Source organism: Neofelis nebulosa, chromosome 6 (genome assembly GCF_028018385.1).
Source record: "Neofelis nebulosa isolate mNeoNeb1 chromosome 6, mNeoNeb1.pri, whole genome shotgun sequence".
Lineage (NCBI taxonomy): Eukaryota > Metazoa > Chordata > Mammalia > Carnivora > Felidae > Neofelis > Neofelis nebulosa.
The window spans coordinates 128,259,448-128,545,971 of NC_080787.1; the positions used below are offsets into that span (position 1 = coordinate 128,259,448).

The 286,524-nt window shown below is 43.1% G+C and overlaps 3 protein-coding genes across 9 annotated transcripts; all 3 read left to right on the top strand.

Moving 5' to 3' along the window:
- Positions 1 to 31,498: 31,498 nt before the first annotated feature.
- ARFGEF3 (ARFGEF family member 3) lies at positions 31,499 to 215,249 on the top strand. 6 transcript variants are annotated; one of them, XM_058735422.1, is made up of 34 exons: positions 31,499 to 31,711; positions 40,463 to 40,514; positions 75,677 to 75,758; positions 79,514 to 79,645; positions 97,634 to 97,702; positions 107,451 to 107,582; positions 114,153 to 114,195; positions 116,545 to 116,623; positions 123,644 to 123,748; positions 124,633 to 124,966; positions 136,336 to 136,448; positions 137,232 to 138,142; positions 152,643 to 152,809; positions 154,141 to 154,306; positions 158,091 to 158,198; positions 158,545 to 158,760; positions 158,921 to 159,031; positions 160,534 to 160,684; positions 162,007 to 162,327; positions 164,529 to 164,662; positions 166,891 to 167,036; positions 168,800 to 168,979; positions 177,425 to 177,569; positions 179,136 to 179,258; positions 183,609 to 183,712; positions 185,344 to 185,488; positions 190,629 to 190,757; positions 192,662 to 192,838; positions 194,937 to 195,051; positions 195,933 to 196,035; positions 196,274 to 196,405; positions 198,786 to 198,907; positions 202,654 to 203,872; positions 207,542 to 215,249. In XM_058735422.1, exons 1-34 carry the CDS (start codon positions 31,627 to 31,629, stop codon positions 207,731 to 207,733), a joined length of 6,543 nt encoding a protein of 2,180 aa, XP_058591405.1. In that variant the 5' UTR covers positions 31,499 to 31,626; the 3' UTR covers positions 207,734 to 215,249. The 6 variants fall into 6 exon arrangements, with proteins under 6 accessions (XP_058591405.1, XP_058591406.1, XP_058591407.1 ...); XM_058735423.1 differs by lacking the exon at positions 107,451 to 107,582 and adding an exon at positions 110,339 to 110,461; XM_058735424.1 differs by lacking the exon at positions 107,451 to 107,582.
- A 35,578-nt stretch (positions 215,250 to 250,827) lies between these two features.
- On the top strand, positions 250,828 to 256,575 carry SMIM28 (small integral membrane protein 28). Its single transcript, XM_058732632.1, has 2 exons — positions 250,828 to 251,132; positions 255,797 to 256,575. Exons 1-2 carry the CDS (start codon positions 251,022 to 251,024, stop codon positions 256,181 to 256,183), a joined length of 498 nt encoding a protein of 165 aa, XP_058588615.1. The 5' UTR covers positions 250,828 to 251,021; the 3' UTR covers positions 256,184 to 256,575.
- A 13,045-nt stretch (positions 256,576 to 269,620) lies between these two features.
- Positions 269,621 to 277,757, top strand: HEBP2 (heme binding protein 2). Of its 2 annotated transcripts, none has more exons than XM_058735430.1 (4): positions 269,621 to 269,731; positions 271,097 to 271,232; positions 272,182 to 272,362; positions 277,207 to 277,757. In XM_058735430.1, exons 1-4 carry the CDS (start codon positions 269,699 to 269,701, stop codon positions 277,403 to 277,405), a joined length of 549 nt encoding a protein of 182 aa, XP_058591413.1. In that variant the 5' UTR covers positions 269,621 to 269,698; the 3' UTR covers positions 277,406 to 277,757. The 2 variants fall into 2 exon arrangements, with proteins under 2 accessions (XP_058591413.1, XP_058591412.1); XM_058735429.1 differs by lacking the exon at positions 269,621 to 269,731 and adding an exon at positions 270,349 to 270,580.
- The last annotated feature ends 8,767 nt before the right edge of the window (positions 277,758 to 286,524 follow it).

The following is a 286,524-nucleotide window of genomic DNA, read 5'->3' on the forward strand; positions in this document are numbered from 1 at the left end:
TGAAGAGCCCCATGTTTATTAAAAAATTATATTTATAGTTACAAACTCTTCTACAGACAAAAGACCAGGCTCAGATGAACTTAATAGTGAATTCAACTAAACATTTGAGAAGAAATAATATCAATTCTTCATAAACTTCTCTAGAAAGGCGAGGAGAAAGGGATACTTTCCAACTCATTTTATGAGGCCAGCAATGCCAGGATACAAATCCAGAGAAGACATTTCAAGAAGAGAAAATGACAGACCAATGTCTCTTAAATATATATAGACACAAAAATTCTTAACAGAATATTAACAAATCAAATTGAACAATACATAAAAAGGATATTACATCACAACCAAATGAGATTTATCCCAAAAATGCAAGATTGATTTCACATTTGAAGATCAATGTAATATCTTATACTAAAAGCTAAGAAAAAAAAAATATATATATATATAATTATTTCAATAAGTGTGAATAAAGCATTGGGAAAAAATTGAATGCTCATTTATTATAAAAAAAACTTCAAAAATATTAGGAACGGGGTGCTTGGTTGGCTGAGTGGATGGAGCATGTGACTCTTAATCTCAGGGACAGGAGTTCAAGCCCCACGTTGGGCATAGAGTTTAAAAAATTAATTAAACTAAATTTAAAAATATATATTAGGAACAGAAGGGAACTTCCTCAAACCAGTAAAGGGCATCTACAAAAAACCTTCAACTAACATCATGGTGAATAGTGAAAGACTGAATGTATTACCTCTAAGATGAAGAAAAAGGCAAGATGTCAATTCTTACCATTTTCTGTGTTTAATTTTGAATCTGTAGCTTAAACACCTTTTCAAAGGTTTGTTGGTCATTTGTGTTTCTTCTCATATGATCTCATTTTCTCCTTTCTTGTCCAATTTTCTCTGGTGTTACTCCTTTTCTTACCCACGTAACACCCCATTATTAGAGATATTCAACTGTTGTACATATTGCAAATTTTTTTCAATTTGTCATATTTTTTTTATCATTTTTTGATCATTTTATCTTTATTATTTTCTTTTTTTAAGTTTTTTTATTTAACGTTTATTTGTTTTTGAGACAGAGAGAGACAGAGCATGAACGGGGGAGGGTCAGAGAGAGAGGGAGACACAGAATCCGAAGCAGGCTCCAGGCTCTGAGCTGTCAGCACAGAGCCCAACGCGGGGCTCGAACTCACGGACCGTGAGATCATGACCTGAGCCGAAGTCAGACGCTTAACCGAATGACCCACTCAGGCACCCCAGATCTTTATTATTTTCTATAGAAGTAAACATTTTTATGAAGTTTAAACATTATAAATTATTGCCTAAAATTTAAAATTTGGAAATGAACCCAGAGACATCATAAAAGATTTCATTGGAGTTAACAGTCAATAAGAATCTTTATCCCAAAAATCCACATTTTAAAATTTTATTTATTTATTTTGAGAGAGTGATAGTGGAGGAGAGGTGCAGAGAGAGAGGGAGAGAGAGAGAGAGAGAGAGAGAGAGAGAGAGAGAGAAAGAGAATCCCAAGCAGGCTCTGTGCTGCCAGCCCAGAGCCCAATGCAGGGCTCAATCTCACAAACTATGAGACCATGACCTGAACCGAAACCAAGAGTCATTTAACCAACTGAGCCACCCAGGCACCTCAGGAATCCATATTTTTAAAATCTTCTCTGCATAGGTAGAAAAAAAAGAGCTCACCTCCATGAAAGCATGGACGGATAACCTTGTACACAAGAAGGTGAAGCAGTTGAATTTTCTTTTTTTTTTTTTAAAGTTTATTTATTTTTGAGACAGAGAGAGACAGAGCATGAACAGGGGAGGGGCAGAGAGAGAGCGAGACACAGAATCAGAAGCAGGCTCCAGGCTCTGAGCCATCAGCCCAGAGCCCAATGCGGGGCTCGAACTTACGGACCGCGAGATTGTGACCTGAGCTGAAGTCGGACTCCCAACCGACTGAGCCACCCAGGCGCCCCTGAATTTTCATGAGAAATGTCAACTTGCCTTTTTTTCACATGGTGTTTAATCTATATGGGTAACTTTCCAATAAATAAGTTAGAAGTCTCTCATTCTTCCAGATCAGATACTCACCAAAGTCCTCCGAATCCAATTATCTGCTCTACTCATGTCAAATGCGGTATTTGAGAGAAGTGGTACATATCCCTCAGTAGAGGGGGTAAGGGCACGGGTGAAATAGGTGAATTAGATTAAGAGGTACAAATGTCTACATATAAAGTCAGTAAGTCACAGAGATGAAAAGTACAACATAGGGAATACAGTGAATAATATTGTAGTAAATTTGTATGGTGACAGGTATTTTTTAAAAAGAATGAAATGTTTAAAAACTACCGTATGACATCTTCTGACTTACAGTAATACTTACAAATAAATGACTCCTACCATGTGCCCACAAATCCTCTCCTGTCACTAATATCCCCTTCTCTAGGGACCTTCCCCCGTCATTGACACCCTCATCCATGGAATCTTTTCCTACCATTGTTGGGGAGACCACCGGGAATTCCTATCTGGGGCCTCTTCAGCCAATGGCACCTCTATGCATTCCTCCCTATGGACAAAACCATCAGGACTCGAGGGGTCTCAGGACTCAAGAGTCTTAGGGCTTAGGATTAAGAGTATAAGGTGGTAGTCACGTCTGTCTTTCTGGGACTACTAGGCACTACACTTAGGAATATTTCATCCTCATGATGGATTAAATAAGATTTTGAGAGTGTGAGAATGTTGCCACTACTTATAACATTTCCAAGCATAGACCTAACAAAATACTTTTTGGGTTATAAGCCATTCATAGGATGGGGTTACCTGTAGAGTGACCATTAATAGTAATAATTTGATTTTTATTTTCATTTGATAAAGTATTAAATCAAATGTATATTTTATCTTTAACATTAAAGCCCCATCCAACTGTAAAGATGAAAAGGAAAGTGTTCCTTTCTGGGCATGCCTGCAGCGAACTCAAGGTACCTCCCAGCCATAATGGTAAGCAGAATTTCTTTCCCCTCCAAACACATTGCTTGATCATTCCCTTCTCCATTTATTTGCGTGGTAAAGCCATAAGCTTCTGAGGGACGTGACCTGTGCTTGTAAAACAATATCTGTAATAGTCCCAGTAAAGCAAAAAAAAAAAAAACCAACAAAAAACTGAGTCACAGAAGAGAAATGTTCAGCCTTCCTCCCTTCTGAATCTCCTCAAAACTCTCTTCAAGGTTCGTTGAAACAGAACGTTTTTGCAGCACAAATTTCTAAGTGTGACAGAGGCAGATCAGAGTATTGTTCTAGAGAACATCCCTGCAGGGTGTTAGTACCTAACACACAGTTTTCATTTCCTTCCACTTCTAGCACCGGAAGTGTCTTCTTTAGACAGCGGGCCCAGGATTAGGACTCTTGCCTTTCAGAACCTGTCCTCCCCCCACCAGCCAGTCAGCTCAGCCAGCCACTCGGAGTGCACGCCCTGTGTGACCATTGGTCAGGGACTCCTGGAGTCTACACCGAGCAGAGCGGAGCCTGGGGGAGTTGTAATCTGGAGTAGCACTTGCTGGGCAAGTTCCTCCAGGTCAGGTGTGTCTGGTTGATTGCAGTTCTCTTTCCCATTGCCTCTGCCCCGCCCCCAGGTCAGAACCTTTGGAGATTAGAGAGGTGAAGTCCATTTTGCTTCGTTTTCTTTTTTTATTCAGGTTTTAACTTCAATTTCAGTGTAGTTAACATAGAGTGTTAAATTCGTTTCGGGTGTACAGTATAGTGATTCAGCAATTCTGTACGTTCCTCAGTGCTCCTCATAAGTATATTCCTAGTTCCTATCACCTATTTCACCCGTGCCCCCCCCCCCAAACTCCCCTCTGGTAATCATTAGTTTATTCTCTATGGTTAACCGTCTGTTCCTTGGTTTTTTGCTCTCTTTTTTCTTTGCCCGTTTCTTTTGTTTCTTAAATTCCACATATGAGTGACAGAGCCCATGTGTGACAGAGCCCGACACGGGGCTTGAATTCACGGATCTCAAGATCCCGACCTAAACCAAAGTCGGATGCTTAACTGACTGAGCCACCCAGGTGCCCAGAGCATGAATCTGAAGCAGGCTCCAGGCTCTGAGCTGGCAGCACAGAGCCCGACGCAGGACTCGAACTCACGAACCGCGAGATCATGACCTGAGCCGAAGTCGGCCGCTTTACCGACTGAGCCACCCAGGCGCCCCGAGTTTATTTTTATGTACGATGTAGGAAAGCGGTCCAGTTTCATTCTTTTGCATATTGATGTCCAGTTAAGTCCACCTGGTACAGGGTGTCATTCAAAGCCACCGTTTCTTTATCCATTTTCTGTTTGGATAATCTGTCCATTGATGTAAGTAGGGTGTTAACGTACCAACTATTATTGTATTACTATAGATTATTTCTCTATGTTTGTTACTAACTGTTTTATGTATTTGGGTGCCTCTGTGTTGGGTGCATAAATATTTACAGTTGTTACATCTTCTTGTTGGATTATCCCCTTTATTATTATATAGTGTCCTTCTTTGTCTCTTGTTACAGTCTTGGTTTTAAAGTCTAGTTTGTCTGATATAAGTATTACTTCTCCAACTTTCTTTTGATAACCACTTGCTTGATAAATGTTTCTCCATCCCCTCACTTTCAAGTTGCAGGTATCTTTAGGTCTGAAAAGGAGTCTCTTGCAGGCACTATATAGATGGATCTTGTTTTGTTTTGTTTTGGTTTGGTTTAATCCACTCTGTCTCTCTATGTCTTTTAATTGGAGCGTTTAGTCCATTTACATTAAAAGTAGGGGCGCCTGGGTGGCTCAGTCGGTTGAGCATCCGACTTCAGCTCAGGTCGTGATCTCGGGGTCTGTGGGTTCGAGCCCCGCGTCGGACTCTGTGCTGACAGCTCAGAGCCTGGAGCCTGTTTCAGATTCTGTGTGTCCCTCTCTCTGACCTTCCCCCGTTCATGCTCTGTCTCTCTGTGTCTCAAAAATAAATAAAGGTTAAAAAAAATTTACATTAAAAGTAATTATTGATGGATATGTATTTATTGTTATTTTGTTATTCATTTTTGGTGGTTTTTGTAGTTTTTCTCTGATCCTTTTTTTTTTTGTTACTTTCTTTCATGGTTTGTTAGCTTTCTTCAGTGATACACTCGGATTCCTTACTATTTATTCTTTGCATATCTGTTGCTGGTTTTTAATTTGTGGTTACCATTAGGTCTGTTATATAACATCTCCTGCGTATAGCAGTCTATATGAAGTGATGGTCACTTAAGTTTGAACCCATTCCTTACCCTTCTCCCCTCCACATTTTAAGTATATGGCGTCATATTTGAATCCTTTTGTTCCGTGAATCCCCTCACTGATTTTTACAGATATGCTTATGTCTACTGCTTTTGTGTTTCTTACTTTTCATACACCTACTTACGCTCTTTCCTTTCTACTCAAAGAGTCCCCTTTAGTATTTCTTTTAGGACCAGTTTAGTGGCCGTGAACTCCTTTAGTTTTGTTTGTCTGAGAAACTCTTTATCTCTCCTTCTATTCTGAATGATAGCCTTGCTGGAAACAGTATTCTTGGCTGCAGATTTTTCCCTTTCAGCACTTTGAATATATCATGGCATTCCCTTCTGGCCTGCAAAGTTTCTATTGAAAAATCCACTGAGACCCTTATAGGGTTTCCCTTGTATAAAACTCTCTTCTTCTCTCTTATTGCTTTAAAGTTTTTTTTTTTCTTTATTGTGACTTTTTGCCATTTTAATTACTATGTATCTTGATGTGGACCTCCTTGGGTTGATTTTGTTGGAGAATCTCTGTGCCTCTTGGATCTGGATATCTGTTTCCTTCCCCAGATTAGGGAAGTTCTCAGCTGTTATTTCTTCAAATAAATTTTCTGCCCCCTTTTCTCTCTGTTCTTCTTCTGGGAGCCCTATGATGCAAATGTTATTGTGCTTGATGGAGTCACGGAGTTCCCTAAGTCTATTCTCGTTTTGCATCATTTGTTTCCTCTCGTTTTCTCAGCTTCATTACTTTCCATTACTCTGTCTTCCTGATTGCTAATTCATTCCTCTGCTTTCTCTAGCCTGCTGTTTACTCCATCAAGTGTATTTTTAATCTCAATTAGAATGTTCCCCATCCCTGATTGGCTCTCTTTTATCTCTGAGTTAAGGGTCTTACTGATGTCCTCCACTCCTTTCTCAAGTCTAGTGAGCACCTTTTTAATCATTACTCTAAATTCTCTATGAGGCATATTACGTAACATTCATTTTGCTTAGGTCTCTTGCTGTGGTTTTGTTTTTTGTTTTGTTAAACTTTTTTTAAATCTTTATTTTTGAGAAAGAGAGACTGAGCACAAGCAGGGGAGGGGCAGAGAGAGAGGGAGACATAGAATCAGAAGCAGGCTGCAGGCCCTGAGCGGTCGGCACAGAGCCCGATGTGGGCCTCGAACTCACAAACCGTGAGATCATGACCTGAGCCGAAGTCGGACGCTCAACCGACTGAGCCACCCAGGCGCCCCTCTTGCTGTGATTTTGTACTGTTCTTTTATTTGGGACAGATTCCCCTGTCTCCTCATTGTGCCTCTCTGTGTCGATTTCTGTGTCTTAGGAAAGTCAGCTACGTCTCTTGCTCTCGAAAGCAGTGGGTGTGGCGCACACTTTTAACAAAATGCCTCTGATCCTCTTCCACAGGGGACACACAGCCATTGTGGAGGCTGGGCAGGCCAGGGACACTGTGCCAAGCACATGCATACAAGCAGAGGATGCAGTTTTAACCAGGTGCTTGTGTCCTCTGCAGGAGGTTGGGAGACACAGTGTCGGCAAGGTTTGCACCAGTTTTCTGGGGGAGGGGACCCGCAGCCCCAGAACTGAGGCAGGCCCAGCTGGAGAGGGCATAGCATGTTAGGTAGGGAATGTTCTGGGGGGCTGTTTCCTGCAGGTGACAGGGTGATTATGCTGGAGGTGGGGGGTGCAGGGGGAGGGAAATGGAACCTGCCAGCTCCTTTGTTCCCGGAGAAGTCCCTCAGTGACCTCTGAGGTTAGTAACTAACCCTCCCTCCCATATGCTCCAGGTGTTTTTTGTTTTGTTTTTTTTTTTTTAATTTTTTAAGTTTATTTTTGACAGAGACAGAGTGTGAGCATGAGCTGGGGAGGGGCAGAGAGAGAGGGAGACACAGAATCCGAAACAGGCTCCAGGCTCCGAGCTGGCAGCACAGAGCCCGACGTGAGGCTCGAACCCACGAACCATGAGATCGTGACCTGGGCCGAAGTCGGACACTCAACCGACTGAGCCACCCAGGCGCCCCCCTCCAGGTGTTTTTGAAACTGCTGCTTCTAAGCTGTATCTCTGAGGGCTGTTTGTTGCACTGTCTCCTTAAGGGCAGGAACTCAGCTTCCTATCACCCTCTGGGCTATCCCAGAGCCAAGCCTGTTGATCTTTAAAGTTCCAGGCTTTAAGTCCTGCTGGTTATAAGAACTCACGAAATCTGGCCCCTTTAATTTTCAAAACCAAATGCTGTGGGGATTTGTGTTCCCTGTTTAGCCTCCCAGCGTGAGAATCTATTTGTCACCCTTCTTCCCACCTGTGGCTCCCTCCCTCCAGTGGCCAGACCCACAGGGTTTAGCTTCCCACCACATCTCCGCCCTTCCTACCCTCTTCAGGGTAGCCTCTTCTCTGCATTTAGTTGTAGAGTTTGTTCTGCCAGCCCTCAGGTCATTTTTCTGGGTTATTTGCACTTATGCGAGTGTTATTGGTTGTATCTGTAGGACGAGGTGAGATTTGGGTCCTCCTACTCCGCCACCTTCCCCAGAAATTCATTTTGTTTGGTTCTTGTATCCACTCCTTAGCCCGAGAGAAAATTGCTTTTCTTCCAACCACTAAATTATTGACCCAGTGAGTCTCTCAGAGTTTGCTAACCAAATGCAATCCTTTATCTAAAAGTATACATACCTCCAAAAAGATATGATACGGTTTGTTTGTTCCCATAGTAAATGGACACCTAAAATTTCAATATGAGCTGGAACACCTAATAGAAATATAAAGATAGATGTTTCCAGATGCCTGGAGTAACTTAACTATATTGGTTCACTCAAACGTTCATATATATTTGAATGAATAACCATCATGGGCTAGACATCATGTTAGGCACTGGGCATTTAACAGTGAGCAAAATAGACATGGTTATTTTCTCCTTGACCCAGAGGAGATACCTGAGCTGGAAAGTGATCAGCAAAGCAATAGAGTTAAAAGCTCTGAGAAAAGGAGCTCCTGGGTGGCTCAGTCGATTAAGCGTCTGACTCTTGATTTGGGCTCAGGTCCTGATCTCACGGTTCATGAGGTTGAGCCCTGAGTCGGACTCTGTGCTGTCAGCATGGAGCCTGCTTGAGATTCTCTTTCCTTTTCTCTCTCTTCCCCTCCCCCCATTCTCTCTCTCCTCTCCTCTCTCTCTCTCTCTGTCTCAAAAATAAATAAACTTTTAAAAATTACTAAAAGCTCCAAAAAGAGACGTGATAGCCTCTGCGGGGTGAGAGGGAAAGATAGAAGAGAGAAGGGGCAGGGAAAACGGAGGGAGAAAGATAAAGAGTGAGAGAAACGGAGAGAACCATGAAAAAAAGAAAATTAGGATTGACGTGTGAGATTACTCTAATGAGAGCCTGTAAAGAAGATAGTTAGAAGTTTGGTTAGAACATATCATTAGAAAACTTGAAAGGAAACAAGGGAAATGTGGTTTCACAGAATCCAGTAAAGGAGTGCGTTTCATGAAGAGTGGTCAATGATATCAAATGCTACCAAGAGATACAATATAATGGAAGGCTTATCTAAGGTATCGAAACAAAAGAGTTGTACTGGGAAGGGCAGGGCAGAGATGGCAATAAACCAAATCACATGGCAGGGGAGGCATTGGAGAGGCTTAACATGAGGAGCCTGGAACCCTCACCTTCCCCTCTGGTCACTTGGCTCTCTTCTACTCATCCTTTAGGTCAACGTTTAGACGGCACTACATTGGGAAGGCTCCCAACCCCATCTTGGGTAAGCGCCCCTCCATGCACCGTTTTCTTCCCTTCATGGCAATAACCATATTTCCTTACTGATTTTATTTTTTTATTTTTTTTTTAATGTTTATTTTATTTTTGAGACAGGGAGAGACAGCATGAACAGGGGAGGGTCAGAGAGGGAGGGAGACACAGAATCTGAAACAGGCTCCAGGCTCTGAGCTGTCAGCACAGAGCCCGACGCGGGGCTTGAACTCACGGACCGAGAGATCATGACCTGAGCCGAAGTTGGATGCCTAACCGACTGAGCCACCCAGGCGCCCCTCCTTACTGATTTTAAATAGCAGCCACCAACTCTGATAAATTTAAGAAGAAAGACAATTTTTTGGAAGGATATCTGGGAGTTCACAGAATTTTAACGGGAAGACGGAAGAACTCAGGCTTAGAAAACAGGTCAAATCCAAAGGAGACCAAGTGAAGAAGAGTGCAGTTTCCAGGTCAAGTCTCCAGGTGGGGGTGGGGGTGGGGGTGGGGGTGGGGGTGGGGGTGGGGGTGGTTAACCAGTCACCCCACACCTGACTCCATTACGGCTTTTGCTACCAGATGTATTGCATACCACTGCGGGAATGAGTTCCAAACTGTCCCTCGCTCCTTTACTTTGTTAAGTTGTAGGGGGAAATCAGACCCAAGAAAAGAAGGGATAGAACATTTATGTACAGTTTAAAGAATAATAAAGTGAACAATTTTGTAGCTACTGCTAAATCATGATTTTGAAACCCCCTGAGTACTTTTCTGATAACTTCTCCTATCTTGGAGGTAACTGAGATCCTGAATTTGTTTTTTTGTATAATTTTATTATCTGAGTCCCCAAACTCTATACAGCTTGTTAGTTCTGCCTGTTTTTTTTTTTATTTTATATAAGTGAAATCACACTTACATGTTCGTCAGTGACCATTATGAGATTGTAACTTATAATAAGAAATACATAGATTTTTGGTCCTCATATCATTTCTGGTATAGAGCTCTTTAAACTCTTAGAACTTCCTAAGTGATGAGAGCCCTAAAGGTGTCTTTTGTTACATTAATGCTTCATGCCTAACTTCTGGACCCCATCTAAGGATGAGGGCTGGTTGCCAGAGACCCACTCATGTGACTGGAGGGTGAGAACTTGAAGTCCTCCCACCCCTGGGTAAGCGGAGGAGTCTGGAAATCCTCCCCCACACCTCTGGTCATCTGAGAAGAGGGTGGGGTGAGAGGCTACAAGCTAGAATTTGAATCAATTGCCAATGACCACTGATTTTATCAACCATGCCTAGGTAGTGAAGCCTTCATAAAAACCCAAAAGGACAGGGTTCAGAGAATGTCTGGGCTGGAGAACACGTCGCGATTTGGGGCAAGCGGCATGCCTAGAGAGGACACAGAAGCCCAGCGCCCTTTCCCACCTACCTTGCCCTGTGCACCTCTGCATCTGGATGCTCCAGAGTTATGTCCTTTTACAATGAACTGGTGATCTAGTGAGTAAGATGTTTCTCTGAGTTCTGTGAGCAGCTGTAGCAAACCAGTTGAACCCAAGGAGGGGTTCATGGGAACATCTGATTATATTAGGAGTCAGTCAGGAGTACAGGTAACAACCTGGACTTGTGATGGCACCCTGAGTTGGCGGGAGTCATTGGAACCTCCATCGGAACCTGGAAGCACAGGTTACAGTCTGGGCTTGTGACCGGTGTCTGAAGTGGGGTGGGTCAGGCAGGGCAGTCCTGAAGGACCGAACTCTTGACCTGTAGAATCTGATGCTGTCTCCAGGTAGACGGTGTCAGAATTGAGCTGAATTCTCAGACACCCGACTGGCATCTGTGAATTGCTTGTTGTACATGTGAGAATCTCAGAAGTGTTGTGGGTTTTCAGACTGACTTTTATTTTTTTAAAGCAACGTGCACAGCTAATTAAATTTGAGAAGGTATTTTCCTTTAATTTGATCACAAGACCTCACAAATTCCCTTTACTTTTTTTTAATGTTTATTTTTGAAAGAGAGAGTGTGATGGGGGGGGAGGGATTGAGAGAGAGGGAGACAGAGAATCTGAAGTCAGTTCTGTGCTGACAGCAGAAACCCGATGTGGGGCTCAAACTCATCAACTCTGAGATCATGACCTGAGCTGAAGTCAGACACTTAACCAACCGAGCCACCAGGCACCCCTCCCTTTACTTTTTTAAAATTTATTTCTACTTTTTGAAATTTTTTACCCCTTTCTCCTACCTCCACTTGTCTCTGGCAATCACCAATCTGTTCTCCATATCTATGAGCCAGGGTTTGTTTGTTTGTTTGTTTGAGATTTACGTGTAAGAGAGATCATAAGCTATTTGTCTTTCTCTGATCTCTTTCATTTAACATAAGACCTTCACGATCCACCCATGTTGTTGCAAGTAGCAAGATTTCATTCTTTTTTATGGCTGAATAATATTCCATTATGGGTATATACAACAATTCTTGTTTTTAATTTTAAATTCTTTATTTTTTTAATATGAAATTTTTTGTCAAATTGGTTTCCATACGACACCCAGTGCTCATCCCAACAGGTGCCCTCCTCAGTGCCCATCACCCACTCTCCCCTCCCTCCCACCCCCCGTCAACCTTCAGTTTATTCTCAGTTTTTAAGAGTTTCTTATGGTTTGGCTCCCTCTCTCTCTAACTTTTTTTTTCCCTTCCCCTCCCCCATGGTCTTCTGTCAAGTTTCTCAGGATCCACATAAGAGTGAAAACATATGGTATCTGTCTTTCTCTGTGTGACTTATTTCACTTAGCACAACACTCTCCAGTTCCATCCACGTTGCTACAAAAGGCCATATTTCATTCTTTCTCATTGCCAGGTAGTATTCCATTGTATATATAAACCACAACTTCTTTATCCATTCATCAGTTGATGGACACTTAGGCTCTTTCCATCATTTGGCTATTGTTGAAAGTGCTGCTATAAACATTGGGGTACAAGTGCCCCTATGCTATGCATTAGCACTCCTATATCCCTGGGTAAATTCCTAGCGTGCTATTGCTGGGTCATAGGGTAGATCTATTTTTAATTTTTTGAGGAATCTCCACACTGTTTTCCAGAGCAGCTGCACCAGTTTGCATTCCCACCAACAGTGCAAGAGGGTTCCCATTTCTCCACATCGTCTCCGGCATCTATAGTCTCCTGATTTGTTCATTTTGGCCACTCTGACTGGCATGAGCTGATATCTCAGTGTGGTTTTGATTTGTATTTCCCTGATGAGGAGTGATGTTGAGCATCTTTTCATGTACCAGTTGGCCATCTGGATGTCTTCTTTAGAGAAGTATCTATTCACGTCTTCTGCCCATTTCTTCACTGGATTATTTGTTTTTCAGGTGTGGAGCTTGGTGAGTTCTTTATAGATTTTGGATACTAGCCCTTTGTCCGATATGTCATTTGCAAATATCTTTTCCCATTCTGCCGGTTGCTTTTTAGTTTTGTTGATTGTTTCCTTTGCAGTGCAGAAGTTTTTTTATCTTGATGAGGTCCCAATAGTTTGTTTTTGCTTTTAATTCCCTTGCCTTTGGAGATGTGTCAAGTAAGAAATTGCTGTGGCTAAGGTCAGAGAAGTTTTTTCCTGCTCTCTCCTCTAGGGTTTTGATGGTTTCCTGTCTCACGTTCAGATCCTTTATCCATTTTGAGTTTATTTTTGTGAGTGGTGTAAGAAAATGGTCTTTCATCCTTCTGCATGTTGCTGTCCAGTTCTCTCAGCACCATTTGTTAGAGAGACTGTATTTTTTCCATTGGATATTCTTTCCTGCTTTGTCAAAGATTAGTTGCCCATACTTTTGTGGGTCCAATTCTGGAGTCTCTATTCTATTCCATTGGTCTATGTGTCTGTTTTTGTGCCAATACCATGCTGTCTTGATGATGACAGCTTTGTAGTAGAGGCTAAAGTCTGGGATTGTGATGCCTCCCGCGTTGGTCTTCCTCTTCAAAATTACTTTGGCTATGCGGGGTCTTTTGTGTTTCCATACAAATTTTAGGATTGCTTGTTCTAGCTTCGAGAAGAATGCTGGTGCAATTTTGATTGGAATTGCATCGAATGTGTACATAGCTTTGGGTAGTATTGACATTTTAACAATATTTATTCTTCCAATCCATGAGCACGGAATGTTTTTCCATTTCTTTATATCTTCTTCAATTTCTTTCATAAGCTTTCTATAGTTTTCAGCATACAGATCTTTTACATATTTGATTAGGTTTATTCCTAGGTATTTTATGATTTTTGGTGCAATTGTGAATGGGATCAGTTTCTTTATTTGTCTTTCTGTTGCTTCATTATAAGTATATAAGAATGCAACTGATTTCTGTACATTAATTTTGTTTCCTGCCACTTTGCTGAATTCATGTATCAGTTCTAGCAGACTTTTGGTGGCGTCTATCGGGTTTTCCATGTATAATGTCATGTCATCTGCAAAAGTGAAAGCTTGACTTCATCTTTGCCAATTTTGATGCCTTTGATTTCCTTTTGTTGTCTGATTGCTGATGCTAGCACTTCCAACACTATGTTAAACAACAGCGGTGAGAGTGGACATCCCTGTCGTGTTCCCGATCTCAGGGGGAAAGCTCTCAGTTTTCCCCCATTGAGGATGATATTAGCTGTGGGCTTTTCATAAATGGCTTTTATGATGTTTAAGTATGTTCCTTCTATCCCGACTTTCTCAAGAGTTTTTATTAAGGAAGAATGCTGAATTTTGTCAAATGCTTTTTCTGCATCGATTGACAGGATCATATGGTTCTTTTCTTTTCTTTTATTAATGTGATGTATCATGTCGATTGATTTGCGAATGTTGAACCAGCCCTGCACCTCAGGAATGAATCCCACTTGATCATGGTGAATAATTCTTTTTATATGCTGTTGAATTCGATTTTCTAGTACCTTATTGAGAATTTTTGCATCCATATTCATCAGGGATATTGGCCTGTAGTTCTCTTTTTTTCTGGGTCTCTGTCTGGTTTGGGAATCAAAGTAATGCTGGCTTCATAAAATAAGCCTGAAAGTTTTCCTTCCCTTTCTATTTTTTGGAAAAGCTTGAGAAGGATAGGTATTATCTCTGCTTTAAGTGTCTGGTAGAATTCCCCAGGGAAGCCATCTGGTCCTGGACTCTTATTTTTTGGGAGATTTTTGATAACTGATTCCATTTCTTCACTGGTTATGGGTCTGTTCAAGTTTTCAATTTCTTCCTGTTTGAGTTTTGGAAGTGTGTGGGTGCTTAGGAATTTGTCCATTTCTTCCAGGTTGTCCAGTTTGTTGGCATATAATTTTTCATAGTATTCCCTGATAATTGCTTGTATTTTTGAGGGATTGGTTTTAATAATTCCATTTTCATTCATGATTTTATCTATTTGGGTCATCTCCCTTTTCTTTTTGAGAAGCCTGGCTAGAGGTTTGTCAATTTTGTTTATTTTTTCAAAAAACCAACTCTTGGTTTCGTTGATCTGCTCTACCGTTTTTTTAGATTCTATATTGTTTATTTCTGCTCTGATCTTTATTATTTCTCTTCTTCTGCTGGGTTTAGGCTGCCTTTGCTGTTCTGCTTCTATTTCCTGTAGGTGTGCTGTTAGATTTTGTATGTGGGATTTTTCTTGTTTCTTGAGATAGGCCTGGATTGCAATGTGTTTTCCTCTCAGGTCTGTCTTTGCTGCGTCCCAAAGCGTTTGGATTGTTGTATTTTCATTTTCATTTGTTTACATATATTTTTAAATTTCTCCTCTAATTGCCTGGTTGGCCCATCCATTCTTTACTAGGGTGTTCTTTAACCCCCATGCTTTTGGAGGTTTTCCAGACTTTTTCCTGTGGTTGATTTCAAGCTTCATAGCATTGTGGTCTGAAAGTATTCATGGTATGATTTCAATTCTTGTAAACTTATGAAGGGCTGTTTTGTGACCCAGTATGTGATCTATCTTGGAGAATGTTCCATGTGCACTCGAGAAGAAAGTATATTCTGTTGCTTTGGGATGCAGAGTTCTAAATATATCTGTCAAGTCCATCTGATCCAATGTATCATTCAGGGCCCTTGTTTCTTTATTGACCATGTGTCTAGATGACCTATCCATTGCTGTAAGTGGGATATTAAAGTCCCCTGCAATTACCACATTCTTATGAATAAGGTTGCTTATGTTTGTGATTAATTGTTTTATATATTTGGGGGTTTCCGTATTTGGCCCATAGACATTTAGAATTGTTAGCTCTTCCTGATGGATAGACCCTGTAATTATTATATAATGTCCTTCTTCATCTCTTGTTACAGCCTTTAATTTAGAGTGTAGTTTGTCTGATATAAGTATGGCTACTCCAGCTTTCTTTTGACTTCCAGTGGCGTGATAAATTGTTCTCCATCCCCTCACTCTCAATCTAAAGGTGTCCTCAGGTCTAAAATGAGTCTCTTGTAGATAGCAAATAGATGGATCTTGTTTTTTTATCCATTCTGATACCCTGTGTCTTTTGGTTGGAGCATTTAGTCCATTTACATTCAGTGTTATTATAGAAAGATATGGGTTTAGAGTCATTGTGATGTCTGTAGGTTTCATGCTTGTAGTGATATCTCTGGTACTTTGCAGTCCTTGCAACATTTCACTCAGAGAATCCCCCTTAGGATCTCTTGTAGGCCTGGTTTAGTGGTGATGAATTCCTTCAGTTTTTGTTTGTTTGGGAAGACCTTTATCTCTCCTTCTATTCTGAATGACGGACTTGCTGGATAAAGGATTCTCGGCTGCATATTTTTTTCTGTTCGTCACAATAACGATTTCCTGCCATTCCTTTCTGGCCTGCCAAGTTTCAGTAGATAGGTCTGCCACTACTCTTATATGTCTACCTTTGTAAGTTGGAGCCTGTTTATATCTAGCTGCTTTCAGAATTCTCTCTTTATCCTTGTATTTTGCCAGTTTCACTATGATATGTCGTGCAGAAGATCGATTCAAGTTACGTCTGAAGGGAGTTCTCTGTGCCTCTTGGATTTCAATGCCTTTTTCCTTCCCCAGATCAGGGAAGTTCTCAGCTATGATTTGTTCAAGTATACCTTCAGCCCCTTTCTCTCTTCTTCTGGAATTCCTATGATACAGATGTTGTTCCGCTTGATTGCATCACTTGGTTCTCTAATTCTCCCCTCATACTCCTGGATTTTTTTTATCTCTCTTTCTCAGTTTCCTCTTTTTCCATAATTTTATCTTCCAATTCACCTATTCTCTCCTCTGCCTCTTCAATCCATGCTATGGCCGCCTCCATTTTATTTTGCACCTCATTTATAGCATTGTTTAGCTCCTCATGACTATTTCTTGGTCCCTTGATCTCTGTAGCAATAGATTCTCTGCTATCCTCTATGCTTTTTTCAAGCCCAGCGATTAATTTTATGACTATTATCCTAAATTCTTGTTCTGTTATGTTGTTTAAATAATTTTTGATCAATTCGTTAGCTGTCGCTTCTTCCTGGAGTTTCTTTTGAGGAGAGTTCTTCCGTTTCATCATTTTGGGTAGTCCCTGGGGTGGGCCAAACTGCAGGGCACTTCCCCTGTGCTGTCTGGAGTAACTTGTGTTGGTGGGCGGGGCCACAGTCAGACCCGATGTCTGTCCCCAGCCCACCACTGGGGCCACAGTCAAACTGGTGTGTACCTTATCTTCCCCTCTCCCAGGGGCAGGACTCACTGTGGAGTAGTGTGGCCCCTGTCTGGACTATTTGCACACTGCCAGACTTGTGGTGCTTCTTCAATGGGATCTGGCGTATTAGCCGGGGTGGATCCGCAAGGTGCACAGGGGTAGGATGGGCAGGCTTAGCTCGCTTTGCCGTAGGTGGTCCCCTGCAGGAAGGGCCCTGCAGCACCGGGAGGGAGGCAGGCCCGTCGGAGGGATGGATCCACAGAAGCACAGCGTTGGGCGTTTGTGTGGTGCAAGCAAGTTCAGTGATGGGAGCTGGTTCCCTTTGGAATTTCGGCTGGGGGATGAGAGAGGGAAATGGTGCTTGCCAGCACCTTTGTTCCCCCGCGCTGAACTCTGTCTTCCGGGCTCAACAACTCTCCCTCCCAGTGTCCTCTCGCCCTCCCCGCTCTCCGAGAGCAGAGCGGTTGACTTTCAACATTCCAGATGTTAAGTCCCGCTGGCTGCCAGAACTCACGGAGTCCGGCCCCTCCGCTTGTACAATTCTTTATTCATTCAGCCATCGATGGACACTTGGGTTGTTTCCATATCTTGGCTATTGTAAATAAAGTTGCAATGGCCATGGGGGTGCATATATCTCTTTTTGAGTTAGTGTTTTCATTTTCTTTGGATAAATACCGAAAAGTGGAATTGCTGGATCATGTGGTAGTTTTATTTTTAATTTTTTTGCAAAAACTCCAAACTGTTTTCTGTGGTGGTGGCACCAATTTACATTCCCACAAGGGTTCCCTTTTCTCCACATGCTTAACACTTGTTATTTGTCTTTTTTTTTTTTTTTTACACGTAGCCTTCACACCCAACACGGGGTTTGAACTCACATCTATGAGATTATGACTTGAGCTGAGATCAAGAGTCAGATGCTTCACTGACTGAGCCACACAGGTGCGCCTTGTCTTTTTTATAATTGCCATTCTAACAGGTATGAGATGATTTCTCCTTGTCATTTTGACTTGTGTTTCCCTGATATTTAATGATGTTGAGCATCTTTTTATGTATCTGTTGGCCATCTGCATGTCCTCTTTAGAAAAATGTCTATTCAGATCTTCTGCCCGTTTTTTAATTGGATTGTTTGTTTCTGTTATTGAGTTGTATGAGTTATTTACATGTTTTGGATATTAACCCCGTATCAAATACACCATTTGCAAATATTTTCTTCCATTTCGAAGGTTGCCGATTCATTTTGTTTGTGGCTTTCTTTGCTGTGCAAAAGCTTTTGAGTTCGATGTGGTCCCATCTGTTTATTTTTTCTTTTGTTGCCTGTGCTTTTATTGTCAGACTCAAAAAATTATTGCCAAGACCTCTGTCAAGGAGCTTACCACCTTACCACTTTTCTGGAAGTATATGGTTTCTAGTCTTACATTCAAGTCTTTACTCCATTTTGAGTTAATTTTTGTGTATGGTATAAGACAGTGGTCGAATTTCATTCTTTTGCAGGTGGTCGTGAAGTTTCCCCAGCATCATTTATTGCAGGTGCTGTCCTTTCTCCATTGTGTAGTCTGGGCTATCCTACACTAACTATATAACAAAGCTAAACTAGTTAAAACAGTGTGATATTGGCATAAAAACAGACACATAGATGAATAGAACATAATAGCCCAGAAATAAACCCATGCATATATGGTCAACTAGTTTACACAAAAGGGCCACATGAATTTTAAAGTAAGCCTTTTGGGGGCGCCTGGGTGGCTCAGTCGGTTAAGCGGCCGAGTTCGGCTCAGGTCACGATCTCACGGTCCGTGAGTTCGAGCCCCGCGTCGGGCTCTGTGCTGACAGCTCAGAGCCTGGAGCCTGTTTCCGATTCTGTGTCTCCCTCTCTCTGACCCTCCCCCATTCATGCTCTGTCTCTCTCTGTCTCAAAAATAAATAAACGTTAAAATAATGTTTCTTTATTTATTTTTTTTTTTTAATTTTTTTTTTCAACGTTTTTTTTTTTTTTTTTTTATTTTTGGGACAGAGAGAGACAGAGCATGAATGGGGGAGGGGCAGAGAGAGAGGGAGACACAGAATCGGAAACAGGCTCCAGGCTCCGAGCCATCAGCCCAGAGCCTGACGCGGGGCTCGAACCCACGGACCGCGAGATCGTGACCTGGCTGAAGTCGGACGCTTAACCGACTGCGCCACCCAGGTGCCCCAAAATAATGTTTCTTTAAAAAAAATAAAATAAAATAAAGTAAGCCTTTTGGGTTCCATGAAAATACCCATTGGGAATTTCACTAGAATTGTTTGTCATCCAATATTTTGTCTTTATAGAAGCAAGATATGTCTCCATCCACTTAAATCTCCTCAAAATGCTTCAATAGAGACTTGGAGTATTCTCTACAAGGGCCCTGTGCATAGTTTCTTATATTCATTCCTAGATGCTTTATATTATTTTATTCTACTCAAACTGCTTTTGCTGGGGAATAGTACTGCAGTTGTCTTTTTATATTAATAGCACATCTAGAAATTCTGTTAAACTCATTAATTCTGACAACTTTTCTGTAGATTCTTTAGAATTTTCCATGTAGATAATTATATCATCCATAAATAATGACGTCTTTCTTTCTTTCTTAACTCATGTTCCTCTTTTTTTTTTCTTGTTTCACTGTATTGCCTGTAATCTTTAGTCCACTGTTGAATAGAGGTGGTGATGGGAGCATTCTTGTCATGGACCTATGTCATTTCCTTCTTTTTGGTGTTTGCTTCAGAATCAGAACCTCGAACAGACACATTGAGGAGGAAAAATAGATGCCATACGTTAGCATCCATAGGATGACACAGGGCTCTTTCTCTAACCTTCAGAGTAATTGCTGCTAAATGGGAAGAATGTTCAGGTGCTGAATAATACAAAGTAATTTGTAAATGTCCGGATGCTTGTCTTTGTCGCAATAAGATTCCATCCAACAATCTAGTCAGCGGGCGTAATAATGTGCCTATAGGAGAATTTATTCTTTATTTCAAATTGAAAGTCCGAGTGCGTATCTCCCTTTGCTGCACACATGACACCAGAATTGGGGATTCTCCCCCTTCTAAATCATTAATGAAGGCTCCTATAGCCTATTGCAGGGTCTTTAAGAAGCTAAGACTTGGAAAGGATGAGGGTGAAGTATGGAGCATTCTAAAAAACCAGAATTTCCTGTTACTATAAAACCCCAGAGGAGACTTTTCAAAGTCACATCCTCAGTAATTCCCTTCCGCTTCTCCCAAGGATGTATCTACCTCTGTCTCCACCGCATAGCCTATAGCAGCACCCATGTTGTCTTCTGCCTGGGTTACTGATGGATGGGACACAATCTCCATTGCTTTCACGTCTGTGAAGAAGTTCATGTCCTTTCATGGTGTTCTAGAAGATTACTGCTGGCAACAATGAGAAAGACTTAATAAAGAGGATTCTGCCATCAACTGCACACACATGCACACACACACACACACACACACACACAGTAACAGAATTTAAAATGTTTGCATAGTGAATCATAAACAAAATTTAAAAATAAACGACAAATTTAAAAAATACACTCACATTCTATTTGACAAAATTACTATCCCTACTATAAAACAGGCTCTCAGAAATTAATAAAAAGAGGCAATATCCTAATTTTTTAAATGGGCAAAAGACATGAACAGGCAGAGAGAAAACAATAAAAATAAGATGTTCATCTTTTAGGTTTAGTTATATCCTAAAACTAAAATTAGATATACAACTTTTTCTTTAACGTTTATTTATTATTTTTTTGAGACAGAGAGAAACAGAGCATGAATGGGGGAGGGTCAGAGAGAGAGGGAGACACAGAATCTGAAACACGCTCCGGGCTCTGAGTTGTCAGCACAGAGCCCAAAGCAGGACTCGAACTCACGGACTGTGAGATATGACCTGAGACGAAGTAGGATGTGTAACCGACTGAGCCACCCAGGCGCCCCTAGATACAACATTTTCACCACATAAGTTGGCAAAGGGGGAAAAGATTTCTAATATGTTGTGATGCTGAAGAGGAGAAATCCAAGTTCTCCTGTGCATTGTTGGTGGAAACAAATATCCATCTTTCTTGAGAATTGTCTGCCAATGTGGTCAAGCACTTTTACTGTGTGAGCTTTTTGGCTCAAAAAACCTAGAGGTTACTCTGGGAAGATATTCTAATAGGGAAGTAATATAATAACCACAGAAATGTTCATTAAAAACTTCTTGATAACAATAAAAGGTGGAATCAACGATATGGATTGATTAAAATTTGCTAGAGTCATACAATGGAATAATAAGCAGTCATTTAAAAGGAAAACTTAGGGGCACCTGAGAGCTCAGTTGGTTAAGCGTCTGACTTCTGCTCAGGTCATGATCTCACATCTCGTGGGTTTGAGCCCTGCATCAGGCTTTGTACCGACAGCTCAGAGCCTGAAGCCCGCTTCAGGTTCTGTGTCTCCCTCTCTCTCTGACCCTCCCCTGCTTACACTCTGTTTCTTTCTTTCTCTCTCAAAACTAAAGAAACATTAAAAAAAAATTTTTTTTCAATGAAGGGAAAACTTGTCTTGACAGACCATTGAGTGAAAAGAAACTGAATATTTAAAAGCATATGTAACATTACCTCACTTACATAAAGGCATATGAATATGTGCATTTATATATATATATATATACATATATATATATTTATATACACATTCACACACATAGACATATCATAACTATGAGAAAGGCTCTTCATTAAAATTTTATTAATGAGCAGGCAGCAAGCCTTTGACTCATTTACTTTATTGTTTACAACGTTATGTATAATTTTCTGTAGCCTTAACTCTGTGTGATTCCCTTTTCCCTGGCACTTCAAGTTCTAGGTGAACTAGGAGAACTAGTTCCTCAAGTTCTAGTTGGTTTAATAACACAGAAGACCAAGTTTTTTTTTCCCCCAGACTTTGAGAACTCTGACATCTCTAGGCCGCCATCTTGAACTCGGCCTGTATGCCCTGTGATATACCAATGAATGCTCCGAGTAGAGGACATCTGGTTCATTTCTGTGCCTTCGCCTTCTGTCCAAGATCTTGGCCCTTCAGTTCTGGCCACCCTGGTTGCTTCTGATGCCTTCGAACAACCCCTCTTAATTTTGTCAATCCAGTGTTATGATTTCTTTCAACAGTAAGTTTGTTCTGATACACGTGCTCAATCATAGCCAGAAGCAAAAGTTCAGTTGTACCATATCTAATTTTTCTTTTTGCTTTAGAGAGGTCTGGGGAGGGCGAAGAATCTTAAGCAGGCTCGGCGCTGAGCACGGAGCCTGGCGTGCTCGATCTCACAACCCTGAGATCATGACCTGAGCCAAAAATCAAGAGTTGGATGCTTACCCAACTGAGCCACCCAGGCGTCCCGGTACATATTAATTTTTACTGAAATAGAAACTGGGTGCCTGGGTGGCTCAGTTGGGTAAGCAAACAACTCTTGATGTTGGCTCAGGTCTTGATCTCAGAGTTTGTGAAATAGAGCCCTGTGTCAGGCTCCAGCATGGAAGCTGCTTAGGATTCTGTCTCTTCCTCTCTCTCTGCCCCTCACACACCTCTCAAAATAAATAAACTTAGAAAGAAAGAAAGAAAGAAAGAAAGAAAGAAAGAAAGAAAGAACGAACCTGGGGCACCCGGGTGGTTCAGTCAGTTAAGGGTCTGACTTGATCTCAGGCCATGATCTTCCATTCATGGGTTCATGCCCTGCATCAGGCTCTCTGCTGTCAGCACAGAGGCTGCTTTGGATCCTCCGTCCCCCCACCCCCATCCCCGCCCCTCTCCTGCTTGCACACGCTCTCTCTCTTTCAAAAATAAAGTTAATATTAAAAAAGAATTTTTTTTTTTTGCAAACAAAGGAAACATTTTTCAATGTTAATAATTGTTAATGTTATCTATTTGGGAGGTATTTATATTTTTTTTCTATATTTTATAGTGTACAAATTAGACATATTATATATACAAACTCCTTAAAGTGTATTAAAAATTGTCATGTGCCTTTTTGAATGTTCAAGGTCACAAAGGATTTTATAAACCACCTTCAACTTAGATACTATTTTCCTAGGCTGAACTTCATACAAAACTGAACTTAATTCAAAATTATGCTTATTTTACTTTCAGATTATACTGGTGCATGTTTGGGTCAAACAGTATTGCCTACAAGTTTCGTTAGTAGACTGTGAATTAGGTACCCGAATAAATGAGTATCAGCGAAGTAAGCTTGAAAGGGAAATTCGAGCTGGAAATTTGGATTTAGCGTCGTCAGCCCGGATGGTCCACATCTGAAGCAATAAGAACAAATTCACTAGATGTTACCAGAGTTTGAAATTATGCTGCATTGGGACTGCTCAACATTCATAAACAGGAAATTTCTAGGGCACTTCAAGGAAGCTTTCTATGCATCCTTGGTCACCTCTCTTCCATTTCCATGCTTTTCGTCTGCTATTGACATCTACACTCACCAAACATCTTTCTGTTTCACAAGGAAAACAAACCATCAGGTGTAACTTCCGCCAATCCCTGTCTCCACATCAACAAACTGAACACTATCAAAACCCCGGTTTCCATCTTCCTCTCTGTATCTGGAGACTGGCCATCAGACCCTTACTGGACCAGTGACTCTATCTGTATGCTAAAAGGCTAAACCTTACGTTTCCCGTCTCCTTACGATGGCTATTTCACCTGTTAGGCTGGCTGCCTCCTACCTATTCAACTTCTACCTTCTACCTTTCCCACAAAGAGTCTTTAAATTTCCCACTGGTCTCGTGTTTTTCAAATTTCAGGTCTCCCTGTTAGTGGGTTGTGAAATCAATTAGTCTGTTTCACCAGAGTGTGTTCTTCTTAGAAATGAAACAGTATGAAATCTTCAATATTGGAACATGGCATTTTGCATTCTAAGTCATGCCGTCCGCATTGCAGCAAATACTGGGGTCAACCGAGTTGAGTGACAGCTGATGGAGGGGTTGTAATGACTATGCACATTGGCTGGGAGCCAGCAGGCCACTCACTCTTCCATTCACTGGTACCTCATTTGAGTTTCTGGATTTGATCGTAATTATATCAAGAGAGTTAATGTTTTGAAAGTTTAATTTGTGTCAGTGTAATTACCGGTTAATTGTGAAGTTAGAAGAATTCATCCACTGTTGCCAAGGGCAGCAAGAGTTTCTATTAACTTTTGGTTGTGAGTTCATAATTTTCAGTGTGAAATTTTGGATTGGGCATAATCATTAGGCATTTTTTGATTTTGCAAATAATTGTACATTTTAAGAATAACTGCATGAAATCTTCTTAAGATAGTTTATTTTATTATTAGAAGAAATAAGGATGATGACATTAAAAAAACAGAAGCATATTTTGTCTTGGACTTATATACATAGTAACAACAATGGGAAAAATGTTTCTTTTAATCAATACATTCTTTTAAATTTGAACTTAATCTAAAAAAAAAAAAAGATTAGTCTTTTAAAAAAGGATTAAGTATTGGGCGCCTAGGTGGCTCAGTCGGTTAAGAGTACGACTTCGGCTCAGGTCATAATCTCACAGTCCGTGAGTTCAAGCCCCATATCGGGCTCTGCGCGGATAGCCTAGAGCCTTCTTTGGGTTCTGTGTCTCCCTCTCTCTCTGCTCCTTCCCTGCTTGTGCTCGCTCTCTCAAAAATAAATAAATAAAGCTTAAAATTAAAACAAGGATTAAGTATAACTTGTCAAGTACTCAAAACCACTAAAAATGTATTCTTTACAGTATTATTCTTATTTTAAGAGATCATTAATTTATTTAACCTTTACCTGATAGTTGAAGGTATTAGAAAATTAATAACCAGATATTAGCTAATGAAAGTATATATTAATATATTAGTGTTTTTATAATTTGTTTTTATTGAAGTATAATTACATACAATACTGTATTAGTTTCAGGTGTGCAACATAATGACTTGTCATTTGTATACATTGCACAATGATCACCACTAGAAGCCTAGTTATTATCTGTCACCATACAAAATCACAAAATATATTTTTTTTAGTGATTGGAACATTTAAGATATAGTTTATTAGCATCTTTCAAATTTGTAATACGATATTATTGACTATAGTCACCATATTGTACATTACATCCCATGACATTTCTTTCATAACTAGAAGTTTGTACTTCTTTTTTTCTTTAATGTTTGTTTATTTTTGAAAGAAAGAGACAGAGCACTAGTGGGGGAGGGGCAGGGAGAGAGGGAGACAGAATCCAAAGCAGGCTCCAGGCTCCAAGCTGTCAGCACAGAGCCCGATGCGGGACTCAAACCCATGAACTGTGAGATCATGACCTGAGCTGAAGTCGGACGCTTAACCGCCTGAGCCACCCAGGCACCCATTAAGCATCTTTTTATGTGTTATTGGCCATCTGTGTGTGTTTAGAAAAATGTCTATTCAGATCTTCTGCCCATTTTTTAAAGTTTATTGATTTATTTTTGAGAGAGCGCGTGCGCATGTGTGCGCGAGTGGGGGAGGGGCAGAGAGTGAGGGAGAGAGAGAGAATCCCAAGCAAGCTCTGCACTGAGTGCAGAGTTCGATATGGGGCTCAAACTCATGAACTGCGAGATTGTGACCTGAGCTGAAGTTGGACTCGTAACCAACTGAACCACCTAGGCGCGCCATCTTGTGCCCATTTTTAAATTGGATTATTTAGTTTTTATTTGTTTATTATTGAGTTATGTGAGTCCTTCATATATTTTGGATATTAACCCCTTATTGGATGTATGATTCTCAAATATCAGTATCTTCTCCCATTCAGCTGGTGGCCTTTTTTATTGATGTTTTCTTTCACTATGCAGAAGCCTTTTAGTCTGATGTAGTCTCATTTGTTTATTTTTGCTTTTGTTGCCATTGTCTTGGGAGTCAGTTCCAAAATAATATTGCCAAGACCAATGTCAAGGAGCTTACTGCCTATGTTTTCTTCTAGGAGTTTTATAGGTTCTGGTCTTACGTTGAAGTTTTTATTTCCATTTTGAGTTTATTTTTGTGTATGGTGTAAGACAGTGAGTGGTCCAATTTCTTTTTCTTTTTCTTTCTTTTTTTTTCTTTTTTTTTTTTTTGCTTGTGCTTGTCCAATTTTCCCAGCACCATCTTTGAAGAAACTGTCCTTTTCCCATTGTACATTCTTGCCTCCTTCGTTGTAAATTATTTGACTATACACACAAGGACTTATTTCTGGGTTCTCTATTCTGTTCCATTGATCTATGTGTCTGTTTTCATGCCAACACCATTGTTTTAATTAGTATAGCTTTGTAACATAGTTTGAAATAAGGGAATGCAACGCCTCCAGTTTTGTTCTTCTTTCTCAAGAAGAAATGATATTATTGCAAGTGAAAATCTAAAATCTTACAAAAAGGAAAACACAAACTTGGAAATACAGTAAGTCAAACTTGTTGATAAGGCCCTCAAATATTTTCAAAGTAGGGGAAAAAAGACAAATTTGTCAACATTATCTCACCATTTTACATTCGTTATGAGAAATTGTTACTATTTAGTTTTGTATTTAGTTGTATATGTGTGGACAAAGAGAAAATTACCCACATAGTTGTTGAAAGAAATTATTCTTGGCATGTATGGTCATGGTGAATACGATCCTTGATGACAAATCATCGGAGAAACTTAAAACGATACTGCTAAGTGATAATACGGTCTCTTCACAAATTTATAGGTCCAGAGAATATACAGAATAGAATTAATACTTAGTAAGGTGCGAGCAGACACAGGTTCTATGATTCTACTTAATGGGAGCACTGATATTTCAAGTTATCCTACATTCAATTTATGTCAAATGTAGATGCCAATTTTTATGAAGGATTTATTCTGTTTAAATTTAAGCTAAAATATAACTGGTTTGAGGACCTTGATAGAATTGGAGGAATACTGTCTGAAAAATATAAATTAAGCCGGTAAATTGTAATAGAATTGCAAGTGATTCAGAAGTAAACGTTGACCAGGAAACTTGGCGGAGTAATTTCAAATGTTATTAGAAATCACCACCTACATTGCTACTTGGAAACACTGTTCACAGACTGTTCATACATTTGGCATCCTAAGACTTCTACTGAATCTCCACCGAGTCTCTTGAAAACAAATGTAGCGATAATTGTTTAACTTCATTAAGAGAACCTTTACTTTTTGTTACGTTTTGTTCACATCGGAACCATAACTGACAGGGGTGGTCATCCACCAAATTCTTCTCCCTCTCCCTCTGCCTCGGAGGATATCTGGGGGGGGGGGGGGGGGGGGGGGCTTGAAGGCCCAGATAAACTACATTGTATCCAAGTGGGTCTCTGCAGCCTTCACCAATGGAATAGAGAAGGGATTTGCGTGACTTCTGTCACGTCTATCTGACGCCTGGGCTCATATACTCTCTATTTGACTTCCTATCAGCTAGAATGCAACCTGCCTAGGACCCACTGTGGGAGAACAATGCCTTCCAGGATGGTGGAGCAGTGAGATGTAAGTAAGGTACATCGTCCTCAAATGATCTCCTGGAACTGCTATATGCTGACCTGCCCTGGGACTCAGGATGTAGTTTAGTGTTTATTTATTTATTTATTTTTTTAACGTTTATTTATTTTTGAGACAGAGAGAGACAGAGCATGAACGGGGGAGGGTCAGAGAGAGGGAGACATAGAATCCGAAACAGGCTCCAGGCTCCGAGCTGTCAGCACAGAGCCCGACGCGGGGCTCGAACTCACGGACCGCGAGATCATGACCTGAGCCAAAGTCGGCCGCTTAACCGACTGAGCCACCCAGGCGCCCCAGGATGTAGTTTAAATGATAAATAAAAGTCCATCTATGTTCCGTAAACCACTGTCTTGTTGGGTCATTGTTAAATTAGCTTAGCCTTTCCATGAACTAACATATGTATATGTTATATCATACTGGAATTATTGGTTGTTATGAGGAAAATATTAATTAAGCTATATGAACTCAGGAATGGGATTCACATTTTTGTTTAAAAGCTATCTCATTTGGCTAACATTTTTGGAGATGGTATTTTAGCAACAAAATTGGCACATATAACTTAACGTTTTTTAATAACTGGAGTTGGATCTACAGGAAAAAAAGTAACACTAAATTTCAAGATGCTGAATATATCCAACAGTTACAAAATACATTTTAAGTAATCACCATGGTTACTATATGTTCTCAACATTTTTGCAGCACAGGAAGAGAGCATCATTAGTAAAGACACCCTGAATGGAATAAAATTAAAGATATTAATGATATTACAAGTCTCTGTGTCAAACTTCAAACATTTCCAATAAAGACCTTTGAAATACCAAGAAAAAGCACTTAAAGAAAAGATCTGTTTGTTTTTCAAAATCCTGAATCCATAATCGTGTTAACGTTGATGCCCAAAGAAGAAAACTACTTACCAATGCTTTGTGATTCAAATACACTGAAGAATTTATATAAATGTATCACCATTTTAGCTGAGGATTAAAGAAGAACCTGCTGAAATTTGTAATTTCACTTGCTAAGTAGAAGTATATTAATAGCATGCATGGCAACTTATTTGTGTGAACTAGAATTTTTAACCAAAATAACGGAGACTAGTGGGAAGGAAGAGACATCAAAGCATGTAGCACCTGGGTTGTGCATGTAGCATTATCCTCCTGTCTCCAGCCTGGAATGAATTTAAGAGCAGGCAAGCAAGCCCGCCACAATGAATCAAATCCTATTTAATAGTAACTCTATTCTATTTAACAGTAAGTATCCCTTTATAAATAAACACTTCGTTTCAGGGGCACCTGGCTGGCTCAGTCAGTAGAGCAGGAGACTATTGATCTCGAGGTTGTGCGTTCCAGCCCGCATTGGGTGTGGAGGCGACTTAAACATTTTTTTTGTTTCAGTTTTTTAATCTACCTATACATGTATCTCTGCATACAGTGGGTGGATACAAAGGGTATTTTCTAGGGACCTGATGTTTGAAAAAAGTGTTTTGATGATTCTGCTCTCACTTTCCTTCATAGCCAACATTTAGAGCGGGTTGTTTACACCTGTGTTTCTCTCGGCTCTGAATCTACTGCAACTAGACTCTGCCCTCGTTACTCTTCTTGGACAGGCCTCCTAACTAAACTCTCACATCCATTTGATCCTTTTCTGTATTTATCTCTGTCCACTCTATAGCCATTGCCTGTATACTACTTTTCTTTTTTCTACCACTTAAAATAAAACACGTTGCAATTTTAAAAAGGAAAAAAAATGTTTAATTTCCTGTGTGTGTATGCTTATTTTTTTAAAACTTTTATGTACATCCACACCAAATGTTTAAGTAACAAAACTGAGGTCATTTAGTGCATGGATGTATGTAGCTTTTTATGACCTTCTTAGTTCATTTGGCTATGCAGTAGCAACCACTTTTCATGTCATTCAATATTCCTCTCCCACATTATTCTTTTTTTTTTTTTTTTTTTATTTATTTATTTTTGGGACAGAGAGAGACAGAGCATGAACGGGGGAGGGGCAGAGAGAGAGGGAGACACAGAATCGGAAACAGGCTCCAGGCTCCGAGCCATCAGCCCAGAGCCCGACGCGGGGCTCGAACTCACGGACCGCGAGATCGTGACCTGGCTGAAGTCGGACGCTTAACCGACTGCGCCACCCAGGCGCCCCTCTCCCACATTATTCTTAAAGGCTATATCGTATGCTGCTTTATGGGTACATACATCATGGGTTATTTACCCATTTCTCTAATGTTGGACTGTAGGCGGTTTTCAATTTTTAAAAAAATGATTGAACAGCACATTGAAATCCTTGTCAGAAAATATTTACCCACTTCTAGAATCACTTGCTTCCGATGAATTCCTAAAAGTAGGATTGCTGGATTGTAGCCATTTCTGTGCTGTATTCCCATCCAAAAATCCCTCTAGGATTACCCTTCCTCTAGCACCCACAGTACGAGAGGATCCAGTTGGCTAGCTCCTTACTAATACTGGGCAACAGCATTTACAATCTTTCAGCCAATTTGATTGATTTTTTAAAAAATCACATTTTCTTTCAATGTTTGTGCTCTTTTGATCAGTAGGTGCTTGAACACTTTTCATAGGTTATACTTATTTGCATGTCTTTTGCACTGACTTCATAATCACTGCCTATTTTTTCAGAGCATACAAGTGCATCTGTTTCTTAATACTCTGTAAAAGCTTTTTTACAAAGCTGTTTAAACTTTATATCTCTGAAATGACTTTTCATTTTCTAGCTTGTAGCGCAAGTAAACTTGCTTTTAATCATAAAGATAATAAATACTTTTTTTAAAAAAATGAAGGGGCCCGCAACTTCCTTCCTGGCATCCTGCTCTCCCCATTCCGGCCACTGCCTCCTGCAACCTTTGCCAAACCCCAGGCATCAACCGTTCTCAATACCTGAAGGCTTTCGAATCCTGTTTCTACCAGGCGGCACTGTCCTGAGTTCCCGCCCATAAATGAAACACCCTGTGGGTATCTCATTATCGTTTTCAACCTGAATACGTTCAAAACTGAGCCAAACCCTTCTCTTCTTTAACTTGGAAGAGGGGGCCACCACCCTCCCATTTTCTCAGAGGAGAAACCTGGAAATCATCCCAGATGCTAACCACCTCAATCTGTCAGTAAACGGTACAGCTTCAACTCCTTAAATATCTCTTGCTATATTTTCCTCTATTCTTTCCACCTACCATTGGCTTATTTCTAGATTACTGTTCTCCCGGCTGCCAGTTACTCCTTTGCCATTTTTCCCCCCACTACCACTACAGTTACATTTCTAAAGAGAAACGAATATGCTTCAAATCCCTTCTTCGTTCCTAGTCACGGTGTTCACAACAGGGAAACAATGAGATGCCAAATGAGATTCCTGCTTTCCCTCTTGCCTGTTCCAAGGCCTCCAGAGCGAAGGACATTAAGTTACCGAGAGAGCGTGCTCTCTCAGGATCTGAGGCCCTGGCCAATGCTGCTTTCCTTCCACATCCGGCCACCCGGTCTGTTTCCCAAGTTCAGCCTAAGGGTTCTCCATTGCGGAAGCTCTTCCTGTCCACCCTCTCCCACCCCCACCGAAGTTGGATACCTGTTTGGGCCCCTGTGCGTCTCCCCCCCCCCCCTTTTTTTTTCAGAGAATAACAATTTAGCTCAAGAGAGGAAGGGAAATCGGGGTGGCGGGTGGGGGGGGGGTGGGAAATAGAAGAGACATTTTTAAAAGCGGGTTCGAATACAAAAATGTGTTTTGAGGCTAACTCTTGGAGGCTGGGGAAGTAAGTGCGCCTCTCCGGGCCTGGCTTCCTCGTGTGTATAATGGGGATATGAACCCCCATCCTCCAGCCCCTCCACGGGATAGTGTTGGTACAAGGTTGGGCAGAGCAACAGTCTATTCCCAGGTAGCGCCCGAGCCTGTCACCGAGAGTGGCCCAAGAGGGCTGCTCACTAAACAGAGAGCGCCGGACAACGGGATGCTAGGGCGCGCCGCCACACCGCGCGGGGGGCTCCGTAAGGCCGGCGGGGCCGCCCCCACGCCGCCCGCCGCGGCGCAGGGCCGGGGTCGCGGGTCGGGGTCTGGGTGACCGCGGCGAGGCCCCTCCCCGCCGGCTGCCCGCCGCCGATCAGACGCTCCCTCGGGCCGCGCCCGGCCAACGCCCGGCCGGCGAGCCAGCTCCGGACATCCGCCTCCACCTTTCCGCGGGGCCTCGGGGCCTGCCCGGGCGGCGGGTCGGGGGCCGCGGCCTCCGGCCTTCAGCCTCCAGCCTCCAGCCCGCCGCCGCCGCGCGCGCCGAGCGCACCTGACCCTGGCGGGCGGGGCGGCGGGCGGGGCGGGGCGGCGGGGCTGACGTGGCCCGCGGCATGGAGCGGGCGTGATTCATCAGCCGCCGCGCCGGGCCGGAGAGGGGCGAGCGCAGCGGCCGCCTAGGCGCCCGGGGCCGGGCAGTGGCGGCGGCGGCGTTCCTGGCCGGGCCTCGCGCGCGCTCCTCTCGCTGTCGGTGGCCGGGCCCCTACGAAGGTCAAGATGGAAGAGATCCTGAGGAAGCTGCAGAAGGAAGCGTCCGGGAGCAAGTACAAAGCCATCAAAGAGAGCTGCACCTGGGCCCTGGGTAAGCGCGGGACGCGGGGCACCTGCCCGGCCGGTCGGCGCCCGCGCCCCTGCTCGCCGCCGCCGGAGGGCCGCGCGGGCTGGGGCTGAGCCTGCCCTGATGCGTGGGGGGGAAGGGGGGGGTGCTTCCGCGGAGCTTCGGTGATGGATGCATTTCGCGCGATTTGCGAGAGTTGCCTCAGTGATTAGATGTGGGATATGAAAATTTTGGTTCGGGCGTTAGCATCCATCCGCCTCCCCTCTGGTCTCTATCTTCTAGTAAACCTTAACGGGGAACGGCCGTCTTCCCCGCCAGGAGGCCCCCTTTTCCAGATCCCCAGCAAGGTGGATGATGGTCACCCATCTCCGAGTTAGGACCACCAGCCGGTGCGAATCCAGAGGCCCGATTCCAAGCGCCTATGGGGAAGAGGGAAGTTGAACCAGCAACCCCCGTCTGGAAACACTGGCGAATGTGACCAGCCAGGAATGGCTTATTTGATTTGATTTTCCAGATAGAGGCCGGCTTGTTGAGTATTGGCTTCCATGGTTATTGTACATGAAGAATTACGCACGGGTGGGATTGTGTTACGTCTGCAATTCTGTTGTGGTCTGCCCTTCAGACAGGTGGGATTTTAAATTTGTGAGCTGTGCAAGCATTGAAATAAGTTCCAGGTAGCACATTTGGGTTTCCCATCAGACCCAGGGGGCAGAACTCCACGTCAGAGAAGACCGAAAGACGTTCCAATTAAGCAGGAATTTGGGCAATCAAAATTTTGTTTCTGGTTGGGAATGCAGAGGGATCAGGAGCATGCCTTGGGTGATAGTGATGGGAAGAAGGAAAGGCTGAGGAGAAACCAAGGCAGCCCGTGGGGCCCTGGCCTTGTCCAAGCCTGCATGTGATTCCTCGGTTGCCATTCAGTTACAAAATAAAATTACATCTCTTTCTCTCTTGACCAGAAAGCAGTCAGTGCTTGTTATGACACCGATGTGGCACAACCTGAAAAGAGATAAGTGCCGTTAGTAGGTTTGCCTCTAGATGTAGAATCCGATGATGTTTTAGGCAACTCTGTTAACACTTAGAAGATCCGAATTCACATGTGTTGGGTGTGTGTGTACAAGTAATCATAGCAATATCATTTTTCTTTAACATCTGCCTATCATATTTTCTACCAGGAACTTTATCACGTAGGCAGAACTTGACCACTGTTTACTGTTACAGAAATATGGACCAAATATAAATGAGCAGTGAGGCTCTTAAAGCCACAGGACTATTTTTGCATTGCCATTGTCATTCAGCAGAGTGATTCAGAGCTAGATTCCCAAAAGCCTCTAATGAAGGGTCACAGATGGCTGATTAACATAATAAAGCAGGGCTTGACTGCGCTTTAAACATGCCATTCCTTGTATTCGTTATTATTTTGCTGTAAGTTAAGCAGATTTAGATAACAGGGAAGAGAAGTGTAATGTAGTATTTTTAATGTTTAAATTTTGATACTCAACATTTTGTTAAGTTATACTGCAGTGTTGCTGAATTTAAGTCCTTGAACCCACCTGGGAAGTAAGTAGACTATCTGAGTCGAGCCTGGAGTCCAGCCTGACTATAAGAGCGGATGTGAGTCCTTTCCCAGTGACTGTTCTATAGTTACCAAGAGGAGACGACAGTACACGAGATAGTTAAGTAACAGGGCCTGGCATTCGTTTTACAAGTTGAAATGAGTAAATCAGGAAAACATCAAAAGAGGAGGTCATGTGTGTGGGGTTAGGGGTTGAGTGGTGGGAATTGGTGTGAGCTGGTGGGCTTTTAAAGTAGATTTGAGTTGGGCTGCCTGGGTGGCTCAGTCAGTTGAGCGTCTGACTTTCACTCAGGTCGTGATCTCGCAGTTTGTGAGTTCAAGCCCTGCATCAGGCTCTGTGCTGATAGCTCAGAGCCTGGAACCTGTTTCGGATTCTGTGTCTCCTTCTCTCTGCCCCTACCCTGCTCATGCTCAGGCTCTCTGTCTCTCAAAAATAAATAAAAATGTTAAAAAACTTTTGATGAAAAAAAGTAGATTTGACTTGAAAAATAGGTAAACTGTGGATTCCTTCTTTTCTTCACTTATTTAGCAAACATTTATGAAGGCCTCCCCTGTATTGAGCAGTGGGGATATAAGGACGAGTAAAATGCTTCCTCCCTATAAGGAGTGTGTTAGAAGGGCATGTCAGAGGGAGAAGGCAACATGAACAAAGGCTATATGGTTTCCTGTTCTCTTTCCCACTCCAGTCTATGTTCCCCCGGTCCACCAATTTTTTTTCTTTCTTTTTTTTTTTTTTTTACTGTAAACACTTTCCCCTCCTCAACCTCCATAATTTCTGTCTAGATTAAAGGGTAAATTCCTTAGAACATGCTTCAGAATCCAACCCTGGCTGTTCTTTCTTACTGCTCCCCCTACCAAGGGTTCAATAAACTACAAACACTTCCTTGAACACGCTGTGCCCTGCACACTCCTCTGCCTTTACTCGTGCTGAGAATTCCATTCCCAGACTCCTAAGGCCCACCTCACAGAGGAAGCATTTCCTGAGCTCTTCAGTTGAATCAGTTTCTCCTCTGTGTTTGGAGCCCTGCCTTCATGACTGTCTTAGAGCACCTGCTACTTTGGATTATAGTTGGCTGTAGCTACTCTTCTAGGGCCAGGATAATTGAGAAATATCGTAGTCAGGAGACCAAAAGCAAATGAAGAACAAAGGAAAACAAAACCCTAATTCAAGTTCATTTAAGCAAAGCAATTTATTCACTGTATTAACTCACTATCCCTGGTGAGGCTAGCTGTGGGGGTGAGTTTGGTTCAGGAATTAGACGCTGTTCAAGGACCTTGTTCTGCTCTTTTTGGGGTGACTGACATGCTCTATGTGAGTCTCCATGGCTTTGGGCTTCTGAATGATCACATTTAGACCATATCATGAGAAAGAAACATTAGCAAACTTGGACCATCTGAGGGGAGAGGGATCATCTCCCACTAAAGCCATCATGGGAGAGAAGAGTCATTTCCACACCCAGTCCGTCTCAAGAGAAAGGAGTTATCTCCCACTTGAACCATCATAGGGGAGAGGGGTCACCATGACATTTAGCCTGTCACAGGAGAGAGGAGTCCTCTCCCACTGAAAGCATCTCTATCATAGACAGGCCATTGCCATACCTAAACCATCGCAGGAGAAAGAGGTCATCTCCCACTTGGCCCATCATCCAATTGTCTCAAGAGACTGGAGCTCTTCGAGTCACTCCTCCCAGTTTTTGGTTTCATTTGTTCTCTCTTGATCCTGAGGAGTCACGTGTGCACCCAAACCAGTCCTCTAGCTAAGGAATAGAATGGCCTAACTGGCCTAGGCCTAGGCTACGAGGCTTAATGAAATCTCTGAGTCAGAAAGGGATGGTTTCCTAAAAACAAAGATAGCTTGCTGTTTCAGAACACAAGGGAGTGGATGCTGGTCAGCCAAAACAACAAAGGTCGACAGTGTAGACAAGTGCTTCTTGAACATAGGGACTGTTGCTGATGTTTCTCTGTGGCTTCTGCCCCTGTAGGAGGAGAAGCAGATGTTCAATAAACAAAGTCCATTGGTCACTCGTTTGGGTCTTAAGTGATATTCATCTTTTTTTCTATTTATAAACTTACATATACTCATTTTAGAATATTGAAAAATGTTTGTACAGCATAAAGAAAAAAACTAATATCACTTGTAATCTCAACACCCAAAAGAACATTAATCACATTTTGGAGTATTTCCCTTCTGCAAAGGGTTATACTATATATGGTGGACTGTCATTTGTTTTTGTTTTTTAACTTTAGTTTTTGGTTTTATTTTCTACTTTGTTATGAACACTTATCTGAAAATCAGTTTTCTTTTTTTATTTCTTTTTTTAACGTTTTATTTATTTTTGAGACAGAGAGAGACAGAGCATGAACGGGGGAGGGGCAGAGAGAGAGGGAGACACAGAATCGGAAGCAGGCTCCAGGCTCTGGGCCATCAGCCCAGAGCCCGACGCGGGGCTCGAACTCACGGACCACGAGATCGCGACCTGAGCTGAAGTCGGGCACTTAACCGACTGAGCCACCCAGGCGCCCCTCTTTTTTTATTTCTAACGATTTTTTTTTTTAAGTAATCACTACACCCAGTGTGGGGCTTGAATTTACAACCCCAAGATGAAGAGTCACATGCTCTACTGACTGGGTGAACCAGGTGCCCCCGAAAATCAGTTTTCTTAATGGTTGTGTAACTACAGATAAGGAATATAGGTATGTATCTTTCCTCTATTTCGAGTGAACGAGGTTATGTATTTTTCTTGTCAGGGAGACAAGGGTCTGACTAGGGAACAGACAAGAATAAGGGAAGGGGTCAGATTGTAGACCGAGGAGAGAATAGCATTCTCCTTCCAGAACTGGCAATCCCAGAGGCATGTGAGCCGGGAACGGCTGGACGGGATAAGATGTCAGAACATCAGAACTGGAGGGGCCTATGTCTTCATTTTAGAAACTTTTAGTGTTTTACATATGTCCGGGGACTTGTGTAGAATGGATTTGGAAAATGGAGGAGAAGGGAAAGAAAACTAGAGAGAGGCTGGGACGCCGGGTAGGGGAAGAAGAGTCCATTCACTGCCGTCCTTCCCCCCACCTTCCCACCTACTTTTGCTTCCAGCCACAGTTTCTGTTACACGCGCAGCCACACACTTCTTAAAAAGTCTCTGTAGTGATTGTGTCCACATCCCCACTTCCTACTTACCCTTCAGCTCACTGCCATCTGACTTCCTCCTTCATCATTCCACCAACGGAGGGTGAAGGCTAAGGTATACAGACCTCGGTCCAGCAGGGCGCTCTCAGCCCCACAGCACATACCCACGGACGCCTGACCCTGGCCTCCAGGACCACCCCCTGCCAATTTTTATCACGCCTGGGCGGCTCGGTCTCCTTTGCCAGCTCCAGCACTTACCCCTGGCCGAAATGTTTGAGTGTCTCAGGAGTTATCCCTGAGCCCTCTTCTCTTACCTCCAGCCCCACTGGAGTGGAACGCAGCCAGACCCAGGGCTCCTTGTTAGCAGTTGTAGGGCTGGGCACTATTGAACATCCTGAGTTGAACAGAAACCCCTCTCTCTGATGAGGGGAACTACAATGATTTGGTTGTTTAGTGTCAAACCCTCCTCTTGGGGAACGGCATCAAATTGTCCCAAGCACTGGCCCCTGCCCTGCTAACTGGAGGCCGTGCTGGTGCGAGTGGTCTTGGGTATGCTCCCTGCACATGCATCTCAGGGCTTCGCTTTCTTGTTATCATGTCTCATCCTAACGACTGCCCTCAGTTCTTCCCATTCCTCTGTTGGCCTTGTTGGCGACAGCATAACTGACCCTGCTGATCCCATCTTTCTGTTTTGCGGATCCTCTCGCTTACGCCTACTGTTTGTCCCTTTGGCCACAACAGACCCAGATCCTATCATCACGTTTTGGACTGTTCGTACTCCTGAGTCTCAGGGATACATCTCGTGTCCATTTTTCCTTCTGATCTTTTAACAGGCTGGGAGAAAGGTTCCTCCTCCTCCAATGAACACGGTTCACGTTGACAGGGCTCGTCGACCCTAAGCAATGAAGAAAGGAGTCAACGCAGTTTGAGCTGAAAAACTGGGAGCAAATTGGAGCTTGTGATATTGGGATTTCTAATAAGAAATACATATTTGGTCTTTGTCCTGGCTTCTGGCACAGAGCCCCTAAAATCCTTGAATTTCCTAGGTGAAGAGAACCAGAAGTGGTTTGTGCCATGCTAGTGAAGTGACCTAAGAATGGGGGCCAGTTACCAGGAGAACCTGCCCTGTGTTTAGAGAGTTGGAATTTCTAATCCCACCCCAGTCGTCCAGGGAAAGGAGAAGGGCTGGAGATTGAGATTGGTCTCGGATGGCCAAGGATGTCATCATTCCTGGGTGATGAAGTCTCCATGAAAAGACCAAAAGAACACAGTGTGGAGAGCTCCTGGGTGGGTAAACACACGGAGGTTTGGGGAGAATGGGACCCTCGGAGAGCATGGAAGCTCCACGCTTTTTCCCCACACCTTGACGTATGCATCTCTGCGTACCACATGTTTTCACTAGGCGGCTCTGTCTCCTTTGCCAGCTCCAGCTGGCCATTCCTGGGTCATGTCCTTTTATAATGAGCCAGGAATGTAGTGAGTGAAATGTTTCTCTGAGTTCTGCGAGCTATCCTAGCAAATTAACTGAACCCAAGGAGGGGGCCATTAGACCCTTCAACCTACAGCCGGTCAGTCAGAAGCCCAGGTGACAACCTGGATTTGGGATTGGTGTCTGAAGGGGGGGGGGGGGGGTGCAGTCCTGGAGGACTGAGCCCTTAACCCGTGGTCTGATCTGATACTCTCTCCAGGTAGATAGCGTCAGAATTGAGTTAAATTGTAGGACACTCAGCTGGTGTGAGAGAATTGCTTGTTCATGTGGGGAAGCCTCCCCCCCTCCCCCTCCCCCTCCCCCACATACATCAGAATTGGGTGCAGAATTGTTAGAGCTATTGAAATAGAACAGTTTTTAGGTTGGGGGGGTGGCGCCTGGGTGGCTCAGGCGGTTGAGCGCCCCACTCTGTCTCAGCTCAGGTCATGATCTTGCGGTTTCATGGGTTCGAGCCCCACATCAGGCTGTGCACTGACAGTGTGGAGCCTGCTTGGGGTTCTCTCTCTCCCTCTCTCTGCCCCTCCCCTACTCACGCTGTCTTTGTCTCTCTCAAAATAAATAAATAAGCTTTAAAAAAAAAAAAAAGAACAGTTTTTAGAAAAAGAATCGTGTTTCATTTTCTCTACAATTGGAGGCAGAAGTAATGTATATAATCCACAACAATGGTAAAGTATTGACCATCCAGCCTGAATTCATGAGATTTAAGAGTGAGCCTCCTTTCAGTATCCCTAGCTATAGGGCGATTTAAAAAAAGTTGAATATATCACGTCATAAGTGTGCGTGAGAATAATGAGATGTTGCATAAAATGCTTTGTCAACTGCAAAGTCTCTCACAAGTATAAATTACTATTTAAGGGTATTGAAACAGTATTTTCAAGGAAATGGCTTTCCTTTCTATATTTACTATTATATTTTTAAGTTTATTTATTTTGAGCGAGAGAGAGAGAGAACAAGTTGGGGAAGGGCAGAGAGAGAGAGGGAGAGAGAGAATCCCAAGCAGGCTCCACACTGTCTGTGCAGAGCCCAGTGCATGGCTGGAACTCAGGAACTGCAAAATCATCACCTGAGCTAAAGTCAGATGCTTAACTGACTGAGCCACCCAAGTGCCCCATTATGTTTTAATTGAAGTTTAGTCGACATACAATACTGTATTGATTTCAGCTGTACAACTTAGTGTTTTGACCATTGTATACATTACAAAATGTTCACATTTAAGTGTGGTTACCATGTCATCATGCAAAATTATTAAAATATTATTGGCAATATTCCCAATGCTGTACTTTTCATCCCTGCGACTTACTTAGTTTGTAACTAGAAGTTTGAATCTCTTAATCCCCTTTGCCTATTTCACCCATCCCCCACACCCCTCCCCTCTGGTGATCACTAGTTCTCTGTACATGTTCATGAGTGTATTTTTGGTTTTGGTCTATTTTGTTTTTTGGATTCCACATAGAAGTGAAATCATGTGGTATTTGTATTTGTCTGATTTATTTCACTTAGCATAACGCCCTCTAGGTCCATCAATGTTGTCACAGATGTCACATTCTTTTTTATGGCTGAGTAGTATTCCATTGTATATATTATACCACATCTTCTTTACCCATTCATTCATTGAGGGACACTTAGGTAGCTTTCATATCTTGGCTATTGTAAATACTGCTGCGATAAATGTAGGATGCATATATCTTTCCGAATTAGTGTTTTTGTTTTCTTTGAGTAAAGGAGCCCATAATAGTGGAATTAGTGAATTGAATGGTAGTTCTATGTTTAATTTTTTGGGAAACCTCCACACTGTTTTTCACAGTGTCTGTACCAATTTACATTTCCGCCAACAGTGCACAAGGGTTCTCTTTTGTCACATCCTTGCCAACACTTATTTCTTTCCTTTCGGATTCTAGCCATTCTGACAGGTGTGAGTTAATATCTCACAGTGGTTTTGATTTGCATTTCCCTGATGATGAGTGATGTTGAACATCTTTTCATGTGTCTGTTGGCTATCTGTATGTCTTCTCTGGAAAAATGCCTACTCAGATCCTCTGCCCATTTTTAAATTGGATTATTTGTGTATTTTCTGGTGTTGAGTTGTATGAACTCTTCATATGTTTTGGATATTAACTCATGAGATATATGATTTGCAAATATTTTGTCTCATTCAGTAGGTTGCCTTTTGTTTTTGTTGATGGTTTCCTTTGCGAGAGCTTTTTAGTTTGATATCATCCCAAGAGTTTGTTTTTACTTTTGTGTCCTTTGTCCTTTCTCTGCTTTTTATTACAAGAATACAGCATTTTAGCCAGTTAGCCAATAGGTTAAACTGGCATTCCAGTTCAGGTTAAAAATTTAACTATTCATTTTGTATCTCTATAGGGAAATATATCCTAATTTTCAACTTCTTTAAGGGCATCTTTGGAGCTATCAAGGGAGAAGGATTTTGAAGTATGGATAACTTGCATGCAGATAATTGAGAACTGACCAATTTATAATTATAGGATTTTCTAGGGGAAAAAAAAAATTAATCGTGATATTTATTTGCAGATTCCCACTCTATACATATTTATTTTTAACTTTGTAATTTTCCTTCTGCAGAAACCCTGGGTGGTGTGGATACCATTGTCAAGATCCCCCCACACTTGCTGAGGTAAGGAGACCAGAGTTGTATAATATAGTGAAAGTAAAAATCTACTGGGTTTCTCTGAAAGCCCAGATAATCTTACTGGCTTATAGCCTTTTACTTGTGGACCAATGGCTTTTTTACATCCATGAAATGGGATAGATCATGAGGTTAGCATGATGGGGACCTGTTTGCGGTGATTTCTAGGCATCTGTGGAATGAGTGAAGTCAGTAATCTGAAAGAAACAGCTGAGGAAGTGAGATGAAAGGATAAAATTGGTCAAGGAGAGAAATGACTAAAACCTCAATAAGAATGTAGCCAGTGGACAAAGTCTTTGACCGTAGATCGGGAAATGGCACCCCCACTGGGGAGAAGCAGCCCTACACCCTGTGGAGTGGATCTGACTCCCACCAGCCCCTTGGCTGAACACCATCTCACAAACTCTGGCCACCTACAACAGCCCTAAGATGGTGAGTCTATTTTCCCCACCTTCCGGACAATTCCCCATCATCCTTCACCAATGAGAGAAATGCCCTCTGTGGGAGATTTGGAAAGAACAAATAAGAAAGTTGCCCATAATTACACCACCTAAAGGTAGCTGCTAAAAACAGTTTAATAGATTTTCTTAACAGGCTTTTTCCTACATATACATATGTTTATAAGTTAATATGAAATTTTAATTATGTTTGTTTCCTGCTTATTTCTTCAGCCCATATCATATGAAGAACATTTTCTAATGTCAATATATGTTCTTCAAATTAAAATATTGTATATTCTTCCATTATATGGCTGCTCTAACATTTATTTAATAAGTTTCTTTTAAGTTTACTTACTTATTTTGGGAGAGTGAGAGAGAGTGCACAAGTGGGGGGAGGGGCAGAAAGAGAGGGAAAGCGAGAATCTCTGTGCTGACAGCACAGAGCCCGATGTGGGGCTTGATCTCATGAACCGTGAGATCATGACCTGAGCCAAAATCAAAAGTCGGATGCTTAACCAACTGAGCCACCCAGGCACCCTGGTAATTTTCTTAGTATTAGACCTTTGGATGGTTTCCAGATGTTTTGGGACATTATTAAAAACGTTGAACTTACAGTCTTTTGTTGAGTATAGTCCTAAACTGTCAGGACATAATGACTTATTAGGCGTTTTCCATCTCTGCAAGTAGAATGAACAAGAATTACGATTCTTTGTCTTTTAAAAATTTATTGCTTCTCCTATAGCATCATGCTGCAAGCTGATATATTGTAAGGAAATTCATGTGTTTATCAAACCACATGTACTTTTGTGTGCATAAAGCTAAATGGACAGAATGGCTGCCAGCATCGCTCTTGTCCAGGGGGGCTGGGGGCGGTGTTCCAGCTGGGGTACCCATGCACATAGGAGAACATGAAGACTCTCCTAGAGATACGAAGGCATAGGTAGTTTAAGGGAGGTGATTTTCTGGTCCTCATTATCTATAGGTGCCCTTTCCAAAAACTGAGTTTGCCACATCTCCTTTTCTAGCCTACCTATTATAGTCCCTCTTCTTCCCCTTGAGCATGGAAAGCATCGCCATTACCCATCCCATTCTGAATCTTACCGCGGTATGTTCTGCAGGGGTGCAGAAATGTCTTCCCCCAACAAAGGACTGTGAAAATACTAGTGTTTGTGTTGGTAAAAGGGATGAATGTAATGACCAGACCACACATCTTTTTGCAGGTTAGTTTTTACTTCTTGGCTTTCAGCAACATTGAAGGAAGACCTCTTCTAGTTATAATAGACAAAAAAGATGTTTTGATGCCAAGTCTCCTTCATTCTTATTTATGTAACTAAGTTTTCTTACTGCCTACATCTGTAAGAGTGAAAAAGTCTAGAAATGATGTTAAATCCCACCTTATTCTAGCAATAAAGGATACTCATCCATAGATATATGAAGTAATTGAAGATAAAAATAAACAAGGCCTACCTCTCTGTTTCTTTACGAATGCATTTCCGATAGTTATACTTTTCGTGTTAACTACATTAACATTCTTATATATAATCATTAATACTGTTTGTATCAGGTGCATTCATAATGGTACCTCAAGCCAGAAGAAAAGCAAACACTTTTAAGCCTCATGAGCACAGGAGACTTTTAAAAAATCACTTTGTATACATGTTATACACAGAAATATAGTAGGGAGATTAATAAAAAAGCTCTCAAGAATTGAAACATATTGGGGCGCTTACGTAGCTTGGGTGGTTGAGCATCTGGCTCTTGATTTTGGCTCAGGTCATGATCATAGGGTTCATGGGATCAAGCCCTGCATTGGGCTCTGCTCTGACAGTGCAGAGCCTGCTTGGATTCTCTCTCTCTCCCTCTCTCTCTCTCTCTCTCTCTCTCTCTGCCCCTGCCCCATTCATGTACGGTGCCTCTCAGAATAAATAACCATTAAAAACATAATTAAAACATATAATATTGAGAGAAAATTAAGTTGAGGAAGCAGAATGGAAATACAAGTTCAAGGAGAAAAGAGAACAATGTAGCATCTTTTACTCTGAAGAGTTTGCTCATAGGAGCGCCTCAGTGGCTCAGTGGGTTAAGCATCTGACTTCAGCTTAGGTCATGATCTCAAGGTTTATGAGTTTGAGCCCCGCATCAGGCTCCATGCTGACAGCTCAGAGCCTGGAGCCTGCTTCGGATTCTACGTCTCCCTGTTTCTTTGCTCCTCCCCAGCTCGTGTTCTGTCTCTCACATAAATAAACATTAAAAAAAATTTTTTTTAAGTTTGCTCATATACTTTTTTGATGGATGAAGCTGGTTTTCAAATTGGTGTGGTATTTCGATTTCATTAATACATTTAAATAAGTGATATGTTTTAACTAAAAACTGTAATGATTCCAATATGCCAGAATTATAGCCTTTTCAAGTAATTAGAATTATGACGAAGAAATGTAAATGTCAATTTAAAATATGTGCAAACCAGAACTTTACATTTTTCTTAGTGGCTATTGGAGCCAGAAAGGCTCTAAAAGCTATTTCCAAATCCAGAGAGTGGTTGAACCTGACAGCTGAGCTTTCTGTGGTTCTGGGTCTGAGATAAAGGTTCTGCCTATTAGTGTTAGGCCTAAGAACGTAACAGTGATACCAGAAGAGGCTCCTGGCCTACTGCTTAAGAATGTTCATCAAAAGACAACTGGTCTTTCCCAACTCTTGGTGTGTGTGTTGGGGTGGGGGGCAGATGAGTTAGAGAAAGTGCAGTGTTAATGGGGACATGGTTGGTCTCCATTCAGCCATGTCATTTAACTTTACTTTCACCCATGGCCTCAAGATTTACCCAGAGCCAGCTTGCCAGCTTGTATAACCTGTAGAAGGGGGTCACCAAACTGGTGGTGGGGATGGTGGACCAGGAACTGTGGATGAATTCTATCTATATCTGTATCTGTATCTATATTTATCTATAATGTGTTTTCGTACTTTCACCGTTGTTAGCAGATAATTCGGAGTGTTTATCCTAATGATAAAGAGCTGGTGATGCCATCCGTGTGTGCAAAGGAATGTGTTTGTATTCCAGGCGTGCAGTGAGGTCTATCAACCATTTTTGTACAGAGAACTAAACCATATAAATGAGACAAAGCAGATGTGAGCCTTGCACTCAAAGGTTTTATAGTCAGAGGGAGGAGAATAAAGAAATACCTAGCTGGAAAACACTGTTTTTGTGGTAGCGACTGTAAATTTATGGTAGATTTTATATATATAAGGAGGTTCCAGTATGACTGTGATTCACAATAGTTGGGAGGTTTTTAAGGCCTCTTTCAGGGTATAGGAATAAGCCATAATTAGGACAAAAAAGAGCCATTGAATCAATATTTGTCTGATTTCCTATTTCCCTTTATCATAAGGGGAAGTGATATAGTGAGATATGCTGTAATGGGCTTTTCTTCTTTTGTTGTGAAATCAGTCTTCCTTTGATTCTTTGATTCCACTGCCAGGAATTTTTAAACCGAGAGTACATACTCTGTCCAGTTATTTAAGAGGGCATCTTTCTATTGTTTGAGTACCTGCTCAAAAAAAAAAAAAAAATCTAGCGACTGTAAATATTTGTGCATAAGAATTTGGATACGTTGATTATTTGTCTTCAATTATATTTTAAATCTTTTTCTTCAATTATATTTCTATTTAGTATATGGTAAAGAAAGCAGATTCATTAACTATGTCTTGTATTCTCCTGATTTTATATTTCAGATTCAGTTTCCATTTCTGATAATCACTTAGAAGTGTTTATTTGCAGGTATTTCGTTGTTTTGGAAAGGGCAATAGGGAATAATTCAAATCTCAAGGACTTTTGCTGTGCTGTTTTTCTTAAGTTTTCTTTTGCCACTGATGGATTGCTTTTTATGATAAATACATTAACATCATGATAAATCATTGCTAATATTGCTTCGCTCAATTGCATATATTAGGAATGATAGCTCCGATCAGAAAAAGACTGAAACCTTGAGAGACCTATGGTCGTATTCCTTCTGTTTTACCATTGATTGCTCTGAGGACTTCTTGTACAAACCACGGACTACTGTCACGTGAATGATTTTAGTCACAATGCCCTATTCAGTCATGTGTAGGGCATTGTCGGGGGGAAGCCCCACCATAAAACATTGTAGGTGAAGTTGAGGAGTGATCAGAGGCATTGCCTGTTTCCCCCTCAAGCTCCTTCATTGAGCCACTGTCCACTCTCCTGGTTTATAAAGTTAGCAGCTATAGCAACAGGGATAGGCATTCATGCAGTGTGCCGGTGAGATTCAACGTCAGGGATGGAGGAAGCTCCAGGGTGACCTTTCCCGAGTTTGTTAGTAGACAGTTACATGAGAATCATTCTACCTTCTTGCCGTAAGTCTTGATTTTGAACTTGGGAGTGGAACTTTAAGAAGTCCTTATCTTCCGCCATGAGGAGCCTGTACCCTCACTGTCTTTGCTCTTCGTTTGCTGCTTCTTAAACTTCAGGCCTTCCGTGTCTTCACAGGGTCGAAAACCTATGAATTCGTGGGCCATCACAGTGTCCCTATACTCAGGAAGGAGGTCATCAAGTAGCTCAGGCTCTTCCTTTGATTGGGGTTTCCACTTCTAGGTCCTACTTGTCTGATAAGCAGAAGGCAACTTTCGGTGCTTCCTAATTGGGATAGACTTGGTGAACTATCTCTGACCAAGTCAAGTCACCACTAATAGTCATTGACTTCATTGTTGTTAGCCACTGGTTTTTCAACCAAGTGATAAATTAGCCTGGGAAGCTACTGATCAAGAAATATTAGTAGCTAATAACACAAAACGTTTTCTGGTCTCTGACACTTTTCTACTTTATCTTCTCACCCCCTAAACCTCCTTGCTTTTTCCCTGTGGTTTGGGAATCAAGCGATGTAACCAAAATAGCCTGGTCATTTACTGACTCCTCAGGGCTACTGTGGTTTTTGTTATGAATATTCAGGTGTGATGTCTGTGTTTTGTGAAGCTGTCACCAGCCTTGCCTGGCGGGGAGCCCCTGGCTTAAGCCTACCTGGAGTTACCACAACTTCCGGAATGTTGAGCTTCTTGCAAGTTGATTCATCAGCCATCCCCCTCTCCATACCCCGCTGTCCTTGCTGTGGCTTGGTCAAGATGATACCTGCTTCTGTCTGATCTTTTTTTTCTCAGAAATATCGAAGAGTTTATATTATATCCAACCCTAATTGTGAAAAAGAAAAGGGTTCTTCTGTGGACCTTTCAGTACCATTGTTGTATGCAGTCACTGCCTCTTCCAGATCATTCTTTTTTTTTTTTTTTAATGTTTATTTATTTTGAGAGAGAGGGAGAGTGTATGCAGGCATACGTGCACACATGAGTGGGGGAGGGGCAGAGAGAGGCAGTGGGGAGAGAGAATCCCAAGCAGGCCCCACACACAGTGTGGAGCCTGACCCACGGCTCGATCTCACAAACCATGAGATCGTGACCTGAGCCAAAATCCGTAGTTGGACGCTTAGCTCACTGAGCCACCCAGGCGCCCACCAGATCATTCTTGACCTGCTGGCACATTCCTAAAAAATGTTCTTCCCTGTCTCATGGAGTTTTGCAGTGTTCTTCTGCTTCTGAGTTTTGGTTGGGTGTGGTCAGTCTCACCCAGAGACTGGGCCAGAATGGCTTGCCTGCTGTCTTTTCTAGTGGATTTGGAACTCCAAATTCTGATGGCTGTGGATCTGGACATCTTCATATAACTCTACATAAATCCGTAAGGAGGATGCTTTTCACTCCATGCCGAGGCCCAGACACGTTAGGCCACTACAAGTTTGATGTCTTGGTTGAGCTGCCTGGGTCTCTGACAAACTACTCTGCCTCTCCTGTCAGATTTCCAAGAGGTTCACTGCCTCATGACCAGGAGCAGGTGAGGTGAGTGAGGCTAAGTCATGGAAGTACAGGGCCAGATCCTGTCTTTATTTAAAATTTGGCATTTCGTTTGCCATGGAATTTTGGCATTCATTTCGAGTTTTTAAAATGTGGCTTTAAAGCACCTCACACCAATCAGAATGGTTAAAAAAAAAAAGAAAACAACACAAGAAACAACAAGTGTTGGTGAGGATATGGAGAAAAAGAAAAAATACATACACACACACACACACACACACACACACAATGGAATATTACTCAGCCATAAATAAAGAATGAAATCTTGCCATTTGCTACAACATGGATGGATCTAGACGGTATAATGATAAGCAAAATAAGAGAAAGTCAAAAAGGCTTTCATTCATATGTGGAATTTAAGAACTAAAACAAGTGAGAAGAGACCAACAAAAAACCAGACTCATAACTATAGAGGACAAACTGATGGCTCTAAGAGGGGAGGTGAGTGGGGGGTCTGGGTGAAAGAGTACACTTATGATGAGCACTAAGTAATTTAGAGAATTGTTGAATCACTATATTGTACTTCTGAAACTAATATAACACTGTGTGCTTGTTATACTGGAATTTTAAAAAGGAAAAAATGTGGCATTAAAATATTATTGATCTTGCTGATTGAGTTTTTTAATGCTCCCTAAAATTTTTGCCCAAGGCCAGTGCCTCACCCACCTCACCCAAGTTCCAGCCCTGCACTCTTAGAAAGTTCTCGTGGCTGCTGGGGCCATCCACATTCAAATCAAGCTTTATTCTGCCTCCTCTAGATTCCACAGACTGTTTCTTCTGTCCTGCTTTGGGCAGAGCCTTGGCAACATGTACTTTCAGGAAAAACTGCTCTTTCCTAGGATGAAGGGTGTGCTTAGTAAGACCCCACTTCCAGGATACCCTCTGCCACGTGTACTAATGTTTTACTGAAGGCATTTCCCAGCACCTGTTCCTCCTCCTTCCTGGGCCCATCTCAGAAGCTGAAATAAAGCTTGCTTGTTACAAATCTTTCTTCTGCATGCCAAAGCTTAGACTAAAGCAGTAGATCTGAGGTGTTTCATTAGTGATCCCAAAATCCCTTTATATGGGGCACTAAAATATGAGAGGGTCATTTTCTGACCTGCCCTTTCATCAAGATTGTCCACTGAGTGTCTCATAACACACAGCCTTTCTCACTTCATCCTCCTACTTCTTCTTGAAGGCTGAGCTGTGTTTGCTAGAAGTGATCTTTCTCTGTGCCCTCGCTATACATAAATCTCTCATGGCGCTTACCCGTTGTATCAGCAGTTGTCTAGGGGTTCTGTTCTGAGATCCTATCCTCAAGGAGTTCATATATGTAAATTATTCATCTTTTCATCCCCTAGTTCGGTGCCCTGTAAATGCTTGTAGGATGAAACTGCTTCTCCACACTGCCGTACATATCCCAGGGGACGTGTACCCTCCTCTCCAGAGTCTGAGGAAACATAGTATTTGAAAGAATCCATACCAGAATGGAATCTCAACTTTGGCAATAGAACTTCTCAGGTCTCATTGGCTGACTGGGGGAGGGGGTTGGTCCCAGAGAGTAGAACCAGAAGCCTAGCACCCAATCCATTGACCTCAGCTAGTAGAGTCTTAAATTCCTCCCTCTCTCGTCAACCAAAGCCCCAACTAGCCTGACGTGTATTAGATCAGGGGTTGGGAGTTGGTTAATGTGCTGGGCCGAAGGACGTTGACTCTCCAAGGGTTTCAGCTCTCATTGGCCCACGTGGAAGAGGGAAGCTGCCTGCCCTGCCACACTCCCGACATGAAGTTGACTGTGGAGTATTCCTGTTGTAAAGAACTAAAGAACCTTCACCCCCATCCTGTTCTAATCCAGGATTTGCCCCTTCTCTTAGCCCAGGTTATTTACAACAGGACTGGTACCGATGAGATGACCTGTCTTGTTAAAAGGCAGCCAATGGCAATGAACCTCTTGTTGGCATTTCTTAGTGCCCCTTTGACAGCAATCCCAGACATTACCCCGGCCATGGCCCAGCTGCCTTTTGCTTACCTTCTCTGTGATTTTTCACATCCAATCTCAGCCTAATTACTTTTCTCCTGACAGTTGTTGTTCCCAGAAAGACTCTAACAGCCCTTCTTCCCATTTGCCCTTGTCTGTGTCCCCCACACCTCTCCTGTCCCCACCCTGGCTGAGCCTCTGCCCAGCCTTCTGCTTCATTTTGCCTGCCTGGTCCACATCCTTTTCTCAACTCAGATGTTGGCACGTTCCTCCCTATCTTGATGGGGGGCCCTACTGATCTTTCCTGCAGGATGGGAGCACATTCATCAGCATTTATGCTTTGAGAGAACCATCCATAATAGCTTTCCATGCCTTGTATGGTTTCATTTTAATTGCCTTTCTGCTGCTTTGATCTATTCTAGTGTTTTAGTTCTGTTTTGAACCCTGGAGCCACTTCTACAGGATGTGCAAAATTTATGTTTGTTTTTTAATTGAAGAAGCCACCGTATCCACATCAACTGGGAAAGACTGTGATTTAAAATGGATGAGGACCGCAAATACCTCAATAGTGGTTTTTGGCAGGCAGTTTCAATCTCATCGTTGTTTCTGCCTTTCTTGTATCTTGGAGAAGTGTTGGGCTCCCCTTGCTATCCTATGGTCAAGAGAAGGAAGCAAAGGATGTTCTTGTAGAATTCCCAGGTCCTGTGTTCAGCTTGTGCTAACTGAATGGAGGCTGTGGAGGACAGGTGCAGGACAGGTGCTGCTTATCAGACTTCCAGGCTATTCCAGGTGAATTGCAAACATTTGTGCTTCTCACAGGTTTAAGCTCATCTTGAGGGCTCCTCTCTTTTCTGGCTTCTGCCTTTCTTCCCCAGTACAGCCGACTTCCTTTGGCAAAGGCATGCAAATGCAAGTAAATTTTGGCTCTGTTGATATTTTGCTGGTTGTGCAATAGGAAAACAACTTTTTAAAAAAGAAGAGGTTTAAGACAGTTTGGTTAATCTAAGCCTGGCTCATTTTCAAGTTGTAGAGACTTCTTTACGTCAGCAAGTCATGAAAGGAAGGAAGGAGACTCTGTCAACCTTGCTGGAGGTGGATAGGGACCATTTAAGGGAACAAGGACTTGCCCTGGAGCTGACCTGGTGTTCCAGCTTCCTGAGAGCAGGCTTGCCCGAAACAGGTGAGCAGAATGACATTTCCCTGTTGGCCACAAATATTGGCAAAAGGAATGGGGCATGTGGAGAAGCCTTTAGCAGCGGGGATGCTGAAATCCTTGTTAGAAATCAAGGTGCCCCAAAGATCTGATTTCTCTCTTTCCTTCCCCTGCTGCTATGGGAGTCAAAGAGTATTCCTGTCACCTTTAACAACAAATAGCATAAGTAACAATACTATACTATTTCCTAACTTACAAAAACCTTCTTCTGTGTGTTATCTGCCAGCCTGTAGGCCAGTCCTAATGGTTTTGTGTTCTATTCCCTTTGATAAGGAGGACCTACAATTAGCTCTCCATTATAAAGCTTCTCCTTGTTAATAGCCCCTGCCCTAAAAGCACCTGTAAATGATGCAGTCAATTAAAGGAGTGGATAGGGGATCTTGGGCTTGGCTGATATTTTGGAATGTGAACCAGATACTATTAATGCTTGAAAATAGCCATGGCCACTCATCACTCCTTTATGCCAGTTGATGTTTTTATTTTATAGCCCTTGGTTCTAAAGGGAAGTGTTGCAAGGAAACATAAAACTCCATTTTGAGAAAAATATAACCATCTAATCACAAATTTTCTTTCTTAAGCCTCTCTCTCTCTCTCTCTCTCTTTTTTTTTTTTTGAATGGTGTGAAGGTAGGCTTTTTATTCTGTTTGGTTTTTATAATTAAACTGTGCCTTATAGGCGATTTAGGTCCAAATTTCCTGCTTTGTTTCAAAGTATGCCTCTGAGAAATTGTTTCTATTGATGGGTTATAACAGCGGATTCCAAGAGATGGGCAGGGACTGGAGGTTATTGATTCGGTGGTGGAAATGGTTCAGTGAGTTGTTTGTATCTCTCCTTTTCACCCCACAGGGCTTTTTTTCTACTGGGGAAAGCACGGCACAAAAAACTAAAATCATATTTAGTTTCTTGGGACACCTTCCTTTGTTGAATATTTTATATTTTTTCTCTTTTTGTTTTACTGCACATTTAGGTGTGCAGCCGAACTGTTGATAAATCTGTATGGCTATGTAATGACACAACAATACCCAGGTGTATCTTTTTCAAGTTAAGTCCAATAAATTTGACCCTGGAGCTCTCCCTTTACCTGTTTGATAGGCCAGGACTCTGTCAATGCGATGCCTCTTGGCATGCTTACTAGGCTTTGTATTTTCTCAACTAATTTCGGGACACTTGAGAACACAGGTTAACATTTTGAAAACCTTCACTGTGTGACAGGGCCTCTCCTCGGTGCTATGCATCCTGATCTCTATCCTGACGGTGCTTTTGTGAGGGAGGCAAGGGAATTGCTGAGGTTTTGGAGAGACCGGCCAAACTCCTCAAGCTGGCCTGGGGCAGAATCGGGACTGTGCTGGACTCCAGAGTTTACTGTCTTAAACTCTGGCGGGGTATTCCCTCTACCATTACTGACTTATCACAGAGGTTTATTTTTTCTTATTTGTAACTTACATGAAAAGCTGAGATATAGAATATTAAATTTCATGCAGTAAATGACTTGATGAAGCACCATCGTTGGAAAGAGCTCTTGGGAAATCTGTATTTAGCCGCTGCTCACTCACGAGAGCAAGGTACTAATGTAGGGATACGGATAAGATCACCTTGCGCTGAAACAACTTTAAATGCAATCTCCAAGGAGTCAGGGCTTTTAAAAGAGGGCGTGTCATACATTCAGGCTGAGGGAAGAACCAGGAATTATTAGAGCCATTGAGATTAGTGTGTGGACAGGACTTTGCCAGGAAATGACCTAAATTGACTTTTCCTCCTTGTGAGGCAGGAGGAGACCTTAAGATCAAAGACTCTGGTCTGGAATTGATGTGAGTACCCACCGGGGAAGCCTGAGTCATTACGTAATTAGCTAACCCCTTACCTCTCGGAGCTTCTGCTCATTTGACTGAGGAAACTGCTAAGCAGCAGCTAAGGTGATCTCTTTAGGGAGGGTTATGCTGCGCGAGCCTGCAGAATTACCGAGAGGAGATTCAGTGCAGGACTGATTTTTACCGAGTTAGGCCTAAACCGAAGAAACGCATCCAGCATAGATCACATGCAGGTGGGAGCAGACCTGGACTAACTTTTCATTTAATAAAGTCCAGAGAGAACTATTGTATTTTAAAGTTGGGGGTGTTTTGGCCTCTGAAACTGTAACTTCCCCGTTGCTTGCTTTCTTTTGTAAGCCCCATTTTGTTTTTCTGTATTTGCCAGCTGGGAGAAAAATCTTTCAAAGACAAAAGGGCTTTTGTATGTTTATTTCAGAGTGTTGGCAGAAAAAAAGCCAGGAAACCGTGTCCAGCTGTGGTTGGTGGGGAGGGGCCTGGACACAGAGGCCACCTGGGTTGACCTGGGGAGGGCTGCTGTGTGTGCCCTCTGGGATCTTAACTCTGCTTCTGAAATAAAGCTGGCTGTGGAAGACAAGGCCAGTAACCTGACATTTGCTGCAAGTGGGGAGGAGAGCACTCGTGTGTTTCAGACGTCGCAAAACGTATAGTTGTAATTTTAAAGTCAAGAGGATATTTGATTAAGAAAGAGAACCGTTGTTGGTTTAAGGTGTGTGCACCCAAGCACCCAGTACAGGGGACGCCTTTATAAATATTTGCTCGTGAGATTACTTGCAGCGTTCGGTCTTGAATGCCAGCATCTCTAGTCGAGGCATCTGGAGCTGTGATCAACAGTAAGAGGACAGTGTGAGGGGGCCTCGGCTGTGGTGGAAGAGGCAGTGGCAGGCAGGGACAGGCATCCCTGGGCCACATCCTGTGTACTGGGAATAGGACACTGACTGTCTCCCCTCTAAGAGCGCACCGTTTGAGGAGAAAGGAAACGGAAACGGTAATGGTGATACACTAAGTCCTGGCTCCAAGTCCCAGTTCTCCCACGTATGACCGTCGGGACCCTGAACTAGTCATTTTGCCTGTCAGCTTCCACAAACGAAGATAGACACTGCAAGGCGTCCGGGTGCCTCTGTTTCCCCAGTGTGATTATTGACCGACCAGTAGATGCAGAGAAAAACCGATCTAGAGAGACCCTAGTGGGACCACAGAGAATGACTCTGTCTCCCCAAAGAAGGGCTCGGCATGCTTGCTGGCCGCCTCCCGTCCAGGAGAAGAGCCTCTGATTTACCTCCTCCTTCCTTTCATCTGCTGAGCATTTGAGCAGGAGAGGAGCCGCTAGCCCACAGGGCTTTGTCTCAGGTCCCCCCGTGTGACAGGCATATATATTTTTTTCCAGCTTTATTGAGATATAAGCAACATAACCCTGTGTAAGTTTAAGGCAGACAGCATGATGATTTGATATATGTTTCCCTTGTAAAGTGATTGCCACAGTAAGGTTAGTGAACGTCCGTCACCTCCCATAGCTACCATTTTGCATGGGTGTGGGAGGAGAACTTTAAAGTAAGATCCCACGGTGTTTGTCTTTCTCTGACTTATTTCACTTAGCATAATGTCCTCAAGGCTCCTCCATGTTGCTGTAAAGGGCACGATTTCCTTCTTTCTTTTTTATGGCTGAGTAATGTCCCCCATCGTGTGTGTGCACTCACGCCACACTTTCCCTATCCATTGAGCTGTCACGTTAATGGAGCAGTACTCAGACTGTTCGGTCTTAAAGCCCTTTACACTTCTAAAAGTTATTGAGGATCCCAAGGCACTTTGTAGGGAAATCTTTGTATTATATCTATCAATATTTACCACATTATAAGTTAAAACAGAAACTTAAAAAATATTAATTCACGGGCACGTGGGGGGCTCAGTTGGTTAAGCGTCCAACTTCAGCTCGGGTCATGATCTCACAGTTCGTGAGTTCGAGCCCCGCATCCGGCTCGGTGCTGGAAGCTTGGAGCCTGGAGCCTGCTTCGGATTCTGTGTCTCCCTCTCTCTCTGCCCTTCCCCCACTTGCACACCGTCTCTGTCTCAAAAAATAAACATTAAAAATTTTTTAATTTTCATTAAAAGTAACAAGCCTATTGTATGTTAATATGAATGACATTTTTATGAAAAGTAACTAAGAAAAACTTAGTGAGACGACTTTTACTTTTTTTTTTTTTTTTTTTGTAAATCTTTCGTATCTGGCTTCATAAAAGGAAAACAGCTGGAATCTCGGCTCTGTTTCCACATTCCATCTGCTCCAATACGTAGTTTTGGTTGAAGGCGATAAAGAAAATCCTGCCTCATACAGATAAGCAGTTTAAAATGGGAGAGGAACCTGAATTGCCTTTTCAGATAACTGTGGGTATTCTTTTTTGATAAAGTCCCCCCCTATACTCCTGAGAGATTGAGAATGGAAAAACTTTTGACTTCGTGGACCCTCTGAAAGGGTCTCAGGCATCTAGGTTACCCTTTGAGAACCACGTCTTCCCCATTTTAGATGTCAGCATCCTGAATCCTTCATTCATAAGAGTCTCCAGCTCTTCCTCTTACCTGAGAACGGGAACTCCTCCTACCCCTGCCTTTGCCAGGCTTGTCCTTGGGCTCCAAGCTTTAGGCCTGCGCAGCAATCCTGTTATTACGCTTTGTAGAGAGATAGATGGCCCTCTGTTGTGTCTCATGCACCTGTAGAACTGTCACCTGGGTCACCTGTCATCCCGCAGAGCTATGAAGTTGCCCTGTCATAGCCCTGCAAATAATACTCCTTACTGGGGTCTTAGGAAGATTACACAAGATTTTAAATAAGATGGTCCTTTGCAGAACGTACGTCAAATCATGAGTGCAATATCACTCTGATAAAATCGAAAATAGGCGTATGGTGTTTTGGCAGTTTGCAGCATGATTCAAGTTTTTTTGGTTTATTTTTGTTTCCCCCACCCCCCAGTTAGTGCTGAGTTTCAAAGTGTGATTTTTAGATAGCAGAACAGGTTCCAGGAACAAAGGAGCCGATAAGAATCTGAATTTAAGTAGTGTTATTTCTGATTCCTAAGAATACAGGGAGGACTGATTGGTCTTTGGGAACTAGGAGCAAATCAGCCCGAGCAGGCTCGATCTGCACAACTTCCCTGTGGCTGTTTAAAGTGTTGGTTAAAATAAATTCCAGCATCTGAAATAAGGAAACTGGCATCTAATGCCACTCTGTCTTCCTCTTCCATTTTTGCTTATAGACTCAAGAAGGTTCTTTGAGCTGGCTTCTCTTGGGCCAGTCCAGGATGAGGGTGGCCGTTGATGGGAGCAGGGGAAGCAAACCCCAGTAGCACCACACCACATACCTGCGTAAAGGTAATAGTTTGGTTTTGCACCCGAAGACGTGCAGGGGGTTTCCTAGTTTAGGAGACGATTGTCAGCATTTGTAGAGTCTCTGGGCCTTCCATCCTTTTCCCCTGGAACAGAGACCTTTGGTTGCTTTCCCAACATCCCACCACACCTCCGACCGCCCACAGGACCTGAGTGGGTAACAGGATCTGCTTTTATTGTCTGCCTCAGAGGAGGCTGCCCTATCACAGGCGCGACGTTCCCGTCTGGCCAACGGGTATGCCCTGCGTCAGATGGATCCGCGTGGAATGGGAGAGGGATGCTCTCTCAGACTTGTGAGAGTGAAGTTCTTTCTTCCCTGACACTTACCACATTTAAATGATGCTTGGAGTGGCCATAGCTGTGGTGAAGCAGACACTTAAGAGGTGGGCCAGGAGGAAGATGGAAAGAACCTGGGTTCTTGGCTGTGTCATCAGAGCACCGAATCACCTAAAATTGGGGCCAACCCGCCTCCATGTACAAGCCACTTAGGCACCCTCAAACCTGTATTTGAACCTCTGACTGTCCTGTCTCCATGTGTAAGCTACTTAGGGAGTTGATTTCCTGTCACTTACAGCTGAAAGCATTCTCCCTGATACACCCACGTTAAAAGAAACCACGTGACCCTCAGGGACCGAGAGGGGAGGGGGCTAGGTGAATTTGGCAGCCTAGAAGATCTCTGGCTGGAATCCTTTTCCTATTGTCTGGCCGCATTTTGACCATTCTGTTGACCTGTTTATTTCTTCTGCAGGAGAAGGGTAAGGAAATTCTACATTAAGTATTTGGTAACTCCCGTGAAATGGTCAGGGAAGACCACTGAGATGTCTGTGGCATTTACAAGGTGTGAGGGCCTAGACGTGGGGCTTTATCACCCTCTCCCACACAGTATGCACACTGGTGCATATTATAGCCTTCTTCTGCCCCAGTTAGCTGATTTCCTTATGTGCTTGCCAGTAGCTAGATTCTAAACTCTGTCACCCTATACCCAGGCACGTGGTGTAATGTGCCTCCCCACAATATTGAAGGTAACCAATTATGAAGCATCGATCTTTGCCAGGAATTGTGCTAATGACGTTATACGTTATCTTATTTAATCGTACAGTAAGTACAATTGGTACTCATACGACCTAAATTTTAATGAGAAAACTGAGGCTGGAGTGATAAGATCATTTGCCTAAAGTCACACGGCTAATACAGGACAGACAGAGGTTCAAATACAGGTTTGAGGGTGCCTGGGTGGCTTAGGCATTAAGCATCTGGCTTCGGCTCAGGTCATGAGTGCACGGTTTGTGAGCTCGTGCCCCGCGTCAGGTAAAAATCCGAGCCCTGCTTCTCTCTCCCTTTCCCCCTTGTGGGATTCTCTCTCTCTGCCCCTCGCTCCCTTGTGCCCCCCTGCCATCAAAGTAAAATAAAGTAAAATAATAAAATAAAATAGACAAAAAATAAGTATGGGTCTGACCTGAAAGTTGTTCTTTTAACTAATATAATCTATGTCTTCAACGGATATTTGCCAAATACCCGTCACTTAGATATGTTAACATTGGAATTATTGTTGTCCCTGTCTATTCCTTCATTTCCCCTTTCACCTTCGGGAAATGTATTGGGACAGAAGGAGATATTACCTGAATATTGGCTTTTCTCTAGAAATAGCCGTTAGTAGTATATAAGTTATGAATGCCTTCGGCTGTAAGTAATAGAAAGCCTAACTGTGGCTTAAACAAGATGGGGCCTAGGTTCCTCACGTCTGGGAACCTACTGGCCCTCATTATATGTGGCTTTTTGTACCACCAATGGCTCTTGCGGCTGCAGTCGTCACACCCCCCATCCAAGACGGAAGGCAGCAAGACGAAAGGCCGAAGGTCAGTGCAAACTAAACAGGTCTTGTCCTTTTTCTCAGGAAAGCAAAAGTGCTCCAGGAGCCACAAGGAAGGCTGAAAAAGTAGGGAAAACAGGATTGTCGGCAATGACTTAGACCATTCTTGATCTACCACTTGGGGCTGACCATGCTGTCAGCCAAAAACACAGTTGGAATCGAGTTGCTAAGAAGCCTGCTAAAACTGCGAGCCACGTGCCTCAAAGAAGCAGAGGCCGTTCGCATTTGAGAAGGCGATGGAGAGACCCCATCTTGCTGATAAAATGGCTGAGCCATACGGAGACAGAGAGCTGGTTTCCTTAGACTCTGCTGCTCTTCTCCTTCTGCTTCCCTCAGATTTCCATCAAGTGTTGGCTTTCAGAGCTCTCTCATATCCCTACTTGGTTGATTCTTCCCGTCCCTTTGAAGGAGCTCAGAAAGCTTCTGCCTTTATCTTGTGAATAGAAACTGCACACCAGAGAGACCTAAGTCACACGCTGAGGATTATACCCAACATTCGTTGGCCAAAATGAACCCACAGATTGCCAGATCAGGCCAGAGTTCTTCTACCAGACTCCATTGCCTTCCCTGATACAGAGATCTTTCCTTGTAGCCTCACACTTAAACCAGAGCAGGGGGACTTCCTGCCCGGACCCCCCGGGCTTTCAGTCAGGCAGGCCCCAGTGACTCTGCTTCCTAGCACTGATGGCTCTGGCCTTTCGGGGACAATTGGGTGGAGCCCAGCCTGCATAAAGCTATTGGGTCCCTCCGAGTGCCCAGGGAGAAAGGACAGTCAGTCAGTGGGGCTGTGAAGAGTAGCAGTAGGGAAGTGCTCATAAACTTGAGTATGAAGGTTTCCCCAGGTTGATCTGACTCTGTCTTTGAGCAGCAGGGTTCCTCATCATTTTGGTTCTGGTCTTCATGTTCCTGCCTTCCCAGGCTGGAACTAAGAGTGCCTTGGTGCCTCTGACACACAGGGAAGAACACCGTGATGTGAATAGTGTGTTGGGTGACTAGACAAGGTATCTGTGCAGCCGGAAGAGAGTTTTGGTGGTGGAGTTATTCTCGGTTTTCCATAGTTTGGGGACCTCTCCTGTCAATATTAGGATAGAAAATGAGTGGGGGTTCTTTTTTTACCTTGCAGAAGGAGAAACCCTTAGCTAGAGATCTTTACATAGTGAGATTTTGCCAATATAAATAATAATTATAACAGAATTATAGTATTTAAAATACTTGAATACTTGATAAGATTTTTTAACTTGTTTTATTTTTTATTTCTGAAAATTTACACCTAAATTAGTTGGCATATAGTGCAGCAATGATTTCAGGAGTAGATTCCATAGTGCCCCTTACCCGTTTAGCCCTCCCCCCCGCTCCAGTAACCCTCAGTTTGTTCTCCATATTTATGAGTCTCTTCTGTTTTGTCCCCCGCCCTGTTTTTATATTATTTTTGTTTCCCTTCCCTTCTGTTCATCTGTTTTGTCTCTTAAAGTCCTCTTATGAGTGAAGTCATATGATTTTTGTCTTTCTCTGACTAATTTCACTCTGCATAATACCCTCCAGTTCTATCCACGTAGTTGCAAATGGCAAGATTTCATTCTTTTTGATTGCCAAGTAATACTCCATCGTGTGTGTGTGTGTGTGTGTGTGTGTGTGTGTGTGTGTGTATACATATGTACCACATCTTCTTTATCCATTCATCCACCGATGGACATTTGGGCTCTTTCCATACTTTGGCTATTGTTGATGGTGCTGCTATAAACATGGGGGTGCATGTGTCTCTTTGAAACAGCACACCTGTATCCCTTGGATAAATGCCTAGTAGTGCAATTGCTGAGTCGTAGGGTAGTTCTATTTTTAGTTTTTTGAGGAACCTCCATCCTGTTTTCCAGAGTGGCTGCACCAGCTTGCATTCCCAGAATACTTGATAAATTTATTCTCGATTTTCCCTTTCTTCTGTGAGAACATCTTTATCAGCCTGCAGGATTCCCTGGCTTTGTGGGTACCCATACAGGTGCTTGTGCAAACTCACCAAGTCCCTATTTGGATTTAGGCCATTTAGGGCCAAACCTGTAGCAGTTTGGCTGTGTTGCATTTGCTCTGTGTGATCTGTGATGGCTGTGAGTGCCGAGAACCCTAATGCCAGGCCAAGTTCTGTTAACACCCATAAGGGGGAGGAGCTCCACCACGGCCCTCCTGGTTGAGTCAAGCTTTCAGTCCCTCTCTGTCCCGTTTTCATACCCTGGGCTGGGATTGTTGTCAGGCAGCTTTTACTGTCTTGTGATCTTTAATCATTTCCCTAGGAAAGCAGTCCGCTACTGGTTTTTTTCTCTTGAGTGCGTTAAAAAAAAAACAAAAAAAAAAAAACAAAAAAAAACCACTGCACGTATTTGTTTTTCTCCCAGTACATGTTTCATTTAGGAAGGCCATGCAGTTGTATAATAGATTGGATACTTCCTCGAGTGGAATAAAGCAGCTCTGTGCTGATGTATTGTTACAAATACAGCTGCTTTCAGGGTGACTGGGTTCTAAGGCAGTTTACAGGGTTGAAGGTAACTAGCACCCAGACACAACCCCACCCTTTAAAACTATATTTATCCTGAGAAACAGTCTTTTCTTCATTTCAGAGAGTGCCAGACATGAGGCTATCGAGTGGCAGATTAATGTGGATCTTACTCAGCCGAGTCTACAGGCTGGGAGAGGGAAGTATAGAATCTATAATGTGTTTAAAGCAGACAGCTAATAAGGAACCAAACCAATCGTTTTGGCTTTCGCCCACAGCCTATTTTTAAAAAGTGCTTACAGAGCAGAATCTATTGGGATACTCAGAAGTTGAAACACCACACACATATTACTGTTGGGAGAAGTTGCTATTTATGGGAATATAAAATTTTACATCATCGTTCTCTGTCTGACGCTTATTGCCAAAATGTATTGCTTAGGGGGAGTGATCACTATACATGGATGGCTGAATGTGATTTTTGATGCCTATGGGGGAAGAACTGTAGAGCGTTTAGTGGGACAGAGGCTGTAACTTCAAAATATAAAAAGGCAGCAGTTTCTTTTCCCAGCTTTATTGACAAGTAATTTACAAATCAGTATATACAAATTAAACTGCTTAATTTACAAATAAAACTGTGTATATTTAAGGTGTACAGCATGATGACTTGATATGCGTAGACATTGTGAAATGATGACCACGATCAAGTTAATTGACACATCCATCAGCTCACATAGTTATAATTTGTGTGTGTGATGAAAACACTTGAGATCTACCGTGTTAGCAAATTTCAAGTATGTGATACAGTGTTACTAACTATAGTCACCACGCTGTACATTACATCCCCGGAATTTATTCATCTTATAACTGAAAGTTAGTACCCTTTGACCAATATCTCCCTATTCTTCCACCCTTTGGCCCCTGGCAACCACCATTCTACTCTCTCTTTGACTTAACTGTTTTAGATTCCACCAATAAGTAGATCGTGCATTGTATGTCTTTCTGACTCTGGCTTATTTCACTTAGCATAACGTCCTCTAGGTGCATCCATGCTGCTACAAATGGCAGGATTTCCTTCTTTCTTATGGCTGAGTACTAATCCATCATGTGTTTGTATATTTATCCTAGGTATCTGTATTTAAGTATAGATATCTAGTTATATCTGGGTGGGTGGGTAGGTAGGTAGATAGATAGATATCACATTTGCTGTATCTATTCATCTGTTGGTGGACACTTAGGTTGTGTCCGTGCCTTGGCTATTGTGAATAATGCTGTGGTGCACATGGGAACACAGATATTTCTTTGAGACTGGTTTCATTCCCTTTGGGCGCGTACCCAGGGATTGTTGGATCATATGGTAGTTCCCTGTTTAATTTTTTGAGGAACCTCTGTACTGTTTCCATAAGGGCTGTACTAATTTACATTCTCACCAACAGCGCACATCCTTGCCAACACTTATTATCTCTTATCTTTTTGATAATGGCCATCCTAACAGATGTGAGGTGATGTCTCATTGTAGTTTTGATCTGCGTCTCCGTGATGATTAATGATTTTGAACAGCCTTCTAATGCACCTGTTGGAAATTCATGTGTCTTCTTTGGAAAAATGTCTATTCTGTTTCTTTGCTCATTTTAACAGGATTATTTATAATTATTGAGTTGTATGCATTTTGTACATATTTTGGATATAACCTCTATCAGGTCGACAGTTTGCAAATATTTTCTCCCATTCTGTAGGTTGCATTTTCATTTTGCTGATTTTGTTTCCTTTGCTGTGAAGAACTTTTTTAGTTTGATGTCATCCCACTTGTTTATTTTTGCTTTTGTTTTCTGTGCCTTTGGTTGTTATCCAATAAATTGTTGCTAAGGCCAATGTCAAGGAGATTTTTTACCATATTCTAGGAGTTTTGCAGTTTCAGGTCTTACATTTACGTCTTCAATCCATTTTGAGTCAATTTTTGTGAGTGGCATAAGAGAGGGGTCTAAAAGGTAGTATTTTGTCCTACAATATGAAATATACTTGTTTTAAATTATCTAGAAAGTAAAAGAATATACAAATAACACACTTGTGGGGGAAAAAAGACTGTTTTTAGGTTGCAAAGCATGTTGTTACTGCAGAAAATTCAAAAGCCTAGAAAACGTCATTCCTGATATCTAGTGTCATGTTGTTTGAACTATGTAGTAAGTTTCATTACATCTGTACTTTATAGATGAGCGGACAGGCATGGGGCGGCTAGCACTTGCCCCAGGTTACCCAATAATAACTGGTAAGTCTGAATTCCAAACCTTGACAGTTGGACGCAAAAGTCAGATCATCTAGGGATAATACATCTTAACATTGCTTTTTCTTTTGAATATCATGAAAATTAGGTCACAAGGCCTGTAATGTTTTGCAGCTTGCTACGTTTACTTAGTATTATATTGAAAAAAAATTTTTAGATGCCATTAGGAGTTCTTTAAGAACATTTCAAGGCTATTAAAATTCCATCAAATTGATGTACCATAGGAAAAGTCATTTTAATATTTCCCCCATTGTAGTTATAATTCTAAAAATTGCTAAAAATTGGCATAAAATTCTGGAGAGCTCCTCTTTGAAGGTATGGTCTCAATTTTAAAGTGTATGCCATTGTAATATGAGTAGGGCAGTTTCCTTGCTTAGTAGATTTCACAAAGACCTTGATTACCAGTTAATTGTGAGCCAAGAAAGGTGAATACATTCCGCCCCCCACCCCCCCACCCCGACAGTTAACAATTTTCCTAACCACCCATGTAACCAGCCACTGTGTCCTGTGTCATGGGGGTGGGGAAGGCACTGACCCTGCCAAGAGGGGCTCTAGAAATGCTACTAGGGTCAAGCAGAAGCGTGAAGGAGGGCAGCATTCGTGAAGGTGGACGGATGTGTAAATAGAGAGGACATGAGGTTTAAAAGCCCTGAGCATGCCTTTGATGAACAATTGTTAGCCTTGAATGGTACAGTCTGTCTTGACACGGGAGATCTAAGCTTTAACGTATTGTCCTTGGCCTTTCCCTGGATTCATAGTAGCCTGATGCTTAGCTTTTACATGTTGGGCTAAATTTGACAATTTAAGGCTGAAGAGTTTATTGTTGTAGACAAAAAGTCAATGAAAGAGTAAAGGATACAGGTTCTTCTATTTTCTGCGACCTGTGGGCCCGTACATTTTATATCTGAGTGCACTATTCAGGTGGAAACAGTTCTCAGTTTGACCCATCCTGAGAAAAGCGGGGGTTATCGTATTGGCTTTTGTGTGCTGGATTGTTTGGGGGGAGAACATAGGTCAGCGGGAAAATAAAAAAAAACTTATTACTTTGGTCAATATTCAAGGATGCCTATGCTTGTTTCCATATTGTAGATGTCTTTATCCTCTCCTTTTAGCTTTTGCTTCCTCATGATAGAGAGGTAGCATGTTGCTGTGGAAAGAGAGAAGGCTTTTGTGCCATATATATAGTCGTTCTCTTTGAATCTGGATTCTTCCATTTACCAGCCCTTTTACATAATTTGAGGAGCTTTCATGTCTTGAACTATGAAATGAACTTGATAATGCCCAGTGTCCCAGTTCTCATGAGGATTAAATGAGCTATAACCTAATGGAAAAGTTCCCAGCTTAAATGGATGGGCTTATCACTTCTCGGCTTGTTACATCTCCTCCTCTAGAGCAATGACCCAAGTGCTCCTTTGTTTCCTGTTTTAACAGTAGGGTTAAGCTTCTAATGGACCGAACACTGTATATTGGTTAGGTGGCATCAGACACATTACTTACCATCTCTGAATCTGTTAGCTCATTGATCCTGTGGAAATAATTACCTCTCCCAGTTTTGTAGTAAGTACTCAATTAAATGAGATTATAAAATGCCTGGTGCAGAGTGGGCACTCAATGACTGGTGAGTACTCGTACTGGATGGGCATATCTTTGAAGGAGATCTTTCCTTCTGCCGTCTTCCCTTCCGCCACCTTTCTATGCAGTCACAACTTCCTCTGGCTTCTTTGCTAGTATCCTTCCCTCTCTCCGCTCGCTGGCTGGAGGGATTTTTCTGCACTCAGTCTTTCTGCTGTGCATCTTATACTTTGCCTTGGAAGTTTCATCCACTTCTAAGACTTCAGCCACCACTTTAAGATGGATATCCTTTAATTGCTGAGCTCCAAACCAGTACATCCAATTTTCTGCTTATCAGCACTTGGATGCCCAAAGGAACCTGAAACTCAAAATATTGAAAAATATAGTTATTATCCTTGCCATATCTATCCTCAAAACTGTTCTTCCAGTAAGTCCTCTCTATTCCTCTTCTGTGCTATTTCTAGGTTCTGTTTCTTCCTTTAAAAAACATTTTTAAATGTTTATTACTTATTGAGAGAGAGAGGAAGAGTCAGAGTGCAGGCAGGGGAGGGTTAGAGAGAGAGGGAGACACAGAATCCGAAGCAGGCTCCAGGCTCTGAGCTGTCAGCACAGAGCCCGACACAGGGCTCAAACTCACAAACTGCAAGATCATGACCTGAGCCGAAGTTGGATCCTTAACTGACTGTGCTGCCCAGGCTCCCCACTCTGTTTCTTCCTTTGCATTCCTGAATATAACTTAACTGTATTGTGCTTCCAGTGCTGGGCCTTGTTAACAGAGTGTAGTTCCTTCCTCCAGGCTTTGCTACCTCCAGTAAAGAATGATGACAACAACAAAACTATAATAACAAGACAGTGGTGAAAGTAAGAAAAGGTACCATGACAACAGTCATTTGTTGAGTGTACACGACATGCTAAGCACTGTCATACCACCCTACATCCTGGGAGAAGTGGGGCCCTTCTCTGGGCTTATGTAGTAGAGGCTCCATTCTTGTCCTCTCCAGAGTGGAGGGAACATTCCCACCCAGAGCCCACCCCAGCGCCTCAGTTCATGTTCTGGACACTTGAGACCTCAGAATTCCCTGCTTGGACTATGCTGAGCCTCCTTGCAGAAACCGCATGCAGACCTCTTTCCCGGTTGTATCTTTCAGAAAGCAGATGGTGCCCCAGATGTGTGCATCTCTAGGCACAAGGGCTGGATAAAGGGCAGCTATTTGCCTAGCTTGCAGTCTGAGATCTGTGCCATGAGACCCATAGGAGGGCAGGATAGAGCCAGGGGTGGGAAGAGAAGGCAGTTTGGCCAGGGACCTTCAGGAGTGCTGTAAATGTTAGGATGAGAAATCAGTAATTTTTCTAATGTAGCTTTTTATCTAATTATCATAATATCTCTCCAGGGAGGCAATATTAGGTCCATATGCAAAGTGAGAGTTGCAGAGGTTAAACAGTGTATAGATTATAATGGGCAGAGCATGAATTTGACGCAGATTAGTTGGACTCCAGAAGTTTTTTTTCCGTGATACTCTACTTTTTATCCATTCCCTACATTGTAGCCAGAGATTCGTTTTGTAGAAAATGTCTGTGGTCACATTATTCCCTGGATTAAAAATCTTCCATTAGCTCCTCATTTGCAACTGACTGCAGGCCAGTTTCTCTGGCATAGCATGCAAAGACCCTTCAAAAACTGTCTTGGATCTACCTTGCCAAACTCATTTCTCGTCAGTATTCCCACCATGCCTTCCCCGGTCATAACGAACCCGCTGTGTGCCTTGACACCCACAGCCTCAGCTGGGTATGTCTTTCCTGCTTCCTTCTCTGCTTTGCCAAGTCCTACACTATCCCTTCCATTTCAAAGTGAAATGAACATCACCTTGCCCATGAAGATACTTTAATTTTTCTAGACAGGATCTCTCCTATTCCTGTTATACGTTCATAGTTGATTGTTTCTACCTTAATACAAGTGTGTATTGCTTTATTACCTATGGTTTTCTGCTCTCCCTTGTCTGTTACTTCCCTGAGGCCGTGGCTTCCATGTGGACAGGAACTGGGTGTCTTATCATTATATGCCTCTGTTTTCATACAGAGTCTGGACATATATAGTAGGCTAGATAAGTATTTTTTTTTAAAGACCTTTTTATTACAAAAAATCTTATGCACGTTTCACAAGTGAATTATTAACAATCAAGGAATACAAATTTTAGTTCTGACGGTTGTGCGGATCTGCTAACGGACTGGTGTTAGGAGGCATTTTGACATGACAACTGGAAATTTCTAATTCGCAGAAAAATGTTACTTTACGTTTAGTCCTAGGATTTCATTGTCATGGCATTTAAGTGATGAGCATCTTTATAAACATGTATATACATATACATATATATAATTTGTGAGCTTTAATAGGCCAGTGAGTTCTGAATAGAGCATAAATCACAGTTTTGTCTCAATGTGATTAATTTAGTTGTGCTTTCTTAGGTTACTGTCTTTGGCTATGTAGACTTTTCTGGAAGGTATTTATGCCATAAAACTGCTATTTTTGAAGAGGTAGCTATCTATTTGCGTAAAATTATCAGCGCATAAAAAAAGATTATGTTGGTGTATTGTCCAGCTACTTTTTCTTCTTCCCTACAATTTGAATATTTGAATTAGAAATCCTTTCTGTTTTGGTGGCTTATCACTTTTTGACTCTTCACGGCAGAGATTCTGGGCAGAATCTTACCTCTTAATCGCCAGTTGGAACACTTTCATTATAAGAAATCATTAAGTAACAAAACGCACGTGGTCTGTGTTCTAACGCAGGGCAGAGCAACTCCCATAGGCAGGTTTCATGCTGTTGGTGTATTTATGCTCTAAGCCCAAAAGGAAAACATGTCATAGGAAGAAGCAAAATGAGATTAAGCATACTGATTATAGATTATATGACTAAGGTAACTATATTTTAGGGTCCCAAGCAAGCCTATTTTCAGTCAAAAAGACTTTAGGGAGAAGAAAGAATTCAGGATGTGTTTGAAAGATGATAAGAGAATGTCTTAGAGGAAAGGAGAAGGGAAACTATTCCAGGAATATGACCCAGTTTTTGATAAAGAGGGAAGAGTGGTGACTTAACAGGGGAGAGGAAGTTGGCACAGAGGAAGCCCACGAAGTATTAGATGAAAGCTGTTACCAGAAATAAGGCCATTCAGAGGCCCAGACCAGAAGCTTTGAAGGAAAATCAGAGGGTGTTTTTGCTAGTGTAGTATAGGGCTATCTCTACTTTTTATTTCTAAAGGTAATATATTCTTGAAATTTTTTTTAGTGTAGAAACATATAAATACTAAAACCAAGATCACCCATATTCCCAAAAGGCAGAGAGACATTCTGAACATGGTTTGAGGAATTTCTTTCCAGCCTCTCGTTCTCCTCTACCCATTCTGCAATTGTATGTAATTGTTTATTTAAGAGTGGGGTCCATGCTATGGTATATATTCTCTGTTCGTTCTCATTCTTTAATTTTTTGGCATAAGATTCCAAAGCATTTTCTTGTGTCAATGAAAACTTTTCAGAATACTTTTAATTGTTGTCTCTTACTCCATTCTATAGATGTGCCATGATTTATTTAACCTTATTTCTGTTATAAATAAAATGACGGTAAAAAAAAATCTTCACATCCAAAGCTTTGCTACATGCGTAATGATTTCTTTAGAAAGGTTTTATGGAATAGAAGATCCTCCATGAAAGCATAGTTATGTTTTTAAGCTCTTGATAGCTCCTGACAAACTTTTGTTTATGGAAGTCTTAAAGAATAAACCTTTCCATGGCGCCACAAGAAGAGGTCATATGAAGAATTGCTAAGTGTGTTAATGGAGGTGAGGAGTGGTTTACAGTGTCTCACAGTGGAAAAATGTAAAAGTCAGTGTGTAAATGATTGCCATGGGAGGTAATACGAGGAAATGCAAGGTTGGATAGACAATGGACAGAAAGAAAGGAGGTTGGGCTTTTTGTTGGTTTTTCATGAAAAGTCCTTCACAGGTTTATTGTGTGTAAAATGCTTAACCCAGTCTTGGAACCGGGTTTGAGAGTGACAAATGATAACCGTTAAGGTCACATGCTATGGAGGAGCTTGGGTTCATGGGTCCAGTTACTCCACCACCACTTTTCCAGGAGTGAATTTTCCTCTCATCCTCTTCTCCCTCATCGATAAATGTGGATACTATTTGTCCCTCCTCATTGGGTTGGCGTAAAACTTAAAGTCGATCATGTGCCTAAGCCCTTAGAGGCTTCGATAAATGGCGTCTCTATACTTGCATGGCTGCTCTCCCACGTATCAATTAAGGATCCTCTGGTTGAAAATGACAGAACCCTGGAGCCAAAGAAAACCGATATGTTGTGTCCAACACAGCAGGTTGTGTCCAGTGGAAGGAGAAGGCCACTTGCTTTGGTCTTTTTACTGGACTTACCTTTAGTTAACTAAAGGCTCAGCTAACTAACCTTAATAGCCCTGATGCTAACACTTCTCAGGCATTTTCCTTCTTTTGATGATCAGAAGGTGAACTGACACTTGCCTGTATCTTGGACAGGAATGATGGCTGCTTTTCCCTCTGTTCTGTATTCAGTACCAAGCACAGTGCCCTGAACATAATAAATGCTCGATAGTTGTAAAAAAAAAAAAAAGAATTCCAGAGCAACCTCCCTTATGATTAATATGGACTTCATGTCTCCTTTCCTCTAGAAATTAAAAAAAAAAAAGGAAACTGTAGTGTTTTTGCACCTGATTACATAGAATGTATATTTTATTGATAATCCCAGATTGTAGGTGAAAATACCAAGCCATAATGCATCTTTATTTTTTTTTCAAAGATAAATAAGTTCTAGGATGTCATGCACAGCATGGTGACTATAGTTTTAGCAACGCTGTTGTATATTTTGAATGTTGCTAAGAAAGGCCTCGTCAAAGTTCTCATCACAAGAAAAAAATTGTGACTGTGTGGTGAAGGATGTGAACTAAACTTACTGCGACAATCATTTTGCAGTATATGCATATATCATTATGTTGCACACCTAGAACTGAGTAAGTTCTCAAAGTGGGCAAATATTTTCAAAATGAATAAAACTGTATTTTCTTTTATGAATTGTTTTCTTGACCTGTAGTGTTCTGTATTTTTAAAATATTGTTAGAATGTTAGTAGAAGAGTTTGAAATGGAAGAGGTAAGTGGGTTTACCGTTGTCCTGTCACAATAATGTAACAAAATAGTTTTTGTGTTTATGTTGCTTTCTCTTCTTTTGCAACTTGTTTTCTTCGGAATTGCCTTCTTTTATTAAAAAAAAAAAAAAGAAATGTCAGGAAAACAAGCTTGTCTCATAGATGTTAGAAAAATAAGATTTTCAAGGTAAATTCTAGAGTTTGAACAAATTTAATCCACTTCCGTACATATACCCAGCTACTATATAAGAGCCATTAGACGTATCAGACAGCAAAGGTAGACTATAGATCATATTTACGAGCTTTCAGATGATTGATCAGCCTACTTCATTGCCTATAGTTGTCCTTCATTACAAAAAGAAGTCGATTAGCATAGTGTGGCTGTTTTGTACATGGAGGCTTTGTTTATAGACCAGAACAGCTGGTATAATTGCTATAAAGAATGCATGGCCCGTCAATGTAAGTACCAGTAAGAAATGGAAGAAAATTAGTTCTATATTTAATATTTTGTCGCCATACAAACAAAGTAACTCACCTTGTGAGCTGAACAGAAGGAAACACAGTGATGGTTATCTTTGTAAGGAGCCAATGGCTTTATGGCTTTAAAAAATATTCTGTTCAGATTATACAAGTATATTCTAAAATTATCATATAAAAATTGATACAGGGGTGCCTGGGTGGCTCAGTCAGTTGAGCGTCCGACTTCGGCTCAGGTCATGATCTCTCGGTTCATCAGTTCAAGCCCCGTGTCAGGCTCTGTGCTGGCAGCTCAGAGCCTGGAGCCTGCTTCGGATTCTGTGTCTCCCTGTCTCTCTGCTCCTCTCCCACTCACGCTCTGTCTCTCTCTCCTTCAAAAAATAAACATTAAAAAAATTCTCTTAATAAAAACAATTGATACAAATAGAAAGTATAAAACAACAGAAGATTCCCCCATGCTACGTCCGAAAACACCCATCGTCAACATTTAGCCCAGGTCTCCTGAGAGTGCCCTAGTTGATTTTCACTGCTATATACATAACCCTTTCTACTGCTTGAATGTTTTTATGTACCTGTAAGCCTTTTACAATAAAACGATAGATAGTGAAAGCATATATTTTGAGAGAAAATATGAGCATAACCATATTCTATTATTTGGGATTTAAAAAAATAGATAGAATCATATAAAATTGTTGATATTCAAACCTTTCCAATCTACAAAAATGGCCATTTCGTATGCTCAACGTAATTGCAGTAGGCTTGCTAAGGGGTCTTGAAAGCCCATAGGAGAGAAGGAATTTTATGTTGTTGATAGTTGCATTCATAACACCTAAAAAAAGTTCCTGGAGGGTGAATCTAATCTTTGTTATGAAATAGAAAAGGATTGATACTGATAAAAATAATTTTATTAAATTAGACATGAAAACAAATAAAATGGAAACTTTTTTTTTTTTAAGTTTATTTATTTTGAGAGAGAGAGAGAGGAGAGAACACGGGAGAGAGGGACAGAGGGAGAGAGAAAGAGAATCCCAAGCAGGCTGGGTGCAGAGCCTGACGCAGACCTCAAACTCATGAACCTTGAGATCATGACCTGAGTTGAACACGAGAGTCAGACGCTTAACCGACTAAGCCATCCAGGCACCCCAAAAAGGTAAACTCTTTTAAAGGCACTGCAGAGAAAATTTATTAAGGAATGAATTCAATTCCAGTTGATTCAGTGGAATTGATTCTGGCAAAACGTAGTCAATGCAAATTCATCAGTGCCCACACAAACTGTTTAAAGCCTCAGTATTCATAAACACAGTCATGTCCCCAAGTGTCACACAAGTGGGGAGGGGGAGCAGTGAGAAACCTCCTTCACTGGTACTCAAATTAGGAAAGTTTGTGGCTACGAGGAGAAGCGGATGGCTGGAGGCTGAACTCAGCAACTGGTTTGAAAGCCACATTTCCCCCTTCATCCAAACTGCGGATACCTTCTCATAACGACATACCGGCTGTCAAACACAATGTGTTGTTTCATCAACAATCGCTCAAAATAAGATAATTTATATTACTTGTCTGATGCCTGTCCCCAGTCTTTTAACCTGGGCGACCTTTGAATGCTATTTACAAAATGATGTGTCTGTCATATTCCGCCGTCAGTGGGGAGCTGTCTGCTGGTAAAAGCCTCGCAGACGCCTAGGCTATGGGTTTTGAAGCCACATGGTACAAGCTTAAGTCACAACTGTTTCATTTACCAACCTGTGAGCTTGGGCAGGTAATCTGTCTCTTCGTCTTGTTGACAATGAAATCTCTACTTTGAAAAGTTGTAAGGAAAATATAAATGTGAAAATGTGACCACGGGACTTTGCCCATGCAAGCCTCTGATTCTCAGCCAGAGCCATGGTTATTATGTGAAGCAATGCAGACAGTTGCTGAATTCATGGCTTAGATCCTAGAATCCTAGAATTGGAGCGTGTCAGCAGACTTTAGAAATCCGAAGCATCTTTGTGCTCTTCCCCCTGTGGTTCATCAAAAAGAAACCAGCCCCACCTTCAGGAATTTGGTTTTACTTGAAGCCCCTACTGACGTTAGTATAGAAAGCTGATTTTTGGTAAATCGCAACTTCCCCTTATTCACCTATTTTAATTTCCCTTTGTTCATTGTCATCTTCCAACCCAGTGAGGCTGGTCTGTGACCCATGACAACACAGTAAAGGAAACAGGTTTAGTCTCCTTGACATACCAGGCAGTGTCCCGGGATGACGTCTTCCTCATGCATATGCAACACAACTAATTCTTCTTTAAGAAATAATCGCATGTCAGGACATGAAACCTGGGGCCACTGCCTTTATTTAATTAGGCAAGAGGGACCTTGCACATGCCTGTGCATAAAAAATAATCACTTGATGTAACTGAATATTGATTTTTGGTATGCCCTTTTCCTAATGAGGCAGCATCTAGAAAGATCAAAAGATGATTTATTCCAATACAGTATGTGCAAAGGGGACTGTGTGCCGCCTCGCATCTCCATTATGAATTTCATCCTGAGACCTAATTAACAGGCCTGTATTTTCTTTTATTAAAATCACACACATACACACACACACGCACACACACACACACACACACACACAACAAAACCAGGGCATCAGGATCTTGATGGTATCACAGGGCAAACAAGGAAATCATTTGTGCCCCATGAGCTTCGTTTCCCATGTGTTCATTTCCTGTTGAAGTCAGGAACTGAGGCTTGTGATGCTAATTTGGGACTCTGCTGGGTCTGAGGGGAGGAGACACCTTGAATGCAAAAGACAGTCATTCCCCTTACCTTCCGTCTTCTGCGCGGCCCCCCCCCCCCCAACGAACCTACTTCTCTGCCCCAGGCTCAGCATAACATCACTTCAAAGCCTATCCTTGTGGAACTCTAAGCCCAGTCAGGGAACATGACTCTCTTTGACACACCAAAATATCCGCCATGTTGGGCAGGGTCCTTTCCCTTGAGGTCAGGGGGCCTTCAACGTGGATCCATGTGAAATTGGGGTTTAGGGGACTCATGAGTCCTCTGAAATGATTTCTGCATTTCTCTAGGAAGAGGGTCCTGTGCCAGATATTTTATGCTTGTGATCCCAAAAAGGTTAGGAAATAAATCTAACTCTGCTCAGATCTTTTGAGACCAAAGGGTGTTGGAAAGAACTTGGCTTGAGAGTCAGATGGATTTACATTTGGATTGTCTCTAATAGATTTTAGCTGTGTAGCCTTGGGCAGGCTGTAGAACCTCTCTGAACGTCCATTTTCTTAAATGTAAACTGGGGTAAAAACACCTATTTTAAGGTGGACGTGACAGGTACACTAAACAGAAATAAGTGCTAATTTTTTTTTTTCCTCATTTCATTCCTTGAATGAAATGAAAGCAGGTACCTGTTCTGTTGTGTTTCTGGCCAGATTTTTCCAAGCACCCGTGATGGTGCCTTGCATACATAAGGCACTCAAATGTTGGTTGAATAGATGCTTGGATGGATGCAGTGCCTTGGCTCAGTACCTAGATGAAATCTATCTGCTTTCTCAAAACACTTATTTTCCAAGAGACATCTTGGTAGTCTAAGATCTCTCTCTAGAAGAGAGCTTGGTTTTGCCAAAACCCTCCCAGGACAATTAGCTCCACATCCTGTGCAAAATCTTTCTGCATACTGTGAAAAGATTAGATCTTATTATCCTGTGCTGCAAATCACGATCTGTGCTGGGCCTTTGTCTATATCAGGATGGGGCAAACTATAGCCTATGGGCCAAATCTGGCCTATGGCCTGTTTCTACAAATAAAGTTTTATTGGGACATATCCCTGTTTATTGATTTGTGTATTATCTACGACTGCTTTTGTGCTGTGGTACAGCTGAGTACTTAGGACAGAGACACTATGGACAAGAAAGCCTAACATATTTATTATCTACGGAAAAAATTTGCCAGCCCCTGATATGTATTATTTGTACTCCTTACTGCAGCCCTCCTGGATTGGTCTTCAGTTGCCCTTCTTATGTAATGGGAAGCTAATATCCAACAAAGTATCTTGATTGGGATTCTACAGCTTATAGTTAGGGTTTGAATCTGGCTCTGTGTGATTCCATAGCCCACGTTCTTTCCACCAAATTCTGATACCTTTCAAGTCAACCAAAGCCTAGCGGAACCACCTATATCTTTCAGTCCTGTCTGGTGACCAAGAAGACTAGCACAGGGAGCAAGCCAATCAGTGATGTCCTCTAGAATCGGGGTACAACCTGGTGGCCCTCACATTTGTCCGTAACCTGGCTGAGGTCTGAAGATAAATCGTGTGAATGTATAACTAGATGAGAAGGTAGAATGTGGATTTCACGGACTATTTCTGAAGGTGGCAAAGCAATAGGAGTCTGCAGTGTTTTGTTTCTTGTTGTTGTTGTTGTTGTTTTAGTATAACTTATTGTCAAGTTGGCTAACATACAGTGTATACAATGCGCTCTTGGTCGGGGGGGGGTAGATTCCCATGATTCATCAATTACCTACCACAGAGTCTGCAACTGTTTGTATGCAAACATAATGCTGCTTCCCAAGGTCAGAAGGTTCGGCATTTCCAGGTGTGCCCTATTTGCTGAATGTGGTCTCCACTCTTGTTTGCTGCCCTTAGTGAGTACTGTGTGATACTTACGGATTTTCAGCACACGGCCACTCGACAGAGACTTGCCCTTCCCCAAGCTGCGAGGCCGTAAGAGTTACGGGCCTTCATGCTCGCTCATTGGTCCTGCGCCTTCACTGGCAGATCTCTGAATGTGAAAGTTCTTTCACGGTGAATGAATCCTGATGGAAATTTGATTGTTTCAAGGGTTTATAGGTGAAATTCTGTGGTTATTCTGGCTCATACTCCATCTGCCTCTCATTCCTACTTCTCAACTTTCACCCTTCCGGTTAATTTTTCCAGCTTATAAACTGGTTATGATTAAACAAAAGAAAAAAACGAATTTGGAAAAATCAACTACTCCTGCTTTAACGGAGGGTACGGACGCGTGTGTCTTGTAATGGTAGTGAAGCTGGTAATAACAGTACGGTGACAAAATTCCAGCCACCCCGCTGGAAGTAACACAGTTGGGTAACTTACCCATCTGTCACAGGATGTGTCTAATGAAAAATGGTTGTAGAGTTCATCGATTGTCACGTAAAAGAGGCTATTGCAGCATTGGGTTGGTGAGGGGAGAGGTGAGAAGGATTGGGAAGGTGGATGTTCTTTGTGGTGGAGTCTGTCTTTGTTCTGCTGATGGAAGGTTCCATAGAAAAGCAGTAGAGCTGCCGGACAGATAGGAAGGAATCAAGCTATAATTAACTTTGTGTTTCATTGGGTTCTACAACAGTGGCCCTTATTTCTCCAAAGATGAACTCTTATAGTCTTACCCTATAGCTTTTATATTCCCTAAAGTCAATCAATCTTTCGGTTTATGCTGAATAGATAAAAATGATATTGCTGCAGTTAAAGTGGGGGTGGAGGAACCTGGTAAAATTAAGGAACATTTCATTGGTTATGCCAGTAGAGCTCCATGGGGAAATAACAGGTTGATTAAAATTCTTGGACAGTTGTTTAATTATTTAGAGTGAATGTTCTAACAGAAAGATTTTTTTTTTTTGGTAGCCCTTTTGGTTTATTCCTAACGTATTTTAGTCCCCATTTATTTGTTTTTAAGCTTTAAAATATCCAGGGCACTTGGGTGGCTCAGTCGGTTAAGTGTCTGACTCTGGATTTTGGCTCAGGTCATGAGTTCAAACCCCACATCAGGCTCTGTGCTGACCTGCTTGAGATTCTCTGTCTCTGTCTCTGTCTCTCTCTCTCTCTGCCTCTCCCCTGCTTGCTCTCTAACTCTGTCTCAAAATAAATAAATAAATATTTTAAAAATACCCCAAGTACCTCTCCACATAGGTCTTTTTCATCTCTCTCATGGCACTAGGTACTTCTCATTGGTCAGAGCTGTTGCTATTTTGTTGATCATTCTGTCTTGGAAACATGTTTATTAGGAACCCATCACAGAATTCCGATCTGCCTGATGGAGGCTAAAAAGCAAATTTACAAATTGTAAATGATTGTGCAACATTTTGAATGGGAGAGAAACTGACAAAATAGACTTTCAGTTTATATTGATGAGGCACAGTAGTGGTGGTGATGCATTCTCTTTGTAGGTAAGAGAGAGGCATGAGCAAGGCATAGAAATCTATTCTAATGGTGCTTTCTAGACTTGTTCACCCCAGATGTACCGGGTATAAGCAAGTATATTTAGGAAAGAGCAAGGCATGTTCATGGACTGGTAAGAATCCCACCATGTAATAATTTGTGCGTCAAAACAATTGTTTGAGAGTCCTTGTGTTGGCTCTTCCTGTAGCCAAGGCAAATGCTGATATGCTATCATTTCTGTTCATATTTCTTTAGCTGTGGCTTTTTTAGGTCCCTGTGCATTTTTATCGTTGGTTATAGTTTTTATGTATGTGTGTCACAGCATCTGGGAGTGGGTGTACATAAGGCTTCAATCATTTGACTGCCAGCTTTGCTGAGCTCATGTGTTTTGTTGTCCTTATTTATGTGTTTGCCAGGGAGAAATGCTTGCTACCTCTCCAGTTGGCTTTGGAATCCAAGAATGTGAAACTGGCCCAACATGCCTTGGCAGGAATACAGGTAAGGCTCTCACTGGGTGCAGTCAGGTGACAGAAATTGACAGGCTACTTTGGCGTTGAAAGAACAAATACTTAACATTTTGAATACTAGCCGTCAAAGACCCAGACCACAATTTGATTGAACTAGGTAATAACCACAGAGGACAGAGGATTTTCTTACATTTACCAGCGTTTCTCTGTGGATCGCATTATCTTGTTGAGCCTTTGTCATCTGATACTGATTCCTGGGGACCCAGCTAGGCTCGCATAGAAATGAAATGTTTTGGAGGATGGCCAGCTTTAGGAGAGCCCAGGATCTCTTGATCCCCCGAGAAACATCTCAAGTTCTATACCAAGTAAAATCTTATATAAATTCAACATCTGTGGTTCTGTGTAAGGAGAATTAATAGTAAACTGGAAAGATTTTATCTTTTTTCCATTTTACAGTTAGGTTAGTGAATGAACTCATGTGTTTTGTTTCCAGAGCAAACTTGGAGGGCCGAAAAGAAATTTGGTCTAATCAGAAAAGCCAGGGGTGCCTGGGTGGCTCAGTCCATTGAGAGTCTGACTCTTGATTCAGCTCAAGTCATGATGCCTGGGTCATGGGATCAAACCCCACACTGGGCTCCATGCTAGATGTGGAGCCTGCTTAGGATTCTCTCTCTCTTTTCCTGTGCCCCTCTCCCCTGCTCACATGCTCTCTCTCTCTCTCTCTAAAATGAAAAAAAAAAAAAAAAGAAGAAGAAAAGAAGACAATAAAAGTCAGATTGCTTGAACACTTTCCTTCTCTGAGCATTTGCTCCTGTATATTTTACACCATATGTAATAGGTCTAATTCGAACAGTGCAAAGGTCATGGCTATATAAATGCATTGACTTTGAAGCAGTTTGGTTTCTAAGTGACAAAGCACTGTGTAGTTCAAGCCTATGGGGTTTATGCAGTGTGGCCATGGATGGGTAGCATTTGTCAGATGTCTTTTCACATTAGTATGTATTATTTCATCCTTTAAGTCCAGAGAAGTCCCTAATGCCTCTTAAGAGTTAATACCTTAGATGGGGCGCCTGGGTGGTTCAGTTGGTTAAGTGTCCGACTCTTGATTTAGGTTCAGATCATGATCTCACGGTTCGTGAGTTGAAGCCCAGCGTCTGGCACTGGGCTGAGAGCACAGAGCCTGCTTGGCATTCTCTCTCCCCATCTCTCTGTCTGTTCCTCTGTCAAGTAAATAAGTAAACATTAAAAAAAAAAGAGTCAATACATATGAATGAGAAAACTAAGACTCTTCTTTTTCCAGTGGATTGGAATTAGATAATGTACATGTTAATATTAGATGTTTTTTTTGAGAGAGAAAGAGAGCATGCATGTACGTGGAGAGGGGCAGAGGGAGGGAGGGAGGGAGGGAGGGAGGGAGGGAGGGAGGGAGGGAGAGAGAGAGAGAGAGAGAGAGAGAGAGAGAGAGAGAGAGAGAGAATCCCAAGCAGGCTCCATGCTCAGTGAGGATCCCACCTCAGGGCTCAATCCCATGACCTCAGGATCATGACCTGAGCTGAAATCAAGAGTTGCCCACTCAATCGACCGAGCCACCCAGGCACCCCAGTATTCGACATTGTTAAACACCGTCAATGTTATTAAATACTCCTTGTTTTCTCCTTGGGCCAGCCATGAATATGAATGGGAGTTTGTGTTAACCTGTGTGTTTCCTTTTCTCTAATATTGTATGGATTTCCCATGTAGTTATTTCTTAACCCCCAGACACTCTAAGCTTACAGAACCATGTTCTTAAGGTCTTGCTTTAACTGTTAATTCTAATGAGTGGGCACTGGGTATTCTTACCACCGTCTGTCACCTACTGTCAAGTGTAGGCACTTTTGTAGGCCTTTGCAGTCTTTATCACTTGAAGTAAAAACAGGTTTGAATGTAAACTTTAACTCTGGGGTACCTGGCATGCACTGTGTGGTCGTGAAAAAACCTCTTTGGAAAGGATATGGCCAGAAGGTCAGGCAGTCCTAAGAAGGTTCGAAATACTTGTGTTCTGGATCTGCAGTGACATTCTGCTACAAGAGGGAGTCCTTACCCAAGGTGAATCGGAATTCCAAAAGTTCTTCGCTGCGGCTCTACCCTGAACAGGATGAGGACAAATTTAAAAGGGACAAATACAGAATCTTTCACCAGGGTCTCAAAAATGGACTGCCTCAGGACAGAATGGGAAGAATAGCTTAATTGGAGCCCTGGTGAATGAGAATTAAGGATTTCAGGGCAAGTCAGCATAGAATGTACCGTGACTTGCAGCTAAGCTCATTTGATCCGAGACTATAATTAAAATTATACATTGCCATTTTTCAGTTTTTGGTTTTAGGCAATAAACCCATTTAGTCATCTCACATAATGAGAATTCTGCTGGTGGTCAGTTCTAGGTCTGATTCAACAGCTCAGTGATGCCACCGAAGACCCCATTTCTTTTTGCCTTTCCCTTCTGCCACCTTAAACATTTTTAAGACTTTTTTTCCTTTCTTTAAGAGCAATGTCAGATTTATAGTGACATTGATAAGAAGTGCAGAGCTTTCCCATATACTCCTTACCCTACCCATTCATAACCTCCTCCATGAACAGCATCACTCACCAGAATGGTACATTTTTTTTTTTAAGTTTATTTATTTATTTTGAGAGAGAGAGAAAAAGCACAAGTTGGGGGGGGGGGCGGGCAGAGAGAGAGAATCCCGAGGAGGCTCCACATTCAGTGCAGAGCCCAACATGGGGCTCCATCCCATGACCATGTAATCATGACTTGAGCCGATATCAAGAGTCAGATGCTTAACAGACTGAGCCACCCAGGTGCCCCAAATGGTACACTTTGGCCAACGATCCACTTACAGTGACACACAATCACCCAAAGTTCACAGTTGACCTTAGGGGGCACTCTTGGTTGCATTATTCTTTAATGTCGGACCACCCTTAATGTGTGACATTCACTCTGGAGGCCGCATTTCAAGCAGGAGAGTATTTATGAAACCATATCACACCACGAACATTTAAAGATGCCTCAGGAGGTCTCGTATAGAGAAGAAAAGACTGAAGTGGACTTCATAGCTGACTTCAGATATTTTAGCTTAGTCCTCGTGGCTCCAGAGAAAGTTGAAGGATTTAGAAGTTGTAGGGAGGCGGGTTGTGGTACAACCGAAGATAGAATTTTATAGAAAATAAGAGTTGTCCCCAAATACAAAAGAGCTGTGAGGTGTAACGTTTCCTGAGAGACCTCGTGAAAGCGAATGTCCTCTCGTTCAGTTTTTGTGGGATTCGTTTTCTGCTGAAAATGCATGAAGATGTGTGAATTCGTGAGCGCTTCTTTGGTAAAGTAAAAAGGTAAACTTTTTCTGAAAAGTGAACTTGTCGACCACAAGACCTTCTCCTTTCCTGTGACAAAGCCACATTCAGAAAGGGTGTGCGTGAATGTGACCTTTGTAAGGCGCCGGACCCCCCCCCCCCCCCCCCCCCCCCCCCGGCACATTCATCCTCCGCCCCCACCAACCACGTGACCTGAATGGTTGCCGTGTTATTTAGAATGACTTACCTAATAGCAGCAAAAGGTCTTTGCCCAAACTGTTGACCAAGGGTTCGATGCGTTTCTCTTTTTCACTGGCACATGGCATGAGTTCTGCCCTACCGGCCTCCACCTACGTGGCTCCCGAGTACAATTACCCTCAGTACATACTAAGATACAACAGAATGAGGCAGCAGGGGGGGGAAGCCTATCTGTGATCACTGCCTTGTGCCTCTTTACAGAAGCTTCTGTCAGAAGAGAGGTTTGTATCCATGGAAACAGATTCTGATGAGAAGCAGCTGCTCAATCAGATCCTGAATGCCGTGAAAGTGACGCCTTCCCTCCATGAAGACCTGCAGGTGGAAGTGATGAAGGTTGGTTTGACGTCATTAGAACAGGAACGAGCTAACCCCTCCGCCCCCCCCCCCCCCCCCCGCCCTCATTGTTACCTTGAAAATGTCTCTGCGCTGTGGTCATGCTGGCACCCCCTTCATCTGGAATGCATGGTTATCCTTGCTTATGGTCCCCCAGAATTACCTGGATTGCTGAACAGAAATGACAACTGAGTAAAAAGGTAACTTTTCAGTGACACGTATGATTTTGGGCCTGATCCTACGTGTCTAATGTTGTTAGGTGATGTGTTTATCACTTTTTGTGAGAATGTACGTGAGTTGGTCCAGCTTAGGGTAGACCTGATCATTCCGGATATTCGGCTGCCTGTTTATGTTAAAACACAGCGAGGACCTAATGATGTTTTCCCACATACTAAGGCTTTGGAATAGACACTTTAGGGACAGGAACACCATCCTTAGGAACCATATCACGATCACATCTTTCTTTTCCATCCTCAAATTACATGAACCGTATCTTCACTTACCATTTTGGGGGATGGTATCTCTCCTTCCCCTCGCCCTTTTCCCTCCCTTGAGAATCACCATGATTTGGAACCCTTAATGCTGACTCTGGAACATGTCATTTCCTGTGAATGAACGGTGAGTTGGGCAGAAGAGGATGGAAGTCTGTGTCCAGAACAACACCTTGGTCAGAAAATCACAGCTGAAACCCCTGGGCTGGCTTTTAATAATGCCATCTGTTCATTTCCTCCCTAGAGGAATAAGCATAGAGAAATATTTAAGAACGGTTAGGTGTTGTATAATGGTCGATTTCTTCCCGAATATGCACTGAAGGATTTTTGTCTTAGATAAGAGATTTCACTCTTCTGGGTGTGATTTTCTCCGTTCAGAAAAGAAAAGATGATTTCAGTGATGACATTTTGTTAATGCCTTGGGCCTCACCATAGCCCGTAGTCCATGGGTGATTTAGTGGAGTGACAAAGAGCTGAGACTCTGAAGCTAGCCTGTCTGGGTTTGAATACTTACACTTATTCACTTTCTATTGGGACGTCCTCAGGCAGATTCCTTCATCACTCTGTGCCTTCGTCTCCTCATATATAAAATGGAGGATATAATAGCATCTACCCAGTAGGATTGTTGCAAGAATTAAATAAGTGATATTTGTAAAGAACTTAGCACAGTATCTGGCATAAAGCAGGTGCTTTAGAAGTGTTACATATTCTCACTACTTCCTGCCTGCTGCGGCTGAGTCATAATCTCAGTGGGTGCATCTAGGAATATTCTTTTTTTTTTTTTAAAGTTTATTTATTTTGAGAGAGAACATGTGTGTGCAAGCAGGGAAGGGGCAGAGAAAGGGAGAGAGAGGATCCCAAGCAGGCTCTGCACTATCAGAGCACAGCCCAACACAGGGCTCGAACTCACGAACCGCGAGATCGTGGCCTGAGCCGAAATCAAGAGTTGGACGCTCACCCCGCTGAGCCACCCAGGAGCTCTAATCTAGAAATATCCTTAAACACCGAAACGTTGAAAATCTCTGAGCTAACTGATCCTTAAGATCTTAATCGTCTTTAACTCTCTTTGATTCTGTAAAATGTACAGTTTTGCCTTGTCCTCTGACACACGTTCGGCAGCTCTGGAATCATAGGAACTGAAAAGTAACCACTTCTAGGCTTATTTTACTTTTTCACTTCTTCCGTGGTGCCACTGAGAGGCCAGGCCAGCTGCCGTGTTAATTAATCACTTTTGTGGCGTCCAAGTCCAGTCTGTTGAGTCGTCCTATTTTTAGTCTCCATATACTGGAGGGTGAACTGTGGTATCATGCTGAGAGACATATCTCACAGATTTCCCATTATTCTGGATATTCTCCCAGGAATATACCTTTTTATGGAATCCACAAATTTGTCTTAAAAATTAAAAGTACGTATTCTTCTTAAAGCCTTGGAGAAGCAGAATGTCTAATGGTTGTGTCAACAGTAACACCTGTTTTGAAAACTTACGCTCGCTCCCTACCTGCAGCCCAGCAGTGCCTTCTGCTAGCCTTGCTGGGGACAGGAGTTGACACATGTTAACTCTCCTGGAAATGCTGGAAAATCTATCTTAATCGACTTTCTAATGACACCATAATAGGCCGTTGGTACTTGTTGTTAATGTCTGGGAAGAAATAAGGCATTGTCAGAAGAAATAAGGCCATAATCAGACCTGCCGTTCTTTATAATTAGATTTCCAAAATGCTTAAAAATATAAGGGCCTTTGCTCGATGCTGTTATTTTTAACCATTTAAACATTGGAATTTGGGGGAAAAAAATTTCAGCTCACAACAAACCTAGCTTTAAGCTAATTTTCTTCTCTTTTCTTTTCTATGTTTATTTTTGAGAGAGACAGAGTATGAACAGGGAGGGGCAGAGAGAGAGGGAGACACAGAATCCGAAGCAGGCTCCAGGCTCTGAGCTGTCAGCACAGAACGTGACGCGGGGCACGAACCCATGAATCGTGAGATCATGACCTGAGCCGAAGTCAGACGCTTAACCCACTGAGCCACCCCAGCTGCCCCTAAGCTAATTTTCTTATAGTATACTTTTATTTTAGATAAACATTTTGAGTCAAGCAGCTAAAACATAAATGATGAGGTAACTATGCTTTAGAGTGATATTATTATTATTCATACCAAATGGAACTTTAGAGATAGCGGTCTGACTGCTTTGGCCCACAAGGGAGGGCTCCATGGTCATTTACTTCTGACATTTAGATTATTTGCGTATGAAGACCTATCCAAATTATAGCATTTCTCGCTTAGAAATAATAATAATGTTCATACCCTGTCTCTACACTGGAAGAATTTCTGTGGTCACTTTAGTACTCTTCAAAGCATGTACCCTTTTATCTTGTGATTCTATAATACTTATGATGGCCCTGTAAAAACTCTCAAATAAACCCTTGTTTTGCCAATACCATTACCATATTAAAATGTTCTTGCCCCTTGTTCTCCCTAAAATTACATGGAACAAAGAGAATTGGATGAGTCCTCAAAGAAAGGCTGGATTCCCAATACATGTGAAAGGTATATTTATCCTTGATGCTTCTACATAGCTCGTTCTCGTGATAAATTATCTAAACCGGGCCTTTCCTGTAAAACTCTTCTAGTCATTTGAGATAAATATTTTGTAGGTACTAGAAAATGTTTTAACATGAAATATGGTAGGCGTTTTCAAATGTTGGTATGCTCTTCAGGAGCGATAAAGCCACACCATGCAGTTTTTATTCATGTCTGTCTAAACACAGCATAGCACATTTTTATGACAAACCCCAGGTGCTCTATTTTAAAAAGCTACGCCATGCATTTTGCTCACATATTGCTATCTGCTAGTGTTTGTAAACATGAGAAATTGAACTGTGTCACACTCTTCAGAGTAGGTATGTAGCAGTTGTATTAAATTCCTGAAGAGAAAATAATATGGTTTGCTCTTTTAGAGGTTTCCCTAAGATTAAACTAACTAATAATGGAACTCAAGATTCCGATGGCAGTGTCCCCATTTAGAAAGAAGGCCCTAGACTTGCAATTGGAGGGTTAAGAAAAAAATCCGTGGTGCTTGCTTCTGACAAATTAAATTAGGTTAGATCACTTAGTCTAAGACCTGTTCTACAGGATTTTACTATCTAACAGCAGGGGGAGAAAAGGCAATTTTGATTTATCGAAATGGCCCTGGGATCTAAATAAAAATTTTATAGCTTGAGCAAATCGAGTATCAGGACCGTGGAATCAGAAAGGTTTTTCTGTAGATAGATTACCTTAGAAATGGATTAGTGGACGGCAGGGAGCTATTTAATATTTAGGTTCAACACTTGTCCTCTTTGGTGATATTTTCCCATGGTATCTGCCCTTTCTATAAATGCCATGCAGACTTGATAGGAGTCAGTACAAACTAATGACATCTCCAACTAGAGCAATTAGGACTTTTTTCCCCACCCTTCTTGCTGGTAGATAACCGTTAGTGAGGTTATTAACTCATAGAGCCAGCTGAGTCTTTAAAACTGAAGGGAATTGTGCGGCTGGCCTTTTCTCACCTAAGTATGTTGCAGAAGGGAGCATTCTGTCTGGGGAGGGCAGCCGGCTTTGTGGAGAAGGAAGGATGTGATACTGAATACTGAGAAAGCATTTGATGAATGTTCTGTTATTGACCATTCTACTTTGCATGCACCTTGGGGTAATAGAAATGAATACTGGTGGGATACTTTACAATTTTTAAAGGAGAAATGACAGGGGCTGATTAATTAACATTTATTCTGCATCAGACACTCTGGTAAGTACTCTGCATTCATACTCAGATCATACATCAAGGAAAGTGGCAGGGCCAGGATTTGAACTGTAATTCAGCTGGAGGCCGCGCGTGTGCTCTTAAACAGTGCGTTTTCGGGGCGCCTGGGTGGCTCAGTCGGTTGAGCGTCCGACTTCGGCTCAGGTCACGATCTCAGGGTCCGTGAGTTCGAGCCCCGCATCGGGCTCTGGGCTGATGGCTCAGAGCCTGGAGCCTGCTTCCAGTTCTGTGTCTCCCTCTCTCTCTGCCCCTGCCCTGTTCATGCTCTGTCTCTCTCTGTCTCAAAAATAAATAAAAAACGTTAAAAAAAATTAAAACAAAACAAAACAAAACAAAAAAAACAGTGCGTTTTCTTGCTTGCCGTCTAAGCCTATTCTAAAAGGGTTGTAGGCGGTAGCCATTACCATTCTCATTCCAAAGATGATTGAACAGAAAAATTAAGTCACAGGCTGATAAGGAGCAAAACTAACAGTGGTTCAGAGTCCTGTGTGTTTTCTGTATCTTTCATGACAGCGCGTTCTGTCACTAGTTTCAAGACTTAGATTCAAATACAAAGGGAGAATCGATGTCTCTTTCCCACTAGATTAGTTCTGTGTGTGTGTGTGTGTGTGTGTGTGTGTGTGTGTGTGTGTGTGTTAGAGAGAGACAGAGAGAGAGACAGAATGATAGAGACAGAATGGGAAAGAGAGAAAGATAGAGATCAGGTTGGGGGAAGGGAAGGAGAATGCCATTTGCTGTTGAAGCATTTTTATATTTTTTAACAAAAGCCAACCAAACATCTACAGAAAATACAAAGATGAGCAACTGATGAAAAAGAGCTGATGGCTATAGGGCTGAGAATCTGGGAGACCAAAGCTTCAGGATGTCCATTTAGAATTCTGGTCTTATAGTGAAGAGGAGAGAGTGCTTTTATGTACCAGCATTGCATTCAGTGCCTTGGCTGGGGAGGAAGAAATGGGCCAAATGGAAGGACTGTTTCTAAACCCCTCTCAGTTGTGTTTTAAAGTTTGTTTGTTTGTTTGTTTGTTTGTTTGTTTATTGAGAGAGACACAGAGAGAAGGAGGTGGGGGGGAGGGGCAGAGAGAGATAGAATCCTAAGCAGGCTCCGCACCATTAGTGCGGAGTGCGATGCGGGGCTGGAACCCACAAACTGTGAGATCATGACTTGAGCCAAAACCAAGAGCCAGACACTTAACTGACTAAACCACCCAGGCACCCCTATTCTTCAAATATTTGATTACTTCCTGTGTGCCAGGCACTGTGCAAGCGACAGAAGATCCTGTGGTGAAGAAAATGAAACCAAAACCAAACAAAAAGAGAGTCTGTTTGGAGACTAATGATGGAGGTATAAATTAATGAAATACATAAATACACATAAATTGTGATGAATACAAGGAAAGAAAAATCTAGGGACCTAAAAGTATATTTATAACGGGGCCTGATGGAGGGCAGATGAAGAGGAAGACAGAGAAGGCAATTCTTAAGAAGTGACATTTAAAATAAATAAGATCTAAAGCATAAGAATCAGATGGACAAGGGGATAGGGTTAGATAAAGGAAAGAAAAGATTGCTTTATTAATTAGAATTCATTGCAGTTGATACAGGGCAGAAGTTTATTTTCCTTTTTCATAAACTTACGTCAGTATTGGTTGAACCACATGATCTGAGATCCTTGTTTCCAGGATTTTGTTTCTCCATCTTGTGGTCCATGATGGTGCCCCATCCCCAGCCAACAGTTCACCTAGCAACCACCTGGGAGACACTTCTGAGTACATCCCATTGGCCAGAATTCGGCTGTATGGCAACGTTTCATCGCAAGGAAGGATGGGAAGTGTAGTCTTTATTCGGGCAGCTGTCTGCCAGAGTTCTATTCTTGAAAAACAGAGGGGATAGTGTTGAAAGATGACTGGCAGTCTTCCACAGTCACTTATCACATGAGAATTATAGGCTGGCGTATTCCCCCCCGCCCCCCGCTAGAGGCAGCTGGCTCATCGTCCCCTCCACTACCTTTCTTACTTCACTTTCCCCGGAGGGCAGGGGCGGCCTTGCGTCCAGAGAGAGAGGAGTTTAAGACCCAGTGAATGGCCTGCAATGGACTCTTTAGGGAAAGCACACATTGTAATCTCTCCAGATGGGTAGTCCTTAACTATCGGCCCAGGCATGACTAGACAATTTAGTTAGGAGGTGAAAACTAATCACATATTGTCAGTATTGTTTGTGTCCCTTTAGCACGAACCAGAGCATTTGGCACAGGGCTTACTAATTGCTTGTTAACATGGTTATTGACTCATGGAGAGGAGAAGGTTCAGTGGACCGCCAGGGTAAATGACAAGCAAAAGACACTAAACTTGTGATTACAGATAATAATCTGCGTGCGTTCAAAAATGAGAAAAAGCAACCCAGGTTCACACTTTAGAATTGAAATTACCTCCTGTATCACCAGATCCCTCTTTTCATAGGTGAATTGAAGCTATAATGGTCCAGTTACTCAGCTGCACTTACACAGTGGTTGGTAGCAGAGTAACTTTTTCAACTATTTCTGTTTGTGGAAAGGCTTTGTAGCAAGGCCCTGGTCTCCAGATATGTGATATTGACTAGGTGGAGAAGATAACATTTCAGGCCTGTGTTTAAGCTCACTGCAAGGTTAATGTGAATAATGTGGCTTCTGAAAAATAATGAAACCTAATGAGAGAAGAGAAATCTTTGGCAGTAGATAGGAACTCACTGAGGAAACTTTCAATGGCCGGGAAAAGGAGGAAATCGTGTAGGGTAACTGTCCTATGAAACAATCTTCAGATTCTGTTGTTTTTAAACTTCTTGATAGTTTTTCTTTTCAAATATCTGGTAGCGGAGTGGTAAGGGCAAAGCTTCTGGAGCTAGAATGCCTGGCGACCTTGGGAAAGTTACTTATCTGTGGCTCAATTTTCTGATCTGTAAAATGGGAATAATGGTGATGCATGCGTCCTAGAGTTGTTGGGTCTTAAATGAGTTAATATAAAAGAAGTTCTTACAATGCATGGCATAAGGTTGGTGTTAGATTTCATTTTTGTTACAGTTACTAGAAAAGGGTATGTGCAGCATGATAATAAAATGAATACCTCTAAACTCATTCAAATTTGAACCAGAACATTAGAAACACCTTTGCTTTAAGAGTGTCTCCTTCCTATCTCTTGTCTTCCTCTATAGCCTCCCTCTATGCAGCTTATAATGGTAATTTTCTTCTGTAGTAATGGAAAGGAAGAGTGTGTGTTTCATCATATATATTTCTGATTCCTACAAAAGGACTTCAACATATTTACTGTCGTTGAATTGTAGCTTTAAAAAGCTTTGTAAATTGTTATTTATCAGTTGTCCACCTAGATATATTTAGGGTCCTAATCATTAGCTGTGACTCCACAGTCTACAGAAAACACCCCACCATTTATGCCAGTAAATTTCTGTTCCACCCTACTAGGCAGAATTCATATGATTTGGATATTCTAGAAGACCTTTACAATTATTAAATGTTTGACATAGAGAGAATCAAGTTGGCTTTGGCCCTTTAAAAAAAATTTTCTTAATGTTTTATTTATTGTTTTTGAGAGAGAGAGAGAGAGAGAGACAGAGCTTGGGCAGGGGAGGAGCAGAGAGAGAAGGAGACACAGAATCCAAACTGAACTGTCAGCACAGAGCCCAACATGGGGCTCAAATCCATGAACCATGAGATCATGACCTGAGCCGGTATCAGATGCTTAACTGACTGAGCCACCCAGGCACCCTGGCTTTAGCCCTTTAAAAACTATCTCAAGGGGCTTGCTTGGTCATGTCTATAGGTATTGATTATAAAATTATCAAAAGCTTCATATGCATATGAGCAAACACTGTCTGAAATGAGGTGTCCATTCCGGGGAGAGTCTGAGAGGGAAAGAGAGAAGGAAGAAGTAAAGGTGTTGTCTGTTAAGAATTTACTTCTTAAAAATTCAGCTGTGAGAGTAGGTCAAAATAAGTGTCTTACAAATTAAACCGGAAAGGACAATTCATTGAACTTTTTAATTTGTTTTCTTTTAGACTTATTTTCATTGGCTTGTTCGGCGACTATATTTTCATTACCAGCAATACGTAAAACTTTGTAGGATTAAAAGCAAAATGTTCAAAGACGAGAGTTCCTAACCTACCAGGAAAGAGGTAACGATGTACACATTTACCATAATCCAAGGTAGTTGTGTATGTTGTAAGCAGAAGTACAGTTGGAAAACTTCAGAAGGAGAGGCCACGTTGAGCTGGGTAGATCAGCATTTCAAGGAGGGGATGGTACTTGAGTTGGACGTTGAAAGGTGTATGGAACTCCGATAATTCTATAAGGAGGGAGAGCATTCTCGGTAGAGAAGAAAAGCCCTGCAGAAGGGAAAGCACGGGGTGGAAAGTGGGATTAGTGAAGGCTAGTGAGCAATGAGCCTAGTTGAGAGAGGTTCTCTAGGGCCTGGTCAGACCAAGCAGACAAGGGACAATTCCAGAGCTGGGTATTAGATGTTAAAGTGGGGCGAGGTTTTGCAGGATGGTCTGGAATCAGCAAAACCAAGTCAGAGGCACTGGTGAAACGATTTATTGGAAGAGCCTAAGCAAGAGGTCCTGAGGACTTGAATCAGATTGGTGGCGACAGGAAGGGTCCAATGCAGCTAAGTGCAGAAAGGCTCACCCCAGCTGCACCGAGCTGATCTGCAGAGAGAGAATCAGGAGCGGTGGTCACTGGCAGTGTTGTAGGTGGTAAGTAGGTGGGGAAGGAAAGATCCAAGATGATTACAGGTCTAGGAGCCAGCGTTTCTGACTGAATGATGGGTTTTTAGGGGCCAGTTTAGGAGAGGGACAGTGACTTCACATTGTCAGATATTAAAGAATTGTAAATTTTTTTTTTAATGTTTATTTTTGAGAGAGAGAGAGAGAGAGAGAGAGAGAGAGACAGAGAATGAGCAGGGGAGAGGCAGAGATAGAGGGAGACACAGAATCCAAAGCAGGCTCCAGGCTCTGAGCTGTCAGCACAGAGCCCGACGCAGGGCTCGAACTCACAATCCACAAGATCATGACCTGAGCCGAAGCCGGACGCTTAACCGATTGAGCCACCCAGGTGCCCCAAGAACTGTAAATGTCTTAAAAGGACAATTTAAAGAAATACAAGTAATATCCCACTATAGTCTTTCCACAATAGAAAATAGTTTGTTGTAAATCCCATAAACATGACTGAGTTTTGTATGTTTCTTTCTAATCATATCTATTTATATGTTCACAGTTATATGCATTGTGTATATAGGATTTTATTTCTTTTTGCATTAGATTATTAACATTCCCACATGGCTGTATTTATTCTTTCAAGTATAATTGTAATGGTTGCATAATTAGAATTTTAGAGGCGGGGGAAGTGTTAGCTGTTTATCATATTAGAGAGTTAATGAGGTTAACATGGTTTTCATGGAATTGCGTATATTTGTTGGTGATGTTTAGAAGTCGAAATTAGGGACTGAAACTTGGAAGCGATATTGGCTCTAGTGATAGATTTGTGAGGCTCTCCTAACTCTAGAGGGAAGAGTTAGGAGAATTTGCCAAGGGAGAGAGTTTGGAGGGAAGAATAAGAACGGTTTATTTATTTGTTCAAGTGAATTAGCCAAGTTCGTTATAATTTATATGTACATATTTTTCTACAGATATCACTGGTACAGTACTTCCTAGAATTAGGTGCTAAGGGTGTATTGATGAATATCAGTGAATATCAGACTTACTACTGGTGGCAACAAGTCAAGGCCAGAAAAGAACCTGAGACATGACTGTATGCCAGTGAGTCATTAGAAGTGTTTTCCAAACTGAGTACTCAAGAACTCTAGCAACATATTCTATGGACTTAAAAGAATAATCTCTCAGAATAGCCATTTGCCAGAATGTGGGCAAGTTGAGCCAGAAAGTGATTTCTCAAATTACCTGTCACCTCAGCCTAAGATAAGTCCATTTAAGTCCTAAGGGGGAAAGTTTCATGCCTCAGGGCTGTATCTCAACTACCTCTTGTTGCCTTCAGTCCAGGATCTCTGAAGCATAGTGAAGGATCAATGGGTCATCCCAGATCACCTTTGAAAGTCCTGGATTCTGGCTCCAAGGCCTTTGGAAGCAGAGCAATGTTGTAGGGGTTCTTAGCTCTGTTCACAAGGCACATGGGGTGTAAGTGATCCCAAACAGTGGTTCTCAACTGGGGGCCATTTTGTCCCCCAGAGGACCTTTGGCAATGTCTAAAGACATTTCTTGTTGTCACAACGGGGAATGCCACTGTCCTCTGGAGGGTGAAGGCCAGGAATGTTGCTAAACATTTTGCAATACACAGGACAGTCCCCCACAACAAGAATTATTTGACCCGAATGTCCACAATATTGAGGTTGAGAAACTTTAATCAAAATAAGAAAAAAAAAATGCTTCTTGTGGGTAGCCCCATTTTAAATTTAGATGATAAGAAAATGTCCCCTGACATTCCGTATGCACTTTGTGACCGCCCCCAGCCCCACTCTGAAGATACACATTCCGCCGTTCTGCTGTCTTCAGGAGGCTGAGTCTGCTTTGTTGTTCGTGTGCAGACCCTGAGGGAAAGAATCTGTTTCTATCTCATGGCCAAGGTACCTTCAGCCGTTCCCACTGCATAAGTCTGAACGTGCAGAAGTGGGACAGGCCCTGCACCCGAGGGAAAGGCGTTTGGTGGTTCAGAATCTCCGTGCTCAACACGGAATTTTCTGTCCTTGTTCTTGCCATACTTGACAGAGTAAAAAAAGAACTGGGATGTTTCTGAAAAGAAGAAATTATGCAATTATTTTTAATTTTCTGAAATTTCATGCCAAGATACATGAAAGGCCAGAAGGAAATGTGCATTAAGTAACAAAGCTAGATTTTCAGCCAGAACCAGAGCTGGGGTTGGAAATGCACTTGGCATTAAGAATTTGAAGAGAGTCCTGCTCCTCTCCATGCACCGGGAAAGGCAAGGCCTTCTGTGGGCTGTGCTTAAGTTTTTAGTTACTTTTTTGAGCTCTAGTAGATTTTGTTTGCTTTGATTTATAAATAACATCTGGTACTTGGAAAAATGAAACTACAGTCACCTCAAGATGCCCCTCAATGTAAATAAGACAATTTTAATAGTTTTAGAAAGAGGAAAAGAAGAATTCCTTGTTCGTTCAATATGCCCCCATACCCTCGATGTGCCTGGACTCCCCCAAATCAGCTCACTTCTTGATGGAACCCGTGTCTCCTTCCCTTGGTTTAATTTATTAATTGTGTTCCAAAATGTTAAATTTAAAGATCCACAAAAAGATGAAAACAGCATTACAACTTGTGTGCTATGTGTTAGACCCGGAGAGGCTTTCCCAGAACTCAGTGTATTTTCCCAGTCCCCATGCCCATCACAACTTACTGCAATTCCTTACTTTATGACGGTCTTCAACACCAGGTGTTGTTAGCCCTGCGAGATCAGGGGTCATGGTATCTTTTTGGTTCAGAACCGTATGCCCAACACCTGCACTACATCAGATCCCTAGTAACACACCAATAAATATTTGTTGAATACATGAACGGGAGCCCAAGTAACACAGCACGCGGTTCGATGCAAAGCAGATACGTAGTTGCTACCCACTAAGTTCAAGAATCACTTCTTCACTCCTGTCTTCGCAGAAACGGTCCTGTGGAGGACTCGTGTGAAACCTTGGCAGAAGTGAGATCTTTGAGTCCTAAATTTTAGGCCACTTACCATTTACGACGTTGAGTACAAAAGGTGGGTTCTCAGCAAAGCATGGCAGATCTCAGAAAGGGCAACTCCTTCCATAAGTCTCTCGGGAGATGCCCTCTGGTTGGTGGAGATGATTTTCTCCCCACCCAGAGTGAGGTCCTGCCAGGCGGCTGGCCACCCCGAAAGGAGGCTTACTGAATTCTGATTGCTCTAACCAAGTCATGGGAAACTCCCGTGTGACTACTTTGTGTGGTTGCAAAATCTGCCTCTAGCCAGTCGCACCACCTGATTCCAACACTCTAATTCCTAGGATAGTTTTCTTCTGTACAACTGGCCTGTCTTAGCGTGTTACCTGCACATTTTACAATAATGACTAGGCACGTAGGTGCCCAGGCTCACGGAAATTCTGTGAGGCTGATCACTCACGAGGACAGTGTATCTGAGGGACTGAGCATGGGTCAGGATGGACCAGCTCCCAGGGCCCAGCGAGGTACCATAAACGTGGTGGACATCAAAAAATCCGATCTTACTACTAAGGAGCTTATCGATCTCATGAGGCATCGAGAGGGCACACAGATTTAAGTAGTATGTCTCAGCTGCTCCGTATAAATGCTGTTTGCATTTGCTGCCCATCCTGGGATCATCACGTCTGTAATAGTGGTATATGGTATTGTGCATTTTGAACAAAGTATTATCATTTTTCTGGTATTTTAATATGTTCTCTGTAATAGGCTACTATATTAATACCTAAATATAAAGCTTTGTAAAAAAAAAAAAAAAATACAAGAACAGGGGAGACAGGAGAGATACCGGTCAGATTGACTAGGTGGTAGGTGGGGAGAGCAGGGGTAGGACGATTCTCAGGTTTCACATGTGGGTGACTGTTGCCTTTTACTGCGGGAATTTCTCGCCTCCCTTTGCCAAATGCACCCCAGTCGCTCCATTGTTACTGGAGTGACGAGGCTCTGTCTTCAACCTTATCTCCACCTCGTTAAGCGTCTCCTTTTATCACTCCCGTTTATAGCTTGGCTCAGCACCTCTGCTTTTATTTGTGATTCGTTGGACTGGCCAGCCCTGAAACAATACGCGCAAAACGCTGAACCTTGGGCACGTAAATTGACACGCAACAAGGTCCCAGCCTACGGCTCCAGCACCATCTCTGGCCTCTACCATCGCATGTCCGTGCCTTTACTCGTGGCATTTCCTTGGCTCGATATGTCTTTCCCTCCCTGTTCTGTCCTGCATCGGTGCTCTGCCCGTGTGTACTCTCCTCCTCAAAGTCTCTCTTCTCCGAGTTACGATGTCTTCTCGCCTCCAAAACGGAAGCAGCGTTTACCGCAGCCAGCCCTGAAGGACAGTATGCAGGCGTGAGTTTCTCCGGTAGATGAGCTTCCTTGATGTTGAAGACTGTGCTTGCTTTTTATATTTGTGACTCCACAGCAGTTAGACTCTTAGTGAATAATGACTTGAACTGACTTGAAGGGAGCCCGTAAAGGAGGGAGAAAGGGAAGCCACATGAGAGTGACAAGGACTTTGGGTAGTAGGAATCTGGGGCAGTGATAAATAGCAGAATGCAGGGGCGCCTGGGTGGCTCAGTCAGTTAAGTGCCCGACTCTTGATTTTGGCTCAGGTCATGATCTCAAGGTTTGTGAGTTTGAGCCCTGCCTAAAGCCCCGCACTGACAGCTTGGAGCCTGCTTGGGACTGACTCTCTCTCTCTCTCTCTCTCTCTCTCTCTCTCTCTTTTTCTTCTCTGCTCCTCTCCTGCTTGCACGCGCACGGGTGCGCACTCTCTCAAAATAAGTAAATAAACTAAAAAAAAAAACAAAAACAAAAAAACTACTCTAAACAATTAGTAGAATGCTGACTCCAAAAGATTTATGTTTTTGAACATGATTGATTTTTTTAACTTAAAATGCACCCAGTCGTTTGTTAGAATGGCCACGATGAGTTACATCAAATGGAGACTTACTTCACCTCTGTGAGAAGACAGCCCTGGACATAGATGCATCATGTACACTATTGTTTTACGCCATCATTTAATGTATTCGTTCCTTAAATATCCTTGCGAGGTGGGGGGGGGGGTGGATTTTACAGATAAGGGGATAGAGAATGTAGTCACCCAGCAGTTAGGCACTGAATCAAATGCCACAGTCGTGTTACTAAAACACTGTGTTTTAGCTCTGATTATCACAGCACCTGCTGTGTCATGATATGGTCCAGGGCCAGGTCTGCTGATGGAGAGACCCCAATCGTGGCCATGAGAAGCCCTTGGGAGAGGGTTAATCCAGGGTATTCATGATCAGAAGAACATACCTCTGACCTTATGCTCGTCATCATTATTTGTCCACATCTGTCCCCTCTGTTCCCAAGGTGACCACGTTTCCCCGCTTCTTGTCACTTAGGCCCAGTTCTTACGATAAATCAGCTTCACTTTCTCCTTTCTGGCCCAATCTTTTTTTTATCCAGAGTTTGTATACACATTTTAAATCGAGGGGTTGCTTTTTTGCACATAGTAGCTATTCGATTATTGTTTTTTAATGATTGGAATTTTTATTAGCCTTTGCAATGATTTTTCCCATTTCATGGAACACTTTGTGCCTGTTTTCCTATCCTTGTAGCTCATTTATGGAGGCTGTGCAAGCAAGCTGGATTGCAACATGCTGCCGATCACTCGAGTTCCTGCTGTTCAGTGATGATGTGGTCAATATATTTTAATGACCCCGTGAGGGATGTATTTTTAATGGAATTGCCCTCAGTGTTTAGTTGCTCTTATTTTCCCGGAGGGCCAGTGTGCTCTGAATGTGAATCTGAGCTTTCTGCCCTCTCATCGTGCTTTACATTTCTTTGCCGCCCCCTAAATTTCCTACACCCAATCTGTGTTTTGATCCAGTGAATTCATGTGGCTAGGCATTGGGCACACCAACCATTTCTCCACTGATGGTTTGGGTACATCATTTCTGTCTACCGCATCATCCTCGCTGGACACCGTGCCCTCTGTCTATATTGTGCGAGTCACAGGGGCCACGAGCACTGCCCTCCCTGTGATTAAAAGCTGCTGTGCTCCCAACACAACAAACCGTGCGTGAGCTTGAGGAGCTGGCTTCGTTAACGCGCTTCACGTCCGTTTCGTTATTTTCGGTTGCTTTTAGTTTTTGCAGTCAGCTCAGCGGGTCTTTGGATATTAATGGCCAGAGCCTTTTTTCAAAGACCTTTTGAACTCTGTCAGCATTTGCTGGGTACGGGGATCCTGAACTTCCCTCAGACTATTGCACATCTACTCTTGTGTACCTTGTATGAAAGCACAGAGTAATGCAAGGCAGAAAGTCGATCACCGGTCTCACAAGTAACATTAATAATTAGCCAGTTTAGACAAGCATTTGCCATTATTATTTCCATATTGTAAAGTATTGCCAGTCACCGGTCTTTATTGTAAATACTTACAAATCCAAGAGCCCAGATGGACAAGTCCTCTCCCATCTCCACAGACCACCACCGCCACCAGCCAGTCTCTCATAACCTCCCACCCACCTGCCATGAATCACGGCGGGGGGTAGGGGGGAGGTGGGGGAACGGAAGGAACCAAAGAAAGGAAACTGTGAGATAGCAAAAACTCAAAGTAAGGAAGCACCCTATGAGAAAGCCTTGAGGGCCTTTCAGAGGCCCAACGAATGTTATAATCTAATGGAAAGATTATAAATAAGTAAACAAGCCAGTTGTTCATGAGACTGGTATATGCTCTAAAGTCCTGAAACAAGATGTGACCAGCCATTTTAGAGAGGGTGGTCCGAGGAGACTACATGTCTCTCTGAGGGATTTACATTTAAGTGGAAACCTGAAAGAAACCAGTCAAATAAGCCATATGAGGAGCCAGCGTGGGAGGGTTTCGGGCAAGGGTACCACCAAGTACAGAGGCATTAGAAGACGTGGCCTCTCCCCCCCCCCCCAGCCCCTCCCCCACCCCGGGCCAATTTACGTTGTGGTGACACTGCTGTCCTCAGCTTTCACTACTTGTCTACCAACCCCCAACCCCCAAAGATAGTCATTGGACAGAAGGAGGCCTTTTCCCAGTAGGCCTGAGGGCAGCTGCTCCCACAGTCTCTCTCTGTCAGCCTGCCTGGCATGGGACGATTTTTATCTGGAGTTGACTCTTGAGTGGCAGGCACCTTAAGGATCAAAAGACTAAGGAACTGATCCACAATGAACCTATCTAATCTGGTAACGAAAATGGGCAAAAATCCCCTCTTCCTTCTTTAATCGCATACATATTTGCTTTCTTTGAAGGAGCAGCTGTTCCTAGGGTGGATGGGCCAGTAACGAAGATGGAGGGACTAGGAGGGATTCCTTATCCCATCTGGCAATTGCACTTTTTGGGGTGCTGATTAGGGGCATATCCTGCACTAGGTAAATTTGCTAGGCTTCAGCCTTCTTTCATGAAGTGTGCAGAACCCGATGAGAAACATCCTCAGGCAATCCCCACTGACAGGGCCAAGCTGCAGGCAGGGCACGGAACACGGGTGTTGGGTTCAAGATTAAGGAGCGGATACCAACACTGTTGTCCCTCAGGCTATCAGCGAGAAAAGTCACAGCGTCAGAAGCCAAAGGACAGGGAGAGTCTGGCCTCTTATCTACTCTTATCTATAAAGTTAGAAATGATTTTTCAAATGGCACAGGCTTTTATCAATCTGTTATCTGACAGCTCTTCAAGTAGAAAGTGAAATTTTTAATGGTCCTTGAAGATCTTGCAAACGTCAGCAATTCACTGTCTATATATCTTGTAGAATAAGGGGAACCTGAGACTAATAAATAGGTAAACTCTGGGCAGCATATGGGGGGAAGTTACAGGGAAGAGGAAAGTGCCTGGTAAAGAATTTCTAACCCCTTGTGGATTTGGGAAGGGGACAGGAACAGAAAAGTTACAATGAGGCCTGGGTCTAGGAGGAGGACCAGACAGATTACATGGTGGTTCAGGGCATGGAGTCCGGTTACTTGGGTTCAAATCTCACCTGTACAGTTTGTTACTTGTATGGTCTTGGGTGGCTTATTTAATCTTTCTGAGCATCAGTTTCCTTATCAGGGCAACAAGGACAGTAGTCATCACACTTATTAAAAGTATCAACCTAGGGGCGCTTGGGTGGCTCAGTGGTTAAGCGTCCGACTCTTGATTTCGTCTCAGGTCATGGTCTCATGGTTCATCAGTTCAAGCCCCACATCAGGCTCCATGCTAACAGTGCGGAGCCTGCTTGCCTGCCTAGGATTCTCTGTCTCCCTCTCTCTTTTCTGCATCCCCGCTCATGGGCACGTGCACACACACACATACATTCTCTTTCTCTCTCTCCCTCCCTCCCTCTCTCTCTCTCTCTCTCTCTCTCTCTCTCAAAACAAATAAACTTAAAAAAAAAAAAAGGCAGTTGGTGCCTGGGTGGCTTAGTCAGTTGAGCATCCGACTCTGGATTTCAGCTCGGGTCATGATCTATTGGTCATGAGATCTAGCCCCTCTCATCGGGCTGAGCATGGAGTCTGCTTGCGACTCTCTCTCTCTCTCTGCCCCTCCCCTGCTTGTTCTCTCTCTCTCTCTCTCTCACTCACTCAAAATAAATAAATATCTTTTTCAAAATTATCAACCTAGATAATTTGCACACTGTGCCTAGCACTGAGCCTGCTCTTATTGGACGGACTTCCTAGAGTTGCTGAGGAATGTGGTTGCTGGCCAGTCTTGCAGTGGCCCTTCCCTGGGAGGACAGGGTCTCTGCGTTTGCTTTTTATGGTATTTAGTCTCTGTCTTATCCGGCGACGTGTGGCCACTAATTAGGGAGCAGTGAGGCGGCCCGGGAAGAAACATTAGATAAAGCAAAGAACAAAGGAATCGTAAAACAGCGGGGCTGCACAAATGATATGTGAAACCGTATTTCTGTTTATTTCTGAAATTAACCCCTTCTCTCTCCCTTCCTCCTCCACCTCCCGGTTGCTCAAGGTTTTACTCTGCATAACCTACACCCCGACCTTTGACCTGAATGGGAGCGCAGTGCTGAAGATCGCAGAGGTGAGTGCCCCACTTCTCCCAGCCCCCACCGGCTGCTCTGCTCGGTTGGTGCATGCGCACAGCTGCCTTACCTCCCAGCCTGCTTAAGCACCGGGCTGGAGCTGCAGCCCGGCAGTGGGGGGAGCCCTTTTCTGATCATTACCATGGGGGAATTCCCACTAAGGAATCAATCTATAGGAAGCGGGCTGTGGGTGCCATCATGCTCGATCGTCATGCTCTGCATGCTTTGGTTTGCTTAACTGGAGGCTTTAAAATGGAAATAACAGTACTGGTTCTCCCACCACTGCCACACCCGGGTATCACACCTAGCACTGCCTTCCCAGTCTGTTTTTCGTAAGGGTAATTGAGAAGCAATTGATTTTTAAAAATGGTTTTTAAGAAACCAGGTACAAAAGTGAGAGACATGTTTACCGATGAAATTCCATCCCCATCCCCCAAGCCCCGATGAACACATTCTGTGACTATCATTGGAAAGCCTTCTCTTTTCCATCTGTGTTGCAGACTGAGTCCTTTGTACCTTCCAGCACTTCCAAGAGTATGTCCAACAGAAATCTTGGCTTCTTGAATGCCTGGCACATGCCTTTGGCTTTTGGAAACGTCAGCATCCCAAAGCTATACTTTAATACACTTAGACTACTTTTCCTACCATTTCTTGAAACGAGTATCTTCAGGATTCATGTGTTTTGACAAGAGTACACATGCAGACCTCAAAGAGGCAATGATATTCTGAATTCTGAAATTATGAAGAAAAAGTTTAACTATCAGTGGGTGTTTTTTTTTGTTTTTTTTGTTTTTTTTTTACAGTAATGATTACCATGTCTTGAGGATAACAAGTTGATATTGAGCACTTTGGACATGGCTTCTTTTTTCTTTTTCTCATTATTGAGGTAATAGACAAACAAAAATTCTACATATGTTAAGTCTACAACTCACTGTTTTGATAGACATACACATTGTGAAAGAACCTACCACAATGCAACTGCATAAAATATCCATCAACTCACATAGTTACCATTATCACGAGTATTATTTATATTGGCCTATACATGTGCTTTTTATGGTACTGTGTGGTATCAAAGAGTGAAAGGAGAAAATTATTTTTGAGCACACTGAACATTTTTATGTATCTATCAAAAGAAAAAGAAGCAATTAGCTGACCTTGCACTACAATATAAATTCCCAAATGTGTATATTTATATAGATAGAACACTTCTCTTTAACATATTTATATGTTTTACTCTATGTAAGTAAAGAAATAGAATATCAGTCGTTTTTTTCAGTTGATTTTTAAGGGACACCTGTGAGTGTTCTTATTATTTTCAAGTTCATTTTTTCGTTGCGCATGTGGTGAGAACAGTTAAGATGAAATCTACCTTAACAAATTTCTAAGTGTCTGATGTGGTAAAGTTAACTACAGGCTCTATGTTGCTCAGCAGATGTCTAGAACTTACTCATCGTCTTGTGTAACTGAAACTTTATACCCAATGAACTACCCATTCTCCCCTCCCCACAGCCCCTGGCAATTACCGACCTACCCTTTGTTTGTATGAATCTATTTTAAGTACCCCATGTAGGTTCCCTTTTAAAATGACAAATGCTGGGGTGCCTGGGTGGCCCAGTTGGTTAGGCGTCTGAGTCTTGATTTCGGCTCGGATCATGATCTCAGTTCAAGTTTGAGCCCCACATCAGGCTCTGTGCAGACAGTGCAGAATCAATCTCTCTCTCTCTTTCTCTCCCTCCTTCCCTCTCACAGTTCATGAATTCAAGCCCCACATTGGGCTCTGGGCAGACAGTGCTTGGGAGTCTGTCTCTCTCTCTCCTTCTCTCTCCTTCTCTCTCCGTCTCTCTCCGTCTCTCTCCCTCTGTCTCCCTCTGTCTCTGTCTCTCTGCCTTTCCCCAACTCAGGCACGTGTGTGTGTGTGTGTGTGTGTGTGTGTGTGTGTGTGTCTTTCTCTCTCTCAAAATAAATAAATATACTTAAAAAAATAAAATGACAGTTTCTGATTAGAGCAAGAAATAGTACCGGCATGTAAGAGCCCTGTGTTAGTTAGCCCTTTGCCATGTGAAGGGCAAGAAGGGAGAAGCAGCTTGTCCTGCTGACGGAGCTTGGGGAGGGGGCACAGGTTGTTGCGGGACCCTTAAGAGGGGAGAGCCTCAAGAGGCTATCGGGTCCCCAAGCTGCTCGCAAGAAGGAGAGTAGGCTGCCTTTAGCATTCCTCGCGGGAACCAGTTTGTGAACGGGAATCTGAAAGATTCAAGATGTCATTCCGGAACAGTGGACACACACACGGCCATGAACCAGCCAGGTTAAGGGTGTTTATGCTGAGGGCATCTAGAAACCAGTGTAAAGATTCAGCAGGCCTTTCCAAATGGAATAACAGTTCAAAACACAGTGGTCTCTACCAAAACCTATACGGGAAAAACAAAACTCTTTGCTTTAAAAAAAAAAAAAAAAAAAATCTCAGCCCCAAAGCAATATAAAGATAAAGGCATTCCAGCTCAGTGGCAAGAAGCCGAGCTCTGGAGTAGCAGCGTTTGGATGTCAATCCCGGCTCTCCCACCTCCCACCCACCTGCCGCGTTGCCTTGGCTACCTCCCTGGACCCAGTGTTTGTTCCCTGTGAAAGCAGTGTGCATGGCAGTACCTGCCTCGTGGTGTGGGTGTGCCCTTTAGGCAAGGAAGATAGAATCCGCGTAAGAAGCTGTTCGCGCAGGTCCAGCCACACAGGACATGCCGTGTCCCTGAGGGAGCTGCAGGTTGATGATGATGGCCAAGTGCCACTGAATCATGCTGGCCCGGCCAGGACCCTGAAAGGATGGAGCATCGATCGGGCCAGCCTCCTGTGACAACAGTAACTAGTTGGCTTCCTCTTCCATGTCCTCTGCGATCCCGTTGCTGGGGGAGAGTCCCCCACCTGGCACAACAGCAACGTGAGGGTAGCAAAGTAGGCTTCAGCCCATCACAGAAAAGTGTGTCGCTTCCCACGCTGGCTCGGACTTTATAGCTCACGATCAAGGCTTGAGCCTACATTCCTTTGAAGGAAGGGCTTGGTGGAGATCTTAAAAATAAACTTTCCATTCTGAATTTGACGGCGGGTGCCTTCCCTCACGGTGTTCAGGCCCCCAGATGACATTTTAGGTCCCGCCTCTCCCACAGACCCACAAGCGGATTCTTCCACCGCCCCGTTCCCAGCAGGACATGGTTGACCCTGCCAGTGCCTCACTAGATCTGCCACTCTGCGCTGGGGACTGGACACGTTGGAACGTCCTCCGGCATAGCAGGGGTATGGAGGCTGCTTTGTAACAGCCACGAGAGTCGCCATTTCGAAGCGCTTTTGATAAATGGTAGCCTGCAGAATTGCTAGTATAGACCTGACATAGACATCAGCTTCCAGAGAGTGGGAATCCACTCTTCTGTGTGGCCAGTCCTTGGGAAGGACAAGCCAGTCCGCTGAGAGAGGCAGGGTGACCCCCGAGCATGAATGAGCATCGCAGATCTAGGGCCCGAGCTGCACTCTGCCCGGCTGCGCCAATCGAAAAGCCAACAATAGACACACTCTGGAGAGTGCAGCCCATGCGGAGAATAGCGGACGTGTATCCACGAGGCCTGGCTCCAACTCAACGTAGTTCCACCAGCCTAAGTTCTAGTTCTGGGCTCATCTGTGGCCATTCTTTCTCACAACCGGTCAGTCTGCGGACGCATGAAAACCTATCATGGCACCTGCTAGGGCAAGAGACAAGTTTGTAAACTCAAAGACCACGTCATCTAGCTGTCCCAAATATTTATTCAGTGCTTACTCTGTGCCAGACTCTGTTTTAAGAGCTTTCTCTATAGCAAATCCTATAATCCACACAACAGTACCGTGAAGCAGGGAATATTGTTGTCCATTTTTGACAGATAAGGACACGGGCACATAGAGGTTCGCCAACTTCCCAAAAGTCAGACCGCTAGGAAGGGGTAGAACCGGGATGCGAGACCAGTCAGAATGACTGCGCTTCTTCCCCTCACACTGTGTAGCACGCACGACCGCCATCTTGGCTGTGGAAGGGCCACCTCACGGAGGCCCTGCTGCTGTCCTCTGTGAAGGGAGGAACCCTCAACGAGGCTACCCCCGCTTCATCCCAAACTAGGCTCAGGCATGAATACCGTGCAGACACAGTGTTGGAGTTAAACTAATCTTGCCTTTTGTCTTCAAAATGTGTCTTTTGATGAAAAGAGTAGTATGCACCATTTGACTGCTAACAGTGATCAAAGATCAGAACGAGGGACAGGCTTACAAAAGGTTGCCATTAGAAGGTCAGCCATTTTCAGTAGTTGCTTAAGTAAATTTTGGCTTTTCCTCTTTACACTCCCCAAACTAACTGTCACGTATGGGACACTTACAGTCACAAAGCTTTGGAGGACTTGCTTTTATGTTGGTGATTCTCATCAAAAGGCTGCCCATTAGAATCACCTGGGAAATGTTAGCAAAAATAAGTGCCTAGGGGCGCCTAGGTGGCTCAGAAGGTTAAGTGTCTGACTCAGGTCATGATCTCACAGTTTGTGGGATTGAGCCCCGTGTTGGGCTCTGTGAGGACAGCTTGGAGCCTGGAGCCTGCTTCGGATTCAGTGTCTCTCTCTCTGCCCCTGCCCTGCTGAGGCTCTGTCTCTCAAAAATAAATAAAATGATGAAACCTTAAAAAAAAAAAAAAAATGATGGCTAGGGCTGTCCCAGAAACTGAGTATTTTGGTCTTGGGCAGACCTGAGCATGCACATTCTGTAACAGCTCCCCAGTGATTGTGCTGTAGAAGTCAAGTAGAGAGCAACGGTCATGATGGCCCTTCTTGCTCCCACCGAGCTTTTCTTTTTTTTTTTCTTTTTTTTCCTTAAATTTTTTTTAATGTTTATTTCCGAGACAGAGACAGAGCATGAGTTGGGGAGGGGCAGAGAGAGAGGGAGACACAGAATCAGAAGCAGGCTCCAGGCTCTGAGCTGTCAGCACAGAGCCCGATGCGAGGCTCGAACTCGCAAACCATGCGATCATGACGGAAGTCAGACGCTTAACCCACTGAGCCACTCAGGTGCCCCTCCCACCAAGCTTTTCTGTAAAGCCGTGATGACATGAGCTGTTGTCCTCTAAAACCTCAGAGCGAGGTGTGCTGACCAGAGGCATCAGCAGCACCTGGGAACTTGTTAGAAATGCCAAACCTCAGGCCCCACCCCAGACCCATGATATAAGAATCTGTTTTCTAATTAGAGCCCTCTTGGGGTCCATGTGCATATTCACGTTTGAGAAGCAGTGCCCCACATAAATGTCAGTATACTCTCATTTTAAATGGTTTAAAACCCAGGGAGAGCTGCCTTATCTCTGCGTGGCCATTCAAACCCCCCTGCCCCGGCCCCCATGTATGGAATCCCACCAGCAGCAGCATGCCCTCGATAAGTACCAACTTTGATTCTCCTGTCCCTTTATCTTCCATTCTCTCCCACCAGATCACCTCCACTTTTCCCTTCCCATTTGTCAGTGCTTTATAAATATCAAATATATTTCTTAGGCTTTAACAGTTTAATCTGCTACAGAGCTGTCCCCTTGTGTTTTCACCTTAAGGCCCACTGTCAGCCTTTGAAAGGAGGGGCATGCCCCCACCCCCACCCATACTTATGTAATCTGGCACAGGATGAGCACACCTATTTATATGAAGAACATAGCAACAATTTATAAATATAAGCATATGGATCGGTAGTGACAAATATTAGATTATTAGGCGAATAATACAAAGGCTAATTTAAGAAAGAATAATAGTACAGTCATCTGAAATCATTGTTTAATTTAGCTGCACAAGAGAGGGATAAACGTTTTTCTCACCAGACTTTATATTTCCTCAAATTTGTCGTAACAACAGCTCACGGCCTTTCAGTTTTCACTATAGAAATCACTTAAGAAATGCTTTTTCAAAAAAAGAACTGTGCTAGGAAGTGAGGCATAAACCCCGACAGAACCGGCAGACTGGGAAGGGTCACCAGATAGGGAAGGGAGCGGTTGCTTGACCTTTCTGTACCATATGAGTTTTTTCTAACTATGTGCCTACCTTTGCTTGAAAAAAAAAAAAAAAAACTGCCTCAAAAAAAAAAAAAAAAAAGAAATGCTTTATCATCATCAAAAAAAATTAACTATGTAAGAAAGTTATATCGCAACAAAAAATTAATAGTATTCAGTAGACTTATTCAAATGGTAATTCTGCAGGCTCTCAAAGTGCTTTGTACTTGTTCATTGAGCCTTTAATAATCTGCATCTCTGTTTTGAAACCAGGACAGGGACACCTGGGTGGCTCAGTTGGTTAGGCATCTGACTTTGGCTCTGGTCATGATCTCACAGTTCGTGAGTTTGAGCCCCACTGGGTGAGCTCTGTCTCTCTCTGTCTTTCTCTGTGCATCTTGTGGGATTCTCTCTCTTTCTGCCCCCTAGCTCACTTGCACCCTCCCTCCTTCAAAAAAAGAAACACAACAAGCAAGTAAGCAGGACATTTTAGCCTAAAACTACCACTTAGCTGCTGGAAGTTTTCTTAGTCGTCTCTGGATTTTTCATAAAAATAAGTCTTTAATTGAATGAAAAAATTTTTCTCCTGTTGTCACTTTTGATACAGCTAGGAAAGCAATTTATGAAAACACCTTCAAACCAACCATTTACAACTCCCGTGGAAATCTTGAGAAAGAATCCAGACATTCTCTTCTTTCTTACTCTGACGTACATTGACTTTTACTCAAGAACAGTGTTTACCCTGAAACCTGTTGATCAGGAAATGGAGGTGTGTAGTTCAGTATGAAAAATGAGGCCATTTCCCCAAGGCACTGTTGAAACTATCAAAGGATTATTAAGCACTTAAAATGTAAATAAGAGGGCAGCCTTCCTTTGTACGTCTAACTTTAACTTGCTTAATTAAACTATAATAATGAAAGCTTTTCAGAACATGGTTTTCCATGATACAGGAGGAAGAAGAAATATCGTCAAATCTAAAAATGGGTAATTATGAAAAATGCAACATGTATTTTCTGGTCAATTTCTTAATACAGTCAGAAATAAAACTCCCTATGGATACATGGTCCTTCTCTTCATTGGTTGAAAGCTAGACCAAGATTTCTTTTAGTATGAGGCCCAAATTAGCAGATAGGTCGAGTTTTCCAAGGGTAGTTACCTTAATATTGGAAAAAGCTGTGGGAGTAAAAATTGCCAAGGTCTTTGGGTAAAGGAAGAAGAGGAACCATAGCCAGGAGCTCTGGGGAGCGAATTTGAAAATGGTTAGTGTTCTTCCATTAGAAAGATTCGGAGAATATTCTCAGGCATATGCTAAAGGCTCCTCTGTGGGATTTTTCAAAGTGAGAAAGCCTTGTTCCTAAGTGTGTATTTGCTGGTTTGATTACTGACTCACGGGAAACTTCCAGTTTTTGATCCTGTCAAGTTCAAGCAAAGTCTGTCTCAAAGATCATTGTTTCTTTTCTTTAAGATTCTTAGTTCCAGGGAACTTCCTCTTTCACTCCATCTATCCATCTATCCCTCAACTGCAAAACACTGGTTAATCAGAACATCTAACAACCCTAGCTACTAGCTGTTGAGTCCCTAGGGCGTGTCAATAAAATGGTTTTTTTGTACATTCCCCTCTAATCTTTGCCACAACCAAGATAGATAAAGAATCCCAAGAAAAGTGAGGGTCATTTGCTTGCCCAAGTTTCTACAGCGAGACATTCCAATTCAGACTTTTTATATTTCAAATATGGGCTGTTTAACCACCATGTTATATTGCTTCATCACTACTGTCAGTCTTAGAAAATGTTAGTAGAATCTTGCCATTGTCATGTCGGCAGCCAACTGAAATTTTTAGGAGCCTTACCCACCTTGGGTCTTTACGAAGGCGCTTTGTTAGAAAATGGCGGTATGGTGTTTTCATATGTGAAGCAAAAGTATTGATGAATTTTACTTTTTGTGTGTGTGACCACAGATTCAAGTGACTGTTAGGCATATGCCATTTCTTGGGTATCTTTATGTAGTGATACTCCATTTATCTTTTTTGAGCATTATGTTAACATTTGAGGATGTTTATATGTTTATGTTTATGTGTTTATAGTTTAGTTTATTGCCACTTCTTACCCCGGGGAGTTTAAAAACATTGAGACTGAAGACCTGCTACCAAAGATTCCGATTTAATGTTACTAGTTGTCGTTAAAATATATATATATTTTTTTAGAACGGGCTGACTTATAACTCCTGAAATGTTCAGTGATACTTTTTTTCTTTTTAAGCCTAATGTGGTAGCATTATTTGCGAGACCTACAGCAAATAAAATATTCTACAATTAAGGACCAGATTAGTCTGCAGGTATAATCCAGGAGAAAAGTACACAGGCGATCTGGCCAGTTTATCTTGGAAGCATCTTATTTGTCACGTTCTCTCTAAAACTGGGAGAAGTAACCCCACCTCCTGGCAAGAAAACCAGTCAAGGGAGCCCAGACCATTGTCTCAGGGTGGCTGAGGCCACTGAAGGAAGGAAATCCTGTTCTAAGGAACGTCTCCACTTTTCCTTCTGGAAACCCTTTTCTTCCTTGTGGGCCCGTCTCTTTACTGACTCTGATTTGACTCCTTTGAGGTGTCTGTTCTTTGGTTATTTGTTGCCAGATGGGATTTGAGCAAACTAGTCTTCTTGCAACACATTTCCACACTTGCCTGTAACCTCGGATTTACATAGCTCTTGAAAAAACTTGGAGTTAGAAGCCACACACAACACTGCAGACGTCCTCTGTACTTCATTTTGGATGGGTTCACAGGCCAGAGGCTAGAGTTCAGTAGACCTTCTATAGATCAAGGTGCACGAATTAAAGGTCTGGGATGTCTTAAGCTGTTTTTATATGCCAGCTTAAGCCAAGAAGAATAGGGAGGCGGAAGAGGGAAGTCACAATCAGAGTTGTCTGCGTATGCTTTTCCAAAAGGAAATTTCCATACCCAACATGACAATCGGACTTACTGGCACACGCATTTCTTAGGAATCATAAAATAATCTTAGTTCACTTTGTGAGTGTGCGTGTGCATGTGTGAGTGTGTGTGTGTGTGTGTGTGTGTGTGTTTGCATCAGCAGGAACCATATGATGAAGTGACTTCTGTCACATACCCACCTGTTACAGCTGTTGACCTGGAAACGGGTTGGCCACTGAGTTGTCATGATGATTCAATGTAGAGTTTAGACTTTGAATGTGATCAATAAGCTTTCATAGTCTATACAAAAAGACATTTCTTCTGCTTTCTTGTAGCTTAATCTTTTGATCTCGGTGTTTCTTATCACTGTAAATTATTTTCCGTCTCCACAAAAATTTTCCAGTTGAAAACATACTAGCTCTTCTGTTTATGGAACTTGTTACTCAGTAGCAAACCCTGTTTTGACAAAGCTGTGCCACGAACCCCATTCAGATAGGACCCAAAGATCATATCACATGTATTTTGCAAAGCTAAACAAATGTCTCTTGTGGCAGCTTCTTTAAAATTTGTTATCACTTTGGCCGGTGTTGAATGTCTACTCCATTCTACTGTGCTGCTTCATATTTCATAATAGTGATACTACCCCGGGTTTAACCTAGTACTGTTATTTATCAGTCCGCTTACTTGATGGCATAAAACTTCTATTGCTTACGTATGGCTTGCAGACTTGCGTCCTCTTGTTCTTTTTCCCTTCTGCCTGTGGGGGTCTGTTTTGCTTCATTAACTCTTTGTGGTTTTGCTCTCAGTTGTGTTTAGCATGCCGTAAAGCTGGATGTCCACAAATGCATGAAATGGTCAAAATGTGCGTTACGGAACTCCTCACTGCCCTGTGTCTTCGTGCATTCCCTGGCGAGCAGGGGCCTGTGGCTTTTCACAAGGTATTTGACTTGGCCCTTTGAGCCTCTGGCAGAGATACAGGACCGGGCCTTTTTGAATGTCAGTTCTGCACTACGAAAGCAAAGGGCAGGGGGGAGGTAGAAATGATATTGGAGATACTGCAAGAAGAAATTGATGAGTCCTTTCCCGGAAACTCAGCCTGCCTTTGGACTTGGTATTCTCTTAACTTCTCTGATTCAATGTGCTCATTTTAGCACTACCTCAAGGTAGAGCAGAAAAACATGCACAAAGTGAAAAATCATTGGCCTTGAATATAGTGGTCAGGTTTATCGTGGAAACCCTAGTTTGAAGAACCTTACTGGTTTACCAGTTTATTATTATCACGAAGCAAGTGAGAGAAGCTTCTCTGAAGATGTCAAGGTAGCTGATAGAGCGTTTCCTTCTGTGGACTTCAAGGTAGTGATATTATCAGGTACATGGTCTTGTTATATTTAAAAGGATACTCTTTTATCAAAGTATTTATACCTCCAACTTTAGCAGAACGAGCTTCTTGGATTAATACGTCTCAAAGCAGAGCAAACACGCAATGAGTCATTCCCAGTATTGTACCGCTGATAGTAGCAACTATAAAACACTAGAAATGGTGGAGACGCTAAAACTCAAACGCATTTGGTTTCTAGGAGGTTCTTGTCCATATCCTGTACTGTTTATGTTACATAAACCCCATTCCTCACTTGTGCTTTCCTTCACACGTCTAAAGTGACTGATACAATTTTTTTGCAGGAAGGTCGCATGGGGGGTAAGGCTCTCGGTATTAAAAAGAATCGTGCTTCTATTGAGCAGGAGGTCAGCTCTCAAAATAGCTACTCTTTTATCTGTACTGTTTCCACAACTTCAAAATTCCCCTTAAACGTATGTCAGAGCTCAGAGATCTTAAAGATCTACAGCTATAAAGATTTCTGGGGAGAATGTAGGATTTAAAGAAAACTTAAATTCTGAGGCACGACTCGTACTGCTGTGCCTACGTACACCACAGAGAATTTGGTTCGTCGAAGTGAAACACCACCCGCTTGGATGTTTTTGCAAGGTTTGTGTGTCTTTTCATCACATGCAACGTAAAAGCCCCCTGAGATTAAGACCCATTTTTTCCTAAGTATGTATAACTTGTGCCTTCAAGTACATTATGATCCATGATCATTTGAGAAAATGAATTTAACATTGACATGCCCTTCAGTGGTAATTTGAAAAATAAATATTTTGGAATCTGCTTTTGTGTTTTAGCTAAAAATGAATTAATCTGACCCAAATTCCAAATAAATATATGAGTTTTATTTTTTTTTATAAATTTATGAATTTTAAATGCTCACTGGACTATCAAGCATTTCATGAGAGATAAATTAAATTGTTAGAAAGTATTTACTTTTACATCATTAATTTTACCCAAAAGGTTATGACAGTGACACCCGGCAGAAAGCTCCAGCTTAAGCAGTAGAGGCAACAAAAGTCAACACTTAGTCTCTCTCCCATCTCGCTTATCATCCATCGAATTAAATTTGCCATTTAGGTGAGAACACTTTATTTTCATTGTAGATAATCTTGGAGCTATTTGTAGAAAAATAATTTAGGTACGTTAAATCCCTCCTTTGTCTTTTTGTGGGTCTAAACTTAGTAGACTGAAAAGATGACATACCTTAAATAGAGAAAAGTGGATAAATTAAAAGCATGTATTTATTGTGACACCCATTCCTATAGCTTCCGGAAGAATTACAGGGAGTAAAACCTGAAAAGTCATGACATTAAACATCATCATCATCACATGAGGGATATTGTTTTTTCAAATTGGAATTCCTCCAAGCTGCAGCCACCAGGGAATCTTCTCAGGTCCAACTAGACATTCAGACTCGCACAACCCAATCTGCTTCGCAGATACAGGACAGGGAGTAGAAGCAGGATACTGGCTGGCATTTCTGTCTCACAGGAGTCCTTGGAACAGTCCAGAGGCTAGTCTGTGCTCTCAAATGTCAGCCTTGGAGCAAGAAGATGAGAGCCACCTTTATGGGTGCAGTCACGTTGGCTTAGGAGCTCCCATGTTGCAACTATGTCAGAACCAGAATTTCTGTAAAAACCCCATGAACAGAGCTGGGAAATGTCCCTCAGAGGCTGTGAGCAATGACAGGGTTCACCCAGGGGACACAAACCTGTGACTTTTCATAGGTTTGTGAAGTTCATCCACAGCTTTCCCAATTCAGATGCAGCTGAGTAATTAAGAGACACCTTCACCCCAAGCCATGCTGCCCCGTCACGTAGCCGATGGTCCACCTTTAGCAAGTTTGCAGGTCACAGCTAGAGAGTGAATCCAAGATCAAGCTTGTTTATAGTGCAGGAGAAAGGGATTCACTAACCCGTTTCCCACCCTTCATAACTCAGAAGCTCATACATTCCGTTCCTGTTTTGCCATGGAAGGAGCTTTTCCTGATTAATTTCCAGCCACCTGAGTTTGCCCTAGATAGCATTATCTGGCATATCTAAAACTCACTAATTTGCATCTTCCTATGATGCTCAGAATAATAAGCTTCTAAGAGTGGTAATATTTAGGAAAATGTTAGTTTTCCTATAGGCTTAAAAACAGATTTTCCGGGATTGTAAATATTTATAGCACTCATGGATAATTAGTCCTAAATCAGGCTGACTTTCTATTTGAGGAGGATTTAATAGCTTCTCCCGTTAATTCCAAAGCATGTTGGTAATGAACTGTTATCTACAGAGCGTGTGTGTTGCTATCTTATTTCTTTACCAGGTGTGCATTGAAACATACATATGTAGCTGTCACCAGCGTAGTATAAACACGGCTGTGCGGGCAACTCTCAGTCAAATGCTGGGTGACTTGGCTTTACAGTTACGACAAAGGCAGGAAAATACGGTGAGCAATGTTGCCGGTGTCTCTGTGTAACTGCATGCTGTGTGTTCCACATCCTAGACGCTCCCTCCCTCACCCCCTGCCGGGGCTGCTTCCTACTGAAACAGTAGGAAGGGCTTGCTTGGTTTAGAAGAGCATCGATTCATATAAATTAAGCTCTTTAAGTATATTTTTGCCTGTTTAAAGCTTTGAGAGTCGTTTCTCTTTATGGTTTCTACTCTTTTTTCAGTCGTTCTTTTATAATTCACTTGTCTTTTTAAATCATTTTTTAAAACTCAGATTGAAAGCTTTTATATAAAAACACTGGACTGATATATTAAGAAGTATCAGAAGTGAATTCAAAATTAGGAAAAGTTAATAGCAGTCAATTACATGCTTTAAGGTTTGGTGTCTGTGTTTCTCTCTGTTAACTAAAAGATTGTGCGGGGGGAGGGGGGTCTTCCTTCACCTGCTGGTACCATGGGGGATTGGGGTGGGGGGGGGGGAGAAGCTGGATTTGACTTCTCTCTGTCATCAAAGCCAGTTAGAGCTTATTGATCCAAACTTGAACAGATTGTCTAAAATGAGCATTCCCGGGAAAAATATAAACGTAACTGGCTTCTTGTATATCCTGTCTTTTGGGAATGTTAATGAAGAGATGATTCCTGTTCAAAATAGGTGTGTGGTTAGTTTTTTAAATCTGCCTCTGAAGAATTCAGGTTAAACTTCTTTTGAAATCTGCAAGTATTCTGAATTGAACACTTTATTATTTTTTAGAATAGGGAATCTCAGTGGCAGCCTGAAACATCTCATGAATTAACTTTATAGAAATTAAGGTCTCATGTTTCACTTAAAATCATTTCTAATTTTTACCTTCAGTCATTTTCTAATTTATAGAGTTGAGTGGAACCTTCCAGCTTACCTAGTCAAATTCTTTTAGCCCTCATTTTACAGATGAGGAAGATGAAGCCCAGAGAGGTGAAATTGAAATCTAAAATGAATGAGCTTATCAGTGAAAGAACCATCACTGAACCCCTAGGCTCCTAACTGTGACTGCAACAGCCAGTGTTGAAAATACCACACTAATCTGAAAAAGCAAATACTGACTTTTTTTTTCAATGTTTGCTATGTCCGAAGCCTAAGTTTCTTTTTTTAAAAAATTGTTTTATCTTGACATGACGTTAGCTTACCTTTTGTTAAAAACTACTTCATTTATACTAGGATTTTGAGTATGATAATGTGGGAATAGTAGTTTAGAAGAAATTCAAATTGTAAATGGAAAACATGCTAAGGGAAAAAACATTTAAGAAAAAATTGTTAAAAACACATCTTACTAGAGATAAACCTAAGATGTTGAGAATCTTATATTAATCATACATAGTTCATCCTTGCTAAATGGCAACATGACGAAATACTATAATAGAAATGATATCTGAATGTCTTAAGAGGAACCATTAAATGAAACTTTGTAATTTCAAAGTGATTTCAATTATGTTAGTTCACTTAATCTTATTTTTAAATTTTTAAGTAGGGAGGTATTTGGTTTCAAGTAAAATGACTTAGCCTGTTGGCTCATGTTGTTCTTCTATAAGAACGGTAACAGGTAAAGCTGTAGAGGTCTGGATAAAACTTAGATGGTGAGGTGTCTGGCAGGCTCAGTTGGTGGCGTGTGGGACTCTTGATCACAGGGTTATGAGTGTGAGCTCCATGTTGGGTGTAGAGATTGCCTAAAAATAAAATCTTTAAGAAAATAAAAACTGACAGGGTTATCTGCCTCTGTCCCTGGTATTGTATGTCTAACCAGCCCTCTGGTCCTGCTCATCACTGACCATCTGGACTTACCCAGCCTGAAGCAAGATCCCAAATTAGGTGGAAAATTAGTGTTTCCTGTTATTTCCTTTCTATTACTCATGCAGTCCCCGGAGATGTGTCCATGTCCCAGAAAAACAATTCTCAGGATCCTAATATTTGTAGCATTTGTGATGTCAACTAGAGAGAGACATAAGTTTTGTCAGCTAAGAATGGCGATAAAGGGAAGAGGTCTATAGGCACAGTGAGGTTCATTTGAAGGAGAGTTTATGTTCTCCCATGGGAACCTCACATTACCTGGGGAAGATATGTAGCATGACCCATCACAGGAAGACATCATGGGCCATATCAGAAGTAGGAATACTTAAATACAATGAAAAGAAAATAAATCTAGACTGCCAAAAGCATTAGCATGAAATGTACAGTTAACTCATGAACAACATGGGTTTGAACTGCCTGGGTCTACTAATATACAGATTTTTTCCAAATACAGTACTGTATTTTCTCTTCCTTATGATTTTCTTAATAACATTTTTCTTCTAGCTTACTTTAATATAAGAATACAGAATATAATACACATAAGATAGAAAATATGTGTTAATTGACTTATTTTTGTAATTGGTAAGGCTTCTGGCCAATAATAGGCTGTTAGTGGTCATGTTTTGGGGGAGTCAAAAGTTACACACACATTTTCAGCCATAAGGGGTGATTGGTACTCCCGACCGCCATATTGTTCAAGGGTCCAACGGTATCTTCAACCTAATGTCTATCCCCACTCCCAGGAAAGATTATGCAGTTTGATTTTGTATCGTCAGGATCCCGGAGTTATTATCAAGCTTTGTTATTGAATTATTTAGATAATGAAAGCCATTGTGAAATTTCAAGTTACTAATTTCAAAAAGCAAAAATGCCTCACGTAAATTCTTAAGGGGTAGGTGGTAGTGTTTCTCTTGTCCTTTAAAAACGATTCAGATGTATTTCCTCCAGAAAATGCTGTTGTACACTTGTATTTAGCCATTTACTGAGCTGTAGATATTGACATGGCATTTCACAATGAATGCTATGGAAGCAGCTGAGCTTTCAAATTGAGGAACAAAGAATAGGAAAGATGCGTGCCTGTAACAAGTTTGAAAAACAAAAAAGTGCCCTGGGATGATTTACAAGTCTGGTAGTTGATTAGCCTGAAAATGCTCTCTTCTTTTCCAGTGCTCAGATATGGGGACACCTAAGAGGCTTCTACTCTCCTTTTAGTAGTCACTAAATTCTCTTTGCAATAGGAAGTGAGCCTAATTAATGGTAAACGTCTTTCCCTTCCTGTTCTCCCCTCCCGCAAGGTTCTGTCTCTACCCCGATAGTTCTACACCTGCCTAGCCACAGCCCAGAGCGGTTGGTCAGGTCAGACAGTTGGAAGTTAATATGATCCCCCATCAAATAGGAAGTAAGTGCTTCTGACCAGCAGTCATCTTTGAACCTGTATTTTAAAGTTCAGAAACCTGATCCTTCTTATTATTAAGAGTCTGTATTCATTAGGTGCCAATCAAAGTGTAATCTGTGACCTTGGGACAAACTGTCTGTACAAAGGTAACCTGTTTACATAGGTATGGCTCTAAGTCCCAGCTCGCACCCTGGAATCGTAAATAAAGTGCATAACGGGCTTAAATTTCTGTGAAGACTGTGGACTCTTGAATGAACTATTTTTGGAACTGATGAGCTCGGTTCCAGACATCAGAGTCTTTTCACAAATACCATGAGTAATCCTATCAAGACCTGGAGGGTGCACTTAGGTAAGTTAGTTGAGCCCCAGAGCGCTCAGAATGACATTTGTTTCCTAAAATTTTCCGTTGCCTAAGAGTCGGAAATTGTCACGCCTGAATCTCCTAATTGTTCTGTGTGTCTCCCTCACTAGATTATTGAAAACCCGGACGTCCCACAGGAACTCAGGAATCAAGGTATTGGATTCGATTTTTGCTAGTTCAATTTAAGAAGCGGGTGCCAACTGTGTGCTTGGCACTGGGGGTGTAAAGATGAGTGGGAGCTCCCAGGTTAGTTCACCGTTCTCGGAGGTTCGGCTTACCTTTGCCTTACTGGCAATTCATTAGCTGTTACTTAATCTCCCTTCTGTCCCTGCACCCCATGCCAGCTACACCTCTTTCTGTACCAACTATCCGAAGGATATTAATTCTTCATACATCTTCCTGTTGGAGCCTAGGTTTTTTTTGTTGTTGCTGTTCTCCTTGAAGTCGGGTTTATTCATTGGTAAAATGAGAATTGGATGGAAGGTTATGGAAACCTGATTGGCACAGGGTTATTGCACCAGAAGTAAGTTTATGAAGTGCCATTTTTTTAAATATATATAGAAAGGAACCACACAGGGAGTCTTACAGGACAGACAGCTCAGTTTAAATAACAGACGAAATCAAGGTAGGGAATTTCCTTCTGACCCAGAGGAAAAGGAAAAACAAAGGTCTACATAAAATTGCCAAGCAGTTGGTTTTTTGTTTTTGTTTTTAGTTTGGTGGTATTGTTTTCTGAAAGAGGTATGGAATATCCAAATTATCTCATTAAAAAAAATTGAGCTATATTTTATTTCAGATTTTATTCAGTAATTTAAACACTACTAGAAAATCTGCTTTTCTTTGATATTTTCGCTTGTTCATAATAAGAAAAGGGGAGGAGAGGATGAAAAGGGGAACGAGAGGGACAGAGAGAAACAGCCAAGCAGCCACAATTAAGAGAAACAGTGAAGGAAGGAAATGAGAAAGATGTCAAGCCATCTCTGAAGGCATTGCTTGAGCATCATGTTGTTTTGTTTATTTATTTTCATGTTTGTTTGTTTGTTTCTTTTTTGAGAGACAGAGTGGGGGAGGGGCAGAGAGAGAAGAGGACAGAGGATCGGAAGCAGGCTCTGTGCTAACATCAGAGAGCCCAATGCAGGGCACAAACGAGCTGAGCTCAAGTGGACGCTCAACCCACTGAGCCACCCAGGCGCCCCGAGCGTGTTGTTTTAATCGCCCCTTGCTCGGTTCTCAGGCCACAGACCCACCGGAATGTGCGTCAGCATCTTGCCACCTGTGGAAGCTCCCAGTGACAGGCCCCACCCAACTTTTCCCCTCTTTGGGCAATTGCAGCTCCCATAAAATCTTCACTTTGGTTTCATAAGCCAAAACAAGAGGTTCAAGTCCTCTTGGTCAAAGACAGATCTTTAAAAATACACATCAGTGAAAAATGAACGGACTCACTGACATTTACCTAAACCTGAGTTTTGGGGCTACTTACGGTTTTATTTGTTTGTAACTGTGTCTTACCACTGTACCTTGTCATTTCTCAGGTTTTCTTCCTGCATCGAAGGTCATGAATTCTGACGATTAGCCATTTCTCTTCCATGTCCTCCTCCAACTTTATGGTCTTTTCCTCTCTTATGCTCTTGCCATTTTCCTCCATTTTCCTTGACCTCGTGGTCATTGTTTCATCTATACGTTCATCAAATACCTAGCTGCATTTGGATAGCTCTTTAAAGGAGTCTGTTATAGGCAAAGCAAATGCTTCCATTTGTTACTGCACTTGGCCCAACAATTCTGTGAGGTTGGGATTGTTTGTCCCCATTCTGCCAAAGGGAAAACTGGAGCTTACCTGAGCTCATGCGGTCAGCAAGTTGTGGACCAGTACTTGAGCAGATTCTAAATGTCAGCCTTTTTTCCAGTACATTCAGTGCTTCTGTGAGAATTGGTTGCTGGTTTCTGGACATGAATATGTTTGGAGGGAAAATCATTTCTTCTGACGTTGGTTGCTCCATTAACAACCCTGTGCCCTGAGGATGCTAGACGAATAGGAAAAGTAGTGAAGGTGATGGCTAAGTTATTGTGCCCTCTTTCCCTGGTTCCTTAGTTTCTTCCGCGCGGCCACGTTTCTCTCTTTGATACCACTCAAGTGTGGTCAAATGACCCAGAAATTCCAAAGGTCAGAATAAGCGATACATGGGTAGTCTGCTGGCCTAAATATTGAGAAAATCGTGGTCAGTTGTGTTGTTTCTTAATCAAAGTATCTTTTGTTAAGTGCGAATGAGTCTTATGTATGATAAGAAACATCTATCATTTTCTTAACTGTATTTTCAGTATTCTACTTCAGAAATGAATACTTGTATTTTCTATGATGATTCTGGTGACCTAAGGCAGGCTCAGCATCTGAACACCACCTTTTTGTTCCCAAACACATCAAAAGCCGAGGATGGGAAGGACTGTTGGGGAAGCTTCTAGTGCCCTCTGCCAATGTCTAATGCTTATAACCTCTTCTGTTTGAAGGGTCAACAGTTGAGTCCCTTTGTGATGACCTTGTCTCTGTGCTCACCGTTCTGTGTGAGAAGCTACAAGCCGCCATCAAGTAAGTGCCTTCAACACTGGTGTTCTTATTCATCGGTGGTCCGTTTCTGAGGTAACTTTGGTCTACAGAATCACTTCAGATTGCAGATTATAGGGACGATGGTTCCCCCCATTGGTATTCACCTGTCAATCCTGAGAAATATATTCAGTGACTTTGGGCAAGCCCACATTACCAAAGACCATGACTGAAGGATATCATTTTCTCGTGAGAAATGGGAAAACAATAGCTTGCAAAGAAGAGTTGATCTCTCGAGCAAGGAGCTGAGTGAGAAGAATGTTGGCTGACAGGTAGTTGATGTGACAAAGCTAGTTGACGTAACCCGGTTGTGTGACTCTAAATAGTCTTCTCGTCGCCCTGCGCTATGCTTTTCTCCTCTGTTAAAGGGCAAGGGTGCCCTGTATGGTCTTTCTGTATGTATTTCTTCTAACATTTCCTGAGCCTGTGAGCTCGCCTGCATATCTCCGAAAAGAACACATTGCTCTCATCTTTTTTTGCATGCCAGTTTAATCATTGATATTAGGTCATATAGACGGTATCCACGGCTCCAACTCTCCAGGCAGTAGGTTAATAAGTTAACTTATACATTTCTAGTAAAGCCAAATTGTAAAAGGATTAGACTTTCCAAGATGAGATGAAAAGTCTCTACCAGCTACAGACATAGTTAATTGCAAACTCCCACAACACAGTAAGATTCTGAAATGCCCTTTGAGTTATGAAAGACACTTTCACTTACTAGTAACTAGAATACTGGAGAATTCAAAGAACTTTTACTTAAAAATTTTTGCATATAGTAAAAAGTTGGGAGATATAGTCTACTTGAAATATTAATGAGGTCTCTCACTTTGCTGGAAAAACTGCAGAAACTTGATTTGTTCATTTTTGTTTCTTTTCTATAAACTCGGGATTTTTAAAAGCTAAACTTAGAATGACCCGTTGAGGTTTTTGCCTAGTGATCTCTACATCAGTGTGCCCATCGTTCCTCTAGGTCACCTGGGCCTGCACGTATTTTAATGTTAATTAATTTATTTTTTTTAATTTTTTTAAATCTTTATTTTTGAGAGAGAGCAAGAGAGCATGAGCAGGGGAGGGGCAGAGACAGAAGGAGACACAGAATCCGAAGCAGGCTCCAGGCTCTGAGCTGTCAGCACAGAGCCCGACGCGGGGCTCAAACTCACAAGCTGTGAGATCGTGACCTGAACCGAAGTCAGACGCCTAACTGACTGAGCCACCCAGGCACCCCAATGTTAATTTATTTTTGACAGAGGATCTGAAGCGGGCTCTTTGCTGACGGCAGACAGCCTAATGCAATGCGGGGCTCAAGCTCACGAACCACAAGTTCATGACCTGAGCCGAAGTCAGATGCTTAGCTGACTGAGCCACCCAGGCGCCCGTGTACCTGCACATTTTGACCAAATTAAGCTCTCTTCATGTTAGGCACTTAAACAATGAAGAGATCTATTTAATCCATAGGTAATACAAGCCAACAAGCAAAGCACTTCTTCCAGAGCCCTACCCTCAAGCCTCTCTCACCCTGGACGCTAGACAGCACATTATTTTTCCTCAGAAGGGATGGGTCTAACAGCAGATGGCATATGTAGATGGCTTCTCCTGTACTCTGCTCAGGTCCCCATCTTTCCTAACCACGGAGAGTTGGGGCAGGAGGCCTGAGGCTCAGATTGTTACCCTAACCTGAAGGCTCTAACACCAACTACCGTAACCCCATCTGTGAAGTCCCCATGTGACCCGATCACCTTGGGAGAGTTTCACGCTAGGCCTATCCTTTATGATTTTAATCACCCTCCTTCACTCTTAACAGGGACCTGGCTGGGATAGGTTATATATTCATTCTACCTGTTTGTGACCATGGTTTAGATTTCTTCTAGTGCTCACTCCTCCCCACCCCTGCCTAGCCCCTCTCCCCCATAGCAGAGCCAGCTGTTATATCAGAGCCGGGATATGTTTCTCATTGGCTTGTTTTCTCCTAAAATACAATCACGTATGGTGTTTAACCCCTATTGGCTCAACTATGTTATCTTTGGTGGTTTAGCTGGATAAAACCCTATTCTGCTCTTTACTAGCTCTTGGGCAGAGCTCTCAACTACCATAAGCTTATGTATCCTATAAAATAGTTAATATATTATTTACTATTAATTAATATATCATTTATTGTTTTCTTTTATGTAACATAATATTAGTAATATAAACTATATTAGGGTTTTTGTAATGATCAAATGAGAATATTTGCTTAAAAGAGAGTTGATGCCCAGTAGCCAAAAATTACCTCAGGTTAGCAGAATTAGGTTTATTACCTGTAATAATAAGGGAGTCTGTATACTATGGGGAGCCAATGGTATCCAGTCAAAGGATTTTAGGAGAGATTGCTATAGGATCGGAATCAGAGTTAGGTGATTTGGAGTAGGTTAAAGGAAATGAGGGTCTGTTCAAGGATTGAGTGCTGCCAGAAAGTAGGGGCAATCCTGGTATGGGGCATCTTAGTTTTTATCAAGCTGTTGGCGGAGGGGGGCAGATTGGAGCCAGCCAATGCCCTCACTGTAGAAGAAGCAAGAGTCACTCCTAGGGGAGGATGATATTTGGTCTTTTCTGTGTTTGTACAGACTTCTTTTTAAATCTTCATTCAAGCCTGTTTGTAGATTGGCTCTCATCTTATTCTGTCACCATCGTGGAGAATCTTCATCTGATATTAACATCCTATGAACTTGTTTATGTTCACCAGGGGAACACCGCAGCTCACTGACAGCAACCAGGCGGTTTCCCGCTGTCAAAGATGCTGCTTCTCCTATCCCACCCACTTAGGTCTTAGCAGGAAATAAAACAAAGGCCATCAAAACTTTGAAAAATTTAAAGACTGTGTTCATTACTTTGCAGGCAAGGAAAAACAAATAAGCTCAACATTTTTTCCCTGAGTGGTTTGCTAAGGGAAGACTAAGGTTTTAAGTGCTAGAAAAGCTCGAGGTAGTTATGTCATTAATAATTAAAAACTAACCACCAAGAAAAATCAGAACAAATCTGTAGATCTATAAATGATAGCTTTAAAACATACCATTGTTCACTGGTCAGCAAAGAGTCTTCAGCTGAGTCCAGTAAGGGCTTGAAGTTCATGGTTCTTTAAAACCTGGATGTCTAGGGGCGCCTGGGTGGCTCCGTAAATATAACATCCAACTTTAGCTCAGGTCATGATCTCATGGTTCATGGGTTCGGGCCCGCACTGGGCTCTGTGCTGACAGCTCAGTGCCTGGAGCCTACTTCAGATTCTGTGTCTCCCTCTCTCTCTGTCCCTCTCCCACTCATACTCTGTCTCTCTCTCAAAAATAAATAAAACATTAAAAATTTTTTTAAAAAACCTGGATGTCTCTAACATCAGCCCTAGGGACCTCCATCTGTAGAGTGACCATATGACCTAGTTTATCTGGGGGCGTCCTAGGTTATAGCTGCTGTATTATTATAGAGATTCAATATTGGTATTTTCTAGGAAGTATTGGGACAAATGGAATTTTTTATGGATAAATATTTGCAATATTTATAACATTCCATGACTTAAAGTGGACTTTCATTGGGAAAAGTAATTCATGTGACACATACATGTTTTTTCTAGGATTTCTCATTAGTCATTGGCTTAAAGATGGCTTTAGGCATGTCATTATGAAGCCTAACAGTTTTTATAGGATTCTCATAGTCTTGCTTGGTTTTTCAATGCATTTCCCCAGTTATCATTCTGCGTCTGGAGCCTGTTCACCGTGTTTGAGTATAGTCTTTCGCCTCATGATTCCATTACCCCAAGATGAGGGTTCTGTTGCCAAGGACGCTGGGGTGCCGCACGCTCAGTGCCGTGTAAACGGAAGACCTGTAAGGCCACCTGGTCAGATAGGACCATGCTCTTGGCTGCTTTCAGTCTGGTGGTTCTGTTTATTCTTCTTGTCAAGTTTTCACGCCTTTTACAATTTCTTCTGATTTTTCTCCCTCAACTCCTCTTATTTCTACTAGCTAAACTTCTTATTCTCCCACCTTCTAAATACCCTCTTCCTCCGAAATCACACTATGGCCACTACTTCCCCTCAACGACCATTTCCAAAATCAACGCCTGAATACCTCGCAGGGCTTTCGCTCTGTCAGGGTATGTATTCATGATATGTTCAGTCTCGGGGGAGGATTCACAAAACGCGTCCAGGTACACAGAACAACTCACATGTCTTGGAGATGCGTTATTCATAGAACTCTGTATTAGGCACGTCGAGTTACATGGTGCTTTTTAAATCCAAGAGTTTTTGGAGGGATAATTGGGCTCATAAAGATATGTATTCATTCTTTGCCTGTTGGTCTCCGACCAACCTCTCCCTACCCCCCTCTCTTCCCAGTACCGAGTGTCAGAGAGGGCTCTACACCAAAGCATTCTCAGAATCATTGAGGCAAGGCCAAGTGTCCGTATCATGCGTTTAATTCCATTCTACTTCTCACACAATTACTTAATTCCCTCTCTCCTTTTTCTAACTAAATTTGAACCACCTCAAAGGGAGGTAAGGTCCAAATGACTGATAATTAAAAAAAAAAAAAAAAAAAATTAAGAACTCCGGAGATCCAGAACATGCCGTCAGATTACCCTTGCAGCCGCCTTGCCGGGAAGGGTGGTTGTTCAGCCTTCACGGCCCACTGGCCCACTCACAGGAGTTGCTCCCCATGGATCTTGAGCCTGGGAAGAAATTCAGAGATGAGCAGCAAATGAAACCCAGCCAACACTCAACCTGACAGCCATGAAATGCTCAAACAGAAGACCAGGCCAAGGGACCCACCACCCTCCTAAGTAGGCAGATTGTTCCTTGTGTGTTTTGAAAGAGTTGGCTGGTTTCTGGGCTTCTCTCTGCCTTGTGCTTTTCACATATTTGTGTGTCTACGGTCAGACAAATAAGAAACGCACACACTGTGCACACGCATATGTGTATCTAGCAAGGGGCACGTGTGGAATTTGCTTACATTTCAGACAGCTCCTTTAATGACGTGACTCATGTGAGGCACGGGCACCCGTTTTTCCAGACTGTCGCAGCCCACAGAAAAGCTGCCGAGTTCGGTCTCCAAGGAGACTCCCAGGCCAGTTACCTTGGCAACGCATCCTGTCTGTCATGGGGTCTGATTACTTGAGCTTGCGATATTGCTGTGGCACACTCTGTAGATGCTCACAGGAGCCTTGACTGTCCAGACAGGTCCTCCAAGACCCTTCTTTTTTTTTTTTTAATTTTTTTTTCAACGTTTTTTATTTATTTTTGGGACAGAGAGAGACAGAGCATGAACGGGGGAGGGGCAGAGAGAGAGGGAGACACAGAATCGGATACAGGCTCCAGGCTCCGAGCCATCAGCCCAGAGCCCGACGCGGGGCTCGAACTCACGGACCGCGAGATCGTGACCTGGCTGAAGTCGGACGCTTAACCGACTGCGCCACCCAGGCGCCCCCAAGACCCTTTCTGATCTGACCCCTGCCACCACTCGCGTCCTGCCTCTTGCTGATGGTATCTTCACACTTCGCTCCAACCACAGACTACCACCACCCTCTCCCCTGTGCTCTACACACACCGTCTCCCCCACGCTGCCAGGCAAGACTCCTACTTGAACTTCAGGTCTCCGTGAAGATACCACTTCCTTTAGAAATTCTTTCTGGATCTTTCTAAGGGTTCGATGCCACTCCTGTGCTCTCGTTAGAACCTTGTGTTTAAATCATTCACCTGTAGCACTTCCTCCACAGTGCTCTACCCACTTGTGTACTTGTCTCTCTAGTCTCTTGTCTCTCTAGTCTAGTCTAGACTCTAGAGAGTCTCTAGTCTCTTCTAACGAAGAATGCGCTCTTCCTGCCAGGAACGAGGTCTTGCTCAGAAGGGTCGGGAAGCGTGTGGGTGTAGGAGTATGGAAACCGAAAGTCCTGACCTGGCCCCAAAATGGCTAAGTATGTCTTGCCTTTCTTATTCTTCCTCCAACCACCACCTTCCTCTTGGCAAATGGTAATAAGTTTCGTGGAAACTCAGCCTTTACCCATCTCTTCTTCCCCGCTTAGGGGGTGTGGTAGAGTACATCCAAACATGAGCGGAGTTCCCTTCTTCAGGATAATGGCATTAGTATTCGGATTACTCACTATCTGAATCATTGCACAGTTCTCTTTGGACAAGGAGATGATCAGAGTTTGCTGTAAAGGGCCGCATACTGCCTCTGCCTCTGCTCACTGTTCATTTCTGTTACTGTTTTATAACCTTTAAAAACATGAAAATCATGTCTGGTTCATGAGGCCGCCATGGGCAGGATTTTGCCTTTGGCGTATAGCTCGCCAGCCAGCTTGATATCAATTTTGCAGAGACCGATCGCCAAGGTATCTAACACAGCGCTTAAACCAGGGACCCACGGGCCCCTCTCTTGCAATCCTTGCTCTTGGATCTGTGCAACCTTTCTCCTTTTGACAGTTGTGTGTGTATGTGACCTTCTGGAGTTTGGGACTGGTGCTAACTTCTCTTCCTTCCTGTCTCAGGGTTCTAGTCTGCCTGTCCCTGGTCTTGCCTTTCCCTGCCACCACCAGCCCACCCCCCCTGCCACCGTCCTGGGAGTTATATGAACTGAGGGCACGAAGCTTCCTTTTGGCATTTATTTACTTTATGTTATGAGAAAAGAGACACAACCAAAAGATTTTTCAAAGCAAGTTCCTCCTTTTCTTCTGACCATTCCCTTCCAGGATTCTAGGATTCTTAAATGAATTCTCTTCAAAGTATCATATGTCTGTAGTAAATATGTGCTTGAACATTAAATTCTTCCTGATTCCGGTTCTGATGTATGTTCTGACGTACCAGGGGTTTGGACTCCCAACGTATAACTTTGGAGGGGGATACAATTCAACCCATAATGCCGACCGCCCCCCCCCCAAATTAAGACTTCTCTAACGCCTGCTATTTTTCCAAGCGTTTCCCACGCATCACCTTTTCAATTTTGCCCTTACCTGGCATGCGTCTGCACGCTGATTTTGTTCTTCCGTAGCGACCAGCAGCAGCTACAGCTCCTGTACTCCGAGTGCATCCTGTCCGTGCTCAGCAGCTCCTCCCCCTCCATGCACCTGCACAGAGGTTTCACAGACCTGATCTGGTGAGCACCCGTCCTCGCACCCCCAACCCCAACTCGAGCGTTCTCCCCTTCTAGCCGTGCGTGTGGGTCCCCTCCCATGGCATCCGTGACCTACTGGTCATCTCGCCCGTGGGCACGTGCTTTAGAAAGCAGGGAAATTGTTTTGCTTGCATGCACTAGACCAGGATAGAGAGAAGCTTATGATTTTTTTTTTTTTAACAAAATAGGTCTCCAGGGCCCTCTTGCATTTTGTTGACACCACGGGATCATGAGACTCAGGAAGGAGGGGATTGTTTTCTAGGTTACCAGTCTATCCTAAAAGTATGCGAAGGCACCAGAAGGTTGCACAGGGGGGCAAGAGCGACTGAGTGTTATTCTTAGCCCTTCCGTGGTACATTCTCCATCTCAACGTGCAGACGAGTCACTTAATTATAGCCAGAGGTACACACAAGTGACAGGGCCCGCAGGCAGCCAGCTAGTTACTGTGGGTTCTGGGGCTTTTCCACAGGGAGGAAATCGAATGATGTGACAGTACCATGTGTCAGAATTTCAAATTACCTTCTGAAATTAGAAGTAGAAATAATTTTGTTATTTATAGTAAAATGAGTCACTCTGACGAAGCCATTTAGCATTTTGAGTCTGTGTCTTTACGTAAGACAGTTTCTTAATACTTCTCCTGGGATTTTCTTTAGTCAATTCTGCCTGGAGTTCCGAGAAAAAGTATTCTCTTCGTATTACCTAGAAGTGACGGAGACACGCAGAAAACTGAGGCAGGACATTAGCCAAAAAGAGGGGCAGTAAAGAACCCAACTCGTACTAGCCATTTTTGTGGCATCAGGGGTAAAATTCACAGTTTATCATTTCGGCTTGTCGCGGAACGGATGTTTCCTCCTGTGTCTTCCCAGGAAGAACCTTTGCCCTGCTCTCATCGTGATCCTGGGGAATCCAATTCATGACAAAACCATCACCTCCGCTCACAGCAGCAGCGCCGGCGCAGGCATCGAGTCGGACTCTGCATCTCCGGGAGTTTCCGACCACGGCCGGGGGTCGGGCTGCTCCTCCACGGCGCCAGCCCTGAGCGGGCCGGTGGCTCGGACCATTTACTACATCGCGGCCGAGCTGGTCCGGCTGGTGGGGTCGGTGGACTCCATGAAGCCCGTGCTCCAGTCCCTGTATCACCGGGTGCTGCTCTATCCGCCACCCCAGCACCGGGTGGAAGCCATCAAAATCATGAAAGAGGTAAGGAGGCCCCGAAGAACGCCACCGTGCTGGCCAGATGGCGGGAGGCGTTATCTGCACATTGTGTCTTATACGCAGAAAGCACTCGGAAAATGTTTGCCAGGCACCTGCTCAAACTTACTTGTTACTACGTGGTATCCAGTCACGGGCAGCATCTTTAGGACGGGGGCGTGTATCCATGTGTTGGGAGCCGGGGGAAGGAGGGGTCGATGGGTGCTGACCGATGCAAAGCCATTGATAACTCAAGCTGCAGGCATCTGACCGGGCCCCAGGCTGATTTCATCCCGTTCCCTTAGGTGCTGTTTGTGCAGCTATATGTGTTTATTCCCTTTTGCCAAAATTGGATTTCCAAGTGATTTTCTACTCATGTTGTATATTATCCAAAAACAAAACAAAACAAAACCATTACTAATCTCTGACTATTAAAAGGAATCCCTTTGCCTCATTCCTTCTTAGGCCTCATATCCCAAACATCATGACCCCTGTGAGAAGGTAAAGATTGTCCAGCTTGTAACAGCCATCCCCATGTGCTCCTTCATGGTTTTGAGGAGGAATGAGGGTTATTGTGAAGGTACTTCAAATAAGAATTTCTCTGCTGTCTCTCAACCAAAAAGAAAAGAGATCCACATTTTTGTATTTGTGAACGTGTTCGTTGCCTTTGCTTTTGGTACCTACACCAAAACAACAACAAACCCAGAGTAGCAAATTTCCCTTGTTGATGATTCATTTATTTAAAGTAATATCTGCTACTCATCAGTTTCTCAAAAGCTTAATTTAAAAAGCCTCTTGGTGTTGCTTTAACAAGATTTGATTGTAATGAACAATGGAAAGTTCTTAATATTTCTAGAAATGAAGGAGTGATTCAGATCTAATTGTGGTTACGAAAATCTATGAGCACACAATAATAACCTTTTAATCCTTACCTTCTCTAGGCCCAGCACTTCATATATATTATCTCTAATACTCTTGATAACTTTTGGATGTTGTATATCAACTTTACTAGTGAAAAATGCTATTTCTTTTCCCTATCACAGCTTCAGGCAATACAAACAAAGGGTCAGCTTTAATAACTGATCAGTCCCAGGTTGACGAACACAATACAGCTTTGGAGGCAAGTGAGACTAGACTAGTTTCTCACCACCAGCTTCCTTGGGGACCCAGCCCTACCCTTGTTAAGTTTATAAACAGGGGAGCAGAATGGGCTTTCTCTGAATAGGCAGATCTTCAAGGGGAAGAGAGAGGAAGAGGCTGGCTACTCATGTTCAGCTCCCACTACATTCACCAGTGAGATCAGACTCCCCCTCCTCAATTAGGAGGAAGTGAGAGAGAGAGGAGAGAGGTCCAGAATTTTATTCCAGTGAATGTTCCTCCCCATAGAGACACGATGCCAGAAAAAATGAATTTTCCCTCCTGCAAAGAAACTGAGGCTTCAGAGTCAAATGATTCGCGCAAGGTCCCAAAGAAAGAGAAAGGGTATACACCCCGGTCTGTCTGACCTGAATGAAACCCAAGGTCTTTTCCTACAGCGCACTTACTACCGTACTTGACTTTGATACTGCAATGCAAATGATTCTAGGAGCCCCCCTTCCCCTGCTGGCTCAGCTACCCCCTTCTTAAGCCTCAGTTGAAGAGTCAGAGTTTGGATCCTCTCTCTGCCACTCCCCAGCTAGGTTGTAGTAGCTAAAGCGTTTAACTCTGAGCCTACAGTTTTGTATCCGTGCCTAGTAGTAATATTCCAAAGGTTCAAAATGCCATACGGTTTGCATCGGTACTCTGCAAGCATAAAGGGCCAGACAGACATTTGGCATGCTTATTGCTTTCCTAAGGAAAAGAAAACATATGTGGAGGCTGGAACTCACTCTTCCTCATGACCTCCTGCCTAGAGTGGGGCTCTAATTGTAGCTCTGCTCTCCGCCGGCTGCCTGTTTCCTTCCTTTTGTCCTTCTGGACTTAGACTTCCCAATCACCACTGTTAACAGTTTCTTTTCGGGCTCTCATGGCTCCTGTTGCCTCTTCCATCAAGTCTGAATTCCTCTGCCCCGTTGCTAGACCCTTCTGTCGTCGTCCTCATTTCCCGTCATCACCCTCGTTCCACCTGACCGACCTTGCTCCGTTCAGCTCCCAGGCTCCTGCTTCCATTCAGACTCCCCTCCCATCTCCCCACGGGCCATTCCACTTAGCGTCAAGCAGTTGATTGAAATGTGCCAGGCACAGCTGGCACTGCATGTTAGTTGATTTACAAACTTTCTTAGGAAGGTAACATTACTCCCAGTTTCTCGGTGGGGAGGCTGGGCCTCCATGAGTCGAAGTTACTTGCCCAAAGTCCTTGTGAGTAGCAGGGCCGCCCCATGAACCGGGATGTCCGAAGAACAGCTCTCTCTGCCTTCAAAACCCTCCTCCTTCACACTGCTGCCTCCCCAAACCACTACTTTCGCTCTTCTCTAAATTCCCTCATTTAGCAATTAATTGTACGTCCCATCCCACTGAACGTTTCCACACGGTGCAAACTTCTTCTCAAATATGTTTTTGTATCCGTTGCTCTCCTGTGTTCCCTCTCCCCACCCCCAACCCGCTATCCAACACTGCAGTGCTTGAATCCGAATAAGTGCTCGATAAATTTTGACTGAATGACAGATGGCCCTGAAGACAGACTATCTTCAAAGACAGCGTTTTGTAAGCAGCAGCAACCTTTCTTTCCCGCTCAGGGTTGACCGGCACTGGGGTTGTGGCTGCTTATGGTGGATCCACTTGATGAGTGAATGCTAAGTAAATACATTGCATACGGGGTCTGGAGGTGTCTACGTGTATTTTACATGATCATTTCTTTACGACTGCAGAGGAAGTATGTTTTCCCCTTCTCATAGATTTTCTGGCTTCCCGAGATTATCTTACAGGGCAAGGCTGGAATTAGACACCAGCGCCTAAATAGCATGTCCAGACGGTGCTGCCCCATGGAGCACAGCAGACTGACGTGGGCCAGGTTATTGTGACAAGTGGGACCTCCGCTCGCTATGACAACCAATAACTGGGGGAGGTTGGTAACCTGGAAACCAAAATGTGCAGTCTGTGCACCCAAAGAAAACCACTGGGCACCCAGAATGTTTGCTTAGCCTATCGGAGTTTGAATGCTTGGTGTGTTATTTCCCTGTTCTCTTTGTAATTTGTCACCCTGCCATATGCGCTGTGCGCCCATTCATCAAAGACAGGACATTTTGTTTTTCGAAGCACATTCTCTTTCCTGTTTCCGCTTTCCCCCAGAATGAACAATGATCAATAGTACACCTTGCTTCCTTTCCTCTCTCCCATGGTCGGGCTTCAGAAGGAGTTCCCTAATCGTTAATCAGACCTTTGACATCCCAGCCACTTGACATCACATCCCTCATTCCCACCGCAAGAAGCTGGGATGAAACGTGTCTTGCCTTTCTTCAAGCAGGTGTTGAGGGTTCTTCAGAAGCGTAATCACTCAGTGCCCTTTCCCTCCAGATTTGGAAACAACTGAGAAATAAACACAAGATGAATGTGGGAATTAAATATTGTCATCTAATTTGTTACTGGTAAGGTTAGATTCAAGAATGTAATAAGATCCAAAAAGAAAGTGAGATTCCGCACAGCCATGCCCCTGAAATGCGCTTACCTTTGCATCAAGGGATGGGAACAGCTAGAGGCACTTGGACCCCACCAGCTTCACTTGGATGCAGGCCTGGCAGGTAGCGTGAGAGAGAGTGGGGGCAGGGGGGGAGAAGAGGGAGGAGACTAGGCAGGTGGGAGAGGAAGGAAAAAAAAGGGAGAGGAAAGGAAAGGGAGGGAAGCGGGGGAGGGAAACTTGACTCTTTCAATGTCAAAAAAATAAGGGACGCTTGGGTGGCTCAGTTTAGTATTGGAGTTGGGCTCAGGTCATGATCTCATAGCTCAGCTCCTGGGTTTGAGCCCCATGTTGGGCTCTGTGCTGACAGTTCAGAGCCTGGAATCTGCTTCAGATTGTGTGTCTCCCTCTCTTTCTCTGTCCCTCCCCCACTGGTCCTCTGACTCTCTCTCTCTCTCTCTCAAAAATAAACATTAAAAAAAATTTTTCAAAAAAATAAAATGTCAGTACTCCCCAAAACAATCTACATATTCAATGCAATCCCTATCAAAATAATACCAGCATTCTTCACAGAACTAGAACAAACAATCCTAAACTTTATATGGAACCAGAAAAGACCCCGAATAACCAAAGCAATCTTGAAAAAGAAAACCAAAACAGGAGGCATCACAATTCCAGACTTCAAGCTGTATTACAAAGCTGTCATCATCAAGACAGTATGGTACTGGCACAAAAACAGACTCAGATCAATGGAACAGAATAGAGAACTCAGAAATGGACCCACAAACATATGGCCAACTAATCTTTGACAAAGTGGGAAAGAATATCCAATGGGATAAGGACAATCTTCTCAGCAAATGGTGTTGGGAAAACAGGACAGCGACATGCAGAAGAATGAACCTGGACCACTCTCTTACACCACACACAAAAATAAACTCAAAATGGATGAAAGACCTAAATGTAAGACAGGAAGCCATCAAAATCCTAGAGGAGAAAACAGGCAACAACCTCTTTGATCTTGACCACAGAAACTTCTTACTTGACATGTCTCCAGAGGCGAGGGAAACAAAAGCAAAAATGAACTATTGGGACTTACATCAAGATAAAAAGCTTCTGCACAGCAAAGGAAACAACAAAACTAAAAGGCAATGGCAGAAGATATTTGCAAATGACGTATCAGATAAAGGGTAAGTATCCAAAATCTATAAAGAACTTACCGAACTCAACACCGAAAAAACAAATAATCCAGTGAAGAAATGGGCAAAAGACATAAACAGTTTTCCAAAGAAGACATCCAGATGGCTAACAGACACCTGAAAAAATGCTCAACATCCCTCATCATCAGGGAAATACAAATCAAAACCACAAGGAGATGCCACCTCACACCTATCAGAATGGCTAAAATTAACAACTCAGGCAACGACAGATGTTGGTGAGGATGCAGAGAAAGGGGAACCCTTTTGCACTGTTGGTGGGAGAGCAGACTGGTGCAGCCGCTCTGGAAAACAGTATGGAGGTTCCTCAAAAAATTAAAGATAGAACTACCCTGTGACCCAGCAATTGCACTACTAGGTATTTATCCAAAGGATACCAAAATGCTGATTTGAAGGGACACGTGCATCCCAATGTTTATAGCAGCACTATCAACAATAGCCAAAGTATGGAAAGAGCCCAAATGTCCATCGACTGATGAATGGATAAAGATGTGGTACATATATTTAATGGAATGTTACTCGATCAAAAAGAATGAGATCTTGCCATTTGCAACAATGTGGGTGGAACTAGGGTGTATTATGCTAAGTGAAATAAGTCAGAGAAAGACAAATATCATATGATTTCACTCATATGTGGAATTTAAGATACCAAACAGATGAACATAAGGAAAGGGAAGCAAAAATAATACAAAACGGAGAGGGAACAAACCATAAGAAAGAACAAACTGAGGGTTGCTGGCAGGGTTGGGGGAAAGGCTAAATGGGCGAGGGACATTAAGGAGGACCCTGGTTGGGATGAGCACTGGGTATTTTTTGTAAGTGATGAATCATTAAATTCTGTTCCTGAAAAAAAGGTAAATATATTTTGATTTAAAAAAATAAAATGTGTAGAGAAAAGTGGAAGCTTCATTTCTTTGCCTCCAAGAGAGTAGAAGTTCCCAATTTCTGGGGTCGAAAAGAAATGTAGAAGGGGAGAGGGAAAGAGAAGTGCCCCTTAAGATACAATTTTTTCTACTTAATATACCTTTTCCCATGAGTGTAAATCACTTTGAAAATAATGGACATAGTGATTGAAAGTCTTTTCCAATGCACTTAACCCAATCTTTTCCTGAATTAGCCTCAAAATAAAATTTTGTTTAAAGACATCTAACACATGGAAATAATAACTAATTAAACTGAACAGTAATGAAAATTCTGTATGTGAAAACTTGTAGGATGTAGCCAAAGCACTATATACAAGGGCATTGATAGCTTAAAATGCTTATATTGAAAGTTAGGAAGCCTACAATTAATATTCTAATTCTCCAAGTTAGAGAGTTGGGAAAAGAAGAGCAGATTTAATTCAAAGAAAGTAGAAAAGAGGAAAAATAAAGAAGATAAAAGCAGAAAGTAATGTGATAAAAAGCAAATATAGTGGATCACTAAAGCGAAAAATATCAGGGCTCTAAAAAAACTGAGGAAATTGAAAAACTCTTGATAAAAGCAATCACAAAATCCCAGAATAGGTAAAAACAACTAAATAGAAATAAGAATGAAAACACACTTGGAACTATAAATGTTAGGAATGTTAAAGAAATCAAGGTCTAATAAGGCCACTGATGCCAGTAAATTTGAAAATTTAGATAAAATAGATAAATCCCTGGGAAATAACATAGCCTTTAACAAGCTGAGAAATTGAGGACCTAAATAGTTGTAGAAACTTTTAAAAAATTGAATCAGTAGTTAAAAATCGTTCCATAAAAAAAATAAATAAATAAAAATAAATTTCAAAAAATTAAAAAAGAAAAACCACTGGCCCCATACAACTTTAAAAACAAGTTATACCAACAGTTAAGGAATGGATAGTTCCAATAATATGTGAACTTTTCCAAGGAATAGAATGAGGGAATACTCTTCAACCCATGTGATTTTTTAATTTTTTAAAAGTTGTTTTACCTTTTGATCCCCTTCATCCATTTTTTCCATCCCCCCACCCCTCACCTCTGACAACCACCAATCAATTTTCTGTAACTATGAGCGTGATCTTTTGTTTATTTTTTTGTTTGTTTTTCAGGATTCTACCTATACGAGATATTATACAATATTTGTCTTTCTTTGTCTGACTTGTTTCACTTAGCTTAATACCCTCTAGTTTCATCAATGTTACCACAAATGGCAAGATTTCATTCTTTTTTATGGCTGAATAGTATTTCTCTGTGTGTGGGGGGGCGGGTATGCAACATCTTCTTTGGATTATCCACTTATCCTTTGAGAGATACTTAGGTTGTTTCCATATTTTGACTATTATAAATAATGCTGCAATAACCATGGGGGTACATGTATCTTTTTTGAATTTGTGTTTTCATTTTCTTCAGATAAATATCCAGAAGTGTAATCGATGGATTGTATGGCAGTCTATTTTAATTTTTTGAGGAACTTCCATACTGTTTACCATAGGGGCTGTACCAATTTACATTCCCACCAGCTATGCACAAGGATTCTTTTTTCTCCACATCCTTGCCAACACTTGTTTTTTCAATTTTTTTTTTTAAGTTTATTTATTGAGTGAGAGAACACATGCATGAGTGGGAGAGAGGCAGAGAGAGAGAGAGAGAGGGAGAGAGAGAATCCCAAGCAGGCTCCATGCTATCAGCACAGATCCCGATGAGGGGTTTGATCCTGTGAACCATGAGATCATGACCTGAACTAAAACCAAGACTCAGATACTTAACTGATTGAACCACCTAGGCACCCCTAGTCTTTTTGATAATAGCCATTCTAACAGGTCTGAGGTAGTATCTCATTGAGGTTTTGATTTGTATTTCCCAGGTGATGATTGATGTTGAATATCTTTTCATGTGTCCATTGGCCATCTGTATGTCTTCTTTGGAGAAATGTCTACTCAAGTCCTTTACCCAGTTTTAAAATTGGATTGTTTGGGGTTTTTTATCTTTTTATTGAGTGATAGGAGTTCTTTCTGTATTTTGGATATTAACCCCTTATCAGATACGTGACTTGCAAATACTTTCAGTATGTGGCCTTTTCATTTTGTTGATGGTTTCCTTTGCTGTGCAGAAGATTTTTAGTGTGATGTGGTCCCACATGATTATTTTTGCTTTTGTTTTTACTTGGTATCAGATTTTATTTATTTATTTATTTTTTTAATTATTTTTTTTAACGTTTATTCATTTTGAGACAGAGAGAGACAGAGCATGAACGGGGGAGTGTCAGAGAGAGGGAGACACAGAATCTGAAACAGGCTCCAGGCTCTGAGTTGTCAGCACAGAGCCCGACGCAGGGCTCGAACTCATGGACTGCAAGCTCATGACCTGAGCTGAAGTCGGCCGCTTAACCGACTGAGCCACCCAGGCGCCCCTGGTATCAGATTTTAAAAATCATCTGCAAGACTCATGTCAAGGAGCTTACTGCCTATGTTTTCTTCTAAGAGTTTTATGGTCTCAAGGCCTACATCCAAGCCTTCAATCCATCTTGAGTTAATTTTTGTGTATGGTGGAAGACAGTTGTCTATTTTCATTCTTTTGCTTGTGGCTGTCCAGCATTCCAAGCACCATTTGTTGAAGGGATTGTCCTTTTCCTATTGTATATTCTTGCCTCCTTTGTTATATATTAATTGATATATACGTATAGACTTATTTCTAGGCTTTCTATTCTGTTCTTTTTGATCTATGCATCCGTTTTTATGCCAGTGCCATAATGTTTTAATTACCGTAGCTTTGTAATAAAGTTTGAATCAGGGAGTGTGATGGCTCCTGTTTTTCTCTTTCTCAAGATTGCTTTGGCTATTCCAGGTCTTCTATGGTTCCATACAAATTTCAGGATTGTTTGTTCTGTTTCCATGAAAAATGCCATTGGAAATTTGGTAGAGATTGCATTGAATCTGTAGATTGCTTTGGGTAGTAAGGGCATTTTAACAATATTAATTCTTTGAATCCATGAGCACAGAACATCCTTCCGTTTATTTATGTCATCTTCAATTTATTTTATTAATGTCTTATAGTTTTCAGTATACTGGTCTTTCACCTCCTTGGTTAAATTTATTCTTAGGCATTTCCTTATTTTTTGATGCCTCGTAAATAGGAGTATTTTCTTGATTTCTCTTTCTGATAGTTCATTAGTGTATGGAAATGCAACAGATTTTTTTTTTATATGCTGATTTTGTATCCTGCAAATTCTCTGAATTCATTTGTTAGTTCTAACAGTTTTTTAAAAGAGTCTGTAGGGTTTTCTATATATAATATCATGCCATCTGCAAATAGTGACAGTTTTATTTCTTCCTTTCCAGTTTGGATGCCTTTTACTTCTTTTTCTTGCCTGATTGCTGTAGCTGGGACTGACGATACTATGTTGAATAAAAGTGGCAAGATTGGCATCCTTGTCTTGTTCCTGATCTTAGAGGAAAAACTTTAGGCTTTTTACTGTTGAATAGGATGCTATTTGTAATATATGGCCTTTATTATGTTAAGATACATTCTGTCTCCACCCACCTTTTTGAGAGTTTTTATCATAAGTGGATGTGGAATTTTGTCAAATGCTTTTTCTGCATCAATTGAAATTATCTTCTCATTTTGTCCTTCATTTTGTTAACGTTGTGAATCACTTGACTAATTTGTGGCTCAGTCACTTGAACCGTCTTTGCATCCCTAGAATAAATCCCACTTGATTATGGTATATGATCCTCTTAATACGTTGTTGAATTTAGTTTGATCACATTTTATTGAGAATTTTTGCATCTATGTTCATCAGAAATGTTGGCCTCTCATTTTCTCTTCTTGTGGTGTCCTTGTCAAGTTTTAGTATCAGGGTAATGATAGCCTCATAAAATGAGTTTGAAAGAGTCCCCTCCTGGGGCGCCTGGGTGGCTTAGTCGGTTAAGCGTCCAACTTCAGCTCAGGTCACGGTCTCATAGCTAGTGAGTTTGAGCCCTGCATTGGGCTATGTGCTGACAGCTAGGAGCCTGGAGCCTGCTTTGGATTCTGTGTCTTCCTCCCTCTTGGCTCCTCTCCTGCTCATGCTCTCTCAAAAATACATAAACACTAAAAAAAAAAAAAAATTAGAAAAGAATCCCCTCCTTTTCTGCTTTTTGGAAGAGTTTGAGAAGGATTGATATTAATCCCTTGAATGTTTGGTAGGATTCACTGGTTAAGTCATCTGGTCTTGGACTTTTGTTAGTTGGAGGTTTTTGATTACTGATTCAATCTCCTTACCAGTAATTGATCTATTCAGATATTCTATTCCTTCATGATTCAGTCTTGGTAGGTCATATATTTCTAGAAATGTATTCTTTTCTTCTAGGTTGTCCGATTTGTTGACATATAATTTTTTTTTAACGTTTATTTATTTTTGAGACAGAGACAGAGCATGACCAAGGGAGGGGCAGAGAGAGAGGGAGACACAGAATCTGAAACAGGCTCCAGGCTCTGAGCGGTCAGCACAGAGCCTGACGCGGGGCTCAAACCCACGGGCCGTGAGATCATGGCCCGAGCCAAAGTCGGACGCTTAACCGACCGAGCCACCCAGGCGCCCCTGACATATCATTTTTATAAGAGTCTCTTGGGGTCTTTTGTATTTCTGTGGTATCAGTTGTACACCTCTTTCATTTCTGATTTTATTTAAATCTTCCAGGTTTTTTTCCTGGCGAGTCTAATAAAAGTGTCAATTTTATCTTTCCAAAGAATCGACTTTTAGTTTCATTGATCTTTTCTGTTGTTTTTTAGTCTCTATTTCATTTATGTCTGCTGTAATCTTTCTTATTTACTTACTTCTACTAACTTTAGGCTTCACCTGTTCTTTTTCTAGTTCCTTAAAGTGTAACGTTACATTATTTGTTTGAGACTCTTCTTATTTTTTTGAGGTAGGCATTTACTGCTTTAAATTTTTCTCTTGAAACTGCTTTTTCTGCATCCCATAAATGTGGGGGTGTTATATTTCCATTTTTGTTTGTCTCAAGGTCTTTTTTAATTTCTCTTTTCGTTTCTTCTTTGACCCGTTAGTTGTTTGGTAGCATGTTGTTTAAAATTCACATATTTGTGAATTTCCCAGTTTTCCTCACGTAATTAATTTCTAGTTTCATGCCAATGTGGTCAGAAAAGACTCCTGATATGATTTCAGTTATCTTAAATTTAAGACTCGTTTTGTGCCCTCCCATGTGATCTATTCTGGAGAATGTTCCGGGTATGCTTGATCAATCCAGTTTGCAGCTAGCCGGCTCCGATAGCAAAGTGAGACAAAGAGAGTAGAGGGAAGTTAAATTAGAGGCCATTCTCACTAAAGATCGTAGACACAAGTGCTTTATTGTTCTGTGCTATAAAAGTTTTTGAAACGACCCCTTAGAGAATTTGCTTTGTCTAAGCCAGTCCTGAACTGAGGACCTGGGAACCCTATGTGTGTTCTGTGACAAGATGGATACTTAGATCAGTTCTATTAAGATTTTTAGTTCCAAACAGTTGTGGGGTTTTTTTCGAGTGTGTCAATCAATAGAGAGCGTACATGTCTCTTTGAACTCACAATTTTAAGACCTTGTGCTTTTTTATGGTGTTCACTTTACTGTTATTTTTTTCCCCCTTTTCTTAAAGCTACTTGGGAGCCCACAGCGCCTCTGTGATTTGGCAGGACCCGGCTCCACTGAACCAGAATCCAGAAAAAGATCAATTTCAAAACGAAAGTCTCATCTGGATCTTCTCAAACTGTATGATACATTCCCCTTTTCCACCTACTATTGTTTGGCGAGCGATGCTTCTCTGAATACACTTGACCTTGCTTTTAAGTCCCTGAAATTTTTATGAATCTGCCTTACATGGAATGTTATTGTTTAATAATGTCCCCGCAAGCCATATGAGAAGTCTTATCTCAATGTATTACAATCCTGTAGCTTTCCATATTGTCATACTTAAAGTAAACGCAATGTACAGAATGAAATGTACAAAAATTATCCATTGGGGTTATGTTGGGGAAAAACGTTTTGAATTCCAGCACTATAGCTATAAGATTCCTTTGCTTGTCGCTTCCCTAGAAAACTGAACATCATCTAATTTGCAGTTGTTGTATTCACCTGCACCTGTTCCGGAATATATTGGTCTTATAGAGGATGTCCTCATTATCATAGAGCCATTATAACTGTTTGCTTTCGGGGGGGAAAAAAAAAACGAACATAATCCAAAGGTGAGATTATGCAGTGCCTGTCCTTGTGGAGATCACAAACTCCCATCCGGAATTTTTGTGCGTCTCCAGATAAACCAGCCAACCAAGAGTCAGTGTGATTCAAGGTGGGCCACTTCACCTGGAGGTTTTCCTCTGCCAGCCAGAGCATGTTTGTTTCATTTTACTTTTTGCCCAGACCATTTCACTTCATGTAGAGCAGAGGATCTGTTTTGCATACTGCCCTACTCACCAGACTTCACCCGCCTTGTTCCTTCTGGAGCATTCTCCCACGTTGCCTATGCTGATGTTGTTTTCTCCCTCGAACCCTTAGCATCATGGATGGCATGACCGAAGCGTGCATCAAGGGCGGCATCGAGGCGTGCTATGCGGCCGTGTCCTGCGTCTGCACCTTGCTCGGGGCCTTGGACGAGCTGAGCCAGGGCAAGGGCTTGAGCGAAGGCCAGGTGCAGCTGCTCCTGCTGCGCCTGGAGGAGCTCAAGGACGGGGCCGAGTGGAGCCGGGACTCCATGGAGATCAACGAGGCCGACTTCCGCTGGCAGCGGCGCGTCCTGTCCTCCGAGCACACGCCGTGGGAGGCGGGGAACGAGAGGAGCCCGGACATCAGCATCAGTGTGACCACGGACACGGGCCAGACCACCCTGGAGGGCGAGCTGGGCCAGACCACACCCGAGGACCGCTCCGACAACCACAAGCACAGCCTCAGGTCGCCGGCGCAGCCGGAGAGCAGGGAGACGCTGAGCAAGGTGCCAGAGCCCGAGACAGTCGACCAACCAGACGTGGTCCAGAGGAGCCACACGGTGGCTTACCCCGACATAACAAACTTCCTGTCGGTGGACTGCAGGATGAGGTCCTACGGCTCCCGGTACAGCGAGAGCAATTTCAGTGTAGATGACCAAGACCTCTCGCGGACCGAGTTCGACTCCTGCGACCAGTACTCGATGGCAGCAGAGAAGGACTCAGGCAGGTCTGACGTGTCGGACATCGGGTCAGACAATGGCTCCCTGGCCGACGAAGAGCAGACCCCTCGGGACTGCCTGGGCCACAGGTCCCTGCGGACTGCCGCTCTGTCCCTGAAACTGTTGAAGAACCAGGAGGCGGACCAGCACAGCGCCAGGCTGTTCCTGCAGGCCCTGGAGAGCCTCCTGCCCCGCCTGCTGGCTCTGCCCAGCGTGGAGGAGGTGGACTCGGCCCTCCAGAACTTCGCCTCCACCTTCTGCTCAGGTTCGTGCAACAGGCTCCTGCCACAGTGGGTAAGCGTATTCAGAGCGTTCGGCCTGGCTGGGAAATTGCCATCCTGCCTTAGGTTCAGGTGCCCAGAGCGTCTTAACGGCTCTTGGGGTTTCTTGTATTGGAAGAGAGCAAAGGAACGTAAGACGCACGGGTGGTGGTTTGTTTGAATCTAGGCAGTGGATGGCTGGAATATTCGGAGGTTGATAGATGTACGTGGTGCAGAGCAACGAATAAGAGGTGGCTGCATTCTAGAAAGCTGCTGCTGACTGAGACAAAATGACAATCTCTGACTCTCAGAACATCGAGTTCTTAGCATGCTTCTACACCTTAGTGTCTAAAAATCACGAAGTGGGGCACCTGGGTGGCTCAGTGGGGTAAGCATCCGACTTCAGCTCAGGTCACCGTCTCATGGTTTGTGAGTTCAAGCCCCACATCAGGTTCTGTTCTGACAGCTCGGAACCTGGAACCTGCTTCAGACTCTGTGTCTCCCTCTCTCTCTCTCTCTGCCCCTCCCCTGCTTATGCTCTTTCCCTGTCTCTCTGTCTCTCTCTGTCTCTCTCTCTCTCAAAAATAAATAAACATTTAAAAATCACAAAGCAATGCACTTTTGGTATATCAATTTGTAAATTTATTATTTATTTATTTTGAAAGAGCAAGAGTACAAGCAGGAGAGAGACAGAGAGAGAGAGAGAGAGAGAGAGAGAGAGAGAGAGAGAATCCCAAGCAGATTCCTTGCTGTCAGCACAGAGCCCCTCAGGGGGCTCAGTCTTCACAAACAGTGACATCATGACCTGAGCTGAAATCAATAGTCGGACACTTAACTGACTGAGCCACGCAGGCGCCCCTGTAAACTAATTTAAAAGAGGCCTTGGATCAGATGCAGGCTGTCCTCCCAATATAGTCTGAATTCCCCTGAACTTCCAGCATCTGATCATGGCGTGGTCTTTCTGGAGACCAGCCCCCATCGAGGAGTCCACCCAGAGTCACCTCCTTGGGACAAAAGACATCCCTAGTGCTCTTGTCATTTAGCCATTTACAAGTGTTTTAGGAATCAGGATGGGGTGAAAGACAAATATCAGAATAAGAGATGCGTTGAGTGTTCATGTCACTTAGGAAATTGTAAGGATTTTAGGAGCTTTGTGCCAGGAAACAGGCACAGACCAGTATATATATTTTCTATCCTCTCACAGTACTACAGAAAGAAAGTAATGGGTGCAAAACATTTATGGGAAGAATAACTGAGTGCCTGACTCCTGGGTGGTCAGCTGTGTCTTCCCCTGACATTCAAGGGTCTCTTGACCACAGACGACTGAGGTGGCTGGACCCTGCTGGGCTTGTGCTCACATAGAAAGGACTAACCCTGAGAACAAACCCAGAACTGCTACAAATCAAGATCACCATTTGTGCTTCCATCACTGAGCCTTGAGCATGTGTTTGTCATTGCCCTTACCACATTTATCAGAGTTATTTGTGAATGCATCCACCTTTCCCTCTCTGAACTTTCAGCTCCTTGAGCCCTCCAACCATGTCTAACTCATTTTGATCTTCCAACAAAGAACATATCACACACACACACACACACACACACACACACACACACACACAAATTCTAGCCCAGTTACTGGAACTTGGTAGAAGCTGACTGCTGTGTCGTTAAGAGGTAGCTTAATAAGTATCTTTAAGAAACTGACTAGAGTGTCCTTTGTCAAAAGGACACAAAAAAGACACTTTAATCCAGGTGTATCTGAGGAAGGACACTTTTTAATATAAGAATGATCCAAAGTTGGAAGCACCCACAGGAATATAGAACTTGTAATCCTAGACCACTGCTTCTGGATTTCTCAACCTATCTAGAGGGTGGAAAGAGACACATATGATTTCTGAGGTTTCCTAACTGCACTGTGATTCTTTTAAGACGTGAAAATACCTATTTTTGAGGCTATCCAACATTTTTCTCAAGATATTTGATTTGTGTGAAGGAGCACACACACATATGCAAATTCATCTTCCATTGAAAGACTAAGACAATGTATAAATACTCTCTTAAAAACTATATTTTTCCCCAAGATCTTTTATGCCACCATTACTAAATTTGACACTGTTTTGTTGAACATTGCTAGTATGTGTTTTGTGTGTCTGTCTCTTCCTCTGTCTCTCTCTCACTCACTGTCTCACTCTCTCTCTCTCTCTCTCTCTCTCTCACACACACACACACACACACACACACACACACGCTTCATCAGTCAACATTTATAGAGAAGCTTCACTGTGCTCTGAACCAGGGGCCATAAGACAGGCATGCCTTATTTTTTTTTAATTTTTTTAATGTTTTCATTTATTTTTGAGACAGAGAGAGACAGAGCATGAGCAGGGGAGGGGCAGAGAGAGAGGGAGACACAGAATCCGAAGCAGGCTCCAGGCTCTGAGCTGTCAGCACAGAGCCCGACGTGGGACTCGAACTCACGAACCGCGAGATCACAACCTGAGCCGAAGTCGGACGCCCAGCTGACTGAGCCACCCAGGCGCCCCTTTTTATTTTTGTTTTTTTTTAATGCTTATTCTTAATAAATATTCATTGACTGTAGACTCATGAGCTTGCACACTGGTCCCTTAACATGTGAAATACTTTATGGTATGAAAGAGTCATGGGTAAAGCCTGAGTTGGAAGGAATGTTCACTCCCCTTTGGATGGGGTTTGGCAGGGCCTCTGAGCCTGGACTTCTTCTCAGCTGAATATATTCATGGGGAGAGGGAGCCCAGCAGCCTGCTCTGACCAGCTTGGCGTCCGTGGCACCAAGGCAGACTGGCCAGCAAACATCAGTGGTCCCAAAGAACAGCTGTGGATCAGATCACGGCATCACCACTGGTTGCACGAACGATGGCCTTGAATCATCAAGAAATAGTAAAAGCATATTTAGGGCCTTCTATTTACAATGAAAATAATCCTTACAAAATAACTCAGCTGCAGAAATTTCAGCGTTTAAATAACGTAAGATCTAACATTCAGATAACTTCCTGTTTACAAACAGCATCCCCAGGTAGTGCCAGATAAGTGAGTTGTCATAACAGCAAAGATGGACTCCCAAGGGCGCTGCTTCATTTCCTATGAGAATTAGGAAATATAATCCTAGCAAAGTCTTTTGTCAAATTTGACGCTAAAGCAAATTTTATCATTTGTTTTTGTGCCTTTCAGATCAATGCTTATTTACATTTGTACATTTGTACATTGGACATCTTGTACATTGGACATTTACAGTACATGCTAAACAGAGCTTGAGTGAATGTTTTATTTGGCCAGAATGTGGCCCCTTGGAAGTTGCAAACTTCCTCAAATTCTAGAGGTCAGGAAAATGTCCCATCAGACCCAGTATGTTGTCACCTTAAGTTTTACACATAGGAATCCATACATCAAAAAGAGACTTCAAAATCCTTTCATTGTTTCCGAATATAATTTTTAGTAATGGCCTGTAACTGATTTAGTCGTTTGTCTTTTTAGTCCTAGTGACTTCCACCATGCTTTTACCAATCAGGAGTTGGTCTGTCTTTCCAAATCACAGCCCCATCACTCTGTGGTCCCCCTACCAATAAGCTCGTTCTCCTCAGTGACCACTGTGGTTTAATGGGTCACAGTGACCATCGCTGTGGGTCAGCCGAAGCTGCCGGATGCTGGCATGGGTCCACTTCACTTCCGCACCAAACCAGTGCTCGTGTGAGCATCACCTCCAATATGGAAGATTAGTAAAAAAGAAACATCTGTACCCTGCAGTGACCCGGGAGAGGACAGATGGCCTTTGTCCACCCAAGGCAAAGTTTAGAGAGTTTGCGTCAAAAGCTTTAAACCTTATTGTGCCAACAACTCCCACTGGGCATTTGTCCCTGACCTGTTGTCAGGGTCTGCCCTGCTGGCTGAGATCAGACACGCTCAGCATTTCTCAGAGACTCCTGTCCTCAGACAACTAACATACAGTTAAAATGAGCCCCCTTAATCACACGTGATTCAAGGGAGCCTTTCCTTTGAAAGCTGTTAGTTTCCTATGGTGGGGGCGCTCGAAAACCTTCAGACAAAATGGGTTTTATAAAGATGACTAATGGACGTGAGCCGGGACAGCTGCAGAAACGCCTTCCTCTTCCTGCATAGAACAGAGTGCATCTGTGCAAGGTGGCTCCTCGGGGACAAGACAGCAGGAGCCAGCCTCACACAGCAATGAATAGAGGCACACGGGCGTGTGGCTTCGGGATTGCCGTTCCTTCGATTAGCGGTGTCCAGTTACGATCTTGAGATTCACCGTGACCACATGTGAGGCTCATTGCAAGCGATTTGATATTTATAAAGCACCCGATTTCATAAAAGATAGTACAGCGATCATGAATCTCCATTATACAAGAAATATCTGTTTCTTTACTTTACAACAGGTCTGACTCCAGACCCACCCCACCCCCCCCACCCCCCAGCCAGCCTGGCTGGCCAGGCATTTGATGCTCTCCCTCAGCTGTCCATTCCAGGGTAAAACCAGAAGCTGGGGCTTAGGTGGGATCTTCACAGGGAGGCCGCTCACCTCTCACATGGCCAGGGATCCCCCGTTATCTGCTTCACAGACTCCTTGGCACCCGGGAGGTGGCGTGGGGCCTGGGCTGCTCTGGCAAGGCCGGGCACCGTTGTCTGTTATCCTCTGGGGCCCTGCCCAGGCCCTCTGGCACTGCCAGGCAGCAGAAAGCCACAGACAGACCTCCATCTGCTGCCCGTTTAAGGGTCTCCTTCCTCTGCCCCACTGCTTCCTCCCTCCTCTCATTGCCTTCTGGGAACGGCCCACAGTCTCCGGAAGGAGCCCTGTGGATCCAAAGCCAGGAAGGCAAGTACGCTCTTTCCGGCTTCAGTTTTGGGCCCTGGGATTTAAACAGCCCAGGAGATGGTGATACGAACGGAATTCAGTGTCTTTGTGGAACACGAGAGGTAAAATACAGGCAGAAGTCCTCCAGCAAACAAATGAATGTGTTATCCTGCCTCCGTGTCGCTTAGGATTAGGTTTGTTTGCAGTGAGTGGAAACCTCAAGTGTTTACTTTAAGAAAAAGAGTCCATTTGTTTCCCCTAAATTACGTCCGAGGTAGGCTGTCCTGTGCACTCCGTGATGGCTTCTCCTGTCTCTCTGCCCTACCCGTTGTGAACGTGTGACTTTCGCCTAACGTTTCCTCATTTACCACGATGACTGGTGGAGTTGGTTGATTGGTTTGCTTTAATAAGGGGAGGAACAGGGCACCTGGGTGGCTCAGTCAGTTAAGCGTCTGACTTCAGCTCAGGTCACTATCTCGCGGTTCACGGGTTCAAGTCCCACGTCGGGCCCTGTGCTGACAGCTCAGAGCCTGGAGCCTGCTTCGGATCGTGTCTCTGTCTCTGCCCGTCTCTGCCCCTCCCCCACTTGCACCGTCTCTCCCTTTCTCTCTCTGTCTCCCTCCCAAAAAATGAATAAACATTAAAAAAAAAATTTAGTAAGGGGAGGAAGAAAAGTATTCTGGAAGCAGGGTTAGGGAGTAAGTAGTCTAACAAAATCTTCCTCCAATACCCTGGCATTTGTGAAATGTGAAATCGAGAGAATGTAATAATATGAAGACAAAAAGGCGTAATTATATACCACCCAGAAATCGCCTCTGAAATATCTTGGATCTTGGTGTCTTTTCTTGAAGTTATTCTTTAGCATTTCTATGTATCCTTAAGAATAATAATAGCTAGTATGAACATAGCACTTCCCTTATACCCTGCATTGATGAAGGGTTTTACATATATTGATTCATTTAATACTCATAATAATCCCATAGGATAGGCAGTATTATTCTCCTTATTTTATAGGCGAGAAAACTGAGGCACAGAGCGGTCAAGTCATAAGTCAAACAAGGCGCACAGCTACAAAGTGGTGATGCCAGGGTACAAATCTGCAAAGTGTGGGTCCAGAGATCCGTTCTTAGTATCGCACTCTATCTACTAGGGTGGGCGGGCGGGGTAATGGAGGAGAGCTGAGTGGATGGGCAAATCGGAGACACTGTTCGAGAACACAGAACCCTCGGAAGTTGATTTGCTGGGATTAAAAGCACAATCACAGGGGCGCCTGGGTGACTCAGTCAGCTTAGCGTCCAACTTCGGCTCAGGTCATGATCTCGCGGTTCGCGAGTTCGAGCCCCACGTCGGGCTCTGTGCTGACAGCTCAGAGCCTGAAGCCTGCTTTGGATTCTGTGTCTCCTCCTCTCTCTGCCCCTCCCATGCTCATGCTCTGTCTCTCTCTCTCTCTCTCTCTCTCTCTCTCTCAATAATAAATAAACATTAAAAAAAATTTTTTTTAAAGAAGAAAGCACAGTCACAGACTGTAGCCCAGCAAATGTGTGACAGTTTTCCAAGTCCTGACAGACAGACACCCATGGAACCCTGTCCCCGCATTGGCTCCTGAGAGAATCTCAGGAACTTATACTAAGGGAACAGAAACTCAAGCAGAGATTTATATATCAAAATGTATATGATAGCAGTATTTCACAGCAAAAATACCAGAAACAACCTAAATGCCCCTAAATAAGGGAAAAGCTAACTGAGTTACGATACCTCCATTTGTGAAATTATGTAGCTATTTAAAATGATGCTTTCCAGTAACATATAAGGACGCGGTTAATGGTCATAATGTAATTTTTAAAAGGATCCAAAATTAACATCAAATGTTAGTACTTATCTCAGAATGGTGTAATTACAGACTATTTTTATTTTCATTTGCTTGTTGGGACCTTTTTCCAAACCTCTTAAAAATTTTTTTTCTCGTAACTTCTATCATCAGAAAATAAAGCAGTAACGTTATATAAAAATTAGAACCGGAGACTTCATTAAAGAAATATGTTACCACGTAAAATAGCGTAATCTTTTTATCTTAATTGAGATATAGCCTGTTACATTAGCTACAGGTGTACAACCTAGTGATTGGACACATCTATACATTATACTGTGCTCGTGGCAAGTGTACCTACCCGCTGTCACCATACAACATATCGTAGTACCACTGATGACATCCTGTGGCTATGCTGTGCTGGGGCTTTTATTCCCATGACTTATTCCGTACCTGGAAGCTGTGTCTCCCACTCCCCTTGGCCCGTTTTGCTTATGCCTACACCTTCCCTCTGGCCACCATCAGTTTGTTCTCTGGGTTTACAAGTGTGTTTCTGCTTTTTGCGTGTTTGGTGTTTTGGATTCCACGTATCAGTGAAATCATAAGGTGTTTGTCTTTCTCTGACTTACTTCACTTAGCATACCCTCTAGATGCATCCATGTTGTCACAAAAGGCAGGATCTCATTCTCCTTAGGGCTGAATAATAATCCAGTGTGTGCGTGTGTGTGTGTGTGTGTGTGTGTGTATACCGCATCTTCTTTATCCATTGATCTATGGATGGACACCTCCATACTTGGCTGTTATAAATAATGCTACAATAAGCAACCATGGAGGTGCGTGTTTTTCACCCCTTTCATTTCCTTTAGGTAAATACTCAGTGGTAGAATTATTAAATCATATGGTAGTTCTCTTTTTAATTTTTTGAGGGACCTCCATACTGTTTTCCACAGTAGCTGCACCAATTTACTTTGCTACCAACAGTGCATGAGGGTTCCTTTTTCTCTACATCCTCAGGAACACTTGTTATTTCTTGTCTTTTTGATTCTAGCAATTCTGACAGGTGTAAGATGATATTTTGTTATGGTTTTGGTTTGCATTTCTCTGATGATTAGTGATAGGGATCATCTTTTTGTGTCTGGTGGCCATCCGTATGCCTTCTTTGGAAAAATGTCTGTTTAGGCCCTCTGTCCATTTTTAATCAGATTATTTGGATTTTGGTGTTGAGTTGTGTAAGTTCTTTATATATTTGGATTTCATCCCCTTGTCGGATATATTACTTGCAAATATCTTCTTCTATTTAGCAGGTTGCCTTTTTTGTTTTATTGATGGTTTCCCTTGCTGGACAAAAGTTTTTTATTTTGGTGTAGTCCCAATAGTTTATTTTTGCTTTTGTTTCCCTTGCATGAGGAGACATATGTAGAAAATGTTGCTAAGGCCAATGTCCAAGAGATTACTGCTTCTTTTTCTTCTAGGCGTTTTATGGTTTTGTGTCTCAAATTTAGGTCCTCAATCCATTTGGAGTTAATTTTTGTGTATAGTATAAGGAAGCGATCCCGTTTTATTTTGCAAGTAGCTGTCTAGTTTTTCCAGCACCATTTACTGAAGAGACTGTCTTTTCCCCATTGTATACTCTTGCCTCATTTGTTGCAGATTAATTGACTATATAAGCATGGGTTTATTTCTGGGCTCTCCATTCTGTTCTACTGACCTATGTGTGTATTTCTGTGCCGGTACCATAGTGTTTCGATTACTACAGCTTTGTAGTGTATCTTGAAATCTGAGACTGTGATACCTTTCTGAAGATTGCTTTGGATATTTGGGGATCTTTTCAGGTTCCATGCAAATTTTAGGATTATTCTAGTTCTGTGAAAAGTGCTGTTAGTATTTTGATAGAGAATTGCTTTGGGTAGTATGGACATTTTAACAATATTAATGCTTCCAGCCCATGAGCACAGGCTATCTTTCCGTTTATTTGTGTCGTCTTCAGTTTCTTTATCAATGTTTTATAGGTTTCATAGTATAGGTCTTTCACCTCCTTGATTAGTTTATTTCTGGGTATTTCGTTCTTTGGGGGGACAGTTATAAATGGAATTGTTCTCTTAATTTCTCTTTCTGCTACTTTGTGATTAGTGTATAGAAATGCAACCAAAAATCACATAACATCATTATAAAGGTTTAGAAAATTGATAATGCCTAGTATTGCTGAGTGGGTACAACATTATTCTTATGCACCATTGGCAGGAAGAACATTTGGTATAAAACTATTTGGAAGATACCTGGGCTATATCTATCAAACCTAATGTATGTCTTTATTCTGCTTTAGGGTACTTAGCCCACAGATACACTTGCATAAGTGCTAAAAGCTATTACATCATTTCAGCTATTTTCGTAATTGAAACTACATAAATGTCTACCAATAGAGCATTACTTAAATAAATCATAGTCCAAACATGCAGTGCTATATGCCCAGTTATTTGAAAAGAATGAGGCAGATCTAGAAGTGCTCATATCAAGAGATGTCTAACGTAGATTACTAAGAAAATACCAAGTTTCGTTACAATGTATGTAGTACGATCTGGGATGGGTATCACTGGGACTTGGGAGAAGCAGGGACTATTATTCTTATTTTTTAAATTTCTCTGTTCTGTTAAATGTTTTGCATAAGTACCTAATTTGTATTTGAAAAGGCACATTAAATTGTCTAAGACATGGAGGAGATATTTCAAGGTCATTTATGCTAATCTTGTATCCAGTTTTTTGCTGGTAACCAATCAAGCAGGTGACCCACCCTCCCGTTCCTGACAGTAAAGAACATCTTAATTATAGAGGGAGAGAATGTTACAGAACACTGGAAAAAGCAAGTGGCCAGAATGTGTTAAAGGTCATAGTTCCTATAGTTTGTCACTCCAAATCTAGAACACTTCAATGAACCCAGTCAGGATGAATGTAAAATAAAGTATCTATTAAAGAGGGAAATGATGGAGTGGAGTCTCTTCATGACATTGGTAGCGAGTACGGCATGGCATGGTGCAAAGTGCCTGGAGTTTGTAACCAAACGCCTTTTGCCAATTTCTAGCTATATAACTTCAGGTAAATTCCTTTAATATTTCTGAGGCACTTTCCTTACTGGTAAAATAAAGGAAGGCAATTGATCCATACTTTATATGTCAAATGAAATAATGTATGAGAAGAGACTCGTTCTAAAAATTAGAAATCACTTAATAAAGTAATGGCCATTGTGTTATTTTCCTTCTTAACATCGCCAGTGAACTGTATTTGGTACGGTAAGAAAATGACTGATAGATAATACATCCTTTTGTTTTATGCTCAAATTTGCCAGCTCCGTGTAATGTAGGAAATTTAGCCAACCTCGAGAGAGAGGGCAGTACCAACGGATTGTTTCTAACAGGTCTGACAGATTATTTCAGAACTCCGCATACCCGTTAGCAGTGCCCTCCGGGACATTGTCACCCCTCCGCCAATGATTTGCGTCTCTGGGTCAGCAGACGCATCAGCTGCCTTCTTCCTTTTCAGCATCTGAACATGTACTGGGTTTTCCAAGACATATTCCGAGGTAAATAGTAGTTGGTTTTAAGTTTTTTAAAGAAATTATTACTCGTGCCTAAGATCAGAGCCACTTGCAAATTCTGTTTTCCTGAAAAACTCGAATATTCATTTCTATCCAGAATAAACACCCAGCAACACTGAATTCTGCTTTCAATTTACCAGAGACTAGAACCAAGATCACCAGGAGCTTAAGAGTATGGAGTTTTCCTCTGGACCATCAGGGGTAGGAACACAGTGTTCGTATCCTGAGCAAGGATGTCATTTTTAAATCCTGCTCTCAACCCTTCTTTTATAAATTCACCTCTGCCTCTGATCACAAAGTGCCCTCAGTAAAAAATCTCTTACGGCAGCTGTAAAATTCTTTTTTTTTTTTTTTTTCAGAAGGCAGCTGTAAAATTCTTGAAGGAAGAGGTGATGCCTAACATTTGCATAAAGTAGTTTTATTGGAAGAACATATATACCTACTCCGAACAAAAAAGTGTTTATACAGTTCTCAAATAAGCAAAGGTCTTGAAGATTTTTCAACTTTAAAAGCTTCTTCTGGTCCATATCCTCTTGCTAGCATATTCATTAAGAAATTCACAAGGATAGAAGTAACCATTCCAGTTACAAATTTATGTTTCCAATGTACTTGTTAGTTTTGAAAACTTACATTTCATAGAAGAGACACTTTTTTAAAAAACAATTTATTATCAAGTTGGCTAACATACAGTGTATACAATGTGCTCTTGGTTTTGGGGGGCATAGTCCCATGATTCATCACTTACATCCAATACCCGGTACTCATCCCAACAGGTGCCCTCCTCAATGCCCATCACCCATCTTCCCCTCTCCTCCGCCTCCCTCCCCACTCAGCCTTCAGTTTGTTCTCTGTATTTAAGAGTCTCTTATGATTTGCCTCCTTCCCTCTCTGTTTGTAACTGTTTTTCCCCCTTCCCTTCCCCCATGTCTTCTGTTAAATTTGCCAGGTTCCACATATAAGTGAAAATATTTAATACCTGTCTTTCTCTGACTCACTTATTTCATTTAGCATCATACCCTCCAGTTCTATCCACGTTGCTGCAAATGGCAAGATTTCATTCTTTCTCATTGCCAAGTAGTATTCCATTGTATGTATAAACCACATCTTCTTTATCCATTCATCAGTTGATGGACATTTAGGCTCTTTCTATAATTTGGCTATTGTTGACAGTGCTGCTATAAGCATTGGGGTACATGTGCCCCTATGCATCAGCATTGCTGTAGCCCTTGGGTAAATTCCTAGTAGTGCTGTTGCTGTGTCGTAGGGTGGTTCTACTTTTCATTTTTTAAATTAAATACTGTTTTCCAGAGCAGCTGCACCAGTTTGCTTTCCACCAACAGTGCAGGAGGGTTCCCGTTTCTCCACATCCTCGCCAGCATCTGTTGTTTCCTGAATTGTTAATTTTAGCCACTCTGGTGTGAGGTGGTATCTCATTGTGATTTTGATTTATATTTCTCTGATGATGAGTGATGTTGAGCAACTTTTCATGTGTCTGTTGGCCATCTGGATGTCTTCTTTGGAAAAGTGTCTATTCGTGTCTTCTGCCCATTTCTTCACTGGATTATTTGTTTTCTGGGTGTTGAGTTTGGTAAGTTCTTCATAGATTTTGGATACTAACCCTTTATCCGGTATGTCATTTGCAAATATCTTTTCCCATTCCGTCGGTTGCCTTTTAGTTTTGTTGATTGTTTCCTTTGCAGTGCAGAAGTTTTTTATCTTGATGAGATCCCAATAGTTCATTTTTGCTTTTAATTCCCTTGCCTTTGGAGATGTGTCAAGCAAGAAATTGCTATGGCTGAGGTCAAAGAGGTTGTTGCCTGCTTCCTCCTCTAGGGTTTCGATAGTTACCTGTCTCACATTCAAGTCTTTCATCCATTTTGAGTTTCTTTTTGTGTATGGTATAGGAAGGTGGTCCAGTTTCATTCTTCTGCATGTTGCTGTCCAGTTCTCCCAGCACCATTTGCTAAAGAGACTGTCTTTATTCCATTGGATACTCTTTCCTGCTTTTTCAAAGATTAGTTGGCCATACATTTGTGGGTCCAATTCTGGGGTCTCTATTCTATTCCATTGGTCTATGTGTCTGTTTTTGTGCGAATACCACACTGTCTTGATGATTACAGCTTTGTAGTAGAGGCTAAAGTCTGAGATCGTGATGCCTCCTGCTTTGGTTTTCTTTTTCAACATAACTTTGGCTCTTCGGGGTCTTTTGTGGTTCCATACAAATTTTAGGATTGTTTGTTCTAGCTTTGAGAAAAATGAGGCACTTTTTTTTAAGTTTATTTACTTATTTTGATAGCATGAGCTGGGGAGGGGCAGGGAGAAAGGGAGAGAGAGGGAAAGAGAGAATTCCAAGCAGGCTCCTCACTGTCAGCGCAGGTGGGGCTCAAACTTGTGAACCATGAGATCATGACCTGAGCCAAAGCTGGACACTTAACCAACTGAGCCACCTAGGTGCCCCTGAGTGAGCCCACCTTTAAAGCAGGGGATATAGTTGTTTGTTTGTTTGTTTGTTTGTTTGTTTGTTTTCTTTCAGTTAATTTGTATAAAGCACAAGGAGCCCTTCAAAATGAAAACCTTATTAAACATAAAACGATGTTTAGAAAAAATAATGAGGGAAAAACCAATAGCTCTTCATTTACATATATTTTTGAAACTCTGTTTCCTCATTTAAAAGATTGATTGAAATAAAATTTATTTAGATAAAATTCATGTAGCATACAATTCACCCATTTAGAGGGCACAGTTCAACGGTTTTGGTATATTACATTATTATTTAATTGTGATAAAAAATATATATATAACTTAACAATTTGCCATTTTCACCATTTTCACCATTTTTATGTGTGCGGTTCAATGGCACTCACTGTATCCACAATGTTGTAAAACCATCACCACTGTTTTCAGAACTTTTTTTTTTTTAATCATCCCAAAGAGAAAGTCTTCTTCCCCAGCCCGTGGTCACGTCTAATCTACTTTCCGTCTCCATAAATTTGCCTGTTCCTGCCTGTACCTCATTTACATGGATCTTACATTTGTCATTTTGTGCCTGGCTCATTTTACTTAGCATGTTTGCAAGGTTCATCCATGGTGTAGCATGCACTAGAACTCCGTGGTCCGTATGTACCATATTCCGTTTATCCATTCATCTGTCGATGGACTCTTCAGTTGGCTCTGTCTTTGGGCAATTGTGAATCATGCTGCAGTGAAATTGGCGTACAAGTGTCTGCTCAAATCCCTGCTTGTAATTCTTTTGAGCGTGCTGCGTACCAGAGAGTGTAATTACTGGGTCATGTGGTAATTCTGGTTTTGCTTTTTGAGGAACATTGTTGCTGTTAGAAAAGTATGTATCAGTTACTGCATTAAGCGTTTTACATGCCTTATCACATCTCGTTCTCGTAACAAACGTGTCCGTTCATTTTTATTCGTTGAGCAAATAGTTTTCAAGGGTCTTCTTTATACCAGGCATTTCTCCAGGCACTGGGGATTCCGTAGGGGACGAAACGAACACAGCCCCACCCTCTCATAGATCTTACGTAAAAGTAGATAGTAGTAGTGACAGCAGACAATAAATACATGTTAGTATAATGCTGGGTAGAATAAATGACATGGAGGCAATGAAAACAATGCAGAGTGGGGAGGAGGAATATTGCAGGGGTGGCAGTATTGGGGAGGCTCTCTCAGATGGAATTGAAAGGGAAGGTCTCTGTAAAGCTGATGCTTGAGCAGGAACCTGAAAGAAGGGGAGCACATCCTCCAGAGATCCTGAGAAATCATTCTGGGGAGTGTGGCAAGAGCAAATGCAAAGGCCCTGAGGCAGGCCCAGTCTCGGTGTTGGTCTAGGAGCAGCGCTGGTCCGGGTGGCTGTGGGGAGTGAGGAGAGAGGAGGGGGAGTCCAGGAGGTTTTATTTGTATTGTGATGGGAAGTCGTTAGAGACTCTGAGCAAGAGACAGACGCGGTCGATTTTTCTGCCCATTCGTCGGTGAAGAAGCTGAGACTTAGGGGGTCTGAGTGGTTTTACCGAAGTATTTGGTGGGTAACTCCTCAAGATTTGCCCAGTAGATTCCCTCCAGAGTGCATGCCCCTCCCCACCAGGCTAAGGCGTGTGTCCGGCCCTCACGATACCCCTGGCTGGCTCTAGTTTCTTTCCGGGAGTGTCCTACAAGGTGCCTGTTCCTGTTGCTAGGGTTGGCCCACGGCTGTCCACAGGACAGTCTTGCCAGGTGCCTTGCTCGCAAGCCCAAAGGTTTCTTGACTCTCTCCCGCAGGCATGATGCACTCTCCCGGATTCGATGGGAGCGGCAGCCTCAGCTTGCAGATGCTGATGAACGCCGACAGCCTGTACACGGCCGCGCACTGCGCCCTGCTGCTCAACCTGAAGCTCTCCCACGGCGACTACTACCGGAAGCGGCCCACCCTGGCACCGGGCATGATAGTGAGTGCGTGGTCTCCGCTTGGACCTGGCCAGAAGTGGCTGCAAAGCCGAGCATCGCTGTCCTGGGAGGGATCCCTGGGAGGGATAGCAGGGATGTCCCCTGCTACTCTGGACTGGGCAGTCCCTGCGGGGCTGTGTGGAGGGTGGAAGGGGGTGCGGTGCAGTTTGCATCGTGCTGCGGGGCACACAGCTACCCACCTTGCTCCAGAGAGGGAAGGGCCCCCAGTCCCTGGAAGCGGCCTCCTGCCAGTGGCCTAGTAATGTCAGCCGGTGGCATTGCTGCACACACTCAAGTGTAAGCCACCTTCCAAAACAGGTGATCAGAATGTTCAGTAGCATCAGACGACGTACAGGGTATGGCCCCCTTTCCCAAAAAGCAAGGCTTGCCGTGTTGCGAAACCTCTTCGTTGTCCTCCGGAAGGTACCCGGACCTACTTGTGACCCGGAGCTAAGCTTACTAGCTGTCGGTAACAAAGCGCCTGCTGGGAGCTGTGGAATGAGCACGATGGTGATTACGCTGTGCTTGGCTCCCTCGCCGGAGCGAGCCACCCCATGGTATAGCCCTGATCCCAGTTCACGAGCCTTAGTCCACAGAGCTGCTAGAAGGGAATCCGCAATCATTCGTTCGCTTGATAAATTGTAAACTCCCGAGGGGAACTGGCAGCTTCGTGGGTGTAAGTCAAGTATCTGTCGAGGCACACGTGCTGTTTCAGGGGACACACTCCCATCTCTGCGGCAGTTGGGGCAGTGAGAGGGAGCTGCTGCGTTCCTTTTTCTGTGCTGTTTCTAATCCCCCCACACATCAAAGAGTAAAGATAGGAAGTGCAGCGTTCTTTATCCTTATGTGGGTTTCTTAGAAAGATGTCATAAGTAGGGCGCCTGGGTGGCTCAGTCAATTAAGCGTCCGACTTCCGCTCAGGTCGTGACCTCCGGGTTCATGAGTTCGAGCCCCGCGTCAGGCCCTGTACTGACAGCTCAGAGCCCGGGAGCCTGCTTCGGATTCTGTGCCTCCTTCTCTCGCCGCCCCTCCCCTGCTCACGCTCTGTCTCTCTCTCTCTCTCTCTCTCTCTCTCTTTCAAAAATAACTAAACGTTAAAAAAAATGTTTTTTAAGATCTCATAAGTAAAAGGAACTTCATGAAGTTTGGGACTTCTCCATTTTGGTTCCCCTTTCCCTTGCCACCCCCCCCCCCACTCCCAATCGACAGGTTTTGTTGTTCCTCGAAGCCTCGACTCAGGTAGGGCCCCGGTGAGAGAAAGAGGCAGAGGAGGGGCCTGTTCGTTTGCGGGGGGGTCCTATCTGGTCACCTTCTCGTGTGGTCCTCTCTGCAGAAGGAGTTCATGAAGCAGGTGCAGACCAGCGGGGTGCTGATGGTTTTCTCCCAGGCCTGGATCGAGGAACTCTACCATCAGGTGCTTGACAGGAACATGCTCGGAGAAGCTGGCTACTGGGGCAGCCCAGAGGATAACAGCCTTCCCCTCATCACCATGCTGACCGGTCAGTGGCTCCTCACGCAGCCGTGTGGCGCTCGGCGGGGAGAGAGTGCCCGAGAGCGCCTTTCAGAGAAGCAGCCTTGAAACAGCCCCGGCAAAACCCTCCCCCGCCGGCAACTGGCGACGGTGCCAGGGAGGTGTTGCGAAGCCACCTCACAGGAATGTTCCGTCCATTTTTCACGCGGGACCCTGGAGGACTCACTGTGCCCCCTCGGATGAGGACTACTTAGCACCCACATCTGTCAGGGGAGAGCTACAGGCCTCTGCTAGGGATATGAAGTGCTTTCTGGGCACGAAGCCCAGAATTGTTCCTGGAAGCTCTCACGTACTAGTAGGTGACCCTAATCCTTCAGTGCTCCCGAGCTGCCAGACACGTTAAAACGCTTGACTTTCAACTTGGCTCCCTTCCCATTTCCTATCCGTATCGGAGGTCCTCTCTTCCCTTCCCAGCTGCACAAGAGTTAAAAATAATGCCAAACAGTTGCCCGGCCTCTTTGTCTTCAGTGCCCTGAGTTTTAAAAACCCTGTCCGTTAGAAATTTCACGTGGGGCACCTGGGTGGCTCAGTTGGGCATCCGACTTTTGATCGCGGCTCAAGTCATGATCTCACCGTTGTGAGATCGAGCTCCACGATGGGCTCCGCACTGAGCATAGGATGGTTTGGGATTCTCTCTCTCGTTTTCTCCCTGTCTCTCCCCTACTCGCACTCTCTCTGTCTCTCTCTCTCTCCAAAAGAAAAATATTTTTTACGTGAGAGCATAGAGAGCAGTATGGGATGTGGTCATGAAGGAATTTGGGTGGGTGGGCAAACACAGTCATTCCTGGCTTTTCATGGCTTCACCATGATGTCAGGTAAAGACCAGGGAGGACTCAAGACTTGTCATCAGTAGCCTTCATATATTAGATCTCCAGGCTTATCTTATGTTTGAGCTGAGTTCCCAGACTGGTTTCTGATCTGAATCATCTCCTGGCTCTGGCTAACACGATGTGTGGGCCATGGCCCTATGCCTTCCCTGCCATTTCTGTTGTCCAAAATGAACGTTATATTACCTTCGGTTAGTACTGGGGGGCTCTTACAAAGGAGGCAGAGTAGACTACTGACAAGCAGAACCCAACAATGAGGAATGTGGGGTGAGGTGCTATTTAGGAACCAGGCAGGGAGTCAAGACACATAGTCTGTCCACAGCCAGCAGAGTCTCGGCCAATGGCAGGTGTTTGGAGTCCTAGTTCTCGAACTAGGGTGCGACTGAGAGAAGCGAGGCTTAGGTCCCAAACTTTGGGGATCCGGATCACTGGACAGGTGACCAATTTGCATTTGGTTAACCATGGTAACACTTACATCCATTCAAAATCTAGGAATGCATACACGTGTGGGACATTTACTCAGTTGCCTGTAAGCAGTGCTTCGTTTCCACCTGTCTTTGCCAAGTCCGTCCAATAGGGATTGAAAGTACTGCCCAGCGCTTAAAGCGCCTTGGAACCTGGATAAGGATCCTAAATGTGCCAGCTTTAATTTTCAAATACCGTAGTTTCTGCCAAAATTAATCTCTGTGACTCTTACCTGGGCCTTAACAAAAGGAGTCATTCAGCAGTCATAAAAGTGAACAAACAACAGGTCACTCACAGTAGCCACATTCATCAGTCATTGCTGTGACTCAGCCACCCCTTTGTCACGGAACTGTAAGCTCAGTGGGCCACATCCACGGGAGAGTTCTCTAACTCTAGCTAGAAAATGAGAGAAAAACATAGGCTTTTTCACGCAGAATTCTACAAAATAAAGTTCTGCGATTCTTTGTAGCAAATTCCCAGTATGAGATGGCAAGTGAATTTGAGCAGTAGTTGACGTGGAGCTGGGAAACTTCCATCGGATCTTTTCATCCTGTGCAGCTAAAAGCAATAGCCACGATCTTACCATCAACGTTGTACTTACTGTGGCCATTCCTGATGTCCTATAAAAGTGTTGTCTAGAACTGAGGAATTTTAGCACTCAGATAAACTTTGTATTACTTGAATCCATTAGCCCTCTACCTAGCATATAGGAAACATAACTTTCGTAACTGGAAATTTTGGGGGAATGTCATAAGACCATTTGACTCCGGGTCAAATTCGTTTCAGTGAAACTGGCCTGTTCCGACTTGAGCAGTCATTGAGATTTCTCCCTGCCTCGGTTCCCCAATTTTGTAGAGAAATAATTGACATATAACATTATATTAGCCCAACGTGCACAAAATGATGATTTGATATATGTGTACATTGCAAAATGATCACCTCACTAAGTTTAGTTAATGTCAGTCGCCTTACATGGTCACATTTTTTTTTTCTTGTGGTGAGAAATTTTAAAACCTATCTTAGCAACTTTTTTCAAAGAGATATGTTGCTCGGGAACACCAACCCTCCTCTTCCCTCTGCTTGTCTGGCTGGTGGGGAAGGAAAAGAACTTGCATGTTGGTGAAGGAAGAAGCTGGTTGGGGGTGACCAATAAAGCCTAAGTTGGTCTAAGGCACTCTGCAGGCTGTAAAATGCAGTTTAATCAAGCGCCATTTTTTTCTTTGTATGATTTTAATTATTGGAATGCACCATTTTTAATATGCAAATAGAAGTACATAAAATGTGAGGGGGGAAAAAAGAGATGTGTTACCAGAAATGTCTAGGCTTCATGGACTTACTGTGAGAATCAAAGCTATAATGAAATAGTATTCAAACACCATGCAGAGAACTCTCATCCTGTTGGTGAAAGTCAAGTTCTAAAGTCAAGGAATAAACTTAGGCTACCCTCTTTTCCCAATCCCTCTCTGTGTTGTATTCAACTATATTAGTTGCCTTCAGGATATATGCTTCAATTCCATGGTCACTTCTCCAGTGGTTCCTTCCTTTCCACTTAGACATTCAAAGCCGGAGATGCAGTGTAGCCCAGGGCTATAAAGCTACTTAATTCAGAGTTAAATCTTCTCAATCCCAGGCTCTTCTTGCCAGTTTATTAATAAGTGGTTCGTTGAGCTAATTCCAGATGAGAGTTGGTTTTAACAAAAATTTAAATGGAGAATGAAGGTCCTATATCACGCTGCACGAAGTGTGTGGTGTCATTGGAAAGAGGCCCAGATGGGAGTCAGAAGACTTGCATACTAAGCCTGATTCCTTCTTTTACCGGCCTCGTGGCCTTGTGCAGTTTACCTACCTTGAACATTTATTTCCTTCTCTGTGAAATGGGAAAAATAATACCTACCCTGCCTACCCGCTTGGAGTTGTCTGGAAGATCTGATGAAAACAACGTTATGTGAAAACACTTTGTGAATTGTAAGATATGATTATCAAGTTATTGTACATTGGAATCAGGTGATGTGATTATCTGACCAAGGAGATATTATTCTTATTCTCTTCTTCATTCCTATGAGGAAATTCTGAAAGAGAAATCCACGTTGGGGCAAACTGCACATATAAAATGTAGGAACGATGCCACCGTTTTGGATAAAAGGAATAGTCAAACGTCAAAATATTCGAAGTCAATAGATTTTCTAACAACAGAGAGGGAAGAGTTTATGTTTTTAGTAAAAAATATGAAGAATGTTCTGGCAATGAAAGAAAACTAGACTAAAAGAATAAAACAAAAATTTTAATATTCTGATAAAAAATTCTTACATACTTGGTACATAATAGATCCAATGGATGTTTGTTGTGGAAAAAAAATGAATATTGTGTTGGCCATTTGGGTTTTTTTGGTTTTTGGTTTTTGGTTTTGGTTTTTCCTGCAGTGTTCCAATCTGGGAAAACCTTCCTCCTTTTCCTTGACAGACATTGATGGCTTAGAGAGCAGTGCGATTGGGGGCCAGCTGATGGCTTCAGCTTCTACGGAGTCTCCTTTCACCCAGGGCAGGAGAATTGATGACTCCACAGTGGCAGGTAATGACTTGGGTCTTGAGTTTATGAATATACATACATCCCATATGTTACCAGCAATTAAACCATTAAGTGGCAGCTTTCTGTGCTGACATAAATGAATTAACATCTCGTCTTGGCAGAAAAGTGCCTGAAGGAGGTTACTTAGCAACATCTAGCTGATGACACAACATTCATTATTTATAAACACAAAGCATAACACAATCCAATATCCATTAAATTTGATTTCCTGTAGTAGAATTGCATACACCTCAGTATTGCTAACTCGATTGTCAGAAGCTTCCAATCCATTCACCGCCGGTGGTTTATTTTGTCTCCGGAAAATGATCCTTGCTCCTTCACGTCCTAGGTGTGGCGTTTGCTCGCTATATTCTGGTGGGCTGCTGGAAGAACTTGATCGATACTTTGTCAACCCCCCTGACTGGCCGAATGGCAGGAAGCTCCAAAGGGTTGGCCTTCATTCTGGGAGCTGAAGGCGTCAAAGAGCAGAACCAAAAGGAACGTGATGCTATCTGCATGAGCCTCGACGGGCTGCGGAAAGCAGCGCGGCTGAGCTGTGCTCTAGGTACAGGAGGGAGTAACGTTCCCGGACCCGTGGCCCGCGGGGTGTCCCCGAGGAGCGCCGTGGGAATGGCCCTCGTGGAAAACGAATCTTTTAGGAGGGCTGCTGGGTAAAAGGCTAGACGGTGGACTCAGTGAGGGGTAATTGTTTCTTTTCTCCAAAGGAGTTGCAGCTAACTGCGCCTCGGCCCTTGCCCAGATGGCAGCTGCCTCCTGTGTCCAGGAAGAAAAAGAGGAAAAGGAAGTCCAGGAGCCCAGTGATGCCATAGCACAAGGTAACAGCTAAAGAGCCAGAATCCGCCTGGCGCCTTATGTGCGGTCTGCACACCCCTGCACATGTGACAGACACCTGTCCCTGTTCCTTGTGTGATGCACAGCATGTATTTACTGCTGATCACAAGATCCCAGCCTGGATCACAGGCTTGACTCTTTTACATGGCTGACCCTGCAGAGCGCCTATCGTAGATCGTGTGAAGGCAAGAGACATACCATTCCGGCCCCGGCAACTTGGCTGCTAACAGGAGTCCGGTAGGACACCAGAGGCCCCCCGGCTGAGCTATTCACACTTCTGTCATCACCCAGCCGCTTGTGTTGGTGCTGCACAGAGTACACATTTGAAGATCGCTCAGGTTGTAGTGGGGCAAGGCAGAATGGCCAGTTTTCTGAGTAGGGAAATGAAATGGAGGCAATCCTGGAGAGGAGCTTCAGAGAACCTTTGTTCTTATAAGAGAAAAACCTGAGCTTTGTGAACTCCAGAAAGAGTTGACTTTTACCTGGTTAAAATCCATTAGCCAATGAAGCAGATGATCATCTAGGGTATATACTTAATGTGCACAACCGTAAGTTACATAAAAATCCTTACAAATTCAAGGTTCTTAAAAAATTATAAAACCAGAATTGATGTTCAAATGCTACACAAATGAAAACTAAAGTCGGTATCACATCCATGAAAGACGATGCTTTGCTAAAACTCAGTTTGCCTGTTACAACAGGAATATGGTTCGGCTTCCTCTGATGTAAGCATGCTGTGTTCCTGCGTTCCGGACCATCACCCAGTTATCCCATCAGACCCATCTTCCAATGACTTGGAACCTTGATTCATGGCTATTGTCCATGATATTGTCATTTGGCCTTGCCTTGGCATTTGCTATAACTGACATATCAAGTTACCTTGTGCATCCTTTCTCATTAGTCCTCTGCAGTTAAAAAAGTATTATTTGAAGATCACAAATATAAATGTAAAAGGGAGTGAAACGATTCAGTAATCTTCAGTTATAACGTAACCATGGGCCCAGAGCATACATACACCTGGTTTAGATGATCATCGTCATGAACATGTGACATTAAATAAACCTCAGAGAACTTACACATTGCCAGGAATTCTGTCTTACCGGTTTGACTACACGGGTGGGAGAAGGGCTTGGGCACAAGGGGCTTCCGCTGGGGTCGGCACATGAAGCCCATCCTCACTGCTGTGACTGACCTAGAGCCCACAGATGGGTCTGGAAGGACCATAACCACCAGCCAAGGACCCACCCTACTCCTGAACTGCAGAGAGCTGAGCTCGCCAGGGTCTGTGGGGCCTCTGGGCCGGGTGGCTTGCATGATGAACCACGGGGACCTGCTGTCGAGGAGCTTGCTGCCAGTGACATCGAGTGACATCTACTGTTTGCCTCTTGCCCTTGCACAACGACCCATTCTTGCCTTTCCATCCTTTCTCTCTCCCTTTCTGTCTCCTCCTTGGACCATTATGGTAATGACTGTCTCTCTGGCACAGTGAAACTCAAAGTGGAGCAGAAGCTGGAGCAGATCGGGAAGCTGCAGGGGGTCTGGCTGCACACAGCCCACGTCTTGTGCATGGATGCCATCCTCAGCGTAGGCCTGGAGATGGGGAGCCACAACCCGGACTGCTGGCCACACGTGTTCAGGTGCATGACCAGATCCCCAAACCCCGGTCAGTGACCGAGTTCACAGCACCTGTAAGATGCCAACGGCACTAGCTCCGCAGTCCTCATGAGACAAAGACAAAAAGCCCGTCTCCCAGGCATTTGGGCAGACCTGGGACAATGAGGCACTGCCCGGGGGGGCAAGGCAGGGGACAGGTGCCAGGCGCCAGGCTGTTTCTTCTCCTTCTCCTCAGCACCTGCCCAGAGCCTCGCACCAAGCTCCGTTCTGGCAGAGCAGCAAAGGGGAGTCAGGGGCAGGGCTCAGGCACCTGGATCTCGCCAGCCAGAGCACCAGCCAGATCTGGGTTCAGTTTGATGCCCCCAAAGCAGATGCAGCCAACAGCAAATGTCTGTTGAGTCGGAAAGAGAGAATCCGTCAGATCATCCAAGGATCGAAAAACCCAAAACCCATCTTGGGAGGAACTAGGGTATGAAAAAGCCAGGGTGAATCAGGCTGGAGCAAAATGGGTTTTAATGTGGAGGCTGGAGACCCCCTGTTCTTCCTGCCTCTCACAAGCACATCAGGGCAGGAAAATGACTTACATCATACCAGAGCGTTTTACACGCAGTCAAAAAATTGCCCGGTTACAGAACACGAGAGTGAACTATCCGGGATGGTCCTTACCAGTACCTGGACTTACTCTGTGATACTGGGCCTCTTATGAACCGTCCTAGTTCCGGGGTCTATTGGGCAGGAACAATTTGGAAGTTGGCACTTATACTCTACGTTGTGACACTTCTCTGTGTTTACTGTGATTAGGGCACCACCCCGGCATTAGTGATATGGGGCTGTCGGGGCGAGGCAGGACACGGCTGGACAGAGCCCTTGCGAGAGGGCCCATTATGGCTAGAGGTCCTGCCAGCCACATGGACGCTGGTTCTGGGATCCTACAGAAGCGCTTCCTGGGTCCTAATCAGAGCGCTAGAGGGAGGGGGAGAGGGCTCCTTGGGAAACCTCCCTCCAACAGCTGAAGTCCAAATAAGCCAGTAAGCTGGACAGGGCACAACAGGATGAAGAGGGCTTTTGTTACCCACCTTCCTCCCAGCATGGGGTGAGAGTCTGAGGAATCCTTACCCCACTTCCAACCCATCCGGTCCAACTCAAAAAAAAGAGAATGTGGATAGTCGGGGGGGGGGGGGGGGAGGGGGGGGGAGAGAGGGAGAGGTGGCCCTCACCAGAGGAAGGAGGGAGATGGGGGAGGACTGTGAAGCTGGCCGGACTTCCTTTCTCTCACTGTGGGATTTACGGAGCTGTCCTGCTGAGCGGCAAGGCCTAACAGCTGCTTGTCTGTGACTCTGTCCAGGGTCTGCGAGTACGTGGGCACGTTAGAACACACCCATTTCAGCGCCGGCACCCCTCAGCCCCCTCTGACCATCAGCCAACCCCAGAGGGCGCCAGGGGACTCTGGACTCCTTGGCGACCCAGAGCGTGAGGACTCGGCTGCGGAGCAGAACCTGGAGCCAGAGAGCTCCCTGAGCGCGGCCCCTGTCATCCAGCCCCTCTCCATCCAAGAGCTGGTCAGGGAAGGCAGCCGAGGCCGGGCCTCCGACTTCCGCGGGGGCGGCCTCATGACAGGGAGCAGTGCGGCCAAGGCCGTGCTCACACTGTCCACCCAGGCCGACAGGTATGAGCGCACGCTATGGTCCCCACACCCCAGATGGCTGCTCGCCGGAGGGCAGCGCCACGTCTGTCTCTCTGGGCTCAAAATCACTCCCAGGGCAATTTGATTCGCTGGCCGGTCATTTAAGCCTCTTTTGATTTTTTGTTTTGTCCAAACATACTTCTGTCTCCCAGCATGCCCTGCACTTAGAATGAACCACTTGCCGTCTGACGACTAAGACTGGAGGCTCAGGAGGCAGGTTCCCTGGGCCTAGAAGTCTGCACGTACCCTGTGACCTTGGGCAGGTTCACCTCCCCTGGCCCTGATTGCCTCATCGTAAAGTAGGGTCACGAAGTCACTGTCTCACAGGGTAGCCGTGAGGTTGAACTAACTATGAAGCAGTTAGGAGAGAGCTGGCTAAATAGGAGAAATCCATGATTTGGATGAAAATTACAGTCCCACATCCAAGAGTGTGATATATTATTTGACCACATTACGGTCGAGAGGAAAAACTCAACAATAACCCCAAGCAGTGACGCTTTCTGATGTTGAAAGTGCTGTTGGTCACCAGTCACATGTAGTCCTGCCTCACTTCAGGCTCCACGCTGGGTCATTGTGCCCCCAGCACAGGTGCAGTGAAGTTTGTACCGGGGGCCACACAGCCAGGGAGTGGGAGAGCGGAATAGCAATCACTGATGCTCAGGAGAGTTCTTTCCTGGCCTTGATGCTAACTGCAAGGTCACATCTATATAGTTTTTGGTTGTATGTGTGTAATGTGTGTGTGTGTATTATATATATATATATATATATATATATATATGTATATATATAATATTTATTTATTTATTTTGCTATGTAATTTATATATGTAAATGTTATATATATATATATATATGTATTAGCGAGATAGAGTAGGGGAGAGGGGCAGGTGGAGGAGGAGAGAGAGAATCCCAAGTAGGATTGACTTGAGCCAAAATCAAGAGTCAGGCACTGAATCAACTGGGCCACCAGGTGCCCCTACGTCTGTATAAATAGTTATGCTGAGACTCAGTTTCTCCATCTACTAACTCAGTACAGCAATCCCTTTTTCCTGTTTATCCAACAAGATGGCTGTAAAAGTGTTTCGGCATCTGGAAAGCAGTATACGAGTGCCAGGTGGTGCATAATATCCACCACTGATTTTTTTTACTAGGAACAAGAGAGAAGAAATGGTTAATAGGACGCAGAAACTCAATAATATTAAAATAGGAATTTCAAAATAGCAAGGAAAAGTGTCTTTGTTTCAATAGTTTGTGAATGTTTAATCCACTAATTCCCGTCTTAAAACCCGTACGTGTCCTATAACCTCTTCAAAAGAGGCTCCTTGTTCCATTTCTGTTGGTGACACTCTCCCTTGCCCAGCACGTGACACCCCACGGGTTGTTTGTCCTTCTGGTATGAGCACAGACTGGGAGGGCCGGCAGCAGGTGACCCAAGAGCAGTGGAAGGCTGGCCATATAAACGCACATTTAATGCCAACCTTCTGAACTCCAGAGAGCCTCTGATCCTTCTCTAAGCCCTGCTGCCTGTGCTCCCCTCTTCCTTCCCAGCTCCTTCTGCCAGAAATGTCTGCACCCAGCTGAGTAGAAAACAAAAGGAACCTGCAAGGCCCATTAGGTTAGGGATGTTTGTTCTTTTGGCTGATGCTTGAGTTCCCACCAAGTCCAAGGCTCTGGGTGTGTGTCAGAGGCAACATCAAAGCTAGCCCCACCCTGAGGGGGCTTACAGGCTTGGGTTTACTTGGGTTTTGTGTCCTTCTCAAGGCCAAGCCCAGCATTAGACTCATCAGTTGTAGCCCAGCAAATGCCTTGATTCACTCAGTGGGCTTTTCTATAATACAGTTTAGGACACTGAAGCTACTTCTAAGGATTCTATTCCCCATTACTCAGTTTCAGGGAGCGACGCTTTGTCAGTTTTCAACGTCTTGCCAAACATGTTTACTGTCTAGCATGGCTGTGCTAAGCCATGGGGATACACAGATATTTTTTTTAATCATCTGTGCCCCTTAGATTAAAACCTCATAGTTAGAGCAGACTCGTGCCCAGCAGTAATACGTATATAACATATATTTATTTTCAGTGTTGACACATTTTCATTAATCCCATTTGACAAAACCGTCCTAATGATTCTACCACAAAGACTTGGCCAGATCGTCTCCAGATAACAAGTCTGTTTATTTCATCCAGGCTCTTTGAAGATGCTACGGATAAGTTGAACCTCACAGCTTTGGGAGGGTTCCTTTATCAGCTGAAGAAAGCATCGCAGTCCCAGCTCTTCCATTCTGTCACGGACACAGTCGATTACTCTCTGGCAATGCCAGGTAATTCTTTCCCGGGAGAGACTGTGCTATGAGAGTAGCGGGAAACGGCCCAGATCCCTGATAGCAACAGCCCCTCTGAAGACTTGAATCCACATTCCCTTTGCACACGGTACCCTGGCTGAGTTCTGGTGCCGATCTGTCTTCCAGCTGTGAAGTGTGGCAGGGGCAGGGGTGGAGTGACAGTATTATTCTCCATGAATGGAAATGTCGCTGCTGCCGGCACCGTAGGTGTTACTATACCTACAGCAGGTGCTGAGTTGCTCTACTAAGTTTTGTGCTTGCGATGTAGAAAATGGCGTGGCTACTCGGTGCAGATAGCTTCACATGAGGGTGGGACCCCATCTCCATATCACAAACCGTGTCTCTTCGTTCAGCTCAGCGGTGCCTAATTCCACAAGGGACTGGTGGGAGAGAAAAGCGGAAGGGTCAGAAGCCTCCTGCCATCAAGGCATGTCTCGTTAGCGATCAGTCAATATCACCGTCTTCACTGATGAGGCCAAGGGAAAAGGAAAGGTCCTCCTGAAGGGAGCAGAGTTGGACTGAGCTGCCCGTGGGTCCCAAATGGGTGGCAGGTTGCTCACAAATGCAACTGTCCGTCAACAGCCACAGTTGTCGTGCGGAAACAGAGAGCCTCTGTCCTGATGGGTTCAGGCTGGGCATGCGCTGTGGTGGCAAGGTTGGATTGCGCAACATCTGAAGTCCTTTCCATCTTGAGGAATCTGAAGTTCTAAGTGTATATGTTTGGCCTTTTGATCCTTACTGCAGATTCTGATTTGAGAAGTACAACTCTTTCCCCGCTCGTTTTTAACAGACTTTAAAACCCTAGCTATATAAAGCTAACCTCCAGACCCATCAGACGTCCAGAGCATCCCTGAGCCCAGGGGCAGCCTTCAGAGTGTTTTGCATTGGAGAAATCAGCAAGCTCTCAGCTTACAAAAAGCAACGAGCAGGGTCAGAAGGAGGCAGCACACCTAGGAGGAGAAGGCAGCATTTGCTTCGGAATGAATCACACGGGAGTTAAAATGCTGCCTTCACCATTTACCAGCTGCGTTGTCTTGGGCGAGTCAGTCTACCTTCCTGACATTTCATTGTTCTTAATGGCAATAATTACATTTGTTTAAAGCTTGCTTTAAAAAAAAATAACGTGGGGCGCCTGGGTGGCTCAGTCGGTTAAGTGTCCAACTTCAGCTCAGGTCACGATCTCGCGGTCCATGAGTTCGAGCCCCGAGTTGGGCTCTGGGCTGATGGCTCAGAGCCTGGAGCCTGTTTCAGATTCTGTGTCTCCCTCTCTCTGCCCCTCCCCCGTTCATGCTCTGTCTCTCTCTGTCTCAAAAATAAATAAACGTTAAAAAAAATTAAAAAAAATAAAATAACGTGACTGACGACACCTAAAGAACCAGCACAGCATTCGATGGAGAGTAAACATTCGGTGAATGTCAGCGATTATTCTTACTGTCATTTTGAAGTTTATTTGATATGGCAAGATTAATTAGAAAGGAGGAGCGTGATAACGATCAGCATTTTGTAGGCGGCATGAGAGAAGCCAGACCTGAGTGAGAAGAAAGTGACAAGAAGGGAGAAGACCAAGGTGACGGGGCAAAGAAATTGCAAAAGGTCAGAGTAGGCAAGGACTGCACGGAACCAGACAGAGCAGGTTAAACAAGCATGTTATTGAGTGGGCAGGGGCCTGACCTGCTTGGCAAGGGCTTCAGAGGTGCCACTAAGGGCTGGCAAAGTAGAGCATGAGTGACGACAGCAACGAGCTGGGGGGGTGGGGGGGGTCGGTACGTATGTGCCAAGCCCCGCGATGAGCACCATCCTTAAAGTAACTTGAAGAGGTGAGTGCTGTTATCCCCACTTGCACAACCAGAAACGTGGCTTGGAGAGGGAAGTCTCTGGTCCAACCCAGCTTCTAAGTGGCTCAGCCAGGATTTGAGTCCAGGCAGCCGGACTCCCCCGCCCTCCTCCTTAACCACCGCATCATTCCTCCTCATCCACAGCCTTGCTCACACTTGTCACAGCAGGCATTGGGCATCTGCTGGTGACTCGGAGGGGTGGGGTCTGGCCTTGTTGAGTGAGCCACCCTGTCTTGAATCCAGGGTCCTCTCTCCTCTTGCTTGGCCCCCCGCTGACTAATCCTACCGCTCTGGGTACTTTTAGCCTCTCTCTGCGCTCGAATGGGTCCAGCTAGTTCTGTGTTTGGGTGTTCTGGTCTTGCCTTCTTACAGGAGAAGTTAAATCCACCCAAGACCGGAAAAGTGCCCTGCACCTGTTCCGCCTTGGGGATGCCATGCTGAGGATCGTGCGGAGCAAATCGCGGCCGCTGTTCCACGTGATGCGCTGCTGGAGCCTGGTGGCCCCGCACCTGGTGGAGGTGAGCACCTGTGAGCACCTGGAAAGTGAAGCCAGTGCAGGGGGTTCCAGCCAGTGTGCGGACAAAGAGCACTGTGGCCCGAGAGCAGCGCCTGGGCACAAGCATCACGGTTCTCTATCCGTCACGGCACCTAGAGAGTCACCGCAAAGGGCGGTACCACCACGGTGTCACCCTGACCCTCTTTCTTTACAGTTACGCGACTTGGCTAGGTACCTCCCACAGCCGGTTTTTCATTCTTCATGCTCCGGTTTTAACCAAGGCTGGAGCTTCACTTTTTTTTTTTTTTTTTTTAAGTGTATTTATTTAGAGAGAAAGAGAGCATGTATGGGCACAGGGAGAGGAGAGGCAGAAAGCGAGGGAGAGAGAATCCCCCGTCGTGGGGCTCAGTCTCACGAATCGTGAGATGATGTCCTGAGCTGAAATCAAGAGTCAGATGCTCAACCGACTGAGCCACGCAGGCGCCCCAAGGCTTCAGTTTTCTGCGTGATTACACCAATGCCTTTTGCTCCTGCCAGCCTCCCTTTTCTGATAGCTGATTATATATAATCTGGGAAGCACCCTGTAACTAACCATACTTCCTAGTGTTCTCAACAAAATTAATACCGGGGCTCCTTTCACTCTCCCACAAAGCAGTTCATAGGATAAATTCTGTCATACAAACTAAGCATTTCAACACATGACGACTGGCTACTTCTCAGTTGATGGGAAAACTGTTGCCTTGTTTTTCATTAAAAACTATTCTTACTCCTTCTTTAGTGCTCATCTGGTAGAGCTATGTCATAAAATAAAGGTGGCTTTTTTTTTGGAACTTAATTCACTAAACTGAGAACATTCTAGCAAGGAAATAACAACTTGGTCATGGAAGAACCGTGTATCAGTTACCTGTTACACTATAATAAACCACCCCGAAAACCTAGCCATTTAAAACAATAACCATTTACTTAGCTTATGATTCTGTCCGTCAGAAATCTGAGCTGGGCTCAGGGGGGCCCTTCTGGTCTGAACCAGGCTTGGCTGATCTCAGCTCGCCTCGCTTGTACGTCTGTGTTCGGCTGGCTCCCGGTGGCCTTGGCTAGGTGGGCTGGACAAGTGGGCCTCTCTCCGTGGTCTCTCTCCCTTCAGCGGACCAGCCCTGGCTCATTGACGTGGCGTTCTTAGGATTCCCGAGGAAAGCAAGAGGGCAGACCCCGAATCAGAACCACTTTTCAGTTCTCTACTCATGCGATGTTTGGTATTGTCCCATTTTCCAGAGCAGGTCGGACATCCAAGCCCAGGGTCCGTGTGAGAGAGGACTGCTAAAGATCCAAAGACGTGACCCAATCAGAGCACTATCGGTGCAGGTGGCCCGCCTCTCTGAGGGACGATGTCTCATCTGATCTTCATACCTGGGGCATGGCTAAAAATGAGAGCATGGGCAACTCCCCGAACTAGGTTCTGGTGTCTCGATGGTCCATGTGTTCTCTATGCCCAAGAAAACTGAAACGTTATAAGGGGGGAAAAAAAGAAATTACTAGAAGCTCTTGTTTTTCCCGAAATATTAAAGTAAAACTGGAGTTGTGCCTGGTCTTCGGTTAAATGATTAAACATTCAATTTTAGTGTCCTGTTTATCTATACTTGTTCCTTGGATTTTTTTTTTCTCTTTTACTTTAACAGAATTGCTGCTTCTACCTCCCTACAGTGAGGGGGGGGGGGGCGGTTAGGAACCTCAGAAACCATTTTCCCGAAGTCCTGACGGTGTTCTTCTCTCTCACGAATTTCGCAGGCTGCCTGCCATAAGGAAAGACACGTGTCTCAGAAGGCTGTTTCCTTCATCCACGACATACTGACGGAGGTCCTCACCGACTGGAACGAGCCGCCCCATTTTCACTTCAACGAAGCCCTCTTCCGGCCTTTTGAGCGCATCATGCAACTGGAGTTGTGCGACGAGGACGTCCAGGACCAGGTCAGGGTGCCGTTCAAGTCGGCGTCGCCAGCCCCACCGCGGGCTCTTCTTGACTACGCTGGCTGCCACTGCTCTGCGGCCTTTGCAGATTTCATTTTTCTACTAACCCGCCGTGGAATCTGTGACGGAGAGGGGAAGCGCTTTAGCTAACTAGATGCGCGGCTAGTGATGGGTGGCACCGGGGTTCGAAACGGGGCAATCTGGCTGTAGCGGTCTACACTTTCACATACCTCTCCCCTACTCTTGATCACTACAGTACCCTCTGGACACTTCATGCCTAGCGTGACGGTGGGCTAGGAACACAGACCCACGCTCTGAAACCTACCAACAATGTTAAGTAAAGGTTTATAAATCCCTTTGAAGCACGTTGACGCTTTCTGGCAAGAAAGTAAAGAATACTAAGATGTCCAGAACTAAGTAACAAGGGGAAGGCTGGCTTTGCCACGAGGGGATTTGCCATCAGCTGGAGCTGAGTTCTGCTTATCACATTCTTGAGGCCACGGGAATGGGAGACAGATCTCGATGCAAACCTTACAAAACTGGGGTTCACTCAGGCCAAAGGTAAATGAGTAATAAATCCAAGTATCACCGTCCCTGAGGATACTAGCAGCCTCTCCCTAACACTGGCTCTTGATAAAGATTAAAAAAAAACAAAAAAAACAAAAAAAAAACACCTCTGTAGGATTTAAAATTACAAGCTAGGCTTTCTATACGGTCAGCATATGAAATTAGACCACGCTGGTGGACTGAGAAGCCTTATACAGGCACGTGACAGAAGCAACAGAAATTCCTCCAGAGGAACTCTTCTCAAATCGGGTCACAAAAGAATCCCACAAATAAAGTTCCAGCATATGTGACTTCACAGCATTTACAAAATATTACAAAACACACAGGGAAACAAGGCAGCAGTCAGAGGGAACTGCCGAAGGAACAGGTGGTACCATCAGGACTAAAGAGCATTGAAATATTGGCATCTTGGCCTGCAAAATATTAAATAAGAATGCCTAATAAGCTTAAGGAAATGAAAGCAAGGAAAATGCAAGTTAATACCTAAACTCTGAATTGTGGGGGGTGGGGGAGGGATCAATAATAGTGAATTAAATAGTTCAGATCAACTTCCCACAGGGATCGACCAGAAAAAGTTGGATAAAAAATTTTTTTGTTCAATCACTGGAAGGCATTGGAATCCAACTATGTATTCGATAGCTATGAGGCCAGTATCTAGGAGAAAAAGAATACCCAGAGTCTGTACCTGGTGCCTGAGACTACTTTCCGTGAACTGGAGTCCCCTAATCTCAGAAGAGGAAGCTAAAAGATTGACAAACTAAGCAAGATTAGAGTGTTTAATGAAACACTGATCTCTCGGGGCAGAACCGTGAAGAGAAAAGGGGGACGTATTAGGAGGAGGAGTGAAACTTAGACTAGTCATAACGGGGAATAATCCCAATTCCTAACACGAGATGAATGACTGAGAGTTCTAGTGTCAGCCATAGTGCAGAATACCTCTCTGCTAGAAGATGACGTCATCCCAAGGATTCAGATTACTTCTTGATTTGCATGTGCAGTGTCTACATTCAATCAAAAACTAATCAGGCTCATTAGGAAATAATATGTTGAGGCACCTGGGTGGCTCATTCGGGTAAGTGTCCAACTTTGGCTCTCAGGTCATGATCTCGCGACCCGTGAGTTCGAGCCCTGCATCAGGCTCTGTGCTTACACCTCAGAGCCTGGAGCGTGCTTCAGATTCTGTGTTTCCCTCTCTCTCTGCCTGCCTCTCTCTCTTTCTCTCTCTCTCTCAAAAATAAAAGTGAAATGTTTTTAAAAAGGAAATAACATGTCATTGAAAACAAACAAAAAAAAAAAAACAATAAAAATACACACACATGCGTGCATGCTCAGCCAGGGATCCAGACATCAGAGTTACCAGAGACAGACTTTAAAATAACTATGCTTAGCAATCCCTATCAAAATAACACCAGCATTCTTCACAGAGCTAGAACAAACAGTCCTAAAATTTGTATGGAACCAGAAAAGACCCCGAATAGCCAAAGCAATCTTGAAAAAGAAAACCGAAGCTGGAGGCCTCAGAATCCTGAACTTCAAGCTCTATTACAAAGCTGTAATCATCAAGACAGTATGGTACTGGCATAAAAACAGACACTCATATCAATGGAACAGAATAGAGAACCCAGAAATGGACCCAGAAACGTATGGCCAACCAATCTTTGACAAAACAGGAAAGAATATCCAATGGAATAAAGACTGTCTCTTCAGCAAATGGTGCTGGGAAAACTGGACAGCGACATGCAGAAAAATGAGCCTGGACCACTTTCTTACAACATACACAAAAATAAACTCAAAATGGATGAAAGACCTAAATGTAAGACATCAAAATCCTCGAGGAGAAAGCAGGCAAAAACCTCTTTGACTTCGGCCACAGCAGCTTCTTACTCAACATGTCTCTGGAGGCAAGGGAAACAAAAGCAAAAATGAACTATTGGGACCTCATCAAAATAAAAATTTCTGCACGGCAAAGGAAACAATCAGCAAAACTGAAAGGCAACCAACGGAACGGGAGAAGGTATTTGCAAACAACATACCAGATAAAGGGTTAGTATCCAAAATCTATAAAGAACTTATCAAACTCAACAACCAAAAAACAATCCAGTGAAGAAATGGGCAAAAGACATGAATAGACACTTCTCCAAAGAAGACATCCAGATGGCCAACCAACACATGAAGAAATGCTCAACATCACTCATCATCAGGGAAATGCAAATCAAAACCACAGTGAGATACCACCTCGCACCTGTCAGAATGACAAACATTAACAACTCAGGCAACAACAGATGTTGGCGAGAATGCAGAGAGAGAGCATCTCTTTTGTCCTGTTGGTGGAAATGGAAAACTGGTGCAGCCACTCTGGAAAACAGTATGGAGGTTCCTCAAGAAATTAAAAACAGAAGTATCCTAGGACCCAGCAATTGAACTACAAGATATTTATCCAAGGGATACAGGTGTGCTCTTTCAAAGGGGCACATGCACCCCAATGTTTATAGCAGCGCTATCAACAATAGCTAAAATGCGGAAAGAGCCCAAATGTTCACTGAGAGATGAATGGGTAAAGAAGATATGGTATGTATGTATGTATGTATATACATACATGTATGTATGTGTGTGTGTGTGTATACATACATACATACATACATACACACACATGGAGTATTACTCGACAATCAAAAGGAATGAAATCTTGCCATTTGGAACTACATGGATGGAACTAAAGGGTATTATGCTAAGTGAAGTTAATCAGAGAAAGACAAATCTATAACTTCACTCATATGAAGACCTTAAGATACAAAACAGAAGAACATAAGGGAACGGAAGCAAAAATAATATAAAAACAGGGAGGGGGACAAAACATAAGGGACTCTTAAATATAGAGAACAGAGGGTTGCTGGAGGGGTTGTGGGGGGTGGGGATGGGCTAAATGGGTAAGGGGCATTAAGGAATCTATTCCTGAAATCATTGTTGCACTATACGCTAACTTGGATGTAAATTAAAAAATAAGTAAATTATTTTAAAAATTAAAAAAAAATAACTATGCTTAAATATGTTGAGGAAGATTTAGGACAGGAGGGATTTAGGCAATGGTGGCATGAAAAAGTTAACGGATCTTCCTCACAAAAATCAAGTATTAAACAGGACAAAATTGTCAAAAGCAACACTTTCAGGTTTCTAGAGACTGACAAAGGACAGACAACAAATTGAGTAGCATTTGTGTGTAGAAATAGTTTCTGATACAACTTTGGTTGGGAACAGTGGAAGTGCCTGACTTCCTGGCAAAGACCATGCCCATCACCCTTGCTCTCAAGATATTGGCAAGAATAGGAGTTTGACCAGTGTGGAGCTAACTTGGAAAATCATCAGTGTTTCTCCTATAAATGATGGACTTGGTTTGAAGAAGATGAAAAAAGACCATTGGTTTGGCAACTAAACGTGGTGAATTCATTAGGAAGCGAACAGGAGAACCCTGCAACTTTGCTAGCCTAAGGTTGCAGCGAGCAGTGAACCGGTAAGAAACGTAACGTGAGTCTTGGGGGCACCTGGTGGCTCAGTCAGTTAAGCATCCGGCTTCAGCTTAGGTCATGACCTAGCAGTTCGTGAGTTTGAGCCCCACATCGGGCTCCGTGCTGACAGCTCAGAGCCTGAAGCCTGCTTCTGATTCTATGTCTCCCTCTCTTCTCTGCACCGCCCCCACCACTCATGCTCTATCTCTCTCTTTCAGAAATAAATAAACATTAAAAAAAAATTAAAAAAAGGAAATGTAACATGAGTCTCTGAAAACCAGAGACTTAATAGAAAGACGAGATAAGTTCCTTGCACATCTCTGGCTGACTGAAACATGGTGTAAGATAGACCATACAAATACCACCATCAGTAGGGAAAAGCCAGGGAAACTTGAAAACTGGTTAACCTTGGAATATTTTCCTCAATCTACACACATGGATTGGTTGAAGAGAATGGGAGCTTTAAAGGCTCGAGCTATCTGAGCACAACTTCTTCCCGCTTCATCAGCTGACCACTAACCTATGCAGACATGGGGATGAATACGAGATAGTAAAGCTAAGGCATGACAAATTTAAAAAAAAAAAAAAAACTGAGCCAGACTTTGGCTTCTCATACATAGGAAGAGATGTTGCACAGTGTAAGTCCAACCCGTTATTAAAAAAAAATCAGAAAAATTAATCAGAATTCAGCATTGCTACACTCTATTATATAAAATGTCAAATTTACAGAAAAAAAAAAGAAAAAAAATGCAAAGAGACCAAAAAAAGAGTGACACATTGAGAGGGGAGGCAAACAAACAAACAAACAAACAGAAAGTGACTTAGAATGAGCCCAGATATTGGTGGTGAGGGACAGTCTTTAGAATAGCTATTATAAATATGTTCAAAGAATGAAAGGAAAATATGATGACAATGACTCAAAAATAGTCTAAAGAAATGAAAACTATTTGGAATGGCAGAAGAATTCGTGAACTTTGAAGGTAGATTGGTAGAAATTATCCATTCTAAAGATTGGAGAGGATTGTTTGACCAGAAACAAAACCTTGAAGACCTGTGGGAAAATATCAAGCTTACAAGGCATGGGAGTTCAGAGATAGATGAGAAAGACAACGGGTGAGAAAACATATTTCAAAAAATAATGGAACCCCAATTAGCATCAATACATAGAGATCCACAGTAGATACATTATAGTCAAACTGCTCAAAGACAAAACCTTGAGAGCAGCAAGAGAAAAATAGTTCATTACTACAATAAGATTAATTGCTGCTTTTCCAGAGAGAATGAAAGCCAGAAGATAATGCAATGATCTATTGAAAGTGCTGGAAGAAAAAAAAAAAAAAAAAAAAGTCAGTGAATAATTTAGAGTAATTACCCTTCAAAGATAACGATGAAGTAAAAGCATTCTCAGATAAACAAAAATTGAAAGAATTTCTTGCTAACAGACCTATAAGAAATACTAAATGTGGCTCAGTCGGTTAAGCATGCGACTTCAGCTCAGGTTGTGAGCTCATGGTTCGTGAGTTTGAGCCCCACATCAGGCTTACCGCTGTCAGCACAAAGCCCCCTTTGGATCCTCTGTCCCCCTCCCTCTCTGCCCCTCCCTTGCTTGTGCGCTCTTTTTCTCAAAAATAAAGGGTTTAAAAAAGGAAACACTAAGTGAATTCCTTCAGACTAAAAGGAGGTAACAAGACAGTAAATCAGTTTTACAAGAAGAAATGGTTCTTATGTGAGTAAATATAAAAAGATTTATGTATTTTTTCTTTTTGTTTTAAAAATAATGTTTAGAGCGCTAATTCTGACACTCTATTTTTGGATTTATTAAATATAAAAATATAAATAACCATAACAGAACAAAGGGTGAGAAAACGAAACTATTTAGAAGCAAATTTGCTGTATTTTGCCAGAATTACGTCAGTATTAACTTGAAGAATATCGTGATGAATTAAGGATGTATATTATCCCTAGGGCAACAGTCAAGAGAATAACACAAATAATAAATTAAAAGTAGATAAAGGATTCCATACAATTTGACAATAAATTTCATATTAAAAACATGTTTAACACAAAAGAAGGCAGTAAAGGAGGAACAGAGGAACAAAAATCACATTATATGTGGAAAACAAATAATAAAATGACAGACCTAAATAAGACATCGTTAATAATAGCATTCAATATGTGTTGGCAAAAAGATGCTCAATGTCATTAGTCATTAAGGAAATGCAAATCAAAACCACAATGGGATATCACTTCAAACCCACTAGAATTACTCCAAGATAAAAGATACTAAGTTTTGATGAGAATGTGGAGAAGTCAAAACTCCCATGTGCCACTGACAGAAAGGTTAAATGCACCACCATGGAAAACAGTCTGGCAGTTCCTCCAAAGGTACGTACCCAAGAAAAATGAAAATATATATCCGTATAAATCTAGACACAAGCATTCATAGTAATGTTATTCATAATAGCCAGAGAGTTGGAAACAACGTAAATTCCATCTGCTAATAAATGGATAAATGTGGTATTTCCATATAATAAAATATTATTTGGCAATAAAAAAAAAAAATGAGTTCTGATTTGTGCTACAACATGGATGAACCTTAGAAACCTGACACTAAGTGAAAAAGGCCAGTCACAGAAGGCCACATTTTGTATGATTGCATTTATGTAAAATGTCAATCGATAATAAGCACATCAGTAGAGATACAAAGTAGGCCAAGGATTGCCTGGAGTGGAGGGTAGGGTTGGGTGGGAAGGATGACTGTCCCCAGGTGCTGACTTTGGTGGACACAGGCAGGTAATGAAAATGCTCTAAAACTAGACTACTGATTAGATTGCTGCACAACTCCTTGAATATGCTAAAAAAAAAAAAAAGTTATACAGTATAAATGGGTCGATCTTATGGTATGTGATTTATGTCTCAAAGATGTTAGAAAACACGAATTGACTAAAAGTATCAAAAGGCAGAGATTCTAAGACTGGACAAAGCAAGAAGATATTATAATATGCAGGTGACAAGAGACAGATTTTAGATTCAAAGGCACAAACAGATTGCAAGTAAAATATTGGAAACGATATGCCATGCAGGTGGCTGTATTGATGTCAGGCAAAATGCACACTAATATGGTGAATATTACTAGAAATAATCTTTGGGACCTTGCGTTAGGCAAAGATTTCTCAGAAGCGACACCAACATGAAGGCACCTGGTGGTTCAGTTGGTTGAGCGTCCGACTTAGGCTTACGTCATGATCTCACGGTTTGTGAGTTCAAGCCCCACATCAGGCTTTGTACTGACAGCGCAGAGCCTGCTTGGGATTCTCTCTCCCTGCCTCTCCCCTGCTTATGCTGTCTCTCTCTCTCTCTCTCTCTCAAAAATAAAAATTTAAAAAAAAGAAATGACACCAACATGATCCATAAGAAGAGAAATTGATGAATTAGGTTTCATCAAAATTTGGGGCGCCTGGGTGGCGCAGTCGGTTAAGCGTCCGACTTCAGCCAGGTCACGATCTCGCGGTCCGTGAGTTCGAGCCCCGCGTCAGGCTCTGGGCTGATGGCTCGGAGCCTGGAGCCTGTTTCCGATTCTGTGTCTCCCTCTCTCTCTCTGCCCCTCCCCCGTTCATGCTCTGTCTCTCTCTGTCCCAAAAATAAATAAAAAACGTTGAAAAAAAAATTAAAAAAAAAAAAATTAAAAACGTGTTCTTCAAAAGACACCATTAAAAAATAAAAAGACAAGGCCAAACTATTTCCAAATATGTATAAATCCTATATCTCAGGAAAGACCTGAATCTAATAGTCTTTTTTTTTTTTTTGGATGTGTGTTTATTTTTGAGAGAGGGAGAGAAACAGAGCATGAGCCGGGGGGCAGGGGGAGGGCAGAGACGGGGGGGGGGGGGGACACTGAACCAAAGCAGGCTCCAGGCTCTGAGCTGTCAACACAGAGCCTGACACGGGGCTTGAACTCGCAAACTACGAGCTCATGACCTGAGCCGAAGCCGGGTGTTCAACTGACTGAGCCACCCAGGCGCCCCAGGAAAGACCTGAATCTAGAATACATAAAGAACTCTAATAACTCATTAAAAAAAAGTCAATAATGAGAAGACAAAAACCCAATTTAAAAAAAAAAGCCAGCAGAACATTTGTGGATGGCTAACAGGCGTGTGAACAGTTGCTCAACAGTGGAAGTCTTTAGCAGAATGCAAATCAATGCAATGTGGCTGCTCATGTAGATTTTTGAGTGAGTTTGGCTGAATTCTGGTGTTTCTTTTTCACTGGCACTGATCCAGATATAGGGACCGGAGAAGCGTATCCCCCTTTCCAGAAATTCTCCTGCTGCTTGTAAGGAAGAAGTTTTAAGTGCTACTTCCTTTGCCTCCGCCAGGTCGTCACATCCATCGGCGAGCTGGTTGAAGTGTGTTCCACCCAGATCCAGTCAGGATGGAGGTCCTTGTTCAGTGCCCTGGAAACGGTGCACAGTGGGAACAAGTCTGAAGTGAAGGAGTATCTGGTCGGTGATTACTCCATGGGTAAGAACGTGTGTTCGTCTCGTATCCCGAAACTTTACTGAACGCTTTTATGAGTTCTACAGTTTGGGAGGAGTTTCTAAATAAAACATACCACATAATCTGCAAACAGGCAATGGTACTTCTTCCTTTCTGATTTGGATGCATTTTATCTTTTCCTGCCTAGTTGCTCTGGGTAGCATTTCCAGTCCTCTGTTAAGTGAGGGTAGTGAGAGGGAAGTATATGTGGATGATTCTTGTTATAAAGCATTCGTTCTTGATGTCAGTTTTCATGCTACCTAAAGAAACAGAGCAATAGGGAAGTCCGCCATGCAGCCATGTTTTTCCGGCAGGGAACAATTTGGTAGAGCAGGGACACACGTCCTGAGTTCTGCCAGCAGGCCAAGAACCCTGAGCATGATGAATCAGGCCCTGCTCTTATGGACAGATTAGACAGAAGACTGACACTCCCGTTTGTTGTTTCAGTTACACCTATCCGCGTTGAGTTCATTCCTAAAGCCAAAAAGGAAAACATTATTCACTTGCTAGTAAGAAGCAGGAAAGCATCATCATGTAGTAGAATCCCAGTTAAGGAAATTGGCTTTGGCTGGAAATGGATGGGGACCCATAGAGCATGCCCAGCAACCATGGGTATTCTGTCAGTGCGTGGTCCCCAAGACTACTGATACGTTCAGAAACCAACCAGAGGGGTTCATGGGACTCAGCCTATAGTTATACTAAGTCTTGTTGCATGGCTCAGATTTATTACGTGGCTCACAGCCGAGATTTATCATGGCAACGTACTAAGGACAGGCCAGAGGATCAGAGCAAAAAAATCAGAGAATCTTGGGACATCCCTGTGCAGGTTTCGTGTGCTCTCTGCCTCCCATGAGGGTCCCACAGAGCATACTCTTCCCCAGTAGTGAAAATGCAGTAACATGAGGCTGTTTCTTCCCAGCAAAGCCCATTAGAGACCCAGCTAAGAGCTGGCCACATGGGTACCCTCTACCTAGCACCCACCAAAATCCCAGATTCCCCAAAGGAAAGCAAGTATTCGGAATAAACCATGTTGTTTGCACAGTCTAGGCACCGTGAACCACCCTTATCAGTTAACTGTTGCCCGGGAATATTCTGAGAACCCAGTTCCCAGATACCAATCAAGGAAAAATCTTGCAAAGCAGGCCTTCTAAGAATAGCAGTCTCAAGCCTGTGAACTCTTTTCTGCACAGTTATGAGTCAATCAGAATACGCCATCAGGGCTTTTCTAAAACCTTCCCTTCCCTGTAATTGTGTGTGCAGGAGAATCCCAGAGGCCCGCATGTTTCACTACCCTGTAGACTCACACGTGGCCTCAGCCCTGCATTCGGCTGTTTGCCCTCATCTCTGGTCTACCGAGGTCTTGGTGTTTGTAGCCTTCCTGCAGCTCCCCCTGCAGGCAAAGCTGAGAAAGACAGTACTGTGCGCTCCGTCAAAAGGCCAGGGATTTCCTCCAATAGGTCTTTTCCAAGACCCCATGGAAGATGCTGAGAGTATGGACAGCCTGAAGGGTAGACTTCATTTTCTTACAATCCTACAACCTCCTCCCCTCAGGAAAAGGCCAAGCTCCAGTGTTTGATGTATTTGAAGCTTTTCTCAATACCGACAACATCCAGGTCTTCGCCAATGCAGCCACGAGTTACATCATGTGCCTTATGAAGTTTGTCAAAGGACTGGGTAAGTGGGGTCTTCTTTCCATGCCTCGTGGCGGCTGGGGGCCCCGTCCTGGATGACTTTGTGTGGAAGGGCCCGGAGACAGGCCCAAGAACAAGCTTGGCAACAAGCAAGCAAGCAAGCCCGGGCGATATGCAGGTGGCAGTGTGCTGTCTACTCAGGAGCAGAAAACTTACTGTGAAAGCAGCTTGGATTCCGTCCAGGGTTGCTGTCATTCATCGTGTTCACGGGACACTCTTGCAGCACGTTTTCAATCTATGTGTTATTTTGCTCCAACTTCTTTTTGAGTCTCAGAATATCCGGTACTGTATTCAGTAACTGCCCCGATGCGGGAACTACGATCCTCCATGTCCCATAATTGGCGGCCTCCGCCTGAGTTCCCAGCTCCTCCTAAAAAAAAAAAAAAAAAATCAAGCGTGCCTTCCCCTAGGCCTTGTTAATCATAAAATTTCTCTGGAATGTCAAAGTCCCCCTTCTCTGAGGCCTTGTGGGTGTCAGAGTCTACTAAGTTGATTTTCTGCTTAATTTAGCAATACTTTAACAAAGTAGAGTCCTGCTATATCACACGACCTGCTGTAGCAGGTTTCTATAAAGCGCAAGCTACCTGGGATGAGAGGGGAGGGCAGTTAGTTTCTGCCAGCAGTTTCTAAAACCAGAAATTTTAGAAGGAACTTAAATCTTAAAGTTTTGAGAACTTCGCCCTGGAGTGCTCTGAGACATGGAGGCTAAGAACAATTTAAATAAGGGCAATATAAAGTTCATAATATATATATTTTTAAATTTTTGCTAAATAATTCACAATTCCTTTGCAAAAGAAAACTGGACACAGAGAAATGAGATGACTTCACTCACGCTCCCTTTTTTTTTAGGGACCAGGAACAAAATGCAAGTTTCAGGATAGCGCCTGAAGGCAACAAGTCTGATCTGTAGACCATTGTTGTTGTAGTCTATTATTTATCATATATGCTTTATTCTCTTATTACGTACACCCTGGGAAACAGAGGACTGAGCGGAAGGGTAACCATCACAGCTGCTCGCTTCTTGATGTTACAAATTGGGCTTCAGAGGAAGATTTCTTCTGAAGCACAGCATACGATTTTTTAATTCTGCTGTATGTTAAATAGAAGCCAAATAATCTTAATCATAAGAAGAACTTAAAGTATGCATCTTTGTATTAGGTAGTAGAAAATTCAGCTTTTGTTTGAGAAAAACTCACTCCTGCGTATCTCCTTTGTTCCCATATGACTACCACACTCCCAATACTGGATGGGGGAAGGGGGCGGCCCTCACAGCACGTGATACTCTGCGACACCAGCTGGGTGTCCTACAATCCAATTCAATTCTGACACTACCCAGAGTTAGCGCAGACTCCACAGGTTAGGGGCTCAGTCCCCCCAAGGCTGCCCCCCACTTCACATGCCAAGCACAAGTAGGTCCCCAGGTTACCCACAACTCTGACTCGGCTACAAATACTTCCCATAACCCCTGCCCCTTGGATTTGGTTATTTGTTAGAACAACTCACCAAACTCAGGGGAACTTGTGTACCAGTTTATCATATGATGGATATGATAAAAGATACAGGTGAACGGCCAAAGGAGATACATATGGCAAGGTCCACAAGGGTCCCAAACACAGGAGCTTCTGTCCTCACGGAGTTGAGGTGTGCTCCCCTCCCAGCATGTAGATGTGCTCACGAACCCAGAAGATCTCTGAACCCCATGCTTTGGGGATTTTTATGGAGGCTTCATCACGTAGGCATGATATATCTTTAACTCTGTTTAGGAGTTAGGAAGGGGATGTTCTAGTCATGGCTTGATCTTCCTGGTGACCAGTCCACATCCAGAAGCCCACCGGCTGTTGCCTCAATCAGAACAATAGATATTCCTACCATCCAGGAAATTCCAAGGCTGTAGGAGCTCTGTGTCAGGAATTGGAGTCAAAGACTAAATATCAGAACAAAAGATGCTTCTAGTACTCTTGTCGCTTGGGAAGTGACAAAGGTTTTAGGAGCGATGTGCCAGGAACCGGGAGCAGAGACCGGTATATGTGTTTGCTATTATATCACAGTCTTATATTTTCATTGAAGAGTCATAATGTCTTCATTATGTGCCTGCTATGCGGGCACATCTATGTGAAGATAGAAAGATGAATAAAATATGGGAGAGGTTCCTGCCTGTGAGACGCTCACAGGCTCTTCTAGGAAACACATATAAATCGATTGTTACAATTCAGTAAGATGAATATTCTCATGGAGGCTAGTAAAAAAAAAAAAAAAAAAAAAAAAAAAAAAAAAAAAAAAAAAAAAAGACACGTAAGCTGAAATGAATAAGCCGCTGAGACAGATGTTTGGTAGCGGGGGCTAGGTGCAAGCTTCAAAGGGGAAGTGACATTTGAACTTGGTGGGGTAAGCCGTGGGTTTACTTTCCTAAAGACAAAGCACACTGAAGGTGCCCACATAAGAGGGATGGTGGGTGATCAGTTGGAAAGAAAGGAAGGGGCAGTTGCGAAGGGTGCCGCGTGCCAAGTCAAGGAATCCAGAATGTGCGGGGAGGGTTATTAAGTAAAGAGTACTCCAGTCACATGCACGCTTAGACACTAAACTCTGGCAGGCACATCTCCCCATACGTGGGTGCGAGAAGCTGCGGGCAGGCGGACTGTGGAGAGAATGCTCTAGCACATGGCAGAGGTGGGGTCTGTAGGGCTTGTCACCGAATGGGGGCTCAGGGAGGGGGAACCGAGGATGGCTCCCGTTCCCCACGTTTCATACAAAGGCTGGTGCTGCCCAGAGTTAGGACATTCAAAAGGAGAGCAGGTTAGGTGTGGAGGAGAGGAGAAGGTATTGACGTTGGACCTTTGGACCTGTTGAACTTCTGTGAAACTCCACTCGAGGGGAGATGCCTAACAGCGTGTCACAAATGTGAGATTTTCTCTTAAGGAGGGAGTTAAGGGCAGCAAATGGAGATGCAGAATTATCGGGATGCACAAGGAGGATGGTTTTTTCTGTGAATTATAAGGTGGAGTTATTTGTACGGAGCATGGAGCATGGAGCCCCGGGGGGTACTCAGGGGCCTCCAGTACAGCCCTGCTGGCTGTGGACGGCCCCGGACTCCAGGGGGCGCCACTTGCATAGACTTTGATGTGTACCGCGGCGGCCTTGGTTAAAACCAACAAAAAAACTTTGGGAAGGCTCACTGTGATCAACAGGCTAAGAAAGGAACGTATTTTTAATTCCCGCTTGGCTTATTCAACATGAATTTGATCTGTGCTGTGTTTTCACGTTGTGAAGTGTGCTGATCCAAACCGAGGGTTGGCAAACAATTGGCAAAAAAAAAAAAAAATTTCTTTTATAAAGTTTATCGGAACACAGCCATGATCATTTGTCTGTAGCTATTTTTGTGCTTCGACAGTAGATTTGAGAAGGTGTTACAAAAACAAGGGAACCTGCAAAGCCTGAAGTATTTCCTGTCTAACCTGTACAGAAAAAGGTGATCCTTGATCTAAAATACAAGTGTTTATCTCTTCTTTTTAAAGGAGAAACATGCCTCTTTGTCTGAATTTTAACTAATGCCTAGTAACTAGGTCTCTTTACCCCCGGGCGAGGGTGCTAGTTGCTACCCTTGTAGACAATGGGAAACAATTATGGTATCAGTGGAACAAAGTTACTAAAACTATGTGAATAGATTCATTGCATGAGAAGAATGATAATCCTCGACTAGTATTTACCTATAGAAAATCTAGATGCCCTCTACAGATCTGCGAAATCTCTAGATATATACCACCAAAAAAATAAAAAAGAAAGAAAAATCATTTCAACTCAATTCAGTCATCTCAGTCCCCAAGCCCCAGATGTTTAGATCATCCCAGAGCCTTTATTTATCATCACTATTTAGTGCTGAGCACTGGTAGTCGATGGGTTCTTTTCCAAACAGAGAGGCCTGGCGCTTCATTCCAGCCCAACATGTGGCTTGTCGCCAGGATTCTCCTTAATCATCAAGCTTCAGAGTCATACCGACAGCAGCAGGGGCACAGTGAAGTGAGTTACAGGCTGTCCAGGTACAAAACAACAGCGTCCAGCCACCGTGGGTACTGTGGTAGAACCCAGAAAAAGTGTCCATTGAGGAGACTCACAAAATGGAATGTTCCCAACAAAATAAGATGCACGCTGTGATCCCAACTGTGTTTAAGATGCACACGTGCAGAGGGGAGAAAGGACTGTCTCCGGGGTTGCAGAGCTTGGGGTAACTTTTTCTTGTTATTTCAGTAGACATTTATTGAGCCAAGGCCATGTGGCTCAACAGGTCTCCTGTTGAAGGAGGAAGGCGAGAGTAATTTTGTCGATCTCTGTCCGCCAGGGGAAGTGGACTGTAAAGAAATAGGAGACTGTGTCCCAGGACCGGGAGCCACGTCCCCGGACCTGTGCCTGCCTGCCCTGGATTACCTCCGGCGCTGCTCTCAGGTACCGGGGGCGGTGCTTGCATGCAGCTCTAGTATAAATTTTTGTCCCCACCCCTTCCAGGAAGGAAAGGAAGAAAGTAATGGAAATATACTAGAACGCACAACTGAACTGCAATCTCTCAAACTCCTCATTTACACTCAGACGCAGGAACCATCCTAATCTCTATGTTTGAGTCAGGCTGTAAGGAAGGGAGTCATGAGGTCTCGGGAAGTCCTCACGATAGGACCAGAACGTGGACGGTGGGGATGCGGCCAGTGGAGAGAGACAGAAACAAAAGAGGGATGCAGTCGGCCAAGATCTAGTGAAGAAATCCCATGCAACAGCGCTCATCCAAGTCAACAGCGACCTTCATTGTGCGAAATCCAGTCACTGCCAATATCTGCGTCCAACGCTGCCGGACCAGAGGATGGTCCCTCCTGAAGCCCTTTCTTGCCCACCCCTCCCCTCCCCAGGCTTCAGTGATACCCTGTCTCAGTAGTTGTAGTCCTGTCTTTGTGGGTTCTGTCCCCAGGCCTCTTCTGGACTGTGGAACCCCTCCCATGGTGATAGCAGGTATAGCATGAAGCCCCAGGACTGTAGAAAGGATACCCAGCCCCCGCCTCTTCCCCCAGCTGCCTCCACCAGGCCCCACTCACAACAGAACCGCAGCCACCTTTTCACCCTCAGATCCTTCCTTCTCGCTCTGGGCTCCAGCCACATGGACTTTTTGCCCCTCAGATACACGGTGCCTTACCGCTCAGGGCTATTGCCCTCTCCTCTGCCTAGAATTTCCCCTCCCTGGATCTCTGTGGGATGCTGCTTCTCTTGATCTCATCAGGAACATCACCTCCTCAGAGAGACCAGAGCTATGAACCAACTCCCTGCCAACATTCCCACATACCCCGGTCATTCTAGTATCACCTAATTGTTTCTATAGCCTTTATGTCCGAAATTATTATTGTAAGACCCCCCCCCCCCCCAAGGACAGGAATTTTTTCTGTCTCCCTCACAGCTGTTTTCCTGGCTTCTGGAACAGGACAGGCCCAGCAGGCCAATTCTAATTCCTGAGGCTCCAGGGGAGTTTGGCCCAGGAATGCGGATTCCTGGGCGACAGGCTCCACAGCAGTGAGAGGGGAATGTGGAACCCAGGGCAGTCTGTCAGTTCTGCTTCCTCTCCCTTCATCTCTCCCACCTGGCCCACACAATCCTTCGTTCCCCCACTTACTGTTGGCCTCAGTGCCTTGGTGTCGACTGAAGGGAAGGGGAAATCAAAGTCTAGTATCCCATTTACCTATAGACTCTCTCCTCAGCGATCCCCATAGAATACTCCCCCCATAGGCAAAAACTCTTGACCTGTTTTGTGGTTCCCTGGGAAGGTTTACAAAAGCCTATAAGATTCATAGGCAATTGAGATGCTGAACAAGTATCCCTAGAGTCTTTTTCTCCACCTTGTGGTTTGTACTGAATGCCGTCTCACCCCCTCCATGGGAGAGATGCCTCCAAATCCCAACCAACCTTAGAACCTTCATACGTTGAGAGCTTTTCTGGTTTTCCCTAACATGAATATGGCTGGTATATAATTTTATTCTTCATTAACACCCAGAGTGCAGCTTTTTCCAATATATAATTGCATTTGATATTTCGTTCTTTAGTTGCTGGCCAAAATCTACAAAATGCCGTTGAAGCCAATATTCCTTAGCGGGCGACTCGCTAGCTTGCCTCGAAGACTTCAGGAGCAGTCGGCGAGCAGTGAGGATGGCATTGAGTCAGTCCTGTCTGATTTTGATGACGACACTGGTAAGTTAGTTGACTGGACCGAAATACTTTCATATTCCCAGAAGCTTAAGTCATGAGTTCAGTAACTTACAGATCATAAGAATGATCATCCATTTCTGTTGCTATTGTTTTTAATTCTAATAGAACACGGCTACCTAAAGTTTCCATGGACTCTTTAAAAACATCATTTGAGGGGCGCCTGGGTGGCGCAGTTGGTTAAGTGGCCGACTTCGGCTCAGGTCACGATCTCGCGGTCCGTGAGTTCGAGCCCCGCGTCGGGCTCTGGGCTGATGGCTCGGAGCCTGCTTCCGATTCTGTGTCTCCCTCTCTCTCTGCCCCTCCCCCGTTCATGCTCTGTCTCTCTCTGTCTCAAAAATAAATAAACGTTAAAAAAAAAAAAAAAAAACATCATTTGATGTCTTGTCTCCAAACCCATCCTTTTTAGTTTCCATCGAAACTCAGTGTGAACAGAGTGCAGCTTCCGCTAAATATAGTTTCTAACTCTGAATTCTCTATAATTTAGTAAATTGGGATGTGGTTGCATTGGTACTTAAATTGGCTGGTAATTGTCTTTAATACCTTCTAGGAAACACAATCATTATATAATTACTTCCTGCAGGACTCTTTGGTTAGAGACTGGGGAAATTAAGCCACTACTGAAGAGAGAATCTATTTGTGGCTGGTGGAACTGAAGGCTCATTAAAAGAATAATTTCAAAGAATGTGTTTCAAATTAGTTCCCATGTAATTTCCCGAGGATTGGAGTTCAGTCTAGTAACTTGGGGACATTTTCAGACGGGTTAACTCATGCTCACACTTGTCTTCTGAGTCCGTCGACCCTGCCCTGTTCTAGATCTAGAAATAGAAATTATGTCCTTAAAGGAGTCTATTATGCATCACAGGTTGTTTCAAACCCTTGCAGAAGGACTTTCGGGGGGAGGTTTTTTACATTTGCTTTTTATTTGTTTTTCATTTTTGTTTTCTTTTTCTATTATAAATCCACTTATGAGAGCAGTGAGAGGATTGACAGTCTTCCATAGGGATTATAGACACTAAAACCTCACTAGTTTAGAATAGGTGTAAGGAAGAACCATAGGAAAGAATAATGGAGAGGACAGTGAAAATATTGGAAATAGGCTGGGTGTTGCCTAATAGAGGTTTCATTTAATGATTAGTTAAGAATAATTTGTACTTAGCCTCTTAAACCTCCAGTCCAGACCATTATAAACAGAAACTAACGTTGTTTATCTATAATATAGTCTTTAAAACAGTTGTACATGGTTTGTGTAGGGTCGCTGTCAGGAATCCCCTTTCCATTTGTGCAAACCATTAATCCATTGTTTTTCCTAGGCAGCCCATCTTTGTATGGATAAGTTACCGCCAACCACCTCTCTAAAGTTTTCCACGTTATCAATTCATTAGGCCTTTAAACTACATATAGCTATGTAGCTATAGCTAAATATAGCTAGACCAGAGAAAAGAAAGGCAAAGGCTTTAAGTTAGTCTTAAAAATTAATGCATTCTTAGATGCTATTCCTTTGGTTTCCAAGAGCCAATAATTTCCTTTTTTTTTTTTTTTTTTTTTTTTTTTTGCCTATGGAAATTTCAGACATGGCTAAAACTAGACAGAATGGTATAATGAACCTTCATCTACCCATCATCCAGCTTCATCTACTGTATATTTACACACACACGCACACCCTCCCTCTGTTCCCTCCGCTTCCTCTGTCTTAGATCAAATCACTATAGCATTTCATCTGAAAATGTTTCAGTATGTGTTCTTCACAGATAACAAACATAACCATTAATTCCATGACCACACCTAAAAATAATAATTCTTGAACATCAAATATCCATTCAGTGTTACCATTTCCTATTTTCTTATGTCAGTTAATTTTCAGGATTCACATAAGATCCACACTACATGTTTGGCTGATAGGTCTGTTAAATCCCTTTCTAGATTTTCCTCTTCAACTCTTTTTCACTCCTTTGCAATTCATTTGTTAAAGAAGTATGGTCCAGTGTCCCATGGAGTTTTCCATGTGGACTTTATTGGTTATACCCCTTCTAGTGGTGCATAACATGTGATTCTGTCCTCTAAACTTCCTGCAAGTTAGCTTGTTCACACCTGCTTACATTTTGAGGTTCATAAGCATTTGTCACCTGATTTTATTTATTGGCCATGGGTTTGGTTTTGCTTCCTATTAATAGGCATATTCAAAACTTTGGAAGTAATTTTTTCAATGGGAATTTTTTAAAGTTTATTTATTATGAGAGAGCGTGTAAGCATGAGCAGGGGAGGGGCAGAGAGAGAGAGAGGGAGAGAGAGAATCACAAGCCCGACAAAGGGTTCAATCCCACAAACTGTGAGATCATGACCTGAGCCAAAATCAAGAGTCAGATTCTCAACTGACCGAGTCACCCAGATGCGCCAATTTAATGGGCATATTTAAATATTTTTTTTTAACATTTATTTTATTTTTGAGACAGAGAGAGACAGAGCATGAATGGGGGAGGGTCAGAGAGAGGGAGACACAGAATCTGAAACAGGCTCCAGGCTCTGGGCTGTCAGCACAGAGCCCGACGCGGGGCTCGAACTCACGGACCGTGAGATCATGACCTGAGCCGAAGTCGGCCGCTTAACCGACTGAGCCACCCAGGCGCCCCTTAATGGGCATATTTAAAAGCTATCATCTTCTGATGCAGTCACATTTCACAGGAAAATTAGAAGTATTAAAAATAAAATGGAGAGTGGGCTTTTTTTGTATTCTATTTTAGGTCCTTTTGGATTAAGCTAGAGAAACTGAGTCCTTTCTCTGTATCAGTTATCTGATCTGCAGGTTGACGTATTTCCAAAGGCAGTGGTGAACTGGAGTGTTGGCTCAGGTAGTGCTTATGTAAATGGCAAAACTAAAATTATTTACATCTAATAAAAAGAATCTCATGCTTTTTCCCTTGCCTAGTAGTGCGCAACACTAAAAATATCTTATTTTAAAAATGAAACTTCAGGGGCTCCTGGGTGGCACAGTCCCTTAAGCCTCTGACTTTGGATTTCAACTCAGGTCATGATCTCCGGGTTTGTGAGACTGAGCCCTGCGTCGGGCTCTAAGCTGACAGCACAGAGCCTGCTTGGGACGCTCTGTCTCCCTCTTTCTCTGCCCCTCCCCCACTCTCTCGTGCATGCACATGTTCTTTCTCCAAATAAATAAACATTTTTTAAAAATAAAAAAATAAAAATGAAATCTGAAGAGGAGCAAGAAGAGTTGTGTACTGAGAAGTGTGCTGCCTGGGCTTACGATTCTGTTGATGCCGTGAGCACCGTTCCCTGCCTGTGAGCGATACAGGCAGTGATTTGCGTGGACGCAGGACGAGAGAGTGCGAGCAGCACCAAGTGCAATGTGGACCCGTAAATTCAAAATGATGTATAGATTGCAAAAAAAAGAAAAAAAAAAAAAAAAGGAGACACTGGGGCTGAATGAGAGAAAAGCAAAGAAAATAGACTAGCACACATACGCAACAAAAGAAAAACATGGATGGCTCAGACTTCACCAAAATTAAAGACTTTTGTGCATCAAAGGACATGATCCAGAAAGTGAAAGGACAGTCGAAAGAATAGAACATATTTGTAAGTCCTATTTCTGATAAGGTTTTAATATCGAGACTCTATAAAGAATTCCTACAACCCAACAAGACAACACAAGTTAAAAATGGGCAAAGGACACGAATTTCTCAGACTATGTAACAAATGGCCGATCAGCGCATGAAAAGATGCTCAACGTCATTCGTCATTAGGGAAATCTAAATCAAAACCACAGTGAAGCACCAGTTCACACCCACTAGAACGGCTACAGTTAGAACAAAAGATAAAATAAACATTGTCAGGGACCTGGAAAAATTGGAACCTTCACGGGAGTATAAAATGGTGTGGCCTTTATGGAAAACAGTTCGGTACTTCTTCAAAAAGCTAAACAGAATGACCAGGTGATCCAGGAATTTCTCTCCTGGGTCTAGATCCTAAGGAATTGAGAGACTGAAACAGATGCTTACACTCTCATGCTCACTGAAGCCGTATTCACCATAAGCCAAAGGTGGAAACCACACCTTGTCTCTCGACAGATAGACAGACAAAACATGACACAACACACAGGACAACGTGGACGGACCCTGAACACATTATGCTAAGTGAGATAAGCCAGACACAGAAACAAATACTGTGTGATTCCGCTTATGTGAAATATCCAGAATAGGCACATTCATACAGACAGAAAGTAGAGTAGACTTTTCAGTCTACAGTCTCTCAATTGCTTGGGGTGTAGACCCAGGAGAGAAATTTCTGGGTCATCTGATCCTTCTGTTTAGCCTTTTGAAGAAGTACCAAACCGTTTTTCCATAAAGGCCACGCCAGAGGCTAGAGTGAGGGGAGAATGGAAAGTTACCGTGTGATGGGTGTAGGTTTTCTGAGATGATGAAAAAGTTTTGGAAATAGGCAGTGGAGACGGTTGCACAAAACCGTGCATTTAATTAATACCACTGAATTGTATGCATAATTATGTATAGGGTTAAGGCGGCAAATTTTTGTTATATATTTGTAATTACATATTTTTTTTAAAAAAAGATATACTTAGGGGTACCTGGGTGGCTCAGTCGGTTATGTGTCTGACTTCGGCTCAGGTCCATGATTTCGAGCCCCATGTCAAGATCTGTTCTGACAGCTCAGAGCCTGGAGCTTGCTTCAGATCTTGTGTCTCCCCCTCTCTCTCTCTGCCCCTCTCCCACTCATGCTCTGTCTCTCTGTCTCTCTCAAAAAGAAATAAACATTAAAAACAAATTTTTTTAAAGATGCACTTGGGTGATACAAAAGGATGTTTTAGTGTTTTGGTACTCTCAGCTCCCAAGAAATCTGACAGTTGTTTCAATATAGTAGAATTTACCATATCACCTTCTTCCTGTAGGGGAATAAGAAGAAATTTGGCGGGTTTCTGCCCTTTGACTTTGTTAGAACGTGTAAATCATAATCTGTCCTTGCTTGTGGACACTGCGGGCTACCCCACCGGGCAATGCCTCACATCCGTACGGCACATTGCTAAACTAACAATGTTTAGTTTGGTCTTATGATGATTCTGTATTATGGATTTCACAGAGATCTGCTTTCTGGTTTCCAGGGCTGATAGAAGTCTGGATCATCCTGCTGGAGCAGCTAACAGCAGCTGTGTCCAACTGTCCACGTCAGCATCAGCCACCAACCCTGGATTTACTCTTTGAGCTGTTGAGAGATGTTACCAAAACGCCTGGTAAGAATTTCTACGTCTGTCTTTTGGGGGGAGTTCTTATGCATGTAACTTTTTTTTAGGAGGGTATTTCTGTGGGTCTGCTTGTTTCACAGCTATATCCCTGGACTCGGTGCAGAGCTCCGTGCAAAATAGATGCTCAGTAAATACTTGTTGAATGGCTATGATGCAGTGATGTTTAAGATATGTCCTGTTATTGTTTCCATGTCTTCCCAGCAGTCCCTTTATAAATAATGTGTGCTATCCAGTTAGTTAGATATGTTGGATTCCCACAATTATCAGGCCAAGGGTATTGGCTTTGCTCTTTTCCAGGATTACAGTCTTCCTCTTTGACTGGATCTTACATGCTCTTGGCCCAGAGCTGTCAGTGGGACTCACTGGGTCTCCAGTGACATAAACAAACCATGTATATATACAAATACATATACATATATATACACACATATACATACATATAGATGCAATATTAAGACTGCAAGATGTTTTTATTTTTATTTTAGAGATAGCACATGAACAGGGGAAAGAAAGGGGCAGAGAAAGAAAGAGAATCTTAAGCAGACTCCATGCTCAGTGCGGAGGCCAAGGCAGGGCTCAGTCCCACAACCCTGGGATCGTGACCTGAGCCAAAATCAAGAGTTGGGCGTTCAAGTAACTGAGCCACCCAGGTGCCCCAAGACAGCAAGATCTTAAATGTATAAAGGTCAGAGGTGATTAGATTTAGAAAAAGACATTTAGTGGTCACCTGGTACCTTAGTAATACAGGAAAAGAATGGCCCTGAGGGCATTTATTTCTTCTTTTGAATTAATCAAATTTAGCATGTACACTTAGACATGCAAATTTTCCCAAGATCCAAGAAACTAGAAATTTTGGTTTTCACAAACAGAATCAGAACCACAAATGAACCCACTAGTTAATTCCTTAGTAGTAAGAGGAGTTTCATATTTATCATAAACTGATGAAGACTTGATAATCCTATATACATTTTGTCTCGCTATTAATTTTGACAATGATGCTTGGTGAAATATACTGAATAGCAAAAAAATTATGAACACCCTACATGGGTTAAGTGAATTCTAGTAAGAGCATATAAATATTCTGCAGACATTAAAATGAGTGTGAATATTTAAAATATATATACTACGGAGTACAATCTCAAATTTATGAAATGTTATGCATTTATAAATATACGTGTACATTCAAAAAGACTAGAAGTCAAACATCAAAATGTGATTATCTCTGTGGGTGAGGTTTTTTTCTTCTTTGTATTCCCATGTGTTTTCTGTTTATTAGGAAAAGGGGAAAAAATAGGATGCCTTACTTTTGTAATCAGACTTTAAAAATCCATCACTTTCACAAGGATTTTCATTATAGCATTGTCTATAAAGCAAAAAATTAGAAACACCTTAAATGTCCATCAGTAAGGGACCGGGTAAATAACTGCTGTGTATACACATACCATGGAATGTGGCAGTCAAAATGAGGAATACCTAAATTTGCTAACAACGAACGGTCTCTAACACATGTTAATGTGCTTCTCAGTGTTTCATGTAGACACATGTACTTACACTTTAGAGGGTATTTTCTTATAAACCTACAGATACATACACACATATCTGGGGACTGGAGTCAATCAGGTGATCCTTTATAGCTTTATTGGTGTTTGAATTTTTTTATGAATTTATTCATGTGTCACTTCCATAAGTAAAATCATCAGAAACAAAGAAGAAAAATGCCACCGAAGACCATGTATTCCCCAATCAGGAGTAAGTTCTTTTTCCTTGCAGCTTCTCAGAGGGTAGGGGATGCCCAGGAAAGAGACGGGCAATGCCAAGCGATGGCAGGAGCTTCCCTTGCACTACAGGAGAGCTCTGCGATCCCAGTTCTCATGCTGACTTTTCTCTTCCAGGACCCGGGTTTGGGATCTATGCGGTGGTTCACCTTCTCCTCCCTGTGATGTCCCTTTGGCTCCGTCGTAGCCATAAAGACCATTCGTACTGGGATGTGGCTTCTGCTAATTTCAAGCATGCCATTGGCCTGTCCTGTGAGCTGGTGGTGGAACACATTCAAAGCTTTATACACTCAGGTATCTATGGTGCCACAGCAGTCCATGCTGAGGATTTCTTTTCGTGGCAAGCGTCACCATTTAAAAGTGCTTATAAATACCAGGGTATGATTTTTTTTTTTAATTTTTTTAATGTTTATTCATTTACTGAGAGAGAGAGAGAGAGAGAGAGAGAGAGAGAGTGCAAGCAAGGGCGGGGCAAAGGGAGGGGGGACACAGAATCCGAAGCAGGCTCCAGGCTCTGAGCTGTCAGCACAGAGCCCGATACGGGGCTCGAACTCACAAACCGCGAGATCATGACCTGAGTCACAGTTGCTTAACCAACTGAACCACCCAGGTGCACCCCCCCCCCCCCCGCCAGTGTATGATTTTTATCCAGAAATGACGAAAATAGAATTATGTGGTCAGGGCCAACTTCTCGTAGTAGATGATGAAAATGAAAATTGATACTTGCAGTACATATGTGACTAAAAATAAAATTCCATCTAGTATGTCTATGCATGAGGAGAGGGGAGGCAAGTTCAAGTATATAATGAATACATTAAAAAAGTGACGGGTGTATATCTTCCTGCTTCATCTGGGGAGGCTAAATGGAGGAGATAAGATTTTAGAACCGGCCTAAAAGTTGTTTAAGAGGGTAGGGGGTAAAGTGTCTTCATATCTCTGGCAGTTTGAAAAAGATCTCAAAGTATGTGGTAGATAATATATTGAAGCAGGAACTAGGAAATAGTTCAGCTATTGAAGGGAAATAGGTCAGCTGTGGTACCAGTGGAGCACCATTTGTGAAATCTACATTCTTGCTCATGGTTCTTCATAGGAAGAGTTGGAAGTTTGAGAACAGAAGAAAAATCGCCGTTAACTCTAGAAGTTTTCATTCTGTATGCTGGGGCGCCTAAGTGGCTCAGTCGGTTAAGTGTCCAACTCTTGATCTCAGCTCAGGTCACGATCTCAAGGTTCATGAGATCGAGCCCCGCATCCAGCTCTGCACTGACAGTGTGGAACCTGCTCAGGATTCTCTCTCTCCTTCTCTCCCAGCCCCTCCCCACCTCAAAATAAGCATTAAAAAATAATAATTCTACAGGCCTTTCTCTTTTCTTTATAAAGGGAGAGGTGAGGTAAGAGACTCCCTTGTTAGAGACATTAGAAAATCTGCTGAGACAGTCACCCCAAGGGAGAGTCTAAAAGCAAAGATAAGGGGCGCCTGGGTGGCGCAGTCGGTTAAGCGTCCGACTTCAGCCAGGTCACGATCTCACGGTCCGTGAGTTCGAGCCCCGCGTCAGGCTCTGGGCTGATGGCTCGGAGCCTGGAGCCTGTTTCCGATTCTGTGTCTCCCTCTCTCTCTGCCCCTCCCCCGTTCATGCTCTGTCTCTCTCTGTCCCAAAAATAAATAAATAAAAGCAAAGATAAGAAGTGGGTAGCTGCACTAAGTTGAAGGACAATTTGCCCCACAAAAAAGAACGTCAATCGCAAAAGAAAACCAGTGGATTTTTCCACGTGTAAGCGATAACTGTCCCTAGGGGTAGATGTTCTCATCTAGATCATTGTTTTTGCACGGCCCAGAACCTTTGATGATCCTACTGAAAATGGAATCTGTGGCATCACAAGGACTCTGAGGGAAAAGAATACAGATGTATTCCCTTGAATTGGACAAATAGAATGACTTGGGGAAGTCTCACTTTTGGTCTGGGGATAGTGTGCCAGACTGAGAAGTTCAAGAAGTGGTAAGACAAGAGAGGTCTTGTTTGCTGAGAGCATTGAATTCAATTTAGTCTATCAGCAATAAGGAATGTATATGTTTCATTTTTCTCTTTTTTGTTTTTTTAAGAATTTAAATTTTTTGCTAGCTACTCTTCAGGCTGTAGATGCTATATTCTGCCTAATAGTAATAAATTAGTAAAGTAGGTGAATTATACGCTTAACTTTGAATGCACACCGACACATGAAAGCAAACCACATATATTTCATCTTGAAATGGATAATACAAGCTAAAATTGAGTTTAAAAAATCCAAGAAAATTACTTTTCTCACAGATGTTTATAGGACTTCCTCCCTTCGCTGCAGATGCCATTTCAACCCCCTCCTTTACTGAGTGAAATCGTGGTCTTACTTTTCCCCATAGACATCAGGTATGAGAGCATGATCAACACGATGCTGAAGGACCTGTTTGAGTTACTGGTGGCGTGTGTGGCCAAGCCCACAGAGACCATCTCCAGGGTGGGCTGCTCCTGTATTAGGTGAGAAAAAGATTCCCTGGTACTCCACAAAATTAAGAGTTTTTATTATAAAATCCAAGGAAATTAGATTGCTTTCTGTAGGTAAAAATGACTATATAGGTGTGTGTGTGTGTGTGTGTGTATGTGTGTGTGTGTATATATTATTAGCATATATAGGTGTGTGTATATATATACACATACATACATACACACACACCTATATATGCTAATAATTCCTCATTTCGTGTCTAATCAGCAAACATTTATCGTCTTAGGCATTGTACGAGGTATTCTGCTGGGTAAGAAGTCAAGATCCCTACCCTCAAGAGGCTTATAGCCTTTTCTAAAGGACATAACAAAGAGAGACCCATGAAAAATGATAACAGTAAAGACTTATCCTCCATGCCAAGAAGGGACAGGAGGGCTGGGGAGCAGGGTGGTCAGCAAGGGCTTTTCGTATTAATGACACTTGGTCAGATCCCCGAGGTCGGTAAGCTTTTGATCGGTGGGGACTCACAAGCAGAGCATCACAAACAGGAGCACGGAGATCAGAGTTACCAGTGACGGGGGCGGGGGCAGAGGGGGGTGGGTTTGGTTGTCCTTTGTAGAGGAGTGGCAGAAAATGGAGCTAGAATGGAAAACCTAGCACAGAATATATACAGTCTTGCATGCAAGCCTAAACATTGCCCTATTTACACTGGGGACCTGTTGACATTTCTAAAGTCAAATGCTTTAGGAACAGTGTTAGGACGATGGAACGTCACAGGCGGAAGCCAGGAGTGATGAGAGGCAGTGAGACCTGCTACGGAAGCTATGGAATAAATCTGTGCACGCGTCTGTAAGTCCTTACACCGTGTGACGGCAAACATACAGATTCAGGATCTCCTTGTCTCCCTGGGCAGGTATGTCCTCGTCACGGCGGGCCCCGTGTTCACCGAGGAGATGTGGAGGCTCGCGTGCTGTGCCCTGCAGGACGCGTTCTCCGCCACGCTCAAGCCGGTGAAGGTAAAGTGCGGGCAGGAGGAGCCCGAGCAGGGTCCAGCCTTCCTTTGCCCCCTCCCCCTGTCAGGTCGAGCACCCGGATTCTGCCCTCCTCCCCTTAGCAGGCTGTCTCACCGGCAATCCTGCAGAGGGGGAGAGAGAAGTTGTCGGATCAGTGCTTCCATCCCGGACGCAGGGACAGTGTCAGCTCGGGGACGGGGCCTGGACGCACCCAGGGAACGCCTGCTGTGTTTCTCCCTAGGATCTGCTGGGCTGCTTCCACAATGGCACGGAGAGCTTCAGTGGGGAAGGCTGCCAGGTGAGGGTGGCGGCCCCCTCCTCCTCCCCCAGTGCGGAGGCCGAGTACTGGCGCATTCGAGCCATGGCTCAGCAGGTAAGGACTGGGGCTTGTGATCCCAGGGGCTGCTAGATGCTGGGACTAGGGCTTGTGATCCTAGAAGCCTCTTCCTGATGGTCTCACATCACCACACTGCTTTCCACTCCCTTAGGGACGTGCACGTCGTTCCTCTGCGCCTGGTCCGTACCGCCCTTTAAGAGGAATGACTAACCCGGTCAACGGCATTATGATCGTCTCTATCGTCTCTTGCTTGTTGCGTCCTCCAGTGCCCAGATCAGATAGAGTCCTTTTTCTGACGGGCCACTTCCACTTCATACACCACTTGCCTTGCTTGGACTGCTTAGATTATCCGTATTTGCTTAAATATTGATGTTACTGCCAGACTACGAGTGCCTAAGGATGGCACACTTACAAGTTGCGTAATTTGCAGACTCACAGTTCAGTTGACTGTAACTGAGAAGTGAAATTAAAATACACTTACTCATGCGGGGATCCCCATGTACCAATGACTTTTTCTTCTGGCAGACGTCAGAGGACTCACGAAAGTTGGTTGTGAGCTCCCGAGGAGCAGAGAGCACGTTCTGTGTATTCGCCTTGGTGGCCCCTAGAGCAGGGCATATAGAAGGCACTTAGTAAATGTCTGCTGACTCGGGGAGTTACTGAACCACAGAAGGCCTTCCAGCATTAGCACCGGCTGCAGATGTGCCCCCCAAACACTTGAGCAACACGTCAGTCTACCTCCAAGAAACCCTGCATGGGCTTCCAGCAGTAATTAAGCACTGTTCCTAAATTTACATATATTCATAATAACGAGTGGTTATGGGGAATACAGTCTCATGTAATGGCAACAGACATATATGAATTATGCCTTCATATACAGAAGGTATTTTGCATATATGTGTGTGGTATGTTTGAAATATTAAGCAGTTATGGGGCACCTGGGTGGCTCAGTAGGTTGAGGGTCTGACTCTTGATTTCGTCTCAGGTCATGATCCCAGTGTCACGGAATCAAGCCCCATGTCGGGCTCCACGCTGAGTATGGAACCTGCTTAAGATTCTCTCTCTTTATCCCTCTGCCCCACGCATACTCTCTGTCTCAAATAAAAAATAAATAGGGGCGCCTGGGTGGCTCAGTCGGTTAAGCGGCCGACTTCGGCTCAGGTCATGATCTCGCGGTCCGTGAGTTCGAGCCCTGCGTCGGGCTCTGTGCTGATAGCTTTTTTTTTTTTAATTTATTTCCATGGGTGATTTCACTATGGACCTCTGAGGATGCACTGGATGGCATATAAATGAACTTTCTTTAGGTCTAACTCCCTCTTGCTCTCCGTCCTGTGCTAAGTGAAGGTCTGTGCTAACAGTCAAATCCGAGAATGCAAAGTGGCTCCACCCTTTTGCTGTGTCCCTGGGTAGGTGGCCTAGCCGCTCTGAATGTTTCCTCGTGGATAAAACGGGAGTGGAAATACCTAGCCACTGTATTCCACATATAGTGCTCAAACACTTATCATCAGGCCGGTTGTACTGTTCTGAAGGGAGAAAGCACATCCCTCTGAAGCATCCATGGCCGGTCCGCAGAGGCTGGAACAGAAGAAAGGTCATAAGGCTGCAGCGAAGAACCACTAACATCCACGTGGCTGTTGTGGACAGCTGCGGCATTAAGGCACTGTAACAGAGAAGCCAAGAGGGTGGTCCTCTGATGGGATAACTTGTCTAATGGGACACCATTACACGCTAGATACAGATGTTTCCCACGTGCCTCCTGTGTCCACCCTTCAGATAACCCAGAGAATCTGATAAGAAACTTTTCCCTTCTAAATTGTGTAAACAAAGGAAAAGTTTCTTAAGACTATTTCTATTTCCAAAGGGAGGTAGCGAAGGTCTGTGAAGTCATGTGAAATGAGATCACTGAGGTCTGGACTGGGAAGCAGTTGCTATCTTCTTGGTCACTTCTCCCACCGTCTGGTAGAATTGCAGGTCCACGTTAGTAGTCCCGACAGGAGGTCCTAATTAATTTCTTATTCCTGTGTTGGATAGAATATAACTGACATCAAAATCAGATTTTTTTTTTTTTTTTCACAAACACAGCCCCTCTTTACGTGCTCGTAATTAACCTTGAATAGCAGCACTTGCTGTTTGGAGTGTAATGAACTGTCACATGATAAAGGTAGTGAGTAGTGTTAGCGTCAGCCGCTAACTTCTACTGAATATTTACTGTCCCAACATTACGTGTATGTAATATACACATATTAATTCTCTCAGCAAACACACCAGGTAGGAAACCTCAGTATCAACCTTATTTTGTAGGTGAGAAAATGAGTAGAAAGAATAAGCCACTTACCCAGGGCCACCCAGCTAATCCCTGGTGGAGTCAGGTCGAGGATGATGGGGCTCTGAACTGTACCTTTGCATGTCTTCGCAGGTGTTTATGTTGGACACCCAGTGCTCACCAAAGACTCCAAACAACTTCGACCACGCTCAGTCCTGTCAGCTCATTATTGAGCTGCCTCCCGATGAGAAGCCAAATGGACATACCAAGAAAAGGTAAGCAGCTAACCAGCCTAAACATGTGGGGAACTTAGGATGAGCAGAGCTCGTTTATTTCCCGTTCTGGCTCATTGTAGTCCAAGCTTTGGCTGAGAAGACTGGAAACATTCATAGAGTCCTCTAGCCAAGGTTTTCGCAGAAAATTGTTCACCTCTCCACCAAAGTTTTCACATTTCACATGTACTAATTTGCTAGGGCTGAGATAACAAAATACCACCGACTTGGGTGCCTTAACAGAATAACAGAACTGTATTTGCTCACAGTTCTGGGGCCTAGAAGCCCAAGATCAAGGTGTGGGCAGGGTCGGTTTCTTCTGAGCCCTCTCTTCTTGGCTTCTGGATGGAAGCCTTCTCCCTGTGTCTTCACATGGTCTTTCTTCTGTGTATGTCTGTGTCCTAATCTCTTATAAGGACACCAGTCATAGTGGATTAGGGTCTATCTGATTAATTTTCAAGACCTTATCTCCAAATACAGTCACACTGTGGTACTATGGGTTCAGATTTCAACATATGAGTGGTGTTGGTGGGGGGACACAACTCAGTGTGTTTTTAGGACTATATTACACCCTTTTTTTTTTTAAAGAAAATTGTAACGTGAGGCATGATTTATATTATTTCAGGGAGAAATACGTCAACTTCTTAAGAGCAAGACAGCTGTCAGGAGACAGAAAGATCTCTGCCCTGCCCCAAGAACCTTGCCTTTTTTAAATACTATCATTTTGCCTGAAAACTATTGTTCCTAGACTTGAAGGAGAATAGCCATGACTGAAATTTCCATTTTTAAACTTCCAACACAGGAATGGTAATGATGAAAAGTGTTTGAGCACTATATGTGGAATACAGTGGCTAGGTATTTCCACTCCCGTTTTATCCACGAGGAAACATTCAGAGCGGCTGGGCCACCTACCCAGGGACACAGCAAAAGGGTGGAGCCACTTTGCATTCTCGGATTTGACTGTTAGCACAGACCTTCACTTAGCACAGGACGGAGAGCAAGAGGGAGTTAGACCTAAAGAAAGTTCATTTATATGCCATCCAGTGCATCCTCAGAGGTCCATAGTGAAATCACCCATGGAAATAAATTAAAAAAAAAAAAAAGCCCTAAATCAAATTCAGATTATAAACTGAATAAAGAGAAATCTGGGTGCAGTTTTTAAATCGCTTTGGCATTGATAGTCCCTGAGCTTTACACAACCCACCTAATGTGAGAGCTTTAAGAAGTAGTACTTCATGAATCTGTTTATCGCTGATACTGACATTAGCGTGTCTTAAGTCAGCCACTTGTTATGCAATTAACTTGAGGAGGAGGACTTTCCTTTGCACTTGGCATCTGAACACTTCACGGTCCCCTCCTTTAAAGGGTATGCTATATGCTGAGCAAAAGGTTGAAATGCTTGGGTACGACAAATTGAAAAATCATCTATGGATTTTTGTTTGCTCCGGGTCTTTTTAAAAAGATGATTAAGAGTTGCATATCTATAAACAGTTATGTCACTTTTTTGATATCTTTCTGAAATTTTGATCTCCTCAGTATTGCTGCTGCCACTTTGTTTTCTTATTGCTACGTCAGTCAGCTTGAACCTAAAAGGGATTTTCTGTTCTTTTTACACACACACTTAGCCATTTTATATCCTAAAGCATCGAAAGGGGGATCTCGGTTGGTAAAGATCCTCCAGAATTCAAACGTGGCCTTGCGTCAACCCTCTTTTTAAGTGTTTGCTGCTAAAGGGTTTTCCAGTTCTCAGGGAAGGTGATAGATCATGTCCTCTGGGCTATGGTGTTTATACCTTCAGAAGGTTGATCAAACTCACCCCTCTGGTTGTGGTTCCTGCTTCAGGAGTCCAGGCTGCCAGGGCCCTGGGGTTGGAGCATCAAAGCCATTTCTCAGGGAGAACATTTTGTCCAGGCAGTGATGTGTTCAGGCACCTGCACCTAGAACCGATAAGTTTTGGTTACTTGGTTCGTCTTGGATACTTACTGAGTGCTCCTATCACCAGACATTTTCCCAGGCCCTGGGGACACAGCTGAATAAAATACTGCCCTGGACCTTGGGGACTTTAGAGTGTGGTGAAGAAGACAGACAAGGGTATAGACTTGAGTAATTGGTGACAGGACTTCCCTTATAGTTCGTGTCCTGTAGTTGTAGACACAAAGTATTAGACCAATTTGGTGGCTTTTCGAGCCCTCTTCTTCAGAAAAATGCATATTCAGGGTTCCTATACCTTCAATAAATTATCAGGCGGAGGACAAAAAATTAAAAATTAATTAGCTAACTTATCAAAAGGGGGAATGGAGAGTTACTGTGCAGTAAGTATTGAGTTTGAGATGAAAAAGTTCTAGAAATAGCGGTGATGGTTACCCAACATTGTGCACGTACTTAATGCCACCGAATTGTACTTTTTAAGATGGCCAAAATAGCAACTTTGTGTCATGTGCGCTTAACCACCAAAACAATTACTTAAGTGACTCGTTAGAAAGGGTGACGGTTCTTCGCTGCTCATTCTTTCCATCTTTGCTGAGCATATGGTGTTCCCTCATTGAAAGGCAGGGTCAGCCTTTCAATGTACAGAAGCATTTGTGTTCCTTTCTGTTACAAAAAAAAAAAAAAAAAGTAATTTTTACATGCAAGGTCATAACTAGACATACTAACCTAACGTAATGGTTGGATTTTTGAAATAAACATTATTAATAAGAGTTGCCATCTTGCTATAATTATCCCATCACGGGAATCAGTTTGCAACCTAATGGCATAAGCTATTTGCGTGAAGTTCTTAAGAGCAATGAAAAGAATGTGAAACCACAAGCCACGTGGGGGAATTAAAATTTTCAGCTAAAGGTAGTACTTGGAATTGAAATTGTTTTCTTAGTATAAGAATGCAACCAAACAGAAGAGGCCACATCACCAAAGGGCATTTCTAAGGCTTCCTTATATGTGGGCTGTGCCCTGATAAGGACGAGGAGGAAGTTGTCCTCGTGACTGATGGGTGGTGCCCGCTTCTCAACCAGGTGGCCTGGCTAGATGTCTAGGGAGGATTCGCCCCATCCCATGTAGCTGACACGAGGGGTATCTCCGTGGATCCAAAAGAGCATTCGGGGCCCACAAAGGAGTCCCCTGGCCATGTGGCGGGAGAGGACACAAAAGAGAATTGCATGTGTTGAGTGAATGCTGCTTTCTCTCCTCAATTTGGCTTACAAAGCTTGAGTTAAAGTACCTTTTTCTTCATGCTGCACATGTTTGGTTCTTCTCCATCTCACGTGTTGGCAGCACTGGAGTTTTTACGCATAGGCACCTAGAGCATTAACAGTTAATCCTGGTAAGCAAGTGCGGTCCCTAGAAAGCCAGACTTCAGTGAGATTGCTGCCGTCTTGGAGTTTGAGAAAAAAAGCCAAAGGGCAGAGGAGAAAGGCGATTAAGATGCAGAGAATTGACCAGAAATTGTTACTTTCTGGTTTGACACTTCATGACTCGTAGCTATGAAGGAAATAAAATGCCTGTATTTAATAGTTTTTATAATACATTAATATCACAGCTCCTAGATTTTTAAAAAAGTATCAGCAATCCCATTAATGATGGTGAAAATGGTTACCACGTAATGTCCCTTCTTAAAGGAAGGCATTAAACTACAAGTAAGTTTATCATTTCACCCGCGTCGTTCCAAAACGTGCAACATCCAAATCGCTTTAATGAACCTCACGTCCGGCCAAACGAAGACTACTGATCAATCCCTTTCTTTTCGTTTGAAGCGTTTCTTTCAGGGAAATTGTGGTGAGCCTGCTCTCGCATCAAGTGTTGCTCCAGAACTTGTACGACATCTTGTTAGAAGAGTTCGTCAAGGGCCCCTCCCCCGGGGAGGAGAAGACGGTCCAGGTGCCCGAGGCCAAGCTGGCCGGCTTCCTCAGGTACATCTCCATGCAGAACTTGGCGGTCATCTTCGACCTGCTGCTGGACTCGTACAGGACGGCGAGAGAGTTCGACACCAGCCCTGGGCTGAAGTGCCTGCTGAAGAAGGTGTCTGGGATCGGAGGCGCTGCCAACCTCTACCGCCAGTCCGCGATGAGTTTTAACATTTACTTCCACGCGCTCGTCTGCGCGGTCCTCACCAACCAAGAAACCATCACGGCCGAGCAAGTGAAGAAAGTCCTTTTCGAGGACGACGAGAGGAGCACGGACTCCTCCCAGCAGTGCTCTTCAGAAGACGAAGACATTTTTGAGGAGACGGCCCAGGTGAGCCCCCCGAGAGGCAAGGAGAAGAGGCAGTGGAGGGCCCGGATGCCGTCGCTAAGTGTCCAGCCCATCAGCAACGCGGACTGGGTGTGGCTGGTCAAGAGGCTGCACCAGCTGTGCATGGAGCTGTCCACCAACTACATCCAGATGCACCTGGACCTGGAGAACAGCGTGGAGGAGGCTCCCATCTTCAAGAGCGACCCGTTCTTCATCCTTCCGTCCTTCCAGTCGGAGTCCTCCACCCCATCCACCGGGGGGTTCTCGGGGAAAGACACGCCTTCTGAGGACGACCGGAGCCAGACGCGGGATCACGCCGGCGAGCCGGGGAGCCTGCGGGCCGGCAGCGGGGACATGCTGCCGCCCCCCAGCCCCAAGGTGGAGAAGAAGGATCCCAGCCGGAAGAAAGAATGGTGGGAGAACGCGGGGAACAGAATCTACACCATGGCGGCCGACAAAACCATTTCCAAGTTGATGACTGAATACAAAAAGAGGAAACAGCAGCATAACCTGCCCACGTTCCCCAAAGAGGGCAAAGCAGAGAAGAAGGGCGAGCCGCTGGGTCCACGGGGCCAGGACTCCCCGCTGCTTCAGCGTCCCCAGCACTTGGTAGACCAAGGGCAGATGCGGCATTCCTTCAGCGCGGGCCCTGAGCTCCTGCGACAGGAGAAGAGGCCCCGCTCTGGCTCCACCGGGAGCTCCCTGAGTGTGTCCGGGAGGGACGCCGAGGCACAGATCCAGGTGGGTTCCTGCCAGCCCCAGGCTGCGGGGAGGCGCGCCTGGCAGCGCAAGAGGGAGGCTGGGTCCCCCGTGACAGCGCAGACACGTCCCCCTTACAGAACACTCATACGCATTCTGAGAGTTGACCGTTTCCCTCCAAAGTCAGAGGACGGCCTGAGCCTGAGACACAGCATCTGTCTGTGTCACTCTATCTGTGTGAAACTGAAATTTGATTCTTAGATAATTTCAGGGATGGTTTTATGGGTTCCAAGAGATATTATTGAGAATCTAGAGCTCACTCGGATAAATGAGATGAAGCTAAAGCTTCTAAAGTGAACATACCTTCTCTGGCATGGAGTCCTGAGTGTGTCTGAAGATGCCCTGAGGAAATATGTACAGGACACAGGCAAAGCACGCGTTATTATGTGGTCCTACCAATGAACTGTTTTGGTCCCAAGTTTTGCTAGCCCCTTCCGAGCACCCAAAACGTCTCATTCCTTAGAGGGCTCTGAGCGTTCCTGTTCCTTTATATAGTTAATGTTTGTAATTCCGTGGGGGCATCAGCAACTCAGCCTGAGAAGAAAACGGTGGCGGGAGCGTTTGTTCAGTTTAGGAACTGATGAGATGGGAAAAGAGAAATGGAATCTAGAGTGAGCAGGAGCCCTTTCAAAATACTCTGGGCGCTTAGAGCGCGGACCCCTGGTGCAGGCATAAGTTAGATCTTCGATCCTAGGATTCTATGAACTTACACATAACCGTATTCTTAGGACGAACATAAATTTGGACTTAGCATGAATCTTGCAAGATGCCTCTTTTTCCTCTAAAGTATTTTGAACATAGTACTAAACTTTAGAACCCACAAAAATCATCTTTGACTGGACTTTTGCTAATCTAGTCTAACAGAGATGTATGGTAGTCCTATTCCAGTTTGCTAGGCATTATACGTGTCTTCATAAGGGGCGCCCCGGTGACTCAGTTGGTTAAGCATCCGACTTTGGCTCAGGTCATGATCTCACGGTTCATGGGCTCAAGCCCCACATCGGGCTCTGCGCTGCCAGCTCAGAGCCTGGAGCCCGCTTCAGATTCTGTCTCCCTCTCTGCCCCTCTCCTCCCTTCTCTCTCTCTCTCTCTCCTCCTCCTCACAAAAATAAATAAAATAAAGTTTCTTCATTATGAGAAGGCAGGAGAGTTTTTAAAAATATGAGGAATAAATAAGATTTTGGTACAGGCATACCTTGGAGATATTGCAGGTTTGGCTCCAGACCACTGCAATAAAGCAAATATCAAAGCACGTCAAATGAAATTTTTGATTTCCCCGTGCATATAAAAGTTATGTTTACACTATGCTGTAGTCTATGAAGTGTACAATAGCATTATATCTACAAATATATATACACATACCTTAATTTTTAAAATACTTCATTGCTAAAACTCATCTGAGTTTTTAACACGTCATAATCTTTTTGCTGGTGGAGGGTCTTGCCTCCATGTTGGTGGCTGCTGACTCACCAGGGTGGTGGCTGCTGAAGGTTGGGGTGGCTGTGGCACTTTCTTAAAATAAGGCGACAATAAAGGTCGCTGCATTGACTCTTTGACATATTATTTCTCTGTAGCGTGCAATGCTATTTGATAGCATTGGACCCACACTAGAACCGCTTTCAAAATGGGAATCCATCCACTCAAACCCTGCCACTGCTCCATCCACTAAGTGTATGTAATCTAAATCCTCTGTTGTCATTTCAATAGTCTTCACCAGGAGTAGATTCCATCTCAAGCAACCACTTTCTTTGCTCATCCATAAGAAGCAACCCTTCATCCATTGAAGTTCGATCACGAGATGGCAGGATTCCAGGCCCATTTTCCGGCTCTGCTTCGAATTCTTCCGCTGTTTCCCCCACACCGCAGTTACTTCCTCCACGGAGTCCTGAACCCCTCAGAGTCCTGCATGAGTGTTGGAATCAAGTTCTTCCACGCTCCCGTTCATGTCGATGTCCTGACCTCTTCCCATGAATCATGAATGGTGTTAACAGTATCTAGAACAGTGAATACTTTCCAGGCCTTCAATCTACTTTGCCCAGATCCAGCAGAGGAATCACTGTAACACCTCGAGCCTTATGAAATGTATTTCTTAAATAATGACTTGAAAGTAGAAATGGACTGCAGAATGGCTGTCGTGTTAGCAGGCACGAGAACAGCGTGAATCTCATTGGACATCTGCGTCAGAGCTCGTGGGTGACCAGGTGCATTGTCAACAGGCAGTAATATTTTGAAAGGAATCCTTTTCTCTGAGTAGCAGTTCTCAATAGTAGGTTTAAAATATTCAGTGAGCCATGGGTAAACATGTGCTGTCATCCAGGTTTTCCTGTTTCATTTATGGAGCACGGAGTAGATACGGCCTAATTCTTAAGGGTTCTAGGATTTTGAGAATAGTAGATGAGCAGTGGCTTTAACTTAAAGTCACCAGCTGCATTGGCCCCTAACTAGAGAGTCAGCCGGCCCTTTGAACCCAGGTACTGACTTCCCTCTGGCTATGAAAGTCCTAGGTGGCATCTTTTTCCAACAGAAGCCTGTTTCGTCTGCACTGAAAATCTGTTTAGTGTAACCGCCTTCATCACTTATCTCAGCAGATCTTCTGGAAAACTTGCTGCAGCTTCCAATCCATACTTTCGATTAGGGAAACAGCTTCTTTCCTTAAACCCCATGAACCCACCTCTGCGAGCTTCAAACTTTTCTTCTCCAGCTTCCTCACCTCTCTCAGCCTTCACAGAATGGAAGAGAGTTAGGGTCTCGCTCTGGATTAGGCTTTGGCTGAAGGGAATGTTGGGGCTGGTTTGATCTTCTATCCAGACCACTCGAACTTTCTGCTTGTCAGCACTAAGGTTGTTTTTCTTTCTTATCATGTGTGTGTTCACTGGAGTCACACTTTTAATTTCCTTCAGGAACTTTCCCTTTTGCGTTCACAGCTTGGCTAACTTAGGCTGGAAGCTGGGCTTTTGTGCCAGTCTCGGCTTCCAACACGCCTTCCTCGCTAAGCATAATCATTTCTGGCTTTTGATTGAAAGTGAGAGACCTGTGACTCTTCCTTTCACTTGAACGCTTAAAGGTCCATGTAGGCTTATTCATTGGCCTAACTTCAATATTGTTGGGTCTCAGAGAATAGGGAGGCCCAAGGAGAGGGACGGGTGAAGGGCTGATCAGTGGGGCAGTCAGAGCACACATGTTTCTCAATTAAGTTCACCATCTTATATAGGCACAATTCATGGCACCCAAAACAGTTATAATAGTAATATCACGGATCACCCAAACAAATATAATAATTCAAAAGTTTGAAACATTGTGAGAATTACCAGAATGTGACACAGAGACACAAAGTAAGCAAATGAAAACACAAACAAAAAACCCGCTATCTGGGAAGCACAGTAAAAGCAAACTGCAATAAAATGAGTTATGCCTCTAGCCTACAAAAGCTGAAAATCAGGTTTTCCTAATGTCAGAGGAGTTTCTGCTATTCCTTGTATGGATGAACTCAAAATGACAATTTCTAGTGGCTACATTCAATTAGTAAAGACAGACTTATTGCAGCCCAAAGACAGAAAACTCATTCGCACACTGGCAGGGCTTAGCCACACCTGAGAGTTCAGCTGAACCCAGAGGAGAAAGCCGCTAATTCCCCCAAATCCTTTCTCTTAGGCATGGACCAACATGATGCTAACAGTTCTCAACCAGATTCAGATCCTTCCAGACCAGACCTTCACGGCTCTCCAGCCTGCAGTGTTCCCGTGCATCAGCCAGCTGACCTGTCACGTGACCGACATCCGCGTGCGCCAGGCCGTGAGAGAATGGCTGGGCAGAGTGGGCCGGGTCTACGACATCATCGTGTAGACCACTCAGTTTGAGGAAGTTCAGTAGCAAGGGTTAGAGAGTGCCTGCCAGTCTGACTGATCGCGTTATCCCCACCACCAGCCCCACCAAAACAAGTGTCTCAGAGAACAATCTGTTGCTCCCTAACACTGGGGCCAACCTGGACACTAACCTTGTATCTGGATGACACAAATGATACTCTGATTTTGCACATTATTGCAGAAAAGTCTCCATTCCTTGATACGTTTCTAAATCTTGATGTTTATTTCCCAGTGCTTCTGCTTGCGATGTTATTCCCAAAAGGATCCCTTTCCAGGACTACCCCTTTGAAAACACTACATTGACCTATTTGATTTTTTTTTTTAATGGAAATGTTAAGGAAATATCTGCTGGTAAGTCAAGCTGATGTGTAAGCACTCAGGCATCTAGTAAAGACATTCACTGGAGGAAGATTTTCTATTATGATTATGGGCTGATTAGCAGCTGGAAAAACATTCTTGGGGGTCATAATCAAGAAAGGGATGGCTTCCTCTGTAAAATATCCCAGAACATTTCAAAGTCGTCCCAAACTGTCAAGATTTTCCAGTTGGTATTCACCAACTTCTTCTAAGGTACGTTTGTGCCTTTATTTCCCTATTTCTAAAGGAAGAAAATGCTGTCCTGGCAGGGTTTTAAGTCTACGGGCTGGCAGCCTTTGACACACAGATTGGCTGACACAGATGTTGCCAAGAGACAGACTGACCAGCCACCCTGGCTTCCCATTAGTCTTTGCTTTTGCTCCCAAGGCAAAACAGGAAAGGGAAGGAAAAAATGGTGCCTTAGTTTTTTGTTGCACAGACATTTCTATGCTCCACAGTTATCTGAACATAGGGCAGAACCTTGGGTTTTTAAGGAAACAAAACGTTAAAACGCAACTCATTTTGTATCCGCACCTTCGGAGGAAAGGACTCAGTTCTCCATCCAGTGAGCAGACTTCTCAGGGAACGGGGCAGGAAGTGTGGGGTAGGGAGACAGCTGGAAGGGGTGAGAAAAGAGATTGTGACGAAGTCATTTTAAATCTTAAAATATTATACAAGCATCACATAAAATGAGGGTGTCAGGCATACAAGCTCTGGTCTCAGAAGAAAATAGAACTAAAGGAGAAGGGGACACAGAATGAAATTTAGGAAATTAAGTTTTTCAATTTCAAACACTTCTCCTCTCTGGCAAGTAAATTTACTTATGTCTGGTGTCTTTCCAGGCTGTTATTTTACATGAATATTTCTTTTAGATATCACTAGGAAATTAATTTGGAAACTTTATCATATTTACAGTACACTTAATAGTTCTTCAGTTATAATGACTGAAACTCATCAAGCCCACTCGTGTACATTCTAGAAAGTAGAGTTCGTTGCTAAGATACATTATCATTTTCCCAGCCCCTAAAAACGTGTTCACAATGGAATGTCATTGAAAAATAAAACAGCAACTCTTCAGTACAGAAGTAAGGATTTCAAACCAACAACTTTGCTCAGTGCTAGTATTTGTAAACTTCATCTTAACCTTGTAGATATTTACATATTTCTCAAGGAAGACAGAGTTCCCTGACTTATTTAGGCAATCTCAAAGAACCCCATCATTTCGTATGCCATCCAGAGATCACAGCAAAATCCAGAAGGCATTTTTCCAGTTCCACAAAACCCTCTCTTTGCCTTCAGGTTTTACTCATTAGACAACAATTCAAGTGTAAACACAGATCAACTATTTGATCTTAAGCAGTGAACTGTTGGAACAGCAATGTATTTAGGAGTATTCTGTACTTTTAAACTTTTTATATTTTGGAAGTAGAATGGGAATTCAGATACTTTTCCTTTGTTTTCACAATAACCACAAAAAGGAACAGAACCACCATGATATACTGCTTCTCTGAGGTTTACTTCCCCTTTGTGAACCCATGAGGACTACAAAATTAACTTGGTGGGGGTGAGGGCCATGGGGTGGGGTAGGGAGGAAGCTTCAGAGAAGCAGAGTGTCAAATCCATGATTATAACATGTTTACATGTAGCAACTTTTTATATAGCATAAAAATTCAAAGCCAGTCTCAAATTAGAATGTCACGTCCCAGAATATGTTAGTTGTTTGGAAATCAGAATTCATTCTCCCATAGACTCTCTCTCATGAGATCCAAGGCTAGTTTATGAAAATAAATTTCCCCCGTACTATGTGCAAACACTGCTCTGAGACTATGACTCATTATAGGTTCGAAGAATGAAAAAGTGAGAAAACGTGCATAGCTCTTTACCTACAATTTTGTAAGAGGGTTTTAGCCCTTTCCCATCATCTATTCTATAGCCTACCCCGAGGCCCATATTGGTCTCAGCTCACCTTGATACTTCCCAGAGGTATTTGCTGTTGTCAAGAGGACATCGCCGGAGACAAATAATCTCTAACAAATAGGACTTCAGGTCACAATGACGTCCGTCTTCTCCAGGAGTGGAGAGGAAAGGGAAATAATTAGGGACCCTCGGTAGATGAGTGGTCCCTTCCCTGTTTGGCCCCTCACACACTTCCAGTGTCTGGGTTTCTGCCTCTCTCCCTCTCTTCCTTCACTCCATCTCTCCCAAGGTCTCTGAAAGACCAAGGTCAAGACAGCCTTTGTGGCGAAAACAGTCATGACCATATATTTACTGATCTAAGCAGAATAAGATTTTGCACGTCACTTTCAGTTGCCTGTATTTACTGCCAAAAGTGTGTTACCCTACAACTGAGACGTACTCTCTTTTTCTAATATTTTGGTAAAGTGTGCATCATGAAAATACCTAGAGAATTTCAAAGTGTTTAGGAATTCCTGACAGCCAAGTAGACCACACGCATCATCAGATTTCTCCTTGCCATGAGGACATAGGTTTGATGGAGGGCCAGCGTCTCGCCTAGCTCTTGCCTCTCCTGATTAGCTTTTAAAAATGCTTAGGCTGCCTCTTTACACCATGTTGCCATCTCTCCCCTTATGATTATTTTCTAGCCTCATCCATCAATATACAACTAGGGCACTTTCTACCGTCTTTACGCTATGTAATGACCAAGGCAGATGCTAACATATATAATGGCTCAGACTAAATTATTTTCAAACAAACATGACAGAATATTAACATAATTCAAAAGCACCTTTAAATGGAAACTTCTTGGTACAGTGTCACCAGGCTTTTAGTTCTTGTTGTTTCAAGGTTTATACAGAGCCCGTTGAGACCATCAAGTAGCCTTCACTGTAAGAATGTAATGCAATTATATGACAGAGATCCCTGACTTTCCCCAAATACATCACAGGGCTGCTTCTGCAGGAAGGTTTTCTTTCTCAGAAAAGAAAATCCATCTGTGTCCGCCCTATCATACTAAGCAGAGTGAAGACCTTAGTTTGGAGCCGGTAACAATTGCAAGAGGTTACAGACGACAGGGAGGAGGTGACATTTGTTGAATGCCACTGTGACCGTAGACCTGAACCTACATCACCCTTTAGCTCTCACGATAACCTTGTCAAACAGGTTTTGTTTTCCTCATTTTTTTCAGATGAGGACACAGACCCAGAGAGGTTAAGATATTTGCCCAAGATCACCAGTAAATGGCAACGTTGGTTGCAAAAGAGCTGTTCCTGAATTCAAAGGCCATGCTCTGTCTACAATACAATGCTCTCAGGACACAGAGTGAATACATGAGTGTTGCCAGGAATCAAACAGTGAAAATGAGTTGAAAGTCCCATTTAATTGATGTCCCATATCTACAATCCTAGGAGGATTTTTTCAAATAGGGTTTTAAAAACGTGTTCGTTCATAGAAAGATCATACATAATATAATGTTTTTGGGGTGTTTGAAAATAAAATAAGGTCTGAACTTTAGTCTTAAAGCAGACCCTCAGTGGTAATTTAGAAAACTTGCCAAATTAGCCGGAAGTGATGGAATATTACTATTCGGGGCCAGCTGTTCTGCAGGTGTGCATGGCAGTCTGTGTCCGGAAGGACACGCACGACTGGTAAACTTTTCTCAATTGCCGTTTAATCACTCAGAATCAAGTGCCCTGTAGCCAACAGTGCCTCTCTACTTGCTTCCCTGGGAAGTAGATGGTAATAAAAGTCATCATCAAAGTTTGAGAATATGCAGAATCAGTTCTAACCAGTTTTCCACTGCACTCTCTGAAAAGGAAGCGACAGGTAGGACAAGATTGTTTAAAGATCCAGGTACTGAGGGCATCAGGTCAATATCCACCACGTGCCATATGCCTCAATATTTCTACATACTCTGCAGACAAGGAAACAGACGTAAGGAAAATCCAACATATGACATTAAGCGGGTGACAGAACTTGGATATGCATGGGTACCACTTAGGTGATCCTGGTGACATTTAGTGTGGCCTTAGAAAAAGCAAGATACTCTTTTTAAGCACTTTTTATTGGAAATATGAGCTTGTTATGGGGCAAGATTTAATGAAATCAGTAAACTCATAATTATGCTTCATCAAAAAAAAAAAAAAACTATGTTCATTCATAGTGGAACAATCTAGAAAATTGTCTCTCTCCTTTTATGAGATCCTCTTCCCCTGCTTATAATGTTTATATTTGATGTGGAAGTAACTAAAATTTTAATACAGAGTTTTGGACTAGAACACCATTTAGATTTCCAAAATACAATCATTGCTTCAGGGAAAACAGACCAAAAAAAAAAAAATTATCCCAGGGGATAATTTATGAGAAACTCAGTTGAGAACAAGATTCAATTTCCTTATAAACAATGGCACCTCTTACTAATTGAGGAAAATGCAATACAATACCACTAGCACCATATAAAACCTTTCCCCTGTATCTTTGTGTAATAATGCGTGGGGGTTCCAGGGAGGAGAGACTGGCTGACCATCTTAGTAACAAAATTACAGTCAGCTACTGGTGCATCCCATCCAGGTATGGTCCTTCCAGCTTGTCAACCACCAAGAATTGCTGCGTATTATTAGTTCCTATCCTAAAGTTTTCAGTGGTCGTCGTCTAGTACCTTTTGACTTTGCTCTTAGGTGGTTCTCAAACTTTGGCACACATCAGGATCACCTGGAGGGCTTGTTAAAACGCAGGTCGTTGGGCCCATGCCCACGGTTTCAGATTCAGTAGGTCTGGAAATTTCCATTTCTAATAAGTACCCAGGTGAGGTCAGTGCTGCTGGTCTGGGGACCACATTTTGAGAACTGGCTTGAAAAAATTTCCAACCACTGCCTATGAGATCAGCCTGACTTATCAAGCTCTATAGAAACATCGAACTGAATCTTGGGCAGACACCTTGGGATTGGATTCTCTACAGCATTCCTACTCAACCTTCCCAGTTTCTAGGTTTATTATGCCAACAATTAGGTTTTTTTTTTTTTTTACAAGCTAGAAGACAATGAATGTATAAGTTCAATGAAACAGTGAATTCTGTGTAAGCTTCTCGTCTTTGTATTTAGAAACACTGGTTATGGATGATCATTTGTATCATGTTGACCCTTTGACTTGTACTGAGGTGATTTTAAATTTAAATATGTAGTGTTTGAGTTTCTTCTGTCATTACAGCTTTAATGAGACATTTCCATCTCAACTCCATCACAACTTTGGCTCCTGGCTTCCAGAAGTTTTGAGTCGTTGCTTGCTTGCCAGTAGGTTTCTCTCTCTCATTAGTCACCCAAATGGCAACACTTCAAAATGGTATTACACCGTTAGATGTACCTTCTTCTTAACTGTCTGGTGTAAATTAATATTTTAATTCTTATGTACCTGTGAAGAGTCTACCAAGTGGCTTCATGGAAATTTGCAAACTGAACAACTCCCTTTTGAGCAGTACATGTGCCCGTTTGAAGGACTTTTTGGTAAGTGTGTTTGTGTTCATACCTGCACAGTGGAGACCGTATTCATTATCTCATCTTCCAGTGACGGGAGAAATGTTCACGGGCATCAGCAGGCTTTGGGACTACAGTAAAATTATGTTAGCTTAAATATAGGTGGGGCCTATGTTTCTTAACACTTCGTCTGATTAGTTCACTTTGGAAATTCTTTTTTCCACCAAAAAAAGAATAATCAGGGAATAATTCAAGAGAAAAAAATTAAGTACCTTAAAATTATCATCCATGTATAAATTATATTAATTATATCATTCTTATTGATTTCATATTCTCTAAAGCCTTCTGCTTAAATACGCTGACATCATTTAAATTACTTTAGATTGTTGTATGAATAGAAATGACTATATTTACGAGAGTTAGTGAGATCAGAAAGCATATCAAAGGGTTGATGGTATTAAGGAGTCAAGTTCTTGCCTCTGTGGATGGAAATGATTGTTTCAGTTCACGTTTGTTTTCCATAATCTGTTTTGGAAACTCTGTGTGCATTTAGTTCTTTTAATAGTCATTGGTTTTCAAATTAAATTTAAAATATTAATCTCTAGGAATAATTTAGTTCCAACTTATTTTACCAACTGGTGCCAAAAAAGGGAGCGGGGGTGGGGGGGGAAGCTAAAAGCCAACCTTTTGAACTACCACACAAAATGTTTTCTCTTCAAGCTAGGGAATCTCAAGCCCTGACATTACCAGCCACAACAGTCATCCAGGGCTACCTCATGGTCATGTGCAGGCTACTTTGCATTCCTCCCATGGAAGTTCTTCCATCTGTATTTTGTTGGAAGTGGTTCTCTATAATAAAAATCGGTTCCCTGCTGAATAGGCAAAAATGGACAAGGATTAGTGCTTTTGATATTGTGGGTTTCACTTCAGTTGAAGCCATGTGATAGGATATCCAGGTATGGCATGATAGGGGCAGGAGCAGGTGCCCAGAGGGAAAGGCTGCTTTCAGTTATTTTTGCTTGTTAATTTGTTTTCAACAGGTGGGTGGGGGTGGCTAAGAAGAAGACATTTATTGCCCTAATCATGCCAAAAGACTATTATTCGAGATTATTTTCCTGCTTTTCTAAGAGAAATAAAATAAATTACATTATAAACAGTTTCCCTGTTATCATTTCCCACTCTAAATAAAGCCAGTGGGTGGTAAGGGTTCTTTTATCCCTTCTTATATTATGCCAAAGAATCGACTTGTTTTCATTAAAAATTATAAACAAATGAAGCTTGGTATAGCCATAATGATTTGAGTCAGTGTACCATTTTATCTAGAAAATGCAGAATTCATCCTCGCAATCCCATTCACCAGGAGCCTTGAAGCATTTTGTTTACTCCAAAGGACTTGTCTAGAAGTACAGTTTTTATTTTGCCTTATTTAGTCAGTTTGGTCATATTTATTAAAAGACACACACACACACACACACACACACACACACACACACACACAAGACTACCCTCCTTTATATATGTTGATAAACTGTTTGATTTGATAGAATCTGTCTGTTCATTGTTTATCAGGTCCCTGTAAGCAAGCTTGCAAGTGTATTTTGTGTACATTTTATCGGAGGTGAAAATGAAAATTCTAAAGAGAAAATATTTTAAAAGATATTGTATTTATGTTGCTTGTGTTGTAGAATAAAATTTCAAATGCATTAAAAAAAATCTATGTGGAACAATTTTCTTATCTAAAAAACCTATCAAAATAATTTGTGTAAATATCTTATGTTTACAGAATACTACCCCAAGAACCAGGTTTCTTTTTCCATGGCATTTCATAACTGAAGAGGCCCCTTCCAGTTCCTTAACACAGACAAGGTCACTGTTGACAATCTGGTACATACCTAGAAAGTATATCTAAAATAAATTCATATTATCTGTAGATATTGATGGAATTTGTCCATTACAAAAATCACTACCTTTTGTTCATAACAAATCCCTCAATAGGTATATTATTATTAGAAGGTAATATTGAAAAGAAAATACAACCCCTTTAATGTCATGGTCTTATTAGATTGCAGCTTTAAAACTGTTTCAGGGGCGCCTGGGTGGCTCAGTCGGTTGAGCACCCGACTTCAGCTCAGGTCATGATCTAGCAGTTGACGAGTTCGAGCCTCAGCTCAGGTCATGATCTCGCAGTTGACCAGTTCGAGCCCCGTGTCGGGCTCTGTGCTGACAGCTCAGAGCCTGGAGGCTGCTTCAGATTCTGTGTCTCCCGCTCTCTCTGCCCCTTCCCCACTGAGGCTCTCTGTCTGTCTCTCAAAAATGAATAAACGTTAAAAAATTTTTTTCTAAACTGTTTCAAAAGCCTACAACAGTATAACCCTAGGAATCATCATGCCCAAATCATGGAAAACTGGCCAATAGAGGGGCAAAAGAAGTAAAAGTTGCCAAAGAGACGAAATCTGTGCACGTGACCTTAAACCATGATTCTATCATTCTATCATACACTCTGGTAATCTGACAGTTGCACTACTAAGTCACCAGGCACTTCCCTCTTATGGATGAAATAAAACTAAAATAGATACTAACATATTTTACACAAGGACATCACAAACATAAGTGACCAACTGTTCACGCATGGAGAAGAACAGCCGAGGTGGCCTTGGGCTTTAGCCAGCAAAGCAGAATTCACATCTCGAGCTTTGCCTCTTCCTGGGAGTGGGAAAAACAGACAACACTTGAGTACCGAGCTCAAGGTTCCCACTCCAGAAAATGAATATAAATTCTAACCTCGGGGTTGCTTCAAGAGCACACGAAAGCCCCAGTGCTGCAGTGCTCTGTACACGCTAATGATTAATAAATGCAGTACTGCTATGTGCTGGGGCGGGGAACCATCTCATCAATGGCCCCACTATTTTGCAAGAGAATTTATACTTGAGACCTCGTGCGTACCTATCCTTGACATTCATAGCCATACATGCACTATAATACAGAAAGCTAAGCATTTTGTGCCAATCTTGTATGAGGTGGTTGGCCACTCAGATGCATCTCTCTTTTTTTAAATTTTTTTAAATGTTGATTTATTTTTGAGACAGAGAGAGACAGAGCATGAACGGGGGAGGGTCAGAGAGAGAGAGGAAGACACCGAATCCGAAACAGGCTCCAGGCTCTGAGCTGTCAGCACAGAGCCCGACGCGAGGCTCGAACCCACAAACCACGAGATCATGACCTGAGCCGAAGTCGACCGCTTAACCGACTGAGCCACCCAGGTGCCCCGGATGCATCTCTCTTTAACCGAACATTGGGAAATAAATTCTACGACAATGGCCGGTTCTTCTATTGTTAATGTCTAGTAACGAATATGATACATGCATAAATTTATAGATGTTTCTGTAAAAGTAGAGACTTGATATGCTTCAACTCTTTGGCTCATGATCAAAACTTGCATAATTTAGCTTTGATAACTCTTTCATCTCACTCATTAGAAAGTTCACTTTCCCATCTGGCCTAAAGGTAGGTTCAATAAACAAGTGAAAATAAAATTGAAGCATAATGCAATATTGTGGCTTTCACATCCTGACCGACATTCCTATTATCTCAAGCCTTTGAAAGAATATTCTAAGCATGCTTTTTATCACCTCCTTGTTTGCTTTTATTTACAGATCCCTAGTTATGGCATTGAGTCATCAGTGCCCTAAGCCTGCCCTGCTGACTTAACCTGGTTGCCCAAGATGTTTTGTTGTCCACGAAACAAACTGTCTGGCTTAATGATCTCATGCACACTGGGAGAGAGTAACAGCATAATTAAATCCCAGAGAAGTTTATAAGCAATTTCTAAATCATCTCTTAAAAAAAAAAAGCGGGGGGCTATTTCAAGAAAAGGGATCAAATTCACAACAGTTTAGATCTGGGAACTCAAATAATTGAACTTCAGTTGACACTGACATGGTTTCCTAGTCATCTTTATAGCAGGATACTAATTATTTGCTATATTGAACTACTGTAACAGACAAGTAAATGTAAATGACAAGAGGAAGTAACAGCATTCTCTGCCAGTGTCTCTTGCAGAGAATAACCTTCAGGAAGATAAATTAGAAGGTAAATGCTTTGATGCAGAAGACTCCATTAGAACTCAACTTGAAAAAAAATGAGTATTCAAGCTAATTTACCAATTATAAAGGAGAAGATGCTGTTGGCTATATTATAGTTAAAAATTCAATATTGCATCAAATCAGTTACGGATAACCCAATGGGTTTTCCAATACAACAGTGGGTTATAAAAGTCACACTATTCTAAAAGCCTAGAAAAGATTTGCTTTTCAAGTGGGAGGAATATATATTATTACAGACCTGTCAGATAAAAACCATTTGGAAATGGAGTACTTGGAAAAAGCATCGTTCTAAGCCCTACCAACTGAAAACACTGGCAGTGTTCACCTTAGTACAAATTTAGGGAGTTAAATTTTACATTATTAAATTGGTAAATTTAACTAGCTCTGGGGCACCTGGGTGGCTCAGTCGGTTAAGCGATCGACTCTTGATTTCAGCTCAGGTCATGATCTCCCTGTTTGTGGGTTCAAGCCCCACATCGGGCTCCACACTGATGGTGCAGAGCCTGCTTGGGATTCTGTCTCCCTCTCTCTCTGCCCCTCCCCTGCTCGTTCTCTCTCTCTCTCTCTCTCTCAAAATAAATAAACAAACATTGAAAAAAATTTAACTAGTTCTTATTCTTATGGCTGGGGTGGGGAAGGAAGCCTGTAAAAACTTTGGGGATTAGAGCATGGCATAGAGATAAGAACATATCCTCTCAGCAGGTCTCAGCCCCCTGCTATGTGTGGCTGGGGGCTGGGGGCAGGGGAGCTGCTCTGTCCCATCTCCACACACCCCTCTGAGCATACCTGTGAACACCTCCTTCCCTCTCACGCCACTCCAAAGAATCCAGTTGTTCTGGCAAGTAAGGAATCCTGTGTGCATCCTATGATTATGTTAACTTCTTGCCATTCGATTCCTTCAATTCCAAGAAGTTAACATAATCATAGGATGCACACAGGATTCCTTACTTACCAGAACAACTGGGATTGTGTCTTTCAGGAACTGCTGATTGCCCAACATTTGGGAATGGGCACAGAGCTGGATTTATAGGAACAGATCTCTGATCCAAAGATCATAGATGAATGCTACCAGGCTACGTTTCTTCAGTACAAGTTTTCCTCAAAAGCATTAAGTAGAATCCTGTGACTAAAACCGTATTTGAGATATTAATCTATGTTCTTTTCTCCCAGTATCTTCCCTATTCCTTTCTTTCTGTTCAAGTACAAACTTGGCCAGGGATTCATTGTTTCAAGGGAGGTATATAATGGGGCAGAATGACAATGAACTGCCTGTGACATTCTCTGGCTCTTGTATTCCCAAAGCGTAAGCCATACACATACACATACGTACACGTGTGTCTACACACACGGTTGTGGGTTTTTTTTTAAATGAGGGAAGAGTGCCATAGAAAGAGAGAGTGTAGACAAACTCTCTAGGGTAGAAATATAAGGGGAAAGAATTCCTTTGTCTTTGAGTTGAAGTGAATTCCCAGGGCTATCAGAAGGAGAGAGAAGAGGTCCCACAGCAGAAAGGCTGCAGGTCAGGGAGGAGTCTTGCAATGACAAGACTGTAAGAACCCAGACAAGACACGCCTGCATGGTGTTCCTTGGCTGCAGGTTGACCAGCTAACCTGGGGAAAAGTCCCAATCCTTGCACGGGGTAGCAGAAAGATCTCCGCACCTCATGGTGTGGAAGCAGCACAGCAAGCAGTCACGTGACAGAATGGAGGCTCAGAATACTTCTTCATGGGGTCAGAGAAAAATAAAGAAAATCACAATTTGATACATGAAGTTGCAGGCTGAGATTTATACCTGCTTTTGTAGTGAATAATCTAAAAATCAAGGTATGTGTCGTTTTGTAAGGCAATGGAATAGCGGGAGGGGGATGGAAACAGTTGCCCCTACAAATGCAAAGCTATTTCCAAGGAAGGGCCAACTGAGCTGACAATTGACGAGACCCCCCCCCCCACCCAAGTTCAATACCAGTGGCCCTCGATGTCAAAAAGTTGTCTGCCCCCTTTGGAAGCAAGTCCGCCTCATAAGATCGTTTTCCATCAGGCTCCCAAACTCTCTCCCCTTGGATGTTTGAGCTGTTTTGACAGAGTGCAATTTCATTCCTCCCGATGGGCAGGGCTTCAGTTGCTACAGCTAAACCCAATGTCCTCTACCTGACTCTACCGCCTTTCCCCTGCTGGTTTCTGGGCGAACTTAAGTACCTCACCCCCTCTTCTGCCAGCAGCTGCAATAGTCCCACTTCATGTTTTACCAGCAAAAGACACCACCTGTTCCGTGTGGATTATAGACAAGTGCGGGCTTAGAACTAGCTTCGTTACGTAATCGTGATAAGAAGCGGAACAGGACAACCGTTGACAGAGTGACTTCAATCTCTATCAAAAACACATCTCCCCCACCTACCGCCAGTCCTCCTACCCAGTGCCCTTATGCCCCTGAAGTAGCTCGGCTACCCTAGACAGTCACAAGCTGTAATGTCTATAAGACCCATTTGATCGAGTGGTGAACTTGCAGGTGTCCAGGCCTCGCCTCAGAAACCGCGACCCGGAGAGAAAGAAGGAGCTGGGCTCAGGAATCTGCATCGCGACAAGCTTCCCCAAGTACCGTGATGCAACCGGGGGATCACTCTTTGAAAACTATTCTAAGAAGCTCAGTCTTCTTCTAAGACCCTTATTCGAAGAATCTGGTTCTGAGAATCTGATGTATAATCAGCCTGACCTAAAATTAAAAGCTGCAAGTCTGGTCTCTAAATACAAGAGTTGTGGGGCGCCTGGGTGGCTCAGTCGGTTGAACGTCCGACTTTGGCCCAGGTCATGATCTCACGGTCCGTGGGTTCGAGCCCCGCGTCGGGCTCTGAGCTGACAGCTCGGAGCCTTGAGCCTGTTTCAGATTCTGTGTCTCCTTCTCTCTCTGACCCTCCCCTGTTCATGCTCTGTCTCTGTCTCAAAAATAAATAAACATTAAAAAAAATTAAAACAAAATAATAAATACATACATACATACATACAAGAGTTGAGGCGGAAGCCCAGAAATACTGCAGTTGTTCAAGACTCCATCTTCCAGGGAGCTTCACTTCACTTTAGGTTATTTTGAGAGAGAAAGAGCATGCACGCAAGTAGGGGAGGGGCAGCGAGCGAGGGGGAGAGAATCCCAAGCAGTCTCCACGCGGCGTCCATCACAGGGCTCCGTCCCACAAACCTTGAGACCATGACCTGAGCTGAAATCAAGAATCAGATACTTAACCAACTGAGCCACCCAAGCGCCCCAACAGCTTCACTTTAGGTCAGAGGTTTGTAACTTGAGACTCACAAAGAATTAAGGGGTCTGTGAACAAGGAAGGGAAAAATTACGTCCTTATTTTCACTGACTTCTGGATGAAATTTAACGCGTCCTTCCATTTTGAACACAGGCATGAAACCACCGTGATAACCGCAGGCCTCCAGAGGTCACGGATCTTTCCCGATTGCAGACCGCTCAAAGTTCCCATACTTGGGAAGCACTAAAGCTGCTATTCGATCTCGTCATTGAATGTGTTAATGGAGAAGAATACATGTGTATTACGGTTTCAAAGTTGCATATTTCGATACCTACGTTGGTTTTGTTTTCTTTGTAATAAAGTGCATCTTACCACATGCATTTAAAGGTGTTTAAAATATCTTAAATTATCCTGAAAAAGGATTCACAGACTTCCCCCAAAGTGCAAGAGTCTGTGCCATAATAATCAGTTAAAGAAATTCTGTCCAGGCTTATCATAAGGGAAGATGGCTGTAAATCTGGGGTAAACTCATCAAAGGTTTGGGACAAAAGCATTTTCTCTCTCGTGTCACCTTATATTCTAGTCCTAGAATCAGCACTGTTTTGTCAGCAAATGACATCTGAGTCTCATTCCTTCCTCAACCACGTGACAGGCTGGTAAAGTGATTGCCAATGTCCCTTAAAACAAAAAATTCCATTTTTCTGACCAAAAATTCTAACAGCAAGACAGTTCCTATAAATTCTCACAAAGGCTCCTGCTTTGGAGGCATTCAAATGAGGACAGTGCACAGATTTTCTTTTCCTACTAAGAAATGACTCCCTGCTCTAGAGTAAAGCTTACTAAAAATACAGTTCTGTATGTATTCATGAATTTTATACACTTTTTTAAAATTCCAATTGATTTGAATTTTTAAAGCACTGCAGGAAAAAACAGAGTGGCCTAAAGCTCTCTACTCGCATTGTGCAAAATGGAAAAATGCAATGTTCTTATGTCAGGATTGGCCCTTTAAATTAAAAAAAACAAAACAAAAAACTAGTTTCATGTAAATTTTAAAACCTGTTTTGAATTGGTAATGTTTCAAAACTAAAAACAGAGCCAACAATGTTTAAAGATGAAATGGGTAAAATAGCACATCAAAAGAATTAACTTTAAGCTGTTATTTAGGGGCATCTGGGTGGCTCAGTCGGTTAAGCATCCAGCTTCGGCTCAGGTCATGATCTCACAGCTAGTGAGTTCGAGCCCCGTGTCAGACTCCATGCTGACAGCTTGGAGCCTGCTTAGGCTTCTCTCTCTCTCCCTCTCTCTCTACCCCTCCCCAGCTCACGTGTTGGCATTAGCTCTCTCTCAAAAACAAATATTTTTCTTTCAGTCATAAAAAATTCTTATTTAGATTCAGCTTCCTATTAATGAATATACCAACACTCCAGATGTCTGGAATGAATCTGACTACTAAATACTAAACTCATATTTATTCTAAAATATTCAAGAATATTGGCAATGATTTGACTAAGGAAATCTGATGGACAAATGGTCAAAGTCATTTATTAATACGATCTCACATTATCAGCCAGCAGTCTATGAAATAAATTGAGGCGAATTTTACCTATAACACCTACAATGGAGAAATTAGACTATTTAATAATTTCTTCATTGTTTTCATTTTTAAAATGAATTTAGAGATGACTAAAGTAACCATTTTATTAAAGAAAGGCAAGACTGAGAGGGTGGGCTTTTCAAAGAAACAGGAGTGTCTGAGAATCCACATTTAATCTGTCATAGAAAAAGTATTTGCCCTCGGAATGGAGCATCAGATTGTAGAAAACCCGAATAGACTCCAAGTCCTACCCTCGCTCTCTCAAGACTCAGAACCGTGCTAGACAATTTACATACAACGGTCCCCAGAAACCCTCCATAGGGTAAGAGTCTCATTTTACAGACGGGAAAAGCAAAGGCTCCAAGAAGTGAAATGGGAAATTCCTGAAGGTCACATGACTAGCAACTGGCAGAACCCGGATTCAAACTGAAATCAGTCTGACCACAGAGCTGTGTTTTCTCCATTAGAACATGATGCCTTGAGGTGAATACATAAATGAAATTAACAGCCTGGATGAAACTTTGCCCAGTGCAACATCTCCAACCTCAGTCAGTTAAAATCACCCTCAAACTTAAATTTCAACATTTTTTCTTAATCAGTACTCTCAAAATAATCGTGTTACATTAGTCCTCACAGTGAGAGTCAGGCTGGTATCATGACCATGGAAAATGCAGACTAAATTCATCTGCTGTAGGAATAAGTAGCATGAAACTCAACTGATGGCTATATCCAACTCAACAATCTAGCATTCTGCCAAAGGATATCTTGAGAGAGCTAATACTCATGACAAACTTAAAGGGCATTTGAAATACACACCATTTTTAGAATTTCTAATTTTATGCCTGCATTAGGTTATGCTGTTGAGAAGCCACGCATTCAAACCAAATCAGCTCAGCTTCCCGTAGAAATGCTTCCACGAATTAAGATTTAATGTTACGTCCTTGGCGTTTAAAGAAGGTCGATGTAAAAATTGCCAAATTTGTCTTTCGTAAATCTATATTAATCGTAGGTGCCTATTACAGCACTCATGTGTTTTCTTATATAAGAAACCATGAGGCCAGTTCTTCCAGAATTCAAAGCCAAGGTCCTTGATAATAATTATTTGATCTTTATACCAGATACTAACTTACCTATTTTTGCCATAGCTTCCAGGAAACTCAGAGCTTCAGTCAGGCTGAAGAAGAGCGTTGAGGACTGAGAGGTGCGCAAGCCACAAGCACCGTGCCACTTCCTGCGTCTCTTGACTCTCCTTATTCACTCATCACAACAATTAGACTAAGAAAATTCAGTTCATGTCATCTAATGGGGGAAAGTGCATGGAGATCACTTTCCTAAGGCAGCTCAGCTAGAAAATAGTCAGCATTGAAGTCCAGGTCTGAGTCAAAGTTCAAGTCTTCCACCAGGTGGAAAGAAATTTCACCCCCTAGAAGCACCCACTCCCTTGCGTTTTAGTTTTCTATTGTTTTTATTCATGAACAACCTAAAACTTTTTTGTGAGTTATCTATAAGTCACGTGTAAATAAAATATCCCCTCAGGAAAAACGTTGACCTAACTAACACTGTGATATAACCAGGATAAACAGGTTACAGGTTCTCTTAGCCACACCAGACGCACAGAGTTTCAGGTCCATACTAGCCAGATACTGATCAGTGGCAAAACTCAGTGGTATAACCCACAGCATCTGAATAGGGTAGCCCTCAATCCCACTTGGGTCCCTTAACATCCATGGGGACAGGGAGGAACTATGGTTTACCAAGTCTCTCTTTAGATCATGTTCTCGTCTAAAGAGTTGAGAGTGAGAATGGGAACAGAAAGATGACAGAGTAGTAGGACCGTGAGCTCACCTCATCCCATGAATACACTGAGAGGTCAGCTACATATATGCACCTAACTCTAAAAACGCCATGAAGACCAGCAAAATAGACCTTCCACAGTTGATCAACTGTAGAGAGAAGGCTACATTGGAAAGGGTAGGAGGGGTGGAGACATGGTCTGGTCTGGAACCAAACCCACAGTGAGACTAACCACAAACAAAAGGAGCTCCACCAGCATCAAGAAGTGAGATCAGACCCCATACCAGGCACCCCAGCACTGGAGATCCTCACTGGGAAGAGGAGTCCCCGTGACACCTGACTTTGAAAATCAGTGGGCTTACTCTGGGAGAGCCAGAGGGCAATAGCAAACTGAGCACCCACCCTTAAGAGCCCACATACTAAGTAATGTGGCCAGGGACTCAGCACAGAAGCAACAGTTTTGAAAAGTGCCTGGGAGGTGTACCTGAAGGAGATTTCCCCAGGAACAGAAATGCTGGCAGGGGCCCTTTCTCTTCCCCTCTCCCAGCCTGGATAGCCGGAGGCTTGTGGGAGCCAATGTTAGCACCCCCCACCTATCTTACTAGCACCTCATGCCCCATCTCCACAGTCCCCTTCCCACTTCATGCAACCTGCTGGCCTTGGCAGGCACCCCTTCAAAGCAGCCCCTGCTTGGGGCACCTGGGGGGCTCAGTAGGTTAAGCGTTGACTCTTAATTTTGGCTGTCATGATCTCACAGTAATGAGATCGAGCCCTGCATCAGGCTCCATACCAAGCGTGGAGCCTGCTTGGGATTCTCTCTCTCTCCCTCTCTCTCTTTCTCTCTCTCTCAAACATACATTTCAAAAATAACAACAACAAAGCAGCTCCTGCTCTGCCATACCCTATAAGCAGCCTGGCCAAAACCTGCACCACTCCAAAGTGACTTCTACCCTGGGGAGAGGGGCAGATAACCCCACACACCGGTGATGCCCACAGTTCCAACAGCCCCAGCCCTTAGCTAGCTGCCCAGGGAGCAAGCCCTGCCATTCTGTGCACCCACAACTCTGGCAGAGAAGCTAGTTGCAAACACCAAGGATGACTGCTGGTCCCACTCACCAAGGAGCCCCCTGGTGGCCTCAGACAGGCCTCTCCACAGCAGGGGAACCAAACCCTACCCAGTGTGATCACAGCAGGCAAAGTGGGTCACTGCACCCAGCTGGGCAGAAAGCAGTTGGGATTCAGCCACAGGAGAAGCCCATGCAGAGGACACCCCCAAAGCACATGGTCCAGGGACCAGGGTGGATTGCACTACAGGACACTGCAGGATCTCTTGTATCCAAGGCCACCACTTTCAAGACCGGGAGATATGGCTGACCTACCTAACACACAGAAACGAACACAGAGAGGTAGACAAAATGAGAAGACAGAAGACTATGTCCCAAATGAAAGAACAAGACAAAAATCACAAAGAGCTAAATGAAATAAACAATATGCTTGATAAGGCATTCAGAGTTTATATATATATATATATATATATATATATATATATATATATATAATATTTATATTTATATATAAATATAAATATAAATATAAATATATATAATAAAAATATTACATATATAATTTTAAAAAAGAATTCAAAGTAATAGTCATAAAGATACTCCCTGGACTTAACAAAAGAGCAGATAAACTCAATGAGTACTCCAACAAAGAACTCAAAACATGAATGGCCCTGAGTGGCTCAGTTGGTTAAGCATCTGACTTTGGCTCAGGTCATGATCTCACAGCTCATGAGTTCAAGCCCCATGATGGGCTCTGTGCTGACAGCTCAGAGCCTGGAGCCTGCTTCAGATTCTGTGTCTAACTCTGTTTCTGCCCCTCTCCTGCTCATGCTCATGCTCGTGCTCTCTCTCTTTCTTAAATAAATAAACATTAAAAAAAATTTTGTAAAGAAACTGAAAATATGAAAAAGAACAAGTCAGAGATGAAAAATTCAGTAACTGAAATTCTAAAATACACTAAAGGGAATCAACAGCAAATTAGAGGATATAGAAGAATGAATCAGTGATCTGGAAGATAGGGTAATGGAAAGCAACCAAACTGAAGAGAAAAAAAAAAAGAATAAAAATGAGAATTAAAAAAAAATGAAACCATAAAATTCCTATAAGAAAACATAGGCAGTAATCCCTTGGGCATCATCCTTAGCAATGTACTTATGGATAGGTCTCCTCGGGCAAGGGAAATAAAAGCAAAATAAACTATTGGGACTACACTGAAGTAAAAAGTTTTTGAACAGCAAAAGAAACTATCAACAAAACTAAAACCTAGTGAATGGGAGAAGATATTTGCAACCGGAATATCCAATAAGAGGGTTAAAATCCAAAATATGTAAATGTATACAACTCAACACCAAAAAACAATCCAATTAAAAAACAGGCAGAAGACCTGAATCTTTCCAAAGAAGACATACAGATGGCAAACAGATACACAAAAAAAGATGTTCAACATCACTAATGATCAGAAAAATGCAAATCAAAACCACAATGAGATTTCACCTCACTCCAGTCAGAAAGGTGTCCAAAAGGCAAAAAATAACAAGTATTGACAAGGATGTGGGGAAAAGGGACATTTTGTGCACTGTTGCTGGGAACATAAACCAATTTACATTGGTGCAGCCACTGTGGAACATAGTATGGAGGCTCCTCAAAAAATTTAAAATAGAAATATCATATGAGCCAGCAATTTCACCACTGGGTATTTATCCAGGGAATACAAAAACACTAATTTGAAAAGATACAAGCACCCCTGGACTTGTTGCAAAATTATTTACAGTATCCAAGATATGGAAACAACCCAAATGTCCATAAATGAATGGATGGATAAAGAAGATTTGGTATTGGGGTGCCTGGGTGGCTCAGTCGTTTGGGCATCTGACTTCAGCTCAGGCCATGATCTCACAGCTTGTGGGCTCAAGCCCCACATCAGTCTCTGTGCTGACAGCTCAGCACCTGGAGCCTGCCTTGGATTTTGTGTCTCCCTGTTCCTCTGCCCCTGCCCTGCTTGTGTTCTCTCTCTCTCAAAAATAAATAAATAAACTTCAAAAAAGAAGAAGAAGAAGAAGAAGAAGAAGAAGAAGAAGAAGAAGAAGATGATGATTTAGTATACATATACAATGGAATATTATACAGCCATAAAAAAGAATGAGGCCTTTTGATCTGTGACAACATGAATGGACCTAGAGGGTATAATGCTAAGTGAAATTAGAGAAAGACAAATACCATATCATTTAAGTTATATGTAGAATCTAAAAAACAAAACAAAGGCAAAAAAATAGACTCTTAAATACAGAGAACATACTGGTGGTTGCCAGAGAGGGGGTGGGGGAGGGGATGGGGGAAGGAGACACAGGGTATTAAGAGGTACAAACTTCCAGTTGTAAAATAAGTCAGAGAGATGTAAAGTACAATATAGGAAACATAGTGCATAATATTGTAATAATGTTGTATAACAGATGGTGGCTACACTTACTGTAGTGAACACTGAGTAATGTAGATATAGATTGTGAAATCAATACGTTGTATACCTGAAACTAACATAGCATTGTATGTTAATTATACTTCAATTAAAAAAAAAAAAAACAAAAAAAACAAGGACTTGAGACCAAGAAGAGGATTTTGACCAAAGAGCTCTCAGAGTTAAATTTCTAAGTTTGTAATTCTCCTTTAATAACAGAAATAGCATTTCTTATCATCATAGTAGCTAACATTGAGAACTTATTAAGTGCACAGCATTTTACATGGATTATTTCATACAGACCTCAGGACAGTTTTGATCTAGTCGTTATCCAGATTTTACAGAAGAGAACCTGAAGCTTCAAGAAATTATCTAACTCATTGAAAGCCATTTCTGTTTAAATAGAAGTGGAATTCAAAGCAATCTGGCCCCAGAACTTATGCCTTTTAGTGCTGGTCTATTGGCCTGTTCAAAAACTCATCAGAGCAAAATAACCTAAAAAGTTACAAAGCTTATCAAATAACTGTACCCAAGTAGCACTTATATGTATGTTTAATATTAATTTAGAATAGGTAAAATTCAATGAGATATAGTAATTGAACATTTAATTCTCAGAATAGCACTAGAGAGTCCAAATGTCTTTCAAAACAGCAACAAATTAAAGTTTTCTATTTGTCTATTTTATGCTCAGACCTCAAATCTAATTTTATTTTTGTTAATCTTTTTATTTTTGAGAGAGAGAGAGTGTGTGAGCAGGGGAGGAACAGAGAGAGAAGGAGACACAGAATCCCAAGCAGGCTCCAGACTCCGAGCTGTCAGCACAGAGCCCAACATGGGGCTCAAACCCATGGACTGCGAGATCATGACCTGAGCCAAAATCAGTCGCTCAACCAACTGAGCCACCCGGGCGCCACTCAAATCGAATTTGAAAAAAATGAGTTATTACTATACACTAAATGTTTGTTTTCCCCCAAAAATTCATATGCTGAAATCTAATCCCCAATGTGATGGTATTAGGAGGTGGGGGGAGGGTCTTTCAGAGGTGACTAGGTTATGAGGGTAGAGCCCACATGAATAGGATTAGTGCCCTATGACAGAGACCCCCAACAGCTCCCTTCTTGTGAGAACACAAGATGTCCATCTATGAACCAGGAAGTGCCTTCTCACCAGACACTGAATCTGCCAGTTCCTGATCGTGGACTTTCTAGCCTCCAGAGCTGTGAGAAATAAATTTCTGTGGTTCATAAGCCACAGAGTCGATGGCATTTTGTCCTAGCAGCCCAAACAGACTGAGACCGTTATCTCCTAGGATTACACGTGCATTGCTTTTGATCCAGCTACCGTGGTGATCTAGAACTTCTCTATTATCAATAAACTCCCCTTCCTCGCCAGTTTTTTCGGGGCAACTCCCTCTACTTCCTTACCTTAAATAAAAATGAGTTTTTCCCTGATAATTCCACATTCCTTGAAACTTTGTAGGAGTCTGGCTGGAAGAAGCATAGGAAACTTCCAGGCTCCCACCCTGTTTACAGACCACCACTGTGACCCTTGTATCCATTTTGTTCTCCACTTTGTTTTTACCCACTTCGTTCTTGAGGCCACAGCCATCTTTTTTTCTCCCCTCACTTAATATTTACTCCATTTTCTGTCCTGGGATGATTGGACACGTGAACAGCAACTGAATTGTGATCTAATCCTCATGCTCCAGTCCGTGGCAATGGAAGAATCCAGAGAACATCCCCCCAAAGTCGGGTTCAGTTCGGGTCATACTGTCTGATAGCCAGTCAGGCACTGTCTACCAGTCTCTCCACATGAAAGCAATTATTTGGATAAATTCCGTTGCCTGTGCCCCCCAATATGGACCCCCAATCTCATGCAGGAATAAAGAACTGAAGTTTCCAACTGTATGCAGAAAATACCCTCAAATGTGAGGGGCGAATGATGCTGTCACCAACTACTACTGTTTTGCTAAACAGAAACATCTCAGACGGAAATTCCTACACCACTGCCAATTCCCAGCAGTTCAGGACTCCACTAGAATGCAGGTGATCTCCTGGCACAAAGAGAGCGTCTACCCTAGAAAGCAGAAACTACTTAAAAATCCCCTAACCTGCAGTGTTCCAACTTTAAGATGTTTTCATCCAACCTTCATATTCGTTTGAAAAAGTACACGCATACAATCGGATACAATCACATACAAACACATCAAAAATAATAGATCTTAAATTTTTAAGTTGATAGAATTAGTAGACATGTTAATTTTCTTCTATGTTTAATTTTCTATTCCTTGTGTACTGATTACTCTGAATCAGGGGCGGGGGGGGGGGGGAATGTCTTTGAAAGGGAAAGACTTACTGTACACAAATAAAAAGTCCACAAAAAGAAAAGGATAAAGTATCTTCAAGGCCTCCCTTATATTCATTTCCACTGCAACTGAACTTTCCTTTGACCCACACGTCCCAACAGTCTCTCCAGTACTCTCCCTAACTCCAGACTTTCCCCTCTCCATTAGTTTTCCATCTGCGCTGTAACCAGAGGAATTTGTTTGTGTATCTTTATCCCTCCTTTAAAATTTAAAGTCATGTATTTACCCGTTTGGTGTAGGCAGAACACAGCTCTAATATGACTATCATTAGAATACAGATAACATGTATACTGGTGGCACTGAGGTCTCCACATAATTGATTTTTCCCCTTTCCTGGCCTTTTGTTGCCAGGCTCTGGAAATTCACACGGCTCCTCCTTGGTCCCAATCTTCATTCTTTGATACTTAGAGAGACTATCATTCTCCATTCAATCACTAAGGTTCTGCTGAGCACACACCAGCTGAGCACCAGGATACAGCCTAGATACACAGCAGTGCACAAGAAAGACCCCCTCCTGCCTTCATGAAGCTCCCACTCACAGCTTCTGCTTTTCCAAAAATTCCTGCAAGCTGCCAACCTATCCACACGACTCCAGGTACACCTCATATACTGTGCATTCTTATAGCATTCTAAACAAAATTTCGTTGTATAGATATCTAGGTTACATACAGTGAAATCTACCAGTTTTAAGTGTGAACTTTGGTAAGTGTGACAAATATAAAGCTGTGCAGCCAGCGTATCAGTCAAGGTAGATGACACTTTCACTACCCGAACCATATCCTTAAGCCAGTCACCCCCCATCCAACCTGCCCTTTGGCAACCACTGCTTTGTTTTCTGTCTTTGTGGTATTTTTCCCCTAGAATTTCATATAAATATATGATGTATGATGCATACAGTATAATTTCATATCAACATATGATATATGATGCATACAGTATATATTCTTTTGTATATGGCTTTTTATTTATTTTTTTTAAATGTTTGTTAGTTTTAAGAGAGGGAGAGAGAGCATGAGCTGGGGAGGGCCAGAGAGAACAGGGGACAGAGGATCCGAAGCGGGATCTGCACTGACAGCAGTGAGGCCAGCGTGGGGCTCAAACTCCCCAACTGTGAGATCATGACCTGAGCTGAAGGTGCACGCTTTAAACAACTGAGCCATCCAGTCACCCCAATGTTTTTTTATATCTTTGTCTATTTTTGAGAGAGAGAGAGAGAGCACATGACAGCAGAGTAGGGGCAGAGAGAGAGGGAGACAGAGGATCCAAGGTGAACTCTGCACTGACAGCAGAAAGCCCAATGTGGGGCTCGAACTCACAAACCGTGAGATCATGACCTGAGCCAAAGTTGGATGCTTAAACAACTGAGCCACCCAGGGGCCCCTTATTTTTCTTTTTTTTAAAGTCAATTAATATGGTGAAAAACCAGCTTAATTTCCACTATATTAGTCTCCTGGGGCTGCCACAACAGAATACCATAGACTGAGTGGCTTAAACCACAGAAGCCCTAAAATAGAATGAAATCTTGCCATTTACAACAACATGGATGGATCTAGAGAAATACGTCAGTCAGAGAAAGACAAATACCCCATGATTTCACTCATGTGGAATTTAAGAAACAAAACAAATGAGCAAAAGGGAAAAGAGAGAGAGAGAGAGAGAGAGAGAGAGAGAAACCAAGAAAAGGCTCTTAACTATAGGAAACACACTGATGGTTACCAGAGGGTAGGCAGTGGGGCGGGGAGCGGGGGGTGTGATATGGAGGTGGGGATTAAGGAGTGTACTTGTCATTACTTCTTGGCCTTTTGGCTAAGATCAAGTGTAGAAGTGCACTTGTCATAACGAGCACTGAGTAATGTATGGAACTGGTGAATCACTATGTTGCATAGCTGAAACTAATATGACAGTTAACTAGAATTACAACTTAAAAAATAATGAATAACATAATACTACTAATAAAAGATACTTAATAGAAATGCTTGCTCAGTAAATGACAAAAATATCGCCAAGTAGTAAAGGATCTATACCACTTGCTGGGTGGTTAATTCAGGATTTGAAGCCCTGAACTTCGACTCCACAACCTAAGAATCCTCCAAATACTAGTATTCTGTAATTCAATGACTAAGGGATAAAGGGCTCCAATTTTAATTTAATACTAACTGCTTATTATAACAATCATAATAAATATCTATTTGCAGGGAGAACTACCAGCAGGTGTCTTTAAAATATGAGTAAAGTAGGGGATCCAGGTGGCTCAGTCAGTTAAGCACCCGATTCTTGATTTTGGCTCAGGTCATGATCTCACAGTTCGTAAGTTCAAGCCCCACATCCGACTCTGTGCTGATAGTGTAGAGCCTACTTGGGATTCTCTCTCTCTCTCCCTCTCTCTCTCTCTCTGCCTTCCCACCCTCACTCTCTTCTCTCTCAAAATAAATAAACTTAAAAAAAAATTTAAAGGTAAAGAAATTATTTAAAAAATGCATAAAGTATAATATATAAAAGCAAGAAATTGAAATATGATTCAGCAAAATTTTGAGTTGTAAATATTGCTTAAGGAACTAGCCTCAAAATGAGAACGCAGATTAAACTTGGCATTTCCAACCCAATGTCCCCAAATTAAATCACCAGTATCCCAACTGTATGTCAAAAAATGGACTGTTAAATAATGCACATTTCAATTCAAAGGCTTTCATCTGGATAAATTGAGCCACGAACTATTATTAATACTCTGCTCCTCCGTATTTCAACAGCAATACCCTAGGGTATACAAATATCTTTCTCAATCTCCTGGCCTAACTCTCGGAAAACTACACAGCGCGTACCCTTAACCAAGAACAATATCTATACTTTTTATTGTTGAGAACATCAATCTCACTGCTCCCCCTAACCAAAAACAATCTAAGATTTTACTTACATATTTTAACAAACATCTGCCCCAAATATAAATGTGTCCCAAGATAGTCCGCTCTTAGAGACAGGTCACATAAAAGAATTTTTCACCAGAGAACAAGTGGATGTTTTACTAACAGACTTTCCAGGATTAGAAAGCATGTTGGTAGAAAGGATGATGGCAATTGTTAGAAAGTATGATGTAAAGGATTTTTCTCTCACTCTAACACAGACTCATTGTGAAACACCGGACTGGTCACCCAGCTTCAGTTTCCTCCCTCTAAAATAAAGGGGTTGGCCCGGCACTGAAGCAATGTTCACTGGAAAACTTGATCCGAAAACGAGTCCCCTCCCCCACAAAGCTCCCTGATCAAATAAGATTAAGAAATGTTCCATCCTACAATAATGCACAGTGGGACACTTGCGAGTCTGACAGGCAAGATGAGGTTCAGCCGAAACTGGAGCAGAGGTCACCATGGAATCTGGAATAGGAAAGCTGAGCCTGCTGCTTCCACGAAGGCAAATACGCTGAATCTGCAGCTCCCCCGTTGAATCCTGAATTCTCAAGCGCGGCTCAAGTGATCTCACAAGTGATCCCACGCGTTGGGCCCATCGGTACTGAATGCAAACCATCTCTGGCGAAAGCACCTTCAATTTAGTATCTGCGGCTTCTCACAGATCAAGATCAACAAAATAACGAACTCCCAGTTGCAAAAGTTACCAAACACACAGGGTGAAATCCGCTCTCACTTTCCTGAGAGAGATTAAGCAAAAGTCAACAGACTTTGACTCTAAAGGATCCAGATATTTAAGGGACCAAATAAAGAAATGAAGTTATAAGAAGTAGATTCCAAAAATAAAGCAGTCTAGGAATAAAAGACTATAAAAAAAATTGCCAACCACTTTTCAGGGGGGAAAAAACCTAAAGCATCTAGAAATGAAAAAGATCACCGTTCAAATCTGAAACTTAAGGATAGATGTGTTTCGCGGCTAATTAGACTCAGAGGAAAAGGGAATTTACTAACCAGTTGATAAATGCAGAGTGAAAGATACGGAACCTGGGAAGAGAAGACATGGAGAACAGAATGAAAAGGTCTAAAATATATTTATTAGCAGCCTCAAAAGGAATGAAAGAAAGGCATTAGGATATTAATTCCAAATTTTCCAAAAGCAAACGAAAGACATGAGCCCATACATGTTTAAAACACAACTTATAATAAGATGCAAATAAGATTCTCCAACTTTAATTGCATAATGACATTAAAGACCAAAAGCAAAGTGAAAACTTTAAAGGCAGCCAGACAGAACAGGACCACTTATAAGGACATAGGGATTATAATTAGATTCTCAACAACGGCTATTGAACACAGCAGTATAATATCTTCAAAATACTAATAAAAACATCTGTCAATCTGGAAATATTTGCTCAGAAAATCAATCATTCAGTGACAGTGAAATAAGGATATATATCTACATACATATATATGTATTTTGTTTGTTTGTTTTTAAGAGTGATTTATTCCTTCATGGAAGGAAGCTGGATAATGATGGCCAAAGGAAAGTCTTAGATGCAAAAGCATAGTAAGTCAAGAAATGTGTAAATATATAAGTATATCTAAACAAAAATTATCTGACAACAGCACCTTATATTTGGACTTAAAAAAGAACAGAACTGTGACACCTGAGTAGCTCAGTCAGTTAAGCATCTAACTTCTGCTCAGGTCATTATCTCACAGTTTGTGGGTTTGAGTCCCATGTCAGAATCCCCTGCTTGGGATTCTCTCTCTCTCCCTCTCTTTCTGCCCTTCCCCCACCAGTGCACACATGCTCACACGCTCTCTCTCTCTCAAATAAACATTTCTATTTTTTTTTAATTTTTTTTTTATATTTATTTATTTTTGAGAGACAGAGCGTGAGTAAGGGAGAGGCAGAGACAGAGAGAGACAGAATCAGAAGCAGGCTCCAGGCTCTGAGCTGTCAGCACAGAGCCCCATGCGGGGCTCAAACTCACGAACGGTGAGATCATGACCTAAGCCGAAGTCGGATGCTTAACTGACTGAGCCACCCAGGCGCCCCTCAAATAAACATTTTTTTAAAAACCCAGAACTTAAATAAGCTATCAAGCCACAAAAAGACAAAGAAAAACCTTACACGCACATTGCTAAGTGGAAGAAACCAAGCTGAATAGACTATGTACTTTATGATTCCGACTATATGGCATTCTGGAAAAGGCAAAACTATGGAGACAGTAAAAAGATCAGTGGTTGCCAGGGATTAGGGAGTGGAGGAAGGGATGAATAGGTAGAGCACAGGGAATTTTTAGGGCAGTGAAACCATGATTCTGTATGATAACTGTAAAGGTGGATACACATCATTATACGTTTGACGAAACCCATAGAATGTGTAATACAGTGAAAACTAAACTATGGACTTTGGTTAAGAATAATGTCTTAATTTTAGTTCATTCCTTGTTACAAATGTGCCACACTAATTCATGACGTTAAAAACAGCCAAATTATGGAAAGAGCCCAAATGTCCATCAACTGATGAACGGATAAAGATGTGCTATATATGTATGTGTGTGTGTGTTTATGTGTGTGTGTGTGTGTGTGTGTGTGTGTGTGTGTATATATATATATATATGGAATATTAGTGATCAAAAAGAATGAAATCTTGCCATTTGTTACAACATGGATGGAACTAGAGTGCATTATGCTAAGCAAAATAAGTCAGAGAAAGACAAATATATGATTTCACTCAAATGTGGAGTTTAAGAAACAAAACAGATGAATACAGGGGAAGGGAAGGAAAAATGAAATAAGATAAAAACAGAGAGGGAGACAAACCATAAGAGACTCTTAAATGCAGAGAACAAACTGAGGGTTGCTGGAGGGAGGCAGGTGGGGGGATGGGCTAAATGAATATGGGCATTGAGAAGGGCACTTGCGGAGAAGGAGGGAATATGGCGGCATAGGAGGATGCTGGGCTCACAGCACGTCCTGCTGATCACTTAGATTCCACCTACACCTGCCTAAATAACCCAGAAAACCGCCAGAGGATTAGCAGAATAGAGTCTCCGGAGCCAAGCACAGACGAGAGGCCCACGGAAGAGGGGCCCCTCCTGAAGTGGATCACCTAAGGAGAAGCGAGCTGAGCCTGCCCCTCCTGTCCCCGTGCACCTTGCCTACCCACCCCAGCTAATACACCAGATCCCCAGCACCACAAGCCTGGCAGTGTGCAAGTAGCCCAGACGGGCCACGCCACCCCACAGTGAATCCCGCCCCTAGGAGAGGGGAAGAGAAGGCACACCCCAGTCTGACTGTGGCCCCAGCGGTGGGCTGGGGGCGGACATCAGGCCGGACTGCGGCCCCGCCCACCAACTCCAGTTATACACCACAGCACAGGGGAAGTGCCCTGCAGGTCCTCACCACTCCAGGGACTATCCAAAATGACCAAACGGAAGAATTCCCCTCAGAAGAATCTCCAGGAAATAACAACAGCTGACGAACTGATCAAAAAGGATTTAAATAATATAACAGAAAGTGAATTTAGAATAATAGTCATAAAATTAATCGCTGGGCTTGAAAACAGTATACAGGACAGCAGAGAGTCTCTTGCTACAGAGATCAAGGGACTAAGGAACAGTCACGAGGAGCTGAAAAACGCTTTAAACGAAATGCAAAACAAAATGGAAACCACGACGGCTTGGATTAAAGAGGCAGAGGAGAGAATAGGTGAACTAGAAGATAAAGTTATGGAAAAAGAGGAAGCTGAGAGAAAGAGAGATTAAAAAAATCCAGGAGTATGAGGGGAAAATTAGAGAACTAAGTGATACACTAAAAAGAAATAATATACGCATAATTGGTATCCCAGAGGAGGAAGAGAGAGGGAAAGGTGCTGAAGGGGTACTTGAAGAAATTATAGCTGAGAACTTCCCTGAACTGGGGAAGGAAAAAGGCATTGAAATCCAAGAGGCACAGAGAACTCCCTTCAGACGTAACTTGAATCGATCTTCTGCATGACATATCATAGTGAAACTGGCAAAATACAAGGATAAAGAGAAAATTCTGAAAGCAGCAAGGGATAAACGTGCCCTCACATATAAAGGGAGACCTATAAGACTCGTGACTGATCTCTCCTTTGAAACTTGGCAGGCCAGAAAGGATTGGCACGAGATCTTCAGTGTGCTAAACAGAAAAAATATGCAGCCGAGAATCCTTTATCCAGCAAGTCTGTCATTTAGAATAGAAGGAGAGATAAAGGTCTTCCCAAACAAACAAAAACTGAAGGAATTCGTCACCACTAACCAGCCCTACAAGAGATCCTAAGGGGGATCCTGTGAGACAAAGTACCAGAGACATCGCTACAAGCATAAAACATACAGACATCACAATGACTCTAAACCCGTATCTTTCTATAATAACACTGAATGTAAATGGATTAAATGCGCCAACCAAAAGACATAGGCTATCAGAATGGATAAAAAAACAAGACCCATCTATTTGCTGTCTACAAGAGACTCATTTTAGATCTGAGGACACCTTTAGATTGAGAGTGAGGGGATGGAGAACTATTTATCATGCTACTGGAAGCCAGAAGAAAGCTGGAGTAGCCATATTTATATATGACAAACTAGACTTTAAATTAAAGGCTGTAACTAGAGATGAAGACGGGCATTATATAATAATTACAGGGTCTATCCATCAGGAAGAGCTAACAATTATAAACGTCTATGTGCCGAATACCAGAGCCCCCAAATATATAAAACAATTACTCATAAACATAAGCAACCTTATTGATAAGAATGTGGTCATTGCAGGGGACTTTAACACCCCACTTACAGAAATGGATAGATCATCTAGACACACGGTCAATAAAGAAACAAGGGCCCTGAATGATACATTGGATCAGATGGACTTGACAGATATATTTAGAACTCTGCATCCCAAAGCAACAGAACTTTGCTTCTGTTGCACATGGAGTGCACATGGAACATTCTCCAAGATAAGTCACATACTGGGTCACAAAACAGCCCTTCATAAGTTTACAAGAATTGAAATTATACCATGCATACTTTCAGACCACAATGCTATGAAGCTTGAAATCAACCACAGGAAAAAGTCTGGAAAACCTCCAAAAGCATGGAGGTTAAAGAACACCCTACTAATGAATGAGTGGGTCAACCAGGCAATTAGAGAAGAAATTAAAAAATATATGGAAACAAACGAAAATGAAAATACAACAATCCAAACGCTTTGGGACGCAGCGAAGGCAGTCCTGAGAGGAAAATACATTGCAATCCAGGCCTATCTCCAGAAACAAGAAAAATCCCAAATACAAAATCTTACAGCACACCTAAAGGAAATAGAAGCAGAACAGCAAAGCCAGCCTAAACCCAGCAGAAGAAGAGAAATAATGAAGATCAGAGCAGAAATAAACAATATAGAATCTAAAAAATCTGTAGAGCAGATCAATGAAACCAAGAGTTGGTTTTCTGAAAAAATAAACAAAATTGACAAACCTCTAGCCGGGCTTCTCAAAAAGAAAAGGGAGATGACCCAAATAGATAAAATCATGAATGAAAATGGAATTATTACAACCAATCCCTCAGAGATACAAACAATTATCAGGGAATACTATGAAAAATTATATGCCAACAAATTGGACAACCTGGAAGAAATGGACAAATTCCTAAACACCCACACTCTTCCAAAACTCAATCAGGAGGAAATAGAAAGCTTGAACAGACCCATAACCAGTGAAGAAATTGAATCGGTTATCAAAAATCTCCCAACAAATAAGAGTCCAGGACCAGATGGCTTTCCAGGGGAGTTCTACCAGACGTTTAAAGCAGAGATAATACCTATCCTTCTCAAGCTATTCCAAGAAATAGAAAGGGAAGGAAAACTTCCAGACTCATTCTATGAAGCCAGTATTACTTTGATTCCTAAACCAGACAGAGACCCAGTAAAAAAAGAGAACTACAGGCCAATATCCCTGATGAATATGGATGCAAAAATTCTCAATAAGATACTAGCAAATCGAATTCAACAGCACAGAAAAAGAATTATTCACCATGATCAAGTGGGATTCATTCCTGGGATGCAGGGCTGGTTCAACATTCGCAAATCAATCAACGTGATACATCACATTAACAAAAAAAAAAAAGAGAGAAGAACCATATGATCCTGTCAATCGATGCAGAAAAGGCCTTTGACAAACTCCAGCACCCTTTCTTAATAAAAACCCTGGAGAAAGTCGGGATAGAAGGAACATGCTTAAAGATCATAAAAGCCATTTATGAAAAGCCCACAGCTAACATCATCCTCAACGGGGAAAAACTGAGAGCTTTTTCCCTGAGATCAGGAACACGACAGGGATGCCCACTCTCACCGCTGTTGTTTAACATAGTGCTGGAAGTTCTAGCATCAGCAATCAGACAACAAAAGGAAATCAAAGGCATCAAAATTGGCAAAGATGAAGTCAAGCTTTCGCTTTTTGCAGATGACATGATATTATACATGGAAAATCCGATGGACTCCACCAAAAGTCTGCTAGAACTGATACATGAATTCAGCAAAGTTGCAGGATACAAAATCAATGTACAGAAATCAGTTGCATTCTTATACACTAACAATGAAGCAACAGAAAGACAAATAAAGAAACTGATCCCATTCACAATTGCACCAAGAAGCATAAAATACCTAGGAATAAATCTAACCAAAGATGTACAAGATCTGTATGCTGAAAACTATAGAAAGCTTATGAAGGTAATTGGAGAAGATTTAAAGAAATGGAAAGACATTCCCTGCTCATGGATTGGAAGAATAAATATTGTCAAAATGTCAATACTACCCAAAGCTATCTACACATTCAATGCAATCCCAATCAAAATTGCACCAGCATTCTTCTCGAAACTAGAACAAGCCATCCTAAAATTCATATGGAACCACAAAAGGCCCCGAATAGCCAAAGTAATTTTGAAGAAGAAGACCAAAGCAGGAGGCATCACAATCCCAGACTTTAGCCTCTACTACAAAGCTGTAATCATCAAGACAGCATGGTATTGGCACAAAAACAGACACATGGACCAATGGAATAGAATAGAAACCCCAGAACTAGACCCACAAACGTATGGCCAACTCATCTTTGACAAAGTAGGAAAGAACATCCAATGGAAAAAAGACAGTCTCTTTAACAAATGGTGCTGGGAGAACTGAACAGCAACATGCAGAAGGCTGCAACTAGACCACTTTCTCACACCATTCACAAAAATAAACTCAAAATGGATAAAGGACCTGAATGTGAGACAGGAAACCATCAAAACCTTAGAGGAGAAAGCAGGAAAAGACCTCTCTGACCTCAGCCGTAGCAATCTCTTACTCGACACATCCCCAAAGGCAAGGGAATTAAAAGCAAAAGTGAATTACTGGGACCTTATGAAGATAAAAAGCTTCTGCACAGCAAAGGAAACAACCAACAAAACTAAAAGGCAACCAACGGAATGGGAAAAGATATTTGCAAATGACATATCAGACAAAGGGCTAGTATCCAAAATCTATAAAGAGCTCACCAAACTCCACACCCGAAAAACAAATAACCCAGTGAAGAAATGGGCAGAAAACATGAACAGACACTTCTCTAAAGAAGACATCCGGATGGCCAACAGGCACATGAAAAGATGTTCAACGTCGCTCCTTATCAGGGAAATACAAATCAAAACCACACTCAGATATCACCTCACGCCAGTCAGAGTGGCCAAAATGAACAAATCAGGAGACTATAGATGCTGGAGAGGATGTGGAGAAACGGGAACCCTCTTGCACTGTTGGTGGGAATGCAAACTGGTCCAGCCGCTCTGGAAAGCAGTGTGGAGGTTCCTCAAAAAATTAAAAATAGACCTACCCTATGACCCAGCAGTAGCACTGCTAGGAATTTACCCAAGGGACACTTGTACCCCAATGTTTATAGCAGCACTCTCAACAATAGCCAAATTATGGAAAGAGCCTAAATGTCCATCAACTGATGAATGGATAAAGAAATTGTGGTTTATATACACAATGGAATACTATGTGGCAATGAGAAAGAATGAAATATGGCCTTTTGTAGCAACATGGATGGAACTGGAGAGTGTGATGCTAAGTGAAATAAGCCATACAGAGAAAGACAGATACCATATGGTTTCACTCTTATGTGGATCCTGAAAAACTTAACAGAAACCCATGGGGGAGGGGAAGGAAAAAAAAAAAAAGAGGTTAGAGGGGGAGAGAGCCAAAGTATAAGAGACTCTTAAAAACTGAGAACAAACTGAGGGTTGATGGGGGGTGGGAGGGAGAGGAGGGTGGGTGATGGGTATTGAGGAGGGCACCTTTTGGGATGAGCACTGGGTGTTGTATGGAAACCAATTTGACAATAAATTTCATATATTAAAATAAATAAATAAATAAATCTGTTTTGTCTGATAAAAAAAAAAAAAAAAAAAAGAAGGGCACTTGCTGGGATGGGCCCTGGGTATAGTATGTAAGTGATGAATCACTAAATTCTACTCCTGAAACCAACACTACACTATATGTTAACTTGAATTTAAATTTAAAAAAAAAAGAAAAAAGGAGATGAAAGGGGTCTAAATGATATGAAAAAATGTAAGGTTTGAAACTTAAAACACTGGGTAGCCAAGAATTTCAGAATTGCCAATGAACTCCATCTCATCCATCATCCTCAGAGTACCAGCCATGTGCTATAGACTATGGGGAAGCAGCGATTCCTGAGAACTAGGTTAAGTACAGTAACCAGAAGATAACTAAGGACACTCCCACAGGACAGATAATCGCCATGACGATGGTGCACACAATAGAGCATTGAGCCACAGATCAAGGAAACTTATGGAAAGTTTCATGGGCAAGCTGACATTTGGGCTGGACATTTACTAAAACTCTGCTCATTCTCAACCAAAAGGATAAAAAGAAAATTCCAAAACCAAAGATGAAAGACAACTGTCAGGTCATTGCTTAAGCATTTGAAAAATAGCATGAATGAAGAATTATTTAAAGTATATGTGTTATGGGCTCAAGTGTGTCCCCTTCCCCCCAAATTCATTTGTTGAAGCCTAATTCCCAGTACCTCGGAACGTGACTGTATTTAAAGGTAGGGATCTAATCCATCTTCAAAGACATAAAGTAGCTCACACGAGAGCACAGAAAGACAGCCATCCACAAGCCAAGGACAGAGACCTCAAAAGAAACCAACCCCACCGACACTTTGATCTCAAACTTCTTGCCTCCAGACTTGTGAGAAAGTCTACAGTTTAAGCCACCTAGTCTGTGGTACCCTGTATGGCAAGACCAGCAAACTAATACAATATAGTACACTTAAAATGATGCAAAAAATCCTGTGTGTCCTATAATATTCAAACTGTATTGTCTAATTAAAAAAAAAAAAAACAGACATGGGGTGCCTGGGTGGCTCAGTCGGTTAAGTGTCCGACTTCGGCTCAGGTCACGATCTTGTGGTTCACGAGTTCAAGCCCCGCGTCGGGCTCTGTCCAAGCTGACAGCTTGGAGCCTGGAGCCTTCTTCGGATTCTGTGTCTCCCTCTCTCTCTGACCCTCCCCCCATTCATGCTCTGTCTCTGTCTCAAAAATAAGTAAACGTTAACAAAAAATTAAAAAAAAAAAAAAACAGACATGGATAGAATGATCCAATTTTTTTTCCAAAAGAAAAAACCGTGCAACTAAATGCATAAGTATAAAAAGATGACAGAAAAATTTTTTAAAAATAAAAATAGGGGAAACTGGGGGTGTGTTAAAGAGGTATATGGGAACTCTGTGCTTTTTGCTCAATTTTTTTATGAACCTAAAACTACTGGGAAAAAAATTAAGTCTATTAATTTAAAAGAAAAAAATTAAAATATCAGGTCATTCAAGTTGGGGGTTAGGGCTGGGGTGATCTAAGATCTTTGAAAAAAATGATTAAGATCTGGGCGCCTGGGTGGCTCAATTGGGTGGGTGTCCAACTTTGGTTCAGGTCGTGATCTCATGGTTCAAGGGTTAAAGTCCCACATCAGGCTTTGCACTGACCGTGTAGAACCTGCTTCGGATTCTCTGTCTCCCTCTCTCTCTGCCCCTACCCTGCTCATGCTGTCTCCCTCTCTCTTTCTCTCTCTCTCAAAAATAAATAAACACTGGGGCACCTGGGTGGCTCAGTCAGTTAAACATCCAATTTTGTCTCAGGTCATGATCTCATGGTTTCTGAGTTTAAGCCCTGCGTCAGGCTCTGTGCTGACAGCTCAGAGCCTGGAGCCTGCTTCAAATTCTGGGTCTCCCTCTGTCTTTGCCCCTCCCCAACTCGGGCTCTCTCTATCTCTCCTTCAAAAATAAATAAACCTTAAAAAAGTGAAAATAAACATTTAAAAAAAAGATTAAGATCTCAATAAAATATTCAGAACCCTTCAACCAACAATTAGAGCAGTCATGGTTTTCAACCACACATGGAATGCTTAGAGAAAAACTAACCACATATTTTTATTAAGCTACAAGTTTAAAGAACTGCTATCATATCAGTATGTTCTCTAAAAACAACGAAACTTATTTATAAATTTAAAAAAGTGTAGGGGCACCTGGGTGGCTCAGGCGGTTGAGCGTCCGACTTTGGCTCAGGTCATGATCTCACAGTCTGTGAGTTCCGGCCCCACGTGGGGCTCTGTGCTGACAGCTCAGAGCCTGGAACCTGCTTCAAATTCTAGGTCTCCCTCTCTCTCTGCCCTCCCCCACTCATGCTCTGTCTGTCTGTCTCTCTCTGTCAAAGATAAATAAACATTAAAAAAAAATTTTTTTTGGGGGGGGCGCCTGGGTGGCGCAGTCGGTTAAGCGTCCGACTTCAGCCAGGTCACGATCTCGCGGTCCGTGAGTTCCAGCCCCGCGTCAGGCTCTGGGCTGATGGCTCGGAGCCTGGAGCCTGTTTCCGATTCTGTGTCTCCCTCTCTCTCTGCCCCTCCCCCGTTCATGCTCTGTCTCTCTCTGTCCCAAAAATAAATAAAAAACGTTGAAAAAAAATTTTTTTAATGTGTAAACAGGAAATCCTCTGACGGGTAGAAATTAAATGCATGTCTAAGTCTTGGGTCAGGGCGCATGGGTGGCTCAGTCGATTAAGCATCTGACTTTGGCTCAGGTCATGATCTCACAGTTAGTGAGTTCGAGCCCCACATGGGGCTCTGTGCTGACAGCTCAGAGTCTGGAGCCAGCTTCGGATTCTGTGTCTCCCTCTCTCTCTCTGCCCTTCCCCCACTAGTGCTCTATCTCTCTCTGTCTCAAAAATAAACAAACACTAAAAAGATTTTTTTAAATAAATAAATAAATCAGTCCGGGTCAAATAAAAAGAATTGAAATTTAAAAATACTCAGAACTAAGTAATAAAAGTTAGATACATCAAAATTTGGAGAAAGCAGCTAAAGCGATTGTCAGAGGGTAACTTATAGCCCTACCTACTCATAAAGAAAATAAAACTAAAAATGTCCAGAGTTAAGCATTCATCTCAAGAAATTTAGAATCATCAGAACAGCAAAACACATTCAAAGAAAACAGAAAAGAAACAGAGTGGAAATTCATGAAATAGAAAAGACAGAATCAAGAAGCCCAATATGATCTTTAGAAAAGATTAATAGAATTGACAAATCCACAGTCTTGTTCAAAGATGAAAAAAATTAGGAAGCACAAATGAAATTGGGGGTAAAAAAGGACATAACCAGAGATACAGGGGGGATTTACAGAGAATGAAAATCAATGATGCCAATAAACTTGAAAACATAAAAGTCCTTTGAAATAAGGACTGTACACAGGTACAGCCCAGTGTATCGACCCACTGATTCAAGTGCCAGCACTGTGGAGTTTGAATAGGGACCTCCACGGAGCAGGAAATGAGTCCAGTACCCAGATGTAGCTCCAGTCGCTCCCGGGTTCATATTCTAAGTACATGCAATCCAATAATCTTCTGGTGAAGTCATCTTCCTGACAGTGGTCAATAGAGAAATCCAGATGGCATGTAAAAGGAGATTCCAGTAGTTCCTACTTCCCAAAGCAAATATCTGAGTTCCCACTGAATGTTAGGACTGGACTGGGCTTTCAGAGACCGTGACTTCAAAAACAATTGTTCATCTTCAATTAGTGAGGTCGAGAAAGACTTTGGGGCCATTTCAACACAGAATATAACCTATGAACTAATGAAAGCATGTACACAGCACAGAAGCAGGCGGAAGATGTGGTCATTGACTATGTCTGGGCTGATGGCGATAGAGGCAGGTCAGGAAAAATGTCAAAACACACACACACACACACACACACACACGCCCACAAACAATGCTAGAGAAAGGAGTTTGAAGGCAACTGATTTTTCCTATGAGGACTCATTTTTATAGCCATGCAACATTTGTCATCTCTAGGATTCCCATCAAGCTTAAGGCAACTACACCTAAGAAAAGAGGAACAGCCCCCATTATCCTAAATTTCCTTTGCTCACAGTGAGGTGTGGTTACATCCAGACCTTATTTCTGGGAATTGCATAATCTTGGAAAACCTTGGAAAATTGTTTAATTTTTATTATTTAATTTTTAATTTTAATTTTAAAAAATTTCTGAATCCTTCATCTCCCAATCTGCAAATTTAAAAATAATTCTTATAATTCAGAGTTGTAAAAAAAAATAGATAATATAATAATATATGACAGTTTAGGCATTAAATAATGGGGTTCCTCCACCCAACTCCCTGTCATATATATGAACAAAGAAAATATGTACAAATTACATGAGGATTTTTAATCCAAATGCATCCACCTACCTAGTTCCAATTTTAAATTCAACAGTATCAATTTAATTTCAAAACATTTGCGATCATTATGTTTTTAAACGTAGTTTTAACATTTACATTTGAGAGAGAGAGACAGAGACAGAGGTTCGGGGGGAGGGGCAGAGAGAAAGGGAGAAACAATCTGAAGCAGGCACAAACTGCAAGACCATGATCTGAGCCAAAGTCAGACACTCAACCAACTGAGCCACCCAGGACCCCCTTGTGATCATTATTCTACTTTAATTATATCTAGATTTTCCTTGATTCTAGGTATAGAGATCTAAAGGCCAAATATTTGAAAAGACCCAAGTTCATGACTAGAGAACACAGTAAGCTCATACAGTTCATATGCTGCTTTCTGATTTGGGGGAAGAATTGATATTTTTAAAAATATTCTTCCATTGTAGGTAGGAATTTAAAAATAGTTGACTGAAGGAGAAAGGAAATTTCTGGAGTGATGGAAATGTTTTATGTATTTTATATGTTTTACGTGGTGATTACAGGGGTAAATAAACTGTCAAAATTCATCAAACTGAACTCATAAGATCTTTGAGCTTAGACTCACTAAAATCTGCCCATAAGAACGCTAAGATTCCGTTTTATGTCAATTGTAGCTTTATAAAATTTCTTTCAATCTTTTGTTCAAAATGGAAATCTTCCTTTTCCACAAGTGTTCATATTTTTCCAAAGTAAACTTCGTATCAATAATTTTTCCTTTTTTATCGTCATACTTGTTTCTTTAAAAAATCATTTCTGGCTCATCTTCTTCTTTCAGTCCATATTGCTAGTGGATTTAGTCACATTGTTTGGGTCTCTTCCCTTCCAGATGATCAGGGACAAAGTTGACAAAACCCAAGGCCAGAACTGACCCTTGGGTGAACCCCTGGTCTCCATGGAACTCTGGTTCTGGCAGAATGACTCATCACAGTGCTCCCTGTTGTCTACTGATTAGTTTTCAGTCCTCCTAATCAAATAGAAGCTTATTTGATTCCTATAATCGCCATCTGGAGAAAGTACGCTGACCAGTTTGCTAAAATTCAAATGTATTTGCTAGTTTAGAATTAATGGTGGGAAAAAAATACTACTGTTCTATATGCATCTTTAGTTCGTTTCAATCTTCCCCCCTACCATGAGTTTTCAGGGGCTTTTCCTCCATTACTGACCCCTCCATTATTTCACATATGTGAAACAGCTAAAGCAAATTCCCTTGGGCCCAACTGATCTACAAACCAGCAGATCCAGAAAACCAAGGAGTCTTGGTAATTCTTGAAAACATAATATCTATATTCATAGAAAAATTTTAAATGTTGATCAGCAAAAAGAACCATAGTCCCATAAAAAAAAAAACACCTCATATTTCTGCCACTTAGAAAAAATACCGTTGTTAACGTTGACTTTTTTTGATATGCAGAGACATTAAAATGTATAATAAAGATGCAGTTTCCTGAAAAGTTTCTCTTAATATGTGGTAAGCATTTTACAGTTTTCTGGTACTTACTTTCAGGTGATAATCTGTCTTTATATGCGGATATCTTATTAGCCAATTATCATTTTGTAGGATTTTTAATAATTTCCTGTTGTTTGTTATCACGGACGTTCAAAGTGTGTTAAAACGGCTTTCGATAATATAATACCTTTGAATATTCATCAAATTCTTTTTTTTTATTTTTAAATTTTTTTCAGATTATTTCCTAAGGATGAATTCCTAGAAGTGGAATTGCTGAGGGTTGACATATATTGATGGCTTCTTTTCTCTGTTATCTATTAACTTGTTCTGTTTTGGTATGTAACTCTACTTTGGTATGGAACACTACCTCTCTATGCAGCTACTGCATCATTCTTTTGTTCCCCTTTCAGGCAAAAATAACCCAAAGTTTTTGATATTCACTATCTCCAATTCTGCTCCGCCTTTTCTCTCTTATAACCATTCCATTCAAGCTTTGCCCCAGCCACCCCACCAAAACTGCTCTTGTCCAAATAACCAATAGCACCCTTTCCCCACAACCCATTTTGTTAAATCCCGTAGTAAGTCTCATCCATCATCTTACTTGGTTCCACAGTAGCTTTTGAGACAGAGGATCATTCCCTCTTTCTAGAAATATTTCTTCCCTTGGATTCCAGGATACCAGACATTCTTGGCTTCTCTTACACCTGACTGGCCACTCCCTTTGTCTCCCCATCCTACTGATCTTAATTCTTTTGGTGAGCTCATCAAGTCTTGTAGTTTTAAATACCAACTCCCTGACAATGGGTTCCAACTATTGTCTGTGGTCTAGTCCTCAATCCTGAATTCAAATTCAAATACCCAAATTCCCACACATTGCAAACTTAGCATGTCCAAACTCAATTCTGAATCTTTATTCTTCTCGTGTAAAACCAAAACCAAATAACCTGCCCCATCCAGCGGTCATCCTTCCTGTTGCTCGAGCCTAAAACAGAATGCTCCTTGGTTTCTTTCCCCCCATTTTGCATCACTTTCAGTTCTTTCAGAAATCTTGTTGGGTCTATTCCTAAAAATCTATCTAGAACGTCATCACCTCCACTGCTACTACTCTGGTCCAGTGTTTCTTCCCTGGATTATTACAAGAGCCCCTAGCTGGCCTCCCTGCTTTTGTCCTAATTCCTACACCTATTTCAAACACAGATGAGCCTGAGTTATCCTTTTAAAATGGAAGTTATCCTTTTAAAATGGAAGCCACAGACTCCTCTGCTCAAAATGCTACATGACCGCTCCATTTTTCTTAGAGTAAAAGCCAAAATTCTTACAATGCTCTATAAATTCTACACTCTATGCTGTCCTAACACCTCCCACATATTCTTTCTCTCTCTTTCTCTCTCTCTCTCTCTCTCTCTCTCTCCTTGTCTCCTGCTTTTTTCCTAGCTCCAGCCACCCTGAACTTCTAGTCATTCTGAGAACTTACCAGGCATGTATCTGCCTCAGGACCTTTGCACTGGCTATTCCCTTGGTCTGTAATGCTTTTCTGATAACTTCATGGCTGAATCCCTTGCATCTTTCAGCTTTCTGTGCAAATATCACTTGCCCTGAGGTCCCAGTTGACTTCCCCTTTTAAAAGCCCCCCTCCTTCCGCATTTACTTTGCTCCTCTTCTTTTCCTCGATAGCATTTATCACCTTCTGATATATACATTTTACTTGCGTGATTTGTTTCTCTTGGTCCCCAAAAATGTATCCATAAAAGCAGGAATCTCTATCTGATTCATTCAATGACGGAGGAAGGTCAACATTTCAGATGCATACGTAATGTTTTTGATCCAGATTTCCACTTTGCTTCTCCAGAAATGAAAGTATTTACGTAATAAGGTAGAGAAGGAGTTAAGGACATAGTCCTGCAAAGCCACAGACACGCAAAATAGCAAATAATAAATAAACAGGTCAGGTGTTTTGGATTTAACAGCGTGGGGATGCAGGATTGGCTGCAAACAGGAATTCATCAGCTGAACAAGGCAATTATGTAACTAAGAGCACAAAATCAACTTACTCCATGATAAGAAATAAAAGGATGAAGTGACAAAGGAGTTCTACACTAAGATACTGATCTGGGCCCTGGGAAACTTCGTGAAAACTTTACCACAAATAAGTTTGGCAAAGAGCCAGACCTCATCAAGGAGGGCAGCGGTCTTTGGAAGAGTAAGGAAAACTAGGGCTCCTCCTAAGAAAATTGGATCTATCTAAAACTGTATTGAGTTTACCACCTCACCCCAGAAACCTATTCATAGGCCACCATGAGCCAATGTTGGAGAACCCTAATTAACAAAAAACAATAGGGGCACCTGGTGGCTCAGCTGGTTAAGTATCCGACTTCAGCTAAGGTCATGATCTAGTGGTTCGTGGGTTGGAGCCCCGCACTCGGCCCTCCTCTGTCGGAGCGGAGTTGCTTTGGAGCCTGCCTGCCTCTCTCTCTCTCTCTCTCTCTCTCTCTCTCTCTCTCTTCCTCTCTCTCTCTCTCTCTCTCTCTGCCCCTCCCACGCATGGGCTCTTTCTCTCTCTCTCAAAAACAGATAAACATTAACAAAAAATTTTTAAGAAAAAAATAGTAATCATAGTTAAGAAATACTATTTCAGGGACGCCTGGGTGGCTCAGTCAGTTAAGTGTCCAACTCTTGGTTTTGGCTCAAGTTATGATCTCAGGGTTCATGGGTTCAAGCCCCTAGTTGGGCTCTGCACTAACAGCATGGAGCCTGCTTGGGATTCTCTCTCTCTTTCTCTGCTCCTCCCCTGCTCATGTGTGTGTGTGTGTGTGTGTGTGTGTGTGTGTGTGCACGTGCACACACACTCTCAAAATAAATAAATAAACTTTTTAAAAAAGAAATACTATTTCAGCATCATGACAGTTGCTTGGATGGAAATGATGCTTAGGTCAGGATGTGGGTAGTTGCAATACTGAATTGCAGTATTTTGAATAAATATTTGAAACTGACGTTTACTCTGCTAAAAGAAAGAGAATCCAACCACCACGTCTTAAACGTTCAATTCTCCATAAACACGTAGAATTAAACATCCCAAGGTTACCTCCGTGAATGCTCAAATTGAAAGTTTTTTTATTTTAAGCTTGGTATAATTTTATAAAGTTCCCAAGATAATCAAAAGAAATACTATTTAAGTATTGGTAATTTTTTTTTTAACTGAAACCAGAAAATATTTCTTCCAAACAATCTGAGCTATTGTGTGTCTGGCTTCTGTACAACTTTGTCATTAACATCCTTCATCTAAATAATTCACTAAAATGTTATAAAGGAGTCCTGCTTCTCTACCGAATACCCCTTCTCTCTGTGTCATAGAACACAGAAATAATTAAAGGAAATTCCGCTTGGGTAGTTTTACTGTAACAATGCTAATGCAGAGACGTCCTCTGTCCAAAATCTATTTCACGTCTGACATCTGATGCCAATCCTTACCGTGAGAAAGGCCACGAAAACAAATGCGGAGGCACTGAATTTAAATACAGGCAGTCCTGGGAGGTCTCTCTGATTGGTTTCTCCTCCTGGTTGCCACTCGTCAAAGAACGAATTTACCAACAGCCATCAGCCGAGCACATCCAAGCTGGATGGAGGCCGCACGCAGGCGGTGTTGTTGAAATCTGGGCAGCGAGGTAGAAGGGTGGCCAGTGCGTCAGTCGGATGCAAACATGCGGGGACTGATGGCCAGCAGCTGGAGGAAGTATGGACACGCTGGCAGGGGGACACATGAGTGGTTAACTAGCGAATCAAGCCTACCTCTCCCGGAAACCCAGCTGCAGGTCTGTACCCATGACTTAAGCCTTTTCTTCCCCCCAAAGTATCTTGGTCAGTTTTAAAGCCAACAATGCCTGTATCTGTAGGATCTTAAAACTTAGTGGCCGCATTTTACTCCCTGGGGATGACAGAAAGCTGACTTCACGGACTGGCACGGTCTGGGGAAGTAACGTGAAAGTTGCCGTCTTTTGACAATGATGAATTCAAGTGAAACTTGCCACAGAGATGTTCCAAGAACACGTGATAGGTCAGACTTCTCCCAGAAATAACCTGAGGGCAGGAGAGGGGACGACAGAGTTGTGGGCCTTGGTTTTAGGACTTTGTTCTTTACACAGGAAGCGATGTCTGCTTACACGAAAACAAGAGGCCCCCCTGCGGCTCTCTGGCGGTGTGAGGAGGGGACAGTGTTGCTCTGAGAGTTAGAAGAAGCCACGGATCTTACCTCAGGGAGGGCAGCGGTGGGGGTTGGGGGGGGGGTCAGGCAGGCTTTTGTCTCTAAGAAATACCAGCGGCTTGGCTTTGCCTGGGAAGTCACCAAAGAAGCCTCAACCTGAGGCAGCACCAGGGAAAAATATTTGTAGAAACCTAAGGACTCAATTAATGTTATCATCAGGAGGGAAGCGAGGGATACTGCGGTCCCCAGAACAAAAGAGGGAAACCAACCTATTTTCTTCTCGTCTGGAACATCAGCTGAGGACACTGGTGTCTAAGTCCTCCCAAACTACCTCTTCCAGAAAGAAATTTTAGATGCATTTTATATATACTCACGTATATATTTATATTTACATTTTATGTTTATAATTGCCTTTATACTTATGATTGTATATCCTTCAACAGTTACACTTTTGACTGAATATTTTTAGAGACGTTCCCTAAATAACAAAGTTCTTGCATCAATAGACACGTCAGAGAAATATTAAAAGAAACAACTTTGAGGGAAGTTAACAAACTAGAACATTTGAAAAAGCAGACATCTGTGGGGCGCCTGGGAGGCTCAGTCAGTAAAGCGTCTGACTTTGGCTCAGGTCAGGAGCTCAAGGGTCCCTGACTTTGAGCCCTGTGTTGGGCTCTGTGCTGACAGCTCGGAGCCTGGAACCTGCTTGGGATTCTGTGTCTCCCTCTCTCTCTGCCCCTCCCCCTCTCACACTCTCTCTCTCCCTCTCTGTCAAAAATGAATAAACATTTAAAAAAATTGCTTTAAAGTAGGCACCCTTTTTGCATTAAAAAAAAAATCCAAAACAATTTGAACCAATACACCAAGAATCAGTGAAAGAGAAAATTAAGGATATCATAAATTTGTTCTGTATCTCTGTGCTTCTCTTCGCTAGAAAAGGAGTCCTTTATGTCAAGAAATTGTCCTAATTTGCCATCTTAGATAAATCTTTTAGTGCCACTTTATATTTGGATACATTTGACTCAACCAGTGGAAGTACTGATTACAGGAAGGGACTATGTCCTTTCCCCTTCCAAAATTCTGCAACTAATTGCAAACTAATTGTAAAAAAATGCAACGAGTATTGATAATTACCATAAATGGCATAGTTGTAAACAATAGTGTCTATCACACAAAACCTTTTAAATAGAACATTAAGTATCTTTATATTCTATGCATATTGAACTCAGAGAGTGTAACAGAGTATTTAAAATTTGATGGCCCCAACTGTTTAGAAACTATTATCATTCATATAATTGATGGAGAATGAAGAAAATTGAGTTATGCAAAAACAGTCCAAGTTTATCAAGGTTGAAGAGTAATTGTTTTAAGCACCAAAAGTGATAACAGTTTTAACATTTTTATTGATTCGTCTAGAGAAAAAAAATCTCAACGTAAATTGCTTTTGACTCCAACTTGTTTTTTACTCGTGGTAGTAAATTTATATTTATGAGTTCATCTATTCTTATAGCTTTTGTAATCAAAGTCGTATTATATCACAACAGATTTTAAGTTAGTAGTTTTGATAAATTAGATTATGCGTAAGAAAACAGAAAGAACCCATAATTTAGAAATATATCACATACATAAAATATATTACTAAAATATTTTTTTCTGAAAAAATATAGTCATTATAATATAAACATAGTAATGGTAGGTTTTTTAATGTTCACTATATTTTCTAACCTTAGCAATACATTTCTAGACTTCTGTTTATCTTTTGTATTTTATTTTCTAGTAAATTTGACCATGTGAGTCCCTGAGATATAAATAAATATTTATTATTCACCAAGTGCTTTATACACATTGATTCATTAAATTCTCATGCCAACTGTCCAAAAAAGATGTTACTATTTCCACTTCACAGAGAAGGAAACCCAGACCCATAGGGGACAAATAAATGGTCCAAGGTCACTCAGGTATTAGAAAGTCCTACTAGAGTTCAAAGCCAGGGCTATCACACTCCAAAACAAAAACAAAACTTTTAATTTGTATGCACTTTAAGCTAAAATACCTGAACTTACATCTTACCAAGAACAAACTATCTGGCAATATAAATATTAAATAAACTATCTAATTTTGTACCAAAATAACACACATAATTGTAAGTTCTTCAGGATATAAAAAAGATTATACAACACTAGATGAGGTCATGGTCACTCTTAAGAGGTCATGGTCAGCAAAACAGTTGTTCTCACCCCCAAAATCAAGGAAAGACCCTCAACTCTTATAGTTTTATTATCATCAAAAGACATGGGGTATCAGAATGGATAAAAACACAAGATTCATCTATATGCGACCTACAAGAGACTCATTTTAGACATAAAGACACCTGCAGATCGAAAGTGAGGGGCTGGAGGGGCACCTGGGTGGCTCAGTCAGTTAAGCATTGACTTCAGCTCAGGTCACGATCTCGTGGTTCCTGAGTTTGAGCCCCACGTCAGGCTCTGTGCTAACAGCTCAGAGCCTGGAGACTGCTTCGGATTCTGTGTCTCATTCTCTCTCTGCCCCTTCCCCACTCATATTCTCTCTCTCTCAAACATCAACAAACATAGAAAGAAAGAAAGAAAGAAAGAAAGAAAGAAAGAAAGAAAGAAAGAAAGAAAGAAAGAGGATAGAGAACCATCCATCATGCTAACGGACATTATAATTTGTTTTAAATAAGAAGATAAAGAGTTTAGTATTTTGCTTGTTTGTTTGAAACACAATATAAGGCTTTAATTTTTTTTCTTCTGTAATAGTGGATACAAACATTACATTTGGTGCTGTATGAGTTGTATAACAGAGAGGTTGTTTTCTTTCTTTCTTTTTTTTTTTTTAATACCTCACTACTTCTTAGCAGCTTTATTGAAAGCAGTGTGTATGCAATCTGGAACAGTATTTTTTATATTGCTTTTGTACCTTGCTGTTGAAGCATCATTTCATGGCTCTTATATTATTTACTCCCTCAAGAACCATCATTACCTTGTGAGCTAATAGTGTAAAATCAATACCTTCTAGGTTGCTTAAGAATTTATCTGCAATTTTTTTTTTAACCAGTGAACTTTCAAGAATATTTAATTTCATGTTTCCACTGAAGTTTGGCTGTGAGACGGGAAGCCCTGCAGAGGATTACTATCATAATAGCAAAACACCAAATATGCTTACACTTCAAAGATTTTACTCTAAGAAAATAACCAGACAATTAGTGTTTATACCAGACAGGGCTCACAAATAACTGCTATCTCAACGTACAGACACTGCAGAAATCCTCTCATGTCTAGCTTAATAACATCCTAGGGTAGGTAGGGTATTTAGGGGGTGGGGAGGTTGTTTGTTTTCTATAGGATTATAAGATTCATTAGACTTAATTGCTCAATTCAGGCTTTTTTCCCCTTTGAACAGATATAAACCAGCATGTTGCATGAATTTCAGCATGTGGCAGGAATTTGGCTGCAAATTAGTTGCTACACAGTCACTTAGAGAAATTTTAGGCTACGATATAATTTTTTCTTTAAAGAATTCAAAGTTTCCGTATTGATGCTACAGATATCGCAAAAACAAATGGAATTTTAAAATCTCATGCATCATAAACATTAGCTATTAACTCAGATTTCAAATACTCTTTTTTAATGTTTTTTTATTTACTTTTGAGAGAGAGAGAGAGTGAGTGAGAGAGAGCGTGAGCAGAGGAAGGGGCAGAGAAAGAGGGAGACACAGAATTCCAAGCAGGCTCCAGGCACAGAGCCCCACGTGGGGTTCGAACACTGGAACCACCAGATCATGACCTGAGCTGAAGTCAGATGCGTAAAGGCGTGAGACAGCCAGCCAGCCACCCCCTCAAATATTCTTTATTGCGACATGCACACATAACGATGTCAGAATTCATGCCAGCATTAAAGGATTTAAGTTCCATATGGTCCTTTGTGCGGCAATACAACATCATTGGGCTAGTTCTAAATTAAGTAAGTGCATAAATAGTTAAGAGCAGCCATTCGAAGAATGAGGGGTGGACCTACCGACTAAAACCTACTCTCCTACTGTAATATGAAATACCGTAGGATACCATCAACGTGTATTTTTGACATCTGCATTCCTACTTCATCATATAAATTCGCTTTCTTTCCTGCGGGCTCCAGCTCATTGGCATAAAGAAATGATGACAGTGATTCTGAGAGTGGGAATGATGCTGAGAATCAAAAGGAAAGAGACTCTGCTTTCCTCTCCTCCTAACCCAGCTCTGTTCCCTCACTGCAGGGCACCCAGAAGGTAAGTTCCGCGAAAGACGACGTGGAGCCCTTCCTGTGCATCCTTCTTCCAGCGACCATCCTGCTCTTCCTGGCCTTTCTGCTGCTGTTCCTGTACCGCCACTGCCAGGCCGCTAGGCCCCGGGGGCAGGTGTTCAGCATCGACCTCCCAGAGCACCCCCCCTCGGCGGGAGAGGTCACGGACTTCCGGCCCGGCCTCCCCTGGAGCGGCGAGCCTGGCTTCCCTTACTCCCCGCTGCCCCGGGAGGCGGCCCTCGTCCCAGCGTGCTCACCACCCTCCTACGAAGAGGCCACCAGGACCCGCCCTGGGGCAGGGACTCCGGATGCAGGCCTGCGGCGTCAGGAGGGGTCACCTCGCCCGGGGGAGCAGCTATAAACTGCTCTCGGGAACTATTTCAAGCTAACAGAGAGCGCCCCCCACCCTGCCACTCCCTGGGGAAGGGTGCGGTAGGGGGGTTCCAGACCTTCCCTGCACTTCCCTGGCAGGCTCCAGCATGAATCAGGCGCTTCAGGCTGGGGGTGAAGCCTGACAAATGTCAATCTGGTTAGCCATCGTCACGCTCCGTAGGGAAAATTTCTCCTCAACATGTAACAGCCCTGAGAAAAATAGGAAAGTGCTACAGGGGTTGAGAAAAAACTAGGATTATTAGTCAGCCTAGGAAGTAGGTCTGAAGGAAAAGGAAACCATTGATCAGCCACAGGAGCCTGCTTTTGCCACCAAATAAAATGTGTCTGCCTACACACGTTTTTCAGGGTTTTATGGTCTCACTAGTGAGTTCCAGAAGGAAAACCTCTCTAGAGCTGCAGTGGCCAGTTGTGTTGTAAACAATGGTAAAGTAGGTTTCAGTATTAAGAATGAAAGTGCAGACATTTGCAAACACTTTAGTTAAAAAAGACAATAATAATAAAGCTCTCTGGAATTCTCTCCTGCCCGGTGTAGTTCTTGCTTACTTGTGTTCTGATCTGTCTCCTAGCGCAGGAAAAGGAGGAGGCTGTTGTGTGGGAACGTCTCACACTAGAACGTCGTGGTTGTCAGCGCTGTGGCAGGACAGGACAGGACAGAGTTGCTGCTTTCACACATCATCTTAGGGACACTATGGCTGAATACGGCCTTCCCCAAATAGAGTAAGAGAGTAGATATTGGTTTAACGTTGGAAAGTAAAGGTCCACATTTTGGGTCCCATGGTAAGAAGACATAGATTAGCTCTAACAGGGACCTCGTGAATCATAGGTCCAAACTCTTGCCTTACAGATATCAAAACTAGAATGCGGGGAGGTTAGGAAACGTGTCTGGGGTTAACGACCTCATAAAAGAGCTTGGGTGAGAAGCCTCTGTGCCCTGGGCTAGCGCACCAGATTTTCTAGGACAATTGCTAATGTGGAATTTCGGGTCATGCTCTTGGCTGGGCACGAAGGCTCCCAACAGGAGAAGCCCAGCTGAGTTTGGAATGGATATAAATCTCCCTCCAGGATTTTCAAATGGGGAGGTAGAGGTGGGTCATGTACCACTTGGGATGCTTATCAGAATACCCGTGGAGGTGGTGGAGGTCACAGGAGGGCGACATCGATGATTCTAGAACTCTTAATTTGACACGATAATTTTCTTGGTACCACTATTTTTTGTTGCTTTCACAATACAAAAGCCAGGCAACACTTCAGTGGTTAAAAATGAACAAAATGATTTTTTTTTTTACTTTTTTTTTTACGTGAATATTTTGGTGCTATATATGCAATGTGGTGTGGTTTTAGGAGGATAACAAAGGAAACCCGAACAGGATACATTTCTTTCTAAATATAATCTGATGGAAATTATAATAGCATCTCTGAGGACTGATGTAAAATATAAGCAATTTGAGTGAAGATCAATAAAATTTCTCTCAGGAAAATTATACTGCACGATGCCCTGATGGTCTTTAAGGGAAGTAAATAAAACAAATGGAAAAGAGAAGCCCAGGAGACAGCCTTCTTCAGATTTTTTTTTTTTTTTCTTTTACGGTGATCTCAGTTCCTCTACCAGGGACTGATTTGGTCTTTAGGACATAAGGGGAGATCTATGCAGGGGAGGGCTGTTCTAGAAAAGGTTGCCTCCTCTTAAAAAAAAAAAATAATAATAATACAGGGAAGGAAACACTCGGCCTCTTTGCTGGGTGTTGATGTGTCTGCATGTGATGGCTGGAGCTATGATAGCCATCATGTAACCATGAGACAAGATACCAGCCATGACTGGTACTGAGGATAGAAGAATAGAAAGAAGTGTTGATGACATTGTAGAGGAGCTGAATTAGCCTTTCAACGGTCTATATTTTAATGACAGAATGTCTTTCCTACTCTTTTAAGTCATTTAGACCAGGTTGGTACTGGTAGACAAAAACATCTCAACTGCTCCAATTTCTAAGGCTATTAAGGAAATGTATGGCCATGTTTCAAAAGGTCCTGATAAGACCTATTTAAAAGAAGTAGTCAATGATAGGATTCCTTTAAAATGTGATCAGTGATCTGAGAAAGAAAGATTTTCTCTTATGGAACCAAACTGAAGCAATAAACTATTAACCAGAGGTTGCGTAACTACAGCCCATAAGCCAGATCCTGCTTGCAACCTGTTACCGTATGTCTTGGAGACAAGAATGGTTTTTACATTTTTATTCTTTTTTTAATTTTTTAATGTTTATTTATTTTTGAGGGAGGGAGAGAGAGAGAGAGAGACAGAGACAGAGAGCACGAGCAGGGAAGGGGCAGAGAAAGAGGGAGACACAGAATCCGAAGCAGGCTCCAGGCTCCGAGCTGCCAGCACAGAGCCCGATGCAGGTTTCCAACTCACGAGCTGCGAGATCGTGACCTGAGCCCAAGTCGAACGCCTAACTGACTGAGACACCCATGCACCCCAACATTTTTAAATAGTTGAAAAAAAAAAAACAGCAAAAGAAGAAGGATTTTGTGACACATGACATTATATGAGTTCAAATTTTGGTGTCTAGAAATACAATTATTGGAACACAAGCTATTGCCACTTGCCTGTGGCTGCTACGTCAGACTAAAGTGATTGCAACAGAGACTATAATGCCCTTCAAAGCCTAAAATATTTACTATCTGGTCCTTTAAAGAAACAGCATGCTGACCCCTGCTAGAGACCAATGGATTTCAACCCTGGTTGCATGGTAGGATTACTTGAACTTTTAGCAATGCCAATACCAGGACCTACCTAGACCAACTAAACTGAAACAGAGCCGGTGATGCTGATATAAAAGCAAGGCTGAGGGGTGCCTGGGTGGCTCAGTCGGTTAAGCGGCCGACTTCAGCTCAGGTCACGATCTCGCGGTCCATGGGTTCGAGCCCCGCGTCGGGCTCCATGCTGACAGCTCAGAGCTTGGAGCCTGTTTCAGATTCTGTGTCTCCCTCTCTCTCTGACCCTCCCCCGTTCATGCTCTGTCTCTCTCTGTCTGAAAAATAAATAAATGTTTAAAAAAAAAAAAAGCAAGGCTGAAAGCGATGAAGTAATGTGAGTAGGCCACAAAATACAGGTGAGCTTCAATGTGGATGGATGTAAGGTTACAGGCTGAGAGAAAACTAGGTCTGTAAATCTAGCTCTGAGCCATCACTTATTACCCAACCTTTTCTGTACCCTCTGGAGGCCATCAGCCTAATATGCAGCTATAGCCAATTCAATTCACGAAGCAGGCTTTGCAAGCAGACTGTGAAAGACAACAGGGTAAGCAGTCCGTCCTTGCTTAAATGTTGACCCGCCTGGAAAGCACGGGTGGGGCTGGTTGCTGGTGCTCCAAGACAGAGTGGAGCTGAAGAGAATCCACAAAGGAAAAAACCGATTGTTGACAACCAAGAACTATTTGGGGGAAGTGTAGCCAGAAAAGGTAAACAGTGACTGGAATGTGGCCATTTTCACCAGATTCTGCACTAGCCCAGAAAATATTGGCAAGGCATCATTTTATAAAAGGAAAGGAGTCTAGGGTCTGGCACGTCAAGAGCCCGGAAGCCAACACTCCATCCCAACCGCAAGGAAAAGCTGAACTGAAGAATCCACACTTCTTGGACCCATCAGAGAACTAAGGTCACAGGACAAACCACTGCCCCCAAAGTGAGAGAAACAGGCAGAAACAGAAAATCATCACTTACAGGAGCGGAAATCCATGAGCAAAAACCTCCTCAGGAACCGGTGTGGGTGTAGGGAGACCTGAACTGTGATGGACAGATGGCTGGAGGCTCAGGGTGATTAAATCTAAGAATCACAAACTCCAGAGGGGGCCCCCACACTTCGTGAGTTTGCCTCTAGGAGCCTTGCCCGGTTCTCGCAGTGAAGGTCTGAGGACAATCCCCTCCTGCTTCTGGGAGGGGGAGAAGGGAAGGGAACCATTTGGAAATAGCCAGATCGCTCTGTTCTTCACAAATGCTCCCCTCAGACGAAGGCTGAGGCCCTTTTAACCCCGGCTTAATTGGCTGGGCTTCATGAGAGCCTAGTTAACCTTGGGGAAAGGGAAATTCCCAGCCCCACCTGTTGGAGCCTTACACCAGGGAAGGAAAATACCCAACTGCAGCCCTTCTGGCCATCTTGTTCTACTCAAGGGAGTGAAGGAAAAGGGAGAGGCACTTGTGAAGTTCACAGCCCAGCGAAGCAGGCTCACTAAAAAAGGCTGAGACCTAGGGGCACCTGGATGGCTCAGTCAGTTAAACAGCTCAGGCCATGATCTTGGGGTTCATGGTTTGAGCCCCACGTTGGGCTCTGTGATGACAGCTCAGAACCTGGAGCCTGATTCAGATTCTCTGTCTTCCTTTCTCTCTGTCCCTCCCCTGCTCGTACTCTGTCCCTCTCAAAGGTGAATAAACATTAAAAAAAGATTCTTTAAAGGCTGAGATCTAATCATAGGACTAGAGACTCTTCCTTCTCCCTCCTCCTCCTCCTTGCCCTAACCACCACATTATTAAAGACCTATTTACTGCAGCTCCTTTTACCCAGCACATCAAGTCCACCTTTTGACAAAAAATTACAAGGCAGAGGCACCTGGGTGGCTCAGCTGAGTGTCCAACTTCAGCTCAGGTCATGATCTCATAGTTCATGAGGTTGAGTCCCTCATCGGGCTCTGTGCTGACAGCTCAGGGCCTGGAGCCTGCTTCAGATCTATGTCTCCCTCTCTCTCTGCCCCTCCCCGGCTCATGCCCTCTCTCTCTCTTTTTTTTTTTCTCTCTCTCTCTCAAAAATAAACATTAAAAAAAAAATTATAAGACATACTAAAAAAAGAAAAAAAAAATGCAGTTTGAAGAGACAGAGCAACTCAGATCAGGACCAGACTCAGATATACCAGAATTATCAGAACAGAAAGGTAAAATAACACTGAAAAATATGCAAAAGGCTCTAAAGGATAATATAGACAACATGCAGGAACAGAAAGGTAATGTCAATGGAGAGACAGGAATTGTAAGAAAGAACTCAAAAGAAATGTTAGAGTTCAGGAACGCTGCAACAGAAATGAAGAATGCTTTTCATGGGCTTACTAGTAGACTAGGCACAGTTGAGGAAATAACCTCAGAGCTTAAGGATATGTTACTAGAAACTTCTAAAACAGAAAGGCCAAGAGAGAAAAAAATACAGGACAGAATATCCAAGAACCAAGAGACAACTATAAAAGGTGTTATACACATAACAGGAATACCAGAAAGAGAAGAAAAAGAGAAAGGCACGGAAGAAATAGTTGAAGAAATCATGACCGCAAATTTCCACAAATTACTGTCAAATCACAGATCCAGGAAGCTCCGAGAACACCAAGTAGGAATAATTCCAAAAAAGGTAAACAAAAACAAAAAACACTACACCTAGGTATACCATATGCAAACTGCAGAAAATCAAAGATTAAAAAACAATCTTGGGGGCACCTGGGTGGCTCAGTCGGTTAAGCGTCCGACTTCGGCTCAGGTCACGATCTCACGGTCCGTGAGTTCGAGCCCCGCGTCGGGCTCTGGGCTGATGGCTCAGAGCCTGGAGCCTGTTTCCGATTCTGTGTCTCCCTCTCTCTCTGCCCACCCCCCCACCCCCCCGTTCATGCTGTGTCTCTCTCTGTCTCAAAAATAAATAAACGTTAAAAAAAAAAAAAAAAAAAACCAAAAAACAATCTTGAAAGAAGCCAGAGCAAGAAAACACCTTACCTGGAGAGGAGCAAAGAGAAGAATTATGCCCAACTTCTCCTCAGAAATGATGCAAGCTGGTGGAGTGAAGTGAAATATTTCAAGGGTTGAGAGGTGGGGAAAGAAAGAAAACACCAACCTGAATTCTGTACCCTATGAAATTATTTTTCTTCAAAAGTGAAGGATAAATAAAGACTCTCTCGGACAAACAAACACAGGAAATATGTTGCCAGTAGACCTACCTTGCAAGAAATATCAAAAGAAGTTGTTCAAAGAGAAGGAAAATGATATAGGTTAGAACTCAGATAAAAAAAAGGAAGAGGTTGGGAGAAGGAATAAGTGAAAGTAAAATAAACATTTTTTTCTTATTCTTTTTTTTTTATTTTTTTAACATTTATTTATTATTGAGAGACAGAGACAGAGCATGAGTGGGGGAGGGGCAGAGAGAGAGGGCGACACAGAATCCGAAACAGGCTCCGGGCTCTGAGCGGTCAGCACAGAACCTGGCGCGGGGCTCGAGCCCACAAACCGTGAGATCATGACCTGAGTCGAAGTCAGACGCCCAACCAACTGAGCCACCCAGGCACCCTCTTATTCTTTTTTTTTTTTTTTAAGTTCACCTATTTATTTCGAGAGAGAGAGAGAGAGAGAGTAGAAGTGGGGAAGGGGCAGAGAGAGAGGGAGAGAGAAAATCCCAGCCAGGGTTCACTGACAACACAGGGGCCCAACTCACAGGGTTCAATCCCATGAACCATGACCTGAGCTGAAATCAAGAGTCTAGAGCTTAACTGAGTGAGTCACCTAGGTGCCCCTTTTGTATTCTTTTTTTTTTTAATTTTTTTTTAACGTTTATTTATTTTTGAGACAGAGAGAGACACAGCATGAACGGGGGAGGGGTAGAGAGAGAGGGAGACACAGAGTCGGAAGCAGGCTCCAGGCTCTGAGCCATCAGCCCAGAGCCCGACGCAGGGCTCGAACTCGCGGACGGTGAGATCGTGACCTGAGCCGAAGTCGGACGCTTAACTGACTGAGCCACCCAGGCGCCCCTCGTATTCTTAATTGATCTAACAGGTAACAATTGGTTCAAAATAATACTAATAATGTATTTGATGATTATAGCATACATATAAATGATATTCAGTGACAGCAAGAAACAGGAGGGAAATTAAGAATGTTTTGTTATTATAAAGTACCTGTGCCTCTGGTGAAGCACTATAGTGTTATTTGAAAGTTGACTTAGAGGGGTGCCTGGGTGGCTTAGCTGGATGACTGTCTCACTTGATTTTGGATCAGGTCATGATCCCGCAGTTCATGAATTCGAGCCCCAAATCGGGCTCCGTGCTGACAATGGGGAGCCTGCTTGGGATTCTTTCTCTCTTTCTCTCTCTCTCTCTCTCTCTCTCTCTCTCTGCACCCCTCCCCCTCTCTGCACTCCTTCCCCACTCATGTACATGTGCTTTCTCTCCAACTAAGCATTAAAAAAAAGCAGGTTGTCTTAGATTGGTCATAAGTGTATATTGCAAACTCTAGGGCAACCAGTAAAGGAAGTTAAAAAAAAAAAAAAGCATAATTGACATACTAAGAAATGAGACAAATGGAATCCTCTAAATTGCCCAGATAGCACCACAAATGGCAAGGAAATAAGACAAAAACAGAAGCAAAGAACAGGGCAGGGAATAGAAAACAGTTAATGAATATGGTAGATGCTAATCCAACCATATCAATAACACTTTAACCTTTGGTGGTCTAAATACACCAATTAAAGACAGATATTATCAGGGAGATTAGAAACAAGACTCAACTACATCGTGTCGACAAGAAACCACTATAAATATAAAGACACATATAACTAAAAACAAAAGGTTGGAGAAAGATATACTATGCTGCCACTAATCAAAAGAAAGCAGGGGTAGCTATATTAATTGCAGATTTCAGAGCAAGAAAAGTTATCAGGGGTAAGAGTAGCATCACATAACATTAACGGGGTCAGTTCTACAAGGAGACATAGTAATGTTTAATGCTCATACACCTAACAAGAGTGTCAAAACACTTGAGGTAAAAACTGAGAGAGGGGCGCCTGGGTGGCTCAGTCAGTTGGGTGTCTGACTCCGGCTCAGGTCATGATCCCCATGAGTTCCAGCCCCGAGTCGGGCTCTGGGCTGACGGCTTGGGGCTTGGAGCCTGGAACCTGCTTCCGATTCTGTGCCTCCCTCTCTCTCTGCCCCTCCCCTGTTCATGCTCTCTCTCTCTCTCTCTCTCTCTCTCTCGCTCTCTCTCTCCCTCTCTCAAAATAAATAAATTAATTAATTTTTAAAAAAAGAAATAAAAGAAGGGACATCACTATAGAATCTATAGATTCTATATTCTTTTATTTCTTTTTTAAAGAAAAAATGATATAAAAGGAATATTATAAACAACTCCACATCCATAAATTTGATAACCTAGAAGCAATGAACCAATTCCTTAAAAGATATAATCTGTCAAAACTCACACAAAAAGAAATAGACAACTTGCATAAGCCTACATCCATTAAAGAAATTGAATCAATAATACCCTTCTAAAACAGAAAGCACCAGGAGACTGGGAAGGTCATCTAAATCAGTATTCTTCAAGGCATGATCCATGAAATGGTGCTGGCTCATAAACTATGTGTTACCAGTCTGAGATAAGATAGCGAAATTGACAGGAAGTGTCTAGAAATGCCATAGGAACTCAACATTTTTACAAAATCCATGCACTTCATCAGTAGACTCATCTCACTGAGCGTGGTATAGACCAATTAAATTATTGTTGAACTCATGGGTTAAGAACCACATGGTGAGCAGCACATAGTCTTGTGCAGTAGAATCACATAGTGGCTTATGATGAATTAGAATTTTATTTTTTAAGGCAAGAAGATGCTTCATCACAGACAGCTTGAGAAGCACTGATCTAGGAGACGAGATGTCCCAGGCATTACTGCTAAACTTTTCCTCCATCACGGAGCCAAGTCAATCTGCCACTGACCTCTCCCATGCCTGGAACTCATTCTGAACATGCAGGTCCAAACAAACTCAGGAGGCACTACCGGGGGAGACCATTATGCAGGACCCAAGAACAGGCTGAGAACCAACTGATTCATAGGTGTATGTTCGAGACTGGGGCTGAGCAGCTCCTCTTCTCAGAACGGGGAGCACTGAAACACTGGGCACCTCTCCTCTAAAAAAGTCAGTAGGGAATCAAGTCCACCTCCTCCCAATTCTTTCATTTTTCCTAGTCAGGAAATAATGTAATAATGTATGGCAACCGCAAAAGCCCCGTAGATAAGAGTTTAAGGGAACATCTTAACTGCCCTTAGTTTTTAAAAAATGGCCCTTAATCAAATGATCTATTAAAAATATTTCCTCTTAACTACATCAAGGATTTACTTTCTTTTCAAGAGCTTTTTGAGAATGTGAGTTATGCAGCTACCTAGCTGTGGCATAGTTGGCTACCTCTTTTCACTTCAAAGCATGATCCTCTTAAAAAATCAGTATGGATATGCCCCTTCCTTTTTTTAATAGCCACTCATCACAGTCTCAGAAATTATATCAGGCCTCCTATTGATCAGAATTGATGTTTTAATTTTTAAAGACATTCTCAGCTTTAGACCTGAGCCTTCTTACCCTTGACCCCACGTTCGAAAAAAAAAATGTCTCTTCATTTTCTGTGGCCCATTAGAAAGGTGATTCACAGGTGCTCCTAAAAACATTCAAGCACTATCTATGTGTCTGATATACATTCTGGCTGGCATTCATCCAACATTTATCAAGCAATTATGTGTCAGGGACTGAGCAAAGTGCTTAGTGTAAAAGGGGTTTCATGGGTTGTTTTGTGTCTAAATAATGGAGGAGTATGATAATTCTCACCAAAACTAAAGGAGAAGCCCGACTAATGGAAAGGTTACATTTCCTGTTAGACTAGCAAGTTGCTACACATTTTACAGTTACCATATTTCAGATAATGATTACTACAAAAAGACCAAAGATTTAATTACATTATGGGTGTAAGAGTAGCCCCAGCGCAAACAGTGACCGGACCATCAAATATGTGAAGACTAGGACCAAATTTTACTCATCACTAAAACCCACCAACCTCTACTACAGCACTATACATAGAAGGTACTCTTTCAGTTATTACCCGGGAAAACATATCACCCCAAACTTAGTGACATAAAAAAAAAACAACCATTTAATTGTGCTCACAGATTCTCTGGGTACTGCAGGGACGGTTTGTGTCTGCTCCACGATCTCCAGGGCCTCGGCTTGGAAGAAATCAGGGACGTCTGGAGATGATACAGTGGTAATGGTGGGGAGGCAGCATGGGCTGAAAACGCGGTCACCCACATGTATAGGGGTTGAGGGTGATGCCAGCTGTCAGCCCAGACAGCTTGGAACCTACACATGGATCTTCATGGAGCTGCCTGGGCTTCCCTTCAGCCTGGTTGTTGAATTACAAGAGAAAACTGGCCCAAAGAAAGAATCAGGTGGAAGTCCTTCATGATCTAGCCTCAGAAGTCACATAGTGTTACTTCTACTGTACTCACAAACCTGTCTTGTCTCAAGAAAAGGAAGCACAAGACCTCCATCTCTTGGTGGGGGGTGGGGGGTGGGGGGTGGGAGTGGGGAGGCATCAAAGTCACATGATAAGAACGGCATGTTGGATAGGAGATGATATTACAACTTCTTTTGGGAGTGAAATCTGCCCCAAGTATGGAATAATCAGTGAATGACCCAATGATATCAATAATGAACATTAGTGCTTCTCTCAACTATTTGAGTTCTTTGAGAACACAGCGGGATTGTCCTTTCCCACCTCCTTGAGGTTCATCAAGGCCCTATGGTTTGCTTCCATCAGTGAAATATGAATGGAAGTGACTCGTGTAACTTACTGCAGGAAGCCTTTAGTTGATCTTCACGATTCACAGATTCTGTATTTGCAGTCACCCACTTGCTGGCATGTATTTGTAATCCCAAATCAATACTCACAGCACTTTCTTGGTCACTGGTGGGCATCTGCACATGGAGAGGAGAGGGGTGAGAAGTTGGGAGCGCTGGATGCACACGCTCCCAGCTGAGGCCCAATAGGGCGGAGCTCAGCCTTCTGGTTTCAGCTCTCACGCAGTAAACAAGTGTCCTTTCTGCAGTCTAGGTAGTGCTATGTTTTTCACAGTTTTGTGCTTCTTGTGGATTTTGTTGCTTAAAATGGCCCCAAACATAGTGCTGAAGTACCGTCTCCTGTGCCTCCGTGCAGGAAAGCTGGCATGTGCCTTTTGGAGAGAGCATGCATGTTATACAAGCTTCATTCAAGCATGAGTTCCAGTGTTGTTGGTTGTGAGTTCAGTGTTAATGAATCAACAATATCTGTTAAATAAGATACCTTTATACAAGGGTACCTAGAGGACAAGGGACCACAGGCTCACAGGAACCTAACTCTGTATTTCCTCTAGAAGCAAGAGTTTAGTATTCAGTAATTCAATGTTCGTGATGACGTTATAGAACAAAGCTGCTGCCAGTAATGAGAATTGGCTGTGATTATGCTGCAGGGCTCCGCAGGGCTCTCTCCCCGTGTGCTGGGGTGAAGGGAGACACCTGCTGGTAGAACCGAGCCACGGGGCGCCACCTGTGCCCCAAAGCTTAACTAGAACATCTCCTTCACAGTGTCATACCAACATTGATTAAATATGAGCTAATAGGAGCGCCCTGCTGACTCAGTCGATGGAGCATGCGACTCTTGATCTTGGGGTTGCGAGTTCGAGCCGCACACTGGGTGTCGCGATTGCTTAGAAATGAGATCTTTATGTATGAGCTAATAGAACAATTTTACCATAATTAATCAAGAAGAAAACTAGCTGGCTTATTCTGACATATGGGTATAAAACTTGAGCCTTCTGAATGTCATTAAATCCGTTCTAATTGAAATCCTATTATTTGGAAATAAATCCTTTTCTTTCCCTCCTTCTGTTCTTTAACACGGCTAATTATCACCTTATAACTATAAATAACTCAGCAGAGTCACCTGCTGTTACCTTCATTAATTGTACCTTCCACACCCTATTAAATGAACGTCTCCAAATTAAATGAACGTCTGTTTTTTTATAGATAAAAGGCTCCCCCCCTTAGAAAAGGCATTGAGAACTGTAAAAGGTACTCTGCAGAGGAGAAGAACAACAGATTTCTTAAACAACAATGTATACTATTTCCTTTTTCTCTCAAAATTTTCTGCAGAGCGAAATTGTATTCCCGACTTTGCAAAGTCACCTACGCAGTGGATCACACGTTATATAGGTTAAAAGCAACGGGCTGTTTTTTAAGAAACAGTCACAACTCATTACTTAGCCTTCACTAAATAATTCAAACTTAGGTCGGCATAATAACATATTTGATGTAAACACTAGCAAGTGCCGTGTGTCCAAAGGCCACTGCACACTTGTTAGGGCAGGGAGGGAGAAAAGAAAAAAGAGAACAATTGCTTTGCAAGCAGAACCGTACAATGGGATATCATCCGACAATAAAAAAAGAACGAAATACTAGCACATGCTACAACATGGATGACTCTTGAAAACATTACACTAAGAGAAAGAAGTCAGCCACAAAACACACATTCTACTCCGCTTATGTGAAATGCCCACAATAGGCAGAGCCACCGAGATGGAAAGTAACTTAGTGATTGCCAGGGGCTGGCTTACTCTTGCGTTTTTAGCTTATTAAAGAAATATGCTTTGGAAGAGAAAAATAATGAGATCATGAAAGACTTAATGTGTAAAGACAGGGACTCTGCTCAGGGCCTTTAGCAGTGTCTAAAGGAGGGTGGTTTGCAACGATTCAAATGCCCCTCCACCGATGAAAAATATTTTCCAGTGGAGTATTTGTCAGCCCCAAAAAGGAATGCAGTACTGAAACATGCTCCGAAACTCACATTTTGAAAACCAAATGCTCAGTGTGATGGTATTAGGAGGTGGGGCCTTTGGGAGGTGATTAGGTCAGGAGGGCAGACCCCTTCATGAACAGGGTTATTGTCCTTGTAAAAGAGGCCAGAGAAAGCTGCCTTGCTCCTTCCACCTTGTGAGGACACCAGCAGCAGTCTGCCACCAGAAGGGCCTCAGGTAACTCTCTGGCGTCCTGATCTGTGACTTCCAGCCTCCAGAACAGTGAGAAAGAAGTTTCTGTTGTTTATGAGCCACCAGTCTGTGGTGTTTTGTTACGGTGGCCTCACAGATTAAGACGCAGCACTAGACGCAGCACTATTTCGTTTATTTGAAAGGCCAGAAAAGGCAAACTTACAGAGACAGAGGGCAGATTAGTAGTTGCCTAGGGCTGGGGATGGGGCACTGGGGAGTGACAGCTAAAGAAGTTGGGGTTTGGGGGATGGGGAGAGGTGATAACAATGCTCTAAGGTTGATTGTAGTGATGGTTGCATAACTGTATATATACTAAAAACCACTGAATGGTACGCATTAAACGGGTGGATTTTATGGTATGTGATTTCCATCTCAATAAATCTCTTAGAAAAAAATAATGGATCTAACAAAACGTTTGTTTTAAAGGCACTAGAGTCCTGTGGGCTGTACCTCCCCCATTTCTCTGTCCCCCTTTCACCTCCCTCTCCCCAGCCTGAAAGTTCTAGTTGGACCGACTTAGAGGTTTGGGGGTCATTTCAAGGAAAGGTCAGTAAACAAGGACACTTAAAGATCGTCTCCAGGCACGACTGGGGCGCCATCTGCCTCCTCCTGCGAGGGACCCTGATGGCTGTCTGGCACCTTGGACACCGTCTAGGTGTGAGTAGGGAGGGCCTCACGCCCCTGGCCGGGCCCCTTTCCAACTCGCGCATGGAGCCCTGGGCCCACGGGGTGCCAGCAGGCACAGGCGAGGTTGGAGCCGGCAGGCGCCAGCCCACCGTCGCCCTGGGAGGGCAGGCTCCCTCCCGCCTTCGCGGAGCGCACCTAGGGTGCTGGCCGGCGCTCCCGCCGCTCCCCGGGAGCAGCCAGGTCTGCAGAACCGGCTCCCAGCGCGGGTGGAGCCGCGGAGACCTTCCCGAACCGGTTACACCAGAAAGCCCGAAAGCCAGTTGCTTTGTCCTCCACCGCCCCGCTCCCACAGTGGACACCTTGGCGTGCCTGTTAATTTAAAAAGCAAGGGCGAGGGAGGGAGTCCGAAAGGAAGCCGGGCCTAAGCGGACCCTGCAATCCGGACCCCGGCCCTCACCCCTGCGGAGGGAATCCGACCAGGGGGGCGCGGCCGCGGCGGGAGCAGCTCGGGTGGGAATCCGGGCTCCCGCGGACGCAGCGCCCCCTCCCGGCCCAGGCCGGGGCGGCTCCCGCGGACGCGGGTCCCCGGCACCGAGGGGAGGAGGGACGCGCGTCGACGCGGTGACCGGGGCGCGGGGCAGCGCGGGGGCGGGGACTCGGGGGCCGGGGCAGGCGGGCGCGGCGCGCACACGCAGCGGGGCGGCCCGGAGCGGCCCCGGCGCGGCCCCTTCCTGGTCCCGCTCGCCAGCCTGTCTCCCCGGAGCGTCGGCGCCGCCCATGGCCGAGGTGCTGGAGCCGGACCCCGCGACAGCCGAGCGCGCGGCGGTCCAGGCCGTGGAGACGCCGGGCTGGACGGCCCCGGAGGACGCGGGCCCCCAGGTAGGCGCCTCCCACGGGCGCGGAGGGTGCGGGCCAGAGCGCGCCGGATGATTTGCGGTGGGGCCCGCGGGTACAAAGTACAATTTTTGAAGTCGTCTGGGCCCCCAGATGGGGAAATGCTGCCCAGATGGGGAAATTCGGTCGGTTAGCCGTAATCTGTGGCTACATCTTCACTTCTCTTGAGGTTAAAAAAGAAAAACGAATTATCCGCAGTGGGACCCTCCCGGCCCAGGGAACGTAACAGATGCTCGGTCTCAACGAGAATAGAGCCGACCGACTCCCCGACCCCTGCGTGTGGGGCCGAGGCCTCCAGCGGCTCAAATCCAAGGATGGGAGCCTCAGGGGAGGGGCCCTGCCCGGTTCTAAGGAACCAGAACCAGACGCCCATCCCAGCGGGGCGCAGGTCCCGAGATCAAGGGCAATCCTGGTGGACCCGAGACCAAGTCACCTGTTCTGTTGCCTCTCACGTCCTGCCTTTTTAGAATTGCTTCCCAAGTTTCCTCTGTTCTATTTTAGCCCGGAAGTTACGAGATCCGACATTATGGACCAGCCAAATGGGTCAGCACTTCCGTTGAGTCTATGGACTGGGATTCAGCCATCCAAACTGGTTTTACGAAGCTGAACAGCTACATTCAAGGCAAAAATGAGAAAGGTGAAGACAATTTACCTTATAAATTATATATATAGTGGCTGAGTGCCCAGGCTTATTCTTGCGTTTTAGCTTACTAAAGAAATATACTTTGGAATAGAAAAATAATGAGATCATGAAAGACTTAAAGTGTGAAGACAGGGACTCTGCTCGGGGCCCTTAGCAGAGTCTAGAGGAGGGTAGTACTGGGTAGTGCTTTTCAGCCTCTGTTCTTGTCTGTTTCTGCCGGATGAACTGGGCCTCTGTGTAGCTAGTGTTAAGTCCTTTTCATGGCGAATGCTTCCAGATAATTTGGTGACTGCTATGGTAAGAGTCATCAGGAGGTAGGAAGGTACAAAGAACACAAGATCCAGGGTCTCCAGACATCTGGTTCGGGCTCTGGTGCTATTTATATTTTACCAGTTCACTTAGTCTACGGGATCTCAGTTTCTGAATTGTAAAACGTGACAAATAGACTGGACTCTATGATCTCTAATTTTCCTTTCTATCCCTAAAACTAGAATGTATTAAGCAAAAATATTAATAGTACAGAAAGTGCTTAATGTGGCCAGTGGATAATTGAATCATTTTCCCTTTATTATTATTATTATTTGGAGAGAGAGTGCATGAGTGGGGGAGGGGCAGAGAGAGAGGGGGAGAGAGAGAGAGAATCCCAGACTGCACATAGTGCAGAGCCTGACATGGGCTCAAACTCACAAACTGTGAGGTCATGACCTGAGCGGAACTCAGGAGTTTGACACTTAACCGACTGAGCCACGCAGGCGGCCCTGGCCCTTATTTTTTAACGATGCAAATTATCTTAAAGGTAAATTTTCTGTCGGTAGCATAAGGCAAGTCAGGAAACTCAGATCAAAGAAATTAATAGATTCAGTCTTTAGAAGTAGCCATGCAGATACTAAATCTGCTTTCACGGTCCTTTCATGGTATTTAAACTCATTATTTTATGGCCCAGAGATGAAAATGAAGATGACCGCTCCAGTGACAAGCTACGTGGAGCCCGGTTCAGGCCCATTTAGCGAGTCTATCATTACCGTTTCCCTGTACATCCCCTCTGAACAGCAACCTGATCCGCCCACGCCTTCAGAGTCAGATGTCTTCATTGAAGACAGAGCAGAAATGACCGTGTTCGTCCGGTAAGTGGTAGATAATTTAGAGCCCTGCGGACTGCCAGTTTTCCTTGCCTGCACTCAGTTTAGCTCCTATGCAGTTTCAGTAGGCTTTTCGCCCTTGCACAGAAAAGAGGTCCGATGCATTTTGTGGTGTTTTCCTGCTGGGTTAGTTTTACGTGTTACTAAGGGTCTCTTGCAAGGTTATAATCACTTCGTGTCATGAAGAGTCTGTGTCACAGACCTTCCGCAAATAAGACGCGATGCACGTCATTCTCAAAGCACAAGACTGCCCTTACCTCCCATCGAGGTAAACCGGTACGAAAATCCTAACACGTGGTGCACGGTACCCCTCCTCCAGACTTCGAGGTTCTGAGAGCCCCAGACTCTTCCCTGCGTTCTCCGGCCCAAGGGATGGTACCCGCTTCCTGCAGTTACTGCCTCGGTTAGTTGAGTGGTTCCTATGTACTGGTTCAGACTTGCGGTACCTGTTTGATACATTCCTTCAATTCTCTCTGTTGAAATTTAAAAGCACACACGGAATGTGATAACAGTCTCATATGGGAGTCCCTTTATTCTGTTCTGTCCCTCTTGTCACCACCAACCTGCTAAAAGCATCCACCTCCAAACCATCAGTTTGTTCTCTATTGGTAAGAGTTTGTTTTTTTGGTTTGCTTCTTGTTGGGTTTTTGTGTGTGTGTGTGCCTTTGCTCATATGTTTTGTTTCTTAAATTCTACATATAAGTGAAATCATATGGTATTTGTTTTTCTCTGGCTTATTTCATTTAGCATTATATTCTCTAGCTCCATCCATGTTGTTGCAAATGGCAAGATTTCATTCTTTTTTATGCCTGAGTAATATTCCATTGTGTGTGTGTGTGTGTGTGTGTGTGTGTGTGTGTGTGTGTACACGCCACATATTATGTATATGCCACGTCTTCTTTATCCATTCACCAATTGATGGACACTGGACGCTGGGCTGTTTCCATGCTTTGGCTGTTGTAGATAATGCTGCTATAAACATCAGGGTGCATGCATCCCTTCAAACTAGTATTTTTGTATTCTTTGGGTAAATACCTAGTAGTGCAGTTGTTGGATCGTAGGGTAGTTCTTTTTTAACTTTTTGAGGGACCTCCATACTGTTTTCCAGAGTGGCTGAACCAGTTTGCATTCCCACCAGCAGTGCAAGAGGGTCCCCCTTTCTCCACATCCTTGCCAACACCCGTTGTTTCTTGTGTTGTTGATTTTAGCCATTCTGACAGGTGTGAAGTGATATCTCATTGTAGTTTTGATTTGCATTTCCCTGCTAAGTGATGTTGAGCATCTTTTCATGTGTCTATTGGCCATCTGTATATCTTTTTTGGAGAAATGTCTATTCGTGTTTTCTTTTTTTTTTTTTAATGTTTATTTACTTATTTTGAGAGAGAGCAAGAGAGAGACCACGTGATTTGGGGAGGGGCAGAGAGAGGAGGAGAGAGAATCCAAACAGGCTCCATGCTGTCAGTGAAGAGCCCAATGTGGGGCTCTGTGCATGTTTTCTGCCCATTTTTTAATTGGATTATTTGGTTTTGGGGGTGTTGGGTTTTATAAGTGCTTTAGCTTTATATAATTTGGATATTAAGCCTTTATCAGATATCTTACATGAAAATATCTTCTCCCATTCCATAGGTTGCCTCTTAGTTTTGTTGATTGTTTCCTTCCCTGTGCAGAAGTTTTTTATTTTGACATAATCCCTATAGCTTGTTTTTGCTTTTATTTCCCTTGCCTTAGGAGACATACCTAGAAAGAAGTTGCTGTAGGTGATGTCAAAGAAGTGACTGCCTGTGTTCTCTTCTAGGATTTTATGGCCTCAGGTCTCACATTTAGGTCTTTAACCCATTCTGAATTTATTTTTGTGCATGGTGAAACAAAGTGGTCCAGTTTCATTCTTTTGCATGTTGCTGTCCAGTTTTCCAACACCATTTGTTGAAGACACAGTCCAATATTCCATTAGATATTTGTTCCTTCTTTGTCAAAGATTAATTAACCATATAAATGTGAGTTCCTTTCTGGGTTTTTTATTCTCTTCTACTGATCTATGTGTCTGTTTTTGTGCCAGTACCATACTGTTTTGATCACTGCAGCTTTGTAATATAACATGAAGTCTGGAATTGTGATGCCTCCAGCCTTGCTTTTTCTTTTTCAAGGTTGCTATGGCTATTCAGGGTCTTTTGTGGTTCCATACAAATTTTAGGATTGTTTGATCCGGCTCTGCGACAGATGTCGTTGGTACTTTGATAGAGATTGCATCGCATGTGTAGATTGCTTTGGGTAGTATTGACATTTTAACAATATTTCTTCTTCCGGTCCATGAGCATGGAATGTCTTTCAATTTCTTTGTGTCTTCTCAGTTTCTTTCATCAGTATTTTTTAGTTTTCAGAGTACAGGTCTTTCATATCTTTGGTTAGGTTTATTCCTAGGTATCGTATTGTTTCGGGCACAGTTGTAAATGGGATTGATTCCTTAATTTCTCTTTCTTCTGCTTCATTATTGGTGTGTAGAAATGCAACTGATTTCTGTACGTCGATTATATATCCTGCGACTTTGCTGAATTCCTATATCCGTTCTAGCAGTGTTTTGGTGGAGTCTTTATCTATCTATAGTTTTCTATAGATATCTATATTTATAGATATAGGTTTTCTATCTATAGTATCATGTCATCTGCAAAGTGTGTAAGTTTTACTTCTTCCCTGCCAGTTTGCATATATTTTAATTTCTTTTTGTTGTCTGATTGCCGTGGCCAGGATCTGCCACATCTCTTTACCTGTGACCTCAGGCAGGTTTACTCACACGTTCTTTGCCTAAAGCTCTTCTTTTGTAAGATGTGTATAGTCACAGTGCCTACCTGTCTCATAGGGTTGCCATGACGATTACATCAGTTGATGTCTGTTAAATACTTAAAACAGACACACGGTCTTCCTACTAAAAACAGACACACGGTCTTCCTACTAGCTCTAGCTTCCTCTTTCTCCTCTTCCTGGAGCATCCACTTTTCCCCTTCAGGACTTGTATCAAATAGTACCTCATCTGTGATGCCTTCCTCAGTTTCTCCCGTCAGCCAGCCACTCTGTTCTCCTATTATTCTCAGTTATAATGATCTGTGTACAGACTGTAACTTTCTCAAGAACACAGCAACATGGTACATGTTCGTATCCTGCAGCTCCTGGCAAGGGCAGGTGCGTGGGAAGGGAATCAGATGTTTGTGTACTGAGTAAAGCTGTGGATGGATCACTGTAGAACAATGTGTCTTCGGAAAACAAAAGATGATTTCTAACTAGGGGGCTCAAAACTTGATTTCAAGGAAGAAATGGGATCTGAAAGTCCATTCCCTTTCGGCAGAGCATACTAAAAGTTGGCTCTTGGTTAAGGAAATACTAAATGTAGGAAGCAAAATATTTCTCAACACGTGGTTCAGAGTTATAATTATCAGTCAACATTCTGAAAATTAGAACCGTGTTATCAATTTATCTTCAATGTTTTATTTCATGTACATGTACATACATCGATTCCTACACCATTCAGTGAGGATTTGAAAGATACTAGGTGTCTGATGAACATTGTTGAATGAAATAGACATGGTTTGTACCCTTGAGAGCTTACATCTTAGCTGAAGAATAGTAGGACTAATCGTTCCATTGGCACATTGATAATAAAACTTATGCTACAGGAGGCATAATGGGAATATGTTTTATTTTCTGTGTTTCCCATTCTTAACCTTCAAAATCAAATTCATCATGTTTACATGTCGGCAACTCAGCTAGGTCTATGTACCATCATAATTTAACGTCAGGACATTTTTGTTTGTATACTTTAAAGTCTATACTTAAACTTTTATTCTCTTTCCCCACTTTTTATTTAAATCTTCTGCCTGTCTTTTCTTCCCCATCCCCATAGCAACCGCCTAACTGGCTCCTTCCCTCCAGTCTATTTTCCATCTGTCTTTCCCAGATCCTATCAAGTTACTTTTCTGCTCACCATCCTTCAAATAATCTCCGAAGGCCTTGGGATGACATACAAGTCTCTTCTTTCTGGCTCTGACTCACCTTTCAGAGCTCATTTTGTGGCTCACTATGAACATGCTTTGTGTTTTTGAACTTCTGTTCATTTTCTCATCCTTCGCCATTTTCCCTTTTTCTACCCAGCAAGCCCATCCATTCCAGCCAACTCCATCCATTCCAGACCCAACTCAGAGGCTATCCCTTACTCCTGGGTCAGTCGTATCCTCAGTGTTCCCAAGCATATTGATCCTGTCTCTGTTAAATCTCTTCTTGAGCTAGATATAAAGAGCTGCCTAAATGTTCCTCTATAAATTCTTACATTCGAAACTGTATCATTCTCATCTGTAATGTAGAGCCTACCCTTTTCCCCAGGAGAGGAAGAAAGGGGAAATATTCCACAGCAAACTGAAAGTCTGAAAGGGAATCTTCTAAGGGGCTTTCATTGTCACCGCTGACCAGCAGCATCAGCATTGTTGGGAGCTTGTTAGGAACGCGGTTGCCCGGGCCCCACCCCAGACTTCCTGAACCAGCATTTTAGCAAGTTTCCCAGGTCACCTGTACGCTCCTTAGTCTGAAAAGCAAGAGTTAGAGCACGAAATGGTGAAAGTCCCAAATCTGCCTGCCAGCAGATGGGACACGTGCCTCCTCCGGGGTCTCCTCAGTGAGGCCACTTCGAGAGTGGACACCAGAGGAGAATGCTGGGGGGCGGCGGGGGAGGGGGCGGGGGGAGCTTGGGAGCAGCACTTGAGAGTACTGGCTTCTCCTTGCCTCTTCAGACTGACCTTTATGTCCGCATGCGACTCATTCGTGGTTATTTGCTTTCTCCTTCGCAGGTCTTTCGATGGATTCTCCAGTGCTCAAAAGAATCAAGAACAACTTTTGACATTAGCAAGCATGTTGAGGGAAGAAGGAAAAGTTTTCAATGAAAAGGTTTACTATACCGCAGGCTACAACAGTCCTTTCAAGTTGCTTGATAGAAATAATGAAGTGTGGTTGATTCAGAAAAATGAACCCTGCAAAGAAACTGAATGAGGGGAAAAAAGGAAGTACCATTGCTTAGCGTAGATATCCAATGTACCGACATGTAAAATACAGGTCTAGTATCCCCGCCCGAGAGAACTATGGTGATTTGAGCTGATTTCCAAGGTGCCTTTTAATGCTTGAAGCTTTATCTAGATACACAGGTAACAGGGGAGAGTCTTCTAGAAACATGAGAAGCAGTCACAGCTCTGGAGCGTGGGTATTTCTGTGAGGGTCCAGGAAGTGTCTTATGGCTTGACCCTTCTTCGCCGTATCACAATCATGTTGGCCTTTTTTGACTTGAATTTATGTCATTTGGATGTTATCCCCTCTAGCTATTATCAATAAAAATGCTAACGAGGTATCCTGTGTGGAACAGTTCGGCTCTCAAGCCTAGAGAGGTGACCTTCAGCTGAGAACAAAAATCAAATTCTTTTGCACCTTTTAGGTTGTGATTTTTGATACGAGACAAGCTAGGTTCCTGGCTTTGAAATTATTATGGATATAAAATTTCAAAATCTCAGGCAGTTATTTTTCCAAAGGTATTTGTTTGCACTGATGATTTATTGGTTTTTTGCGAAAAAGAAATTAAATTTCTTTTTCAGCTCACTTAACAAAACCAACTGGAGGACTCCTTCTAGCCCTCCTACTAGAATATCCACGGTACCAGCCTCTACTGGTAGGAGGTAAATATTTCTAATATTTCCTCTAGAGTTCTATATAAAATAGACATCTCTTATGCAATAAATTCCATTTGAAAGAAGAGAAGCATACTTCTGATGACCAGCATTTAGTTGTGATCTGAAACATGTTCAATAAAAAAAGTTGAGTGGTGCCTCGGTGGCTCAGTTGGTTGAACATCCAACTCTTGATTTTGGCTCAGGTCATGATCACAGGGCTTGCACTCACTCTGTGTCTCTAAGATTGAAAACAGGGCCCCTGGGTGGCTCAGTCTGTTAAGCATCCAACTTCAGCTCAGGTCATGATCTCACGGTTTGTGAGTTCTGAGCCCCGCATCAGGCTCTGTGCTGACAGCTTAGAGCCTGGAGCCTGCTTGGGATTCTGTGTCTCCCCCTCTCTCTGCCCTTCCCCTGCTCACACTCTGTCTCTCTCAAAAATAAACATTATAAAAATTTATTTATTAAAATTAAAATTTTAAAATGGATTTTGTACTATTCAAGTGCAGCATATCCCATTTTTCCCTTCTCTTCCATAAATCATAAACTAAAACATTTTTCAGCCCTAAATCCAGAGAATATTTGTCATAGCAATGAATCCGTTGTTGTAATTACATGGCTGGCACCGACTACAAAATATCTCTTATGTCAACATTTCTATGGAGATATTTTTCTTCTCTTATTTATAGGAAATTTATGTGTGGACTTTTTTTTAAAGTTTATTTATTTTAAGAAAGAAACCGAGCGAGTGGGGGAGAGGCAGAGAGAATCCCAGGCAGTCTCCACACTGTCAGCACAGAGCCTGATGCGGGGCTTGAACTCATGAACCATGAAATCATGACCTGAGTTGGACGCTTAACCGACTGAGCCACCCGGGTGCCCCTAGGCTTTTTCCTAAGGCTAAATGATCCACCTGTGCTTTTGGTCTAATTCTGGTTCCATCAGTTATGCCTCTGCTCTCCTCTTCAGGCTTTCCTGCCCCACATGCTCCAACCACTCTGCCAACAGGGTCAGATTCTGCCTGATCCTCCCCACCCCACCCCCGAAATTAAATCCTAGTTCCCCCTAGACCCTTATGTGGGGCAATCATTCCCATCTCTCCTTTGCCTGGATTGTCCCATTTCCCTGGGAAGAGTTATCCAGCTTCCTTGGGAGTTCAAGGTTTTAAGGAGGGATCCCAGGGATCGTGAGAGGGATTAAGGTGGGCGCACCCCCCCCCCCCCCCCCAGCCACCAATTCTTCCCATAGAGCCGTCTACATTTGTCAATGTTTATGTCACTTTTTTATAAGATTGTCTTTCTAGAAGTCTGAAAACGGTTCCTTTAACACCCGGTGCATGTCATGTGTTCCTTCTTTTCTAGTTATCACTTAACCTGTGTCCCTAAACATTTCACCTTGTGGAACACCTGCTGTGTTCCAGGCCCCGCACCAGGCGCAGGGCTGCTGCACGGTGGTGGGGAGAAACCGCCCTCATCGGCAACTTTGTAAATTAACGAACCCTGTAACGCCTTTTGCTCTTCCATTCAGTCCCCCCGCCCCCACGTCCTGAGAAGTACAGCAGGGAGTGTCCTCTTGGAGTCTGTATTCTAGAGACGGAGAGTGTGCAAATGAAATGAGGCCCTGGGATAGAGTGTGGCTCGGCAGGGGGCAGTGGACCTCACACAGGGGGTCAGGCCAGACCTCTCCGAGGAAGAGACGTTTGAGACGGGGATGGCGAGAAGGAGCCGGTCAGATGAAAGCCTGGCGGGCTGGGGACCTCTTGGGCAGAGATGGCCATGTCAAAGGAAGAGGCCACCTTCGGTATTCAGAACAAAAGGCTGCACGTAGTGCTTGCTGAGCAAGAGAGAGCTGAGCTTGCACAGTCTCTCTGGACAAAGAAAACTGCTGACCTTGAATGGGGTTTCAGGAAGCAGTGGGGTCAAGGGTTAGCAGACTTCCTGAATCCCTAAGGAATGGAGCGTTAGTTGTGGAGGCGTGGCTTCCAGAGTGAGGCTGCTGCTGGTTGGCCTGATCTGGGAGATTACTGATGTGAAGTTGTCATTGATCATTTCTGGGACTTCCGTGGAGCTGTGGCCAAAGACCGGTCATTTCTTTTCTGAGACTGGGGGTTATGGCAGGCAAGCCCATGGACATGCGCCCCTCAGATCCGCCTTCGAGAAAGGACCAGCTGCCTGGCTCTGAGGGGTGTGGTCAGATGCCATCTCCAGCTGACCCTTTCTTCAGGGTCTGCTACAGATTCAAGGGTCTGCTGCTATGCCTGAGCAAGGCAGTGGGAAGCTGACAGCGTGCTGTTTTCTGGCATCTTCCAGCCAAAGACCGAGCAAGGTGGTGGCCCAAGAACTAGCTATTTCTGCCCAACCCAGGACCCTTCAACAACAACAACAACAACAACAACAACAACAACAACAACAAAAACTGTGAGACAGCCAGAACCTCTTTGGTAACTTGCTAAGAAGCCCTCATCTCACACAGAAATTAAGCAGAAGAAGCTGGAGGTCAAGTACAGGAAGTGACCAAAAACGTTCAACAAGCCAGGTTCTGCCAAGGTCAGGACCAAACTCGGATAATGAGAAGGGGACACTGGGTGGATGCCCCCAACAGTTTTGACCCCCCCTGCAAGTTTCTGAACACTCTGGGCCTGCAAAAGAGGCTCTCCCTTTCCCCATTAAGAACTTGAACCACCCCTCCCCGCTTCTCCCACCCTAACAGGAGGAAATGCAAGACGCATAGAGATCTGGCCCTGTAAGGCAACAGGTGCCCTAGAAGCTGACCTACCCCATCTCCCAGGTCGATACCCAAGGTTAAGTCATAGCACCACCTGGCTGGGGTCATGCCAGGCCAGATGAAGGAAGCAATGGATAATGTGCCGAAGGTACTGTAGGGGCAGGGGCCAGGAGCGCGCCCTTGGGACCAGGTTCCGCAGGTGCTCGGTCAGAAGACTGGATAGAGGGAACGTCTATTGACTTGGGGATGTCACTCAGGACACGGGATTTAACACCGTGAGACAAACTGCAGGCAATGGTGCAGACTCAGTGCCTTAGGGTAGGTGACTCCCAGAGGCCTGGAAAAAGCGATAGAAATGTTGAAACGCCTGAACTGCCAAGAGAGATATAATAGAGGAAGGAATGCCAAGCTCCCAGAAGGGGCCTTGCTGGAAAGGATAATTAGCCGAGGCAATAAGACCCATCAGGACATTTTTGCCTTATCTGCTAGGGCTGCCGTAACCACATAGCCAGGGTGGCTCAAGCAGCAGAAGTACCTACAGTGCTGAAGGCTGGGAATCCTAAGATCAAGGTGTTGGCCAAGTCAGTGCCTGGCGAGGGCTGGCTTCTGGCTTTGCAGACAGCCGTCGTCTTTATCCCTACGCAGCAGCTGGGGGGAGGTATCGGAGGAGGTCACCGAGAAGACACCACCGCCATTTGACCCAAGAGCTGGACCCAGGTAGCTGGAGGCTCCCACCTCTGCCCTGTCCTTGGAATGTGTGTTCCACTTGCCCTTCCCGCTCCTAGATGCCCCTGCAAGGACACAGCCTTGGGATAGAAATGGTGATGGGACGGGATGCCTGGGTGGCTCAGTTAAGCATCCGACTTCGGCTCAGGTCATGATCTCGCAGTTCGTGGGATTGAGCCCCATATCGGGCTATGTGCTGACAGTTCAGAGCCTGGAGCCTGCTTTGGATTCTGTGTCTCCCTCTCTCTCTCTCTCTCTCTCTCTCTCTGTGCCTCCCATGCTCACACTCTCTCCCTCTCTCTCTCTCTCTCAAAAATAAATAAACATTAAAAAATTAAAAACAGAAGTGGTGATGGGACCATCTGGACTGGATACATGACTCACCCAGTTAAGGCCTCTTAAGTGCAGCCATCCCCCCTTGTCTGCAGGGGAGACATGCTAAGACCCCCAGCAGATGCCTGAAATCACGATAGTACTGAACTCTCTATATACTGTTTCTTCCTATACACACATCCCTATGATACAGCTTAAATTTTTAAAAATTAGGCACAGTAAGGGATTAACAATAACCAATAATAAAATGAAAACAATATAATAATATACTCTAATGAAAGGTTTATGAATATGGTCTCTCTCTCAAAATCTTACTGGACCGTACTCACCCTTCTTGCGATGATGTGAGATGATACGGTGACAAGATGAAGTGAGGTGAGTGACAGGGGCATTGTGAGGTGGCATTAGGCCGCTACTGACCCTGTGACCATACTTCACACGGAGGATCATCTGCCGCCGGGATTGAGGTTGGGCGCGGGCACCCGGAGCTGTAGGGATCGAAGGTGCACCTAAGGGGGGTCTACTGTAAACATCAGAGGTTGCGGGGGGGGGGTTGCAGAACACCACTCATCCTACAGCCAGTCACCTCAGGCAAACCTCATGGGTTCCCTTGCTTATCAAAACTGCCACCTACCGGTATGGAGCGGTCTACCTCTTTTCTTTGGTCCCTCCCTGCCCTCCGTGTTCGGGGGCCAATTTCAGAGGACACCTGGGATGTTCCTGAGGAAATTGTGAACCAACAAGAGGCAGCTGTGGTCTCTTTCTCTTCTTATAAGAACACTGATCCCATCTTGAGGACTCCACCTCATGACCTCATCAAAATCTATTTCCCAAAGGCCCCATCCCCAAACACCATCGCACAGGTGGCTAGGACGTCCTCGTATGAATTGGGGGGGGAGGGGGGGAGGGGGAGATGGGTGGCAATAATTCATTCCATCCATAGAAATTATGTTCCTTGGGAAGGCCCAGAGGACCGGCCATTTAAGAAGGCCACTGGGAAGGCACAGATGAGAGGTGTGTGAGCAAAACCACGTTGCTCGGCGGCAGCTCTCCTCTGCAGTCCGGACCAGCAGGACCGGCTGGGGTGGAGTCTGGCTTGCTGACGGCAGTGGGGGTGATGAGGAGACTGTGACGAGCTAAGGTGGCAGTGCTAACTGCAGACACCAGGGTGCATTATCACATTAACCACTAAGGTGGTAAGGGCAGTCAAGGTGGGCACCTAGGTGGCTCAGTTGGTTAAGCGTCTGACTTCGGCTCAGGTCATAATCTCACGGTCTGTGAGTTCAAGCCCCATGTTGGGCTCTCTGCTGACAGTTCAGAGCCTGAAGCCTGCTTCAGATTCTGTGTCTCCCTCCCTCTCTCTCTCTCTACCCCTCCCCTGCTTGTGCTCTGCCTCTCTCTCTTTCTTTCTCTTAAAAATAGTAAAAATTAAAAAAAAGAAAAGAAAAGAAAAGAAAGGGCAGCCAAGGGAACCTAACCTGTAGTCTTATGGAGATGGTTAATAGAACATGGCATCTGGAGGGACGAAATAGATGGGGTAGCCAACAAGGTAATGCTTTATACGTGATCAAAAGAGAGCAAGAAAAGGTAAGCAGGGGACTGAGATCTCCCCTTCCCCACAACTGTAATCCCTTGCCCAGTTTCCAGAGTTGAACCTCTTTTCAGACCCAAGACTCACTGACTGAAAAGATGGTTGGATTCCCAGGGAAAAGATCCCTGCAATATTTCAGCGAGTGTGCAAAGTAACGAGTCCCCCGATATTTTTCTAAATATCCATCGGGGATGTACATTGGAGAAAGAGAAATACCCAGATACACTGGGGTCCAAATTGACACTGGACACCCAGAAACCCAAAGTGTCATCATAGTTGCCCTCCCCCATTAAGTGGGACCATACAGAGGTTAGGAAATAAATGGAGTTCTACTCAAAGCTTGGCTTCCAGTTGGTCCCTGTGTTTGTAGACCAACCAGTCACTGGCTATTTCCTCAATTCCTGAATGTATAATTAAGATTGAAATACTTGGAAGGTAGGACAATCCCACATCGATTCCTTGACCTGTGAGGAAAGAGTGTAAACTTAGAACCCCCACCCTCAAATCAGGGCACTAAATCAAAAACAATATTCCACGTCCACTTCTGGCTGTGACGGTAAAACCAGACATTGAAAGTGCATAGCAAATGACTGTGTTCTCTGAGAGAAGGGGGGCGGGAATGGTGAGTTCAAAGAATGTTGAAGCTTATGTTTTCAAGGCTGCTTCTAGGCAGCGAAGCAGGAGGGGGAAGTCAAATGGAGACCAGCAGTCGCACTGAGTTGGAGAGACAGAGATCAGTATTAAGGGATGCCAAAGTGTAAAAGTTAAAATAAGTAAAAATTTAAAAAAATTGTTTCTGCTGAATTGTTGAGCAGCATGGAGGATGAAGAAAATACACATACACACACACACACACACACACACACACACACACACATGCACAAACCTCTATACATCTACAGCGAGTCCTCTTGAGTCCTTGGCCAAGCACTGGTCTGTGAAAGTATAAAAAGAAACTACCCAAGCCAAGAACTGAAAAATTAGAAAGCAGTAAAAGTCATGATTCACGGATTTTATTTAGGTTTGGGAACAGTTTTTGTTTTGTTGGTTGTTGTTTTAGGGAACAGTTTTTTGTTTCTGTTAGCAGAAGTGGAAATAACTCATCACGCATGGGGTGGTGTATGTATCAGGTGGTGTCCTCACAAGGGTATTGCCTTAGTAGTAAGGTTAAATTGTCTCTTGAAGACTGTTCTGGACCTTCTCTAATGAAACTTAAAAGCAAGCCTTGGAAGCCTCAAACGAATGCCAAGAAACGTGGCTGTGCACCAGAATAAAGCCCAATACTATTTAAAGGAATACAACAAAATCCACCAACAAACAGCCTAACTCCCAGCACTCAATTAAAAATTACTAGAAAAAAAGCGCAAAGGAACAGGAAATTATGACCCATAACTAGGAATCAGTTAGGAACACACCCAGAAGTGGCAGTTGGGAAGGAATTAGCAGCATGGCCCATGTGATCTGGCAGACCTATACCATTAGAGGTGTCAGTGGTGAAAAAAAAAGTGCAATGGAGAATTCATGACAATCCCCAGTGGGAGAATCACAATGCAGGTAGCTGGGTTCCTGAGGGGAGGCTTGATAACTGTAAGAGAGAGTTACATCCTTTTTGAAACACAGCTTCTGGTGTGCTACTGGGCCCCGGTAGAGATGCAACCATGAGACACCAAGGGATGATGTATCCAGAACTGCCCATCTTAGCTAGGTCCCATCAGAACCACCAGGTCACAAAGTTGGTAGGACCAGTCGCAGTTCATCACAAGGCAGAAATGATACATCCAGGAGCCATCATGAGCAGGACCAGAGTTACATACACAAGCTGCATGAGCAGGTCGCCCCAACTCCCACGTCCTCATGGTTGTACCCACCACCCCCTCCCCTACTTCCCTGTGGTTGTCTGGGTCAACTGAAGGAAGAAGGAAAAGCTTGAACTTGGCATGTTGATGAGTTGGCTTACTTTAAGGATGCAAGGTGAACATGGACGACAGCTGCATTACACCCTCACTCAGGGGTGATGTTGAAAGACCACCTCAGGGAAAAAGTTTTATGCAATCTTTCTGCAAAAAAGAAGGGGGGTTTGAATTTTTGGTAATGGAACTAGTCATTTACTTTGTGAGGGAGGAAAGGTGAAATATATATGGGGTCATGGCAATGGCAAATGGCCTGGCCAAATGGTTAGCAGTTTGGAAAGGGGAAAGAAAAAAAAAAGGATGATTGAGACAAGGGAGTCTGGGGATAGAGGCACGTGGAAGGACATGTGGGAGCAGGCACAGAGCTTGAAAACACCGGCTCATGTCAATGCCCACCAGAAAGCACACACCACAGAGGGGCGCTAAGCCACCAAGAAGACAAAATGACAACCTGTTGCTGTTAGCTTTTGTTGGTGCCCACCCCAGTGCTGGCACACTGTGCACACAAATACGGTGGCAACGGAGGCAGAGATAGAGGCTATGTGTGAACCCCCAACACCACGGACTCCCGCTTACCAAGGGCTGGCCTCGACACTGCTAACTCTGAATGCCCAGCCTGCCAGCAATAGATAGCAGGGCTGGGACCCTCGTGAGGCTCTGAGATCAACCGGTCACTTGAGGCCAAATTCACTACCTAAGGCCCATTCTTTCCTGAAACGGCCAGAAGATCCTTCACACAAGCTTAGACACTTATTCTAGACATGCAGCTTCCTTTCCTGTTTATAGGGTCTCAACAGCACCCCCCCTCTAGAGACTTAACAAAATCTCTGATCCACTGGCATGGTGTTCTGAACGTGTGATCTACACATCAGAACACCCAATCAGGGAGAGTTACCTATGGCCATGGGGTCCACTAGGCCTCTCACGTATGGCACCACCTAGAAGCTGCTGGTTTGGTTGCAGCCGACACCCTACCAAGTTATATACTTCCTAAATCAGAGATCCTACATAGTGCTGTGTCCACAACAGGAAGGATACGTGACTCTGAGAACCAAGGGGTGGAAGCAAGAGTGACCGTACTTACCATCACTCCCAATGAGCTACCAAGGGACACAGGATTTCCCACCCCACCTCTCAGGTCTCTGCAGAGCCAGAGGTCCTTGTTCTCAA

What these genes read in the sequence shown, in the direction of transcription:
- ARFGEF3 (XM_058735422.1), top strand. Translation starts at nt 31,627, where the DNA reads ATGGAAGAGATCCTGAGGAAGCTGCAGAAGGAAGCGTCCGGGAGCAAG. An exon ending in CAGTGATGCCATAGCACAAG is followed by an intron (nt 159,032 to 160,533) that starts GTAACAGCTAAA and finishes TCTCTGGCACAG; the next exon opens with TGAAACTCAAAGTGGAGCAG. An exon ending in GTGGGCTGCTCCTGTATTAG is followed by an intron (nt 195,052 to 195,932) that starts GTGAGAAAAAGA and finishes CTCCCTGGGCAG; the next exon opens with GTATGTCCTCGTCACGGCGG.
- SMIM28 (XM_058732632.1), top strand. Translation starts at nt 251,022, where the DNA reads ATGCGGGGACTGATGGCCAGCAGCTGGAGGAAGTATGGACACGCTGGC. An exon ending in TCCCGGAAACCCAGCTGCAG is followed by an intron (nt 251,133 to 255,796) that starts GTCTGTACCCAT and finishes CCCTCACTGCAG; the next exon opens with GGCACCCAGAAGGTAAGTTC.
- HEBP2 (XM_058735429.1), top strand. Translation starts at nt 270,479, where the DNA reads ATGGCCGAGGTGCTGGAGCCGGACCCCGCGACAGCCGAGCGCGCGGCG. An exon ending in CGGAGGACGCGGGCCCCCAG is followed by an intron (nt 270,581 to 271,096) that starts GTAGGCGCCTCC and finishes GTTCTATTTTAG; the next exon opens with CCCGGAAGTTACGAGATCCG. An exon ending in TCAAGGCAAAAATGAGAAAG is followed by an intron (nt 271,233 to 272,181) that starts GTGAAGACAATT and finishes TTTATGGCCCAG; the next exon opens with AGATGAAAATGAAGATGACC.